Source organism: Pararge aegeria, chromosome 1, assembly GCF_905163445.1.
Source record: "Pararge aegeria chromosome 1, ilParAegt1.1, whole genome shotgun sequence".
NCBI classification, from domain to species: Eukaryota; Metazoa; Arthropoda; class Insecta; order Lepidoptera; family Nymphalidae; genus Pararge; species Pararge aegeria.
Window position 1 is genome coordinate 9315220 of NC_053180.1, and position 288358 is coordinate 9603577.

General features: G+C 34.4%; 17 protein-coding genes and 1 non-coding gene across 23 annotated transcripts in view; 14 read left to right on the forward strand and 4 right to left on the reverse strand.

Moving 5' to 3' along the window:
* Positions 1 to 12713: 12713 nt before the first annotated feature.
* Positions 12714 to 30031, forward strand: LOC120623430 (zinc finger protein 14-like). 2 transcript variants are annotated; one of them, XM_039889461.1, is made up of 15 exons: positions 12714 to 12964; positions 14153 to 14284; positions 17879 to 18310; positions 18388 to 18510; positions 18739 to 18863; positions 19596 to 19670; positions 21216 to 21369; positions 21601 to 21722; positions 23068 to 23131; positions 23933 to 23955; positions 24069 to 24159; positions 24723 to 24845; positions 25972 to 26082; positions 26700 to 26815; positions 28006 to 30031. In XM_039889461.1, the coding sequence occupies exons 1-15, from the start codon at positions 12857 to 12859 to the stop codon at positions 28220 to 28222; spliced, it is 2016 nt and encodes a 671-aa protein (XP_039745395.1). In that variant the 5' UTR covers positions 12714 to 12856; the 3' UTR covers positions 28223 to 30031. The 2 variants fall into 2 exon arrangements, with proteins under 2 accessions (XP_039745395.1, XP_039745402.1); XM_039889468.1 differs by lacking the exons at positions 17879 to 18310; positions 18388 to 18510; positions 18739 to 18863; ... (8 more) ...; positions 26700 to 26815; positions 28006 to 30031 and adding an exon at positions 16011 to 17711.
* A 1209-nt stretch (positions 30032 to 31240) lies between these two features.
* LOC120624895 (PSME3-interacting protein) lies at positions 31241 to 38387 on the reverse strand. Of its 3 annotated transcripts, none has more exons than XM_039891676.1 (7): positions 38134 to 38387; positions 37833 to 37931; positions 37245 to 37365; positions 36287 to 36401; positions 34400 to 34500; positions 33757 to 33889; positions 31241 to 32847 (listed from the first exon to the last, which is right to left on the reverse strand). In XM_039891676.1, exons 1-7 carry the CDS (start codon positions 38228 to 38230, stop codon positions 32755 to 32757), a joined length of 759 nt encoding a protein of 252 aa, XP_039747610.1. In that variant the 5' UTR covers positions 38231 to 38387; the 3' UTR covers positions 31241 to 32754. The 3 variants fall into 3 exon arrangements, with proteins under 3 accessions (XP_039747610.1, XP_039747600.1, XP_039747619.1); XM_039891666.1 differs by having other exon boundaries at positions 33751 to 33889; XM_039891685.1 differs by having other exon boundaries at positions 32757 to 32847; positions 33747 to 33889.
* A 940-nt stretch (positions 38388 to 39327) lies between these two features.
* On the reverse strand, positions 39328 to 40635 carry LOC120627064 (three-prime repair exonuclease 1-like). Its single transcript, XM_039894912.1, has one exon. It carries the CDS (start codon positions 40432 to 40434, stop codon positions 39607 to 39609), a length of 828 nt encoding a protein of 275 aa, XP_039750846.1. The 5' UTR covers positions 40435 to 40635; the 3' UTR covers positions 39328 to 39606.
* Positions 40636 to 41097: 462 nt separating this feature from the next.
* Positions 41098 to 43897, forward strand: LOC120626652 (guanine nucleotide exchange factor MSS4 homolog). Its single transcript, XM_039894257.1, has 2 exons — positions 41098 to 41616; positions 42301 to 43897. Exons 1-2 carry the CDS (start codon positions 41473 to 41475, stop codon positions 42535 to 42537), a joined length of 381 nt encoding a protein of 126 aa, XP_039750191.1. The 5' UTR covers positions 41098 to 41472; the 3' UTR covers positions 42538 to 43897.
* Positions 43898 to 45701: 1804 nt separating this feature from the next.
* Positions 45702 to 45774, forward strand: Trnav-aac. Its single transcript has one exon. It is a non-coding gene; the product is annotated as a tRNA-Val (tRNA).
* A 44307-nt stretch (positions 45775 to 90081) lies between these two features.
* LOC120628703 lies at positions 90082 to 95100 on the forward strand. The gene is made up of 4 exons (XM_039897311.1): positions 90082 to 90157; positions 91080 to 91100; positions 93035 to 93130; positions 93443 to 95100. The coding sequence occupies exons 1-4, from the start codon at positions 90082 to 90084 to the stop codon at positions 95098 to 95100; spliced, it is 1851 nt and encodes a 616-aa protein (XP_039753245.1).
* Positions 95101 to 98339: 3239 nt separating this feature from the next.
* LOC120623969 (facilitated trehalose transporter Tret1-like) lies at positions 98340 to 105037 on the forward strand. The gene is made up of 8 exons (XM_039890267.1): positions 98340 to 98468; positions 98922 to 99151; positions 99622 to 99942; positions 100012 to 100138; positions 100642 to 100731; positions 101915 to 102132; positions 103200 to 103382; positions 104051 to 105037. The coding sequence occupies exons 1-8, from the start codon at positions 98408 to 98410 to the stop codon at positions 104294 to 104296; spliced, it is 1476 nt and encodes a 491-aa protein (XP_039746201.1). The 5' UTR covers positions 98340 to 98407; the 3' UTR covers positions 104297 to 105037.
* Positions 105038 to 107356: 2319 nt separating this feature from the next.
* LOC120626723 (facilitated trehalose transporter Tret1-like) lies at positions 107357 to 111662 on the reverse strand. The gene is made up of 8 exons (XM_039894378.1): positions 111571 to 111662; positions 111127 to 111356; positions 110500 to 110820; positions 110021 to 110147; positions 109847 to 109930; positions 109556 to 109773; positions 107947 to 108129; positions 107357 to 107623 (listed from the first exon to the last, which is right to left on the reverse strand). Exons 1-8 carry the CDS (start codon positions 111629 to 111631, stop codon positions 107390 to 107392), a joined length of 1458 nt encoding a protein of 485 aa, XP_039750312.1. The 5' UTR covers positions 111632 to 111662; the 3' UTR covers positions 107357 to 107389.
* A 5564-nt stretch (positions 111663 to 117226) lies between these two features.
* Positions 117227 to 128006, forward strand: LOC120623677 (facilitated trehalose transporter Tret1-like). Its single transcript, XM_039889850.1, has 10 exons — positions 117227 to 117330; positions 119373 to 119605; positions 120043 to 120196; positions 120702 to 120871; positions 121728 to 121851; positions 122597 to 122689; positions 122836 to 122894; positions 124466 to 124624; positions 126049 to 126231; positions 127734 to 128006. The coding sequence occupies exons 1-10, from the start codon at positions 117294 to 117296 to the stop codon at positions 127962 to 127964; spliced, it is 1443 nt and encodes a 480-aa protein (XP_039745784.1). The 5' UTR covers positions 117227 to 117293; the 3' UTR covers positions 127965 to 128006.
* A 12011-nt stretch (positions 128007 to 140017) lies between these two features.
* LOC120625037 (agrin) lies at positions 140018 to 214254 on the forward strand. The gene is made up of 12 exons (XM_039891950.1): positions 140018 to 140100; positions 182187 to 182332; positions 200964 to 201104; positions 203154 to 203301; positions 204346 to 204507; positions 205681 to 205824; positions 207014 to 207178; positions 208059 to 208220; positions 209853 to 209978; positions 210949 to 211125; positions 212119 to 212277; positions 212786 to 214254. The coding sequence occupies exons 2-12, from the start codon at positions 182278 to 182280 to the stop codon at positions 212862 to 212864; spliced, it is 1518 nt and encodes a 505-aa protein (XP_039747884.1). The 5' UTR covers positions 140018 to 140100; positions 182187 to 182277; the 3' UTR covers positions 212865 to 214254.
* Positions 214255 to 218866: 4612 nt separating this feature from the next.
* On the forward strand, positions 218867 to 222881 carry LOC120625046 (facilitated trehalose transporter Tret1-like). The gene is made up of 8 exons (XM_039891959.1): positions 218867 to 218932; positions 219016 to 219149; positions 219787 to 220016; positions 220103 to 220426; positions 221167 to 221299; positions 221596 to 221819; positions 221895 to 222092; positions 222584 to 222881. The coding sequence occupies exons 2-8, from the start codon at positions 219089 to 219091 to the stop codon at positions 222833 to 222835; spliced, it is 1422 nt and encodes a 473-aa protein (XP_039747893.1). The 5' UTR covers positions 218867 to 218932; positions 219016 to 219088; the 3' UTR covers positions 222836 to 222881.
* LOC120625056 (trypsin delta-like) lies at positions 222878 to 229710 on the reverse strand. 2 transcript variants are annotated; one of them, XM_039891975.1, is made up of 8 exons: positions 229673 to 229710; positions 228394 to 228535; positions 227748 to 227825; positions 227242 to 227386; positions 226139 to 226252; positions 224891 to 225052; positions 223969 to 224094; positions 222878 to 223133 (listed from the first exon to the last, which is right to left on the reverse strand). In XM_039891975.1, the coding sequence occupies exons 2-8, from the start codon at positions 228486 to 228488 to the stop codon at positions 223032 to 223034; spliced, it is 822 nt and encodes a 273-aa protein (XP_039747909.1). In that variant the 5' UTR covers positions 228489 to 228535; positions 229673 to 229710; the 3' UTR covers positions 222878 to 223031. The 2 variants fall into 2 exon arrangements, with proteins under 2 accessions (XP_039747909.1, XP_039747901.1); XM_039891967.1 differs by lacking the exon at positions 229673 to 229710 and adding an exon at positions 229456 to 229640.
* Positions 229711 to 230358: 648 nt separating this feature from the next.
* LOC120628777 (hypodermin-A-like) lies at positions 230359 to 233019 on the forward strand. Its single transcript, XM_039897429.1, has 5 exons — positions 230359 to 230533; positions 230842 to 231049; positions 231457 to 231712; positions 231802 to 231984; positions 232852 to 233019. Exons 1-5 carry the CDS (start codon positions 230359 to 230361, stop codon positions 233017 to 233019), a joined length of 990 nt encoding a protein of 329 aa, XP_039753363.1.
* A 2003-nt stretch (positions 233020 to 235022) lies between these two features.
* On the forward strand, positions 235023 to 240223 carry LOC120627138 (facilitated trehalose transporter Tret1-like). 2 transcript variants are annotated; one of them, XM_039895009.1, is made up of 8 exons: positions 235023 to 235086; positions 235279 to 235641; positions 236024 to 236253; positions 236467 to 236790; positions 237123 to 237255; positions 237433 to 237656; positions 238719 to 238913; positions 239947 to 240223. In XM_039895009.1, the coding sequence occupies exons 2-8, from the start codon at positions 235584 to 235586 to the stop codon at positions 240190 to 240192; spliced, it is 1410 nt and encodes a 469-aa protein (XP_039750943.1). In that variant the 5' UTR covers positions 235023 to 235086; positions 235279 to 235583; the 3' UTR covers positions 240193 to 240223. The 2 variants fall into 2 exon arrangements, with proteins under 2 accessions (XP_039750943.1, XP_039750951.1); XM_039895017.1 differs by lacking the exon at positions 235023 to 235086 and having other exon boundaries at positions 235278 to 235641.
* A 663-nt stretch (positions 240224 to 240886) lies between these two features.
* Positions 240887 to 249736, forward strand: LOC120625147 (glycosylphosphatidylinositol anchor attachment 1 protein). The gene is made up of 11 exons (XM_039892113.1): positions 240887 to 241247; positions 241623 to 241742; positions 242653 to 242812; positions 243000 to 243284; positions 243762 to 243876; positions 243956 to 244046; positions 245134 to 245377; positions 245453 to 245806; positions 247163 to 247445; positions 248328 to 248508; positions 249161 to 249736. The coding sequence occupies exons 1-11, from the start codon at positions 240999 to 241001 to the stop codon at positions 249269 to 249271; spliced, it is 2193 nt and encodes a 730-aa protein (XP_039748047.1). The 5' UTR covers positions 240887 to 240998; the 3' UTR covers positions 249272 to 249736.
* Positions 249737 to 257436: 7700 nt separating this feature from the next.
* Positions 257437 to 266454, forward strand: LOC120623876 (facilitated trehalose transporter Tret1-like). Its single transcript, XM_039890156.1, has 9 exons — positions 257437 to 257577; positions 257988 to 258217; positions 258944 to 259264; positions 260396 to 260504; positions 260633 to 260707; positions 261835 to 262052; positions 263718 to 263900; positions 265567 to 265660; positions 266301 to 266454. The coding sequence occupies exons 1-9, from the start codon at positions 257541 to 257543 to the stop codon at positions 266438 to 266440; spliced, it is 1407 nt and encodes a 468-aa protein (XP_039746090.1). The 5' UTR covers positions 257437 to 257540; the 3' UTR covers positions 266441 to 266454.
* A 2445-nt stretch (positions 266455 to 268899) lies between these two features.
* On the forward strand, positions 268900 to 275479 carry LOC120624681 (facilitated trehalose transporter Tret1-like). The gene is made up of 7 exons (XM_039891358.1): positions 268900 to 268980; positions 269707 to 269936; positions 270138 to 270564; positions 272997 to 273071; positions 273367 to 273584; positions 273890 to 274072; positions 274994 to 275479. The coding sequence occupies exons 1-7, from the start codon at positions 268944 to 268946 to the stop codon at positions 275222 to 275224; spliced, it is 1401 nt and encodes a 466-aa protein (XP_039747292.1). The 5' UTR covers positions 268900 to 268943; the 3' UTR covers positions 275225 to 275479.
* A 2975-nt stretch (positions 275480 to 278454) lies between these two features.
* Positions 278455 to 288358, forward strand: part of LOC120623899 (long-chain fatty acid transport protein 1-like) — a 16153-nt gene continuing 6249 nt past the window's right edge. The window contains exons 1-4 of the mRNA XM_039890191.1: positions 278455 to 278484; positions 280231 to 280482; positions 287327 to 287477; positions 287608 to 287845. Of these exons, the coding sequence (XP_039746125.1) occupies positions 280268 to 280482; positions 287327 to 287477; positions 287608 to 287845 (604 nt within the window). The 5' untranslated portion in view covers positions 278455 to 278484; positions 280231 to 280267. The remainder of the gene's footprint in view (positions 278485 to 280230; positions 280483 to 287326; positions 287478 to 287607; positions 287846 to 288358) is intronic.

The window sequence follows — 288358 nt, forward strand, 5'->3', positions numbered from 1 at the left end:
TACATTTATGCTCACCATTCTGAGAATGAACGGGTTTAGTCTATAGTCCATTATGTGCATGCCGAGATCCGAGGTGAGAAGAAGTTCTAGATCAGCGATATGAGATCTAGTCTACGATCGATACCTATATATATAATCGATATTAAATATATATGATATACCTCTCCTATAAGAGAAAAGATGTATGCCTGGCACTAAGACTTTAATAGTAGACCAATAATAGAAAATTTTGATTGGAAAGTGCGTGCGTTGGGAAGAAACTCATTATTGCTTAAACGATAAAAAAGCTTGGGTATGAGTTGCTCTAACGCCTTAGCTAAAGGTATATTAAGTGACTGTGAGATGGTGATAACTAAAAACCACATTTATATAAACATATATGTAAGAAGGCTTCTTAATTGCCTGTTGGACTACATGAATAGACGCTAGGAACCCCCATTTCAGGTCGTACTCTAAAACAAGGCACCCGATGTTTCACCGAAAACGAGTAGGTAGTCAAATTAGCACAATGCGTGGCAAACAAATACATTAATATTTAAACTAGGTAAGTATAATAGAATAATAATAGCCTCTATTAGATTAACGGAGGTTAGGATTATGAACTGGACGGAGAGCTTAAGGTACTTACCGAGGGATGGAAGTTAAAGGCTAGTTCGGTCACCCCCTGTTACCCGATGTCTTAGTAGCGTTAGCGCAATGAACTGAAATATGACAGCGCTCTATTTGCAGCTTTTTTTTTGTATTTTCCTACACTCTCATCTGAGCTATTTGCCCAATGCCACTATAGCTTCGCTATGTCCGTAACTACGGTTCCTCTACGGATCTCCTCATTCCTGATTTGGGTGATTTCTGTGTCTAAGGCCGTGGGTTCGATTCCCACAAATGGAAAATGTGATGAACGTGTTGAAAAATTAGTTATTTATTTATAAATGAACCAACGAAAAAAATATTTTTGAAGAGAATGTCATGTAACATGTTGAATGCTTTTCAGTGTCTGGGTGTTTATGTGTATATTATTAGTATTTATATGTGTATTATATTCATAAAAATATTCATCAGCTATCTTGGAACCCATAACACAAGCTTCGCTTTAACTTGGGGCTAGATGGCGATGTGTTTATTGTCGTAGTACATTTATTATAATTTATTTATTTGATCACAGTAAACGCAGCGTTGTTAGGCCGCTGACGAGGTTGACAGATGATATTAAGCGAGTCACAGGCAACCGCTAGACCCAAGCGACAAGACAGTTATATTTGGGATTCCCTACAAAAGACCTGTCTCAAGCAGTCAACGTCCATTGGTCGATATGATGATGATGATGATCATTTTCACCTGGTAGAAAGATGATGCAGTCTAAGATGGTACCAACGTGTTACGGTTATGGCAATTATAAACCAATAGTTGCCCAAACCATTGGGCATCGTATTGGATTTTTTTTTCGTACCGGACTGGAGTAATTTTTAAACATTGATAAAGATAATACTATCTATACTTAAGTTTTACTGCTTTCCTCACAACGTTTGAAGTAACGCAAGCACTAAAGTGTCCAAGAAAGCTCAGCAAAAAAGGTGTTTTTATTATTTGACAGTCTTTCCAGGGATAGAAAGTATTCTTTGTCAGTTCCAGAATGTAAACTACATCTGTGCTGTGTATTGCAGCAATAAGGTCGCCTTTGCATGCCTACAATATTTGTTCTTTTGCTTATTCTATATTTTGATGTTTGTGTGCAATAAAGTATGTCTTCTTCTTCTTCTGTGCACGAAAATATCGTGCAGCGGTTGAAAATAAAACAAAAAAATATTCCTTTTTTATATCAGTTCAGATTACTCTGTAATCATAGAGAGGTTTATTCTGAAGTTAATCTGCCTGCTTAGGCTACCCTGGTCGAAATCCTTTCCGTGCCACTGTGTGTATTAAGAGTTGAATAAACTGCCATGCCAAATATTTTACATTTATGTGTCAACGAAATTGGTCTCGCTGACACTTCAATTTGTCATACGAACGCCAACAGACCCCTCGTTAGCTCCTTTGTGCCGAATTTTGTAAATTTATCACTGTGATAACTACGGAATATGATACCGGTAATTGTTAAGTACTTACCTCGTATTCTTGGATTTTATCAAACCTACTACCTACCTAGGTAATTAAATTTCTTTTGTGAAAGCTAAAGCTTTTCGTAGGTACCCTTAGAGCAAAATACAAATAAGACTGGCTACATCTGGCCTTGACCTTGAAAATGGCTTCTTCTTCTTTCATTATTTTTATCACATGTACTTAGTTTTAAAATAAAAAATTAAAAATATTGCTAAAAGGGTCCTCAAAATTGTTTATTATTTTTCACGTTTTGGGTCTTAATAAAAAAAAACAAGAAAACTAGAATAAAACGTTCTTTAGCTATACCTTAGCTTGCCTTGTATTAGGAACTGATATTTTTTTTTATTCTAGACAGCGAATTAATTACTGACCATTCAGTGCTAGTGAAAGATGTTTTCATGGGCCTCATAAGACGGCTCAGCGTTACTTAGCGGGCGATGGAGAGAGCTATGTTAGGAGTATCTACGTGATCAAATCAGAAATGAGGAGATCCGTAGGAGAACTGGAGTTATCGACATAGCTCAGCGAGTTGCGAAGCTGAAGTGGCAATGGGCAGGGCCAATAGCTCGGAGAACCGATGAACGTTGGGGTCTTAAGGTGCTGGGATGGTGACCCCGCACCGGTAAACGCAACGTCGGCCTACAACGGATAGATGACATCAGACGAGTCGCTGTGAGCCGCTGGAGTCAAGCGGCCCAGGACCGTGGATTGTGGAACTCCCTACAAAAGACCTATGTCCAGCAGTGGACGTCCATTAGTTGAAATGATGATGATGATGAAAGATGATTCGTACTTTATAATACTTGAGGCTGATGGCTCAGGTTGATGTTCCCAGGGCGGCTCTCTGTAAGATGCGTTTTCGGCATACCCTACGAAATATTGATCTATTTATTTAAGATCAAATGAGCCATGGTATATCAATAAGTTCAGAGATCTCTATTCGACATCATTGGCATCAGTGTTCGATCAATTTTAGGCGTAATGGTTCATATCGTTGCGCAGTGCTTGAACAGTTTAGAAGTTTTTAAACAAGAATGTCGGGCAAAGTAATAGACTGTTTACAATACATGACAGAGAAAAACAAGCGAACTAAAACTGAACATACGCTGTCTGCAAAGTGGAAATAGCGAGGGCTGAATCGTATCAATTATTATTGCTCAACTATTTTTTTTAGTGTAAATTTTGTTTATACTTGTTTATTCGACATATTACATCACTGTTGTATTGTTTATAAGCAGTTAAAAAATCCAGTAATAATTTTACCAGCTTACTTTTCATACCATTGGCTGGTTTTGTTTAGCTATATTTTGAGTTACAATCCCCCTACGCGAAGTTGGGGTGATACTTTATGCTAGGCTATGTCTGGATATTTTGAGTACTAAGTTATCATCGTGAACTTAATAATGAACCATCTGATAAATAATAATCCTTATACAAACTCTTGTCTAAGGACGTTTATCGTCAGAATTACCTCTCACTCCGAAGCACGGACGAAAAGAAAAGGTCGAATTCGGTTGTCTAAGGCTGGTCACCCATCCTTTTACTAAATTGGATGAACGTTGCTCATCAATAAGACCTGCTCTAAACTAACTAAGGCTTCTACGCACTAAAACGCTCTCTTGTAGGTGACAGGATTTTTGAGCGTAAGACCACCAAGCTGCTCCAATGCGGGTTGGTGGGCTTTAAAAATTCTGTCTCCAATGTGTGAGTGATGTCTCCGAGGCACGGAGGTAGAAACTGTTAATTTTTATTTACCTCGGGCTGCTACTGAATTTTATAAGGCTGACCAGAGAGTCAAACCTAGGAGCTCCTAATCTGTAGTTGAACAAGTAAACAACTAGACCTACAAAGTTGAACCATCTTATTAGTTAGCCATAACTATAGTTTTTTAGAATAAAATATCACCCCAACCATGATACGAGTATATTTGATTAGAGCCAGTGTGATAAGTAGAGTAAATTTCAGTTCGAATATTATGAATACATCATGTATTAAACTCGATCCAAAGTTAATTTATTTTATTTTATTTATACTCTTTATTTGTACACCACTCAGAAAAACGAGACAAAAAAAGAACAAACACATGAAGAATGAAGCAGGATACAAAAGGCGGCCTTATCGCTAAGTAGCGATCTCTGCCAGGCAACCTTAGGATTAGGAAAACTAAAAAGAAAACGAATAGGTGGGGTACACTATTTAATACATACATACGAATATCTACATACTAATACATAAACCAGACTACACAAATACAAAAATACTATAATAAACAAAATAAATAAATAATAAACTATTATACTAGTCTGACCAGACCACAATCCTAACGGGAGTACTCAGAAGGTACAATAACTTAGCTACATCCCCATACTAACTTAATAATAAGTAGGAAGAGGTAAGCAAACAGTGCTGTATCTACCCCAGGCTAGGCGGGGTACTGTTCACCTTCCTTCGTAATTGCATTTTTCATAAGTGCAATAAAAAGGTTCGATTTCTGCTATTATATATTACCTTTTTAAGTAGTTTCATCAAATTCAAATTTCAAAATTCATTTATTTCAAGTAGGCCTAATATAAGCACTTTTGAAACGTCAATTCTGTCTGTTTTTAGTGACTCTACCACCGGTTCGGAAGGCAGATCTACCGAGAAGAAGCCGGCAAGAAACTCAGCAGTTGCTCTTTTTCAACATCAAAAATTTACATTTTATATTTTAACATTCATTCTTCTATCTTGTGAGAGATGAAAGCGGAGCCGGATGCTTCCAAGCAACCTTGTCATTAAGAAACTCATCAATTGTATAATAACCTCGCTGTAATAAATGTGTTTTAACACATTCTTTAAACTTATGCATTGGTAGGTCCAAAATTACCTTAGGAATCATATTATAAAAGCGTATACTCAATCCCACAAATGACTTCTGTACCTTTCGCAGACGATATGCAGATGACACTAATTTATGACCATTTCTTGTAAGTCGACTGTTTATGTCCACTTTTTGTTTATAAAGACTAATATGTTGTCTTACATATACTATATTATATATTATTATAAATATATTGTGAAGCTACAGTAAGTATGCCTATTTCTTTAAACTTCTCACAGGGGGATTCGCGCGATTTATCGCATCGATCTTGTTAAATCCTACTAATATAATAAATGCAAAAGTTTGCAAGAATGGATAGATGGATGGATGGCTGGATGGATAAATAAATAAATAAATATACTGCGACTCTGCCTACGTCGCCATCTAGCCCCAAAGTAAGCGTAGCTTGTGCTATTGGTACTAAGATGACTGTTAAATATTTTTATGAATAATATACATAATTACATACATACTTATAATATACAGATAAATACCCAGACACTGAAGAACATTCATGTTCATCACACAAACATTTTCCATTTGTGGGAATCGAACCCACGGCCTCTCAGAAAGCAGGGTCGCTGTCCACTGCGCCACACGGCCGTCAAATGATGTCAAATGATGATGTGGATGTCTGTTCTCTGTTCCTCTTTCACGAATTACTGTACCAATTGGACTGAAATTGAGAATCAAGATAGATTATACACTGGATTAACATTAAACATATCGGCTTTTTATTCCGGAAAAATGTAGGTACTTTCTTAGGGCATTTATGAAAAAAAAATTCGGACGAAGCCGCGAAAATTCTATACCAGAAAACCACAATACCTTTTTGCCCCTACCCGGGAAAATAAATGAATGTCTGTTATTTCCGAAACCCGGGTATTGTTCTTCATAAGTACGGCAGCAATGGCCTTAATGAACGACTTTCGAAAAATATAATAAGGAACGTCCACTGTGCTACTACTACATCTACTGCGAACACCAACCCGCCTGCCAAGCTTGGTAATTATGGGCAAACACCAAACCCTCCTAAAAATGGACTGTTAGGTATTAGGCTATTGACGACTATTTAAATATTGGATAGAAGCAGGCGTCATTTAACAATTATTCATTGTAAAGTCAACATCTCTTGAGGATGCTCCGGTTTCGGAGCGATTCGTGCGTATAGGGTACATTGCCGAATATCGGTTTGGTGTGGATTATAAGGATTGAAGATATTAAAAATTACACCATACAGATTATCCTGCTGTTTGCGGGGTATAGAAAATTAACCTTAATTTTCATAACATGACTACTTAGTCTAAACAGGGCCCTTAATTCTTGCTTGGGCCTTCTTAGTTACGCAACTGGTGCCTTCGCCCTTGTAAAAATTATGTTAAATTATCACGCGAAGTATAAAAAATTCATTGTTCTAGGTTAACATTTATTCACATCCCTCTATTTGGGCGTACTACGAAAATAGCCAAGGTTTAAGTATGGCGTGCTGTGACGTGAAGTTGAAGAGCTTGTGGTAAAAAAAAAATTTTTTTCGTGTGGTGAAGGTTGAAAATAGGTTCGTTTTCATTAAAAAAAAACAATTAATTGAATTCTGGCATGCCATAAAGTCATTCTTATTAATTGATACCACAACAGTTTACGGTCATTTTATCGCGTGTATTATTATGGCATCACAGTAATGACATCGATCATATTTCATCGCTATTATTAATAAATAGCTGTAACCAGTGTAAAGTATGGGTCGTAACGAAATTTTATTGTTATACTAGCTGTTACCCGCGACTTCGTCTGCGTTTGATTTAGTTTTTTGATGTGGCATTCAATTTAGTTGTAGTTCTAAAAAAAATTTAAGTATTCAGTATCGCTAAGCCTTAAATGAGGAGTTCTGTCCTCTATCTCCAACCACATTCAGATCTACACAAAGTTTGGGCAAAACTAAACACATCATATATATTATAACCTCTATAGTACAAAAATAATTATTTAAATCGGTTATAATTTGTCGGAGTTATGGTGAAAAATCGTCAAACACTTTCATCCCCTCTCCCAAAGGAACCGGACTTAATGTCGGGATAAAAAGTATCCTATATTACTTCTAACACTTCCAAGAATATGTGTACAAAGTTTCATGAGGATCGGTTAAGTAGTTTTTGCGTGAAAGCGTAACAAACAAACTTACATTGACATTTATAATATTGGTAGGGATAGGGATAGGGAAGTAGGGATAGGAATAGGGATAGGGATAGGGAAGTAGGGATAGGAATAGGGATAGGGATATTAAAGCATTCGAGCCGCTGGGGCACCTTACTTATAGACGTTTCGAACTATTGAAATGACCGTTAGACCAGGAAAGTCCGAGATTGGTTACAGCAAACAAGCAAGCTAGCCGTGAGCGTGATGGCGCTTTTTTTGAACGTGCCTACTATGTTTAGCAGTGGACTTCCGCAGGCTGACATTAAGATGTTTATGAATTTTTCGCTAAAATAATTGCGTTGCTATAATTTATTTAAAAGCGATAAGTATTTTTCACGTCTAAAGGTCAATATTTTATTTATTTGTATACATTTTATTTATTTGTACAGATTGGTTAATAAAATTTTCATTAGCTCCTAAACAAGCATATCCAAAGACCGACCTAAAACTTGCGTGCCGCCGACACTCACTTGTTTTATAAAACATAACCGACACAAGAATTTCCGGCATTAACATAAAGCAACCCTAATAAAAAGAAATGAAATAATTTCCTTCCACATATCCATTGTGTATTCTAACATTTATGAATATTAAGTTGACCTCTATGATACAGCTGTGTACTTAGAAGTTAGTAGCCAGCAAGAAGATCTTTGATTTGAAGTAAAGTTGAATTTAAAGGAAAACGACAGATTGTGTTCAGTAATTGTATTATCTTAATCTACAAGGAAAAGTAGTAAAAGGTAAGATCTAATAAGTTGAATCAGTCATCTGAAGTTTTTGGTTAAGATAGATTTTTAATTTGAGGCATTTGGGAATATTGTTAGTCGATTGCGAATGATTCGATCTGTGGTTGGGGTATCTCCGCCCGTCCTTCCGTTCTGCAGCAGAGAGCGCAGAAGATGGATCCAGGGGATTTATGGTTCCGGGAGGTGGATCGGTTGGCGTGGACGGCAAATCACTTGCTGCTGGAGTGTGGAGGTGCGGTGGTGGGCTGATTTTTGGTCCCTTTTTGGAGATTCTTGGCCAATGAAGGAATGGAACTGGTGGCATCTCCTCCCAAATCCAATCCCAAAGTTAAAAGTAAACCAAAAGTATTAAACAAAATGTTAAACATAGTCCAATAACATGGCGAGTAGTCTTAGACTAATGAGATAAAAAAGTTCAGGTATCTCTGGTGAATGGGAATAATCCCATTAAATATTTTAATAGTCGAATTAACGTGGAGTTTAAAAGAAGTAAAAGAAAGTTGTATGATAAAGAGTTGGTGAGGAACCGCTAGTTTTCATATAATATGTCTTGTTACTAAATGCATAGATAAATCATACAACGTGTAATTGAAAACCGAAATAATACTTCAGAATCTTTAGAGGAACATTTTTAACGTCTCTGAGACTTATCTGTGAAACCGAAACACTAATAGTTTTTGGGTAAAATATTTTTTAGTGAAAGAAATCAGTTGCAACACATACAAACGTAAAATCAAGTGACTCCTATCTAATTTACTTCTTAGGTACACGTCGTAGTACCCTACGACCCTAGGTAGGTACTCTACCTATGGTACTATGCACGTTTCGGTTTATCTTGAACAGAATTAGTTTTTATGGAAAAATAAATATGCTTCTTTTGATTTAATATAGAAAAATAAAAATATGAACCATAGATTCGATTAAAAGGGACAAACTGAATATAATCTTCATTGGTGGCATAAAAACCTATCAAGGTGTTGCTAATGCCTTGACGTCTCTATTGTTATCGCACTAATAGAGGATAGTGCTTGTCGCCGTAATAGAATACTATAAGAGTCTTCACATGTTTAGTTAATAAAGGTCACGTTCTGTCTGTTAACCCGTCTGACAGAATAAAAGCTAAGGAATAATGCCAATAAATCTCGTTCCAATCCTCTTTCCCGTCAAATTGTACGCCAACTCAAAGACCAGCGCCTTTAAAAGCTTCCGCCCGCTGATAATTTACAGGAAATTGAGATACAATGTTACCCTGAACTCCGCGATAAGCTTTCGACTTTAAAGGTGGAACCCTTTTTAAAACTCTCCGAGAACTAAAATAAGCTTTCGAGGATTTATGCCTAATCCTTTAAGTGATTTTGTAGGGCTTAAGAAAGTTCAAACGAAAATGAATTTCTATTGCTCTTAAATTAATAGGTTCTAGGAAAAAGCTTTTCTAATTGCTTAATTCAATAAAAAGTATTTCCACGGTTTTATTTGTTTTCAATACTTAGACGGATGATTTCGCTGGATAACCTGTAAACTAGTGGGTAGTAACGCTTCTAAGTAATGGTGATAAAGATCGATAAACAAAAGGCATGATGACTTATTTTGAAAAACTGCTCTATAATGTTTGGAAGTATCTCACATCCTAAAGATATCTTATGTCTGCAGTAATTGAAGGTTTTTTTTGACATTAATTACAAATTACTTAATACACTGTAGTGAGTGAGATGATGATCATAACCATATTCGTTAACTTAAAACTAAAGCTAAAGATACGTAATAGGTAGCTCTGATTTCATTAGAGGTTTCAAGAAAGGGACCTTGCGCTCGCTTACGCTAATAACATTGAAATTCTACCCTTACAATACGTCTTAGATAGTCTTATGACAAAGAGGTAAGATAAACTGAAGCTAAGAAGCGATACGATATACTACAGGAGAAATTCATGTTTTAACGACTTTTAGGAAGAATAACGTTCTTGTTCTATTGTTACTTGTGTATAAAAGTAAACATTTTAGCAATTAAATTTCAGTAGCTTTAACGGTGAAGCTTTTCTTCAACCCTTTGACGAATATAGTAGTAATAGAGTTAGCAGAGTAGCACCTCACACAACCTCCCAAGTGAAGCTGAGGGGCAAATTGCAGTCTTCTTTCCCTCCCTGTACGGTTGACAACCCAAAGCTTAAAAGATAGTCCACATTATCGCTGGATGGCGATATATGTTACGCGTCCGGGCAGAGCAATGGATGCTGAGAGCAAAATATGAAATTAAAGTTTCATCATCAGAATCACATCAACGGTCAACCCATTACCGGCCCGCTACAGGGCACGGGTCTTCTGCAACGAGAAGGGTTTGGGCCGTAGTCCACCACGCTGACCAAGTGCAGATGAGTGGACTTCACACGCCTTTAAGAAAATTATTGAGATCTCTCAGGCATGCAGGTTTCCTCAGGATGTATTTCGTTCATCGTTCAAGCAAGTGATATTATAATTACTTAAAACGCACATAACTTAGAAAAGTTAGAGGTGAGTGCTAGGATTTGAACTCGGCCAAGTAAAGTCGCAGGCCTGACTTCTGGTTTATCCCCGCTTCAAGGTGCCTACGCTTAAATACTCTTTTTACACAATGTAAACTACATACTAGTACTAGGCATGCACTTTACTTATCTATTTTATCGTACGACTTTAAAAAGAAGAAGTCCAGGCCAAATTTTAACAAATTAAAGTTTATTATGATACTAAGTCAAGAGAATGGCGTCTTCCCAACGGCCATTATTTTATGCTACGTTCGAAAGCAGTCACTTACTTACTCAACTTGACTCTTAATATATTGTTCCTACCTTCCTGTCTATTTTTATTATTTGAATGTATAAAAATGTATTTTTTTCAAGTAGATTTGTTTTTATGTTTTACTGAGCAAGCAGACGTTATTTTTTTTGCAAAGTGGTAGTTCGCCTTCCTTCACACATCAAAATTTCTACGCAAACGAAGTCGCAGGCGACAACGTGTACCTTATAAACTTGAAAAGTAGCCGATTAAATTAAAGCTACATTTCCTACAGGAAACATGGCCTGTTTCACGTAGTTGTGATTAAATAACATAACTAAGAATATTATGTTACAAAATTACACTCTATTTTCACTGTGCAATACCAGAACATCGCATGTACACAGAACATTCCAGTGTCAGGGGAGCTTTGTGTGAAATAATGAGCAGATATAATACCTCTTCATGCCTTAGCAAGCAGGTGTTGGATTTATGTTAAGTAATTTATTATTACACCTTTGTACATTAATAGAGACTTATTATATCTTATAATTTAAGGTTATCTGGTTCTTAAAGTACCCGGTAACTAATATTAAATAGTGTAAACTACATTTACCTACCTAATAATTTAACGCTGCAAAAACCACCAACCACCTATCTCCGAAGACAGAACAGGTCGTGTGCCCAGCACTGGGCTGATGATAAGGAAAATTCCAAAATATGGCGCTAAATAAATTACGTCCAATAATGCGCGAAAAGAAATTTAGATAAGAAAAAAAGCACAAAACAAAAATGTGTTAATAGTGCGAAAATTGAATTATTATTACCTATTAGACCTATGAGTTGTTTTGACCTAATTATTATTCATTAAAAAGTGCAACGTACATATTGAAAATTGTAATTCTCCTCCTGTCTACACGCGGACCAAATTCCGTGAATACATGAGTGAATAGCTCTTTCGGGATGAGTGTTTTAAACAGGCAACATAAGCTGTAATTATCACACTCTCGTATTATATAGTTACAGTTATATCAGCCATTTATTCCTGTTATGAAGGCGTTGTTATGGTTGCAAAATGAAATAATGGGCCCCACTTTATACTTGTCTGAATTTATCATTGCTTCATTTTTTATCCCCGATCCAAAAAACGACGGGGTGTTATTAGTTTGTGTGTAGATATGTATAGGTCTGTGGCAACGTATTTCCCGAACAGATGAAACGATTTTGATTTGGTTTTTTTTCATTGGCAAATGGCAAATAAATAAGTCGGAAATGTTCAGCTATGTTTGGGTCTAAGACGGCCTCTGCCACAAAATGGCGTATTGCATATTTCATAGCTCCCTTAATTAATATAGGAATAATGTGCTCGACCGTAACAATATTAAGAATGTATAGATATTAGATTGTATGATAAGAATTGTTGGATATTGTGTTATTCTGTTGAAGTTAAATAAAAACAAATATCTCTTCGCTTTGTCTTTATAACAATTAATTCGTACATGTTTTCTTATTAGGTATGTCTGTATTAAAAAAATATATATATATCTCTTAGTTTGTATTTATAATATCAATTTATTTAAATAATACGGCACTTAAGAAAACATAATATACCAATCTCCCAGACACTGCGTGTACAACGTGCACTGACATTCTTTATTTGAATTCTATTACATTTTGTTGATTTAAAATTATAAATGAATATTATTTCACTAAAACATTAATTGAACAATCGTTTCATGTTAAAAACATTATATTTATATACATTTAAGATTTTTTTTAATTATTATCCGGTCGCCTATTGCAACTTAACAAAATTAAACTTACAGCATTAGCCCGAGATATTTTTTTCTGATCAGTAATCACTGATGAGACTATCATAACATTTCAATTTAATGCGTTTAATCGAATAAAACAGCATGGAACGCATATTATCTTTGATCGTGGTCGCAAATAATATTACGAATTGGTGTCGCGAATCGCTAAAAGTAAAAAAAATTATAGCATAAGCCTGTGAGATTCTCTTTTAATCGAACATCATTTTAATTAATCTGTGCTTGTGTCTGTGATCATAATGGAATTTGGCGTTTTAGTTCAAGTGTATTGAGCCAATTTAATCGAAATTTTACAATAACCAGTTTCTGTGTGTTAATTACTGAACTCCGTGCATAATGTAGGGCTATATTTACATAATGACGATGTAAATAAACGTAAACATGTCCGAATTGAAAATATGCCGGATATGTTTACGTACCGAAGCAAAGGTTTACAATTACGATCAATTTCAACTCAAATCCTATTACGAAGAAGTTTTAGCGCTAAAAGTAAGTAAACCTCATCAAATATATGTCAGTATAACTTAGCAAACATAATAACGGGACCTTCAAAACCAATAAGTCATCGGAACAACTGAAGTGTTTTAAGTAATTAAAATAGTGCGTACCATGAATAAATACATAGGCTGGGGTGGGAACAGAACAAAGCTATATGGGACTATATCATATAAAATACTACGGTTCCTCTATCTTTGCTCCCTGTTTTATGTCCCTACCTTTAGGAAGACCTCTCCACTAAAACGAAGTAGAATTACGGTGCAAAGATGTGTAGCTAAGCTTTAAAACAGTGTGACCTTTCCCATAACAAACAAACAAAGCCATTTTTTTTATAACATTTAGTATACAAATGTTTTAGATATTTATACAATTTACTTAGTATAGTGAGTACCTATCACAGTAACTAGTAATTTCATACAATTCATGAAAGTGACTTTGATGGTTTGTCCCATTCACTGTGTGGTTTTATAAAATTGGTAGGGATATATAGTATGTGCAGGCAGTGCTTTCATATAATAATTTTTGTTGTACCCATCTCTGGATAAGCCTAGATTAGATTAGCAAATGCTGCAGCCCCACACCTTGTCTCTATGTCCAATTGAATAACTATCTACTAGTAAAAGCACATTTTTAATAACACCCACCATCCTATTGATATACAAAGTAGTTATTGCAAAACTGAGCTCTGGCCTACATTATAATATCATCATTAAGGAATGGTGCCAATTTTATTGAACACTAGTCTCTAAATTAAACATAATTGACAACTCTAAAGGAAGTGGAAACTTTTTAATAACATGGAGAAAATGACAGCACTGCTTATTAATTTAATCACTTATTGACATGTCTATTAACCTTACAAGAGATTTGTGTATGATGGATTTGATACTAATAAATCGTTATCAAGCTGTACATATAAACTTATTTAAATTTGTTAAAATCAATTTCTTTTTGATTGTTCAAATTTTACAATAATGGTGCTGGCTTAATCTGGCAATGGTTTTATCAATGTATATTTAGCTGATCACTATAGCTATTATAGAGCCGGGGAGTCGCTGGAGGCAAGCGGCCCAGGATTGTGTATTGTGGAACTCCCTACAAAAGACCTATGTCAAGCAGTGGACGTCGATTGGTTGACATGATGATGAGGATGATAGCTATTATTGTTCTTCTTTATAGGTCAGTGAAACTGATGAACTACCACATTACTTTTGCTTTGAATGTGCCACCTTATTGCATAAATTTCACAAATTCAAAGAAAAATGCTATTCAGGACAAAAAGCACTCAAGGATATGTTGAGCAAGGGCCCTGTAAGTTCATTTTAGTTTTCCGTTATTTTTAAAAGTAACTGATCCTAGCAGGCCAGAATGAATTATTTTTGGTCTAAATAGGGTAACAATTATTGTTACTTAAAATTTAATTGACATTTTTATTTCTTAGATAATATTTTCTATATTATCATGCATGGCTGAGTTTTTTTATTCCTTAGATACAAATCAATTCAGAAATAAAATTATTTCTTATTAATTACCTAACCTACCTAAATCAGCAATATAAAAGTACCAATTTATTGTTTCATTTTTTATTGTTTTATTTACTATGAAACATGAATGTGAACTTTTACTTTGCTTTGCGATTATTTTTTTCTTCTTATTTTGTGTATTTTTTATTAACTAAATGTATTGTTTTGTGTATAAACAAATATTAAGTAATACTTATTTATTATTCAAGCATTGCATCATTCAATCATTGTCTGGGTATAAAAAATTGTCTAATTTATCGTTCTGTCAAAATCGAAAATATATTTATTTATTTTGAGGTGAACATTACATAAAAATGTGTAGTTTTCCATATTGATTACTATGAAGTGACACTGAACACATGATTGTGGGTGTTTAATATTTTGATACAAGTTATTGCATTCATTTGTAGTGGGTCTACTTCAACTAACTAGGTTCTAAAACATCATTATAAATGAGTCACTTTCTTAAATGATCTTTGTTGATTGTTGTGAACTTAATTTGTTTTTTAAACTTAAACTTGTACATACCATAATGATTTTTGTTGATTTAAATACTTATAATCTTAATAGCTTAAAACAAGCCAAACGGTACAATAAAAAAAATATCTTAAGAACAAGACTAATCAATTCTAAATATTTAAAATGTGGAATCCAACAAAGGACCCTAATGCATTTAGGACTAATCGCCCAACAATATTAAAACGAATGCCAGCTAGAAGCTTTTGTTGCATGTTTATTTTGGAAATCTGGAACCGTTTATTTTACCAGGATTAAATGCACCTACGGTTGACTCCAGGATGCTATCACTATAAGTATAAGATAGATAAGTTATACAGTTAAGCCATGCATAGGGAACAAATGCTCTTTTGTTAAATCTCTATTAAATTTGATTGTATGTCCATCTTAAAGATGCAAGCAATGTGTGTCAAATTTCATTAAGATGTGTTCTACTATTTAGCCAAACAAGGGTAATAAACAAACAAAAAGACACACTTTTGCAATTATAATATTAGTGCAGAAATAGTCATTTAGAGAAAGTATCTATTAATTAATTTCATTAAAAAACATGGAGTAAACCACAGATGAAATAAATATTTAATAAATAAATACTTTAATTTTTTTTATTGGTCATTGGTTTTAAAACTGTTGGGGCATTCAGATTCCATACACTTTTGATAGTGGTCCTCTGGCATGATAGGTTTATTTTAGCAACCGCTTATGTTTTTTCTTCAAAATGTCTTTCCTATCTTTTTTTTATTACTATCCTACAGATGTAATATTGATAGATTAAATTTGTTTATATTTCTTCAATTAAAGTGTAATTCAAAATGAAGCAATTAAATTATATCTTATTAAATATTTAAAAAAATTATAAGATTTAATAGATATCATATCAGCATATAAACTATTAAGCCAAGTAACTATACAGTTTTAACAAAAAAATGTTAATAGTTCATGAATCACATTGTAAATTTGTTTTAATTTTTGGTAATAAAAAAATTGGTTTGTTTTAGGCTGGGATTATAGAACTGTCGAAGTTATCTACTAAAACAACATCAAAAGAAACGGATGTTGAAAGTCCTTTCTTAGAGACAGGAATTAATGCAACAGAACTTCCAGTTCTAAATCATGAATTCAACAGCACTGATCCTGTAGAAATTGACTCATTTTTCATAAATAATCTTGATGTAGTACTTGGGGATGAAACTATGATTCAGAGTGCCCCATTGTCAAAAATTTGCAATGAAACATCTAACATTTTTCACTCATTCCAAGAACCAAACTTAGAAACTGACACAGATATTTCAAAAAATAATGAGGATCTGAATGATAAACAGGTAACTGGTACAAATCCAATAACTATCTGTGAATTACCCGATTTAAATCTAGAATCTGAGTTAGAAGATATTGATTCAAAATTAATAGAAAATTGCTTGGATGACAATGAATCATCTTCGATGCTTTATGGTGATTTACCCAGCATATCACAAGTGTTTGATGAAAGTAACATAGAATATATAGAAAGGAATTTAGATATATCATCCAACAATGATGATATCGATTCTAATCTTAATATTGATTTACCTAACACATCTCAAGAACCTGTAATAGAATATATCATAGAAGATTTAGATGTTACCAACAAAAATAACGTAGATAATAATGACGAAATCAAACAATCGCAACCGACAAACAGTAAACATGATTCCGTGAATGAATCTCAGAAATTATCAAAAAAATTTACCATTAATTTGAATTCCGAGGAACATACCAAAGAGATAACTGTCTATAAAACTTATGGTGAGGAATTAGCGACAAACCCATCAGTGTCATTATTTAATTATTCATCTGATTCATCATCAGAATCAAATTTAGTACAAACTGATGATTTAATCCAAATTGATGATCTTGTACAACCCGATGATGTGGTAAAACCTGATGACAAACTGATGCAAACTGATGACTTAGTACAATCTGTTAAATCATTTATAAATAAAAAAGACATGGATCGCAAAGTGAGAATGACTTCACGAAATCAATTAACGCCAAATATTCATAGTGTGTTATCATCTACTTCATCTCAAGAGTATTTCGAAGCGGAACCTGATCAGGATACTACAAATGAAGATACTACAGATTCTATAAATCAATTACAAATGGAAAGAGTTTTCACCGTAGGATCAACAAAGAGAAAACGTAATCGAAGTAAATATCCTTTTCGGAAACAAGTCAAACCCAGTCCTTGTCACATAAAGTGCGGTAATGAATGCTCTGTTAGACTAACTGATGTAGACAGGGTAATTATACATGAACGTTATTGGAAAATGGACAAAAAAGAGCAACAAAATTGGCTGCTTTCCTGCATAAGAGCGAAAAGTATCCGTCGCCGCCAAGGAGCTACGTTTATAAAGAATATAACTTACGAATATTACATAACACACAGGGGAAAAGAAACAAAAGTTTGTCAACAGTTTTTGATGAAGACTTTGGATATATCTCAAATGAGATTTAGATATGCATTATCTAAATATCCCTTGAAAGAAGATATCGAAAGCGACTAAAACTTGAGTAGTTGTGAATCTTAATGTTACCACAGTATTAATTTATATTCCATTCTAGTCTAGTCTAGTCTTATCGTAAATACTTAATTAAGGGATTCTTTAAAATGTATCTTATGTAAAACATTTTGTTTTTATTACTATGTACTATTGTATGTAATGCCTATTTAATAAATCATAATTATTATCAATCCATTCCATTCGTTTTATTTATTACTTTTGCAATTCAGAACTAACACAAATGTTAATTACCTCAGTTAGAAATAATTTAAAACACTTGTTTCCTTAAATGTTTCTCTTTCAATGTTGCTGACAAATTTTAGATTTCATATGAAGCAATATACAAGTTAGACACAACAAAGTTCCAATCACCGCTCGCAAAACTTAAACTGAAGTATAATGTACTAAAAATATTTTCAACGGAAGACGATCTTCCAATAAAAGAAGAAATAGCCCAACATGACCAAAGATTAACAAAGATAGAAAACATAGAAATCGCTTCCTTCGATGATGCTGACGTCGCTCGGGATGACGATGTATTTCCAGCTTCTGATGCTGATACAGATTCGGATCCTAAATCTCCGATTGATAAGGAAAAATCAGCTGAAGTAATTAAGGCCGTCAAAATAGAGATAGAAGTTGCTGAAGATGCTTTAGATGGAAAAGATAAAGACTTATATACTTTAAAAAGAAGTAGGCTGCTCAACAGCAAGTACTGGGGAAAAAAGAGATTATCAGAAGAGGAAGCTATAAAGGTGATCAACATATTTCTAAGTAATAATTATAAGTAAATATCACAAGTTTATATAAACAAAATTGAATAAATTTTAAGGAATTCAGACGAAGAGCCGAAAATGAAAAGTATGTAATAGCTGCTTACAAATGCACAGATTGTTTCAAAGGATTCTCCAAGGAAGAAATGTTAAAAAGACATCGTCAGCTAACACACAATAAGGTAAAGCACTTAATTACATCTTATTCATGTTGGTAGAATTGTAATAGCATATTAAGGCAAGAGGCTTATTCGCATCATCCGCAATTACCTCAATAGATGCTAATTGGTTGTCCTCATACTAAACATCACTAGGCAGTAGCTGTTGTTTAAAACTTAGAAGATAGTTTTGCCGGATTGGTGGTCATCGTATACATGATCCTAATGTAAAAATCCTTGATTCCTTGACAGTCTGATACGGTTGAGTGTCGTTTCTGCCGGATGCGATTTAAATGGAACTGCCATCTCAAGAAACATATGCGTCAACACTACATTAGGTACGAGTGCCTGAGGTGTGGATTAATTTGCCCTCTTGAGTAAGTTTCTTTTTAAATTATTGTTGCTTTGAATACTAAATTGATACTAAAATGGAGTAGAGATGTACAGACCAGTCGGTAAAGCAAGTATTCGGCAACTTTTGTGGTCAGTGACTATTCGACAAAAAAAAGGCTGGACTATCCGGCTCTTTACGTATGTGTTGTTGTTGTAGTAGTAGTAGAGCTTTTTGTGACAAAGCTCGTCAAGGGAAGTGTTCGATGTCCACTTGTATGCATCGAAACCGGTCCGATGGTCGCGGGTAGTGGCGTGCATAGAGGGTATGCACAGGGTATGCAGATGAAATAAAATGAAGATAATCTTCAGTACGAAATATAAATACTAAAGGGTAGGCTTTTTATAACTCTGACAATGCATAACCTTAAGTTTTTTTAAATTCGTAATGAAGATTTTCATCATTTTAGATCATCTGCAAGGTATGCAGATGATATAAAATGAAACTCTTACAATGCCTATCCTTAAGTTTTTTATAGCTTGTACTGGAGATTTTTTTCATTTAATATCATCTGCATATCCTGTGCATACCCTCTATGCACGCCACTGCTTTACATAACTTTTACGTATATAAAATGATTGCATTTACTATTAAATCGAGTTCATAAAGAATGTTAAGGTTCTTCATGAACTCGATTTACGCTCATTTAAGAATGTGAAGAATATTTTTATGTTTATTTTTAGATAATTTATTCCACGAATCTGATTTTTGTTTGCAGAAACACTGCATTGCTACACGACATTTACCACAGTGGATTCACGAAGAAATGTTTGCATTGCAATGAGGAATTTAGGTAAAACAAACGAAACATCTGCTTGCTAAAATCCGTAGCCACATCTCCTGTACCACGTCATCAATCCAACCGACTTTAACCTAATATGTGGGAAAAATAATATTATCTTTCCTACTTATTAAATTAAGCGTAAAAATGGTCATTCTTAATCAAATTCATTCATGTGCCTGTAGACTTAAGTGCTCGAACAGTGCATATTGCTTTTGGTGACTTATGGCACTGGAATGATTAGGAGTTTTCTTCCTGGATAATGCCTTTGGAGCAATCTTTTTTTCTTTTTTTTTTCATAAGTTCAAATTGGTGTCAATTGTCGTTATGATTTCTTTTTCTTGTAAAGCTACAACATTACCAAAATTTCACCTATCTGTCGCAATGTTCAGATGACTCCAAGAAAAATATGAAAAAGTAACATGAAAAAAGCAAGAGTTAGTCTAGTACTAGGAGCTACTGACAGCTGTCACTATTGCACATTACGGGGTAAAAGACTGAGGAATTCTGGCACAGCGTATACCATCTTCTTAAATATAGGATTTATAAAAATATGAAGCTCGGTTAGTCAGCGAGTGATACGATGAGAACATTGCTTGCTTAAATTAAATCACATTGGGATCCATACCATAAAGAACCATAGTAATCGGAAGCTCAACTAACTGTAGCGCTCAAGAGGGGCTCATAGCTCAGAGGGCTTAGGGATGTCGAGATTCCAAAATGTTGATATAGCGTTTTTAAGATTTGTATTAAAATGTACGGTAGGCAGTGCTTTTATGCTTGTATGGGGCACGTTACTAGTAGCACAATAGTGTTGAGTGTAGTAAATCACAACTGACCTGCTTATCATCATAAACAACACATATCTCGGTAGTTTAGAATGACAAGGATTTAGGCCATAATCGATCTCGTTAGCTACGTGTGGGGAAACTCAGGCATGCAGGTTTCTTCACGATGTTTCCCTTTACCGTTAAAGCAATTTATGTTTGAGCTTAAATAAAATTGTACATCACTCCAAAATGTTAAAGGTCGAACTCGGTCACCCCTAAAGTGAGTTTGCATCCCCAACTAGGCTACTACTGCTAATACAACGTGTAACGAAATTACGAAAAACTGTTGAAGGTTGCATAAGTATATGTAATAAGGATATTACCTTGTAAAAATATTAAATCGAAAGAAGCATATTTATTTTTCCGTACTTACTAATTCAAACATGATAACCCTAATGATGTTAAAATACCGACACGTGCATAGTACCTATGCTACGCGACGCGTACCTAATAAAGTGACCGGAGTCACTACATTTTACTTTTGCATTTGATGTTAGGGCTGTATCTGATTCCTTTCACTAAAAACTATGGCAATGGTTTACTCAAAACTATTAGCGTTTCGGTTTCCCAGATAAGTCTCAGAGCCAGTAAATAATTGACATCTAAATCCTCTGAAGTATTATTTCGATTTTCATTTAGGTACACGTTTTATAACGGTATACAGTTCCTCAGTCATTAGTAAGTGTATGTTAGCCACATAATATCCGCCCGTATTATGTTCCGTCAGACACTTCTCAACGTACTACACCCATCTACGCACGCACCGGAGTGAGCATCTTTGCACGCTTTGCGGGTCATCGTTCGTCAGTGAAATGGGCTTGCATATGCATAAGCGGGTCAAGCATTGTTTCAATGATAATGACGGCGTCGAGAATGGCGATGTGAGTATTCTTAGATTTTTTACAAAGGCTGCCCTCCTTACGACCTCCTTATCTAGGAATACAATGTAAAACATTTTGTCTGCGAGACCTGAAACCTGAGCTATTGCACTTTTCGTAAATAATAATAATAATAACGTTTAATTCAGATAAAAATTCATAGCTACATAAGAAAGGCGGCATAGTGACCGGAGTAAGACCCGTTGATTTTATCCAAATCATTTACTCATTCAGGAGAGCCCCGGCGACGATGAGGAAGTCAACACGTTCTGTTCGCGATGTGATATTCGCTTCGAGACCAGAAAGGCTTACGACGAACACCTATTCCATTCAGCGATGCATTCCGAAGGTTATGAGTGAGTTGCCTCATTTCTTTTTGGGTGTTTTTAGATGTCTTATGCCCGTTTTCACTAACAACAAAGTCAAAGTCAAAGTCAAATATTTCTTTATTCAAATAGGCACATAGATGGCACTTTTGATGCGTTATTATATACAAAATGTGTACATAGCAGTAAGTAGTGATGGCGATAACTACAATCGTAAACTTAAAACTAAAGCTACGAGGGTTCCAATCGCGCCCCGGTCTAAGAAGAAGCCCACAACAAACTTAGCCGGGTGTTCTTTTTGTTATCACCATCTCACATTGTCATTAGAAAATATTTAAGAAGCAACCTGGTTAGAGCAATTGTTTACACCCAAGCTTTTTTATCGTTTACGTAATCCTTTATACTATAATAGGACTTTTCTATAAGCTTTCGCTTAATACAAACTTTGAACTTCTTTAGTGACATCCCCAAGAAATCAACCGGTAATTTATTGTAAAATTGTATACAATTTCCTTTAAATGAACTGCTTATTTTGTGTAGTCTAGTGTACTGCACTGCAAGTTTATTTTTGCTTCAACGAACAAGGCAATGCATAAGTAACGCCTAATCGAAGGAGATTCCTAGGCAAATATCAACCGTTCAATAGTTGAGTTCACTTAGTTATCACCTAAGTCATACCTTGCTCTAGTGAAAACGGGCATGAGGTACTTAACATGGACTTAACCCTCCGGGGCTAGTATAAAAAGATGGATGGCATAAATTTAACCTTGTCTGTAAGAGTGCTAAAAAATGGACTGATTTCAAAGTGTTTTTTCTCTACAGTACGTATACATTTATGGGCAAATTCTTACACATTTTGTGTTACGTTTATAGGCTATAAGCGTGCGCTGAAAATGTTTTTTTTTTCTTAGTATATTATCAATTTAATAAAAAACAATCTACGGTACACTGGTATTTGCTATTTTGGCCTTTTATGCCCCACCGTAATTTGTTTTGGTACTTATCCTCTCAAATTAAAATTCAAGAATATGTTTTAGAGTTAATTTGTCTTGGGTATTTAATATTTTTATGATAATGTAAATGTGCTATAAATATATGCTAAATATATTATACAAAATGTGTACATAGCAGTAAGTAGTGATGGCGATGGATAACTACAATCGTAAACTTAAAACTAAAGCTACGAGGGTTCCAATCGCGCCCCGGTCTAAGAAGAAGCCCACAATATATATATAAGCTATTATTTTCTAATAACGATTTTATTTTGTTGAAGACCTATCATTTTAGAATTACTGTTAAGCACGAGATAAAATTATAGTGTTTATTCATTTGGCTGAATCTTTTAAGGCATATAAATAACGATTTGTTTTTTCAGTGATGAAAAGAAACTCGATGATCCGCCACAACGAAAAATTTTGGGGAAAGTTCTAAAAGCAAAGGTAAGACTGTTTATTTTCACTTTAAAAACACTTGGCTTCGCCCGCGTTAATTGTAACCCACCTACTTTACTTCTGATGTTATAAATACAAAAAAGGCCAGGCCACCAAACCATACTGCCATTTGTTATACAAAATAGTATACAAAATAGCTCGCATATAACTTAAACTTTTTTTATATATACAACGTGTAACAGAATTACGAAATAATATTGAAGGATGCATAAGTATATTTCACAAGGACCCTGTAAAATTTTAAATCAAAAGAAGTATATTTATTTTTTTATACAAACGAATTCAAAACATTCTAAGTGTTTATTTATGACAACCCTATTGAAGATAAAAGACTGATACGGGCATAGTACCTACGGGCATAGTTACGCGACGCACATACCTAATAAAGTGACACAATACTTTTTATTTTATTTTGCATGCGATGCATGGGTTGTATCTGATTTCTTTCAGTAAGAACTATGGAAGTGGTTTACTCAAAAACTATTAGGTTTTCGGTTACATAGATAAGTCTCAGAGATATATTATGTACCTCTAAAGCCTGTAAAGGATTATTTCGGTTTTCATTTACATGTTGTATAAAAAGTTGCCTTTGCCACCCATAAATTATCTCTATGCAAAAACACGTCATTCCCTCGCCTCATTTCTGCGTGAAATGACAAACTAAGAAACATACTTTACATTTGTTATTATTTGTATTATTCATTCGGTATGTAAGTATAACTATTGGTGGTGTGTTCCCTTTTTTTGCTTTTCTAACTCAAATGTTATGATAGCTTTATTTTGTTTCAGATAACGAGCAGGTTAAGAGATAAGTAAGAAATTTTATGATCTAATTTCTTCATTACAATATGCCTATTTAAAAACTTTCATACATTTTTTTTGTACTTTTTGTGAACTAATTCAATAAAGTTTGATTTATTTTCAGAAAGAGACCCAACGAAGACATTTTCAAACCGCAAAAAAGGAAGTTCAGAAGAATTCGGAGGGCCAGAACGAAACCTACCTCCTGCCATCAAGTATGTTAAAATTAACTTTTTCTTTTATACTCTGCCTTTCAAACCGGTAGTAGAATCACAACAAACAGACACACTTGACGTTCAAAATTACTAATGAAATACCCTAGGCATACTTAAAATAAATGCATTTTGTTTTGTTTTGTTTTGAGGTGATCGAAAGGCGATAAAAAGTGTTATGTTTAAATGTATTTGATAATGCACTTTAAGTTTGATATGGCAAACTATAGCTAAAATGTGTAATAAAATATCGGGAGTGCAGAATAATACGACGGCCGACTGGCGCAGTGGGCAGCGACCTGGCTTTCTGAGTCCATGGCCGTGGGTTCGATTCCCACAACTGGAAATATTTGTGTGATGAACATGCATCTTTTTCAGTGTCTGGTTGTTTATCTTTATATTATAAGTGTGTATGTATATTATTCATAAAAATATTCAATATGCCGTATTATATTTAATAATAGGTAAAAGTAGACAATAGTAGGTCTTTAACTTTAAAGTTTTTTGATACTCTAAAACGAGCACTACAGTCTTATCCTACTAAATTGGTAATGAATTATTTTTAGTGTGGCAAGCACTTTGAAACGCAAGCAGCGTGTATGAAACACCATCTTTCGGAACATCCTCGGACGTCGTTCTTCGCGCCCAACGAAAGACACATCTGCGAAATTTGTGGCGCTTCGTTGGCGGTAAGATGATGTGTATCAAATGAATTGAAATTATTTACGCATAACACACACTTATACACACGCGTCTATTACATAAAGAAATCTTTGTAAAGTCTTTGTATACTCATTGACAGTACCGATGCGTAAGCATGGCAGAGCCAGATTACCGCAGTCGAAGCGGGAAGAGGAGGGATCTTTGGCTAATTATGTAATCACTAGCTGCTACCCGCCTTCTTCGTCTTCGTTGGAACCAGTAGTTTTCCTGGGATCACTATTTTTATGTGCATTATTTTTCTGTTTAAATCTCACTTTGTAATTTCTTGTTTTCCAAGATTAAAGGTAGCCAACATATTTACTCTCCGTCCTTTTAATTATCTATGTCGATTTACGGCGTACAGAAGGGACAAACAAACAAAACCACTTTCTTATATATATAATATGAGATGGAATTACACATATGGTAGTATCAAACGAATCCTTCCGTGAGAAATTCAAAGAAATAGATATTCTTATTGTAGCTTAACAATATATTTTAATAATATAGTATAGTCTTACAAGAAATGGGCATAAAATAGTGACATCTGCTTCGTCTGCGAAAGGAACAGAGGTAATTTGTGAGATGGAGTATAATGGACCCCTTTATAATATGACCTCTAGGGTAATTTTGGTACAGTTTAAGCAATATGTTAAAAACACAATTATTACAACAAGGTCACTAAGAAATTGATAAATTTCTCAATGTGTTGATTGACAAGGTTGCTTGGAAAAAACGACGGTTGATTGTTGAGGATTGTTGATTTTGGAAAAGAGTTTCGCTGAGTTTCATGCCGGCTTTTTCTTGGTAGAATCGTCAAAAATTGAAATCAAACGGACTTGACTTTTTAAAAGTGCTTATAAATTAGGCCTATGTGAAGTGTTTTGTATTTAGTAAATTTTTAAGAAGAAGAAGAAGAAACACTTTATTGCACGTATAACATATAGGAAAAGAAACAGTAAGGAGTATACAGTACACAATGTAGACATGCAAAGGCGGCCTTATTGCTGCAAGCAATCTCTTACAGGCAACCTTTGTAGATAGGACTTACAGCAAGAGAACGGAGAAATTTTTGTTCTTCTTTTGTTTCTATATAAATAAATAATGTTCCAGCCAGGTAGTGTGACGGCTCATCAAAACATGCACACCCGAGAGCGTCTTCATCCATGTGAAACTTGCGGGAAACAGTTCCACTCCAGCGTGGGTCTCAAGCGACACGCCGTAGTAAGTTGCATAGCTAGAATTGAAATAATCAAGCTACTTTTCGCGTTCTGTATATCAAATTGGAAGAAACTTATCGGGCAACGCACGCCTAGTAAACCATGGCTAGTGGGCTGGCACCATACAAACAGGCAGGCCGCCGCTGTCCGGGCCCTAGTTGTTTGGATGAGACCAGTCATTTCTGAGTTTTTCTCACTTCTGGTGGCAATCGAAAATTAATTCAAGACATTTGCACTCTATGGATACGCGTCAGCAATTGAAATACGGGTGCGCGTGCAGAAGTCACTGGCTTGAAAAGTGTTTAGAGTTTGTATAGATGCCGCATTGGCTTCCTATAAGCAGGACTGAGCTTTTCATCTTTACCCAACTTTTTAGTTAGTGGGTACATTGTTTGGAGATTGATTGATTCCAATGTTTGGAGATCGACCTGGGAAATCCTTTTTGATGTTTTCGGGTCGATTAAGCGAGCAATCACAAAACTCTTGCTCGAACGTGTGCTTCTTGAGATTGGTCGAGTTTCCCTATTAAAATTTTTATTAGTGCTTTTTGTCATTGATCTACCTCCGACTCAAAATAGCAGAAGGTATTCGGCAAATATGACGAAGAAATCTCTGTTTCAGACTCACACCGGAGAGAAACCCTACGGCTGCACATTGTGTGACAAGCGCTTCACACAGAACAACAGTATGAAACTTCACTACAGGACCTTCCATCTTATGCAACCCTATCCAAAAAGGTGACTGCTAATTTTGGTTATTAATATTTATGGCAGGCCCGCGTTACGACGCCGCGTAGATTGGTATATAGGTTTCATATGCCATTAATAGCACGCGGCCGCCATTTCGCGGCGTCCTAGCCGCAGGTACGTGTCTCTGGTGCCCAACGTGGTGCTCTGTTAAGGAGAGATTCTCAACTTAATGTGGAACGAAACAGCTTTCCCTTTTTTTAAATCTATTTATTAAAGGTACTTTTATAGGTTAGCTTTAACCTTAATTTCTATTATTTAAAGAAAGTTTAGATTATATATGATGGATAATATAAAAGACATGATAAATATATTGATACGAATGTGTAACGTTCCGTTACAATCCCTGTCCGCTACCATCTTGCCAGTGGCGTGCACTTCATAGATGCACAAAAGCACTGCCTACCCTGAAATTGATATATAACTTGTATGGGAGGAGAATTTTTGCAGTTTTATGCAATTTTCCTGCTGTATGCATAAGAGGTAAGAAACGCAGTGCACGCCATTGCATCTTACCACTGAGATGATGATGAGATTGCAGTGGAGTGTTTGCTTTGTAGTCGAAAATTTCAAATACCCGAAGGGCTTCACTATTAAAAGTCGCATAACGTTGGAATAGCAATGTAGCAATATGACACGCTTAATTGGACGCACGCTTAGTAGTAGTAAAGCCCGCAAAACAGCACTTTCGCAATGCTGCGTTGCAACAATGCTGTTTTGCTGTTTAGGGCTTGGTTGCCGCTTTTATTACATTCACATAATTCATAATTCAAAATTCATTTATTTCAAATAGACCTAATATAAGCACTTTTGAAACGTCAAGCCTGTCTGTGTTTAGTGACTCTACCACCGGTTCGGAAGGCAGATTCTACCGAGAAGAAGCCGGCAAGAAACTCAGCAGTTGCTCTTTTCCAATATCAACAATTTACATTTTAAAATTCATTTTTCTATCTTGTGAGAGATGAAAGCGGAGCCGGATGCTTCCAAGCTACCTTTTCATTAGGTTTAACACTTACGACTCAGGTTTAAAGATGCAGGACGTGTTCATGGCACGCCCTGATTAGTTTTGCCCTATTTATATTTTTCTTTATAGTAAAAGCATCTCACATAACAAGACTGTATAACTATTCCAACGTTATGCCACGTTCGTTTCTAAAGCACTAACAATATTAATCTTACAGGAACAGAAGACGCAAAAAAGAAGAGTTAAACATAAGCATAGCGGCCGAAGAAAGCGTAGACTCGGACGACAATACACCGTTGTCTAAATCGACGAAAAGATCCGCCCCGGTAGTCGAATCCGCACCCGATGCAGTGAATAACGCTGTGGCAACGGTGCCGCAAAACAGTGATAATAACTTGGATTACTTGACGCTCGGTTACCAAAAATATCCATAAGTATCTACCTCGTAGCTTGATTAAGTAAGTTGAGATAAGTGAGACTTGATTATATAAACATCACAAGTTTTTGACAGTCATCATCATCATACAAACCCATTAACGGTCCACTATAGATGCACGGGCAGTGGCGTTCACTTCATATATGCACAAATGCACTGCCTACCCAAACAAACAATATACATTCCATACATTTTATATATTTTTGACAATTTAATTCCGTGCCTATAGTTCCAAACCCTATAGGCACGGATCTCCTCCCACGATGAGAAGGGTTCAGCTTTCTTGATAAAAAAAGTCCACAAATCCGCACAGGGCCAACGTGGTGGACTATTACCTAAACTATTCTCATTGTAGCAGGAGACCCATGCCCTATAGTGAACATTAATGGGTTGATATGATGAAGTACAAGCAGAGAGCTGTATCAAATAAATTACCTAAAACTAGTTCATTTAACTAATTAATAGATCGTTCGGAAACACAAGTTGGAAGTAATCAACGATTAAGGAATTTAAAAAAAGATTGGTGTATCAGAAACGTAGTACTACTTTCTTTGCAGTTTGAAAATCTTATCCGCCCCTTTACAAGTATCGCTTAAACATGTATTATTATAACACTGATGATTTGTTACAGAAATATAATCCTCATTTTATGGACGTCAAGCTCTGTCTTATAAACTGTTAATTTTAAAATAATACTGCTTATAGCGATGGTGGTGAGTCACACCCCTTAAATTTGGCAGATGACGCTAAAAATTATCATATTCTAATTCATACACTACGTAGATAATTTTTATGAGGTTGCGTTCAGTTTAACAATATGTTTGCTGTATGTGACATAAGGTGAAACTCACATTCAAATGCTTTTATTTCATTCGTCGTCATTAGGATTATGGATAGAATAGAATAAAATATATTTCTTTGCTGAAATGTACAAATTTAAACAGTGTACTGTCAAAAACGTGTAGTGTATAGCCATGTGAACGCAGCCGTATACTTACTAGTTTTGTTAAACCTATTGTCTATTTTCACTTAACTGTAGTTGGGAAATAAAAATGCTTTTTTAGATACTTGTTCGCCTACAATCGGAATTAGTAAGTGGATGCAGGAAGGATGCGACCCACACAACTTAAAAAAAAAGATATTGTATCTTTTTTTTTAAGTTTTTATAAGTAAGAGACGTCATTTAGCAAAAAAGATACAAGAATACACATAGAAAATATTTCGACGCAGGGTACAACTTTCTGGCGCAAGTGAGCGCTGTGGTCTTATAGGTAATCTGGATTCGACTCACGGCAAGAGAAATTTTCACCAGAACAGACCAGAGAACATCAAGATATTATAAATTCGCCAATTTCCACTGTCGAGGGTGGAAAACGGGACCTCCCATTATTCAGATCGCAGGGCTCACCACTGCACCAGGGTCTACTACGTCAAAACGTTTCCTAAAGCTGTCCAATTCACAATATGAATATTGCCAATTTTTTATCAACACATCAACTCCTCAATATTTTGACAATATTCAGCATATTGTCGTATGTACGGGCAGCCTACGCGTACTCTTAGATTTTTTAGTCAATCATCGGTGTCGATATTCATACATTTATCTACTTTAGGCTATGGTGATACGGTTCTTTTTCCAACAGGGCCAGTAAATTGCCCTGGCATTTTCCGTTGCCTTAACCAACTCTCACAAGAAAACTGTGTTTATATAAAAAACTACTAATTACTATTCTTCAAATAGTATAAAAGGTGGATAATTTTATTTATCAATCACTCTTGTATTAATAAATAAATGTTTTTAATAACACGTGTATTTTTTGGTTTATTGTTTGTCCGTACTTTAAGCTCTAACTAAGCAACTAATCGACTTTATTTTTGGCATAGAGATGGTCGAGAGGTTGGAGAGTAACATAGTATAAAATTAAAAAAATTCAAAATTCATTTATTTCAAGTAGGCCTAATATAAGCACTTTTGAAACGTCAAGTCTGTCTGTTTGTAGTGCCTCTACCACCGGTTCTGAAGGCAGATTCTACCTCAGCAGTTGCTATTTTCCAATATCAACAATTTAGATTTTACATTGTAAAATTCATTTTTCTATCTTGAAAGCGGAGTTGGATGCTTCCAAGCAACCTTGTCATTAAGAAATTTATCAATTGTATAGTAGCCTCGCTGTAATAAATGTGTTTTACCACATTCTTTGAACTTATGCATTCTGTATACTATTTATAACAAGAAAACAAACGGTTCCCACGGGATTTGTAAAACTGTAGTAAACGCGGGCCCAGACTAGTTGTATATAATACAATACTACACGATACCTAGCTCTCTTTTCTCATTTAGAGATATTGAGAGCTTAGAAAAGCCTATACATCCTTACCCTCCCTACGTCTCACTGCAGTGCAGATGCCTCGAGAGAGGGTTCGAAGGCACGCTCACTATTATCTTAGACTGCATCATCACCATACGAGATTGCAGCACATAATTAAGATCACATAGAACCGTGTACAATACAAATAATGAAGCATCATAAACCACTCCACTTTAGTAGCGTTTCTCGAACAGGCGGTTAGTCACTTCATTCCATTTAGCAGTTGACAGTAATTATTTTACCTCTAATGTTCTAAACGTTTACCACAAAATGGGGAAAATGGGAAAAGTTTGAACTAGCAACATTGCACAGGTGTGAAGAAAGAAGTGCGTGGGGCGTTATCACTGTTTTATGATGCACTGCATGCAATAATGACGATATGAGGGTTCTGTATGTTCTTAGTTCTGTGGATAGCTTATAGTGGAATAAAACAAAAAAAATTCAGCACACAATTTACTTTGTGTCGAGTCATTACATTGAGTATCGAATTGACATGATGTTCGGTCATGCTTGCAAAACAAACAACCTAACCTAACCTTTAAAATAAATACAATGTTTTATTTATGGTGAGTGTATCAAAAACTATCAAATTGTGAGTTAAGAAAATAATAAGGCACTAAAGGTAATATGTAATAAAAAACTATGGCTCCTTAATAAAATCGTGCTTTTATTAACGTATCAGGAAAACATTAGCTTAGTACATAATACTTATTAAATTATGAGAACAACACTAATCTATTGACACTTGTAGTTTGAAGTTGTCTTTTAACATACTGCTACATTTATATTGTACATTACTATTAAAAAGAAAACCAGAGCCTTGCTTAGATTACATAAAGCTTTCCCCAAACAGAAATGCAGTCGCGCGCGAGGACGTCGGTTTCACACTGATACAATTAAAATCATTTCAATAATATTGCTATAAGCGATAGGCTGACATTTAGTTATTACGCCACCTATTATCAGATTAACCGGAATATACAGAAAGCCAGGGGTCGATAATTCTTTTGGTTTTAAGTTATGTAAATATAAAAAGGTGAGTTATTAAAATCTTATTCTTGAGACAATAAGGATCGGGAGCTCTTCTCTTAATTTTGACGTCATCGGACTAAACTAGTCTAAAAAACCACGCCCGTTCGGACTTAACTCTAGTTTTAAAACGTCACACTCGTCCGAATCAACGAGCTGATTCAAGGTCCGAGCTCTCGACTGAGGCAACCCATTTCTTTACAATATCGTCGCGAGGGCGAAAGCTCTACAGCTTTCGCCCTCGCCCCCTTCCCCCTGTGACGCTGTCGCAACCCCATAAGGTTATCAGCTACGATCCTTCCGAAACAAGCCTGTTAATAACAATGCATCAAGGCTCTGTCTAAGAAATCTACGATTTATGTCTAAAACTACGCTTGTCATGCTCAAATTGAACATGATAGCAAACAGTGTCAGTCAACTGTAAATTATTGCGATAATAAATCTGGTGTTACATTAGTAAGTAGGTACAACAAGCTCTGAACTAAGTTACAGATCTAAAAGTAGTTTAACCCACTCACAGTATTTCCTTTTAAAAAGGATAGCAATATGTTTACAATGAACTGAAAAGACGGGTCTTACAGTGTTAACAACACTTTCCGTGTAAATATAGATCGCTATATGAAGGATTGATAATTAGTTGCGAAGTACTCTCTGTACTAAACTTAATTGACAGTTCATGTGGTTCAAAACTAATACCTAATACTCCTAGATTGACTACTCTGACTTGTCATTTTAGTTCAAAGATTATCTCTATACTAAACGGCATTGCGATGTTTCCTATGCAAAAGAATAGCACTACATTTAGAACTGTCAATTTAGTTACGAGATTAGTGTAAACCGAAGCGGCCTTTGTTGACAAAATTCGGTTGTTCTTATATCATATACAATATGCAGACATGGCTATACACAATTTAAAATGCATAAAATATAATAGATTATTAAAAATACACATACGTAGTTCAAAAGTGTGGTTATCATAATATACATACATTATCTTAAAAATACAACGTTAATTTAAAATTCCGTATTTTAGCGATGATTTGACGGCCGTATTTAATACACACACGAAATAAAACGTACTTTTAAGTTAAAACCTCGTTTTAAAATATAATATATTCAAAGTAGACAAAATCTAGCGTTTATCCTCATCTTTCCGTCGTCTCCCTTCCGGCGTTTGGTCGGGTCTCCTACCTAAAAGGTCCCTTTTGGCGAAGCAAGTATCACTCTGCAATGAAATAATCTTGTAGTAGTCAAAAGTTTGTTTGCAGATCAAGTGTTTTTCGGACATGTAAAGTCTGGCGGATGAAACAATGCATTCCTGTCGTGTGTCGGTTAATAACTAACAAAACTAATAATAAACGACTGAAATAATCTCATAACAGTGCAGCATAGAATTAAAAAATATATTGATGCTTATAACAGTGTAATACATAAAAAAACATAAAAAAATACATAAAAAATACATATATATTTATTCTGATACTGTTGATCTCTAAACTAAACTTTTGACAGTTCTAAAAGTAGTGCTGTGCTGTCCTTCTCACAATGTTTGCTGTGGAATATGGAGGGCACTATTTTAAGACATAAATTGAGTCAAGTTTAGAGATTTACATACAACAGAATTGTCATATTTTATTCATCATTAAATTTAGTGCAAAATTATAAAAAAAAGACATAATAATACAGTGGTTCCCTTGTAATCTGGCCCCTTTAAAATTAAATATAAATATTATTATTGAATATTTTTTTTAACAATCTTCTCTAATGTAGATAAACGATTATTGAACATGGTTTGACATATATAATATTATTATTGGATCTGTAATTTGACGGATTAAGAGGTAATCTTTTAAAAAAATCCCGACTGTAGGGGCTTAGTCAGTATTCCATTCAAGACAGTTTGACACTGCCCTGCGAAACGTTTGTTAGATTATCGGGGGTCCACTGTATAGGTTTTAATGAAAAGTATGGCGAAAAAATTAAGTTATATAAAATAGTTTTATCGGAAATTCAATCCCACTTCAAAGTTACTTCATCCTTCCGATAAAAACTAAATGTCAAGAACTCATTTATTAAATGGTTAAAATATAAACTAATTATGATAAAAATACCATGAAAACTAACATACACTCACAGAATCACTGTCACTAGAGTCTTCATCAAAACTCCTCGAGGAGTCAGTGTCGTAGTGTCCTAGACCTGGCAACACTCCCACACATTGCAAAGCTCCGACTTTCTCGCCAGGAATGGGAGTAATATTCTGGTCACTATAAAAAAACATATAAGGGTTCTATAATTATTTCAACTTATGAAAATCATTGTTGTACCGAAACGCGATTGCAATTTAAGTGGTTGTAGTCAACCACTTAAATTGCATCATATATGATGGAATCGAGCCTACGATCTCGATACTGATTATTCTCGTGGACGTTTTAGATAGGCTAAAAAATTACATAAGTCTAGGTGGAATATTAAGGTAAACTTGAATGACATCAGTATATGGTATTTAATATTTTTAATTTATAGTATTTAACACTGCCTACAGTAAAAAACACAAAGGATGCCACTTGAAGGAGTACAATTTGGGTTGGTCAGTCGACATGTTAAAACTTTATTTCAGGGTTTATTTTCAAAATGATTGAAATTAATAAATATGGTCTATAAACATTATATTTTTTTTTATTTAATGAATTAGATTTATGAACTACATTATTAAATTTAATAAAGTTTTAATGTATAAAATATCCAAAAAAGTAGTGTTCATTTTGTTAACGTACCTGTTAATGCTAACAATGCCATTTTTGTGAGGAGTTTGGCCCTTTTCCTTATCTTGGTTCTCACCCTCCATTTCACTAGCCTTCCTTTTCCTGACAACGACCTTGAAAATGTATACAATAATTATAAGCATGACAAGAAATGTATACAATATACATATATACATATATCTATATAAATTTGAAATTAAAAAACCCCGACTTTCAGTAGAGTGCATTATACTAGTCAATTCATTTGATACCTATATTTAGGGAGTTTAGAAAAATAGGTCATTACGCCGTTTATTGTGGCCGACGCCGTATTTAGTGGTGGCGGCTATCTTAGATTTGATATTTATCAAATCCAGTAACTATTAAATGTATGGAATTTTTGATATATTAAAATCATTGTTAAACTCCAATGCCCAAAATTAACTATCTAGACAGATTTATTTGATTTGGCCATATGAATAATTTATTAATGAACTTAGTAGTGCTATCCTTATGTACAGAAAGAAAGAGTAGGATAATGGCTAGCCCTACTCAATTTATTAACAATACTTCTTTCATTTTGTAACCTATATTGAGAAATTTTCAAAAAATATGTAATAAAAGAACTGATTCCCCCAAGGATTATAGTATTTATAAGAATGCTTTAAAATTCATTTAGAATTAAGCACAATATTTTAAAGTCATTGTTAAACTCCAATGCCCAAAATTAATAGTAGTATTAAAAGTAGTATAATGGTTTGAAGCTAATAATTTGGTTTTAAATGAAAATAAAACTAAGTGCATAATATTCACATTACCAAATGTTAAACATGTAAAAACCACTATACTACTTAATAATGAGGAATTGAATCCGGTGGATACAACAGTATTTCTAGGAATAACATTAGATGCTAAACTTCAATGGGGCCCTCATGTAAATAATTTATCGAACAGGCTTAGTTCTGCTGCCTATGCAGTAAAGAAGATACGCCACCTGTCTGTCAGACATAGAAACTGCTAGGCTAGTCTATTTTAGTTACTTTCACAGCATTATGTCATATGGAATTTTACTATGGGGTAATGCTGCTGATATTGGTACTATTTTCGTGCTGCAGAAGAAGGCTGTTCGTGCAATCTATAAAATGGGTCCGAGAGAGTCATTGAAAGATAAATTTAAAGATGTTAAAATAATGACACTCTATAGCCAATACATATTTGAAAATTTAATGTATGTTCACAAAAATATATCAAAATTTAAAAGAAAATGTGACTGCAATAATTTGAACGTTAGAAGCAAAAATAAAATTGCAGTGCAGTACACTAGACTAAGCCATACACAAAATAAGCAATTCATTTAAAGGAAATTGTATACAATTTTACAATAAATTACCGGTTGATATCTTGGGGATGTCACTAAAGAAGTTCAAAGTTTGTATTAAGCGAAAGCTTATAGAAAAGTCCTATTATAGTATAAAGGATTACGTAAACGATAAAAAAGCTTGGGTGTAAACAATTGCTCTAACCAGGTTGCTTCTTAAATATTTTCTAATGACAATGTGAGATGGTGATAACAAAAATAACACCCGGCTAAGTTTGTTGTGGGCTTCTTCTTACACCAGGGCGCGATTGGATCCCTCGTAGCTTTAGTTTTAAGTTTACGATTGTAGTTATCGCCATCACTACTCACTGCTATATACACATTTTGTATATAATAACGCATCAAAAGTGCCATCTATGTGCCTATTTGAATAAAGAAATATTTGACTTTGACTTTGACTTTGAAATAATCTAGACTGATTTTAATAAATTTAGCCAGCCATTTCCCTACTCTTCCCTGTACATAAGGATAGCACTACTAAATTTAATTTACATTACAGGATACAAATACTTGTTTTTAAATATATATCTTTTTAAACTTACTCCCTGCAGTTTATTCTTCTGTGATTGAGCTGTGGTTGTGGCTGTCCTTGCAGGTGCTAACTGTGCCCGTAGTCGAGTCAACTCTTCACTCTCTGCCAGGCTTGATACTCTTTCTCTGTTAATACACATTTGTATATTATTATTGTGAATCTATAAGAATATCTATTTTTCTATATTATCTACTTTAAAGATCACACCAATTGTAAGATGATATGCCAAGTCCAGATATGTGAGAAGGCCCATGCACAAAGTTAATACTAACCCAAGCGCTACATTGTCAGGGTTTATGTTCATATATTCTGTTGAGTATGAGAGATAAGGAACCGAAGTCTGCTGGAAATGTGTCCCTGTTAGATCAATGACAAAAAGAAAAAAAAGTTTATAAATATTGAAATTTTATGAAGGAAGTATGTTTGCAGCAAGTTTTACAACCTGCAGTGCAAGTATTGTTCTTAAATATTTATTCATTGTTAAAAACTTAACTTAAACTTATCAAGCAATATACAATGTAAACACAAGTATAACCAAGGTGACCAAGATTCAGGCTTGCCTCGAGTGTAATTTTGTTTAGTGTTAATAAAGTTTTTCATAAACATATGTACACTGGATAACACTGGATAGCTCAATGTGGGTAGACTCCCTAGACAGTGGACAGACAACATCAAATGAGTGAGAAAACCATAGTGACTGGAAATCCCTTCAAATGACCTCTGCCCGGAAGTGGATGTGTAGTATTTTAATAGTTTATTTTCATTAGTACTTTTTTCACTATGCAACCACTGAAACATAATTGCAATAGCAGACTTGGGTTCCAGTCTATTTACCCACTATATTATGGGATATTAAGTCACAATTGAGTTACTTTACTGTTAAAGGCAACTATGTCAATCATTGTGTTGTGTATGCGTATGAAGGGCCAGTGTCTTTCACTTGTGTTTAAATAATGTTAATTACTTACCTGAACTCTTGCATTTCTTTTTTCTCTTCAATACTGATCTGCTGGGCTACCTCAGCCTTGGTCCGCTCAACCAGATCCAGGAAACCAACCTCATCATCATCCAGACCTCTGATCATATTCTCTACAAATTATAAGATTATACAACAGTGAACACAAAAGCAAGTCAAGTAAAATCTTTATGTCAAGATTCTTGAGTACTTGAGACTGCAAAAGAATCTTGTTATTTTGTAACAAATACAAAACAATAAATACATTGATACCAGATAAGAGTTTGCAGTAACCACCCTAGTGCTTATTATGTATAGCAAAAACTTTCATAAAGATGAAAAATCCCCATCCCATACAAGTAATAGAAAACTTAAAGATAGGCAGTACTTTTGCATATTAAGGGCACACCTGGTTTGCACATAAATAGCACATATATATATTATAAATAAAGCTTTTATTGGCAAGCAATACGTAGTATATACAGTGAATTAAAATTAACCATTTGATTCACATTCTTTAGTTTATATTGTACTACTCTAGGTGTCCCGTTTTGAGGATTTATATGTTCTCTACAACAAAAAGTATAGAGATAAGCCTTACTGAGTTTATGTGCCTCCTCATATTCTGCATCTTTCTTCAATCTTTGTTCTTCAAGACGCTGGAACAGCGGTCGCGTATCGTAAGATTCTTCTGGAGCCTCTGTATTAAGAAAATATATTGTTGTAAAGTGGTTATTTAGCATTGGAAACACTGGCGTTAAAAATTCTAATCAGGTACGGTAACCAGCTGTGCTCTACATAGCCGCTTTTCTAAGAACGAACGAACGAAGAAATATGAACATCAAAATCCTCCTCTTCGGTCTTAACCAAAACAACATTTTGAGGTCATGCAATTGAATTACCTTTCGGCTGATCATCGGTTCGCACTTTATCCCATTCTTCCTGGCGCCGGCGTCTCGCCTCCAATATCTCAGATTCTGATATAAAACCTGAGCTCATTATATTGAGTTCTTTTATCAATCTATCTTAGCAATATTAAAATATTGTTTAGCAAACGGTAAAGGTTAACTTTATATCTCTAAGCAAGTTTTTCTCATTTTTCATTTACTAATTCCTTGGTGACAATGACATTACTTCTTCTCTTTGGTTTATTGGCTCTGAGCGCTGAGCGATTGAACTATTAATATGACAATTTTCTGACACTTGATAGACTCTTTATTTTCTTTTTAAACTGATTTCGTTGCACTGAGTTCCAGTTTTTTTGCGTCTTAAGATTCCAATTGTATTTTAATTCGGTTACATTGCATTTTGTAGTCCAGGCGGTATTAGGCGCTTGAGCTGTAAGCGATAAGGAATCTCAGAGTGCAATAAGTAATGTACCATACAAGTTTGATATGGCGATTTTCATCACACTCGCAAGTTAACAATCTCAAGATATCGGTGGTCAATTATTGTTATCACCTCTTCGAGAAATAACAATTCCATGTTGAATTTTAATATTTTCAATGCGTTGTTGAAGCGTGTATCGTTTCCTTTTTATCAAGCGTAGTTTCTATTTATCAAAGGAAAAAAAATTACAGCTGCAAAATTAACATCTACCGAAATAGCGGGCTATTCAAAACTGCACCTCTTAATGGAAATTCTTTTATAATAGAGGTTGCCTATGATAAAACATAATAAAGGGAATAAATTTTCATATCTAAAATATCTCATCATAAATATTTTTCATTTAATAAAATGCGTACTATTTCAAGCCGCATAAAGCTCTTTTTTGGTAATACACATAGAATCTGTATTACCCAGATAAACTAAAAATGGTCTCATCTTCATCCATTTAATCTTTGAGGCTGCGCTCAACCGCGTTATGGGTTGTCATGTGGGCCCCCTTACTCAAACATAGACTCTCCATCCTGTACGTATTTTAATCATGTTTAGTTTTTTCCTAGAGTATACATACTAATGACTAGATTATCTATGTTTAAGAGAGATTATTAATCCTTCAATAAAACAATAATCATTGGTTTCCAATCATTTTATCTTTATTACAAAATAATTTTGTAACTTAATATTAATAAAATTATTATGTATACCTATTATGTTACAAATTTAGTAAAATGGTTTTGAATAAACAATGTCAGAAGTCAATAACCTACAAAATGATGCATTAAAAAGCATTACTTAAAACAAAAGTAATGGTCTAAAAATGGACATTAATATAACATTATTGCCATCTTGTTCTTATAGATTACATCACATACAAATGGTTTAGTCCTAAATGGCAATAACCCATGATTATATATTTGTACATTTTTTTTCTTACAACATTAATCTACACATATCATCTTACATATATCATCTTAGTGCATCATAATGAATTACACTTGGCTAATAAGTTTGCATTTACAATCAGCATAGCTTAAAAAATCATACTTTGTGGCAATAACACATTCCAAAAGCATAAAACAGTCCACCTCAGCTCTATGACATTCCTTTGGTTTCTTATTTAACAATTTTTCATATACACTGCTTAATTTATAGCTTGCTTTCAGAGACTTTTCTTTTTTTGGACATTGCATTTCACATATTTTTTTAACAATCTTAATTTTCTTTGGTGTACTTGATATGTGCGAAAAGTATACAACCAACTCATCAATTTCTTGAATTTCCTCTATGCTAAGATCTTGCCACTCATCATTCCTAGCAAGTTTATCGCTTTCATCAAGGGAACTTGTGGAGTAATTATGAACTGTGGTATTCAAGCAAAAGTTTGGATTTTTAAATATACTCCTAAAAGAGTTTAAGGAATCTATGCAGAGTAAGTCATGCGGTAACTCTTCATTGGCAGTCTGATATTCTGCTTGTAATATTTTAAAATCAAATCTGTTTCCATTATGAGCCACAAGACATACTGGTTTTGGCTTATTCAGAAAAGCATTTATACACTTAATGTTATCTTTGAAGACTGGTTGATTTTTTAAATAGTGATTTGTCAATCCAGTTAATGATGAAGCTACCGGATGAATATTTGTTGTTGGATTACACAGCAGTGATAATTTATTTGTTGCTGGTAGATTCTCACCATCTGCCTGTTCAATATCACGCCGGGAAACCGATATCAGTGTTATTTCTGTGACCTTTGTACGACTTGCGGGTATTCCTGTGGTTTCCAAGTCAAAAAATACAAACGTTTGTATGTTAGTCATCGCGAGGCGACTGTCACTTTATTAGTTGAATAATACTGCACAATGTAAAACGCATTGAGTGGTGAGTTTATTTGTTGAACAGTAATAGAATATTAAAATTAAATTTAATGTTTTTTTATGTACTTATATCAATTAAAATCTCAAAAGTCAAAACAAACATGAAACAAGTCAAACGCTAAAAATATAAACAAATTACAAATGTCAGATGAGAGACAGAGATGAGTGATGAATGATGACCTACAGCATGGAGAAGTAACATACTATAAGTAAGATACCAAAAACTAAAGAACTAAAGTCATAAGTAATTTGTATTAACCTCAGGCAAATGAATACTGTAACCTAAATTATCTTTGATATAGGTATACTTTAATTAAAGTATAAATTCTAAGTAAAGCTATTAAATTACTGCTCCAACCCGTTGTGTTCACTACTCATTAAAAATTATGGTTCTACCAATTATTCATACATACCGTGGATTACGTTGCCTTTCCAGTGATATGCACCATAAACCAAGCTTAATAAAGCTTTCAGCTGTATAGGAAATTGTCACTTTATTTTTTTCGAGGAGTCTTAATTTTATTTATGGATTTGAAACAACATAGATAACACATATCTTGCAAAATTGAATGCTTCAGTGGGCGTCAAGTTATCATAACAATCCCTTTTGTGGAACTTTCAATTTGTGAATTAAAAAAATATCTCTTGCACTAAAATCGCAGTGAAATTTAATTTGGGTTCTATAAAATAATTTTTCTTGTAGTAAAATCTAGCCAAAATTTCACAATTCCACAATCATTTAGGTAGTTTTTTTTAAACGCGACTTTAAATGTCACTATTCAACTCAATTGTCAATTGCAAATTTACCTTTGCAATTTTACCATATACCAGCAAAATAAATGCAAATTTATAATTCATTGTTTTGTGGTCTGTGATAAATATAGCGGTAGCCGGAAATAATTTATTTTATGTTAAATTTTTGATTGCATCAAATATTGTTTTTGAAAGACTGCACACTGATTTGTCCTTTTCTATTTGGAGATGTCTGAATTTGAAAATACCGACAAAACTGGTGATTCGCAAAGCGAGTTAATTGAAGATGGTTGCAATAAGTTAGTAGTGAAATGCAAATATTGTGGCTCAAAAATATTGGACAAAAAATTGGGCAAATTCATCATGCAAGAGGTAATTTTAGAGATTGATGTGAGGTTAGAATATTTAAATTTGACGAGAGCTCTTTTATAGATGTCTTTAAAGAACTTTCTTTTTATACAGATTAGGTGTGAAGGTTTGAGTTGTAGTTTTGCATACTTACACATACTTTTTAACAAGGTATCATTTGAATGCAAAAAGATGGTAAATAACTAAGTCTTATGGCCTAAATTAGTAATAAATCTTATCCCAAATTCTTAAATTAAATAATAAAGTAATAAGAGCATTATCAGTATCATTATTATACAGTGGGAATAGGAGAGCACTGCAAAATTTAACTTCAATCTAAAGATTTTGGATTATATTGATTCATTTAAGGTGTAAATTGATGTTTCCCAACCATAAAATGATATGGCAGCTTATTTAACCTATACCTTATCTGTTTCTACACTGAATGTTAAATTCTGCCCAAAAAAGCTGTTCACTTCAAAAACTTCATCATTAAATGTCCAACTGTTTATTGGTCTTCACACAGATAGTCTGAGAGTCAAAAATATTATAGTCTGATACTATTGTATTATTTTATTATTTTCAATGCAGTCAATCAATGAATTATGGTTAAGAACCTCTTTTAATTGTTTTTATTTAAACTCAAATATGTTTCCTCTGCTCTTGTGATTTTCAATCATTTCAAACTCTCTTTATTTCATATTTCAGAAAGAGCTACCACTCATGCAGCAGGACACAAGAAAGGAAGGGGAAATACAGAATGAAAAAGTCGACCAGTTCTATCATGTGGAAAATATGTTCACTTTTGAAAATATAGGATTTACACACACTGTTGATTGTTATAAATATCTAAGTTGTGCAGATTGTGATGCTGGGCCTGTTGGATATTATGATATGAACACAAAACATAGCTATGTAGCTTTATCTAGAATAGAACATGCTTAAAATGAACATGCTGTTGCTGTACAGTTTTAGAGTTATCAATATGAATATTATTGACTGGTACATTTAAGCAATTCTCATACTAAGGTAGTGGCGGTTCCTTGTCTGATGTGGTAGGAAGTAGTAAAATAAACATAACATGTGCGGATAGGATGCAATCTAAAACTTTACTATCATTTCCTGCTGCCAACACCTATTCTTAATTTTAGGATTTTTAAGACACCTATGTTTACATCTGTTTCATGTTCACACAAAGAAGTGTAAAACTACATCAGCAACTTGTGTGAACAAACATGCCTGTGCGGGCAGACTCAAACCACAACTGCCATCACCTCTGTGTGGGGAAGCCTTTAAGCTTTTACTTTTAAAAGATTTTCATGTAAAACACTTACTTTTTGGCAGAAACTGGTATAAATGCTTGGTGGACATCAAGAAAAAGTTCTATGACAAATATAATTTCATACTTAGGAGTTTCACTTGCACTAAATGTAAAATATACTATAGTTTCTAACTTGGGGCAACACCACAGGAATTTACATTTAGCAATTAAGTGGATGCTTTTGCTAAACAATATTTAAATTAATGATTTTAAATGAATGATTGTAAGCAACATTGTGTTTATATCATTATAACAAAATATTTACTAGTGTTAAACAAATGGGACAATTAAAATCAGTCAAGTAATAGTTAATATATCATTAACATATATTCAGTACATGGTACATAATTATAATACATTGCAATGCAATGTAAATGTGTATGATATTTTATCTTAAGTTTGGTTTGTTTTTCCAAAAAAATAATAGTCATATCTAACAGTGTTTGCATCTGAATTTGTACAGAATGTACTACAAAGTGTGCATGGCAACCTTCTGCTAGTCTGTTTATTACTTAACAAAATTAATATATGTATATATTTTCATTTAAGATGAAAATGAAGTTTCCAATATTTAAAATCTCTGAAAAAAAAACGAACTTGATCACAGTGCAGATTAACAATAATCTTAAAATAAAAAAATATAAATAAATTGTTTCATCTATTAAAATTTACATGTAATTAATTCAAGTCTCAAAAATAAATATATTATGCACTGCCTGCTTGTTTGTACTATTGTTATGATAATTTTTTTTATAAATCAGATTGTCTAGAGTTAGTAAAATGCTTCAAATAAAATAATGCGTAAGTTATTTTAAAGCTCATTTAAGTCATTCCAACGTGATTTTATTCTGAAAAATTTTTGTTATTATTGTACCAAAAAATATAATACAGTTTTATTATTTAACAAATCATTAATAGTAATTTTATATCTGCCTATTAAATAGAGAAACTTTTTACTTTGTTATAGTTTAATGTTTGTATCATTGTCACTTAAACATTCGTTCATGTATTTCAATCCATTCTGAAAGAATGGTTTTTCTTTTTTTTAATAAATATATTTCTTAGTTAATTTTGAATTTATAAATAAAAAAAACGACCTTTCATGCTTGATTATGCCGTCAGAAAAATTAGACAGATTACTGACGTTGAAATAGCTAGGCTAGTTTATTTTGCGTACTTTCATAGTAGTCCAAGAGCCCGTGACTGCCAGACCTTCCTTTTATAATATAAGCTGAAAGTTTTTCTATGTATACCTTTAGTAAAGGTAAGAACGATCCCCACCCATTATACCTGGGTAGTGGTGGCTTTGGCAGGTAACAGGTAATAAAGGTGTATAAAATTCCATCTTAAATTTATTAATTTATAAAACTTATTTTTTATATATATCTGTTTGTAACAATATCACAACTTACGTCATTCATTACCAGACGCTTAATACGGTTCCAACCCTTCGCCAGACACCCCTAAACTATAATATTTTGTAATTTTACTTACGTTATTTTTTAAAAGCTGAATTTTATATATGTTTTTTGGGGAACTATAAAAAGATGTTTCTTTAGTAGCCAGACACATTCGAGGGTTCTATCATCCTGCCAGACGCATTGGAGTGCATAGAAAATGTGAGAGCGCGGTGCTTATGTACTAACTGGTGCGAGTGAGACAGGCCGTTCGGTTTCGTTTCGTTCGTTTCGGCCGATTTGAAAAAGCTATTAAAAAGACATCTATTAATAATTTCTCCAAAGATTGCGAAAAAAAGAAAAAAAATAATGTTGGTGGGAAAATTCAAGAAGTTAAAATTCAAAGAGATTTATTTGGACGTATGCTAGGAATTTCAATGGATTTCAAGATTGACATTTCGAAAATTTTATCGTACCCCATTACTTCAGTACCATTATCAATGTGCCATTTGGATGGAACCATTTGCAAGACCGACAAATCTGCTTTAATGAAATGTTTAGAGAAAGAAGTTGAGCATGACGAGCCACCTCGAATTGATGTATTCATAATCGACGGGTTTTTTTTATTACACACTATGAGAAATGTACCTAAAACGTTCGGCAACATTTCTAAAAGAATGTTGCAAATGGCAACTCAATTAAAAGCGTCAAGAATTGATGTGGTATTTGACAGGTATTTTACACCATCGATAAAAGACTATGAACATTCCCAACGATTTGAATGTGCACAGTTAGAGTATACCATAGCTGGGCCTGAACAAGTTCGTCCTAGTGACTTCGTGAAAGAATTAAAAAATTCAAATTTTAAAGAAGCTCTGGTCAACTTTTTCATTTTACATTGGGCTACTGATGAAGTTGCGCCATTTATTGGTAACAAAACAATACATATTAATTTCAAAAATTGCCATTCATTTACTGTTAATAATACCAACAAAGTCATGTCAAGTATTATTGAGGAATTGTTGGACCTGCCAATGCCATGCACAAGTTTAAAGAATTTGTTAAAACACACTTATTACAGCGAGGTTACTATACAATTCATGAATTTTTTAATGACAAGGTTGCTTGGAAGCTTCCGGCTCCGCTTTCAGCTCTCACAAGATAGAAAAATGAATGTTAAAATGCAAAATGTAAATTGTTGATGTTGGAAAAGAGCAACTGCTGAGTTTCTTGCCGGCTTCTTCTCGGTAGAATCTGCCTTCCGAACCGGTGGTAGAATCACTACAAACAGACAGACTTGACGTTTCAAAAGTGCTTATATTAGGCCTACTTGAAATAAATGAATTTTCAATTTTGAATTACCGTATTAATATTTGGAAAAGCTCAGTACAGTTTCCGTGGTGTAGCGGTTATCACATCTGCCTAACACGCAGAAGGCCCCCGGTTCGATCCCGGGCGGAAACATTTCTTTTTTTCGTTTTTTTTTTGTTTTCATAACTACTGTGTATTGATGATTATTTAAAAAAAATGAAAGCAGTTTTTTTTAAATAATAACATATTTGTAGTCTTAAAACACATTGTTTTTTTTTTGTTATTGACTGAGCGAAGCAGGGTAGACCTGTTCCTGTTGTACGTCCGTCTGTCAGAAACTTTTGTTCCCGTAAAAGCGTTTTATCTCCAGTTTGCAGGCTAAATAATTATTATGCACCAGTCATCTATTCATACTAGGCTCATAAAATTGTTTTCTTTGTAAACTCTTTGGCATGGCGTTACGCTTAAAGAGTATTTTTCTTTGCAACTCTAGGCCCTTATTCGGGGTAAACAACTTGTTTTAAGTACGTTCACATAGTAATTTTATCAGACAAACAGTTTCCCGCAGTTTCGACCACCAATAATATCCTACAACATCTGATAGGTTAATAACTCTTAAAACTTTCATGCGTTACTCTAAACAACCGACTTGTGCTATTATATTTCACTAGGCGCTATTTTCGACTTTTTTTTGTTATGTGGAATAAAATATATTCACGTTCAAGAATTGGTCTGTAACATTTATTATTCAATCCAATAGTTCCAGATATTCGCGCGTTTAAACAATGAAACAAAAGAACAAACTGTTTAACTTTGTGTTTAAATAGCTTTCTATTAAAACCAGATGTCCGTCGGCCCTAAGTGCTATATCTAGATATTATACCCCTTTGCCATTTCAGCTTTGCAACTTCTTGGGCAATGTTGGTAGCTCTGGTTCTCCAAAGGAGTCTTCGTCCTCACTGGCACAGTTGTGCACACAGTGGTCTTATCAGTGCTCAGGAGCCATTTGGGGTTTTTTAACAGTTCTAATTGACGGCATCGCCTATGAAAAGAGCAACACTTCATCGGGCGGGCATGCAAGGAACACTTCCTGCAACAGGCCGCCCTGTGTCCGTCAATATTCTTAAGGTATGAATATTAGTATTAGTATTATTATTAATATCTGTTAAGATAACTATCATTTCTTCTTTTTCATTTTTTTTTAATTCTTAACAATGCATAAAAATAAAATAAAAAAACACTTTTAAAAATTTATAAAAAAAAATACCCACCTTCCGCTTGCGGGGCTATTGAATGCCCAAGCAACCGGCGGCCAGGGCTCCAGAGTGAGGAACGTCCTCTAAATACGCGCCGTTTCAAGGACTACTGCCTTCTGTATCCGACCCTTGATCCAACAACCAAGCGAAAGCTTCTTAAGATGTTGGTCGAAGCTTTTCGCGAGAATACCATTGACTGAAACGACGATCGGAACAATAACGGTCGACTCAACATTCCACATGGCGGTAATCTCGTGAGCAAGGTCCAAGTATTTAGATACTTTTTCCTTTTCAGCTTTCACCAGATTATCGTCATGTGGAATAATAATGTCAACAATTATTGCACGGCGCACTGATCGATCGACTAGCACTAAATCAGGTCTATTAGCTGTAATATACCTACCTGTCAGTGATAATCGTTCGATGCCAGTAGAGCAATAAAGCTTAGCTTATTAATATTCGTATTAGCCTCATGTGCCTGTAATCACACCGGTAACCACGCCCTTCAGACCTGAACACTGCATGGCAACAATGCTGCTTAGCTGCAGAGATTACCGAAAATACAACTTACAACTAAAAATGTTAAAAACCCATGGTATTATTGGTAGGTACCTAAAAAAATCAAACTAATATATTCAAATGAACGCCATGAATTATTAACATATTGTAAATTATTGCCAGTGCAGAGCAAAGCCGAAGCAAACATTAGCCGTACTCAAGGAAGAATTAAGTAATATACAACATCTTACACGTAAAGAGCGAGATGATAATTTTCGGAAACTGTCTAGTTATAAAAAGTTTATTGTACCCAAAACACATAATGTGTACGGAAAAAGGAATTTTAAACACATATTACCCAAAATATTTGAAGATCTCCCACCCGCTTTGCAAGGTTTAAATAACATATATTTTTAAGGAAATTTTAAAGACATTTTTTAACTAACAGTGCAAAAAATACCACTGTTCGATTAAGATTGTCTAAATGATTTACATTAAGATTAAGTTACATTTACATTTAGATAAAGTATTTTAATATTCATAAAGATATATATTTGCGAACCCGCCATCCTCATCATAAACGCATAGTTTCTAAGGGGGTGGCTAATTATGTTGGAAAATGTTTGTTACAATTTATTTTGAACAATGAATTAAAAAAAAATATATAATAAGCATGGTTATAATCTCTACTAGCAAGCACTGTCACAAAAAGCTCTACTGAAACAATAATTTCAGAATTCTCTGTGTTCTGTTCTGGTGGGAGGCTTAAACCGTTTCTAAATTCTAGTTACCACGCGATGTAACGTCCTGATGCGATGTCGTGTAGAAACCGAGTATGGGTTTAACACAACTGCCATATCCCGAAAAGGCTAGCTAACGTCTTAGACTGCATTACCAATTTCCACCACTTACCATCTTATTTCTGATTTGACACGTTAAGATACTCCTAGCATAGCACTTTTACCCGCTGAATTACTGTGCTCTTCTATCAAAACCATTGTTAGCGATAATTTCAGAACCAAAATTCATTAACCGTTTTTGCGTTATCTAACTTCAATTGGTCATAGATTCATCGCCACAGATTATATAGCATTCTGCTGCACCGTGAGGTCAGACGGCGTGACCGATTTGTATGGAAATGTTATGGCATTACTTTATAGAGAGCGAACTTAATAGTAGTTCTGAACTTCAACGTTCAATGTTGATAGTAGGTATACCTATAAAGCAGGGCATTTTTCAGTTCTGGATGCGCAATCATTTAAAAGAGTTACAGCAAGGGGCCATAGTACCAAGTGTGAGATTTTATACCTACGTTTACTTAGGTATTCGATAGCGTGAAAGTTAACTACAATTTATAATGTATCTAAAAAGCGCCATCTAGTGACAGTTCGGTTTCTCAGTATTGTAACTATATGACGCTCGATACCATAAGTATAAATCGAAGTTCACTTTCATGCCATCGAACATATCGAATGAGAAAACGTGGGTAGAAAATCATACTTAGCACTCTGATCAGACAATTTTAATGTACCTAGTTGAAAACAAAATGGATACAACTGTAACCTCTAACTTGAAGACAAGAGACGTGTAAGGTTAATTTTATTTATTTGTGGTAATTGTTTTATATTGTAGCGACTGTATATTATGGCAGCGTTGAATATGTAGGTAGGTACTATAAAATACTTACCTTTTCTTGCAAGATACCCAGTTTTGATCTTTTCGAAACTGATTCGTACGAATCCGCTGGGAGTTATCGGTACCTATATCTATTAGCTACTACCTAGATGGCCTGGTAAATTTCCTACCATCTAAAATTAATTTGATTACACCTAGTTTTCTTGTTACAGCAGTTATACCTAAGTTGGTTTGCGTTATTGATGCTATTTAGGTAAACTGAACTAAACTTAGGCAGATAATAAATGTCAATATTACCAGTGTCTCTGTTATCAATCATTTTTGTCCAGCCATGTGGAGCTAAACAAACAACAAACAGTTTAAAGCAATAATTTTAGTAAAATTTTTTGAAAGAGCATTCAGGGCTAAACTTGAAAGGGTAGCGAAAAATGGTATAGGGAGAATTTTCGACTCCCGATTCCCGGAAAACTACTGACGTACCTACTCGTTTGAAGTGAAAAAAATGCTACCAAGGAATATTTTTTATTAGATACCTACCTATAATCAAAATATATATCATAAAATTCCGTTCTTTAATATCTATCGAAATAATATATATTTTTTTTAAATATAATTACCCAAATAGCACCAACATATCTAAATTTTTTACCAAAGACTACGCTAAATATTAAACGGAGTCGCGGTATAGTGACTAGTAAAAAAAGAATGTGCTATATGGCAGGTACTCAACGTTATACATAAATTAACATTATACATAAATCGCATTACATAATATTACTGAACTTAATTTAAAATTCGTTAATTTGTCTGCACAATTTAAGAATTATCTACTCTTTTACATGATGTATGAAAATCCGGTCAAGTGCGAGCGAGCGATAATGTAAATGGTTCAGTAAGTATTATTTATACCATATGGGAGAAAAAAAAAACAAAATATATTGTTAACAAATTGTTATACAACGTGTAAAAGAATATCGACATATTGAAGGGCGCATAAGTATATTTCATAAGGAATTATCCTGTAAAAATATTAAATAAAAAGAAGCATATTTATTTTTCCATACAAACTAATTCAAAACATTATCAGTGTTTAGTATTTGTGACAACCGTTAAAATAAAAGAACAACTACAGAAAGAACTAGGATGTTGTCCATGAGGTCTTAATGGGGATAAACAATAGTAAATCTTATATACCTAGGTCTTGACTTAAGTTGTTCTTCACAAATGTAATGGTTAGAAATTAAATTATAGTTACTGTAAAATACATTAAAATTTGGATTATTTGCAAAAATTTTGTAGTAGGTAAGCAAAAAAAAAATTCAAGCAATTTTTTTGTCAAAAATTAGGGGACCTCCAAAAAATTTATAGACACACCTCGAATTAATAACCCTAGCCCCCAAGTTAAAGTCGGTTAAAGTTAAAAAATATTTAATTACCTACCATTTCCCTTGTGCATTTCTAAATACTAAAAACATGCAAATGAAATTACGTACTGAATAATTTATAGCATCAAATGATCACTAACTGGCTATTAGAGTTGTAAAATTCGTTAGAATGTCCATTTCCACTTTCAGTTCATTCTGCTTTAATTTTATATTTGAGTAGTTAAGTATAGTACTACGGCCGTAGTAGTTAATTAAGCAGCGTAATGTTTATGAGTAACTTTGACAACGAAACTCCCGAAAAGACAAGCATCTTCAAATGCCGAAAATGCCATGATTTGGCACAGGCCTTATCTCGTAGGCTAAGATTAGTAGAGTGTACAACCTTTCCTATGACTTTCACGCTTTGACAAGGCTTTTCTTAGTAGGCACATCTTACCTCACCATCGTCGGCACAATAGACACCTTTTTAGGGTAATTTACGCTCCTCTGACTTTTTGTAAAATATTGCCTATAAATTAATTGATATGTAATTTACTTCAAAATAGTGTATGGTTTTTATAAAACTACATTATACACGTTTAAAGAGTTTATAAAACAAAAATATAGTAAAATAGGCACTTTGAACCCCGCCCTCTCCTATTAAAACGAGACATTATTTAAACATAAATAATGTGATTTGTGGTATTTTCGACCTCTATGGTTCGCAGTGTTTAGCGCTGTGTAAGTGTAATAAAAACAATAAAAAATAAACTACCTATAAAATATAAGGTAACAAGAAGCAAACCTCTTTCTAATATTCTATTGAATATTAGATATTATGAGTATCTGATATTCAATATGAGTATGAATATTAGATATTCATTTCAAATATGAGTATCTAATATTCGATTATCCTTAATTAAGCAACTTTCCCAAGCATTAACGTGATGCTTCTACTTACAATGAAAGTCCACCTTTCTTCCTTCATTACATTTGAGCTATTGAGGGCACTTATAATTTATAACCTAAAGGTCAGCGCATTTACTTACCTACTTGCGACATTGACAGGCAATAGGTAGATAGTCAACAATGAGATAAATAATCTTAGGTCAATCGTAATGTTAGTACATCAATCTCAAAGACCTGAATCGACTTGTCATCGCGATTTCAAAGTAAATGCGATATTAATATTGATTTAGTCTGTGTCTGTTATCAAGTGATGAATTATCTTCGACATTAGAAAAAATTGAAGTTAAAAGAAAGAAAGAAAAATATATTTTTAATACACTATGCGACTGAAGAATATTTTTGATATACGTAAATACTTATAATCTTAATATATATAAATCTCTTGTCACGATGTTTGTCCGCGATGGACTCCTAAACTACTTAAACGATTTTAAATTAAATTGGCACACCGTGAGCAGTCTGTTCCAACTTAAGAGATAGGATAGTTTAGATTTTTAATTATAGTCGCAATTTTATTATATTGCAAATAATTTTTCTATAATTAATTGACAGTCACATGTTATATATATATAATACTACTATACTAATTTAAGGCTTAGCGATACTGAATGCTTTAAAAATACAAAATCAAACGCAGACGAAGTCGCGGGCAACAGCTAGTATACATATAAACACCCAGACACTGAATAAAATTCATGTTCATCAACATTTTCCAGTCGTGGGAATCGAACCCACGGCCTCGGACTCAGAAAGCAGGGTCGCTGCCCACTGCGCCAATCGGCCGTCACATATATATAACAGAAGCGGCTTGTATTTAATGTGTGGCACAACCCAGTAAAAGGCTCAGTCAAGAAAAAAGAAAAAAGATCCAGTTCAGCATTGTGCTACATGCCCTGCCAGGCATAAAAGCATGCATCGCTGATATTTAGCTGAAACCCTAGTCCCTACGGAAATATCTATTAGAGCTGCTTTTAATAATTAATAAATTAAATGCTAATTAAAATTTAAAACACAAATAAATAAAATATTAAGAATATTTACTAGTGCATCTGCTTTAACTACGGCATGATCTAATTTAAATTTTAAAAGTATGTACTTTGGTACATTTTTACGAACGTTTTAGGTCAAGCGTTGTATTATAGAAGTGTAGAATTTCGTTTACTTCATTTTTATCGATATAAATAGTTAATAATGGTAAATTAATAAGGTTTATATTATTTAAAGGTTTTTCACTCACGCTGATCAGTCTGTACCTACAAATTACAATTTAACGAATACCTATTATATTATTAACTATTAAGATATTGTTGTGTGTAACCTAAATAAATGCTTCAAAGTTTATTTAAGTTGTTTAGTATTAACAGGTTGGAATAACACATATAGTTTTTTATTTTTTCATATTTTTTTTTCTAAGATTTTCCTTAAATATTTCATAAAGCAAATTCATCTTTTAATGATTAAATGTGTAGTATATATATACTGAAACTAACTAATCGGCTTAAAGGATAAAACATCACAATTTTATCAAAAATGGACATTGTCGTGTCAGGGTTACTTGATGTAATAATGACCTTAGGCCAAAGTAGATAGATACAATCACGTACAAAAACTGAAGAGTTTAAGCACGAGTTCTCATTTCGTTCGTAGTTTACTCCTTCGTTATTCGAAGTTAGTCTAATTCAGAGTTGATCTATTTCGCGGATGATTTAATTCGTACACCATTCTTGATGCAAAATCTCTAAATTAAATTGACCGGTCCATAAGTAGGGCTATAGTTTCTACAGCTGAAGAGTTTAAGCACGATTTGTCCAATTCTCATTTCGTTCGTAGTTTACGCCTTCTTTATTCGAAGTTAGGCTAATTCAGAGTTGATCTATTTCGCGGATGATTTAATTCGTACACCATTCTTGATGCAAAATCTCTAAATTAAATTGACCGGTCCATAAGTAGGGCTATAGTTTCTACAGGAAACCTTGTGCAAGCGTATACTTTAAGACCTATATATTTATTTATTTTTATTTATATTCTTTATTTGTACACCACTACATAGTTAGGAAAATAAACGATGAATAAAGAGAAACACAAAGACTGGAGTAGAAAACAAAAGGCGAAGTTCAGATTTTTTTTTGCTACGAGAATAAGTACCATTATTTATGTAAAAATGTTTATAATTGTTAATTTAATCCTCTATCAATAGTCGCGGATCAACCGCGAATTGCACAACCATGGAAGAGACGAATTAGACTAGTCACGCCAAGAATCACGATCACACGATCAAGAAATATAAGTATAATGAGAACATATCAACAACGTTTCAGAAGCCTTAGCAGAAGTCTTAGCTTCCGAAAAAAAAGTATTTTGTGTTGGAGCCCTATGTGTCAACTGATTACGCCAAGTTCAAACAGTCTAACATGCCCATATTGGTTGATGAACGTTAGCTATGCCTACCGAAGATTATCACCTTCCAAATCAAAACGACAGACTTGCAAATAAAAGAAAAGTTACAAGGTTGGCCTACTTGAGAAAAAATGATTTTTTTGTTTCATTTAAAAGCTCTTTATATTATAATGTTTGTTGCGTTTCCTCGCGACTGTACTGCATGTGTTAACAGCAAAATTTAATAACCACAACAATCCATTAGATTTGTCAAAGGAATACATTTCGAATCATCTGTTTGACAATTTTTTTAGTAAAATTCGAGGGTCACTGTAGTATGTCAATCAATTCAATATCAACAGCATAATATTATCATAATACCTACATAACGCAATACTCTTTACGTAATGATAATTATAAGCACACTAAGTACATAGACAGTATGCGTTTATAATTACTCCACTTACCTTAGTAAACTTTTTGGAAAAATCGTTTCACTATTTTTTTATTTATACTCTTTTATTTATTTATTTTTTTATTTATCTATTTGTACACCTCTCAGAAAAACGAAAAAAAAAAGAACAATCACATGAAGAATAAAGCAGGATACAAAACGCGGCCTTATCGCTAAGTAGCGATCTCTGCCAGGCAACCTTAGGATTAGGAAAACTAATAAGAAAAATGAATAGGTACACTATTGAGCGCATACATACTAAATTGATAAATATAACAAATAAATATACTAATACATATTTTAACATACCATAAATACTTAAATATGACTTAGAGTAGATAAATAAATAATAATATTCGTCTTTTTTGCGCGAGATAATGAGCCTTAATAGTATTTTTAAATGTGTGACTGTGACTTTGACTGTCTTATGTTCTTGTCTATAAAAGTTGTTAAGATTTTGCAAACACGTAAACTGGTTGCGAGTTTTTTATTGACCGAAGGCTTATTTTTTCGCTAGATTATTATGTTTGGAAGTAGTGTTGCCCAAATTCAGTCTTGGTCTTGCAGTCTTGGTCTTGTTCTTGCGTTTTTGCAAGACCAAGACCAAGAACAAGACCGCGTATTTTTAGCAAGACCAAGACCAAGACTGACCGTGCAAGACTTGAGCAAGAACAAGACATAGCCTGCAAGACTCTTGCGTCTTGCAGCTAGGACTTAGCGCTATTTCACGGAGTAGTTAGGTGTAACAGTTCGGTGTATAGGTAGGTAGGTACGCTTAGGAATTCTATGAGACGCAAAAAACTATATCAAAGAATATGAAAAACTGGACCTATGCGCATTACGACTAATACCATAAACATAGCGAATAAAAAAATATCTATTAAAATCAAACTGAGTGCATGCATAGTTATGTTTTAACCATCGGCACTTTGATAATGCGGCATCAAAGGTTTTGTACTTACTTCTCAAAGAAATTTGCCGCTTTTCGGAAGTACATGGTTATGATACACGCGCCGGCGGCTTCTTTTGAAATCTAAAACAATCGTTGCCGCCGCGCCGAAATCATAACATTTGACACTATTCATGCAAAATAATTTCGAATTTTAAGAGTACCTACAGGTGTTCCAAAGAATAAATAAGTTTCAGATTGGTGATTTTAGATTGGTGGAGGACGCATGAGACAGAGTATCCGATTTTATCGAAAATGGCCCGTGATTTTCTCTCAATACCTGCAACTTCAGTACCTGCTGAGAGGTTATTTTCTAAAGCATCATTAGTAATTAGAAAACATAGAAATAGGTTAAGTGATGAGTCAGCCAGATGGTTACTTTGTATTAATTCTTGGTCAAAAGAATTGATATAAAGTATCATAACCTAATGATAAAGCTGTTGATTTGTGTTGTATTTTATTTTTTATTCAAATAAATGATAAATCGTAAAACTCTTTTATTAAATTTCTTATAAGTTGAGGGTTCAATCTCTTTCTAGACAGATAAGTATTGTTCTTTAAAATACAGTCAAGTTATTGTAATTAATTTGTTTTTTTACATGTTTTAGCAAATGTAAGCTTATAAATCATAAATGTTTATTAAGAAACAGTTACTTCCATGGAAAACGACATATAGGTCAGTTGATTTTTCGAATTTCTTATCAAATCTTCAGTTATTTATTAATCTGCTTGATCTTTACTATGGCTATGTTAATTCAAGCTCACAATGTTCCAATTCTAATACGTTTTTCTAAGATTTAAAGTAAACTTTAATAAATAGTAATAGACTAATAGGTAATTGCAAGACTTGCAAGACTCTTGCTGCAAGACCAAGACCAAGACCAAGACTGGGAGCGCAAGACCAAGACCAAGACCAAGACCAGGTGTATTGGCGCAAGACCAAGACCAAGACTGGCTAAGTCTCGTCTTGTTCTTGCATTTGGGCAACACTATTTGGAAGCTTGTTGGGTTATTATTACCACCTAATTATTTATCAATTATTATTATTATTATTTCATTAAAGATAACTTAAAGGCCCAAAAGAATAATGAGGTCACAATGAAGGTCAACCATACCTACTTACTGCTGCTCTATACTTTGAAACGTTCCCTTAAATATCTTTTCTTTCCTTATCATATCACACGGCATACTCAAACCTACACTCATAATGAAAATTAATATTACTTTACAATAATAAATAATAAATAGTATATTTTGCTCACGAGATTACCGGCCTGTGGAGTCGACAGTTATTAAAAAAAAAAAAAAATTTACAGTTTAAAGAAGTATTCCAATTCTTTTAGATACACTTACTACACCTGTATCAGAAAATATAACATATCTCTTATTCCGATAGTGGTTTTAGTCATTAGTATTCTCGCAAAAAACTTCGACTAACATCTTGGGAAGCTTTTGCTTGGTTGTTGGATCAAGGCTACAGCTTCTGACAGTGCGTGTTGGAAGTGATAACCTATGGCTCTGAAACGTGGTCGCTAGCTATAGGTCCTATAAGAAGGCTCAAGTATACTCAGCGGGTGATGGAGAGTAGATGCTTGGAGTATCGCTACGTAATCAAATCAGGAATGAGGAGATCCGTAGAAAAACCAGAGTAACTGATATAGCTCAAAGAGTTCCGAAGCTAAAGTGGCAATGGGCGGGGCACATATCTCGGTTATACGATGGACGTTGAGGTCTCAAGGTGCTGGGATGGAACCTTGCACCGGTAAACGCAGCGTTAGTAGACCCCCGACAAGGTGTAACTCTCAACTAGGGAGAGCACTGATAACTATCTTACAAGTTTATACTAAGTTTAGTAATCAGGGCTTCTAGTTTATTTTATAATTAAGATTTGATTACCTGTATTATTATTATTATACTGACATCAACAAATCGTGGACGTCCATTGGTCGTCACGATGGGGATAACTTCTGTAAATCATATTACTTATTAGAAGTTGTTATTTCACACAGCGGTTCGTAGGCGTAACTGGGCTATCTCGTTTATAAGCGTACATGCTTTTGGACACGCAAATGTTATGTTCATCCGTTGTAAGTGCTACATTATTGTTACTTAGGATAAGTAGGTAGCTATAATATAATATTTTATCTTTTTATTTTATTTTTACACTTTATTCGTACACCACAGAAAGCAAAAAAAAACAATGGACACAAAAAGAGGGAACTTAAAAGTAGGATACAAAAGGCAGCCTTAGGTATTTTCTAAATCAAGCGTGTGAAATTTGGCAATAGCATTTAACTCAAGCACTGGACTCAAGGTCTTCCAACGGGAGGGTTTTCCCATAATTACCACATGGGGCAGACGGGTTAGTTATATCAGATGGTAATAGTAGTACAGAGGACGCTGCTGCCTGTTCTGCATAATATTCCCTTAATCGCCTGGTACAAGAAAAGAGTACCCGTGGAGAGAGGAGGGGTGGTGACAACTTCGAATCTGCCGTTATAATGTGCAAAACCTAAAGGTAGATTATGTTATTATCACATCCCTATCCCTACTAATATTATAAATGTCAATGTAAGTTGGTTTGTTACGCTCTCACGCAAAAACTACTTAACCGATCCTCATAAAACTTTGTACAAATATTCTTGGCAATGTTAAAAGTAATGTAGGATACTTTTTATCCCGACATTAAGCTCGGTTCCTTTGGGAGAGGGGATGACTGTTTGACGATTTTATACCATAACTCCGACAAATTATAACCGATTTAAATAATTATTTTTGTACTATACAATATGTGTTTAATTTTGCCCAAACTTTGTGTAGATCTGATGAATGTGGTTGGAGATAGAGGACAGAACTCCTCAGCGGACAGCAGGAAACCCCTAATTTAAAGCTTAGCAATATTGAATACTCTAATTTTTTTTTTAGATCTACAACTAAATTTAATGCCACATCAAAAAACAAAATCAAACGCGGACGTAGTCGCGGGCAACAGCTAGTAGGTAATATGTAGGTAGGAGGGTTCTTCTTCTAGTGTCATCTTCTATCAGAGGTTGGCAACCATTAGGGCTGCTTATCCCCTTACTTTTTTTCTTATTCAAAACTCAAATTCAATTGAAATTTCAATATTTCTTTATTCATGTAGGCCTATAACAGGCACTTATGAAGCGTTCATACGTATATGTTTACATAATTGTTCCGTATTCAGCCTCATCGCTCATCTTTGTGACCGTGGCACCTTTACAGGCTCCATAGTCACCCTCCAATCAAAATAAACACATCTTTTACACGTTTTTGGAGGCACCCACTACGTTTTCACACCGCAAAGACACAGTGAAATCAAGTCTTGGCGAATGTGTTGTTGCTGCATTAACCGAAAACATGCTCTTTGAGGCACGGGAATCGACTGAACCAATATCCTAACTTAACGAATAAAACCTTCCAATTGTGCCCGGCATGCTAATGGAATCCAGGACCTTCTGATTCGTTATAGAATATGCTAACCACTAGACCAGCGAAGAAAGTAATCTGCAAAAGTCTTGCGCTCTAGGATCGTTCTGTGACATACACAAAAATATTTGAATACAAAGGTCTAAGAAAGTGACAACTGACAATGTATGAATACATGAATTCTATTCGAGTTTTTAAGCGAAAGTGAAGGTAGTTATAACAATTATGCAATTATGGCGGATCATATGCGGATTCCAACAACTTGTTTGTTTGTGGCTAATTTAAAACGGCTATTGGTTGAACTAAGTTCATGGGAGTTTTTTTCATACAAATAAAATCGTTAATTGATAAAAAAATAGGACATCTAGGTTGTCAATTATGTGTTTCCATCATGAACCCATTACCAACCTACTACAAAGTCTCCTCTGAGAATAATTAAATAAATAAATATACTACGACAATACACACATTGCCATCTAGCCCCAAAGTAAGCGTGGCTTGTGTTATGAATAATATACATAAATACTTAGAATATACAAATAAACACCCAAACACTGAAAAACATTCATGCTCATCACACAAACATTTTCCAGTAGCGGGAATTTGAAGGGTTTATGCCGTAGTGTACCACGCTCGCCGTGCACGGATTTTTAGAATTTGCACGTCTTTAAGGACGTTATGGAGAACTCTCGGGCATGCAGGTTTTTCTTCACCGTTAAAACAAGTAATATTTAATTTTTAAAACACACATAACTTAGTAAAGTTAGAGGTGCATGCCGGAGTTTGAACTTTGCCCCCGAAAATAAAGTGAAGGCACCAACGAGGCCTAAGGCCGGGTTTCTCATCCGTTGCTTTGGTATACCATCCACACCAATTTGTTTTGGCGGCAATTTCTCTTAATAATAATCACTTTAAACGACTGAAGTCCACTGCTGGATATAAGGTGTTTTGTAGGGACTTCTAAAATCCACGGACCTGGCAACTTGTTGACTAACGCTGCGTATACCGGTGCGGGTCGCCATTCCAGCACATTCGGATCGATTCTCCGAGCTATCTGCCCCGCCTTTTGCCATAGTTTCACGACCCGATTAGCTATGTTGGTAACACTAGTTCCTCTACCGATGCTCTCATTTCTGATTTGATCACGTAGAGACAATTCCAGCATAGTTCCCTTCATCGCCCGCTGAGTGACTCTGAGCCTACCACGTTTCAGAACCGTAAGTTTCTGCTGTCTCTGCTATAAATTTGGATCTTGGGGTTATTTATGAGTAGAGCAAGCAATATGATCTTAAAGTTAATCCTGTGAAGTCTAAATCAATCATCATTGGCAGCCCTGGAATGATTTCGAAAGTTGATGGACGTGACTTATGTCCTATTCTTTATAACAGTGTAGGTATACCTTTTTGTGCTACCGTTAAAGACCTTGGCTTATATTTAGATCAGGATTTGTCTCGGTCCACACATATAAAAGAAATAAGTTGACGTATGTTTGCCACCATGGGCTCGCTGCGACGCCTAAGATCTATTCTCCCAATCCCGACTAAAGTTATGTTGACACATTCCCTCCTTCTATCTATTCTTGACTATGCGGACGCAAGCTATCTTAATTTGACTGAGGACCAGCTAAACAAACTTGAGCGTCTCCAAAATCTTGCTATTCGGTTCATATTTGGCCTACGCAAGTATGACCACGTATCTGAATTTCGACAAAAGCTCAAGTGGCTCCCTATTCGCCATCGCCGGGATATGCATGTCCTTTCACTTCTGTACTGTGTGTTATTTAATCCTAAAACACCTTCGTACTTGAAGGAAAAATGTGATTTTGTATGATTGCCTGCTGATTTAAGATCATGTCGTATGCTATTGAATTGTGGAATGCGCTCCCACTAAATATACGTGAGGCAAAATCGCTTGAAACATTTAAAAACGCGGTGAAAGCATATTATCTTTCACAATAATGACGACATTTATTATACTTTGATTATGTTTATTTTTATTATCTATATATTCATAAGTATTTATGTATGATTGAGTATATATTAGTTTATTATTTTATATTTATTTATTATATTTTTCTTATTTGTGCAATTTTGTTTATGTATTTGTATTTAGCTATTTGAATGTACGTTTATAATTATTTTACACCACCTGTCCGCTCTCTCTCATCTTGTCCTAACCCAAAGGTTGCCTGGCAGAGATCGCTACTAAGCGATAAGGCCGCCTTTTGTATTCTACTTCTGTCTTTGTATTTCTAATGTTTTTTTATTTTCCTAAAGTGGTGTACAAATAAATAGTTAAATAATAATAATAATAATAATAATAAGTCATCAATGTTAACACGCTCTTTTCTTTTTTCGTCTTAAGGCACTGAGGGATTTTAGACGAAAAGATATCATGAATTACCCGAGAGCTGCCCGTCCGAGTTGGACTTCCAACTCATAACATTGCCTAAGAATAACAAAGATTACAGGACATATTGCGTGTGTGCTAACAAATAACAATGTAACTAATTTAGCACCTCCGCCCATAGCTACCTACTTTCAGTTTTCGTTTGTGGTTTAAGTTTATTGTTTGAGTCAATTCCGGAAATTATGTTTATGTGGACGGAAAACTGTTATGTGTTGTATTCAATATTCGAACACACAAAACTACCTATGTTTTAAGCTAAACTCGCCAAATGCATGTCAGATGAGCATTCAGTAGCGTAAACATTTTTAAAACACGTCTTTAGCCTCGAAGTAGGCTTTTTGTTTTATTAATTTAAAAAAAATCCTATATCTATGGCGTTTAAATATTATTTTCCGGCCGTTTTTAAAACACTAATGCAACTAAATTTACAAACTTTAATTTCAATTTAAAGGTAAGCCCTCTCCATCCATCAGAGGATGAATGAATGAATGAATAAATATACTTTTATTGCACACCACAAAAAGTACATAAAAAAAAGAAAAAAGTATAACAAAACAACGAGGATTATGTCCAATTATAATTATAATGGCTCGAGTATAATTAACATCATCATTTATATCACATGACCCTAAGTCTACTGCTGCACTTAATAAAGGATATCCCCTTATAAAGGGACGAATCCCACATATACCCATAAATCATATACCCAAACAAAAACGAGCACGGCATGTCCCGCTTTTTGGCTTTATTTTGCGCCCGGGAAACCCTTTGTATACGACGTAGTGGCTAATAATATCAATATAACATCTCTAGCATACTCTACACTGTATTTCACATATTACGTCAGATTTCCAGTGAACCCACAGTTTTTGAAACAAAGCTTTAGCGGCCTTGACTCGGTTACAATGTGGTAAATTAATTTTTCAAAATTGATAATTAAACGGCTGTTCTTACAAACGATATGTTAGCTGTTTTGTTCACATGGTCGTTACGCGCTTTAAGAGCTTCGATGTTGGGGATCCGTTCGAATTTTTGTAGTTCAATGTTATTACTGGAATTTAAATAGTCAAAGACAAAATCAAAGTCAAATATTTCTTTATTCAAATAGGCACATAGATGGCATTTTTGATGCGTACATTACATGTAAAATATGACATAGGAGTGAGTTGATGGCGAAAATAAATTCGTCAACTTAAAGCTAAAGCTACGAGGGTTCCAAACGCGCCCTGGTCTAAGAAGAAGCCCACAACAAACTTAGCCGGTTGTTATATTTTTTTTGTTAACACCATCTCACATTGTCATTTAAAAACTATTAATAAAATTGCATGTTACAAGTTTACTACGCAGATGTACTTTTTGACAAGTTATCTGTTATAATTTAAGAGCTAATAACTACTGCACGAGTATTTACAAATAATATAAGCCATCCGAATGGGAAAATACACCCAAAAACGCTTGCACTATTTTCCCTCTGGATAGAAAGGCTACAAAAACTAAAGACCCGTTTAATTTCAAAGCGTATGCTTAATCTAACAAAAAATATCAGAGAAAAGCGTCAAAAAACTCCTTCGAATTAAAAATTCGATAAGGTCCATTTTAGTATTAAATATAGTTATAGTACTTACCCGAGAAATCAGGAGTCAAAATATTAACATGCCATGGCTATTTATGAAATGCTAAGTGCAATTCTTCTTATTACATTTCTGTAATTTAAAAAGAATGCGAACGAAATACTGATCTGTACATAATTAACACGTTTCTTTTTTTTTCTTATGTTGATTATATGTATATTTCCTTGTAAATAGTGTAAATGGACTTCAGTACTAATTACATGTAAAATAAATAAATAAATATCAAGTCATTAACGCCGATTTTGTATAACGGACAAGACACAAATTTTACAGAAGTTTTATCTAAATATTTTCTAAGATTATTCGATTGATTATTCCTTACATAATTTTGTAAGTTTAAGCTAATGGATAAAAATACCTATAATGTTGTAATAATAAAACTTAATTTGATAGAATTTCAATTCATCACATAAATTATCTGCAAAAATATAACGTCTTGGAGTTCGATATTATGTCCTTTCATAGACAGCGCCCTCCAGTGTATCTGTCAAGTCCTTTTTCTTTACGTTGTTGGAAGGCCCACGTTCTGGATGGTCTTATAATAACTTATAGTAGGTAGCTTTAGATTTAGAAGGTAACTTATAGTATCGTAGCTTTAGATTTAAGTTGGCGAACGAAGTTATCACCATCCCGTTACAATTATGTAAACAATTATGTATGAACGCTTCATAAGTGCCTGTGATAGGCCTACATGAATAAAGAAATTTTGAATTTGAATTTGAATATACCTACCGGTACCTACAAGACTTCAATCATGGCATGGTTTGGCAAAGTTTTTTATTCCATTGGATAAATACCTACAGCTATTTACCCAATGGCTTAGCCATCGCTTTTCCCCAGCATTATCTATATAGCGTACGGAACCAGCTTTTTTATTAATGAGGATCAAGATGAACCTCACAGATAATGTTATTAACAAATTGTCTTTTGTTGTCCGTATTGTAAATGGTCTGACAGGTTGCGAAATAGCGACGTCTCAATAGGCAACCCCACTCATTGTCTCATTTACGAAATAAGACGCAATGGTCTGTTTGATGTAATTAGAGAAATAGACGTTTGTGCGAAAACAAGAACCTAGCTAAATTTGCTTGATTCACATATTAATTAGCCTGATAAAGTTTCGGAAGCTAACCTAACCTAACCGGTCAATACGTATTTCAATTATTATTAAGCAATTTTTTATTGTAATACTTTTATTGTAGGAAGTGCAAAATCACAATCAAATTGATATAAGTACGTAGAATAAAGACCAAACTTTTAGGAATGCAATTTAACTAAAACAAAAAATATATATACACAGTGGCGTTCAACCAGGGTATGCATAAAGAAGGAAGATGCCACCAAATGGAAAAATCCTTTGCATTTATGAGTTATACAAAAATTTTAGGGTAGGCAGAGCTTTTGTGCATGTACGAAGTGCACGCCACTGTATATACATATAAAGAAAAGAAACTAAAGACTGCACGCCATTTCATTCGGCAAAATTCATAAATTTAAAATTCATTTATTTCAAGTAGGCCTAATATAAGCACTTTTGAAACGTCAAGCCTGTCTGTGTGTAGTGACTCTACCACCGGTTCGGAAGGCAGATTCTACCGAGAAGAAGCCGGCAAGAAACTCAGCAGTTGCTCTTTTCCAAAATCAACAATTCACATTTTACATTTTAAAATTCATTTTTCTATCTTGTGAGAGATGAAAGCGGAGCCGGATGCTTCCAAGCAACCTTGTCATTAAGAAATTCAATCAATCGTATTTCAACAATCAATTGTATAATAACCTCGATGTTATAAATGTGTTTTAACCATTCTTTAAACTTTTGCATTGGTAGGTCCAAAATTACCTTAAGAATTTAATACTCATGATTCAATACGGACTATTTTCTATAGTAAAAGAAATTACCTGCGTGATTGTACGTGGAAAACCATCGCCAATAAGGAAAGCAGCATTATGCAGAGTATGCAAGGAGCATGTCTTACAAAGACGTGACGTGCTCTTTGTTCATCAACCCGAGGCGTAGGATACTTTATCTTTATATTCAACTATATCTTTTTTTTCTTGCTGTTTTTAGTTAATCCTATTCTTTTCTTTCCTACCACTTATTGCCTCTGCTCAATGCTTTTTAAATTTTCTAATATTGTAAATTGACTGTACTTTTTCGGCAATGTTTAGTCTATGTTAAAAGATTGTTATTTATATCTTTAAAAGAGCAATTCTTGTATATACATAATTGGAATCTTGGAATCGGCTCCAACGATTTTGATTGTGTGATGAACATGAATGTTTTTCAGTGTCTGGGTGTTTATATGTATAGTATAAGTATGTATGCATCCTATTCATAAAAATATTCATCAGCCATCTTAGTACCCATAACACAAGCTACGCTTACTTTGTGGCTGGATGGGGATCTGTGTATTGTCGTAGTATATATATATTCGTAGTATATTCGTGTTTTCCGCTGATAACCGATTTGGCGCAGACGAAGTTGCACGGGTCAGCTAGTATCTATTAAGTTACTATCGTCCATGTAATGACTGTTTCTCACCGGCAAGCGGAATTCTGACTGGAATACAGCACTGCAGAGCAGTGCCACTTGGCGGCAGAATAAGCATGGCGGATGGACCTATTTCCCCGAACGAACTTTATCATAAAGCTTCTAAAATGTTCACCATGTTTTGGTAGCATATAAAAAACCATCGGGGATAGTAGAGCTTTTTGTGCGTTAGCTCGTCTGGGGTAGTGCTATTGCCATGCTCTGTTGCTTTCTTTAAAGGCGATGGTTTTCCACATACAATCACGCAGGTTATGCTTGAAAGTAAGTAGAAAAATATCGGTAATTTATTTTACTATAGAAAATAGTCTGAATCATCAGTATTAAAATTAGCTGAACGAAATGGCGTGCAGTCTTTTGTTTCTTCTCTTTATATGGACCATCTTCTGAGGATTTCATATATAATGCTAAAGTCTGTTGGTTTTTTTGTCCTTCCCTAACGCCCTGTCTAAGTAACCAATCAACTTAATTTTTAGTAATTTTGAGTGAGCGAGTTAAAAGAACGAAGTTTTCCCAAGAAAACGAGTAGTTTCTACAGGATTTGTAAAAAACCTCAATAAACGGGAAGAAGAACGGGGGGAATAGATAGGTTTGACTGATTGGCCTGCTATCTCGGTCTAAAGCTGTGGGTTCGATTCCTACAACTGAAAAATGTTTGTGTGATGGGCATCAATGTTTTCAGTGTGTACGCCTTTATATATTATAAGTATTTATCTATATTATTCATAAAAATACTCATCATACTTCGTAGTACCCATAACACAAGCTTCGCTTACTTTGGGGCTAGGTGGCGATGTATGTATATTGTCGTAGTATGTTTATTTATTATACCTTTAGGTGGAATATATATCGCGCTAAGTTATTTCTTCTTCTTAGTCTTTATGTTTGCTCTTTAAATCTGTTTTTTTATAATAAATTTTGATTTTTATTCCATGTATGTATTCCTGACTTTTTTTTTGTGATTTCACTGTTCTGCTGACTGAAATGAGGTTCAACAAAAATCGATATGACCTTTTCTTCTATAACCCTTTAACGGTACCTACCTACGTTTTAGAGAGTTATCATTAGATTAGGCAGGATGTGTTAAATATGAATGTCGATAGGTTCTTTAATGAACCTGTTCTATAAATCGAAGGGGACTCGGATTCATATTTAGCTCTCTAATTGGATATGTTGATAGCTCACAAACATTTCCCATTTTCCCCACTTTATGGTAAACGTTTAGAAACATTAAGCAGGCAAAATAGTTACTGTCAACTGCTAAAGTGGAGTGGTATGTGTATCTTAATTCTGAAGAGTTCTATATATTCCCTTCGATTTTTCTCTTCACAGTTATAGCAAGTGATATTTTAATTGCTTAAATTAAAAACGCACATAACTACGTGTATGCGTAGGAGATCAAACTCGGTGGGCTAATGGGCTAATGGGCTTATTACAACGGTCTCGATAAAATGTTAGCAGCCATTCTGTCACTGTTTTTTGATGATCAGGGTATTTCATTTTCATCATAGGATTTGAAATTAGCTTGTTTTTAAAAGTTATATATTATATGAATTACTTGATAAATTATTTTAGAAATAAATGTATACTTAAGTATGTTTTTGATATTTTCTTGGGGTTTTCCTACAATGATACTTTTTGATTACATGCAACGATTCCAATTCAGTTGAAACCGTATAGGTCAGCAGTTAAAAAAAATTGGAATAACATTTTTAATGTTGGTAGTTGAAATTTGAAATACCAACTTTAGAAACATAATATTCAAAACCAAATAAGAATTACTTCCTAAAAACAAAAGGCTGGGATACCTAAGTATACTTCTTTCCAAATTTTTATTAATTCAATATGTTTTTCAGTCTACTTTAAAATGTTAAGTCAAGTTCCTTGTCATGTTTTTTTTCCAACATCAGATAGTATTAATTACTAAATTCATTTCATTGAGCCCCCGAATTGTGTGAAAATGATGCCATTATTAAATAATCCCATACGCTGAACCACACGTTACCAAATGGGGGTCATGTCAAAATGGTGGTAATGTCTCCAAAGAGGTTATAAGCGTGAACTATGAAACGCCCGCGAACATTCTCCTCCAATACCCAGAGCCGACAGTGCATTCCATTTGAAAAAAAAAATAACGGTTCGTTCCATTCGTTCAAAATTTAATTTTTTATTCGGAGCATTGTAAAGGATTACCTATGTGAAATAAGTGATGTGTATTTTAATTTTTTTTACTTTTTAGCGGTGATTACAGTTCAGGAATAGAGCTTTCAAGGTAAGAGGTTTTTAGTTTTATAATACTAAAGTTTTGTGTAGATACGTATAAGGTTTTTGGCAAATGTTTTAATTTATTAAAAACTGTTTTTGTGACCATATCTGGTGAGTAAGCCTAGCTCATTTTTTGTGCAAAGAATTATAGGCATTATTTCTCGCAGGAATGATTTTTATAGCGATAATATTTTAATTTAGTTATTTATTTATTTATTTATTAGCTTTTCAAGGGAAACAAACAGTATAATTATACATAAAAGTAATGCCGTATTTTTGTATCACATAGACCAATGAAGTTTCCACAACTTGGTCATACATATAACACGATAACATTAACCACAATTGCTTAGGAGTACCTTACCTAGCAAGCAATTATTATACAAAAAAAAGAAAAAATAATAATAATGTAATTAAAACAAAAACTTTAAAGCTATAGTACTTATTTCTTATACGTATCTTTACATTAAAGTATGAATTACTGAGATTATGAGAATGAGATTTATTGAGATTTCGGCGAGGATAAGTTTTTTTTTGAGAGTTTCTTTTTATTTTCAAAATTAGAATTTTAATCACAAAAGATTAATAAAATTGAGTTTATTTTTGATAATGTGACGATTTTATTGTTTCTTATTTATTGATATAGATTTTACAATAGATCTTCAAATAATAAATTAGATTTATTATTTTAATGCATGAATGAGTTAGCTGGGAACTATAAATAGGTATCTGACTTATCTAGTGCTGATAGACTCATAGATCGACACCACTATTAAGAAATTGTACCATGAGAACGACATTATAATTTACAATGCACATAGTTTTTACCGGTTTATTGCATGTTTTTTATTAGGATTTTTTAATTTGTCCGTAATAATACATTATGTTTGGTTTCGTACAAAATATAACCCAACGTTAAGAAAAAATAACTAGCGGTCCCCACGTCTTCGATCGCGTACAATTTAAAATTAGTTTCATATTCACATCCCATGTTTACTGCTTCAGAGGTGGAATCTTTATAAAGCCTGAAATCTTACACTATTTTGGACAACCAATATACCATTTTTTATCAATTTAGTATGCTTGAGTTAGATAATTGTGCTAATATTGAATTTTTGTTAATTAGTAATTTTCTGGCATAATCTATTTATTTTTATATTATTTATATATTACAAAACCATTTGAGCAAAAAATATCAAATCAGGATAAAGAAATAATTAAATGGTAGACAAAGAACACTTACTAAAACTGCGAAACAAAAATTCCTTCATAAAATTTACACCCCGTTCTTATAAAACCCTTGCCCTTGCCTTTGTGTCTTTTATTATTTATAATAGAAAAGAATCTCAGAAACACCAATGAAAAAATTGCTCAACCTCTGGTACAAATACGGTAAACAATAGGTGGCCTGTTGGCAAAAAAGCTTTTTGGAAATCTCTAAGAAATAACAAATAAACAAAAATAGATTAAATGATTTTTCTATTAGTATATAACTTTAAATTAGATAAGGAATAATAGAATTATATAATATTAGTATAAATCGAAACTATATAATCTAAGTTATGAAGACATTGAAGTGAAAAACTATCGCTTATTGGCTTGAGACTGGCACATCCACACTAAATGCTTGTTGTTATTAAGAAGATCGATAGAGATTTGCTGATTTGATTTTTAAATATCCGTAAAGGTCAGAATAATTATATTAGTTTTCTAGCTTTTATGGAGGAATTAAATACTTAGATTATGTATAATTCTATATATATATCATAGTGATACCTAGGCACGGCTGGTAGCACTTAACGCGAGCTTAATTTCATCCGCAATCCGCATCCTACGAAAAACCGCTAAATAACATTTAATTTTATAGTTTTTCTGTAACTTTACCCGTAGTTACATCTTTATTACATTTATAGTATTTATTTAAATGTCAAATCACCATGTGCAAAGTTCTCTAAGTATACACCATCGGTAGGCATAGCCACAGTGATCTCGAAAGTCAAAATGCCATATCATTCGAATACTTGGTTGGTATGTTTGTGATAATCGTAAAAAAAAAAACAAACAACGAATGAAAATTATAATATTTAAGTATATGATATATTACCCAATTTCTGTGTGTCCACCAATTGGCCAGTGTGGTGGACTACGGTCTTAATCATGTCTCATTATGGGTGGAGACCCGTGCCCAGCAGTGGGCCGGTAATGGGTTGATATGATGATGACCCAATTCCTAATATTTCTCAAAATTAGGCAGAAAATCCTAAAAAGTCTTTTTAGTTTATCGGTAGAAGTTCCAATTTAATCCAATTAAAAATTATAAAATCTTATAGATCAATGATTTCCTTTTACATTCAATTTACCCTTTGGACCATAAATAGCTTCGCATATATTTCCGAAACACGAACGAAGTCACGGATGGTCGTTAAGTCACAATAATATACAGGATCAAATACACTTCCTAGTGAAAGGACTTTCGTGTCACAGATGATATTGTCACGACTGTAATGATTTACATATGTATTTATCTGCTCTCTTCTGCACGATTTTAAATAAAACATGTGTGACATAATGAGTATAATTTTCTACATATTTATTAATATCTGAAATTACAAAATTCTTTGGTTTCCTTCTTCTTAATTAGTTCAAATAATGAAATTAATGTTTTCCTTATACAAAAATGCTTACAATAGACTTATAACTACATCTAAATATTTGCGCATATGCAAAGTGACCATTATGACCCTAGTGTTATTGCTGATTTCCTTTGAAAGAAAATAATCATTTGGCTCAATAGGCGCCAGATTTTTGGTCACTCAGAAGCATAGCTCATTTTTGTGACATGATGTAAAAATTTCCGTGTCAAATGACCATGAGCCCACAGTTAATTGCGTGTTCGAGATTTAAGTCCTGACCAATTAAAATATTCAAAAACCAAAAACCATAGAAAAAAGTACCAGGAAGTAAAAAAAACCAAAAGAAAATGAGAAACTATAATGATTAACAAAATTCATCAGAATGAACGAAGTTTTACTTAAATATTTCGAAGCCCAAGTTAACTTTAAAAGCCCGAATTTCTTTAAGGACCTCTTCATATCAGGATTTAGCCCTGAGATGAAGAGTTCCTTAAAGAAATATTTATTTTAACAATATTTTAACTCCTACATAGTTAGGAACTTTACCAGGTTGAAAAGAAATAGGCAATACACGGTATAATAAACATAACGCTTAAAAGGCAGGGAACCTAAAATTAATGTGCATAACAAAGCTTGTATTACAATCGTCTTTTGATAAAAAACAACCGTTTAAAATGTTTATTCGTACTTTCTTTTACACAGAGTCAGCTAGGATAAATGACATAATAGTCTAGTAAAAGTTGCGTGTAATTAAAAAATACCTAACTATTAACGGAATCAGCGAAAGTGAATTCTGAATACCGTAAAATTTTTAAACGTTAGATGTTTTTATATTGTAATTAGTAGGTGTGTTTTCGTTAAGCTCACAAGCATGTTGTATTTCCACAGTTATTTTGAAACATTCTGTAGGTCAGCTTAGGATCTTAAATTGTTAGATTTTTTTGAAAGATGACTATAAAAATCTAGAATTCTACATTTCATGATTAAAAGCTTTATGATTTTGGTGTTTCAAGAAACAGTTGATTCTCTTTTATTCAAAAACACATCAGGAAGGTACAAATTTATATGACTGAAGTTTTTTATCCGGGATTATTTTATTTTATTGAACGACTCCAACTGGGTTATCCATACTGGTGATGTTATGCAAACAATCAAGCGGTCTAATTTCATTCTTATAGGTCAGTTCTAAGTTCGGATTTCAGTCCTAAACACTCTTTCCGTCCTTTAGCATGGGACCTTATCATATTAGAATGCGTAAGATCCAAATACGTATAATAAACTCAAATTACCGTTGGAACTTAATCTGATAATTGTTCAGTGGGAACATATGCCAACATCATCAAATACACATCCAGAAGTATATAAGACGAATTTAACGTATAGAAAGTTGTATTCGTTATTGATTGAGATATCGCAGTAAAACATAAAATAAACAAAAGTATAATTGATTTAGTTATCCTACTAATGCGAATACTGGCTACTTTTACTTTGGCATCGATTTGATCCAGTTCTGTTACCAAACTGACTAAATTTATTTTTAATTGTAAATAAAAAGATTTAGCTCATATAAAACTAACTGCCAACTTGTTTTTAAAGGGACAAACTTTTCCTTTCGAGGGGGATTCTTAGTTGTTTTTAAAACGTTTTAAAATCAACTAAGAAAGATGCGTTTGAAAGTCAATGAATAGTTTATAGTACCATGCGGATTTAATGTAGGGCACTTTAGGGAATAACAGCCTAAATACTATTCGTCATTGCCAAATACTTACATAATATTCCAATAAAGGTCAGATATTTCAATTTTAAGCTGCAACATTTATATTCAGTCATCACGTTCGTAATGAAGCATCAAATTTTGAACAATAAAAACGATTGCAATATTATTTTGTCTATCGATATATTAACTGCACCTTTCGCAACAAGGTTTTTAGTAAAGCACGTCTTCATCATTTTAAATGTGCTCAAATATAAATAATAAGATAGGTTCTGTATCCTCTCACTATGTCAAGGCATCACTGTAAAAAAACTTCAATTTGGTTATAACATGAACACACACTAATTCTGTGCAGTTAATTGTTGTAATAAGTCAAATCAATTGTTTGATGATTAAACCTATCTATTTGTGTTTTATTCACCTCCTACTTTAGTATCTTATGGCGAATCCAAGCTTGCGATCGTTCATGTTAAATTTCCATAAGAAATTATCAAAGAAAAAGATGTATATAACGTGTTTATACATATACCCTTAAGAAATATTTATATAATACTAGCTGTTGCCCGCGACTTCGTCTGCGTTTGATTTTGTTTTTTGATGTGGCATTAAATTTCGTTGTAGATCTAAAACAAAATTAAAGTATTCAGTATCGCTAAGCCTTAAATGAGGGGTTTGCCGCTGAGGAGTTCTGTCCTCTATCTCCAACCACAGCTTGGGCAAAATTAAACACATATTATAACCTCTATAGTACAAAAATAATTATTTTAAATCGGTTATAATTTGTCGGAGTTATGGTGTAAAATCGTCAAACACTCATCCCCTTTCCCAAAGGAACCGAGCTTAATGTCGGGATAAAAAGTATCCTATATTATTTCTAACACTTCCAAGAATATTTGTACAAAGTTTCATGAGGATGGATTAAGTAGTTTTTGCGTGAAAGCGTAACAAACCAACTTACATTGACATTTATAATATTAGTAGGGATAGGGAAAAGTAATTACAATGTAAACGATTTTTTAAAATCATGAAATGTTATTTTTTTTTTTATTAAATGGTCTGCCTCTCTACTACCTCAATTGATGGGTTACAGGGTTTTCATTACAATTGCTTTCGATTGTTGTTATATTATTATGAACAATGTATGAGTAATGTAATGTAAAATGCAAATAAATTGAAATTGAAATTTACCGACTGTGAAATTACGACTTCAGAGACGATTTTATTAAAAAGACGTGTGTAGTTTTTGTCTTTAGCAAGACCTTAACAAATTGGACCGTTTCTTTTGTAGATACGATGAAGATTTTTGTAAATTCAGGTAAGAACTCTTCAATGGACTACTTAAAACATCGTCGCGATTAGTGAAATAGTTACAAACAATGTGGGTTTGCACGCTGGCCCAGTGCGGATAGGTGGACTCCACACACCTTTTGAGAACTCTCAGGCATGCAGTTTTTCTTACGATGTTTTTCTTTACCGTTGTAGCTAGTGATATTTGAATTGCTTAGCACGCACATAACTTAGATGAACGCAGAAAAGTTAGCGGTGCATGCTGGGATTCGAATTCGGCCCTCCGAAAGTGAAGTCGAGGTCGAAGTCCACTGGGTTATCACCGTTTCTAGTTCTTATAACCTTGCGTAAAACATAATAATATAAATTACTGCTATTTTCTAAACCAAATACGCAATAAAGCTTTTAATGCTGATCGCTAATAGTACATAAGAAATAACGATAATGACTAGCCAAGAGAAATATTTTGTAACATTCAAGATTCAAGTTGATGTGCAAAGGTTATGGGCTAGCTAAGTTGAGTTACAAATATGAAAGGTCACCGAAGGATTCTTAGGAATTGGTCAATTGCGAAGGTTATATAAATAATCTTACACCTTTGGCTCCTTTAATCTTAAAGTTTTGTTTACTTAAATTATTTTGATTTAAAAACTAAAACTGAACTGATTGTGATGAAATTTTTACGAGACTAATCTGAAAGTATACTTTTAAATAATTATTAAAGAAAAACGGTTTTAAATGACGAAGTTCTGAGGTAACCTATAATATTATAAAAAATAAACCAAATTGGACACTTCCTCCGTTTTTTTTGAGTCTAATTATTAAAATACTGATCGAACATGTTTGAATAGTTTTTTATAAGGTTCAATGACCTGTACAGTAATACTACAGTCACAACGCTGGATGTGACGTCGTTCGTACTAGCTTCAAGATGTTTCTTATTATTTCTTAAATATAATTTAACGGGTACATACCACGATAATAGATAGATAGATAAAGTCTTTATTGCACAAATTAAAAGCGAAAAAAAGAAATAACAAAACAATAAAAATATATGTATAAGATGCGCAAAGGCGGTCTTATCGCTTTAAGCGATATTCTCCAGGCAACCCTTTATGGTAGAGAATTAAGTTAGGAAAAACGGGAATATTTTGAGATTTGCCAATATTTCGACCCATTTACATGGATAGTGGTCAGCACGGGATGTCCAGTAGGATGCCACAAGCTGAAGCAAAGCTTTCGTGTTCTTTTCGGTATAGCACGAACTGTTCGACATACTACACTGACAACGTTTTGTTCTTACTTGTTTTAATACTTACACTCCATTAAAAGGTTTATAAGTTCGTCTAATTGGGTCTTTCTGGCCCTTTCTCGTGAGTTAGGCTCGTTTCTGTTGAATAATTGAGGGTGTTTAACATACAGTAGAGAAAATAGTAAAAGAAAAATACTGGTAAAAATGAAGCATGTTGATCTAAAAATCTACATAGTTTATGATTGTAAGTGAGAAATAAGTATACCAATCAAAGCACTTTGATTGCTACTATTTACTTAAAATAGAAGCCCGAAGAGATAATTCGAGTTTGATGAGGCTTAATGATGACAACATAATGAAGATCAAGTCACCTTCACTTGTTAAAATTGTACGATATTTGCGAATATAAGTCTTGAAATATGTACAAAAAAAAATAACCTATGTACCTAATAATAGACTCTTTGGTCTGGAATCTAGTAAGCATTTTCGACAAAGGATCACGAGGTCTTAAGATCTTGTTTATAAAATAAAATTTATTATTATTCAATAATAAATTTTCGTATACGTACCTACTTACGGACGGTTCTAATAATAAAAAAATATGAGAATTAAAATTAAAGCATTTTTTCTAAACATTCGTGGCGATGGCCTACCTATATATTGCATGAGCTAAGATAAAGTTTTGTATAAAATCGCGAATCACGTATTAAGAATTAAACTAAGAAAAATAAATTAAAATAACACCCGTGTTTTAAATTACCACTATTACACAATCAGTATATTATGTGTGTATGTCTTTGTAACTACTTTTTTTCTTTGGTGTACAATAAAAGTGTATTAGTGCATACATTCATTCATTCATCAGTTTCATGGAATAAAAATAGATAGCAAAATATATAAAAATGTGTTTTGACTCTACATGTATCATGTAGCGTTTTACAATATAAGCATAATTCCGGTCTAGTTAATATTTCAACTTAGAAGTCCTACTTAACTGATATAGAATGTCTGTTCGATTAGGTACCAAACGATTTAATGAGACAGCCAATTTATTGGAACGTTGTTTTTGCCGAGAAGAATCAACGAGTAATTCAAGTTAATCAAGTAGGTAATTCCAAACCTGATGCTAAAGGTTAGGGAACAGTCGTCGTGCAGGTCTGTAGGCGAAAAGCCTAGACCTAGAACTTTCCCCGTGACCTGTAGAGTTTCACCGATGTTTATCAATAATCACATTGTTTATTGTTTTGTATACTTAGCAGTATTTTCTAACACAAATATTCTTTATTTCAAATAAGTCTACTTTACTTTTAATTTGTCTGTCTGTTTTGATTTAACCCCCAGCTCAAAAGGCAACTTTAACAAAAAAAAATCGATTAGCGAGGAACTCAAAAAACTATTAAGAGCTATTTCCACGTTACAACCCAAATTTTACGTCGTTTAAACCGCAGGACACTTCTAGTTATTACAAAAAGAGAGGCCGACTGTTTTCAAGAAACCTTATTTGTAAGACCATTCATCAGTGGCAAATTAACTGCAGCAAAATGAATTTGTGGCATAGATAGTCAAAATTACTATCGGAACACGTAAACGTAATATAAATACAAATATTCTTTATTCCAAGTAGACCTAACTTACGGGCGTTCATTGAAAATTCAAGACTTTTGTTTGTTGTGACTGTACCAGCGTTTCAGCATGCTATGCTAAATAAATATTCGACTTTGATAAAGTCAAAAGATTTTGACATGCTTATTTTCCATTAAGACATCGATTTTATAATAATCTCGACTTGATAACCGATTTAACCGATGCGGGACACCATTCCAGTACCTTACCTTGGCATCCAAATGATGATGACCAAAGTCCACCGGTACTCCGAGCTACGAGTATTTACCCCGCCCACTGTCACTTCAAATTTGTGACTCGTTGAGCTATGTTGGTAATTAAATTCTTCTACGGATCTCCACATTGTTATAAATTGATAAATGTTCTTATACACATATTGTATGCTTATGCAAAGGCTATTTTAAAAGTTATCATGTTTTAAAACCCCATACAGGTCTTTGCAGAGGATGTGACGATGCAACTGTTTTATGTCTATTTTTAGTAGGGCAGTTGCTTGTGTCTATTTCTTGTTTTTAAAGTCGAATTTTGTCTTGAATTACATAATGTTTGTAAGGCAAAAATTTCGTCTTTGGAAACCTAAGCGGCTTCTATATTATAGATTTATGATATAGAAGCTGTTTAAGTTTCCAAAGCTTAAAATAACGAGGTAACCCTTTAAAATAAGACGTCCTTTGCGAAATCGTAACAATGGCTTTCCTCGTTGGCTAATTGACGGAGTCTCACGAACTATTCTGTATAATGATGTTCCGATTTCGTGTTTGGAATTTCTTAAAACGTTTATACAAATTGTATTTGTATTTAACTTTTTGCGTAAGTTAAATACAGCGTGTACATAAATTGATACTATAAACTCGTGTTCATAAGGTAATATTCTTTTGTGAATTTAGCCTTAGTCTTTGATTATATTAAGCATGTTAAAATACAGATCAGGGGGTTGTCTCTGAACTGAACTAAATTATTTTGTAATCGACTAAAAACAAAGTAGTTAATTGGTTTATATTATTGGTAGGTGCCTAGATGGAATTTCTTTTCATAATAATAAACTTTGAACAATAGAGTAATAACGTTAGTTATAATTTACTCGTACAATGTAACACCATTGCCTGTGAAATGATATTGATACTTTTTTCTGTTAACTTACTCCAAAAAACAGCCGCTTATCGACCTGTATGTATGTAGGTAGGACCTATTAAAGGTTTTAGTATAACCATGTAATACATAGTTTCAGCTCTGCCGATTAAATTTGAAATGTTTTGGAATATGGAACTCACTACTAGCCGTAAATTATTCCATCGTAAAATTTTAAAGGCTTTATACGTCAAACCGTTGACATTACCATGGCTTACCACATAAAAATACAACATTATTGGCTGCACTTTGCCCCAGATGTGTTGACCGACATTACAATATACAAAACAATAGTTATGAGATGGTATCTGATGCGTAAAAACTGCTCACACGCTGCGCTCATTGTTTTAGGTTAATCGTGTGTGTTCTCAAGCCAATTTAATTTTTGATGTATCAATGAAAGTGTAGTTGTACATTTATAAGAAGTAAATTAAGATAGATTGAACTATGGGTGTTAGGTATAATAGATCAAGTTGATCAGAAACGTAGATGACAGGCGTTCACAGGGGTTTTAGGTAAGTACCCCGGTAGACTCTCGGCTGGGCAATATTACAAAATGCAAAAAATCTGTTTATCCCTACTATTTTTCTAATCCACCACAAATTAAAGGTATACGGTAAGTAAAGGTACAGTTATATTAAATCCATAGCCCTAAGTCGCATCGTACTAAAACTTTAAATAGCTTGGCGCGTCTTTATCGGTAGAGTGGTAACTAACCACGGCCGAAGCCCGTGAGAAAATCAATTAATTACAATTTTTTGAATTTCATTTGCTTTTAAATATACCACACCGCTGACTGTATCTATCAGGGAAGATGAAACTACAAAAAGTCATTTTTTTAACTGCCTCAAGTATTCTCGAGAGTCGGGTCGTAGACAAAAAAAAAACAGTTTAGTTTTCGGACTGCATATTTTAAACCAAAAAAGGCAAAACAAATGCACAAAATATATTTTAAGCATAAACCCTATTAAAAAATCCAAATCTAGACGTAATAATATTTGCTTAGTCGAGCAAACATCTCTGAAACCTTATTGAGTGTTTGTGTTTCTAATTGTCCTCAAACACTGCACTATGTGACAAGGTACCTACGTACCTACCTATTCTGTTAGTGCATACCTAAAACATACAGAGTAACTTCGACCCAGTTTATGAGCGCATTAACTACCTATTATTAATAAGTAAATAAATATTAAAACAGAGAATAATGAAATAAGAATTGTTGAATATAACAATAATTATTAGTTGAGAGTGATTCGACGTTGTGTATGTGTATAATAAAACAAAAAATTATTGCTAGCGACTTCGTACATATTTTTTCGGCTTTTTAAGAAACCCCAAAAAAAATCATTTACTTTCCCGGGATAAAACGTATCTTTGTCTATCTTCAAAATACAAGCTTCAAATATCTATGTCAAGATCGGCTGTTAAAAAAATATATTTTTGAAATCTCCCGATAAAGGTACCTTGATTATTTTTTGGGATGAAAAGTATCACCGCGATGCGATACCTCTGTGTCAAATTTGGTTATTGGTGATGAATTTGTATTTATTCCTTGTTTTAACCACCAATTTTATATTTTACTGCATATAACGTTTAACCGAATTACGAACACTTGATGGGTGCATAAGGAATCAACCTGTAAAAATATTAAATCAAAGAAGCATTTTTATTTTTCCATACATATTTATTAAGAACATTCTAAGTGTTTACTTATAGCATCCCAATTGAAGATAGAAGGCCGACACGCGCATAGTACCTACCTACGCTATGCGTAACGTACCTATTAAAGTGGCAGGAGTAACCTTATTTTAAATTTGCATGTAATGTCAGGGCTGTAATCTGATTTCTTTTAGTATAAACCATGACAATGGTTAACTCAAAAACTATAAGCGTTTCGGTTTCACAGATAAGTCTCAGAGACAGTAAATAATGAACCTCTAAAGCCTGTGAAGTACTATTTCGGTTTACGTTTACATGGTCTATAGTTAAATGGTTCCTATTTTCTTTGAATAGATTAACTTCCTCATTCATGTGAAAGCTGTATAAAAATAATTTGTCCTATTAAATAACTATGAGTACCAATTGTATAGATAAAATTGCCTACTTGAAATCAACATAATAAACTTATTTGAATCCAACAATACATCACTTCCATGCTTGTAATATTATCTTGCAAAACAAATTCGACTCAAAAGTTAATAACATTACACAAGTTACCTATCCGTCTGTCACAAATCCAGATCGTGATGTAACTCTGTAACACACAATTGAACCTCTATCGACATCTGTGAGATATGATTTGCAGTATCTATGAATGTTATTTAAGTCAATCGATCTTCCTTATCGAGTGATGCTGTAATCCTTTGTAGTTCTTGGGTTGAAACATGTCTCGATCTGTGTTTCCTTTGAGTGTTAACTTAAGCTTTTACTTCTTCTTTGGGAACTTCTTAAACTAGCAGAGGCTGACTGCTTGAGTAAGTATTAGCACTAATGCCTGTTCTTTGCAAGTCAAAACAATTCTACATCACTCGACACTCCGGTTCACTATTAGATGTTGTCAGTTGTGTTGCCAGGAACTTTTTCCGCAACAAACACCTCTTCTTCCGGTAACTTTCCAATCATAATGAGCTGTAAGATTTCGTACCTCTCTTGAAATACGAGTATTATGCGACTTACCTCAACTTAATGGTTTGCAAGAATTTCGTTTTTGGTTGAGAAGTCAGAATATCCATATTGAAGGCTTTTTGAGTATTTGAGCAGCTACACTTATTTAACTTTCATCATGAATTTTTTAACTTACCTTTTTTTAAATAATTGCTGGTCGGTTGGGAATGTTCTCGTAACTCGTGTTTAAAATAAATAATAGGTATGCTCATGTCAACTAAAATTCCCAATTAAAGTAGGATATAAATTTGCAAAACACGTGCCGCCATAAGATGTTGGTTTCCGCTACATTACCGTAAATAAATTAATTATAGGTTTTAATCAAAAGAGATTCTAAATTCATTTATTTCAAGTAGGCCTTCTTTCTAAGCACTTCTGAAACGTCAAGTTTGTATGTTTGTAGTGACTCTACCACCAGTTCGGAAAGCAGATTCTGCCGAGAAGAGCCTGCAAGAAACTCAGTAGTTGCTCTTTTCCAACGTAAACATTTACAATCACCGTTAGGTAATTAAATTATTTTATGAGCTTCTATTCTGACCTTCGTCTTACCCCGAACTTAGACCCCAACTTGCAATTGTGTATAGGTTATTTCATTTCTTTATAAATAAATGAACCGTAGACCGGTAATCTCTCCTTTTAACGTTAGTTAAAATAGCTTTTATATTCAAGCTTTAGTTCGTATCAATCACTAAAGTTATGCGACTTTCCCACGATGTTTTTTGCCTCTAGAATTCATTAGTGATTTATCTTAGGATATTCTACCAATCTATAGCAATATAGTGCGATTGCAACAGAATGAACGTTATCGTGTGTTTAGCAACGTTGACCCCAGTTGGTTCTTTTATTAATTGATCTTTGATTCTTTATTGTTAAATATGCAATGTTAAGGAAGTAGGTTATATATGAGAGCGATCTAGCTATCTCGAGCTCATCTAGTTAGTTATAAGTTACATAACTTTGTATTAATAGCTTTTAATTTGTATAGGACTTTTACGCAAGTCTAATATAAGAAAACTTGAATACAGATTGCGAACAAATTTTCCTAAGAGCAATAATTTTCTTTAAAAAAAAATTATGTTAATTCTTAAAAATAAGTCAGTCAATAGCCTACAACGGTCCTCTTCTGGAATAAAGGCCGCTCCCAACGGTAGGGTTTGCAAATATTTGGCAGATTGTTAGTAATCGCTGTAGATGGTAGTACAAGCATAGAGGTTCGCTGTCGTACAACACCCGCGGTAAAATAATGGGTCGTGACAACTGAATGACCATCACAACTCGGCCGCCGAATACTGTGCGAAAATTTTCATCTGAAAATGGTATTAGATAGTTGCGACATCGAATAAAAAAAAGTTAAATCTTTTTTGGCAGTCGTAAAAAAGAAACTTCGACCAAACAAAAAAAAATTAATAGTAAGAAAATGTAATATTTTTAGATGTCTATTACATTTTTTTTAAGATTTAATACTCCATGGCAACATCAAAACGTTTGCCATTACATACTATACTGTAAAATTTAAATTGCTTTAACTGATCGTAATTTTATCCTTCTTTAAAAAAAAATATAAATATGTGTTTTATAATTCTACGTTGATAATCAAAGGAAATATAATATTTTCTCTCGTTAATGACAATTTAAATGCATAAGAATGTTAAGTCAGTTATATAATGTAATACATCCTACTAGAAAACAAAACAAACAAATAGGAAGTGTAATGTAATGCAGAAGTGCATGTTAGGCAAATACCAGTATGGTCGAAGCTTTCACCAATACAACGTTAACAAGAGAGCCTTGCCTCACTAGGAACAGCTTCAGATTATCTTCCCTAAACGAATTAATTGTAACTTTCTTATTCGTTACACTAGTAACTGAATCACAGTCTCGTAAATAAATAAAATACATCTCTAAACTCCAAACAAGTTTTTATATATGGTTGTATATAAGTTCGTATGTTCAAATCTTACAAGATAAAAACTAAGCTTTAATTTCGCGTAAGGTTCCAGACGATACATTTTTTTATTGTTTTATTCCATTAAACCTTAATCCTTGAATGCAATCTCAGGAAGTTATAAGGGACATGCAGTCAAAGATAGTAGCGGGCTAACCTCTTAGGAAGTCCTATGGCAATCATAATAAAATCGTACCGGAACGCTTAATCAATAAGCGAAACGTCTTTGTTGGAAGGGTAACTGCGACCGAAGCCTCCCACCAGACTAAAGTTCATATTATATATAGTATATTTATTTAATTTATATATGTATTTGTATCTTTACATTTTGGTATTTATGTACATCTATCAACACTCTTGGCACTATCCCGTTCTCTAGCAGTAAGTCCTATCTACAAAGGTTGCCTGTAAGAGATTGCTTGCAGAAATAAGGCCGCCTTTGCATGTCTACATTGTGTACTGTATACTCCTTACTGTTTCTTTTCCTGTATGTTATACAGTGTGCAATAAAGTTTTTCTTCTTCTTCTTAAGTGCTATGACAGCTTGGTAATAAAGTGGCATAAATCTAAATACAAAATGGCGGACTTTTGCTTATTAAGTGGAATTGATCTCAAGTACCGGTCAACACCATGTGAAGAAGAAGATATGCTGATACCGATCTTGAGAGCCTGTTCATCACTCGATGTCGGTTAATATTACGTTTATTGGATCTTAGACCCTCCAAGATGCTAAAATGCGGGTTTGCGTGTAGAATGAACATTGCATTTTTTTAACTTGTTTTATAATATAAAAAATCTTTCCGTAACTTTTGGTGTTTAATTATGATGAAACTAAGATGAAAAAACAAGTACGATAAATTAAAAAAATATACAAACACAATAGAATGAGATTTTCTTTAGGTAGATGTGTTTTTATTTATTTTCTTAAGAATTTGTAAATACATATAAGTAAAGTTTACACTAAAAGTAACAAAACTTTTGTTTCGTTCGGGGAAGTACTACCATGCTTTATTTCTGCCGCTAAGCAGCATTGTTGTCTTCCGGTCTCTAGACCGATAGGTTATTACACCGGCAACCATGCCCTCTAGGGCATGGTTGCCGGTGTAATAACAGGCATACCTACGTCTCAGGTTTATAGACACAGGGCGGCGCGTTGCAGGACGTGTACCTTGCATGCCCTGCACTTTTTTTTTATTATTTTTATTAACCAGCGCTTGACGACAATCATGCCCGTTAGAAAGCAATGATGAGGTCTAGGTTGGAGCACGCTTGCCTAGAAAAAGCCTATTCACTCTAGCCTTGAAGGTACTCAAATTATACGTGGCAGGAAAAACAGTTGCCGGGAGGGCGTTCCAAAGGGCGTGAATAAAAAAGTTTCGTGCGTGTTGGTGGAATATAAACCACATAAGGATGCCATCATGCTCACGGTGTCTCGCTGTTCTGTGGTAGAACGGGGAAGAAGGAACAAGATTGTGAAGTTCCTGAGCACACTGACCGAAGTATATCCGGTAAAAAACCTATAAACAGGCAACATTGCGTCGATGCTGGAGACTATGTGGTTTCGCCTGTGTTAACGAATTGTCGCCTATAATTCTCCTGGCGTGACGATCAACCGAATCCAAAGCTTCAGGCTGGTACTTGGCAGAGCCACCCCACAGGTGACTACAGTACTCCATGCTTGTTCGCACTTGAGCCTGGTACAGTGCGAGTCGTTGACCTGGCGTGAAGTACCGCCTAACCTTATTAAGGATACCAAGTTTTTTAGAAGCCACTTTGGCTTCGATGCACTTGCCAAAATTGAGATTTGCATTTCGTATTTCATATATTTTTGTTTCATTCACTAGAATAATAAAAAGATGGGAATCAAAATACATATTATTAGTTTTCTGAATCCACCGATATCGACATTAATATCGACGCACAGCGGGTGGTAGGTACGTGCCGATTCTTTAAAGCAGCCGACGCCCGAATTTGGCTGGAATCAGCGACCGCTTTCGAATAAAAATTAAAAAAGGACTAAAAATCAAAATAAGTACAACGTATTAGTCTTCTTAATCCTCCGAATCACGACGCACTAATATACACTGCGTGTATAAGGTACATAAGTACGGGCCGAATCTTTGAAGCAACCAATGGCCGAATTTCAGCATGAATCGGCAGCCGCTTTTGAAGCGACGCAACTTTTGTGAGAACGGACAATGATTGATTTATTGACTCGTCTATATAGCTATGTGATTAATGTCATACCTACTAGTTTTTGTTTGTAAGAAGTTACTTAACAAAGGTAAAAGAAACTTTGTTTACGAAGAAGGTATGTGAATATTCCGCTGCATCATCCCACATGCCAATATTTCACCAAATGCTCATGTGACGTAAACCCTTTCACCTAAGGTTAAAAAGTGAATAGTGACATTATAAGGCGGGTACACATTACATAAATCTCGCACTCGCACTTCTTTACTGTTATAATGTACATGGCATACATTCAGTTATGTAATACGTGAATCTGCCTTAAATTGCCACAGGCGAGCGTTTTTAACGCTGTCCGCAGGTTAAACGGCCCATAGCCAGATCACATAAAAATTAATCGAAAGAGGTTGATTACATGCAAGAATGTAATGAGTTTTTATTAAGTATAAACAATGTAACTTGACCATAGAATTTATAATAAAGACTATTATAATATTATTAAGTATTTCGAGCTATAACTAATATCGACTTATAAAAAAGCTCAAAGATTTTCTTAAAAAAGAACAATGAGTGTCATCGCTTTGTCACTTACATTCAATAAATCAAAGTATGTAGTTACTAGCTGCGTCGTTCTCGCGTGTAAACGTTGTGTAATCAACTCATAACAAGACTGGTAAATTTATTTATATATAAAGAAATATAAAATCGAGAACCCCCTCAATCGCTCAATTGTTTACTTACTTTTATGAGATGTCAGTCAATAAAACAAAATATTTTACTTTTTAGAGCTGCATGTATTATTAGAAAAATAAATAACTATATATGTTTGCAATACATACTATATAGGGTTTTCATGTTCACATAAAGTGAATAGAGTTTCATCAATAGTAATACGAGTATGTGAATCTGCCTTATTTTGCCTATTTTTTTGTCGCCGTTAGCAGGACATTAAAAAACTTATAGCAAGCTAAATTAATAAATAAAATAATATAACTAACTTTCGCATCTATAACTTTAGTATGGATGTAACCGAAATAACCTAACATCAGAAAGTACCTATAAAATCAACTATAATTAAATGAGTATAATTACATTAATTACCAATAAGTTGTGTTCAACGCTTTAATTTAGCCGCGTGTCGAAAATGTCACGAGCTTAAATTACCTATATTGTATTATTTAGGTTAATTAACCAGGCGTGTTTAACTCGCTCGTCTGCAAAACCCAAGCTTTGCTATTTAAATTGCATCAGAGGTCACGCGCACACACAAAACTGTTATAAAATAAGAATTTCTAATAATGACTCTGTAATTTTACATCTCGCTTGTATTGATAATTAACTTTCATTATACAGCTTATCTATTAGTAATTAGTGTAAGGTATTTTAAGTGGTTCTTTTTTTTTCTTTTTTTAAATTCATAGTTTAAAGCTTCACTGGTATCTCACCTGATAGTGAGTGATGATGCAGCCTAAGATGATGAATAATCTTACAAACATCTTGGGGTGGCTTGAAGAGATCTCCTAGCTTTTCTTTTTTTACTTCATATGTTTGTACTCATAATTTCTAAAGATGTTAATAATAAAATGATTTCTTACTGTTCATTTGATAAATTAGAATTTTTGCATTCAACTTTAATTGCGTATTTTTTTGTTTCTATTTGTGTACGTCTACGACAATACACATATCGCCATTTAGCCCCAAAGTAAGCTTAGCTTGTGTTATGGGACTAAGATGGCTGATGAATAATTATATGAATAATATACATAAATACTTATAATATTGAAAAACATTCATGTTCATCACACAAACATTGTGTTGTGGGAATCGAACCCACGGCCTTGGCTCAGAAAGCAGGGTCGCTGCCCACTGCGCCAATCGGCCGTCGAATGTCGTCTATGGTAGTCTCTTACTGTTAAAAACTGAAGATTTAACGCTATTTTGAATCCAAAATGTACAGAAGTAGTGAAACAGGTCATCGTATAATCCCTGTTGTAACAAGACCATAATTAATGCAACAGTAATTTAGAATTCTATGTAAATATAACACTAAAAATTAACAGTTTTTAACTGCTCCACAGTACAGCAAGGTTTTATGAATTCTGTCATCATCTTCAGCAAGGATGTGGAAAGTTTTAATTAAGAATTTAAGTTAGAGATAAGTGCTGATATAATTTCGTTTTATACTTACTGCAGTTCAGTTATGCTGGGAGAAAACAAAATTAAAAAACCATTATCATCGACACTTATGTGTTGATACCACAAATGGTGTAAATTTTTCTTACAACGCATGTTGGCAACACAAAAACTGATTATTTTTAATTGGCTGAGACGTAACTTAGTAAAAATAATAAGTATAAGTGCGTAAACTATGAATTTGTGTTAAGAGTACAGGTCCAAGTCAAATGTGATTATATTCTAATATTATTCAAATATGTTTCATAACGTAAAATTATTCAAAGTGCGTTAAACAATAGGTTATAATATGAGGAATGTTACATAAGCAAATGATTTTACTAAGTAGGTACAGGAAAATAGTTAACTGCGTAATTGTGTGCTCTTCCGAACAGCTTTCCCATCGAAGAAAATAATCAATGAGTCACACTTATAATGAAAATAATGTAAGAGCATCATTGTATAAATAACTCGTATGTATTATTCACCAACGTATTCTAATTTTAGTTAAATCATTCTATTAACGTTCCACTGTCGAAAACAGGCCTCCACTCTCAAGGGAGAGAGGGTTTTAGAGAATACTACAACTCTTCTCCAACGCGGGTTGATGGGCTTTGACTGTAATTTCTCACATATTAGTGATAATAATAACTGAGATAGACGACGAGCGACGGCTTGGCGTGTTAGTGGTAGCCACCACTAAACTCCTAACTCAGTGCTGGTACTGATAACTTAACCTAACTTATTGGTTCGAACAGGGAGTTGAATCCAGGAGCTCGTGATCTGTGGTTGAACAATGCTAACCATTAGACAATCGGAGCGGTACTAGTAATAAAATACTTTCTAGTGAAAAATACTTTTTGAAGTAAATGTAAGCCAATAAGAAAGACAGTAAATACGAGCCAACAACAAAGATTTATTAATAATTCGTGAGTAATACATAATATCTACTTACGTAGAAAAAAAACCTATAAAATCTATATATATTAGTCCGAAAGCCCTAATAGATTTTAATATATGTGAATATTTTGTATATTATAAAATATTATATTATTATTTATATTATATTTTGTAATATAGATTACATAAGTGTTGAATAAGGGGTCGGATATAAAAAAAATAATAAACACATAAACTTGGAATTTAGACACCCACTGTTTTAGTCATTTCGTGCATAAGTATTCCTAATATTTTTTGTTTCTTAAAAACAAACAATCGTAAGGTGTTAATTGAAGATTCACATGGAAGAGGTCACGTTATCTGGGTTGTGTTAATTACAAACACTGCAAATTATATAAATCGTGATAAAAACACAAAGGTCGTTATTCTATCAAGTTTTATCGAAAGTAAAATATAAAGATAGTGTTAATAATGTATGTGTGGTTGTCCGTTGGGTATTGAATTTTTATCACTGCAAAATGTTGTGTTCAAATAAACAAAGGCATTTTTTATATATTGGGTCTACCACTGATTTTACAATATATTCCTGTGAGTATGTATTGACATTAAAAGCACCTTTAAATCTTTATTATATATTTATCTGATTTAAAGGTAAACATTACTTACAAATTTTGCTCAATTCAATCTAATAGTGAGTTAAAAAAATATAAAAAAGACCCAAGCAGAAACAAACAGAAAATTTTTATACGGGTATAGATAAGACGAAGAAACAAATATCTAATTCAAGTAAAGTCGCCCGCTCTAACTAGTGGATATCTAAAACTTTGGTTTAAAGCTTTAATTGAATTAGCATGAGGAAGACAAGAATACATTACTATGTCAAGGTACAATTAACATATAACTTTAGATAAGCCTATTGTCTGCGAGTGATAAATCAGCGGCTGGGAATCGAACCCGCGACCACAATGGACAATTGCGCTTTGCGTAATGTAACATCATTGGTGGATTATATGCAAAACAGATAACTATAGGTATATTTTTATAAGATTTAGGTACCGGCGATTTCTAAGCAATTTGACTAACTCCCTGGTTAAGCGGTCTGCGGACTACGGTATCCCTACTATTTTTTCTATTCCATTACAAGTTAGCCCTTGACTACACCTGGTGGCAAATGATACAGTCTAAGATGGTAGCGGGCTAATCTATTAGGTAGTAGGAATGGCAGTTATAATAAACCCGTATCCCTAATTAGTTTCTACGCGACATCGTAACGGTAAGTTAAATAGCTAGCAGCATGTGTTTGTCGGTAGGGGTTAACTAGCCACGGACGGACGGGACCAGAACAGCTAAATATTTTTTTAAGATAGCGGTCCCGGGCTAACTCTATCTTAAAAACCTTACAATGCCTCATTTTTTATAAGCCAACTGCTGCCTATACCCAGCTTGGGAGATCAAAAAATCAGGCATTGCAAAATGAAGCAATAAGGCACAGCAACATCTCTTTCTAGCACCAAGTTAAAAAGAGTCGTCTGAAGGACTACTACTTCTCTTTGAGTGATGGAATTTGAATTAGATTCTTTATATTTCTTCTTTTTTTTATTCTTATAAGTTATGTATTAAAATCTACTTATATATAATGTATATTATATATTTATATATTAAGTATACTTATGTAAATTATCTATGTATTTGTATCTTTACATCTTGGTATTTGATCTATCAACACTCTTGGCACTATCCCGTTCTCTTGCTGTAAGTCCTATCTACAAAGATTACCTGTAAGAGATTGCTTGCAGCAATAAGGCCGCCTTTGCATGTCTACATTGTGTACTGTATACTCCTTACTGTTTCTTTTCCTGTATGTTATACATGCAATAAAGTGTTTCTTCTTCTTCTTCTTCTTCAAGTTGTGCAGTTATCGTAAATTATATTGAAATGTTGTGTACCGGTCACCACCGCTATATATCATCTCACCTTATATTATTAATAAACTTACGCAAACATATGATCGAAATTTATGGTATTGGTGGACACCAAACCGCACTGGGCCAGCGTGGTGGACTATAGCCTAAACCCTGTGTGGGAGGCCTGGGCCCTGCAGTGGACCAGTATTGGATTTATATGATGAATGGTCGGAATAATGTTTTGCCACACTTCAACTAACGGCACCTTTCAAATGTCAGAGCATGAAAAAACAACGCATAACTATTTCAACGTTATACTTTCGCACTTTGAAGCGCTGAAATCGATTAGTGGTAAGTATCATAATGATATGACCATAAAAAGGTAGGGATACCGCTGTACCAGGTTTTAGGAGGTTTTACCAGGAGTTAGTCAAATTCAAATCGCCCGTCTTATAAAAATATACATATAGATATCTGTTTTGCATATAATCCACCATGATATGATCGGGGTATCATAATGTATGTAGTAAGTAAGTATCACTATGATATGATCCGCACTATCAAGCGAGATAGCTCATAGCAATCAAACGCTCAGTATTTATTATCAGTTACCTGTAACAGTCCACTGCTGGACTAATCGCTTCTCCTTTTGGGAGGGTTTGCCCATAATCGCCACACTGAACAGACGGGTTGGTGATCGCAGAAGATTGATGCTCGCTCGCGGTTCTATTCCCTTAGTCACCTCGAAGGAGACCCGCGGGAAGAGGAATGGAGGTGACAACTGTAATCTAATCTTTTTTTTTTCGTTTGATGAGGAAAAAATCCCTTCGAACTTCTGACTTTTGGCAGGGCATGTCTGACTTACACGGACTAAAACAACCCCCTCGTATCTGCCAGTTCTGCACGGAACCGCATTACTTGCCGACCTTCTTTAAGCGGTTTCTCTTTTATTCTTCTCTCTTATTTCTCGTTCTTCTCTCCTCACCATTATGTTTCTTAATATTCGTGCATATTTTTGCCAAGCCTCGTCGCTGGAGAGCATGCGCGCTATCAGGCTTTAGGATTATAGCTCGCTGGCTGTGGCTGTGCAGATCTCAAGTCTGTGCAAGCAGGACAATCAAAAATCGCATTTCTTGGGGTATCTTCTCCTCCACAAAAGTAGCATTCCTCTCTTGTATTCTGCTCTGCCGTCACCACACGGCACGCTAAATATTCATTAAGCGTAATTAAAAAAAATATTGTTTCAGATGGTCCGGTGGTGTATGCTGGCGCTGTGCGCGATGGTAGCGGCTTCGAGTGCGATCGAAACTTCTTCTCGCTTTAGTGAGTTTATGAGTTGCATTTCAATAATTTTTAAGCTGAGTATCCAAAAACAGGCGCACCTACTGTTACGCTCGTGTACGCACTACGTGCGGTTCTTTTCAAAGGGATGACCCTTAAAGAGTTAAAAAATTTATAGGTTCCAAAATCCAGTCTTGGTCTTCCTTTCCTTATATTTCATGACAAATTCATCATGTCTTACTATGTGAACAAACATTATCCCTTCTCTGTTTTCTATAGTTTCAACTATATTTCCCTTTTCACCAACTGTTGTTGGCAACGTTTTTAAAATATAAATAACTAGTATAGAATTTCAGATTCTAGACAAAGTGGAATTACCTAGATACATTTTATACTGATTTGATACTAAATTCAAATTTTAAATCAAATCTACGGGAAGCGGGAAAAACGTACCTATTTTTAAGGTACTATGGTATAGAGCAGTTGCGGATGCGCGAAGTAAAACAGTAAGTGCGCGAAAATATGGGATACGCAGCCTTTTATACCATTGGTGATTATTTGGAGTAAAATCCGATATTTTGATGATGGACTTGTTCTAGCACAGGCTTTACGCTTAGTTGGCGGGGAAAGGGGAATATTTTAGGTAATCATAAGAACCTACCCAACATTAGCTAATAATCTTTAAAAAAAATTATACTTTTATTGTGCCATGAAATTATAACTTTAGACTTAAACTAATAAACAACCCTTAAATAAATATGTATTTTATCAAATTTGGTTGATTATTTTTAAAAGAAATAAAATATATCTTTCAGTTTACCCATCTTCGTGAAGTACCTATGTAATATTTTCTTCTAACTCAGACCAGGCCGTACTTAATTGAGTGTAAATTATATATATATTATAACTAACAAATTTTGTTAACCATCTGTTATTATTTCATTGAATGTAAATATTTTTACAGAACCGAAAAAACCTAGGAGTGGTACGTACACTATACAAAACAGATATACCTTTTTTGGTTTCTTGGTGTGCAACGAATTTATTAATAATCTTCATTACATGAGAAGCCATTCACGCAAACTTTTAGGCACAACACAAACGCTTTTATTATAAAAGATCCATAAAAGATCCCTCTCATGTGTCGCGTACATTTAATATTCGTCGTAAACACAGAGTAAAGTTGATTTCACATTGCCGGATATCCTATAAGCCTATAAACCGCAAGCCGCAACGAGGCAGCGTCAGAGTAAATCGCATTGAGTGTGGCAAGGTCACCTTGATATCTTTAGTTTGCTCCTTGCATTTTGCACAGTAAAGTTGTTTTAAAATTATAATATATAATATGTAGGGCATTAGAAAAAAACGTATTGAATACAAATAAAGATAACTTTTTGATGTCCGATAATTTTTTCATATTAATACAGAATAGGCTGTATTTTTATTAAATTTTTCGTATTGAATTGATTATATTTATATAAAATCACTGAATAGCTTCGAATATAGATCGGTAATGGTTTAAACCCACAGATCACCAACATCGAAGCACGATCAACTTATGAACGGCCTAATAAAATATCGTATGTTTCATGAAAACATTAATGTTTAAATTTTCATAGATTCACATAATTTTTTGCATAGTGTAATTTAATTCATATCATTCAATTTGATGTAATTCCTAATTACATTATTATTATTATTATTATTAATTCCCAATCCAAAAATCGAACCAAACCTAATCGAACGGAAAGAATGCTATTTGCGATATCTGATTTAATATTATATTATAGACAACAATAGAAAGAAGTGCAAGAGATAAGCAAGCAGCAAAGAAAAGTTAGACGCAACATTTGAAATCGCATTCGCAAAAGAGAAGCCGAGATAGTTGACAATACTTCGGCACATAAGTTGCGGTTGACTCGTGCTGCTGATTTGATTCAAATTTGTAGAAGTGCGGCTTTTGCAGTTTCTGCTGCAGTGTGCAATCAACTTCTTACACTTAATAATACATCTACATTATTCATAACCCAATTTGCCATTACAAGTTAACTCCCATTTACATAGACGTTTTCTAATGTTTAAAAATGTGTTTTCTGTCAATGGTGTCTGTAAATAATGTTTATAAATGTATTTTTTTTCTATTTCATTAATAAAAAAGTTACAAATAACCGACGAACTGTCTTCTAGTCCAAACAAAGGATTTCTCATATAATTTCAAGACTTTAAACAACATTTTGTCTTCTCTATTGTTATAATATTTTCCGTTGTTATTTATCATTGGGTAACTAATTTTCTTTGATAAACATAAAACTTACATATACTTAGGTGCATGCCAACCTTCATCGACTTAATTTAGATAGATTAGATAGATAGATAACAATACAAGATGTAACAACCAAAAACTAAAACTTAACTTAACTTATTAATTAATTTCGACTTTGGGAAATGATAGCGGAGTTTATAATATAACACTAAAATCTACATAAAACGCTAGCGATTTTATTGTTTTTATGGTACTGTTACCTTTTCTTCTCTCTTATGGTATTGTTATCTTTTCCTTGGACTTTGATTCATTACTGTATTTAGAGAAACTAATTTAGTAATACTTTTTAACCGAATTTTCGGATGGTTTCCAAAGGTTTTGGTCTTATAGAAATTCAAACTAATTTAGTTATACTTTGTAAACGAATTTTCGGATCGTTTCTAAAGGTTTTGGTCTTATAAATATCCGTACTAATTCAGTTATACTTTGAAACCGAAATTTCGGAACTCTTCTAAAGGTTTTGGTCGCAATTCGCTCTCATTAACATCCACAACCATTTTATCGCCATTCTTTGCTCTTCTCTCTGCAAAGAGAATTAATCCCGGTGGCGGAAATCATCAATCAGATGATTTTCCTGATCATTAAGTGATTTCCAGCTGATCTTCAACCTGGGCAACGAGCTGAAGCAGATGAGATGGTGAACAATCTACTCCAATGGATTCAAGGGCTTTATCAGCAGAATAATAGGAAAGGTCCGTTTCTTTAATATAGGAACTGACTCGACAATAAATATTTCGATCCAATATTTTGACAAAGATTTGATACTTTAAGTAACTTTATTAATCTAAATCTGTTATTAAATAGGTAACTTAACCTACATTTAAATAAATAATCTATCAGGTATGAAAAAAAAGGCACACACTTCACAATTTTATAAAACACGCTTTCACGCAGGTTCAATGGTTTACATAAACGGATTCCTACACTATATCACAAAAATGCACAATCTTCTTGCTTTAATATTTTACTTATCATATTTTTAATCGAATACTCTTATGTTTCAGCTCGTCAATACTTTGGAGGAAAGCCAGAGAGGCCCAGACCATTTGAGCCCCCATCTTATCTTCCCCCACTTGGTTATCCTCCATCAGGTAACCGTCCCACACCTTCGTACAATGAGGGCCCGTCGCCTTCAAGTCCATCCTATACGCCTAGCTCTCCTTTCATACCAAGTCAACCTTCATACCAGCCACCTCAAACTGAAGAACAACCTTTCCAACCTAGCCAGCCACCCTACCAGCCAAGTAAACCAGCTTATCAACCAAGTCAATCAACCCAACCTTCTTATCAACCAAGCCAACCTTCAAAGCCCTCTTATCAACCCAGCCAACCTACCTATCAGCCCAGTCAGCCTTCCGAACCTTCCTATCAACCTAGCCAACCAACTCAACCTTCTTACGAACCAAGTCAACCTCCACAACCAAGCTACCAGCCAAGTCAACCTGACTATCAGCCTAGTAGACCATCACAGCCTAATTATGAACCTAGTCAACCTACATCTCCATCATACAAGCCTAGTCAGCCTGATACAGAATCAACAAACCAACCAGAAAATCCAGAAAGTGGAGGAAGTGGCAATACACCCCCACAAAACATAGTGCCAGCGCCAGTGCCAGATGACGATGAAGACCGTCATCCCCCACACATTCATGATATAACAGTTGATTGTGGTAAGCAAATGATGACCATAAATATTGAGTTCAACAAACCTTACAATGGTATTATCTATTCACAAGATCATTTTAAGGACGCTGATTGTGTGTACGTCAAAGAAAACTCAAACCAAATAAAGTATTCATTTACTGTAAGTCTTAATAAATGTGGAACAAGATTCTTCAGTGATTTTGAAAATGAAGGTCAGGCTTATTTGGAAAATGTTCTAGTACTGCAAAATGAACCTGGTATTCAAGAAGTTTGGGATCACATTCGCAGAGTAAGATGTCTCTGGGAAGGAAACTTAACTAAACAGCTGGTTTCATCTTTAAGCGTTGGAATGTTAAATCAAATTACTAGCAATTTCAGTGGAGATACAGCAATGGCTCGATTAGACATTCAAAGTGGTAAAGGACCTTTTGCACCGGAAGCTAATGGCTTAGTGAAGATTGGAGAAATCATGACGCTTGTAGTATCTGTAACTGGTGATGCAGGTTTTGACATTTTAGTAAGAGAGTGTGTAGCTAGAGATTCCGGAAACAATCATATTGTGCCGTTGACCGATTCCAATGGATGCGTGTTAAAACCAAAACTGTTTGGAGCATTCCAAAAGACAAGGGAAACAGGAAACACTGGTGCCTCCGTCATCGCATATGCGTTCTTTAACGCGTTCAAATTTCCGGACGAAATGGATTTGATCATTCAATGTGATGTTGAACTATGTAAGACTGATTGTGAGGTTTGCCCTAATCCTGGTAATACTGAACCAAGAAGGAAAAGACGGGATATCATCCATGTTGGAAATAAAACCATGGAGCCTGTGACAACTATAGAAAAGAGTCTAAGAGTAGTCTTTGCTGAAGACTTGCCTGTAGACACCGGAATATGTATTTCATCGAACGCAGCTCTGTGGGGAGGATTATTAGTACTTTTAGGGTCTATATTAAGTAGTTTAGCTGTGTCTTTCTGTTGGCATAGATCGCGAGGATCGGTAAAATTCTTATATTAATCATTGAAAATAGTATATTTTTAAAACAGATCCCAGAGTATCTTCACGTGTTGTGCCTTTTTGTCGAATAGTACCTACAAGAAGCCGTTTCCTTTAGTCGTTTTCTGGACTAATGCAGGGATTTCAACTGTTTAATAGATTTTTTTAAATGCATTTTAAATTTATAAAATTGTTTAATAGATTTTTAATTAATATAGAAAGCAATACTACAATATAACAAGTTATTTTGGAAATTGTTAGATTCTTTTGTGAAATAATTATTGTTCTGTATTATTTGTAGATATTAAATTATAATTAAATTTATTTAACACTGCAAATTACTGCATCTAGAAGAGTGAGGTTGAAAATGTTTCATTCTAATCTTAGTTTGATAGCGGTAGGCTTGTATTGCAGCATAGAGATTTAATTGTGGTAATAATATGGGTCTATGTTATGTTTCATTAAATATAAATATTAGATATTTGTTTATGCAACAATTTGACTTCCAATAACAAGATACATACTTACCCAACATGTAATAATTATTATATAAATTGAGATGTTAAAAAATAACATTATTATGTCTTTATGTAATTATAAATCGCGTTTATGTAAATTATTTATGTAACATTTGTAAATATAGTTTAAGTTTCATAAATAAATACCTAAAATACTTAGATATGTGTTTTAATTATATATATTTTTTAAATAATAGAATTAATTAATCTTTACTATAAACATACGTAGTTAGCCTTTAGATCGGATATGTCTAGATTTTGTCCCTTTTTCTAAAATAAAATCGAAAACTCAATTTAAAGATCATTCAGCTGTTTTATTAAGTACTTGCAGTACATAACATTTTGAACACTAATAAAAGAATAATTTGTATTTTGATCATCTCCATTCCGTACAGTATATCTATATAATTAATAAGGTAATTCTCTATGTAGTAAAATATTTTGATTAAAAATAACTATAATATGGTGAATTTGCCACGTTGTCAATTAATACGTGGCTCTACAGGTACCGATAGTAACAAAAACTTGTTTTCATGTCTATACTTTAGAACATGATTTGATATAACGCGGAGTAATGTCAAAGGAACTTGTTTATAAAGACTTTTAATAATTAAAAACTATTTGAAAAGTACCATACTTATGAATCTGATAGTAGTCATTTGCGTGGAAATAACTTGAGGTTTTATAGTTTTCAAATGAATTTTCATTGCAAAGTATCTAGATTTTCTCGCTAATATATCTTACATCAATGAAGCCACAGTCACCAAGGCTTGAAAATAACATTCTTTTTATACATGGACTCCCAAGAATTACCTAAGACCAATTTTTGTGACTGTATTTTATATGGAAATTGAAAACCTAATAGGATCACATTGTATGTCTGGCCGACTCTGCATCAGTTCCCTTTTAAAGGATAATCTTTGCACGAGCCCGACTAGGTTTTAGTAGTTTTTTTGTTTATTATTTAAAAAAACACAAATAACTAATAGGAATGTAAACTCACGCTACATAAAAGATTTTTTTAATTTCTGTGCTAACGCTACTTTTTATGACGATTATTAATTGTACAGCAAATATTACTATCAACAACTCTACTGGGTGTAGACAGATAATATTATGCATTATAAGCTTATGATAACGGTACTGACAGCAAACAAAACAGGCAAATATGTTTAGCCAATTAATTTTAACTTTTAATGCCATTGGCCTAAGGGTGATCGTTTTACTCTTAGACACTTGTCAGAGGGATGAATGGTGTGATTGTGATCTTCTATATATATGTAAAACAAAGAGTCTTTACGTCTATCCATAAGTTATTTGAAGAATGCACAATTGCCTTATTTTATTGATATTTCTTTCAACAACCAAACTGGGAACAGCTTCTTTGCTTACTAATCCTTACTAATATTTTAAATACGAAAGTGTGTTTGTTTGTTTGTCCTTCCTTCACGCCCTAATTAAGCAACCAATCAAATTGATTTATAGCATTGAGTTAGTTGAAAGTTCGGAAGGTAACATAGACCACTTTTGATCAGAAAAACAAACAGGGGATTTGTATGAACCGTAATAACAGCTTCGAGAATATATTTTTAAGATGTTATAACTCACAAAATAAATGTTGATTCAGTGGTGGCATGTTCAAGAAGGCTAGTAGGCCTCGGGTTTGCGTCCAAACCAGAGGCCGAGGCACGCCAATGCACGTCGTCGGTCTCGGTTATTATCACTGATATGTGATGTGATAATAATCATTATACTCTACAAGAGGAGGACTGTGCCCAGTAGAGGGATATTAATATGCTAATGATTACGATGATGATTACTATAACGTTATTAAGTCGTTGCTCGGAAGTCTATAGCACATAACATACCCTATATGTAGGTGTTTAGTCTTTTATAAGTATGAATAAATAAAAAACATGGCCACGTTCGAATCATATTCCTGATTTGGATCATTGATTTTCGGGTTATTCTTTTTACTCGTATAAAAAATATACCTACCACTAATTCCAGAATTTTTGGTCACCTGGAACTATTCTAATAAGAATTGTTTACTAAGTTGAACTTGGGAACACCTCTGTTCCCAAGTTCAACTTACTGTAAACAAGTTTGAAAGGCTGTTTCTTTTTATTGCATTAATGGCAAAGGCAATGGCAAGCGATTTAGCATTCCGATACGATGCAGCCGCGTTTAATCCGATTAGGGGTATGATTTTTAATATAACATACCCCTAACAGGTTAGCCTCATACCACCATAAACATCATCACTTACCCCATGTGATATTGTAGTCGGAGGCCTATTTGGAAACATATTTAAAAAAAAATGCAGCAATAAAATGGATAGACTGCTGGATAAACTGACGCACATAATATGTAGAATGAAAAGTCAGTGATGTTTGAAGGTGTATTAAATTTATAATTATTTTAATTTTCATTGAGCAATGAAAATGTAATGTTTTAAATCCAGTTAAAGAGATAGAGAATTACGGACTCTCTTTAATAAGAGGATAATTCCGGTTTATATGACTTGAAGATGATGCAAGATGAAGGTGGAAGTTTTTGTGTCATTAGAAGCAGTAATTTAAAATTTTATTAAATTTCTATATTAGTTTTAAAAATACAAGTAAAGTCGAATATGGAGCATAAGAATTGTTTGACTACACAAAACCGATCTTTACATAAATACTAATCCAGTACAATAAAGTATTTCAACCTAATTATATCAAATTAAATGATAACTATTAGTACACATAGAAACTCGGTATTTTGTAGTGGTAAAAAGCGAAGGCTGTGGACCTTGGTGAAAAATAAAAATGGACAGTGAAAAAGTGAAAACTTCGGCATTTTTCATCCAAGGGGTATCAACTTTAACAAGTTAGTTAATATTTATTTTATTCAGAAGCCGTATTGATGCATTTTTGGAAATGTAGTAATAAAGCTGTAATGACAACTCAATTTCTCGATTATAATAAATAATAGATCAATGACAAATTTAGGACACATTTTATCAAATATCTGGAAAGTTATTATCCTCGAGCTGGATATTTTAAACAATGATAACATCTTGTTTAGCTCATCGAAGAACATAACAGCCTGGCGGACTACTTTAAATGCCTGTACACACATTTTATCAAATATCTGGAAACTTGTAATTCTCGAGCTGGATATTTTAAACAATTATCGCATATTGTAAACCTTATCGAAGACCACAACTGCCTGGCGGACTACTTTAAATGCTTAGCAATTTGTTACTGAAACTGTCTCAGTTAAGGTCTGTGATGGTTACTTTTTTATTAATTACAGGAATATAAATCTTTTTATTTCTAGTTGCATATCTCACTAGCCTCACAGGCTTTGTTTATGCCTGGCCATCGTACACAATGGAAAATTTTAAATCAAATTCAACGGTCCTGAATGCTCCTATGTCGTTGACGGAAATATCTCTATTAGGCAGTTTGACAAATATAGGAGGGTTGTTAGCTACGCCATTTTGTGGATATGCAGTAGATAAGTTTGGAAGAAAATATTCGGCTATGCTTTTTGGATTACCTTACGTTGTAAGTATTTTAGCGACAATCCCTTGCTTGCATTGTACGTCATGAGCTGTATCTATAAGTATTAATTAAATCTCATTAAGACTAAATATTCGTTATAAGAAAATTATAAGGATTGGTTATGTAATATTAGTCACGATATTTTAAGTGACATTTTCAACACAATGAAAACTAAGTAAATTGAGTTATTCGAATATGATTTGAACAGTGTCAGATATCAACAGAATATTAACGTTAATATAGGTTTTAATACAATTTCTATTTCAGTAATATGATTAAAGAATTTCATATCTGCAAAACATTTAAGGCTATACGTAGAAAAGGTCAAAGGTAGCGTTAAAATTACACGCTTTCATCTTTCATTTCCAAACATTCGCTCATCCCAGCATGCTTCATTGCCTATAGTTATATGCCGTAGTGTTTATATTTTATTGATTTACGTGATTTAATTTTAGATTTAATTTCCGTTTTAGGTTGCCTGGGGTATTTTATCGGTAACCACATCTGTATACATAGTATTATTTTGTATCGGATTGGCTGGTGTTGGAGCAGCTGGGCAAGGAATATCTTCAATTTATATATCAGAGATATCTCAGGACTCTATCAGAGGTGCGCTGACATCAACTACTGTATCAGGATTCTTTACGGGACTGTTATTTTCATATGCCCTTGGAGGATACTTGACATATCAACAAGTTTTATACGTCCATCTGTCATTATCAGTTCTATACATAATACTCTTGATGCTATTAAAGGAGTCACCAGTGTATTTGCTAAAGATTGGAAAAGAAAAGGTAATATTATTAATGCGTACTTCATAATGTTGAACATTTATATAGTATGATACTATTTATTCTGTTTAGGAAGCGGCACAAGCAATCGCCTTTTATCGTCGAGTAGAAGTTACCTCTAAAGAGGTAGAAGTGGAAATAAAGAAGATCTATTTGCAATTGGACCCCCGAATTGATAAAATATTAAAAAGTGGAATTGGTAATATATCAACCAACTTTAATTGATATAAAATTACGTAATTTACTAATAGATGCACAAACAAGTGGATTTAAATAGTAATAACCTGTAAATCGGAGTAGTCTTACGTTAACCGTAAGCTTAAAGCCCATAATAGAACGCGTGTTCCTTGCCTAAGTCTTTAAAGTAAATTTTTGTTTTTGGAAGTTTGCGAATTTTATATTTCTTCTAAATTTTATTTCATAGCCTTATCACTACATTAACGTTTGATTTTATCTGCAGAGATTTGCATAAACACGTAGAATATGTTCGTAAAGCTAATGTATAACGAATCTTATCGCTAATGTACATATTATATTTTCTATTTAAATAGCATAACAAAGTATTTTGCACAGCGCGCCAAATAATATACATACCCGGTTGTTTGAGCATCTATATTTATTTGCATTCTGATATTAAGTCTGACATACATTTATTTGCAGATAACGGTCTAATGAATGATGAATTTCTTATTTTCATTTTAGATTTGCAAGAAACAAAAGAACTGATTGACGAAAAACAAGATAAGTACGCAGCTCAAGAAACAAAAGCTGAGACACCATGGCAGTTCTTGAGTAAGTTGAAAAAACTAAACGAACTACGAGACAAAAAAAACTTATCGTGATAATTTAATTTAAGCCAACCTAAGCCGGGTGATTTATTTAATAATTAGGTACTACTGTTGTCACCACACATGTTATGATGTTTGTTGAAGAGACATGTGCATAGATTTTTTTTTATTATTATTATTTATAGAGGGGACGCCTGCCAGTGCCAGACGGGTGATCAGTCCTCTGTAAGGACTATTCCACCCTATTCCCCATGTTGGGGCACAGGTTTACTGGTGTCCCGGCAGCATCCCCCCTTGCAACCTACCAGTCTCTTTTGTGAACCTCAGGATGTCCCCTATAGAGAGGTTTGCTAGGTCTTCTACACTAAAACTGTCCTTACCTTGTAGTTCCCATCTTACCATCGCGTACATGGGGCACTCAGCTATGAAATGAAAACTGGTTTCCATCTCGTCACACTCTGGGCAGGATGGATCTTCTGCAATTCTCATTACCGTTAGGTGTCTATTTAACAGGCAATGTCCTGTTGTTATGCCTGCTACCAGTGCTATATTGGTTCTGCTTGTGTATAGATACAGGTACAGTGACATTAAAACCTACGGCAATGCATTTAATTGATTAAGCAAAATCCTTACCCAACAACTTCAAATACGAAGTAGCGGCTGTACTGATTGTCTTTTACATCATGTTGTAGTATAATCAGAACTACATAAATGCTGTGCTATGTAGCAATGCTGTTTGCTGAATTATGTCCTCTAAACAGACTCGATTTACAGTTCCAAATACATCTTTTCATTTGTTATCTTTTGAAATGATTAATTTTTATTTTAGTTGGGATCAAGTCTGAAATATACTCAACCCATAATAAATTGTATCTTAAATAATACACACATTATTGTGAACACAAGATTTAAGAACCTCTTACGTTTTGTCGTCGGTTGGAGATACATGTGTCTCTGTGCGTGATTTAAGTCGTTCATACAACATATTTTTATATAAAAATAATAATATATTCGAGTTCCAAACGTTGATAGAAGTAAAAAAACCACAACAAAAATAGCCTAATTTTAGCTATCTCTTAATATAATATATATATATAATATATAATCTCTTAATACAATCAAACATGCTGGTATACGTTTCATTGATCATAAATCATAAATGTTTCATTAATCATAATTTATTGCAGGACGATCAGAATCATCGAAACGAGCTTTATTAGCCGTGTTAATAGTGAATGCGGTTGTAATTCTAATGGGTTCTATAGTATTACAAGTATATGCTGAATCTCTATTCAAAGAAGCACTGCCTACCATGAATCCTAATACTTGCTCAATCTGGCTAGCTGTGGTATACTTGATTGCGAGTGTAGTTTGCGCTACAATGTTGGATAAATTTGGAAGAAAGGTAATCATTTGTTATCCAAAGCCGTAAATTTGTTTTTAGTCATAAGTGCTTTTATTGAATAAACGTAGAATTTTAAGATTCAAATATATGTTAAAATATTCTAAGGCACGAAACGAATTTTTATAGAATAATACCAGGGCAAGACTCATAACGAGCCCTGAGGGACTCAACTTCTCAATCATGGTGTTACGCCTTCTAAAAGGGGCGCTCGATAGTTTCTGGGTGCCCCCAACAAAGTTTCGAAGGGAAGGAAGGCTTTTGTAAATGTTGGTTATTGGAGAAAAACTTTGAAAAATAAGCGTATTTCTTAAAGTTTTTCTCCAAGAAAAGTGGAGACAGGAAGGGTCCTGTCTCCACTTATTCTGCATACAGGCGCTTTAGGTTCGTTAGACGCTTTAGGTTAGGCATTTAATGAAAAACAAAATACCCTTAAACCAAACAGTAACTATAAGAGTGAACAAAAGATAAATTAAACACTCCCAAATTAATGCTTTTCTTAAGTTAAAAATCTTCGAATCCATTTATTCAACTATATAATTAAGAATTATTATATTCTTATGAGCTTATGAGCCTGTACACAATATACTAATATCTATTTTATAATAACTAATATCCACTTTATAGCTATTCTACCGCCGGAGTCGAAAGTAAGTTCTACAGTCTCGAGTCGGCAATAAAAACAACGTTTGCTCTTTTGCAACATAACAATTTTTTTTTAATCTACTGTGAGATGAAAGCGAGGCCGATTGCTTCCAATCTTTAAAGACCTCCCTGGCGCAGTTATCTTGTAAGAGGAGATCACAGGTCTGATCCCTGGCCAGGACAATTTGAAAATAATAATATCTGCATTTTCGGGGGTCTCGTCTAGTGGGAGGCTTACAAAGACGGATCGTAAAGCGATTTAGCGTTCCCGTACAATGTGCAATTAGACTACGTAGTATTATTTTCTTAAATAGTATCAAAAAGCTCTTAGGTTGGAGCCGTTTGAACGCATAGTGATGAGCATGAGCTAATTCTCGGTTAACTTGATCCTGCACGCTACAGTTAAAATATTTATTTTTTTCCAGAGCCTAATGACAATAACTTCTATTATATCTGGAATATTCACCATACTACTCGGCTCACAGCTCCACAAACGATGGGCTCCACATTGGTTCACAGCATTCGCTATTTATGCGTATAGCTTTGTATATAACCTTGGCGCTGCTGTAGTTCCATTTGTGCTCACGGCTGAGGTCTTCTTGCCAGAGGTAAGATTTAGTTTAGTTTAAGACTTCTCTCTTTCATCTGAAATTTAAGTTATAACTAAACCAACTTTAGTTAACCTGTGCGTACGACTAAAGCCTCATCATCAACCTTTTACCGGCCTGCTACAGGGTACAGATTTCCTTCAGAATGAGAAGGCTTAAGGCCGTAGTCCGGCACGCTGGCCAAGTGCGGATTGGTAAATTTCACACGCCCTTGAACCGGAAAAAAAACCGGCATGCCTGAGAGTTCTCTCAGGCATGCCGGTTTTTTCATGATACTTGCTTTTACCGACTCCGAGCCTAGCCCGTATACCGTTAAGTAGCAACGCCATTACGTGTTATCAACTCGGCGACGACATGTTGACCGTGTGCTGAGTTGTAGACTGGTTGACGGCAAATTGACAGCTCGTTGATGGTGAATTCAAAGTTGGAGTTGACGTTGGCGTTGGAACGGTGACGTCTATCGTTGATTTAATATGTTAGAGTCTAAGTATTTGTTTGCCAAGATTCCGCATCTCTGTTCCCGAGGTTCAGCAGGTTGATACGTTAATTATATACCTTGTCAGAGGATATAATTTTTATCTCCTGTGCTAGCAATGCCTGCCATGCTGATGAGATGCAGTTAAGGGCTAACTTAAATATTTTTTCAACTTAAGTTTTAATTGTTTCAGGTCAGAGGAATCTGCAATAGCCTTGCAATGGCTTGCATATGGATAACAAATTTCGTTACGCTCATAATCTTCAATCCCTTAGTGGAGGCCCTAGGGCTTGGGCCCACGTTCTATATTTTTGCTGCAGTCTGTTTCATAGGAGCTGCTTACAGTCACTTCTGCCTCCCAGAGACCAAAGGGCTGTCCGCTGATAAGATACAGCCGTTGTTTATGAAAAAAGCAAGACGAGCACTATCAAAAGCATAACAACACTACCATTCACGAGCTGATTGCCAGTTGAGGTTTTCTGCCTACGTCTCCTTATTCGATCGCGTGATAGGTAACTACTATTTGTATGGAATAGGAAGAGCACCATCTAGTGAAAATACTGCGAAACAGTTTTGTCACTAGAGGGCACACACGCAAACGAATAGACGTAGGTAGAAAATCTCCCACCCAGTTCTGTTTTTGTTTTGTAGATTAAGAACGAAAATTGGACAATAAGTAGAATTTCACTTTGTGTACGAGTAGATTGTGACACATAAAACGGGCTCTGAAGTGTAGTTGCGCGCTTATTTATATAATTAATTAAGACTATGGTATATCTAGGACAAATTTGATGTATAAACTATTGCCGTCGCGCTTTGCCTGTCTTCCACCGTAGAGTGCGATATGGACGAATGTAGCTCAGACCGATTTTACCTTTAAAATTTGACGTGTCGAATTCCTCTTTTTTCTCATCCAAAACAGCCGATCCAATTTTTTTGTCTGCAAGTCAGAGGCCCCGAATACGAACCTGCGACAAACTTACAAGAGGTAGAGGTCAGAAGCACTAGGCTATAGCTGCTAATTATCGGCTGTATTTTACTCACGATTCGCGCGCGTCTAGAGAGGGCATATGAATGTGCCTATACTGATAAATTTCCTAGATTAAATAAGTGATAGGAGTCATTTGACTTTGCATATGAAGGGACTGTATCTAATTTCTTTTAGTAAAAACTATGGCAGTGGTTTACCCAAATACTATTAGCGTTTTGGTTTCACAGATAAGATACAGAGACAGTAAATAATTTACCTCTAAAGCCTGTGGAGAAATACTTCAGATTTCATTTACACGTTGTATATAATTTATGAAGAAAAATAAATTCATATATAACTTTAAAATTTTTATAATGTTTTTACCTACACTTGAGAGGAAATATTAAAATAAGAAGTTTTTAAAATGCATATAAAAAAATTCGGAACCGACAGTATGTGAACCTGAGCGCGAATGCCACTTTCGGTTCCGAAAACTTTTATGTTCATTTCAAAAAGTTTTCATATACTTATAACTTAAATTGTAGGTACCTTAGATTTAGAGAGACATTTAGCGTAACCGCTACAAAAATAAAAAAAGCGTAAATAAAAAAAAATCATAAAACTAAATTCATATAACAGTGGTACGAGGGAAACATGGAGACAAAAGTGCTTACGCCGCGGGGAAGGCTGTCACTCGAACTTTTTCAAGAGATACTCCTTGACCAGTCTCTTAAACGACGGTCTAGAAGGAGCTCTTTTCATCGACTCTTTTGGTGTTTCGTATTAATAAAAAAAGAGTTCTATCTAGTGACACTACTGTTTTTATAACTGTATTTCAATATTTTAAGGCGCTCTTTCGATTCCATACAAATTGTAGTTAACTTTCCCGCGTAGGTAGATAAATTAGGTAGATAATCAAACAGCCTGTTTGTTCAGCGCAGAAATTTTGCCATCATGACACAACGTTGACATGATTTGTATTGTAATATATTTAGGTTACGTGTTTTGAAATTAAGTATAAGTTTTATTCTAATACATCTTTCAAATAATGAAAAGTTGAGTTTTATTTATATATCTATTAACTAAAGGCCGTTCCGAAAGAAAAGGTATGCATTATGGGCATACTTTTTCATTTTTTTCAGGGCAATTTTTTTACACTTAAAAATAATGGGGTACAGGATACAGCGCCAGCGCCAGATACACTGAATGCGGCATTACCCAATGTGTCGATTTATGTATCAAGCATTAATCCGGACACATCGAAGGATCAAGACACATGGGATGCTGTTATCCGTTCTTCATCAAATCATGCATATAAATGTTATTGCAAGACAAACTCATGGCAATTTTTTTTTATTATATGTAGCAGAAGATAATAAGTATTATATAAAAGTAAGCAAGAAAATTAATATAACAAGAATGACCAGTATTTTATTATGCGAACTTAAAATATAAACGTATATGAAGGTATATTGAACTTACAATAATTTATACCTACCAAAATGATGATCAAAACTGTACGTACCTACTAAAAATCAGTTGGATATATAATTACTAATGCCAATAATATTTTTAATGTTACAATAAAACTAATCTAATGACTCTAAAGACCAGGTAATAAATGTTAAGTTTTATAAAAAAATACTTTTTGTTTAAAGATTTACTTGTGCGTGCGGTGTGGTGGTAGCCTAGTGGGTCAGGCTTTGGGGACCTTTCTGGGGACCGAGTTCGACCTCCAACTTTTTGAAGTTATGTGCGTCTTTCTTTTTACTTTAACTTCTATTTAAATATTAGTTACTTTAAAGTCTGCGTGCCTCAGAGTTCTCAAGGGCGTCTGAAGTCTACCAATCCGCACTTGGCTAGAGTGTTGGAATACAGCCTAAACCTCTCATTCTGTGTGGATACCCGGTGGATAGCTCGGTAATAGGTTGAAATGATGATGATAACTCTTATTTACCCAATCATTGCGATACAGTGGAGAATTGGATTGAATAAGACTTGTTATAAAACGTTCAGACTACATACTTGTGAAACGTTGGAAACTGTCCTTGGAATAGATCCCTATTCTAAGCTAGACAAGATCCCTTATCTAATATCCACTTCAGTAAGAGGGAAAGGATGTCATGTCAAGACTTGTGTTTGCACCTAGAGCAAGAGTGAGGTGATGATACCATAAAGGAGAACAGTGTGCTCGAGCACACTCTGAAGATCTCACACCTCCTAAGAGAGATTTTATGCCCTTTTTAGCGCTTAGCGCAAGCTTTTGTCTAGAACCAGGATTTATATCGTCATTGTAAGTGGTTTTGGAGCGTCTGTCTGCTCTGTTTTACCCGTAAATATTTAATTTGTCTAGTTCTACTAAATAAACCAGTGTGTAAAGTACATAGTTTTTTTCATCTGCTTAATTTAACATCTTTCTAAACTTTAATTTTTGAAGTGTACGAAGGCATATAAATAAAAAAATGTTTTAATAATTACACGTTCAACGAGTGTTGTATAATTCAAATATTTTATTCAGGTACAAAAACACAACAACAATAAACAACAAGACAACAAGTCGAATTAAATAAAATATTTCTTTTTTAAGAACAACAACTGTATTTTATCAGCTGGTAGACCCTTGGTCTCTGGTAAGCAGAAATGGCTGTAGGCGGCTCCAATAAAACAGACTGTTGAGAAAATGTAGAATGCGGGGCCTAGGCCGAAGAGGATCACTAACGGGTTGTAAATGAAAATAATTACGAAGTTCATAATCCACATACATGCCATAGACAACATATTGCACAGTCCACGAACCTGGAAAAGAATCATCATCATAATCACATCAACTCCATTTGATTGATGTCCACTGCTGGACTTACGTAGGGTCTTTTGTAGGGAGTTCAAAATCCACGGTCCTGGACCGCTCGTTTACAGCGGCTCCCAGCAACCCACTTAATGTCGTCCGCCCACCTCTTTGGGGGCCGACCAACGTCCATTGGCACCCCGACCACCATCGGATCTCCGAGCTATGTGCTCCGCCCATTAACACTTCAGCTTCGCGCACAGGTTTTATGAAGAAATTGACAATGATTTATCAAAAAACAGAGCGACAGGTCTAAGCCTACCTTATACCTTACCTCAGGCAAATATACTTCGGCCATAAGAACAAATGGAACAACTGCGACTCCAAGGTTGTAAACAAAACTGTATCCATAGATAACGAAAGCTGTGAACCAATGTGGCGCCCACCGTTTCTGAAGCTGGGATCCAAGGAGAATGGTAAATACTCCAGATATAATAGAAGTTACGGTCATGAGAGTCTGAAAATGTATATAATTTAATACTTCTATAGGGCTTCATGGGAAATGTAGAGGAGTTAACTTACTGCTAGTGATGGAATGGATGGATTCATGAAAATACCAGGCAGATATTTTATCTTGATCTTAAAACGACTTAGGTACACAGTGAATATTATTAAGACAAGAGTTTTTACCAACCACCATTGTAACCATTGTCTTAATTAAAGGGAATAACGGTTTTTATTATAATTGATCTTTTTGAAAAAAATCCGTATAATCTATATCTATATGTATACTTATTATAATAAAAAAAAAATAGTTCCTTCATACCCAATCGGCTCCGAAAGTACCTACTGGACTTATAATTTATAATATAACTAGCTGTTGCCCGCGACTTCGTCTGCGTTTGATTTTGTTTTTAAAGTATTCAGAATCGCTAAGCCTTAAATGAGTATAGTAGTATATATAACATGTGACTGTCAATTATTTATAGACAAATAATTTGCAATAAAATAAAAGTGCGACTATAATTAAAGATCTAAGCTTTCCTATATCTTAAGTTGGACCAGACTGCTCACGGTGTGCCAATTTAATTTAAAATCGCTTAAGTAGTTTAGGAGTCCATCGCGGACAAACATCGTGACAGGAGATTTATATATATTAAGATAATTTATTTATTTCATATAGAAAAATGTATACAGCAGGAATCTCCTTATGGATACAGTGATACTCTATTGATTTGTGCACAAAGGCGTGCTTAAACACGCGCACTAAGGTAACTTGTGTTACGAAAAATGCTACTATAACTATTACCTTGGTATATATATTGGCTATAATTTATTTAAGAAAATAGGAGATCGTAAAGAGAGATTGAGATAATTATTGATGATAGATACGTCAACGCCAGAGCCATTTACACTAACTAGATAGAACTACATAATTTATGGATATCATAGTTAAGTTGCAATAGCAGCTTCTGTGTTCTAAAATTTTATTATATCGCCGCGCTGCCCGGTAGAAACAAAAGTAGGTTACTTTACTATTCCAGTATTCATTCTTATTCAAATAAATAGTTTTAACATGAAGGGCATTTATATGGCCAACATAAAAAACATTCCAATCGGAAATTTAATGAAGAAGTTTAAAAAATGTAAGACTACACCTAAACAAAACAATTATTTCTAGAGATACACTTCTTTGAAAAAGTTCTGTTTAAAAACTACATCCGATTATTTTTTACAAGCCAACTTAAAATATGCTTTAAAAACCAAACCAAACGCGGACAACGTCGTGGCAGTGAGGGCCAGTTCCAATATAAGATATGAATCAAACTATTCATTAATGATTTTTCATAATTTTTTCATAATCAAGATATTGATTAATGATTTTTCATAATTTTGCGTGGAGGAGGTATAATATTTTGTGCTAGAATTTTTGTGCATCTTACCTTTCTCCCAAATTTGTCCACCATGCAAGCGCAAACAAAACTCGCCAGAAAATAATCCACCGCAAGCAAAATAGAACAAGTGTTTGGATGCATCGTTGGTATAGCCTCTTTGAACAGAGATTCCGCATATATTTGCATTACCACGGATCCCATAAGAATCGTCAAGCTCATCACTATAAGCACGGATGTCAATGCTCGTTTGGATGATTTCGATTGTCCTGATATGAAAAAGTTAATAATATGTAATGTTTATATTTTAATATCAATTGCAAAGTGGATCAAGAAGCTTACTTAGGATTCGCCATGGAGCTTCACTTTTCTTTTCTTGGTCAATAAAATCCGTATATTGTCCCGTCTCTGTCGTAAGTAATACATCTGTCAAAAAAAAACAAAAAAATTGCAGCAAAAATTAATGGTTTACCTAATGATAAAAACTTTCAAAATTAATTGTAATCATATAGTTACCATCACCGTCCTGCAATATTTTATCTATCTTTGGATTTAATTGTAATGTGATCTTTTTAATTTCCATTTGTACTTCGACAGAGTTAGCTTCTACTCGACGGTAAAAGGCTAGAGACTCTGCTGCTTCCTTAAGAAAAGTTAAACCAAATTAGTTTTCTTTTTAATTAAACTACTTTGCGATAAAAACACCAGGCACCTAAGATATACCATATATCCTATTTATGGAATAATCGCATTACCTACTGGACAGTTATTACCATTCTTATTAAACTCTACGCACGAAAAATCATAGAATTAAAAGAATACATTAAGAATATTAAAACTTATAGAGCTTGTTTTTATTATATGTGTCTTCCTTAAATTATACTTGCCAATAATGACTTATTAAAAAGGATTTTCACATAATAGGATCAGTAAGAAAATAAAAATAACCCTACTTTTAAACAAGATAGCTTAAGTGCCCGTTATTCCTTACTTACTTTATTTCTTCCCCGTTTTAACAAGTACACTGGGGATTCTTTTATCAGCGTCAACAGTAAAATAAACATCATTGAGAGTATAAAATTGATGAATACCACATGTTCATATGACAAATATCCTCCAATAATATATGAAACTAGAAGTCCCAATAGAAATACTGATACAAATGACGAAGTTAGTGCCCCTCTAATAGAATCTTGTGATATTTCTGATATGTACATTGAAGATATTCCTTGTCCGCCTGCTCCAAAACCCGCTAACCATATAGACAAAAGAACCACACTAACTGATTTGGTAAAATATATGAGACCCCAGGAAACCTGAAAAATAAATAAAATTCAATATAATTAAATACATTTCAATTCTATCCTCAACTGCGTTTCTTAAACTCTCTACTAAGTATCAGAAATTCTCCTCAGGTCTTATTCTCAAAAAAAGTGATGCGGAGACCAAACTATGAAGGGTTGTAGGAATACAGAAAGAAGATTGAATACATTTTTGATAAAGATGTAGTTGTAATACATTATTTTATTGATGATAATTTTGGAAACTGTAAATAGCTTAGCAACACTAGAAGAAATTAGTGCATAAAAGTACTACAGAACACTGTTATCTTGAAAGCTTACCACAAATGGAACTCCAAACATCATAGCAGAGTATTTCCTCCCAATCTTGTCCACTACATATCCACAGAAAGGTGACACCATTAAACCCCCGATGTTAGTCAAACTTCCTAACAATGATGCTTCTGTGGCTGACATAGATGTACTTAGAACGGTGGAATTGGATTTAAACATTTCCATAGTAAACGATGGCCAGGCGTATACAAAACCAGTCAATAATGAGAGATAGGCAACTGCAAACAAATCAATATTTATAAAACTTGTTTTATAAGCTTATAAACTACAATTTGCATTGAATCACTTATAAATAACTGCTACGAGTAGATAATATGATAAACCCAAAGAAATAAGAAGTTATTTTATATTCCGTATTATATTATAAATACTGAAAGGGTATGTAAAAAAAGCAATTTAAAAATAAATTTATAAAAAACGCTTTAAACTAACTTATAAATGCCGCCAATCCTTGCACTATATAAGCCGAAAACTTAACCTTTTCAGTATCCATTATACCTTTTACACTGTTTCTCTGCTACTTCTGTCGTAAACTATTTCGTATCTGTTTTATTTAATAGCTTATTGACTCAATAAGCGTCACTGACAAACCACACAATTAATATTACACTCATGCAGTCAAATAGCGATTTTCATGTTAACATACTACAGGAACAGCTGTACAATCTATCTTGCGAGCCGTTAATTTTACTAGATTTTAAGTTAATTGGAATAACTGTTTAAAAAGGAAACCGAATAAGCTATTTATTTTTTACTTTAAAGTGTTTTCATAAAAGTATTCAAACACTATTTTGGAGTCGCTGTATCATATTCGTCAATTTACAGCAAGGTATTTAACGGCGAAAATTGTCGACACTTAACTACAACTGAGCATCTTTATGCAATAAAGGCTGCGGCAAAAAACTTGTTTAAAGATATGAGACGATTTAGGTATTTACAACCGACTTAAAAAAAGGACGCTCTCAATTAGACTGAAAGTTTTTATTTTGTAAATTTGTTATAAGCGGTAATAGCCCAGTGGGTAAGGAATCGGTTTTCTTTTCGTGGAGACCGTGTTCGAGCTCCGGCATGAATCGTTGACTTTTCGAAATTATATGCGTTTTCAATTTAGGCAATTTAAATATCACTTGCTTTAAATGGTGAAGGAAAACATCGTGAGGATACCTGCATTCCCGAGAGTTCTCCATAATGTTTTTAACGGCGTGTAAATTCTACCAATCCGCACTCGGCCAGTTAGGTAGACTACGGCCTGAAACCTTCTTATTCTGAGAAGAGACCCGTGCCCTGTAGTGATGATTCTTTTTTGTTTGGTATGATGTATTAGAGGGATCTTGAAAAAAAACGAGGGAACTCTTCAAATTTTATAGGAGGTATCTCTAGCGTTTTGAATATTTTCAAATATAACGTTTTCTTCTAAAGATGATGATAATGATGATAAAACTATATGAGCAGTTGACATTTGTCTATTATTATTTAGATATAATTGTAAACCTACCCACTAAAAAGCGTGAAGTGTTTTTTTATAGTTAGCCCTTGACTGCAATCTGACCTAAGCACCTGGAGGCAACTGATAAAGCTCTAAATGCAGTCTAAGATAGTAATGGGTGAACCTGTTAGAGGTATTGCAGTGATATTAAACCTATAGCCCTAATCGGTTTCTATACGACATCGTATCGGAACGATAATCGTAGGGTAGCAACTAGCCACGGCCGAAGTCTTCTATCAGACGTAAGGACAAACAAAAAAACTCACTTTTGTATTTATAATATTCTGCCTTAAACAAGAATAATCACAAATAGGGCAAGTAGCGCCTGTAAGTTATTATGAAGTCAATACATTCAGCCAACAATTGCTATAAATAGTAAATTGATATAATAACTTGTACATGACAATAGGTTTTAAGATTGATTGTCTTCTTTAGGGTTCTGTACATTCGAGTTCTGTCTATTTTTTTATTGTTTTTTTTTAACCGGACATTTAAGAAGTATACGCCACTAATACTATTTATTTGGAACCATATGATGATCAATTAATGCTTAAAGGTTTTATGCGTGGAAAAAAAAAGTAAAAATGGCGGGAAGTTGAGCAACATTTTGACATATTCATACCTATTTTTAATGAACCCTGGAAACTTGTAAAAGCTGTTCGACTGACACTATCTGATTTTACCTAAGAGTTAAAAACTAAAGGATTGTTTAATGATGTTCAGTTTACAATTGTTATTGTTGATCTTACAGTAACCACCTTGGAACTTGGCCGTGACCAGTTCATAATCTGCGAAACAATACTGAACACTTCTATGATAAAACATCGCAAAGATCTAATTATAAATGCGAAAATAATATTATGTTCTTTGGTTCGTCCTTCTTCTATGCAGCTACTTACTGATAAAAATAATTTATAAGAATATAGTTTATATGCCGAAAAATAACATTTTTCTGCTACAACGGCTGCACAGTCTTTGACTGGTATTGAGATATTTAATTTGGTATAACATTTAGAAACCTTATATCTCTAAAAATCAAATATTATTAACCAGCTGTTATCTGACTTCTATTTTTTTTTGGGTCCGAAAACCGAAATAATACTTCCCAGGCTTTAGAGCTACATTATGTATTGTCTCTGAGACTTATCTGGGTAAACCACTGCCATAGTTCTAGTGAAAGAAATAAGATACAGGCTTAGGGCTGTATCTTATTTCTTATTCTTATTTCATCACATGCAAAATTACAATAATGTGACTCCTGTAACTTTATTAAGTACGCTTCACGTAGCTTAGATACTATGCGCGTCTCGGTCTTTTATTTTCAAAAGGGTTGTCATAATTAAACACTTGAATGTTATTTATGGAAAAATAAATATGAAATATTCTTATGCACCCTTGAATGCTATGTTAATTCTGTTACACGTTGTATAATAGAAGAGCTTTTAGTAGCTGAGCTCGTCCAGGGAAGTGTTATCACCGTGCTTATTTCTGCCGCTAGGCAGCATTGTAATAATAGTAATTCATCATCATCATCATCATGTCAACCAATCGACGTCCACTGCTGGACGTAGGTCTTTTGTAAGGAGTTTCACAGTGCACGGTCCTGGGCCGCTTGCCTCCAGCGGCTCCCAGCGACTCGCCTGATGTCATCTGTCCACCTCGTTGGGGGCTGACCTACGCTGCGTTTACCGGTGCGGGTTCGCCATTCCAGCACCTTAAGACCCCAACGTCCATCGGTTCTCCGAGCTATGTGCCCTGCCCATTGCCACTTCAGCTTCGCGACTCGCTGAGCTATGTCGGAAACTCTAGTTCTTCTACGGATCTCCTCATTTCTGATTTGATCACGTAGAGATACTCCTAGAATAGCTCTCACCATCGCCCGCTGAGTGACTCTGAGCCTTCTTATGAGGCTCATAGTTAGCGGCCATGTCTCAGTTCCGTAAGTCATCACTGGCAACACGCACTGTTCGAAGACTTTAGTCTTCAGGCACTGAGGGATTTTGGACGAGAAGATGTCACGAAGTTTCCCGAACGCTGCCCATCAGAGTTGGATTCGGCGGTTAACCTCTTTCTCGAAATTGGACCTACCTAACTGGATCGTGTGTCCTAGGTATATGTACTCGTCTACAATTTCGAGTACAGAGCTCCCAACAATTACTGGGTGGAACGGAACATGAGCGTTAGACATAATTTTCGTCTTGCTCATGTTCATACGAAGGCCCACCTGTTGAGAAACTCTGCTGAGGTCATTGAGCACCGCAATGACCTATAAGAGTAATTACAAGCACCTAAAGCTAGCACCTACGCCTCAGATTGATGGACACTCCGCGGGACATTATGGGACGTTTACCTTGCATGCCCTGCGAAGTATCGCTCTCTTTATTACGCGATGGTTTTTCACATACCATTTAATGAGCCACCAGTTTGGTACGTCATTTACTACTATTAAAAAAACTTCCCTAGAAATTAGGGAATGATATAAAGACGGATAACTGATGTTAGATTCTAAACAAACTCTAAATTATTAAGGTACATTGTTTATAACTTACAAGATAGGTATCTTATTTCTAATATACAACTTGTCTTATAATTTCTATTGATAATTTGATAAAGCATGTTTACTTTAGCTCTGACTGCGTAAGTTGATATGATGAACGCCAATTCACGTGATTATTTTTGCACACCTTATCTTAAGGTGCCATGACATCAAATACTTTTTATTTACCTATAAGTATATGTAACGTAATATCCTATAAATATAAATAGGATTAAAAGTAATACCTATATGTAGGTATGGTTAAAAATCTCTGACATACAACATCAACTAGTTGTTTTAGTGCTTTTAATATACTTATTTTATTGCAACTTGGACCATTTGCTATAAATCCAGTAAATCATTGCGAAAAATAATATTATAAATATCAAATGAATATTTCAAGAACCATTCTAGTTAAAGAACCAGTTTATTTTGAAAAACACTAAACCGGATAAAACTTTCCGGAATTTTTCCTAGAAAAACTAATGATTGCCGCGATTATGACCCGAAAAAAACACTGAAAAGAACAGTAATTACAGGAATAAAGCAAGGAAGTAGAATCATCAATAATTTTTAATTAAATTTAATGATATACACAGCACATACTGTACACAGCAATCACATAGCACAGACAGATTTCGAATTTCGTAATTTCGTCGTTTTAAAGTCCGTTTTACAAAAATAAATTTTATTTTTGGTATTTCGTTCCAATCACGGAGCAGCTCTTGTACGTCTATACCAAAAAATAACAAAAAAAACAGTCATGGATATAAATATGTATATGAAATTAAAAAACACAAAAATCTCCACCTTTTTACAAAGGCTTTAAAAAGCCGGTTATCTACGATTATCTCCGGTATATCTACATTAAACGAACAAACATTATAAATAGGTAATCTGATTGTGTAATATGTATATATTTTTTCTAAGCACTTATCTTGGCCCATACTATGCTAAAAATTAAAATAATTACCTTATAATAGTTGTACATATATAAATGTACAAGAGATAACCTTAAAACCCTTAAAATTTCATCTGGAGGCGGTAGACTTATGGCCGTTTTCACTAAACCTAGGCATCGCCTAAACCGAATGCCTAATGATTTAAGCGATGTGTGTAGAGTAAAAAACAATTCACTAACGTGAACGGTGAACGGTTGCTGTATGCCTAGGAATCTCTTTAGATTAGACGTTACTCATTTAGGCATTGCCTTATTTCTCGTTGGTGCAAACGGCACTAATCACTTATTTGTAAATAGCTCTAATAAATTAACCAAATGAAATTATCATTTTACAAATTGATCTGATAGTTTGGATGATACATTGTGCCGACTTATTATCCTACTTTATAAAAATTGTCGTTTTGTTCTTTGCTGATTTAACCAAAGAACATTGTGGTTTCGAGGAGTTGGTGCGGTGACCCCGAACAGGAGAACCCAACGCTGGTATAACATGATGGAGCGATAACATATTAAACGCATTCAAGGGAGTAACTGAATACAAGCGGCAAAAAACTGGAATTTTGACCTCTCTACAAAAGACCACAGGCCTTAAGTTATGCTTTGAGATAATATAATATGTAATGCAAAAAACACATAATTGCATCTTAATTGGCCTCGTAGTTATCTTGAAAATGGCAACATTCTCGCACCAATACACAAGTACCGCACAAGTCAAATTAGCACAGTTTTCAGGAGGTACAATAAATGCACTTGATGACACATAATACAACTTGATATCCAAGCAAAAATTGCATGATAAACCTGTGCATAATTTTGAAAATTAATGGTTTTTTCAGCAATATTGATGGGTTTATTACATATTTGATTTTTGCGTAAGAGAGTGTTACTTATTGAGTCCCGGCAAACGTTAAGTTATTTCACTTGTGCGGTATTTATAGCCAAGCGACGATATCGCACTACCTCATACTCGAAACGAAGTTAAGTTCATCTTGATTGTAAAGTAAGATATTCGCATAATATGCTATCACAATTGTTTGATGTTTAAACAATTATAATTCATTATATAATTAGGCGTTCACAAAATGTTTTAGTTGAGTGATAAAGATGTTGGAGATTGGTCTATAAAATAGTTTCGAGATTTTAGGTTACAGTTTAAGTTTTTCTAATACACAATGGGGAAGTTGCACCAAGCTCACACAAGCATATCATGTAAGCTCAGCTTTTAGTCTGTCTATAAATAAATGTATATTAAATCAGTTGACATGTGTATATACCGCAATAACTTGAATATAGGCAGTATTGGCATAAATATTTTTGTTTGTTTTGTTTGCCTCAATATTGTGATAGTTTAGAAAAAAAATAAGAAAACCCTTTAGGAACAACTGAAAAATGAAAAAAAAAACGAGAACTTCGATAAGATTGCGTTCGCAGTGATCATTAGTTACAATCAAATTCATTTTATGTGGTACTTGTAGGTAATTTATTAGTCAATTATTTTATAGTGAAGGAAAACTTATCTATTTCAAATAGCAATGGTTTATTTTTAAGCAGTTGGTTTTGCGATTACAGCATTGTTGTCATGCTAGAGAGGTTTCCTAGTCCGTGGGATTCTGGGTTTCAGAATGTGAAAAGAAAAAAATATGTATTGATATAATTATAGGAAACCAAATATCAAAATAATTTATGTTTCTGAACCATCTAATATACAATCGGTCATCTTTGTTTTCTCTTTGAATCATCATACATATGATACAATATTTACCTATACCTATATGATTCAGAAGTAACATTTGTTATAATCCTAAAGTTATATTTGAGTAATTAAATTTAGTTATGTATGTCACTTAGGATATGATTCGCAGCGGAAATGTCAGCAGTCCTCAGCTTAAAGTAGATGTCATATAAACAAAGAAAACATTACGTATAAATTTCGGAACTGGCGGAATTTTAACTTGCATCTATTCATCAATCGCTGGATTTGTATTAATAAGTTAAGACATTTTCCTTTTTATCAGTCTTCAGGGACTAGTAGCGCCACTTGGTTAGAAAAATTAAGTTTGACGCGTCTCTCAGTGTGCGTGTGTATGTGTGTGTGTGTTAAGGGTGTTGGGAGTGTTCTTAGGTATGTTTGATTACAATCGGTCAAATATGACTGCTGCCATAAAATAGCGGACTTGGTGTATTGATTATTAAACACGATGACAAATTTAAGATGTCCAATACCACAGAATGGCGAATTACATCTAATTCAATGAAAAGTTAGGGGGTTTTAACTTTTATATAAGCAATTGAATTTTAAGTGTAGTTTAAGGTATAGCTTGCTAAGTTAACTGCGACAGCTATAGAAATACAGCTTCTGAGACCATATTTTTATTAGTATTTCTAAAAATGATCCACTAACAAGGCGCTAAAGAAGCTAAGCTACCATTCAATACCGATCTATTGAGCTTATACGAGTATATTAAAGACTAGCTTCTGCCCGCGAGTTCGTCTGCGTGGATTTTAGAATTGCGTCTAAAGCTTCGCTCGTTAACAATTTTTAATCTTCCCACGGGAACTATTTGAGGGATCTTTATCGAAAGTACATGTCCTTTTCATAGCATAGGTGACATGCATATACAATTTCAAAGCTGTCTGGCCGCGGCTAAGCTCGTAAACAATTTTCAATTTTGCCCTCGGAAACAACTTGAATCGGAATAAAAGGTAGTCTATGTTGCTTTCCATGTCAAAGGCTACATGCATGCCAAATTTTATCGCAATCAGTTCAGTTGTTTTTGCGTGATTGAGTAACAAACATCCACACTTTCACATTTACACTGCGAGTTCAGTACAGCTATGTGCTGAGGGCGGTGTTGAAGAAGCCACGACGCTGCAGCGCGTCACAGATGTTTGCGGAAGCGCGGGTAGATGAATTCTACGCGATCAGCCGCAAGCGTGCTGCGTCAATGATGAGCAGGCTCGTGAGCAGCACCAACACCCTCCTCAGTACACTGGCATACAGTCTGGACAGCTCTCTCTGGGGAAGCTGGGATGGCGTGCACACGCGCTATAGGGGTATTATCACTTAGACTATAATATTGTGTATAGAATAAGGTTGTTTTTTAGTTGTTAAGTACTAACATAGGTTTAACTACATTGTTTTATTAACACGATATGTAAAAATGTCCGAAATAAAGAAGATTATTATTATTATTATAATATTAGGAGGATATAAGTAGGATAACACTTGAGTAATTGGCTTTATATTTTAGGTGCAATAGGGAACGTGCTCACAGGTTTGCTGTACGTATGGCCGTCTTACACATTGCATCTGTATACGCGCGAAGATACAACCCTCCTGTCAGCACCAATGACTGAGGTCGAGAGTTCCTTAGTGGGCAGCCTACCTTCATTGGGGGCTATGTTTGGGACCGCGGTAGCAGGGTGGGTTATGAGTACTTTTGGAAGACAGAAAAGTGGAATTTTAATAGCCGTGCCACTTATGGTTGGTAATTTGTGTTACTAAAATTACTAAATAAAATAGATTCCTTCGATTCTTTCATTACTTTTAAATTGTCCTTTTTATACATTAGATTATATTTCTAATTTACTTATTTTATAATGTAAGAGTTGCTGTGTCAAAAAACAGACAAACCAATAAACTCACTTGCGGTTTTGAAGTATGTTTAAAATGTTGACAGTAGAAGTGGAGAAAAGTATCCTGATTTAGATCGTTCGATCGTAAGTACGTTTTGCAAGATTAGCGAAGCGCGATAGCAGAATTGTACTTTAAAGTTATCCATTAGGACCATGCATTGCTCCGGGAAAAAGTTGTCACTGTATGACGGTATCTGAGAGCTGGATAAACCAAGAACAGCAAACACAGTAACGATGCTCGAAGTAAGCCAGGAATTATATTAACTCAGCATTTTCATTTTCCAGATATCCTGGGTAGTTATAGATTTAACGAAATCATCTACAGTGGTGCTTATAGCCAGGTTTCTATCGGGAGCTTCAGGAGGTGCATTCTTAGTTCATTCACCTATTTATATATCAGAGGTTGCAGAGGAATCTATACGCGGAACGTTGGCTTCAGGTAAGCATGTTAAAATATCTTAATTAGTTTTATTAAAACTGTCTTTTGCAAAATAGAAAGGTCCCCTACATCGAACATAAGTCTTCTCAATCATACTCCATGGTTCTGGAGAATGAAAGTTTGAAAGCAAAAAGATCAATCCCTTTGAAATATGGTGTTGGAGAAGGATGCTAGGTATAGCATGGACCGTTAAGAGACCAAGCCTATCGATCCTGGAGAAGCTACCTACCAGTGCCTGACTTTCCAAATTGTGTTATTAAAATAATATGATACTTAGTTACTATACCACTTCGTCGTTGGTCTGACTAGGTAAAAGACCGAGGACAGCACAGAATGGAAGGCTATACAATAAAAAACTATGTTATAAACAAAGCATTAAAAGTACTTGAATCCGGACACGACCAGTATGTGGATTCAGTAATGCAAAAACGACAAAGATCTTTGGCTGCAATTTTCACGTGTCAACAAATCTTCAAACTTTTTAAACGATTTTTTTATTTTCCAGCCCCAATCGTCTGCTACTGTGTAGGGGCTCTTATGTCGTACCTGTTGGGTTGGTTTTTAGCCTATCGGTACATTTTATGGGCCAATATTGCGTTTTGCATCCTGTACATGGGTCTCATGCTGACAGTTAAAGAGAGTCCCGTATTTCTAATAAGAAATAAGAAAGAAGAGGTAATTAATTAATTACGTAAGGTTCATTTGAGTATAGTGTTTCATACAAAACAAACATTATTGACGTAGTGGGCAGCGAACCTAATTTCTGAATTCAATGCTGTGGGTATGATTCTCACAGCTGGAAAATTTTTGTGTGATGAACATGAATGTTTTTCTGTGTCTGGGTGTTTATCTGTATATTATAAGTGTACATATATAATGTATATTATGCATACAACTATTACATAACATAACACAAGCATATCGTGGTATATTTATTTAAATAATAAATAAGTATACATTGACAATACACAAATCGTCATCTAGCCACAAAGTAAGCGTAGCTTGTGTTACTAAGATAGCTGAAGAATATTTTTATTAGTTATTTATTTGTTTTTGTTGCTGCTCAGTTTCTTGCCGGCCCCTGCTCGATAGAAGCCTTTCGAAACGGTGGAAGAGTCAATACATACCTGACGTTTCAAATGTGCAGTTAAGCCTACTTAAAATATATAAATTAAGATTTAAATTTTGTTTTGAGTAGTTTTAGTATAGGTCTAGACAACTTCTGTCAACAATATCCGAAATTTTGCGCCTGCTGTCACTTTTCGCTGGTGGAGACCACCACCAGTACACGCACAATTTTCATTTCTTAATTTTTTTAATTCAAATAATAGATTGTTAAAAATTGCAAGTTGTTACCAATCACGGTAAACTACATAGTTATCAGGTAATAATTAACAAAAATTATTGAACATATTTGCTTGGAAATATATAAATTGACATTAATTGTACAACGCTATGCAATTTTGGATGTAAAATTTTAAATTTTTCGTTTTATTAATATGATAGTTTTTATATTTTGTTCACATTCTAGGAAGCACGCTTAGCTATATCATATTATAGAGGTGCACCAGTATCATCTACGATTGTTTTGGAAGAGTTTTCGAGATTAAAGCAGCAATTGACGCCTGCTGTTGAATTAATAGCAGTTGATACTGGTGAGATATTTGGTATAATTGTACCTAAGTTAATTTTGAACACAGAATGATAAACTTACGCAATGGGTGTGCTAAATATGAATTCCCCCTTGCACCCACTGGCGGTAGAAGCCAGTGGGTGCAGAGTACTGTAAATTATCATTAAAAAATCTCATACTGAATAATTTAATAGTTTTTACCTACTGTATATCTATGGATAGCGCATCTAACGGCATATGAGTAGCGGTGTACAGATGAATATGCACCCACAATAACTGCTTTGCACCCACTGGTGGTAGAAGCCAGTGGTAGAAGCCAGTGGTTGCAGGGTACTGTAAATTATCATTAAAAATCTCTTACTGAATAATTTGATAGTTTTTACCTACTGTATATCTATGGATAGCGCATCTAACTGCATAGGAGTAGCGGTGTACGGATGAATATGCACCCATATTCATCCGTACACCGCTAACTCGCATAACTCCTTTGCACGACTGGTAGTAGAAGCCAGTAGTAAGGTTAGCTTCCCAAAAAATACTGTTAATTATCAATAAACAATCTCGTAATGATTAATTTGAGTTTTTACCTACTATAATATAGATATCCCACCTAACTGCATGAGAGCGGCGGAGCATAGACCAACTGGTCTACGCTGTAAAACCCTCGCACTTAGACCTAGAGGAGGCCTATCATCGGGACTCTCTTCTCTCATATAATAATAACGATAATAATGACGGCGATGATGATGAAAAGGATTTTATTTCAGGTGCTAAAGAAGAAGAGGCAGAAAAGGAAAAGTTAAATAAAGATATGCAGGAAAGAGAACCTGAACAAAAGATGTCATCATTGAAAATACTGTGTTAGTACTGCTTTTCCTTTATTACTTAGGTTAGTCTATCGTAAAATAATAAAATAATTCCACTTTCATTCAGTGTCGTAAGTTGTTATTTGAACTTATTATTTTTCAAAATTCATTAGGTATACAAGTAAAGTTTTTTGTTTTAGTTACGTCTTGTTCTTCACGACGAGCTTTCTTTGTGGTTGGAATATGTTTGTCTACTCAGGTACGTATATCTGCTCTATCCTTTTTAGGTCTTATCTTCTTCATTATTTGTATACATTCTCTATCTACGCAAAATAACGATAACCCAGACAACTTTACCGAAGATTAGTTTAGTGGAAGTTTCGCCAATGTGGTCATTACTTTTTTGTCATTGTGTTTGTCAGAATTAAAAAAAGAATACGTATATAATATATATAATAAAGATACATATATTTTTTTTATTCCAATACAAGTTCGCCCTTGACTGCAATCTCACCTAATGATGATGCAGTCTGAGATGGTAGCGTGCGTGTTAGGTAGTATGGATATTATATTAAGCCCATACCTTTAATCGCTGAAATGTGGTAATAAGCCACGGCCGCAGCCCCCCAATAGACAAGACAATAGAAAATTCAGACATAACATATTCCCAAATTGCTTTTACCGAGAATCGATCCCGAGACCTCTTGAAACAACAACGCTCACCGGTGCGCCAGGGAGGTTGACATAATCTATACTAATATATAAATCTATAGAGTTTTTTACGGTTGTTCCGTTAAAACTATTAAACTATACATCCGATTGAATTGAAATTTTGCATCCATGTAGAGGATACACTGACTTAATGGATAGGCTACCTTTTTATAAGTGTTAAATCTCCGAAGTGTATAGCGGGGGCGTTAATGATTAGAAAAAATCATAAATAACTAAATTTTGAATTTTAAATCTTTTAGACATGAAATTTGGACAGATTTTTTTTGGGCTATGTTACGAGAAAACAAGGATGTATTGAATGAAGTTTAAATAACAAAATCGATTACTGTGGTGCTAATGAAATAATATTAAAATTTTAAACTAAAAATTCCCACAGACTTAAAATTTAATAAGAGTTTCATGTTTGTTAAATTAAGGTAACTTACTATCAGATTTCAAAAAATTTTAGCTCTAGAGGAGATTGTGGGGGCGTTAAAATTATTTATATAATTATAATTGTCCTAAAGGTTTTTTTATAGTAATAAATGTTGGACCAAGCTGTGGTAACCTAATGGTTAGTGAAAAACCATAATTTGTTACATAAACAGAGGAACATTTTGAATGCCATGCAAGGAACACATCCTATGAAATGACACCCTTCGGACAGGAACGCTGCTTAGCAGCTTAAATAGGCATGGGGGTAGTAGGGACTTCCCTGGACAAGCTTGGCCAAAAATGCTTTAATAGGTGTTAGTAAAACTTTAAGTGTGGAAGAGTCTATGTAAGATTTGCAGTCAATGATTGCAACTATCTATAATTTCCAAATAATACTGGTTGCCTCTGGAAGTAGGAGGGACATCTTTAGTGCTAAAACACATATCTATATATATATAAAAATGTTATGTTGGTTTGTGTACGCTTAAAAAACTCTGCAATGATCAGTTCTGCAATGATCGGGCTGAAATTTTAGCATGATATATATCATACGCATCAAGGATGTTATTTACCAATTTCTCAACCATTGAATCACAATGTGCCACAGCGAAGCGTGGCAGGGTACAACTAGTATTATAATATTTATGTTTTATGTTTTGTAATAAATGATAAAATTATTAACAGGTGATGATGGGTATGGTACCTGTGCAAGTATACGCCAAAGATATATTTAAACAAGCTGCGCCAGGTCTCTCTTCACACTTTTGCTCAGTCATGTTTGCTTTAGTGCTACTAGTCGGAAGTACGCTGAGTGCTGTGTTAACCGACAAGTTTGGAAGAAAAGTAAGTGATATCGTTTTGTCCTCATCCCAACAATATTTCTAGATTAGGCACAAGTTCAAGTTGTATCTACGCGTTTCGTATACCATTTATTAACCTTTAGTCGACGGCCGATTAGCGCAGTGGGTAGCGACCCTGCTTTCTGAGTCCAAGGCCGTGGGTTCGATTCCCACAACTGGATAATATTTGTGTGATGAACATGAATGTTTTTCAATGTCTGGGTGTTTATCTATATTATAAGTATTTATGTATATTATTCATCATTTATCTTATTACCCATAACACAAGCTACGCTTACTTTGGGGCTAGATGGCGATGTGTGTATTGTCGTAGTATATTTATTATTTAGTACTGTTACGCGAATAAAAATTGCTAAAGAAAAATTTACTTATTAAAATTAAGGACTTAATTCATCCCATATAATTGTCATCCGCTATTCTTACACAGTATATTACTTACTTATCTCCTCTTACTGTCCGTCAGCGATGTTAAATAGCTTTAAGTAACCTTCTTCTAGGATTGGTCTATCAATTGAAGAACAGAGTATTGATATCCTTTTGATCTTGAATCCTAATAGTTCCGGAGATAAGATATACTATTAAACAAAATTATTAATTGTAAGTAAAGATAACGAAATAGGTTTCATCATTAAGCCTAAAAGTTAAGATTCATCGTCATCGCCTGAACAGCATTTTTTTATACTTTTTAAACTACAACTAAAATAAGTACCTATAACCAAAATAACCAAAATAAAACAACATTAAACGGTCGTCTATATCAGCACAACGAGGCATACGGTACCCGAGTGTCAGCATTGCCCCTCTAAATGGCACGGGATACAATTTTTTTCGCTGAGGTAACTGGCAGCTCTAGAATCCCCAGTAGACTTGATAATCCTTTTACATGGGGACAACCGAAAAAACCCATGCTCTACGAGCCTCTACCTCAAAATTTATGACGATGTAGGTAGCGGGCAAACCTGTCGCTGTTGCTAACCCATCCCGTAATTGGTTCCTACGCGAGTTAGTACCGAAACGCTTGCTTAGCGGCACGTCTTTGTCGGTAGGGTGGTAACTACCCACGACCGAAGCCTCCCACCAAAAAAGACTAGAAAAATTTCAGAAGTAATGAATTCCAGAATTGTCCCTGCTGAATTAAACCCTAGACCTTTAGCTCAAAACCACAGCGATCACCGCTGCGTTAGGGAGGTCTTCAAAATTAATAATATAATAATGATATAATAATAATGAAAATCATTTATTCACACGATTATTAAATAGTGACAGAAATCATAGCTTTTGTTTGGTTGAATCACTGATACCTAAACTGAGTAAAAACTCGTACTATAGATATCAGTGCTCTTCACCAGTTGCAATTCACAAAAATGAAGCCGCTATCGGTGTTTCTAATCGTTTATTTTCTTTTAGATTCTCATAGTAGCTTCTGCAGTCGCCGTAACCCTCTGTCTTTCTGGATTGGGTATACTGCTCCATACTAGTATAGCGCCGCCATGGGTCACTGCTGTACTGATTCTTTTTTACTGCTGCGCCTTTATGTTTGGCGCAGGCAGTGTACCTTATGTCCTACTCGCCGAGTGCTTTACACCAGAGGTTTGTACCATAACTTAAGTAAAAATATTAAGGTACTATAAAGAAGGAGCTTAGTACTATCGCTTAACCATTAGTATTTTAATATTGTGTGTGATTTTGTTATTTTAGAGACATTCAGAGAGTTATAATTGTTTTTTTAGAGACATTCTTGTGACAGACAGTGATAACATTCTTATTTTGCCATGGTACGCTACCTCATATCATTTGTATCATCACTTTAATTAAGTACATTTACTACAAAGCCTTGAAGTATTCACAGAGATGGAAATTCACTCTTTTAATTCCTTTAATCTTTTTACCGTACCATAAAGTGACAAGAAAAATAGAATTTCAAGATTGTGGAGCTTTGGCAAAAACACGCAGATTACCTTAATTAAATATATAACCCACTTATGTAGAGATTCTATTTATTTGAAATAAATATTGGATTTAAAAAACTAAACAAACTTCCGTGTCTTATGAACGAGTAATATTCAGAGGTGCTCATTATTACATATAACGACCCGATTGCGAAATATGATGTCGTCATTTGAGAAATTCTATCCTCTTTTTTTTAGGATTATAACATTTAAGTAAGTTTGTAAAGAAAAATATAGTGCTGCAATACCAAATCGTTACAGAAGAGCTAAATCTACAACACAACAACACAAGACACAAGTACACCTTCTGATAAGCACTGATCTTTCCCATACTAACTAGGCTCTTTAACACAATAGCTATGTATTGTAAAGACCTAATAAACCGTTTTTTTTTAATACACCGCAACCCAGCACGTCGCATCGTTAGTTCGCTCGGCTGCTAAGGTTAGCGTGATGTCAAAATATAGACTTATAGCCTCATAAATTAAACTATGAAATATGCATGAAGGTTTTTCCCATCCAACTTCTAGAGAGAGATCTAAAGATAAGTGTGTTTAAGATAAAATAGACAAGTTGACAAGACATACCTAAGAATCTTTACACTATGAAGTAATTTGTATGTCTCTATTGACATTAGAATTGTAGTATGTGTGAGACCTTTATGTGACAGAGCTCGTCCGGGGTAATATTACCGCAATGCTAATTTCTTTCGCATAGCAACATATGATTTTTCCGGTAGTGTAATTAATTTTGGATCCTTGACACTACTGGTGCTAGTTTGCACCACTGGTAGTCACAGGTTGATGGACACAGGGCGACATTATGTAGGACGTGCTCATTTCATGCCTTGCGATTTGCGAAGTGTTGCTCGAACATTAGGTGGGCCACAACGCAATTAATTACAGCGCAATTAATTAACGCATTATTAGAATGATTTAAGACGGACAAGACGAAACATTAAAAATGTATATATATTTTAATAACGCTACATACTACGCCAGAGCACAGCGAATAAACAAGTTAAGAATTAACACAAAAAAAAAAATTACTCAGATTAACTATGAGTATACAAAGATAGATTAAATGTGCTTCTTTTATAAATCACAGATATAAAACCTAAAGTTTGATTTCTTTATTCCACAGGTTCAAAGCATCGCGTCTATGATTCTCTTGGAATGGGTTTGGCTCCTCAATTTCGTTGTCGTCGGTATCTTCCCCTTCATGATCAAATTTTTCGGTATCCACGGCTCTTTTTACATCTTCGCCTGCTTCGCCGTATTCGACATCTTTGTCGGTCTGTTCATAATTCCAGAAACTAAAGGTCTTACTAATGAACAGATACAGGAAACTTTATTGAGAGGTCGAAAAAAGTGAAAGATATTATGTTGTGATATTAAATTATATTATTATACCTACTTTATACACAAATATTCAATTGTCTATAATTTTATTTAACTAAAAGTTGACTGCAACTTTACCTGTGCGGCTAGCATGAGCTGGAGGCAATTATCTCTCCAGGGAACGGATAAAAATTGATCTTGTCTCACAGATTTATCAACTCTCAGAGTATTGGTGCACAAGTGAAAATTATATCAAAATATATGTGTAATAATAACCGGGGGTAAAGTTATCCTATTTCATGTTCCCGTGGTTTAGCAGGTGGACACGTTAATTATATCCCCTGTCAAAGAATATAATCAGGGGATTAAATTTTTTTCTCCAGCCTGTGCTAGTCCAGCTAGTGGTGAGGATGAAGGCAAAGCTAAGATGATAGCGGGTTAATCTATTACGGTGATATTAAACTCTAAGTCGGTTTCCACTCGGCATTGTACCGTAACGCTAAATCGCTTGTAGTAAATGTGCTTTGGTCGGGTGAAAAAAAAGCGACGGCCGAAGCCCCTCACCCGCAGACACTGTGTGCAGGATAAATTAAAAGGTAATATATGTTTAAAGATAGCGGTGATAGCCCAGTGGGTAAGACTTTGACTTCACTTTCGGAGGGCTGAATTCGACTCCCCGCACGAACTTCTAACTTTTATAATTTGAGTGAGTTTTTTAATTAAAATATCACTTGCTTTAACAGTTAAGGAAAACACCCTGTGTGGATTCCACTGATCCGTACTGGGACAGCGTGGTGGACTACGAGATCAACTCCTTCTGACTGAGGGAGGAGACCCTTGCCTTGTATTGGGCCGGTAATGGGTTGATATGATATCTTAAGAGCATATTATGCTCTCGAATAGTGCCTGCTTCTTATTAAAGTTAATCAGCCCACAGCAAAATAGAGCCCGGTATTCCTTTTTTTATCACCATCGCTTTATTTATTTCTACTACCATCGTCATAATTTGGTTTAGTTTAATATGTTTTTAAAACTAAACGAGACGAACCTAGACAGAGCAAAAATTCACACCTGGAAATTGTCATTCATTTAGGTTTATTGTTTATTGAATCACAATGCGATCCATATTCAACGCAGGGGGGAAATGCGGTACGCAGCCATTGATATGACGTCACTTCCGTTACTGCTATTATCGCCGCTATTTTCACCGCCAAGCAGCATTGCTGGGTTCCGGTCGAGGGGGCGTGGTTACCGGAGTAATTACAGGTACATGAGACTAACACCTACGACTCCGGTTGCACTTGTAACCTCGTAATTCGTGATGATTTTTTCTGGTTATGGGCGACGATTTTCCACTTACCATAAGGTAAGGTAAGGGCCTCTGCTTTACTTCAAAGATTTTGCTGCAAAGTTAAGCAATTATTGCTCATCAATACAACAACATCCTCTCGTAAACATTGTAGCAACAGATAACAGTTCGCCATATTAGCTAAAGCCGGGAACATAAACTATTCAGTCGAAGTTAACCCCACACTAAGTTGGTTATAAGCTAAATTCAATTAAACTTAACCGAACCAACCATGACTTCAGAAATAAAGGCAATTCACAATAGAAGCAGTTTTGACTTCATTGTATAAAAATAAGTATTGAAATTAAGTTGGACTTTTTAGGTAGCCATTAAGAACTTTAACCTCTCTCCTATGTACCTTAATAGCGATCCGCTCTGGCTTCGCACGGTTACACGGTTTACAGGTATGGCAGTTTGGAGTGATTCAGGGCTCCGAAACCGGAAAAAATTGCAAACCGGTTTCGGTCATTAACCCCGGTATTGGTATCATTTCGGTTAAGGTTTCGGTTTCGTTTTTTAAACCGTTTAAACTGATAAACCGGTTATTATCTCATTTCACTCAATCGATTCAAATAAAACGGTTTTACAAAATTTAATTTCAGTTATTTTTGTGATTGCTACACGCATGGATTGCATTATGAGTACGAGTAATCTGAAGCGGCAGGATGTTCAGACATCCTGCTTTTTAATGTAATAATATTATTTTTTCTTAAATTGCTTTCTTTTTCTTTGAAATTAGCCGAATTGTCGTCATATTATGGGTATCTAAGTAATATGTATTCCTAAAATTTAGCTTTTTCTATTCAAAAATCTTGATTTAACAGAATCGACACAAACTATGTTAAAAGATGTATAGTTTATATAATTTTTGGTCGTGGCAGCGAAGTATGAGTTAACTTAGGTTTATTAAACTTATGAAATCGTTCGCTCAATTAGAACGGTAACCTATAGAATTTCGGTTCGTTTTATCATTTAACCGGTAAAACGAAGTTATCAACCAAAATTTTCGTGTGAATTAAAACCGGTTCCGAGCCCTGGAGTGATTAGTAATAATGATTATATCAAAAGCGCGTGTTTTAATAGGCGTTCATATGTTTTAATTTATTGGCTTTTCTTTGCTATAATATGCATGTATACTACATACAAATGATTCCCTTGAATCATTATATCTATTAAATAAACTCCATTGACATCCGGAGCGTTGTTTAAGGATCCAAGCGTACGAAGTGGGGGAGCGACTATGATTTGCACTCTAAAAATATTAGGCAAATAAGAACCAATATATGTACTACTTTTTAGAAAATACAACAGCTTAATAATCTTTATTTACTTTAAGAATGTTTTATAAAGTCTAATGTTTCTTTATATACAGATAGGCCCATGGCACCACAGTGCCATTACATAAAACCATCAAAAATTTTATTTTTATTGGATGAGTGCCATACCATATTGAATGCTGGTAACAATGAGCGTTTTACTAATATTAGTAAGTATTATACGGTGAGTTGGCGACTTTAAGTTAGTAAACTCGCGATTTAATAATAGATGCAAATTGAAAATGAAAGCGTTTCAAAACCAATTAAAGATGACATTTAAGACGTAATCTTGATACTAAACCAAGAGACGGAATAGGTTTTAGAAAGCAACGGTCCGTTGCGTTCTATCTGAAGAGCTTTTACTTCACTACAAGGAAACTTTGTTAAAGATACACATTCTGACAAATAGCTTATGTGTAACGGAACAAACAAGTAGTTTAACAATATACTAGCTATACCGCTGCGGTTTGCTTACAGTATCATAATAGATTAACAAAAAACTCTAATCTACTTCCGTGTAAGTATTATTTATACATAGTAATGATTCGCCGGTAATGGTAGAGTGTTCAATGTAGTAATACAGAATGAAAAAAAATTAAATGCTTGCCAGTGACAATTTGTGCCATCTAAACCTTTTTCATGAAAAGAAAAATCAGAACTAATCAGAACTACAAAAATTTACACTGAATACTTGATTTGATTCTTGGACTTCAGATACACTTTCGGGGGGCCGAATTTAAGTCTCAATCTAATAATTTACGTGCGTTTTTGCGACTAAAATATCACTTGTTTCAACGGTGAAGGAAAGCATCGTGAGGAAATCTGCATGCCTGAGTGTTCTCCGTAACGTTCTCAAACGTGTGGAGTACACCAATCGTTACTGGGCCAGCGTGGTGGACTATGACACCCCTTCCCTTTTCATATGACGGCCGATTGGCCCAGTTGCAGCGACCCTGCTTTCTGAGTCCTTGGCCGTGGGTTCGATTCCAACATCTGGAAAATGTTTGTGTGATGAGCATGCATGTTTTTCAGTGTCTGGGTGTTTATCTGTATATTATAAGTATTTATGTGTATTATACATTAAAATATTCAACAGCTGTCTAGTATCCATAACACAAGCTACGCTTACTTTGGGGCTAGATAGCGATGCGATAGTATTTTTTTATTAATTTTATATTGTACTGCACCGAAACAAAATAAAAATTATTATTAAAATTAACTAACTGTATACCAAAATAGCCTAGTCCTGATTAAATTGTAGGAATTAGTAAAGTAGTACTTAATTTACAGGAACCAAAAAACTATGATGATTAAAGTAGGTAGATCTATAACATTTAATACTTGTATAGTGTATACTTTTGCCAGTACCTTCGCGTCTCGTGTAAACAAAGCTTCAGCCTGGAGGAATTACTTCCACCCTCCTTAAACCATTGTATTTTTGTTAGATTTTTTTCCTTTAGTATTGTGTTTGACTTCCTTGATGTCGTCTGTCCCCATAGTGGGGTGCCTACCAACGATGCGTTTTCTGTTGTGGGCTTTAGCTTCTTGGACCCAGAGTGAACATAAGGGTTCGCGATCAAGGATTTAGGAAGGGTCCAGTTAGCTTTGTACAAATCCAGTGGAAAACGTTCGTTTTCCAGTGATCTAAGGCATCCTATATCCGTTATATGAGTGCAAATGCGATACATATACGATCGCGTTAAAAGTAAACTACGATTTATATGGTATCAGAGGAGCGCCATCTTGTTATAATACTGGGAAACTGTACTACCACTAGATGGCGTTATTTTATGTAGGAAATCTCACACTTGGTACTCTGATAGCAAGCTATTTATACAGCGACCTCCGAACCGCAGCATTGAGCGCTGCGGTTTTATAAGTGGTGATCCTGGGTTAGATACCCGGTAGGGGCAAATTGGGAATTAAAAATTTCTTAATTGTCTCTTGTCTGGCCTTATCTTCCGAGCCTCGGCCCAGGCTGGTTACCAACCCGATGACAAAGACATGACGTCAGGGAGACAAAACCAGAGAATATTCAGTACCTTAGTAGTACCGTCATGATCATCATTATCATCATGATCCATTACCGGCCAACTACAGGGCACGAGTCTCCTCTCAGAACGAGAAGGGTTGAGGCCGTAGTCTAAGTCGTTGGCCAAGCGCGGATAATTAAACTTCAAACGCCGTTAAGAATATCATAGAGAACTCTCAAGTGCGTTCCCTCACGTTTTCAGCAAGTGATATTTAATATTGCTTAAATTATAAACGCAGATAATTCCGAAAATTCAGTGGTGCGTGGCAGGACTTTAAGAGAAGAAAGTCGAAGCTCTCACTGCTTCAAGTGCAGGTAGTTAGCTAGAATGCAGAACTGTTTGATAGTTTTAGCACTTTTATAGCCTGCGTTTGTAAAACTAGTATAACTAATGCTTTGTTATAATAATTGGTAGCTAGTTGGGCTAATAAGTACCTACCTAATGATAAGAAACGCATAAAATCATTGTTCTTATTGCCAAGTGTACCTATTCGATTATTACGTTCTTGTTGATTTATTGCGACGGCCCATTTAAAACTTATTTACGCTCAGTTTGACAGCACCGTGCTTATAGACTTAGAAAATAGAGAGTGAGTGTTAAGGCACTTTTCCACTAAAGTTGTGCAATCTGCTCCATTACGGTACACGGAATGTGTTATTTTAACATTGCTTCATGTTTATGGCACCATATTGCAATAGAATAGTACAGTAAACTATCGTTATTATTAAAATAAATGGGAAAGTTTGTATGGATGTCTGTTTCTCAATCACGGCTGAAATTATCTAAATGAAATTTAGCACATAGGCTAATTTTTTATCTCGGAAAAATGTACTGGTACCGTAAAATAAATTAGTTATTGATGTTCACTAAGCAAGAGGTTTTTATTTTTGTAGTTCATGCGTCAGAGAATAACATTGGCATACACTATATATACTATAATAACAAAGTACAGCATAACATAACTCTCAATTTGGATAAACCTATGTCTAAGTGACCGTGAAAAAGGTTTGTGACCTATCAAAGTTCAATAATGTATAAAGCTTATCAACGAATCTCCGCATCGCACATTACCACGCACAAGTGCAGTGGAAAGAGGGCCTAAGATGGGCAGCAGTTAATGCACTCGTTTTAAATAATGAAAGTGGCCGGCCATTATCGATTTTCCTGTGTACGGAATGTTAACTTTTATTGTTATGTAGGTGTTAAGTTTATAATTACATCGTGAACTTACCAATGCATAAGTTTAAACAATGTGGTAAAACTCATTTTTATTACGGAAAAGTTGCATGTAGATATCAAAATTATTGTTCTACTAACCGTCACGTGTAACTTTGTCTGCAATGAATGTTAGATTTTCTATGAAATTAAAAAAAAAAACGGGATTGCCTACGTCCTCAAATTCGGCTATTAATAAACCTCAAATTCGGTGTCGTGGTTTATAAGTTATCGGATCACAAACACACAGAAATACACGTAAAATTTCTGATTTCCCTAAGCTTGAGATGTTTTTTTGACCACTTCCCTGGTGCAGCAGTGAGCGCTTTTAAGTGCGAGGTCCCCGGTTCGATCTATTTGTGAATTTATAATTTCAGAATTTGGTCTGGTTTAGTCTAGTGGGAGGCTTCGGCCGTGGCTAGTTACCACTTTTAGGAGTTATTTACGATATGTTATATGTTTATTTTATGTCATAACTTGTAGATTATTGAAAAATAAGTGGCAAAGAACACCTACTGAGCTTTTTTACAGTAAATCTTCCTTTTTTTTTGAATTTATTTTTATCAAAAGATGCAAAAATGTTACATACATTTTTTGCTCGCCAAACTGGTATAATATAATAAAAACAATATCTAGTATATCTTACTACTAATTAATTAATAATATTTTAACGAAGACAAAGATATAAAAAAGTATAGTAAAAGAACAAAAAAGAAATATAAATAGGCTTAAACAAATTACTACTCAAGGCTTATAAAATAGTGAAGAAATTAAAAGGAGTCCGTTAGTAGTTGTTACTTCAACTTCTTCTTAAGAACAACTACACTTTTATTATTAACTATCCTAGACAACTAGACAATTTTATTAAATTTTTAGGCACAATATCGATTCAGCCTTTTACCATAGTAGTTCACATCACTACACGTTGCTATAGTATGACCCTGAAGGAAATATTAAACCTAGTTGTAAGTATATAAATTTAATATATATTATGTACGTATTCTATTCGTACGTCGATACTGTAGCTGCATCCCGCATTCAGGCGACACACATTCAGGCGATCTCTTTTCAAAGAAATATCAAAAAGTATTATCGAGTCTACTGGGGATACGTAAGCTGGCAGCCTTGGCCAAATAATTAGTTTGGGCAATCAAAGGGGCAATGCTGCCAGAATATTGGGTAATATGCCCCAATTCGTTTCTGTACTAGGTAAATAAGAATTTTTCGATTTATAAATTTATTTTTATTTTGCCACGTAGGTTATCTTCATCCATACAAAGATTTGCCCGCTGGGCAGGCGGGATGGTCATCGCAAGGCTAAACTGATCGCGCCGGGTCTCTGCTGCCCGACACCGGTCTGTAGCATTTATTCAGTCTAGCCAATTCGAAGTGGTTATACCGCCAATTGTCGGTCGCCATTTTAAATTGGTTGAAATGATGATGATGATGATGATGATGATGATGATGATGACGTAGATTATTTTTGTTAATAAATATGTTGCCTGTAGTATAATATTAGTATAGTATTACTCCTGAATAATCTAAGTATAATTTAAAAAAAAATCAGATGATCTCACAGAATTTATGTTATAGCGTTATTTTGATGTAATTTTAATTGATAGAATAAGATAGATACATCGATTTTTAAATGAAGAATTGCTGACTAATAAGACTCAACAGTAATTCAAATAGTGTAGATACAAATCTGTTTATTCAAAAACATGTTGGTATTTTCTGTATCTTACTTGTAATAAAATAAGAACCTACCCGAAGTGCAGTCTAAGATTGCAAACAGTCTAAGCTTTTGGTGCCAAAATGCCAAAAATCAGCAGGAAATATCTGCAATATCTTTTAGTATACACATTTAACAATACTAACCATTTCCGAAACATCAATCGCAAATATGTTAAGTCCGATATTTGGTTAGTACCTTATTATTTTCATTTAGGTTATTTTTTGTAAAAACCCTAAGTTTAGCCACAGATATAACGTGATCGTGGTTTTGCCGACTTTCGAGATGCAGTCAAGGAAAATGGACGTCCACATTCAAATTCAAATTCAAATTCAAAATTTCTTTATTCATGTAGGCCTATCACAGGCACTTATGAAGCGTACATAATTGTTTACATAATTGTATGGGGATGGTGATAACTTCGTTCGCCAACTTAAATCTAAAGCTACGAGGGTTCCAAACGCGCCCTGGTCTAAGAAGAGCCCACAACAAACATAGCCGGGTAATTTTTTTTTTTTTTTTTTTTTCATTAATTATTACAATTTATATTTCTGACATTGTCAACCCATGATGTGTTTAGTAAGGTAATATGGAATTGCATTAATAAGCCAAAGGCTTGTTACGATTGGTTAATGCTTTTTTCATGAATGTCATATCAGAAGCGGTGATGGCCTAGTGGTTTTGACTTCGGCTTCACTTTCAGGGGGACAAGTCGAATCCCAGACTTTTTACAAGTTAAGTGCATTTAATGCTATTTAAATATCACTTGCTTCAACGGTTAACGAACACATCGTGAAACCTGCGTGCTTAAGAGTTCTCCATAATGTAATCAAAGGCGTGTGGAGTCCACCAATCTGCATTACACCAGCGTCGTGTACGTTACGGAGGTATATCGTAGCCGTCTACAAAGAGCAATCATGCGAGCAAGCATGCACGTCTTGGTTGGCGGGGAGACCCTTACTGGACTCAGTAGTAAGGGACTAGCCTCTACATACTGACGCGACGCTGTCTAGACGATGTCGGCATTTACCATGAGATCAAAGGCGTCGAACTACAGAACCTCTCGTTTATACTGTGCTAATAGCTTTGTCTGGTAACTGAGAGGCCGGAGGGCTGGTTTTTTGTTTGAGAAACATCTAAGACATTCAGCGCGGAAGCTAGAGAGAATTCCCAGTACCATTCCGCACTGGCACACTTTATAACCGCTATTATCAGTCAATTGCATTACGATACTATTAATACTTGATTATTAACAATTAAAAGACAGTTATTTAATCTACCGCGCCATGTTATTTATTATTTCCTGTGAATAAATTACTTATTTTCTCAATGGGTAGGTACTATAATAATATATGGTAACAGTAATTCGTGTTATAATTTGAGAGAAAAAGAAGTTTTATTATTTTATCTAAATTTACTATTTTATCTTACACCTGCATATTTGGTGTTTGCAAGTAGACAATTTATTTTCTTTTGTTAACGTTGTAAACAACACTCTTTATGTCATCGTAACTTGAACGGTTAATAGGGTATTTTAATATGCGGGCACTAAACATGGGAGGTCGTTCATATAAAAATTTAAACACATTTTTTATTTGCAATAACTGACGGACCAAGTTGATGGTTGCCCTAAAGGTTAACGGAATACTATCGTCCATAAACAGATCCCTTCGCAGGGCATGCCACGAACTCATAGACGAAGTGCCGCTAGTGACCATCAACGTATGCACGTTCTTTGTGTGTCTGTCTGTTTTATTACTTGTCTTATCTGCTTTATCCGTCTATTCATCATCATCATCATTTCAACCAATGCATTTCCACTGCTGGACATATGTCTTTTGTAGGGAGTTCCACAATCTACGGTCTAGCGCCGCTTGCCTTTAGCTCCCAGCGACTCGTCTGATGTCATGTGTCCACCGCGTTGGGGGCCGACCTGCGCTGCGTAACGAGGTGGGGTCGCCATTCCAGTTCCGTAAGACCCTAACGTTCATCGGTTCTCCGAGCTATGTGCTGCCCATTGCTACTTCAGACTCGCTGAGCTATGTCGGTAACTCTAGTTCTCCTACGGATCTCCTCATTTCTGATTTGTTCACGTAGAGATACTCCTAGCATAGCTGTCTCTATCGCCCGCTATAAATTACATCATATAGATTCTCCTGCTTTTTGCGGAGTATAACAAATTAAACCTAATTTTCATAATATATGATGTTATTCCGCCTGCTTCGATCCAATAGCGTAAGAATTGTAAATTACATTCAAAATTCTAAGTAAGTAGGTAATCGAATCAGTACCTATATTTGTATCAATCTTGCTCACATTTGGTAAAATAAATTGCACACACTTAGTTTTCTAGTAGTTAGTAAGTAAGTTATTGCGAGTAATCCAGTGAACCTTTGTCGCATATGACATAGCACGGTTTACATCGTCAGAATGGTCTTTACTTCTATCCGTCTTAAAAATGAGTGATGTATCATGAGCAAGCCGTACAATGTCACAAGTGTTACTGATATGGTGTGATTGATCTTTAATATACACAAAAAATAGAAAGGGACCCAAAATTGAGCCCTGCGGGACACCCATTAAGACAGGCAAACCCAAAGACTTTATGTCTTTTATGCATATACTTTGGGTTATGAGGTAAGAGGCAATCAAATCAAGTGCAAAATTATTGATGCCATAATGGCTTAGTTGAAGTAACAAGGTTTTATTATGCAACAAATTCGTTGGTTAAGCAACGTTTACTGTGGCCAGTTAATTGATGGCACTAGTGATACATAATCCGGACATTGACCGTCCCTGCGAGCACGAAGAGGACGTTAATCCGTCGGTCCCGATATTTCGAATTCAAATTCGATGTTGTAGTTTAGTGAGCTTTCACTTGACTTTGAACCAAATTCCCTTTTTTTTAAATTTATGGTCAATTGTAATATCCCTTTTGTACAAACACTCTGGCAAAAAAATTATTATTTATTTAAATCCAATATTGAGTATTCATATTGATGATATAAATGTGAAAGTATGTCTGTTGTAGTAGATTGTAGACTATGTAGCTAACAAGCTATATTAGGTTTAGCTGCTGCACAAATATTGTCATTATTTTGCACATAAGTACATAGCTCGAATTTTTTATAGCTCTACGGTTAAACTTTGACTGCAATCTCACTAAGATGGCGACCGGCTAACTTGTAAGGCACTTATATAAATACCATGCCCTAATCGGTTTCTACGCGACATCGTACCGGAACGCTATGTCGCTTAGAGGCATATCTTTATCGGTACGGTGGTAAATAGCGGTGGCCAAAGCCTCCACACCCGAACCCATAATGGAACCCGGGACGTCCCACCTGAAACCACAGTGCTCACCGTTGCGTAAGGGAGTTCGTCAAAAGCTTTTTATCACGGAGAACCTTCTTGCGGGATTTAATTTAAATATAGAATAGAATAGGTTCAAGCCCGGGAAAACAAATATCAAACTGTTTAAAAAAATCGATAGACAGATAAAAACGGACTACTTCACGGACAACAGTAATTTTATTTTTTAATTAATGAAACATTTACTGAAAGGCAATATATATATAAAAAACTTATGTTTGTTGTCTTTAATATGGGAGTAGAGAAAATTCTTAAGTTGTTGAAATGATAATAAAAGCACTTAATCGAAAAAAATTAAACTGTACAATCATTAGCTACATTTATTTTACTATTTTTGACATATTATGAGTTTAATTTTAGTTGGTAAACGAAAACAATATGAATCTCAAAAACCCGAGAAACTTATTGAATTATATGGTGCTACATCGACCAAAAATATAAAAAATCGACTTTAATCTGCAACCTTTTGACATAGATATCGATGCTAAAGGTCGGTGGTTAAATTTTCGGTCGAGACATCAGCCAGCGCAGTAGGTCAGTATTTATTTTCTATAAAACAGCAATAACACCAACACTATAAAATTAGCAAACATTATGAATACGATCTGCAGTTTTTCAACTTAGGATATGGGTATGTACGAGTATATAACTATTAGTAAAACAAAAAGGTCTTTTTTATAATTGCTTTAGAAAAATAGTTACATTACTTATAAGTTACTTCCACCTAAGCTCGTAGTCCTTCTTAATTACCACAGAGGCGCAGACCTTTTCCCAGCAAAAAGGATTTACTTAAATGATAGGTAATTTATAAACTGACGTGGTCCAGTAAAAAGCTAATAAAAAACTGAAGAGGAGGCCGACGTACCAGGGCAGCATAACAACGTAGTGGCCAAACCCAACGTCATGCGAAAACGCTTAGAAAACGGAGAGCAGCGTCGTATCGGACTCCTCATTAACCCAGAAAGTGCTGCTGACTGCCAGTGAAAGACGATGGAAACTAGTATACGAGGTATAATAGCCGATGAAGAGGTGGGCTCGTATCCAGTTTGCTTCGCGGCAGCGGTTGTTACGGACGTGAGCCGTTCAAATTCGAAATTCGATCTGTTACGACGTCTTTTGTGTTGTGAAAAGAAAGTGGTTTTCGAAAAATTTGAGTAAGTTACCCTTCCTATTAATGTATTAAAAAAAAATTACTTTAAATAATGCGGCAAAAAAAATAATCTGGTCGCAAAAAGCGTTTAAGAATAAATTTCTATCCTAGTCTGTAAAGTTTTATGCATAAAATTATAATTATTAGGGATCTTAATCAACTTTAATATGTTCTACATCAACAAGTAACCTAATATATATATCGCTAAAATTTAGAATACAATTTGCATTCGTCACAAATAATCTTTAATTTAAAGGATAACCATGTAAGGCTTTTATTAAGATGTTAAGAATAAGCCATTATTAATAAAAAAATACTTGCTCTTTTATTAAGTAGCTTTTTAAATATTCAAGCTCGAATTCAAAGTTCGTGAAAAATACTCTTATCAAATTTTGAAATAAAAGTTTGATATTATAAGTAGTTTTTTATAATTCTTGTCTTAAACTCAATTGAGATGTTCATTATTAAATGTGCTAGTATAATGGGCTAGTAATAAATATTTAGAGATTATTTTTTATTAGCTTACACTGTAGCTTATAAGTTTATCACGTAGGTGTATTTGTTAAGAAAAATTTTGTTTCAACGTTATAATTGGTATTCGAATAGAATATATTAGAGTTACTTTATTTGCTCGCCTGTGGTATATGTTTTAGTCTTGCAATTATTTAAAACTCCTAAACATTCAACGAATTCAATATCGAGATACCCCTAAGAGAATGAAAGGCAACTAAAATTTCTATACGACAAGTGAACACAAATATATAAGATTAAAATTTTACAACATTTACCTCGATTTAAAAATAGTTAACGTAACGGTTATTATTAGTCCATAAACCGTATTAACCAGTTCTCGATCAGGCCTCGGATTCGCTACGTTTATTTTGAATTCACAGAATTGCAGTGTCCCTTCAGCATCGCAACAAACCATGAATATTTTATAATCTACCGATCTCCATCGAGAATTGATTACGGACAAAATAAAAAATAATAAAACAAAAAAATACCAAAACTACTTCAATATGTTAAACAAACCTACTCGACTTTTGGTGTCAGAATCTCAGTTCCGTCCCCCAGCTCCAACGATCTTTATGAGGTGATTACCAAAAAAATGAGATTAACTTGACCCTTTGAAGTGAAAAGAAAAATATAGGAAAGTTAAATGTATCGCCAATAATTGAATCAGTGGAAAAAAAGAAAGTCGGTTACAAACTTGCGTTTTCGAAGTCTGCTAAAAAGTTGGTCAGGTGTCAGTAGAACTGGCGCTCTAAGAGTATTCCGAACCATTACGGAATCAGAAGAACGGGCTCACTATTTACATGTTTCGCGGTAAAAAAAACTATTTTGCAGTAAGATAATAAAGGGTTTATTACTTTCGATACCCTCGTGCTATTTTAGAGCATTTTAGAGTAAAACTATAAAATGCAATTTGGTGCACTGGTTAAACCGAACATATGGTAACTACGATCAAAGACACTTTTGGATTTTTATTTTATTTATTTTTTACTACTAAAAAGTTAGTAGTCAGCTAACTTGTATAGCAGTTATATTAGACAATTAATCGGTTACGCGGCATAATAAACTTGAGGATGGGCATTGTAAGAGTTATAATAAGCCTACCCTTAAGTATCTACAACTCGTACTGGAGATTTTCTTCATTTTATATCATCTGCAGGACGGCCGACTGGCGCAGTGGGCAGCGACCCTGCTTTCTGAGTCGTAGGCCGTGGGTTCGATTCCCACAACTGGAAAATGTTTGTGTGAAGAACATAATTGTTTTTCAGTGTCTGGGTGTTTATCTGTACATTATAAGTATTTATGTGTATCATATTCATAAAAATATTCATCAGCTATCTTGGTACCCATAACACAAGCTACGCTTACTTAGGGGCTAGATTGCGATGTGTGTATTGTCGTAGTATATATATTTATTTATATATATCTGCAAGCCCCTGTGCATAACCTCTATGCACGCCAATGCTAACCACCCTACCGACAAAGACCTGAAGGAAAGTATTATGCCGCATAGTAACCGATTAAGGGTCTGTATCATCTGCATACCCTGTGCATAGCCTCTATGTACGCCACTGGTAGTTAGTAGCCACGGCCGAAGCCTGGCACCACCAGGCATAGTGTACTTCAAAGAGATTGTGCCCCAGAGTTTTTGGGCATTTTCCATACTAGAAAGCTTTTGGGCCGTCTTGTTATATTGCACCCTAACTTTATAAAGTTGGCACAAAACTATTATATAAAAACATTCTTATTACATTGTCACAATAAAACATATAACCATCTTGAAATATAACCTAAACAGATTACTATACAAGTCACGCCCGCATGGAATGGTGCCAAGAGTGCTGGCTGCATTTCCGTGTCGAACAGCCAAACTGCCAGGTTGATTTTTTGCGCAAAAAATTAGTTGACCCTTCTGTAAATAAAGGTGGTAATCAAACTAACAAAAATCGCATCAAAACTTGGGACAAGGGTCTCCAGGACAAATCTCTAAATTATTATAGTTCCTCGTAACTGCGTCGTGGGTCTAATGTTAAGCATCTTCAACTAAAGGGTCTTTGATTCAATTCTGGATCGGGTCAATAGTTTGCATTTTGATTTTTTCTACAAAATTTACAGTACAAATTAAAGTACCAGTACTGAGGAAATTTGCGATGGCCACCCCTGTGCATCGGGGAGCACGTTAAGCCGAAGCATGTCAGTCGTTATTTTAAGTAATATAATGCGAAAGTGTGTTTGTTTGTTTGTCCGTTTTTCACGCCCTAAGTTACCAACTACTCAACTTGTTTTTTGGTATAGGGTTATGGGTTATTATAAACAAACGGTTCCCAAAGGTTTTGTAAAAACCATTATAAACACGGACGAAAAACGCGATTAACAGGCACTAATATATGTTATAATCTTTAAAACTACTCATTGATGCAGTGCGATGGGTCCATGCTCTGAAACCCTATGAGTATACGCTTTTATAATATGATTCCTAAGGCAATTTTGGACCTACCAATGCATAAGTTTAAAGAATATGTTAAAACACATTTTTTTACAGCGAGGTTGCTTGGAAGCATCCAGCTCCGCTTTCATCTCTCACAAGATAGAAAAATAAATGTTAAAATGTAAATTGTTTATGTTGGAAAAGAGCAACTGCTCAGCTTCTTTTCCGTAAAATCTGCCTTCCGAACCGGTGGTAGAGTCACTACACACAGAGACACTTGACGTTTCAAAAGTGTTTATATTAGGCTTACTTGAAATAAATGAATTTTGAATTTAGAATTTTGAGGCCTGTTTACCTGAAATCAGGCAAATAGTGTAGTGGTAAAAATAAGAAAGGCATATCTACTAGCCCCGCTTACCCGCCTCAGCGATAATAAATCGAATTTAAATACTACGGCTGGGTATAAAGTGCGTGGGTTACGCGAAGTTTAATTGGAAAGGATGGTATATAAGCTCAGCGTTCCTTCCTAATTAAGCTCTACTGACTAACTCGATGAAGATCGCTTGAAGCGGTGATACCGGTGAGGCTTCGGCTTCCCTGGGAGCCAAGTTCGATTCTCGGCACGAGTTTTTAATTTAAAGCAATTAAATATGACATGCTTTAACGGTGAAGGACATCGTGAGAAAACCGGCATGCCTTAGAGTAATCCATAATGTTCTCAATGGCGTGTGAAGTTTGTCGCACTTTTAAGCGGAGACTCGTTCCCTGTAGTGGGCCGGTAATGTGTAGACGATGATAACTTCTTCGTTTCGGACTAAAACTTGGTAGGTGTTTAGTTTTTGTGTTCAGAAGTTCGTTAAGAAATAATCGTTGACAAACCCTTAGCTCTTAAGGCACGTTAAGCCTGACAGTCGGTCCCAGTCTCTATCATTAACACACTTATGCTTATCGGAGCAGCGTGGTGGGTTTAAGCGTAACACACACTGCTATGAAAGCCGAGGCCTGTGCCGAACAGTCTAAAACGGTTTTAATAGTAGCATTTCGAGACAGTATTGCTCTATTTATTGGCTATTCCAATTACCATCAGGTGTGCCATCTGCTTGGTCCGTCAATTATACCTATTTAAAAATGAGAATTGGACTTGAAGCTGATTTGTGGGTAATTTGATGTATAGAAGCTGTGGTGTCTAAGAACTGAATATACCGACATTCTTCTTAGAATCTATCAGAAAATAATTATGTATATTAAGTAAAGTAGATAAGTATGTTTGCGAATCTTGAAGATAATCAAGCAAATCTCACTCAGGAGATAACTTCAATCTCATAAATTACAGGTTTACCCTAATAGGCAGATGAGATCTGATAATAATAAGTGTTAGGATAAGAGATGGAAAACCTGTTAGGACTTATAACTTGATGCTAATTTAGGATGAAAACCCTATGCCTATGTAATTCATTATTTGGCATGCACTGTTAAAGGTGGTTTGAACTTTTACACTATTTTTATACAAGCACACTTTAATACAATAAATACGAAAGTGTGTTTATTGATTTCATCTTCTTTGACACAGCAACAGAACAACGGATGTACTTGATTTATGACCTTCCTACGAGCAATATTTATGTAGAAATCTTTCAACCCGACAAAACTTCTAATATTACGTCTATGAAAATAAGTCTCGGTTTATCATTCGTACCACAGCAAGTTCACATTAAGTTCAGAAGTTGAAATATAGTACTCAAGATCAAATCGCGGGCGGAATAAGTCGAATATAATTAAATTAATACCTTGGTTTTTATATCAGTACTTACAGATCATTTATCGCTTGTACTTGAGATAGTTTAATTCTCTTTTTAAAAAATTACATCAGTTTTCACTTCCTCTAATGAATGGCCAGTGGAAAACATCTTACAGATAAGACGCTGGAATGCATTAATTACTCGGTCAATTATTGCGATTGAGCAGAACGCATAAATTAATTTACGACTACGTACGCAGGTATAAATAACCTACAACGGTTACAATTTAATATTCCATTACAAAAGAGTCAACAGTAAAAGTTTTTATTTATTTAGGCAAAGAAAATGTTTTGAATGATTGTTTGAATATGGTTAGGAAATTCCTTACCATTCCAGAAATTGGTAGGTTTATGGAAATTCTTTAAATTCGCCGTAAGGCTTTTAAAGGGGAGGATTGTAAAATCCTCACTAATGTTTTAATGCGACAGGACAAGCCAACAAACACACTTCGTGTCTTCCGTTGCGCGTAACGAAGCCACCAATAAACTTTGTGGCATAGACTTAGTTGAAAAGACGGAAAGTAACATAGGCTAATTTTTTTCGTAGAAAACAAACAACAAACAAACGGAATTAGTAAAACACTTGATCAATAATTTATTGCGAGAGAACTGAAATTAATGAGGAAAAAACTTCAGAAGACAATAAGAGAGACTTATTTACCTACGTTCCTAATGCTAAGCTTCTAATTCATTAAATGAATAAACATGCCAAGAGACATATGTATTATCTTTGATAAGATCGATTGTTCTTGTCTTCACAAGAAATCGTTATCTTCCACTCATAATTATAAAAAAATACTTGTCTAAACTCATCTTGTCATTCCACTTCGCCGAATCTTTAATCTTCGGAACCAAATATTGTTACTTAATATTTAATACAGATGTTATCTCTTTAAACCTGTACTTAAACACTGTCAATTCATCTCACTTGGAATTTTGAGACTGGTTTCCAAATTTGGAATAATCAGAACATTTAGTTCGCGGTAGCGGTCATTGGCCGGACCATGTTTGTGTGCAAGTTTGCATGGTACAGCTGGACTCCATTTGTATAATAGGTATGGATTTCCTCTTATATGACGAGTACTATAAAGAACTGTAAAGCAATCAATTTTTTCTTAGCAGAATTTATTATTTCGATTACAATTATTATGTGGGTCTATCGGATGACGATAAATCTCACACTTCGAAAAAATACAGAATATTTCCGCTCGAATTGTGCCGATACATGAAAGGAATAAATTATATTAAGAGCCGGAACGGTATAAAAAATGTGCAAAAGAAGGACATTTATGGAGCGGTATCTTGCAGAATGTTTAGCTCATTTGTCAATGTTAAGCGATGCGTAGGAATGGAATTTGGTGAATCCTATGTTTTTGTTCACGCATCAAGAGCAACTAGCGCGTAGAGAATTGTAGTGTTAAAAAGATCACGATAAGTATCATTTATGTATTGTAATGTGCTCGTGGATGAGGATTTGTAAATTTCCTTTGGAATCATTTGTACCTGCCCGATTGAATATGACCAAGTCTAAAATTACTATAAGTTATATGGTACAAATGAAATGTTTTGTATGATTAAAGTTTAAAATTAGTAGAATCAAGATCAAGTATTTCTTTAAATTAAACTCTGGTGATAGAGATAAGCAATGAAAATCTTTCCCGTCAGCCAGATAAAATATGTGTACGTTAAGATACATAGTATAATATCTATACGGTAATTTATTTATTCTTCAAACACAACAGGTAACATATATCTTCGAAAATACGCTTTCTATGCACGTTTTACTACGACGACGGAGCATCCCCAGTAATTTTGATTAAACAACACATAATTGCAAAAAAAAAACCTTTTGTACCGTATTAAATCCAATATTTAAAGTAAACCGTTACAATTTTCTATGAAAGCGTAACAGGAAGTGTCATTGCATTTATCCATCCTTGTTTGATCGACGTACTAGTAAGATGGACGAAGTAATCAGATTTAGGACATCGGATAGTACTATTGTGTCCAATTTGAATTTTTAGTTTTGACACCCGCTGCGTTAACTGTTCGACTAAATTTTTCAATAGGATCTGATTGTACATATTATTTTATTGTTGCCAAATAATATAAATTTAATCGATAAATGGAGCACTAGTCCATCTATCTGTTTCATCGGTGATCATTGTTTTTTTGTGTATACCTAGCAGCTAATAACAGATGAAAGTAGGTTTGATGAGCTAAAAGGCAGAAATAAATTATTTGCTTTCAGCACGACACAAGAGTATGTCAGAAGTTCATCATCATCTGTCTCATTACTGGGCTTATCCCTAATTAAACTCTTACTCGTACCTACTCTCATACTCGCTGGAGAAAGACAGCAAATTATGACGCAACATACTGTTCCAATGCGGATGATAGCAATAGTAAGGTACATAGGAACGATTTGTTGTCGATTTGTTAGCAGCTGATAATATTTGACTGACTCAGATATCGGGCCCAAGAAATCTGTAGACAAGCTAACCACAAAACCAACGAAGCTACGTATCAATTTAATTTTGAGAGTTTTGAGCTATTCATATAGCTATTAATATACCTATTCCACCTTTATGAGTGGCGCTTGACCCCTAATATTATATTAAAAACCTAATTTTGGGTAGAAAAGCTATAAATCATGCAAAGTATTTAACAACCATGCATGATTATAATAGTTAATGTACCACTTTTTATAACATAAACCTGTTTAAAAGGAAATAATTGTAACGCCTAAACTGGAAATGCTGGATTTTAATTAAGACATCAAGATGTTTATATGCATCTTGAATATAATAAGATCAGATCCGTGAGAACTGATGCCGACAGTGCCGATTTTAGATTGTGTCTCATCTGCCGCAGTCATCTCTTAGGAATAATTAAATAAGCATTAATCGTTAACAAGTTTTATATAATAAAGTGAAGGTTCGTTCAATTTCAATTTCGTGCACAAAAAAATAAGAGCACACAGTGTGCTAGTATCTTTAAAAAGCAATGCTATTATACTACGAAAATTATGCTTAATTTGCTGTACTCCGCGAACTGCAGGAGAACCTGTTCGGTGTAATTTATTAATTTTCTTCAAATTTTATACTCTACACCAGATAGATTTTCGCTTTGACGCCGGATCATGTCCATGGAATTTCGCAAAGTAACGCCTGTTTCTATCCAGCTGATATCTAGATAGTGATGACGATATTGCGTCTGAGAGAACATATAACATAGTATATCAAAAGTAAGATTGTTTTATTTTAATTTATTTTGATTTTCACTAGAAACAGAATAAGAAACACTAAGAAACATTAGACTTATTCAGAGAGATCCATCACGAGGGAGTTCGTACAAGTTTTATTTTGACTATGTTACAGGGAGATCACGTTCCGTTCAGTTTTAAATCACGCTTTTTTAGAAGTTTTAATTTAAGCATTTCTATTTTATGGTTCTAATGGCAGTTACATACAGTCAATAGATAAATTTATATTTATGGTATAACTACAGAAAATAAGTACCGACTCGATTGAACATCATACTCTGTTAGATTTATCAAGTTAGACTAAAAAATAAAGTTTTGCTAATTCTTTAAAATAAATTCCAACGATACCCCTTAATGTACGTCTATTCCAGGTTATTTCATTTTTAGCTTTGGTGCATAAATGTTCGTAATTCTTGAACTTATTAAGTTCCTTCCACAACTCAACCGTCATAGGACTTTTACAGACGGCCTATTCATCAAAGTGCAATTTCATCCAAGTTCACTCACAGATCTTGTTCGATCAATAAACAATAGTTACAAGTCCCATTCACTGCTTTTTGCCCTTCTAAATTAAACTCTATGAGAGACTCGATAATCGATTTTCACTGACGATCGTTACATCAATTGATACCAATAAGTATTTAAATTAATTCTTAACAAGACTGTGTTGGCAATTACTAGGTCGTTGACCTGGTTCATACATCGTGAATAACGAGATTAGGGTCACCCATTCAATCTCATGGGTGTTTGTATACCAATCGAATGTCTTTAGATTATAACTACTGCCTTATTTCAGAAGTTGGTCAAGTGCATATTGAGATATTTTCCGTCAAAATATTTCTAAGAATGTAGCTAATATTGGTCAATATTTTAACTATCTGATTTATCTATTCTTGATATCAGATATAAATACATTAGACGAGATGAAATATATTCATTACATCAAGTAGACGAGATGAAAACTGTGAGCCTAAGCCAATTAGACGGCCGATTGGCGCAGTGGGCAGCGACCCTGCTTTCCGAGCCAAGGCCGTGGGTTCGATTACCGCAACTGGACAATGTTTGTGTGATGAACATGAATGTTTTTCAGTGTCTGGGTGTTTATCTATATATAATAAAAGTATTTATGTATATTATTCATATTATAATTATTCATCAGTCATCTTAGTACCCATAACACAAGCTATGCTTACTTTGGGGCTGGATGGCGCTGTGTGTATTGTCGTAATAAAGAAAAAAAAAAAAAAAAAAAAAAATTGAATTTATTCCGCTCGCCTTGTAGACCTTAAAGCCATAGGATACTTGGTGCCAAAGAATGAGAGCTGGGTCATTTTTCGCACAAAGGATCGGCCTGACTATTTAGCACTATAGTACTATGTAATATAAATTTCTAAACAGACATGACTTATATTGTAGTTACTTAAATAATAATACGACGAGATACTATTGAAAGTTAGAATTTGATTTAAGTTTTATCTTATATTTTTTATTAATGTATCTAATGTCAGCGGCGTCGCTCGAAATTGAATAATGAGCGGGCCACCCACACTCTTCGAGTTCCTATGTCCCTTTACTATTCAGTTGACAGTATCTTGGAGTAAGTCAGTTGCACTACCATCTCAATTTGACGGCCGATTGGCGCAGTGGGCAGTGACCCTGATTACTGAGTCTAAAGCTATGGGTACGATTCCCACAACTGAAAATGTTTGTGTGATCAACATGAATGTTTTGTTAATTCATTCATTCATGAACATTGTACACCTTGGTGTTCAGTGTCTGGGTATTTATCTGTTTATTAAAAGTATTTATGTATATTATTCATAAAAATATTCATCAGTTATCTTAATACCCGATGTGTGTATTGCCGTAATATAAATATAAAAATATACTACGACAATAAACACATCGCAATCTAGTCCCAAAGTAAGCGTAGCTTGTGTTGTTGTAACTAAGATAACTGATGAATTATTTTACGAATAATATACTTAAATACTTATAATATAAAGATATATTTATACAAAGGGGTCAATAGCCAAAACAATCAAACCGTAATATGCATAACGTTTCGCTTTATTGCGTTTTGTGAAACATGTTGTGTCATCGGAATATAATGTATTTACAATGGGTTTAGCATATACTTAAGAGCTTTTTCAAATGATGTTTGTTTACAATTTCCTCATGATAATCATCATCATTGAGCTGATTGGTGGAGTTCCTTTGAGAACTTTATGGAGAACTCTCAGGCATGCAGGTTTACTCAAGATTTTTTGCACCGTTGGAGCAAGTGATATTTTAATTGCTATAACACGCACATAACTTAGAAAAGATAGAGGTGCGAGCTGGAATTCGAACTCGGCCCCTTGAAAGTGAAGCCGCAGTCCTATCCACTGGGCTATCGCCGCTTTTAAATACAATACAATTTATATAATTTATTTATTTATTTTTACACGTTCACGTCTCTAGTTTGCATTACAATATAAACATTTTAATACGTTAATAAAAAATAGTACAACACACGAGCAGTTATAATTATATTGCTGTGGTTACTGAATCCAGCTATATCAAGTCTTCATAAATTGTGTGGACATTTAATTAAAATCCGTCAGAAATTGTATAGTAACTTTCGCTTAATTATTAAAGAAGTAATTTGTATGGCGAAAAAATTATATTAAAGCTTACTGAGTTAACAGTAGAGTGGATTAATTATAGTCGCACTTAAGTGTAAGATCAAATCTTAAGACCTTTAAAAGCAAGATTTATTTGAATTATTCAATATTTTCTTTTAAATTTCAAAAACACAATAGTTCAAGGTATTTTTAAACTCATTTTCTTGTATCGAGTCTTCAATTTGATTTCTTAGAAAATTGATTTACACCACTTATTCAATAGTACGTACCTATAATGGATAAATCGTTAATAACTTATGTCATATAATTAAATGGACAAACTGACAATGCCAATACTCTGGACAACCATGATTGATTTCCGTAGTCTTTGAAATATTGTCGCTGTCCATTTGATCGGTACTTCAGAACAGTATGCGATAGAAAACGATGGGCACCTTCAGGTTGGACTTGGAAATAACGATATTCAAATCCATTATTCAAATAAACCTTCTGCTTTGAACAAATAGGAAGTATCTAACATCACTTAAATCTCTATCACTTTAGGCAGAAGCTTGGTGCAGAAATGTATACATTGTGATTATTCTAAGACATTTTACAGTAATTATATATGTGATTAATATAAGTAGAGATTTGTAGATGCAAAATTTAGGTTAAAAATTAATGCATTAACTTACTTTATTATACAAAATACAAAAGGAACTTTAATTACAATAGAAAGTTTTAATTTTCAATTGCGAAGAAAAAAATCGAATAATTAAAAAATGAAAATTTTATAGGTTTCTCTAGGAAGCTATATTTAGCTTACTTTATTAGCCTAGCCGTATCTAACTGAACCGGTTGGTGTTACTGGCTGGGTCAGAATGATCAGGTCAATATAAAACTTTAGACCTATAAAATTTTATCTGAATCTTTAGTCATGATCACACAAAAATTTATTAATTTTGTCAAAATTATCATCAATATCATGATTTTCATCCATACCCGTATTGACGTAGATAATAAGGTTAAAATAATTTATAAGAGTTGACCGTGATTTTGTTCGCGTCTATTTTCAGCAAGCTCTCTTTCTGTTGACCAAGGTCCGTTTTACGTGGATATTATTATATTATTGAATGCTTTAGTATCTTTTTAAACTCTTATACTACACGAAACCTGTGGAAAAGTAAATCTATATTTAATACAACAGAATTTTAACTGTGGCAAGGTGTATTAATTTTTTACAGTTGTTTAAGCGAGTACAAATTTCTCCAATCGAAAAATACGAATTCGCTAACCACAAATACAAATGACAAATAACACTTTGGTCTTTATGTCTCGAATGGTTCATCCCATTATAATTTCTAAAATATATTGAACTTAGAGCTTACTTATATAAAAAAATAATAAATAAATATACTACGACAATACACACATCGCCACCTAGCCCCAAAATAAACGTAGCTTGTGTTATGGGTACTAAGATAGCTGATGAATATTTTTAATGAATATAATTTACATAAATACTTCTAATATACGGATAAACACCCAGACACTGAAAACAATTCATGTTTATCACACAATCATTTTCCAGCCGTGGAAATCGAATCAATGGCCTTGGACTCAGGAAGCAGAGTCGCTGTCCACTGCGCCGATCGGCTTTCGATTGCATCTCGATGCATTATTGTTAAACGTGGCATAACATCGGAAAAGATACACCTGTGTATGTCCTATGTTTTTTTACGATCTGAGATTTGAAAGGTTGTTGTCAGTTGTTGATGATCTTTACATATATACCTACATTTTTATTGCAGAAAAATATTATTTGCATGAGTCCAGTAATATTTATAGAGTTATCGTTACAATAAGTTTTGATACATCTGCGTTTACAACATGGCTAGACCAATAAAGCTACCCGCATCTAACAACATAAGTTTAAAAGATTTAGCTCAGCTATAGCAGGCCAATGCCATGCAATAAATTGAAATGAGCACGGAGGTATCTTGAGATATTACTGACGGTTTTGTGAGCTATGGAGTTTTATTAAAATCCCTTTGGTTATTGTAAAATTGTACATACAATAAAATAAGTAAAAAGTGACAGAAGGGCTGGTTTCTTTTTGGTCCAAAGTATCAGCCTGGCTGTTGAGCGTGGATATGCACCCAGCATTTTTGGCACCATTTCACGAAGGTATTACCTAATGTAATTAATTGTAGCCTCATCAATAAAGAAAAAATAATTATCAAATATGAAAAGCTGTTTTACTCCCATTCCCTGCATATGTAAATGGAAAATTAATTATTTTGACATGCGCCAAATCGTTTGGTCGTTGATAAATTACTTAAGGCATAAAAAATGGCCCACTGATTAACAAGTTCATACTTATTTTAATTACGGTAGGTACCGCTTTTGTAAAGGCCGTACTTTCTTCGAACCGGTATCCGGGGACCATCGTAACTGTCTCAGATTTAAATATTTGGGGAATTAATCACGTCGTTTCCGCAAAGTACTGTCAAGTTAAACAAGTTCCATTCGGAATGTGTGTTCTTCTTGGATAAGTAGTAAAAATAAGTAACAGGATTTTGAAAAAATACCTCTTATACGTGTTGTAGTCTATTCAACTTCACAAGTAAATTAGATAGACTGGAGTCTGGATGTTGAAAATATCTAACTTATAAGTTCAAATTTTCTTAAAAATAAGTCAGGGAGAAATTTCACTACCGACGGACACACCAAAAAAAACTTTTATTTGTAAATATCCTCGATTTAGTTTCGGTTTAGTAAGTGCTAAGGTTAACTGTGGTTCTTAAGCTTTGGTATAAATATTTGGAATGTTTTGTTGTCATTCTTTATGCATATTCTAATAATATTATTCATAAAAATATTCATCAGTCAACTGAGTATTCATAACACAAGCTACGCTTACTTTGGGGCTAGATGGCGATGTGTGTAATTTTTTTTTTTTTTTTTTTTATATCTAAACTATTTAGGAGTGAACATTGTACACAACATTGTACATTGCACAACGCGCGCACACAGCGCGCGTTGTGCGTTCATGATAGCGAGTATATCGCTATCATGAACGATGAAAGATGTATTATTATAAATACAAAAGTATGTTTAGTAGTCTGTCTTTCCTAACTGATCAACCTACTTTGTATCATAGGGAAACAACGGATCCCACGGGATTTCTATAAAACCGTAATAAACACGGACGGCATGACCTAGTAGTTTATAATAAAATAAATAAATAAATATACTACGACATAACTTGTGGTATTGGTATCTAGATGACTGATGAAAATTTTTATGAATAAAATACATAAATACTTGTAATATATATAGATAAACACCCAGACACTGAAAAACAGTCGTGTTCATCACACAGACTTTCCAAATGTGGGAATTGAACCCAAAGCCTTGGACTCAAAGCAGGGTAGCCCTTACTGCACCAATCGGCCGTCAAATTATAATTGTTACTTGATCGTAACAGTAATAAATATGCGGGGCATATTTAAGGCAACTGTTATAACTATTTAAAATATTACAAAAAAAATATTCCCAACAACATTTTGCTCTGATACACGACGTTATGATAGAAAAGGTATAATTAATAGCTGAAATTTATAGTAAATTCCTTTGGTCATTGGCCGTTCAATGCACAAACCGGCGGGTCAGTGATCCCTCAGTAATTGAATTCATGCAGAAACTTATCTGAGCGCTAAAACAGTAGGTTTACGGTACCTACTGTTTTAGCGCTCAGTTTACTTTAAGCTAGCATCTAACAAACCGTTTATTGTTAAGTTTGTGGTAACAAAAGCAAACTATGTGTGTAAGAGATTGCAGTAAATTAAAATTGCCTGTTTAGTAGAGTTATCTTAATATTATTACAGCCGGTTTTCAAAGCTACGCAAGTTCAGGAATAAATTTTTCTCTTTTGCACCATACAATCTATGAAGACGATTTTAGATTAAAATATATTATTGCTTGGTTAAGGATAAGGAAAAAGTCACCAATAAAAAAAGTGGTTCTATATTTGAAATGCGTATACCATTATTTTTATATATTATCTACGTTTTAATTTTCCTGTATATAGGGTCTTTTCGCCTTTTCGCGTCCGACGCCCAATTCGCGTCCAAACGACGGTACACTGTTTTACAACAGTGAAAAATAACAATACCGACACACCAATCTAAACAAGAGCGCTGCTATTGATGTTCGGACCTATGACAGGTACTCACACACAAACAAAAGATCTGTGCGTGCAACCCAAATTTAATGAAAAATAAACTAATCTTGCGTGTGCAACCAACAAGTGCTGACGCGCGAATCTGTTGTAAAAAAAATAGTGAGCAGCTGTACTTTTCACGGTAAGTATTTAAGGTGTTTATGTGAAATTTAGAATACTTTGTTATCCCTAGACCTTAATTGTGAACCACACTATAGGAATAACGATGTTTGTGCGTATATTTTTCTACTGACAGTTTTATATAAGGTGGACGCGAACTGGTACATAAAATTTATAAAAAAACCACTTTGCATCCGCTGTGGACGCAGATTACTCTAACTATTTCTCAGTAAGTTATCGTATTCCATGTTATCGTATTTAATGTTTAATTAAATACGATAACATGGGAAAAACAATATAAACTTCGTATCAATTTGAACAACATTAACATGCATAATATGATGGCCGATTTGCGTCCATATTATTAGAAATATAAAAAAAGATAATGAATGTCAAAATCAGACTTGGACGCACAGTTTTCCTACATTAGAAACCCTATAACATTTTACGTCCATTTTTTTATCACACGAATAAAATTATATCAATTTTACTCTATTATTTATAGAGTAAAATTGATATAATTTTATTTAAATATACTCTTTATAACCTACCTAACCTAAAAATATACAATTATTATACGAAAATTATTTTATGTATTTGCCAATATTTGAATTTTGTTCCATTTTTAGGGTGCCTTACCCAAAGGGTAAAAACAGGAACCCAGTACTAAGACTTCGCTGTTCGTCTGTCACCAGGCTGTAGCTCATTAATCGTGATAGTAAGACAGTTGAAATTTTCATGGATGATGTATTTCTATTGCCGCTATAACAATAAATATTTAAAAATAAAATAAAACACGGAACGCGCGAGTCCGATTCGCACTTGGCCAATTTTAAAGGCTTTGTACCGAAATGGTAAAATAGAATCGTATAAAGCCATCGACATGATATTCGAAATAATAGTGAATCTATTAATGGAGTTAGTTGGAGGAGAAAAAAAATATCCTGAAGTGCAATTTATGTTAACTTTTATGATATCAGCAATTAGGTATTAAATAAATGTGTTGATTAAAATCACAAGCTTCCCTTTTTATTTCCTATTTCCCTTCCTAATTATTTCTAAACAGGTGGACGCCAATTGGTCCACAGGCGGACGCAATCTGGATTTTGTGGACGCAAAATGGGGAAATCGCCTGTTTCAGCTATTTGTACCTGTGTAGAATAAAACATCAGATGCGTTGTCCAAAACTGTGCATTAAACTTGACAAGACTATATAGGGACTACATTACAACCATATTTGATTAAAAACTACCGCACGGACATTTTTTTTTTCACGTTCAAACCTAACAACTCCACTAAGTGGACGCAAACAGGCGAAATGACCCTAATGCTCTATTCTGATCATGCTCAACTGAACTTATTATCATGGGTATTTTTGCATCTTGGCTACCAAGATTGATATTCAGCCCAATGTAATTTAGTATGATGTATCAATGTTCCAGATACACGCAAAGGAATTCAAGGGTAAATCTCGTATCGATAGTGAAAGAGAATTCCAATAGCTAGTATAAAACATTGAACACTATGTTTTTAGTTTTTAAACAATTTGCTATCTCTTTGACTACACTGAAAGTAGTACCAAATGCAGTAACCTGTGGTACACCCGCTTCTGCCTTTGAAAACGAGATTTGAATCTTTATGCTACCTCAAACTGTGTCCTTAGTGGTCCCCAGTATTATTGGTAAAACAAACGGTTTATGTTTATGATAAGTATTATCAACGAGTAAGTGGTAGAATTCAGAAATCTTAATGGTTGAAAGCTTGCTGTATCTGACTTGGCCCAAGTATGTGGTGAAATATATATTATAATCATTAACAACTAGTAAACTTCACGACTAAAATCCAATACTTTGGTACGTCAATCGCTGTTTTTGGTGGTGACTTAATAAGTTATACCCATCTCTTATATGAAATCTATTGAAAGCTAATCAGTATTCACTAGGTACAGGTATAAAAATTCGTGTATCAATTAATTTTTTAATGTATTATTTACAAAAATACGCATCAACATAATATGTATGTTATCGTTCAAGTTTAGTCGTATACGTTTATGATATTTAAATAAGGATAAAAATGTCTTATTGCTATTTATTTACTTTTCATGATATTATATTTTTGGTCGCGAAATGATAATGTTATGTAGTATCAGTCTACTCTTTTAGAAATACACATAATATCTGTCAGTTTGTCCGATAAAACAAATTGTGGGAATACTAGAGTCCAAACAAATGGACGCTCAAAACTTTGCGCACGTATCAAGGACACGCATAAAACGTCCGACAATAATTTAAAATTCAGTATTGTATCGCGATTTTGACTTAATCAAGTTCCATTCTGTGTCGTTTCTCTGCGCATTATATCAGAGATTAGCATTGAATTTCAATTTTAAGTGGTCGTCGCCCACAATTGCGTCCAATAAAGTATCTTTTGTGTGACTAATGTTTGCAATTTGCAGGCTTAAGGGAATACAGCGTTTACATCTGGCACATTTTGTAGCCTAAGGTCCTAAAGTGTACACTTATAAATCTCAATTAAGTCAATTTCTTACCTGGCCTCCATACCTTTGTATGGATGCTTCATGCTAGGTAACTACATCGTAATTTTAATCAATAAAAGGTATTCGGTAGCCTATGCCCTAGCCTAGGTCGAAAATATCTTCGGATTCATTGAAACTTCACTCATTCAATTGTCTACTCATTGATGATAATATTCATCATTTATGAGTGCAAATTTGCGCCTTTCTGTCTGATTAACCTTGCGAAAATTTTGCATTTGCTTCAGGTATGCGTTTTATAGGAAATATCCTAATCTTTTTGTTACCACACATAGACGTTGGCGAACTGCTGGTAATTTATAAGATGCTATTGATTTCGTATTTTTATACCTTGTTCACACAACTAACAAATATATTGTGTGCCTAGCTTTATGTTGGTCTATGACGCAACATTTAAAAGAAATAATTTACTGTAAGGGCCATGCTAGACATTTATTTACGAATGTTAAGCTTTCTAACATTGGAATAGAAGTTGAAGAAAAAAAACTTTCTGTGGTTACTGCGGAGTGCCACGAGAAGATTCGCTAAGTGAGTCTTTAATGGATCTATATTTAAACCTTCAAATATTTATTACAAGTATTTTAACAACTTTAAGCTAAGGAAAGGATTTACTGTTTTTGTCAAGCATCCAGTTTTGGGAATAATGCCAAACATTATTCGCGAAGCTTCCGATGTTATCTACATTTCATGGAATAAGTGAATTTTAACGCAATGTAAAATAACGTAGCTAAAGTATTTTTTTTCTTAACTTTTACATTATAGGACAAGTGGGAAACGATGGAGTGGTAGGAAGGTATTTGTACACGCGAAATCTAAACCGAGAATATCTTCATCGGGTATATCTATCTCTCAAGACTCTTATCTATCTATGTGCTTTATTTTTAATATTATAGGATAGTATTACAAAGGCGTAAAATTACTTTTTTTTTAATTAGCGTAAAATTAAAATCAAAAATACATTTATGTTTGTATCAGGAGCACCGATTACTAAAAAATGTATAATTTACGCTCTATATTTTTTTTTTAAGGTTTACTTTTAAAATATAAGTTAATTTTTTTAAACAAGTAGAATAACATTGCAAAGGGCTTTATTTTCTTATGTAGCTTGTAAGGCGAAAATTCTGCGATAAATATCCTGGATATTACAGAGAAATTGGGTATTTCAAACGGTCGGTAGCTACCCGCCATGGTACGGATCTCTCGTTGCGCGAGTTTTACTTGCTCTTGCCTGATTTATTATTGTTACTTGTAGAATACAAGTAACAATAATATATAATTATATGATATATAATTATATGATTTCGTATTAAGAAATGTTAGTGAATTCTCTTTGTATTGTTGTTTGATCCAGTTCTCGTGCTTGCATTTATTGAAAATCGCACTTCTATCATCACAATTCAAACTATTCCCATTATTTTGCATCCAAGACGTATCGTGAACAGGGGTTTATCAGCCATATTGCCAATAAGTCTCTTAGAAGTCTTGACAACAAAAGGGTGTATTATATCGGCATGTATACCGCCCATTTTAAAAAGACCTCCAGTGGTGTTCTCTGCAGCTTCTGAACTAGTTTCTAGAGTTATATTATCAATGTGAAGTGGGGTGGTTTTAATACTGGTTCTTCGATATAAATGGTAGGATGCCAAGAGATATTGGAAATGCTGTGGTATTCGCAATGCATTGAATGGTGTGAATCGAATCATTGGAGGGAATTGAAAAATTGTTTTCATGGCATCTTTGACACTTGAAATGTGAACATTTGCATTCAGTATACCCTTAATATTTATTGTTATGGCGACTGTAAAGCTTTACAATATTATAATAAGAGATCTGGTTTTTTTATGTTCCTGTATATGCCTATCTTATGTGCCCACAATATTGGAATGGTTATTTCTCGTGAATGGAAATCTTGGTACTATATTATACTAGGAATAAAGAGAGTTTCGACTTTGACTCTGACTTTGAAAAGTTGTTAAAATTAGAAATAAAATAATCAAATCATACACCAGGTCAAGTTTTTGCCATGCTGATTATTATCCGCTAGCTGTTCAGAATTCCGATTTCTCTATTTTTATTGTTTGATTGATGTTCGGATCATGCCATTGGTTTTCTTCGCAGTTATTTTTAGACGAAGGGTTCTCGATTCGCTACAGTCACAAGAACCTTAACAAAAACCGTATGAACTCGAGGTATATTTTTTGAAAAGGGAACAAACTTAAATTTATCTTAATGAATTCAGGCAGAGATCACAATTTTTTTATTTCTTAAGCTTATAGTGTTGTGAAAATAAAGAGTATAAATAAATAATAAAACAATTCTACGAGCTACCTCCAGAAATTTTAATATATTATCAAATTTTATGAAACATTTATCTTCTTCTATATGTATCTTCCAAGGTAACAATGAATAATGGAACGTGTATAAGTTTACATACTGTTTTTTGTTAGTATGAAGAGATAGTGATATTTAATGCCGGCAGAGGAGATTTGATTAAATAAACTTAGCCGAATATTCTTATTATATGAATTCCAATTTTTTGATATAATCACCTCTCTTCAAAACTTAAAGCAAAATTCCTTTTTCTTGAGCCTGCCAAGAAACTACATTTAAAAAATTTTTTTTTATTCATATGATTAGAATTTCACGGGGTTCATAAATCGATCTTTATCTGATCCACAAGTTTAAAGTGAAAACTGAACTTATCAAATCGATGAGTCGTTTTAGAGTTTGAAAATACGAGAACATCGGAGTAAAATAGATCTTATTTGAATTGCATCAAAGATCAAATTTGCTTCTCTAGCTCGGGTTTTGTCAAACCGTTTGTATATAAAAAATCAGAAGTACAGTATTTGCAACTCTAAAACGAGCGACATTAAGTCCATTTAACTTAGACGATACAGAGTTAAATACTAGAAAAAGACTACTCGATTGCGAGCGAGCAAAGCTTGTACTAAAGCTACAGGACCCAGCTCATAAGCTAAAACACACACAAATGCAATCCGTAAAATCAGGGAAAAAAACCAACTAGGTGTAATGATAGCGATTGCAATCAGGGGAATGTGGAACTCCACAATGGGAGGAAACGGAAACAATGATGTAAGCAGACCGTGAATGGTTGCACTTGTTTTATTTTATTAGTTTTTATTTTCTTTTTTGACTTGTTCTGCTATTCATATTTCGCCTCACTATTATTGGAAAGCTTTTTTAGTGTACTGTATCAAAAGAACCATCATAGTTACCGAGTTAGCACAATCACAATCTTTCTGTTCGCCCGTCTAATAGTAAATCCCAGCTTTTATTCAGAAACAATGATTAGCGTTATAAACTTCGCGAATCTTGGGTGACATTTTATGAACGGTTATAAAAATTACCGTAAAATACGAAAAACTAAAGTATATGTTTGATGTACGTTAAATGTCCTGTCTCAAATAAGAAAGTTTCAGATGAGTAGTTTTGAGAAATTTAAAGGGGAGATAGACACTGTATTAAATATTCCGAAACAATGTAAAGTGTCAGCAATTGTAATTGATCATTAAGTGTTTTTCGTAATGAGAAGAAGAATATATCGGCCTTAGGGATGAAAGCTATCAAGGTCTCTGGGACTTATCTGTGCAACCGAAACGATGATAGTGTCTCAAATAAACCATTGCCATAGTTTGTATTGAAAGAAATCAGATACAGCCCTAACATCACATGCAAAAGTAAAATCAAGCGGCTGAGGTCTCTTTATTAGGTACGCGTCGCGTAGCGTAATATGCACGTGTCTTTCTTTTATCTTCAATAGGGTTGCCAAAAGTAAACACTGAGAATGTTTGAATTAGTTAGCATGGAAAAATAAAGATGCTTCATTTGATTTAATTTACAGGCTTTTTCCTTATTTAATATACTTACGCACCCTTCAACAGTATTTCGTAATTCCGTTTACATGTGAATGATCAATAATTAATAACTCATCAATTACACAAAATAATTTTCCAAACGTTTCTTGATAATAAAATATTTTGATGCTTGCTTATTTTTCTACTGGATTTGAAAAAATAAACGAATCTCTAGATTGGACTGAGTGATAAGTGAGAGTACAGTCCTCTGAAACACGAGCTGCAATAATATACTGAACTTAATAGCAAATTAGTGTAATTTATAATGAAACAAAAAGTTTTTAGTCTAGGCGCTACATCGAACTAATATCCAATTCCGAAGTGTTAATTGCGTTTTCGAAAGTGAAATAAGACTCGACGCAAACAAAGCCGTGCACTTTCGCTAGTCGCTTTACGCCTGTCAAACGATAATTGTGTCGCGATTGCACTTTCTTATATTATTATCGTAATAAAACTTTATAGAGATCTTTAGACCCCTGATATTGATGATCACGTTCAAGAACACCTACCTGCTGCCTTCTATCAATATTATTATCAACAGCCTATAACAGTCCACTGCTAGACTGAAAGCACTTGCCACGCTGGACAGACTGGTTGATGAACACAGTAGATAGCAGTAATACCACAGAGGACGTTGCTAACAAGTCTCCGTTATATTCCTTCACTACACCGCATAGAAATGAGTAAACACTATAAGCACGGCAAATTATTTATCATCCCTCATTAGCCTTCTGAAGTATTTATTACAATTTAATGTAACATCTATCTATCTCTATCTATCTATCTATATTGGACTATATCGAAAGAGAAAGTGTGTGGGTATGTTCCGTATAGGCTCCGAAACGGCTAGACCGATTTCAATGAAACTTTCAGGGAATCTCCGGATTGACCTGGCGAGTAATCCTGTAAAGTTTGGTGACGATCGGAGCACTCCTATTTCTGAACTGTCAAACTGTATAATACAGCTTTTATTTCAAAGTTTATTGTTTAAATAAAATAAAGCAAAATCTAGCCCGGCGAAGCGGGCTGGGTACGCTAGTAATTTATAAAAAAAAAAGTATTTTGGGGCATATTGGCTGGGTCAGAATCGAGCTGATGGTAGGAATATTAAGAATAGTTGGTTCTAGTAGTAAACCAATTAAAAACGCAATTATTGGAGAAAATTAAATTAGTAATCTCTTTATTATCTTTGATGACCTCCCTGGCGTTGAGCGCTGTGATATTTTGGAGGTCCTGTTTGATTCCTGGCAGGGCTACTTTGCGAATTTATAGTTTCTGAAGTTTCCTTGATCTGGTTTGGTGGGAAGCTTCGGCCGTGGCTAGTTACTAACCTACCGCCAAAGACGTGCCGCTAAGCGATTAAACATCCCAGTACGATGTCGCGTAGGATCCAATTAAGTAGAGGTATTAATTTAATGTAACTGCGATATCAAAAACAGGTTAGCCCGCTTCAATACTAGACTGCATCATCACTTAACACTAGGCAAGATCGCAGTCAAGGGCTAAATTGTAGTGGAATGTGTGTTTACAACGATGTTAGTATGTAGTGGACATAGTATAACTATTGTGTCAATAACAAAAGAGATTTTTACAAAGAGAAATGTGTTATTATTTAATAGCACATATTTGGTATTTAGCGATACAAGATGGGAGTGCCCTTACATGCCCGGTTGTGTATCGTTAGATATTGTTTACCTCGCGTCACGTACTTAAAAGTGAGAGTTACCTTTGGGAGTTTGTCGGAATCTGAGTACCTATTTATGTGGACAGCACTTTCATTTATGCATATTATACAGTGTAACGTCAAACATCGACACGCCCCGCCCTTTCCGATGTACAGTAACTTTAAAATAAATTCAAACAAATTGAAGTTTACTAGTATAATTCCGTATAAATCTGATGAAAATGATTGGAGGTAGAGGACAGAACTCCTCTGCGGACAGCAGCAACTTACGATACTGCATATATAAAGTGCTGCCATATTTATGAGGATTTAGCTGCTAGGGCTGAATAAAAAATGTTAAATACTTGCTTGGTTAACTTTCAGCATTAGAATTAACTCACAATGTAATTTCGATTCTCCTTTTACCGATTATTATTCTTTGCTAGTGATAGGAGCTGACATTGACGCACTCCGAATTGTCTTTAGAACTTTTAAAGTGCGATTTACATTGACATAACGTCAACGTTGCTTATCCAATTTTATCGACTAATAAGTAGTGCTGCTATTAAACCACATATAACTACAATTTATTTAAAGTACACTTCATACGCCTGGGATAAAAATTAAACTATTGATATCTGCTTTAAAAATTCAGCCATCAAATAAGTACTTAGTTATTTAATATTCGATTATTTTTCTGCTGCATAAAACAAACGCAATCGATTAAATTGATACCTCTTTTTTATTATTATTATTTACAAATAAATAGTAGACGTTGGACAGATTAACTAGGTCCCTGCTCTAAGGACAAAAAAATACCGTTTCTAGGTCAAGTTTACTATAAAGCATCTATCCTAAGTTTAACAAACGTGTATGGTCAACATAACATTCTGAGAATGCTCCCGTATCGGAGCTAAAAAGGCATAGAATCGTATTTTGAAGAATCTGTGTTGCTTATAAAATAAGTAACACCGTTTCATTCTCATACGGAACTCTTAATTATCTAGATTGAAAAAGAGCTACGTGGTGACACAGCTTTATACCATCGCTTGACATCGAGGTCGTGCTAAGCGCAAACCAGATTAATGTACAAAAAAGTTTTGAAGAAGTCTGGGATACCAACGGTACGCCAACGTACTTATGAAAACGCGAACATTTTAATATTTGCTGTCAAAACATGTCAATGCAAATGTAAAACTGTTCGCAGCTTCATTTTACAATTTCAACGTTCGTCTGAATGTAAATAAGTGGAATCTCAATAACAAATTAAAGCCTGTCATTCCATCCATTGAAAGTGCTTCTTATAGATAATTCTATATGATTGCTTTTTATAAATACCGTAATTATAGTATTTCGCTTTGGAGTCCGTTCATACAATAATAATTGTAACTATTGATGTAGACTTACGATTACATTTCACACTATCACACTAATATACTAAATTGTGAAAGTTTGTGAAGATATGTCAATCAAAAAACTGTAGAACTAACGCTAGTTCTACAGTTTTTTGATTGACATTTCAAAACACAATAATTTATGATTTTAGGTAAAATAAAAACCATAAATAAAAAGAATATCAATAGAAAAATCTTTTTATCTCGGGATTTTATTAAGCCCCACGTGACCAGTCTGTATACCTGCGTGAAATTTTCCTGGTTTATTTGAGATGACGAAGTACGCAATTTCTCAATTACGTACAGGCTTCTTTGTAAAATTGCGTACTTTATTATGAAATACATAATTTTTATCAATATTATTTTGTATTAAAAAAAAACACAACAATTTGTGTAATTTAAACGCAAATACTTACCAGGAAATGGCTACCAAGTTCGAATAAATTCTCAGAAAATTAACTTAATATATAGACCTATTTAAATGCATTCAATACAAATTGAATTAACGAAGCGGAAAAAAAAGCAACCAATAATAATTACATGTCTAGTCGTCAGTCTGCGATGCTCTCAATAGAAGCTGGCAAAAAAAACCTCTTGTATACTTAATAGTGACGGCAAAAACTTGACGTATATTGAAAGAAATTTAATAATATTATAGGTCAGAGTTTTTTTTACAGTCTATTAGGTTTACTATTGACATAGAGACCTGGGGAACGGTATGCCTGTTTATGTGCCGAACGGTATAGAACCGTTTAATGTGGTTTCGATGATGATCCATCCGGTTAACGTAACACGATATTATTGTTAGAAACTCATTATTGCAAACGAAATCTCTATGACGTTTAAATGTAAGTTACATTTGATGATTTGAAGATGATGTTCTTAGAGTGTCCGTCTTATTGCTTAGCCAGTAAATAATAATTATTTTTTGGAAGACCAGACAATCCTTGGTGAAAGTAGTGAGCAAGACGTTATGGAACATGATACACCTATACTTACTTTAACAATATACAGCTATTTAATGTATTAATTAATATGTACTGTATGATTGCATTCCTATAGTCGCGCTTTAAGGCGCTTCTTAAAAGAAAACTTACCTTACGTTCCTAGTTTATTAGTAGCTACTTATTATGTAGCTATTTAAGAAAGTTCTGCCCTCTCAAAAGAGTTGTCTCTTTTTAACTTTTTCCTTACTTGGTGCGTTTCATTGCCATTTCTGGGCGTTACTTGGGATCTTTTTTTTAAATTACAAGGCCTTTGAAAGTCTTTTTAACTTTTTTGACTTAGGCGGCACAATAATTATATAAGTACGTATATCTGCAAGCTAATCCGGAAACGAGGAACACTGTAAATAAAACCGTTGTCTTGACAAATTACTTTACAAATCGAGTTTCACCGTCGGTCATTACGCGTAATTACCGCGTAATCGGGAACAGTTACGATACGGAGGTTCGAGGAAGCTTTTAGGAATCCCAAGAAGTTAAGTAATTTAACTTTTACCGTACTGTTAAAACGATTTAGTTTATAGGGCTAAAAGGAGAGATAATCAAGCCATATCTTTGTGTTCTACTTGGAGATCAGGGACTAGACTTTACGGGCTCAAAGTTTGAAGGAACTTTCTTTTGTGTTTTCCAGTCACATATCAGCAGTATATACGTTAGGAAAAAGAACATTTAGCATGCATAAAGTCAGAGACAAGACTCGAACCAAACAACCTAGATATACCAATATTATTTTACGCATTATGATATAGGCATGTGTTAGTGCAAATAGTTGCAATTGATGCACTAAGCCACGCACAAAACTAAAGTGGGAATCAATCAGGATAGAGAACGATGGAAAGCCTTGGAGGAGGCCGTCATCGGAGAGCGTTCCTTATCCATAATGATAAAAAAGTAAAGGTAATAGTTTTTTATAATATAATAACTTGATTGTATAGTCTAAAGATTTTTTTTTTTTATAATTCCCAAAGACAAAACTCAACATCAGCGCATATTACGAAAACACTATGTATAGAGATGTAACAACGCTTTCGTTACTTCTGGAAAGCTTCGCGGCTACAGGATAATGCACTGACGTAATAAGAATATTGCTATCCTTTTTTTTAAAAGTCATACAAAGAAAAATGCAATTCATATACATAACATTCCAAATTCAAAGATATATCAAAATTCATTGCCGGTAATCTATAGACAAACACAGACAAAACACAGACATCAGTTGGTAAATCTTTGCTTATTCATCTATTCAATTGAAAACAAACAAGATTAATATTAAGATGACTTAATGTCTAAACCAAATCTTAATGTCTAAATTTTGCATGTTAATGTATTAACAGAATATGTTGGAACTTTATATCCTAAACACCAATAATTAACCCATATTTAGCAAAATAAATATTTCATTTCATTTCATTTCATTTCATTTCATTTCATTTCATTTCTGTGCCAGACAAAGTTACCCGGAAGAAAAATAAATATTTTACAATCGTATAAACCAATTATAGCAATATTGCCGAGGATGCCATGCCATGATCCCATCATATTCCCATTACTGACCACCCGCAGTACAAGATAAGAGAGAGACCACACAACGAAGTCACACAAACGAGGTATTGTCCAGTTCCTTATTATACGGATTGGTATCCGTTTTGTAAATAATTTCGCTCTTATCGTCGTTGTAGTCGCAATAAATGTCTTATTTGTGTAGAAAATTTCAGTCTTTAATAATAACAATCGCGAAATCCTTTCTAATATTATTAACACGGAAGTGTGTTTGTTCGGTTTGTCCTCTTTTCACGCCATAACTAAGCAACCAATCAACCATTTTTGACACAGATTTGGATAAAAGGACGCAAAGTAACATGGTTATTACATCACTTTTTATCCAATGAAAATAAATGGTTTCTATGGATTTTTTAAAAATGCCGAGCCGAGATGACATGGCTTTCGACATGGCGTAAGTCATTATTGATTTCAGATCGCATTGCCTCCCGGGCGGGTCATCCGTAGTTTCAGCAGTTCTGACAATTAGTAAAAGTGTAGATAAAGCATTACATATCAATTGTCTGAGTTTGATTGTATCTGTCAATTTGACTGTTATTTGACTTGACAAGTTAACCTGCTAGTCGTCTGCTAGCATTCTAGATTGCTGCATCACGTACCACCGGGTGACATTGCATTCAAGGGCAAACTTGTAGCGTCGAAGATCTATACTGCCCATTATATTTCAATCGCAATTGCTTATGGTAGTGCCTTAGTACGCTAAAGGTTCTCTTGTAATATGAAAATGTAATGAATGGGATATATTCAGGTTAGCCCTCTACCATCTGAGACTTCATCATTACTAACCAAAAGGTCTAATTCCAGTCGACTAGGGACAAGGGCTAACTTGTAGTGGAATAAAAAAAAGAACACAACGCAGTTCATCGCTGGGTCTGTACTGCCCCTTATACTTCACTCGCAATTGCTTATGGCATTGTCGTACTGCACTGAAGGTTCTCTTGTAATATGTAAATGTATTGAATACCGTAGAATAGACATATTTTTAACAATGCAAATCTAAGCAGCACTGCCCAGCGTTGAAGCTCTTTATAGGGGAATTGAATCGGGTAGTTATCGTAAATTCCTTTGTACTTCCATTGTAACTTCCCCGAGGTCCGTCTAACTGTAAGTTTGTTTATAGACAAGTCTGGAATAAAAGCGTACTTCATAAAATATGGAACTAACTGTCTGCAGATAGTACAATTCTATAGTAGCTACATTTCGTTTAGTAACTGGCTAAAAATTTTAGGTTTACTTGTTTATTCACTATTTTCGATACGTCCCATTGCTGGGCACTGACCTCCTTCCAGTTTAAGTTGGCGAGCTTTCACGATAAGGTTTATTATAATAACCGGGACTGAAGGCTTAAAATCTATGGTATGGCAAAAATTTAATACACCTAACGACTTTTAGCTCGACCTGGGAGCGGAACCGAGGACCGAATGATGCGTAGTTTAATTTTAACAATATAATATAGCACTTGCTCCTCATCACTACCTCGTTCGCATTCTTTTTTTTTTTTTAAACAATGAAAATTGTTTCTTTTCCCGCGCTAAACAGTATTCAGGTTTAAAGCTATTTATTTGGCCAATTCCTCAAGATCGGTTAGATGGTGAAGATACGAGTACGTAAGAAAACTTATTTTTTAAATTCTGCCTAAATCGTTCCCGGATACTATCCCGGGTACAAAGTACCCTATATTCTTCAAATTTAGTAAACATCAGTACGTACTGCCGAAAATAGACTATCAAACAAACATACACTTTTCCTTTTAATAATTATTAGATACGATTTTCACGGCCACACTTCAGACCTCTGAACCTTAACCTTATAATAACCTTATTATATTAGTATCTGTAATATTGCAATAGTTTATATTAAAACACGAATTCGTATTTAGAAATATACACATAGCTATGTTTAGTCTGTTTTCCTCTTAATAATTATTTGTTACGATTTTCACGGTATTTGAGTTAACTTGTAGTGTAATAAAAAAAAAACTTTATCGGTTACGGTCCAATGAAAATGTTCCTGTACGATGCTGCGTAGAAGCAGCATAGAATAGGGACATATATTTTTTATAATTTCTTTAACCCTAACTGCTTAACCCGTTGCCATCTTAGAGTGCATAATCACTTATCAGCAGATGAGAATGCAGTCGAGGCCTAACTTGTAAACCGTCATAATATGAATTTGTTTTATAGCCCTATATTGTTATCTTAATCATAATATATTGTCCCTAATGTAGTAAAGTAGAAGAGGTTATTTTATTTACTCTAGATATACCTTGTTTAACTAACTAGACTTTAATCTGAAATCTTAATCAATTAAACCTAAAGCGTGGTCTGTATATAATTAAATGATTTGAACCCACTGGCGCGTCCAACAACGGTTACAGTAATAGTTAGAGCCGGAACACCGTTGAGGACTAACGGTTGCCCATTTCATAAACCACACGGTTTTATAAATCTTACAGTCTCGTAATACAGTTTGTAACTAATAATAAACTACTATAATTATCGGCATAAAAAAACTCTTCGGCTTACCCCAAAAATAATAACGAAACGGATATTGCATGGAATTAAAACAAAAAGTTTATTCAAAATTCATTTATTTCAAGTAGGGCTAATATAAGCACTTTTGAAACGTCAAGTCTGTCTGTGTGTAGTGACTACCACCGGTTCTACCGAGAAGAAGCCGGCAAGAAACTCAGCAGTTGCTCTTTTCCAATATCAACAATTTACATTTTACATTTTAAAAATATATTTTTCTATCTTGTGAGAGATGAAAGCGGAGCCGGATGCTTCCAAGCAACCTTGTCATTAAATTCATCGCTATAATAAATGTGTTTTAACGCATTCTTTAAATCATCATTATTATCAACCCATAACCAACCAACTACAGGAACGGGTCTGGTCCAAGAATGAATTTGGCTTAAGTTGGAGTCCTCACGCTGGCCAAGTTCGGATTCATAAACCTCACACGCCTCACACGCCAACTCTAAGGGATGCAAGTTTCGTCACAATGTTTTCCTTTTCAATTTGAACAAGTGATTAAATTAAAACGCACATAACTCCTAAAAGTTACAGGCGTGTTCCAGGGATCGCAGTCGGTCTCTCAGAAATGGAAGCCGAAGGCGTAACCACTAAGCCATCACCGCTTCAAAGCAAAGATAGTAATTATATTTAAAGAAGTAGTTACTTACATATATTATTGTGTGAACTCTTAAAGTGGCAAACATTCAACTTAGTTAATTAAATAGCCAACTTGAACTTATCGTCACTACAAAGCGTGAATATTCAAGTTGTTTCTATTTCTTTTTCTTTATAAAATATAATATCAGTAACTGTAACTAAGCTAGACATCAAAATAAACACAATTTCAACGCCGAATGACTAATTAATGACTTTAAAGAGATATACGGAATTATATCATCAGTAAATAAGCGGTCATATAAAAAAAACTATGACTGTCGGTCAATTAGCCAAAGACTAACCTAATAATATCAACTCTAACAATCCATCTCATAACGGTTTGGTGAGCCATGAAGATGGACGTCAAAATATAAATAACGAAATTGAACTATAACTAAAACAAATAGGGTTCAAAATTCGGTAAGTGCATTGTGCGTTAATTTAAATCAGCACGTGTTTCACCGAATTTTTTACCAACTGTCAAAACCAATGCGTTTTTTGTCGATGCATTAAGATATGTGTGTCAAGATGGACATGACGGATTAACATTAGTAAATAATGTTATTTTTTTTGCTTATAAAATATGATCTGCTGATTTATGAATTAGTAAAATGGGCTCATCAAGAGAAAGATATTTTTGAACGGTGTTTTGAATTATTATGTTATCTCGGTCTGTACACTGTGTCAGTTTTTATTTAGATTAAATAAATGATGTAGTGCTCGTTTGGATTTGATGGGTGCTATAAACGATTTCTTTATGTTGCATTTTATTTGTGCCAGAAGTCAGATTTAAATATTGCGTTTTTATGGTATAGATACCAGGCGCCCATGGATTAAAAGAGAAAGTAATACAAATGTGGTTTATTATTATCGCCGGCTTCGGGTCACGCCCTCGTGTCAAGCTCAAGGTTGTATGGTTGTACGCGTCGACCTCGTGGCCTTTATGTTCTCCTGGTACCAATGCGTGGATCTGGGTCAGTTTTAAGGTCATTTCCGTCAGTCAGTTTTAAGAGGTTTTATGCGACTAAAAATAGTAGGCATGTCCTAAAATTAACAAATATTTATACCATCTCAATTTTGATAAATGAACATTTAATTATATCAAATTATTAACAATTCATACCTAGTCATGCTTTAACATGTTTTAAATACGAAAATACTCCCTGTAGGCTTTAGGATTAATAGAGGCTGTATGCAGCAAACGATGCTGGCTGTATATCGGAACCCATTGCGCACGAAAAAAACCGTAAATACACGTACACACATTGTTTGATAAACTGGAATATACTTGAAATAATAATAATTTATCTGGATTAAGTTTTATTACAGATATTTCTTATGCACGAGTAAAAATATACAACACAATAATAACTACAATTCGACTGGGGTCCCTGTTGAGACCACAATTTCTTGACGTTTAATTGTATGGTTTATCCTAACATTTAACAGGCTTTCGTAGAAAATAAATCTGCCTATAGTGTCGAAATAAATAATATCCATTTCTTGTGTCCCTTTCTCTCTTAATACTAAATTGCAAAGCCAGAAGAGAAAGGCAAACAATTTAAATAAAGCTTTATACAAATTTCCCATTTAGCGGAAACAGTCGATAAACCTCAAATGCATACGAAATGCGAAAGTTCGATTCAGCATCATCGAGGTCACTGGGCTGAAACAAGAACAATGAACAAATTTTGAATACTGCCCGATGAATTATTAATTATATTCTGAATATTCGGTGCATTCATTCGATTTTCACAACCCAAAAAACAAAAGAGTGAATTATTATTTAAACTTTTGCACCAGTGTTGTTTCATACATTGATTGTTTTGTTTGTTTATTCATGCAATTTAAAGGTTTTTTTTAAGCATCAATTTTTTATTTAAATTTTAAAAATAAACATTCTGCGTACCTACGTTATAAAAAGAAACATTACAAATAGGTTTAATGATGTTACTGTTAGTGCCAATAACGTTTTATTGGGTTAAGTAAATCACTCTGATTACATTCGTAAGTTAAAGTTCGTGTCGTTTCTTTGTGAAATTCGAAAGATAAAATTAAGGTCTAAATCTGAACAGGCATAATAATAATTATTATGCCTGTTCAGATTTAGTTATCTCAAATAATTAATATTGACAGAAAAGAATTAGATTTTTTTCTGTTTTTTTTTTGTTATAGCTAAAAACTACCCGTTGTTTTTCCTAAAGAAAGCTACATTTTCAGAGTAGCCCATGGGCTATATTTTTTTCAGCTATTATTATTATAAGTGCTTTGCCTTAAAAAATGGTATTTGAAAAGCAAGCAGAAAGAACTACACTGAGCTATTTATTTATCCGTCGCGTTGTGGTATGAATGGTCTCCAGTAGATCTAAAACCCGTGTATCTCATATAAATAGACAACAACGCATTTTTTGTCGAAAGTGTTCGTATCCGTGCTCAAGATAAATCTCTTTTCAAAAAATTTTTATCTTTCGCCTTATTCTACGTTTGTAGGAAAACGTCACTAACAATAGAAAAAAGGTATTTAATACTTTGAAAGTTTTATTATAACTCATTATCTAGTTAAATAAAGTTTATTTAAATATCACAAAAAAAAATGGCCTTAGTAAACGTAATTAAATTTGCAATACAAAAAGAACCATTATCGGACAACAAAGATTTACTCAACATTCCAATTTTTGTACAATTAAATCAATTAAATCGCTGGAATGAAATAGACTTTGACAATTGAAAGTGTACACTGGCAAACCTTACAGCTAACTTTAGGGTATAAATTTTTTGTGACGGTGTACGCGCGCATCGCAAAAATTGACTCTCATCATTTTTCCCTAACGCGCCAAAAGAAGTATAACGTCAAAAAGCAAATGCGTGTGTCCCCTTTCCTATATTTATTCTAGCTATGTTCGGATCACCACTTGTGCTGATCGTTTATATTCGTATATCCTGGATGAATTAAGACATACAGAATCCTCATTCAGTCATTATTGTATGCAGTGGATGTGTCCAAAAACAGTGAAAGCGCCGCCCCAAACGTATAACTTTACATCGCGGAATGCTCACAAACTTTTTCCTATTTTCCCATTGCATGGTGAACGTTCAGAACATTAGAGGGAAAACAATATCGATTTCTTGCGTCAACTGCTAAATTGATACCAATGCTTTACAGTTAGCAAGATGTTGCCTAGACCCAGCTTGCACTGTGATGGAAATATGATAGGTACCTTTAATACTTTTTAACCCGGCAAACGTTTACAAACGGGTTATTTTGAGTAACCGAAAAAAAACCGGCGTTTTCGTGTATAACTATAATAATTACGGTATGGATTGCAATAAAATAATTGAGTAGTTACAATTCCAATAATACTTTGATAACGGCTTCATGTTCATTACTCCGTGGTCCACCGCGAAACCAAGTCTTGTATTAGGTATTTGATTACAATCATCGTTAATAAGTTGTGGTAATATTGTAAACTGTGCAGATAGGACTTACAACCAAATCAATATCGTCATTATCATTCTCAGCCTATATGTCATAACCTCTTTTGTAATAACTTGTAAATAGTTGAGCATTTACTATGTCACTCATTCCAAAAGAAAAAGAGTAATAATTTATCTACTGTTGGTTGTCCATTCTAAATAAATAAATATACCCACCCAGCCCACTACTGGGCACAGACCTCATAAGATGAAGTGATTTACCTAGACCTAAATTTCTATCGGAGTTCAAGTTGGCATACGGCGTGCGAGTATTCACAAGTCCCTCGCTCGAAAGTACGCTTTTAATTATTGGTCATTTGCACGGCGCAGTCTAGGACGCCGTTAAACCAAGTGTGACACCGTGCGTCTGAGACTGCGTCCTTGTTTGCGTCCATCAAGCAAATTAGAAGCCTTTTGTTCGAAAGTGCGCTTTTAATTATTAGTCGTTTGCATGGCGCAGTCTTGGATGCCGTTAAGGCAAGGGCAACACCGTGCGTCCAACCTGAGTCCTTATCTGCGTCCTTCAAGCAAATTAGAAGTCTTTTGTTTCAAAAGTGCGCTTTTGATGATTTGTCGTTCGTTGGCTTGGAAGACAGTAAAGTGAGGGCGACACCGAAGCGTCCAACCCGCGTCCTTGTTTACGTCCTGCAAGCAGCCAATCACAAGTCTCTTGTGACGCTGGAGGAAATTTTGAACACCGCTAAGGACAGGCTGGACGCAAGCTGGACGCTGCGATTAAGCCTTACCTGTAGAGTTTAAACCCACTCCTGCTCCAATATAGGTTGGCATGCTTACAGTTGCGGTTTTAATTGCTCTCCGAGGCCCAAGGGCAGCGCCAATTCCCTGACTCGGGGGCTGCTACAAAAATTTTACTTCCCGGACTCGAATCCAGGATCTCGTTCTCCTTAGTCTAACATAATAACCACTAGAACACGAGGCTGTTATTGGCTTTTATCTATTTTGTAGTGTGTGGAAATAATAGTAGTTGAGAAAAGCACTTGGCTTTTCTGTGGTGCACGGAGTAACTGTCCTGAATCTAGGGATGTGTGCCAAAACTAACAAAGTAAACCCATAGGTTTAAGTGGTAAGACATTCGTGGAATAATCACAATCTTCGCACGGCCTCGCGACCTCTGTTACCCTGGTCCACCGACATACATTTTGAAACGTCATTATATTGCACTTAAGGCTCTTTACAAACAAACACGGAAACTTTTTATAGCTATATTTGAAACACAAAACCGTTTCCTGTGATTGTTATTAAGAGCACTTTCTTTTAAAGCAGTGATATTATATTTAAATTATAATGCTCTGTTTTGAGTATGATATGAAAAGATTGCTATTCCAGTGTTGAATTACGAAATCTTCAGTGGAATATGTCTAATGCAAATTATTTATTTAGTCTATTATCATAAATTCGAAAGTGTATTTAATTGTTTGTTTGTCATTCCGTTACGCTCTAAATAAATAACCAATAAACTCGATTTTTGACATAGAGTTAGTTGAAAGTACGGAGAGTAATATAGGCTACTTTTTGTCCCAGGAAAACAAACGGTTCCCGCGGGATTCGTAAAAAAACTGTTATAAGCGCAGGCAACAGCTAGTCAAAACTACTTGTGCATTTACGGAGTTTCAAGGTGTATTTTAGACGCGAGTATTATTTTAAAAAGGTTTATCTCGAATCTTTGATAACTTTTGTAAGCTTTTGTCTTTGTTGACAAAGTTTTGTGTAGACGTCCTTACATAATTACATACATGTAGAACGTTTTACGACGCACTTTACGCTTATATGTTTATGATTCTCTAATGGCGGGTATTTTCAGAACATTTTTGAATACGCAATAACTCTTTGACGAGACGATAAAAGAGAAACGGTAAAGATATTTTAAATAATAATCCCCAAAGCATTGATGACATTGTTGATCTTTGCCCTTAAACGAATCTGATGAACAAATCATTTAAGTGTCTTAATATTTGAATTAAAATTTTACTGTTGGAACATTTACTGAAATAGTAGCTAGGCACATAACAATCTGAGACTTAATTATACTCAAGTATTCCTGAACACTTCGAGTCCAATATAACTGCGTTTCCAGTGTAATGTTAGGACTACCTTGATACTATTGTGAATAACAGGCGTAAAAAGGCGTATGCCTGGACCTATGTAATCTAAATTAAACGTGTTTTTACAACTATTATACTACAATAATTTAGGTCAATAGTATGATTGATTAAGCAATAATGATATACAAGTGTAAGACAACAACTATCTCGGTCACATTAACAAAAGTTGCAACAACACAGCTGAGTAAACATATATCTGAGGAAATGTAGCCCATATACCTTTTATTAATTAAAAGGTATAATGAATATTAGTTAGTTTTATTAAGTTTTGTCCTATTCGTTTCTAAGTTTCCAACTAAAGATATTGATTTTCAGAGATAACTTAAACGAGAAAAAATATGTACTTATATAATTTAAATAATGTCCGCGCAACGACCTCAACGGTGATGTATCAGTGGATTATTTCATTTGTACGATTATGACTTGAATTGAAGAGAGAGAATAATGCAAATAATATAAATACCATTGATTTAATATGTCACTACGGTAATAATTAAAAATACCTTTCGATCTAAAACCTAAATTCATGAAATAATTTTATTTCATACAAATATAGAAGCAGGAACCTACTCAATGTTACCAACGTAGACTTACTATAAGGTTATTACTATTCAAAAGGTAGAGGCTTTTTGAACAGCTTTTCATGAATATTCAGCCGTGAATCGAGTGCCCTTACGTCTTTCAGGACTAGGGATTTTGTCTGCCTCGGCTTTTAGTCATATTGAGTGACGGAAAAAAATGGACATACGGGTTTTGTGCGTCTAGAAATGTGTACCTATCTATATATTCGTATGCACTCGTAATGTGATATTACGTATAGAAATGATTTTAATTTGCTTTCGTTTTATTCCTATCTGGTGGGTCAGGTGCGGGGAAAGTTCCCTTGAAATTTTTGGACATGGTTCTTAATATTTTTTAGATGTACTTGTTTATAAAAACCTCGAGGCAGATTTAAAATAGTCAAAGTATACGGAACATTGTGTTAAATCGGTAATTTGAGTAGTTGAATGGTCGTTACTTATAAGGTAGAGAAATAAAGATACGTTTTACGTTTTCATTAAATTTATAGCTAGACCGCATTCTTGTGAAAAGTGATACCAACAAAATTATCTGAGATGGGGTTCACTTGCCTAGAAGATGTAATAATCAGATCACTATTTAATAACCTATCGCTCCCTTGTGACGCAAACGAGTAGAAGTCTAGAATCGTTATTACAAAACAAAGGAAAAAGAGGTTCCATCATCATTCCCAACTTTTTCCCGGGAAGTTGTTGTCAATATCAACCATTTCGGCAATTTCAATAAACCGTTTACGCCTTGGCCATGCCTGCTCACCTGTTCACCTGAATAAGATTAGAATAAGGGATCACTCCATATGTGAATGTAGCTTGGAAGAAGGCACTGTCTCCCATATCCTCTTCTCTTGCCCTAAACTCCTTCATCCCCTCTATGATGTTCTCCCAGCCCAAGTTCCTCGTCCTCTAAATGTTGAGTGTCTGTTAATGACTGTGTTTAGCCCATTCTGTAGATTGCTATGTAAATATGTTAAGTGTAATAATATTAAGTTGTAAATATATATGTAAGAACCTTCCTATCTCCAACCGACTAACATTCTAATTATCTGTTTTTCTGTGCTGTTTTGGGTTGGAAATTAACTCATAAAGGAGAAGCAAAAAATCTGCTACTTATTTAAATGCGTCAAGATTAAAATTTGGTCCTCCTCATATTTCACCGATCATTCTCAAAAGCGTGTCTCCTCCATACCACGTGATATTGGCGAAGTAAATCGTACCCAATTGGTACAAACGCAAGCCATTAAAAAAAAAAAAAATTCAATAAATGTATTATACCTACTTATAGATTATATAATAGGTATTTTAATAGTGCACTTACTTATAACGCCTCAGACAAATGCAATGTCAAATTAATGTCACTGTGGTGAATTATAACAGAATTAATTTGTGTAATGTAGAAGCAGAACGAGTTGACAGATTAGTTAAGTAGAATATTATTATAACACCTACTTAAAACACTATCGTTACTATTTAGTTTATTTTCATCGAACTATTACAGGAATAAATTATGTTTTAGCACGGACTTGCGTTTGTTATACAATAGGTAAATTACATTTGTATTTAAACTTAACAGAATGTATAGGTTAACTACTACAAAAATATTTACAAAAAATGTACGCCATCCTGCCTTTGCAGGATGTCCAAGTTGCTAATGCTTTTTAAATAAACCAGGATCAGGTTTTGTGAAATTGTGAAATTAAATAATAAAAGTTATTTAGTATCTTTTTTTTAATTTGTCGCTGTTCTTTTCCATGTGGCTCCATCTTTTTCATGGTGGAATTTTGTCATTGCCCTATGTTGCATTTGTCTGTTTTTATAAATTTAACAACATACGAAGATAAAATCGTATCAAAGAATAAACAAAGTAAATGTTGGGTTTTACCGCGCGATTCAGCGGCTTAGAAAAAGTAGCATAAGTATAAATATTTATAATTCTGCACTTTATGGCGTTGCCTCTTCAGTCAGTATTATGTGCTCATATTTCACACTTGTGAGGCGTTTCCGCCTTTATCTCAACCTAATATTTGTACTTACAAAGCGAAACGCAAGAAAACCTTTCCAAAAAAGTCCATTCATTTGTTGATTTTTGATAGTTTTCGATAGACATGGTGAACAGATTATCGAAATTTGTATGCCTACTAAAAACTTTGTAAGTTTAGAACATTGTATTGTTGTCTTCCTAAAACTAATGGTTTATAAACAAAAAAATAATAGATAAAAAACTTGGTTATTTAACACTTCTTTCCCACTTTTAAAACACCGTACTAACCGTTTCTCAGAGAAAAGAGATAGAATACCTAAAGTAAAACGATCCGAGTTACATTGGGATCAAACTTAAAGAAGAACATTACTACACGACTAAAATAAATAACATACGTTTTGCATTCGTGATGTTAGGTTAGATTACACACATAAATAATATGTGGTTTTTTTTTTTATAACCACAGATTAGGGCTGCTACAGTTATAAAATCGGACAAACATTAGGTAATACAACTCAAAAAGTGGTCACCAATACATTAAAAATACAGCATTCGAACCACTTCAGCACCATTATCATTTTTAGCATATAGTTAATGTCCTCAGAACCATTTTATTTACAACTTTAGCCAAACCTAATAAACTAAACTAATGGGTGTTAAAAAATACCATTTAAACAGTTAGTGTGCAAGCCGGTAGTTTCAAGGGTCCAAAATACTTTGTGATCCTTACAGGAATAACATCACCGCAAGGCCAACGACGATTAAAATTATTTACTTTGTTTACAAATAAGTTTCTCAACACTAAATGGCAAGAATGCGAAAGAACTGAATGGCAACCCTAGCAAATCAACCATCCATTTCAAGTTTACGCGCTTTCATCGGAACAATTTTGCGAATGTTCGTGTTATTCCAGTTCACAGAAGCACAAGAACATAAAACTTTTTTTTTAGATCTTTTACTAGGGTCTTTACATACATTATGATGATTTACTGTTGTTGCAAGGCTGAATACTAAGTATACGGTCACATATTAACTTTTAATTTTAAATATTTACCCACCTTATATATTCAATGAAAACATAACAAGTAACATGGTGTAATTTTTATACTAACTGCTTACTCAGGCGATTTTATACATCGTATATGTACATATATTTTTGTTGAAAAAGAAAATTCTGTACAATAAAGTAATTTTGGCTATTAAAAACTTAAAAGCTTTTATGAAGAACGATCTGAGATTTTGTGCCAAGAACAATAAAGTCGCTTGTGGGGTTGCACTTTAATATTTATTTTAAATCGCGTACTTTTAACACTCTCGACCGAGTGACACATACGAAGTAGGGTAAGTACACCTATTGCAAGCCGCAGACGTATACATTTACATTTTATTTGGTATTCATTCTTCTCGCAAACCCGCGTTCCATCTCAGTGACGTTACTGCAGATCAGGTCACGACAGTAACAATTAGAATGTGGGAAGTACTTTCTTCAGCCACTTTATATGTAGCAGCTGTTACGGAAGAAAAACTGTAGCGAACTGTTGTTTAAGTCAAGAGGGAAAGTGAATATTTTAAGCATAAATCCCCAGTGATTAAACAAATGATAATTTACATTCAATACGGGTAATGCTAGAACGTGAAAATGTATTATTAGTACCTTTCACTAGTATTATAATTACAGCACAATTTATTATACTTGCTTCTTCGATAAACTAGTTATGCGGTCCCATACAAATTCTATTTAAGAAAAGCTTCATACTATATTTGTTAATAATTATTGTCAGCTTAATTAAAAATGTAATGAGTAACTATAAATTTGTATTAACTTTCGACACCTTTTTATTTCTTTTCCGGACGTTGAGCTCACATAGACACTGGCTTGCATGTCATGAATAAACGAACTTAAAAACGCTTGTAGGACGCTATTGCCATTTACAAATATATGGATTCCCTTTAAGAGTTTTAAATACCCTTTAAACTCTACAGAGATATATATACTCGTATATATATACATCCTTGTTACAAGTTCGGAAGGGGAGAGATTTCTTTTTTGTTTGTTTGTACCAAACAGACTCCAAGAGAACGACTCCGAAGGATTACACCAAAATAAAAATAGAAAATATTTATTAGAAAAACTCAGTTTAATAAATCTTTGTAATCCTGACCCCGAACAACTAAAAAGAACAGTTCTTCATTGTATACTTTGCGATTCCAACTAATGGCCATCATGCTTCTGAACGCCCACATTTTAAATGCTTCATAAGTAATCATCATCATCGTCATCTTGAGGTCTTATTTGATAGTCCAAGCTTCGCACACGTACAGCAGTATGGGCTAGATGTATAACAACGCACGGAACGGAACTACACTAAAATTGAATTACAAACATATTTTCTTAAATAAACTACGGAATGCTTCAAAAACAAAAATAAACGCAGACAAAGTACCGGCCAAAAGCTAGTTTTTTATAAGCATGTATGCCAGTAGGTTTAGTAGCGTTGTGTATTTTGTAGAACAAGCGAAATCTCAAGCTCATTAAATTTCATCAAGATTTTTATGAGGCTATACAAAGGTTTATTGGAAAGATTTTCTAATAAACTAATGGCAAATATATGTAAAAATAGGTATATTGTTAACTTTATAGATATTATCGTAAGACTATCAAGTGCTAGTCGATAATTATAGTGAATAAATAAATAAAAAATATACTACGACATTACACACATCGCCACATAGCCCCAAAGTAAGCGTAGCTTGTGTTATGGGTACTAAGATGACTGATGAATATTTCTATAAATATAATACACATAATTACTTATAATATACAGATAAACACCCAGACACTGAAAAACATTCATGTTCATCACACAAACATTTTCCAGTTGTGGGAATCGAACCCACGGCCACGGCTCAGAAAGCAGGTTCGCTGCCCACTGCGCCAGTCGGCCGTCAAAGTTCTAGGGAAAGTTCTAGGGATTGCAAGATGTTGGTATCTTCTTTATTTGCGTTACTTTATAAGATGTCACACATTTACAATTTTCTTTCATCTTTTGCCTATTATCTTTATCCACATCCTCGTCCTAATGTTTGGCACAGGCCACCTCGCTCTAAGGAGTGCGGGTTTAGAGTATAGACCTGCTAGGACCGGAGGCTTAATGTGCTCTTGGAATTGATGATACTTCGAACATCCGGGGTTGATAACCGCGGTTGGTAACTGGCTGGCACTAACTCCGGACTGGTACTGACAATTAAAAAGAGAAAACTCTGTTACAATTTTACAAGTTTAAAACCTGCGACTATCTGGCAATCGGGTCCTTAGCGCTTTTCAACTAAGTTACCGCTCTCCAACCGCCGATACCGAAATTAATAATATGCCTTTAATATCAGCCTGTGTAACAATATTTGGCCCGACCAGGGAATTGACCTATGATCTTGTGATCCTAACAACCTGGCAGTTCTTATATATTTACTGACAACTGTATTCATTTTAAGTCACGTGTTTTTTTTAAATAATTTTATTAGTGTTTTAAATTTAAAAAAAGCTAAAAACTTCGAAAACGGCTGTATTTGAACCTGCGACTCACTGGCAATCGCGGCCTTACCTCTTTACCACCAAGCTATAATTCTTATTCCGCCGATGCTGAACTAGATCTCTATGCCCTTTTTTATCATTCCTATTGCGACTGTAGCAATATCTCGTAGGAAACGTCGCAATTTGGATATGCAGTAATTATTAACATTCATTTCTCTTTTTTACAGATCAATACACCATGGACGACTGACTTCAACAGCTTGTGTTAATTAAAAATATTTAGTGTTTTAATAAGACTGATAGTGTAAAAATAGCGGTATGAAAATGGAGTTCAAGACACACTTTTTAGCAACAGTAACATTAGTAATCTTTGGTAAGTTTAATACGAAATTAATGCTTGACACGATAACTAAGTCCTTTGTTTTTATTAGATACATAGATTTCAGATTTCATATTGACTGTCTAAACTCTATACCTAATCCTAGATTTGGAATACTTGCATGTCGATGTATAAGCTGTATATTATGAGTATCTTTATATTATGCCAAAATGTTATGAGAATATACCTACGTCTAACTCATAAAGTCACACAAGTTACAAGTTCTTAATTCCCAAATGGCCACTTCCGGGATCGAACCCAAGACCTCCACTGTAAATCCACAGCGCTCACCACTCCACTAGGGAGGTTGCCAAAATAAATATAAAATATAAATTAATAAATATACTACGACAATACACACATCGCCATCTAGCCCCAAAGTAAGCCTAGCGTGTGTTATGGGTTCATCACATAAACAATTTCCAGTTGTGGGAATCGAACCCACGGCCTTGGACTGAGAGAGCAGGGTCGCTGCCAACTGCGCCAGTCGGCCGTCAACCTATGTTCCAACACGTAGTACATCGCTCAATGTGGCCAATGCGCCGGCGCCTAATTTATCTTCCAGATCCACTGATCTATAGCTCATGATCGATGGATCATGATCGATGCTCGCTTCCATAACCGTTAATGTGACACTTAGATTAATGTTTCTTCATCGTAATGTTTGGATAAGACGTTTTGCACATTATTAATCAATTTACTGCCTCGTTTGTCCAGTGGTTAGCGTGTTCAAGAAGTCCTGGATTCAAGATCGTGTAGTAACAAAAGTATTTTTTTAAATCCTGATGGACTGGTATCTCGATTTTTATTTACGTTGTTTTTGGGTTCAGATATATATTTAGAAGTCTAATTTTTGTTTAATTTTACTAAAGCAGGTCCTCATCATCACCATTACAATCGATTGATGCCCATTGCCCGACAGACTCTTTGGTTGGGACTTCCGAACTCCACTATCTCATGCCACATGTATCCAACGATTCCTTGAACTTGTTTGGTGTAGTCTATCCACCTAGTGGGTCTATCAATATTATATATATATATAACAGTGTTATGTTATGTATATATATATATAACAGTGGCGTCCATACAGGGTATGCGGTAACGGGGCAGATGATTTAAAATTAAAAAAAAAAATAACTTCAGTAAGATTTATTACATACTTAAAGGTAGGCAATGTACAACTTGTAAAAAGCCTATCGTTAAGTTCTTGTAACTCGTATCGAAGATTTTGTTCATTTTATATCATCTGCATTGGTACCCTGGGCATACCCCCTATGCACGCCTTTGTATTCCAGCTACTTCGGATCCTAATGTCCACCAGTCGCTCGTTCTGTTGCCACTATTGCTATTCCCTCCTACTGTAACTATAGATTTGCCCCTCGTTCAGCTTAGCCGGTAACATTGGTCGTTCTACCGATATCCTCGTTTCTGATTTGATCAAGTACGAATACTTTAAGCTTTGTCCTCCATTGCCCGCAGTAGTTTGCCGAGATTCGGAGCCATGAGTCAAAAAAAAAAATGTGTCCTTACGTGCGAACTTACGCACAAGTTTCACGTTTCTTTATATAAGTGGAAGCAGTGGCGTGTGATAATGACCTGTAATTCTTTAACAGAAAAGCTCTTTAAGTTATCTTCCAACAAGGATTCGAACCCAGGAATGGTGGGTAAACATGTTAACCACAAGACCAACAAGGCAATTCTAATTCACACAGGAATTTTATATTGTGCTGACGTGTAGCGTAGGCTTAGTGTATCACACTATTATATTGTACTAGCGTACCCAGCCCGCTTCGCCGGGCTAGATTTTGCTTTATTTTATTTAAACAATAAACTTACATCATCAAATTTTTTATTTAAGTCTCATAATATATTAAATCATTTATTTCTCTCCGTATTCATCCTCTTCTATTCTCTTCTCGAGCGGGTGAAGACCGTTATCTACACCCATGTACACCCAACAATAGAATATCATCATAGTAAATAAAAGCTGTATTTGACTGTTTGACAGTTCAAAAATAGGAGTGCTCCGATCGTCACCAAACTTAAAGGATTACTCGCCAGGTCAATCCGGAGATTCCCTGAAAGTTTCATTGAAATCGGTCCAGCCGTTTCGGAGCCTTTATGGAACATACCCACAGACTTTCTCTTTTATATATATAGATTGATTTTTACATCGTCAGCAGCGATTGTCTATATCTATCTATAGACAGCTATTATAGTAAGCACTTTCAGCCATACTTAACAGATACTTACTGGCTATCACATTATAAATAGAATTTTGTATTTTTCTATACATAGACACATTAGACACCGGAGCCGTCGGCAGTCATGTTTTAACGTGCAGTTTATTATCAACTTGAGTGACGTATCGCATTGTAGCGCACGTACATTTTACACTCAGCCTCTTTTTTGCGAATAAATTGTAGCGGTAATTTATACAGGGTGTTTATCTTTTATTTGCTCACCTTTTTCGACTTGCCTATTTATATTAACTTACAGAGTGGTGATAAATAAAGAATAAATGTTAGCTGGTAAAAAAAGGGACCACACCTATCATTTAGTCCAAAATAATAATATATGAACTTATTATAGATGAACAAAGCAGGCATAAACAAGGATCTTAAAATCAAGAAGAAAGTCGGCTACAGTAAAGTAATAAAACTCTAAGCAAAAGTAACACTTAATTTTTTTTTTAAGATGTAGAAATCAAAAAATGCGGTTTTTGCAAGTGTAGGTCAAAATGTTTTTGCGCCAGGAATAAAACAAATATAAATGAATTTACAAAATAAACATTCTGTATAACGAACATTACCCGCGTCACGTCGTTTAAGCGCCAACCCACTATTTTTTTTATTCCAACATACGCCCGAGGCTAAAACTAACAGCCATTGATTCGTTAAAAAAAATTAACACATCGAGGCTATAACCTCTTTTTATAAACCTAAAGTTGCCTTTCCAAAACAGACGGACGAGGGATGTTTGGATATATATACGCATGGCAGCGTAGTACGTCCCCCTGCTGGGCACTGGCCTCCTCTTTAATAGGAGAAGGATTTTAGAGCATAGACCCACCACGCTGCTCTAGTGCGGTTGGCGGGCTTTCACAACTATTATCACAAGTTAGTGATAATAACCGGAACCAACGGCTCGAGGCTTGACAACGTCAATTGCCTAACTTCGGGCTGGTACGGAGAATTATTGAACGGAAAAACTCAATACGACCTTATGCCACTGTTGTATAATCAGGGGAAGGAAAATACGAGTGTGTATCACATAAGTGTTTTAATACCTACCTAATTATCAACAGTTGCATACAAGACTTTATCTAATCCCATAATATAGAACTTCACAGAAATCTTCCAGTTACAGTTTCATTATAAGTATGGATTGAGTAAAGATAGAGTAATAGGTAATTATACATTTAGTATAGTGCAATTATTAAAATTCACTGGAATATTTTATATGGAAGGTCCCGATCCCGATGTACTCGGCGGTATATTTATATTTACCATTTCGTTTTTTTTAATTTTCTATGGAATGCAAAAAATATAATCATAAAAATATATTTAAAATATCTGGCGGTGTGCTGTCAAAACTTGAACTATTAAACTAAAAAAAAAAGTATCAAAGCAAAAAGGCGGGGATTTGAATAACCTACTTTGTTAAACGGGCGTGGCGTTCAAGCTGGCAAGCGCGTGAATGACAATGTTCTTTTTTTGAAAATTTATACACAACACGCATCTAGCAATAAGAAATTGGCTGTCTGTGAGAAACTCTAAAACAAACGAGTGTTATACTGAAATTCAGTACAAATTATACAATCCGTTTGGATGATATAATGGTTATAATATATACATTGGTTGTTTTAATGGTGGCAATAAGCTAACTGTTTTAATTATTTTATAGAGGATTTAAAGCACGAGAGTTTAAAACATATATGTGATTAGTTGATCTAGGCCACAGGCGACCTCTCCAAAATCACAACAACTGATGGACGTGCGATGCTGTGCATGAATAATTTTTAAGTATTTCCACACCACACCACCACCACAGTATCGTACTGGTAGAAATCCTAATCGAAAATTGTTAGCGAATAAGAAACCTGTCAAACAAAAAAGAATATGGCAAGAAACCTTCAAAAATGTATCCAAAAGAGGTCAGAATTCCGCATTAAAGTAGATAATCAGAACATCTGTTTTTCGGATGAAACGTTAAAAATATCTTTTTCTTCCGTGCGTTGATAAAATCACCAGTGAACTAGTTTCGGTACGTGAGTGCTTTTAAAATTAACTACTTAAAAACAGATCAGTCTGTAAATCATGACTTTTGTCGAAATATAAGTTACGACTATAAACATATCCGTACAGTCTTTCACTTTTTATGACATATTTTTTATTTTTTGTGATGAAGCTCAAAATAATAGTATAAGCATAGTTACCAGTTAGCCAGCTAAAGTCATAGAGAGGAAGTTAAAGTAAAGGACAAAGAAATATTACGAGGCAGATATTTACAGTAAAAGGTAATCTACCTAACTTTACTATACTTAGTATAGTTTATTAAGGTTGGTATAGTTAGGTCGTTTTGTCACCTTCTACTGTAAATATCTGCCTCGTAATATTTCTTCGTCCTGTACCTTAACATCCTTTCTATGACTTTAGCTGGCTGGCCAAGATTCCTGTTTTGGTTTAACTCATGTAGAGATAAGATTAAATTGTGGAGATAACATTAGTATGCAGTTCATTTCGTATGATAGGTAGGTACACTCTACATGTTAATATTATGTTCAGTACACTGACCATAATTTAAAATTAATTACTTAAATACTTAGCGGATTTTTTTTTTCATTATAAATTTTTTTTTACCAAATTAACTTTAGCATGGTTTTACTCAAAGTTTCTAAGTAATATTAATTTGGTTTGTTTTTTTAAAAAACCAATGTAGAAAACCAAGACACTGCATATAGTAATAACTAACTGACCCGCGCAACTTCGTCTGCATCAAATATAATTAAAATATTTTTAAGCATTTCTATAACCGTCGTAACTTCTAAACGATAGGTCCAATTTGAATAATTTTAAGAGGAATTTGCAGGTACATAATCAATTTTAACTATAAAACTATTTATTTGGATAAAGATCTGATAGGAACGTCAAAATCTTAAGATTGTACCCGTGTTTTTATTGACAAATTATAACAAAAAGCGGTTATTGTGCCTTAACAGTTAGACATTTAGCCTCCCAGACTTTAAGTAATAATTATTACTGTCCATCAATCCATACATACATACAACCATCCATTCATCCATACCTCCATACTCACAAACTTTTGCATTTATAAAATAAGTAAGATGGTACGCATGCATTCGATCGTTGTCCTATATACCTTGCGACTCTCTGTTATCTGTGAAGATTTATGTCCTTTATCTTCGACAATATTTATCAGATCTTCATTAAAATTACACAAAACATGCTTGACTGACTTTCAAATAAAAAAATAATTATTTAAATCGGTTCAAATTTAACGGAGCTATGAAGTAAAATGTCATCTCATTTGCCGGGAGAATCTTATTGTTTATCGGGATAAAAAGTAGCCTATATATTGACCCGGAATATCAGCTACCACTATACCAAATTTTATTTAAATCCGTTCAGTAGATTTCACGTGATGCCCGGACAGAAAGACAGACAGACAAAAATTTAATAAAAATCTGTTTTGGACTTCAGTATCGATTATAAAGCATCCCCTGGTCAAAATTTTCAAAAAATATTAAATGTACAGAAATCAGTCAATCGGAAATCAGTACAGTTACAGTTTTATTATAAGTATAGGTGTTAGATCGAGGTAAAATAAGGCCTTTTATATAAATGTCTGTGTTCTATGCTTTGTCTCGCCGTCATGACAAGTTCTTTGTTACGCACATCTGTTGACTGTTGTTTGTGATATCTGATAAATCAATAGATGCATTTACTCGATACGTACAGAACGTTTCTTTAATATATTTTTACATTAGTTCATATAATAGAAAAAAGATGGTTTAATTTGCATAAATAAGCTTGTATTTTCAGTTTATACACAGTGTAGAAAAGTGCTTATGACAACATAAGCCCGGTTCTAACTAGAGTGTCTTACCTAATGCTATCAAGTTCAGATACATCACCATTATTAGACTCCCGTGATCGTGTGTGATCTCCAGAGAGTTTAATGGTCAAATCAATATTTTAATGCTTTATTGTCATCCCAACCACACATGTCTATAAAATTTCAAAATTCAAAGAACGGGTAATAAAAAAGTTATATAATCAAGTTTTACATTAACCTGAAAATTCCAAGGATTTCGACTGGATAACTTAATCAATCTACAAATTAAAAAAAACATGTTTGTATTTTCAAGTATTTTTTTATGTGTTTTTAACCATTCAAACTAAATTCATTAACTTAACAACACGTGCAAACAGAAACACAATATACTTCTATTCGTATTGACTTTAAAAAAAATATTTAGAATAATGTTTACTTGATGGTCACTGGAAAATGTGATCTATCTACATATTTTAATAATAATTCCTGTTGTAAAACTGTCTAGTCGTCCGCAGACAAGATTCGAGATTCTTCTTAAATAGACCGACTTTTATCTCTCTAGATGGAAATTCTAGCTGGAAATTCTTAAAAGAAGCTTTAAACCTCGAAAAAATTAGTTAAAAGAATTAAAAAAGGATAGTAAAAATGTCAGAAAAACTTAGTAGGGACTTAGTCGAGGTATAAAGACATTTAGGTATAAAGAGATTACAGACCCTACACTTTTACTTGAACAAAGCTGGCATAAAGTATGTCTGAATATAAATAAGGAGTTCTCCAAAAATGTTTACAAAGGAACGCAAAACTTGAAAGAAAGTACAAATTTACCGTTTGCTCTACATTTTTGTTCTTAAACGTGAAACCGTGTAAATACCAAGCGATTGATTCAAGTAAGCGATTACCAATCTCGAAGAAACATGCGTCAATAAATTGCTATTCTCTCAGAATCTCATAATAAATCAAAGCATTCTATACAACTGATTTCAATATAAAAGTTTTTTTTTAATTTAATTGTGAACGTAATTTTCACATTATATTAATAATCGAGAATAACATAGATGTTCGTTATTCCGGATTATTAATATTTTATTAAAAATAATTGCATACATTTGTAACAATATGATGAAATCGTATTTAAAATATTATTATTTCTTGACAACATTGACGCTTTTACAAGATTACAAAGTTTCACCACAACTCAGATCACTCTCGCTATGAAGAAAAACTAGTTACTGTAAATAACTGTAGCCTCTTTTTCTTCACTTTTAACTTTATGGATGACCATAGGAATGCTGTATCGGTGATTTCCATTTAAAAATGCAGATATGTTATGTCACATACCTATATTAGGTAAGAAATTACCTGGTCTTTGGAATTTCCTATCAAACATACCTTATTCAAGAAGATTTTTTACGCGCTTGTGTATCTACAACTTTTACTATATACCTACTAGAGATCATTTAATAAGTTTTTATCTTATAAATCAAGTTCATCAGACTCTTATGTCATAAAAAAATTATTATTCTCAACAATGAGTACAGACTCAACCATATAGAATATGATATTATGGATTTCTAATAGGTACCTCGCACTTCTTTTATCAAATCAGTTCAATAATGCCATAATCATTTATTCGTATCTAAACCACACGTAGTAACATTTCAGCTCCATTGGAAAGTCTCGCCTGGTCGAGAAATCTAAAAGAAATACAAATTACATGTCGATCATAGATTTTAAAGTAATTTGAAAGTACAGCAGCCGCTGCATTCAGTATATATTTGTTGCTAACCGGTCGAGATCTGCCATCTTCATACAAAATTAGCGCCGATGGTTGGATAGCGAACAGTCACTGTCAAATTAATATGCGTTTCGTTTTGGCGCAGTGGTGAGCGCTGTGGTCTTGTAAGGGATAATTCCCGGGTTCGATCCCCGGAAGAACTATTTGGCAATTTATAATTTCTGAATTTCTGGTCTGGTCTGGTAAGAGTCTTCGACTGTGGTGAGTTACCACCCTATCGACAGGGTACCATTAAGCTATGGAGCGTTGCCGTCCCGTGTAAAAAGCAATTAGGGGGTTTTTATGTGGTTATAATATAACTGTGCCTAATAAACTTACTACTACTATCTTAGTCTGCATCATCACTCACCAGTTGAGATTGTATTGTAATAAAAAACAAACATAACCGATGGTTGTTATAAACGATATAGAATCGGGTAGCAGGTCTTCCGTGTGTGATTTAGTATGTCCACTCCCTGAAGGGCCCAACCCAATTCACAAGGTTACGATAATTCGTCATCCATTGTATTTATCTGTTTACTGTTATTTTCTTTGTAATTTTTTTCATTCAAAGGTAAAACTTAGCACGTTGTTTATTAGCTTCGTATATGTGTTAGTTTGTTTAGTGTAGTTGCTTTAACAAGATTGCTTGTAAGATAATATAAATGATGTCTCGTTGGCTTAGTGGCGACGTATCATGGGAGTTTCAGATCGAGGACTCAACGACTGTTGGTGGAGTGATATTTGTTTGTCGAGAAATTTTCTCTAGCCCTACTAGCTCCTCAAGCCCTACCTGAGGAGAGTCTTTATAGTCAACTGCAAGGGAAGAAGGGGTATTCTTCGGGACTTTCTAATGTAAAAGGTAGAACAGTTTTAACACTATTTCAGCGCACATTATTGCTATGCTTAAGCTGTTAAAGATATCTAAGAACCAGCGAAGTTGTTCCTGTCAAATCTGTTTTCCCTTCGCTGCGTACGATGATACGCCATTACCGCAGAGGTATTGTCTTACCCGGTAGTATGGCTCGCGTCGTCGACTTAGTTTCGACAGCACACCAACATACCCTAAGCTAAGATGGCAGGCCTTAGCCTTGAATTAAGAGCTGACACATGACTCTAGGTTACCAATTGAACTTGAATTGCGCTACACTGACACCAAACCGGGAAGTATAAAACGGGTTCCCCGAGCATCTAACAAAGCCAAAAAGAAGGACATACTGTGATGGGTTTTGGTTCGGGATTATCCCATTTAGAGAGGGGGCTTCCCACATAACTCCCGCACTAAACTGGTGGCGTCAGCTTCCATGGAAGTAATCTTTCCTGAGAGTATCAGCCCAGGTGAGAAAACAAAGCCGCAAGGTCCACACTCGAACACAGAGTTCGGCTTGCCGAGAAGATTCCACAACAACGAAGTTATTGCTAGTTGTAATCTACGAATATAGAATATTCACACATATTCCTACCGTTTCAGAGGAAACATGGAATGGATATTAATCTTTTCTGACGTGCATGAGTAGTTCGTATTTACCATACTCATGTACACGGATACTTATTATTGGTTTTCCCTCTTGACTCCCAACCACAGACCTTTCTCTTCGAGTTAATAAACATTTGTTTATTTGCTTGAGTACATTTTGACAAAACGGGTTTAAACTTTGAAGAACCGTTTATATTATACGGCGAATATTTTATTATTTTCTCCTCAACACAGACCACCTAGTGTGGTGTAATGCTTGCAGAGTTATTTTTGTAAGTGAATTTCTTTGTTTCACTTTAATTATTGTACAGGGTTCGTTAGGAGCTTTTGGGGAAAATTTTAAAATGTAAACCTGTTCGGCACTCCATTATGTGTTCCTGCAATAGAAATCCATCTGAATGAGCAATGTTAGCGCATCCCTAATAAATGGGCGCGTTTGAGACGTGGGCGCTGACAGGATTGCTGGTTCGATGCTCATTGAAAGCAATACCTGTTCCGACGTAACATAGCGAGTTGATATGCGTTAATGATCGCGATCCGATTACAATAAGAGGATGTTTATGAATACAGGTACAGTGAACAAATAAAAACAATTGAAAGAATTGAAATAAAGTGGGTACCAGCTGATGGGGCTGGAGATAAGCGTTTTAAGCAGTAACTCCGATCTCTAAATTAGACCGATATAGTAAAAAATAAAACAAAGTCACTTCTATAAAGGGCAGGGACAAGCCCTCGTGTTTGAGATATTTCGATTCTGGGGTTTGAGTCCAAACATAATTATCTAATACTACCGCCCTGGCTTCGCACAGGTGCAATGAATGAATGAATGAATGAATGAATGAATACACTTTTATTGTACACCACAGAGAAAATTTACAGAGATACAAATACAACAGCACAATAAGGTAGAACGTACAATTTGGCGGCCTTATCGCTAAACAGCGATCTCTTCCAGGCAACCAAAAGCATACAAGAAAATGTTATAAGAAATAAGTAGGTGGTACAACAAACAAAATTAAATATTAATTATGTGTGTAATTATGTGTGGAATTTAGCGGGAGTTTGAGTGTAGCGCCCGCGAGCCTCTCCGATCCCCACTTTTTAAATCTCTGATATCCTCTAAGATATTAATTTTATAACCAATAATTTTTATTTATTTTGAAAGAGATTTAATTGTTAGAGTGGGTTACTCATTAGGAGATAGATATACAAACAACATCGCGGATTTTTATAACAGCCTTTTTAAGATATAGAATTCCGTAGACCGTTAAAGCGAATTACATTTTAAGTCATTAAATTGACGTCTTTTCGGAGTAATATTACATTACTCCGAAAAGACGTTCGTGCCGGGGATCAGTTATTTAGAATTCGAGATCAAATTAACGAGAGCCTGGTGGTCATCACAAAGGTATAATAAATTTAGTGGCAGGGCTATTTGTTTCTACCAACTAAGACGGTTTGTCGGTTCGAGCTCCAAAACTAATGCAATATCGGCAAACTCAATTCCAGTGAATGACATGTGCAAAATTTGCATAAATTATGTTACTTATCAAATTTCGCGGTCAAAAGGCGATGTCGTGTTGACTATTTGCATTTCAACGAGGAGCTTTATGTTATGCACATAATAATACAGCGAGTTGGCGAAATTTGAATTTGCAGTGCTTCATCAGTAGTTGAGCTAAATGAGGCTAAATGCAGTGGCGTTCCTAGTAGTTCGGCGCGTCATCCTATCATATTCGGCTGGTTGTAACCACAGAGTCTACCTGCCAGAGTAACGTAGTGCTTGCTATAACGTAGACAAAGAGTATTGACATTATTCAACAAATATGTTCAAACATTGACGTGTTTTTATCCTCATTGCTATCAAGTGTTAATTATTTTGTTAATTGCATTTCGGAATAGTCGAGAAAAAATTAAATAAGATATTTATTGTAACTCAAGCCTGGCTTCTCGGCTTGCATGGTAGTACCGCCGGCTGGCCAAATGCCATCGAATAAGTTTCATCGAATTAGACTTGTTGTAGTGTATATGTAGTTTTATTTTTGGAGTGCAGAAATACCCCAGTAAATGAAAATAGCGTGTTTATAGCACTTGCACCAGTGATATTCGTAACAAACGAAGAAAAAATTCTAGGTTATAAAATAAGTACCCATTTTCTAGATCTAACAGTGCTGATCTGTAGGGCGTGGTTGCCGGTGTAATTACAGGCCCGTAGGACTTAACACCTACGCCTCAGTAGATGGACACATTGCGGCAATTTGTAGGACGTTTTCCTTGTATGCCCTGTGATGTGTTTGCTCTGCTCATAGGCGATGGATTTCCAGTTACCATACAGTAGGCCTTCTACTCGGTCTAACAATTATGAGTATACAAACAATCAGTAGTATTAGGGATAAATGTATGAGAGGATTTTCGACTACACATGGAGTGTGAAAATCCCTAAAAGTGTTTATCTTCTAGCAATAGGCGTTTTAAGGGCCGTAAGCAGAAAATTTTATTTTTTAGGTATAAAATATGTATTTTTTTCACATTTAGTTGATTCTAAATTCATTTGTATTAGAACAAACACTACTTTTTATTCTATGCAAACTTTCTTTTGCAATTGGTTCACTCCAAATCATTCGATTTGTTCCAGCATAAAAAGCTAATGTATTCTCGAGTCATTTGCTATTCACGTATAAGTTCGTCGTTAGTGAACATAAAACTGAGTTTAGACTGGATGTATCATCCATCCATCCATTATAAATGCGAAAGTGTTTTTTTTTGCCCTTGCTTTATGCAAAAATGAAACGGATTAGTATTAGAGCGGACGATGGAGTAGTATTAGAGTTTTTTGTGTCAGAACTCTTCTCGGAAAGTCCTACCACAGTGCTTATTTCTGCCGCTAAGCCGCAATGCCGTATTCCGAACATGGGTGCCAGTGCAATATAGGCACATACGACTTAAAACCTACGCCTCAGGTTGATGGACACGTCAGCACATTGCAGGACGTCAGTGGCGTTCATAAAGGGTATGCAGGTGATATACAATGAAGAATATCTCCAGTGCGAGTTATAAAAAACTTAATGATAGGCTTATATAACTTGTACTAGAGATTTTCTTCATTTTATATATGCACGCCACTTCAAGACGTGTTCCTTGCATGTCCACATGAAAGCAAAAATAAATTCACGTAATTGAAGACGCGTTTTGGAGCTAGATTGTGGTTAAATAATATTGAATGTCACCTTTATTGAAATGTCAACGTAAAAGTTCATGCGGGTAAATCACAAATTCCCTTATATCGGTGCTATCTGTACACAGCATAAGTCTCATACGATTTGCATGCTACGCCAGTGCTTACTTTCACGCGCGAGAGTGAAATAGAAATCGCCAGGTCAAGATTGTTTACAAGTGCACTTGTGCCCGATAAATCCGCAATTATGGTGATTATAAACAACAATATCCTACAACTAGTTCTCGCGTGCAATACCGTCTACGTGGTTTCACTTTTCTTTAATAAGCTTAACAAATGGTGCATTGGATTTGTTGGATGGTCGTGCAAGAAAACTCGACAACCAAGATTTAGTTAGTTAGACCATAGTAAACTCAAAAGTTATAAGCATTTTCGCAAGATATATTTATTTATTTCTTTATTGAAGAATATAGGAATACATACCCAGGAAAATCTTAGATATAGTATGTGCAGAAGGCGACCTTATAACTTAATCTAATCTCTTCCAGGCATCCTAAATGAACTGACTAAGACAAATTATTACGGCTAGGCATGAACAGTTCAAACTTTTTAGAGCTTTATTGGCATCTACAAGCTATTAAAGTTTGCACTAGTCAATATATAATACAGCTTTATTGTTAATTCTCAACGATATCGAGATGATGAGTATCAACAGATAGAGTCATGCTGAACGACTTAGAGATAAAGTGAAAGAAAGAAATAAAGAAAGAAAGAAAATACATTTATTCATGTTAAGTGTTACAAAAATTACATCTTATAATAATATAGTAACAACATATTAACAATGTCTGTGTGTAACACCAGACAGAAAGGGTGTACAGCTCAGCATTTGCCATACATTGTAGGTACATGCATGTCGCTAATTTTCAGCTGAGACCCGAGTGACGATACGGTAAATTAAATAGATAAATAAAAATAATAAAATAAATAAATAAAGTGAAGCACAGGATATTCCCATTAAAGTAATAAAAGCAGCAAAATTAAGATTATATTAAAAAAAAAAATCAGAAACATTGTGAACTATGTAGACTAGAGTTCAACAGTTGAAGTGAATATCCGAACTTACCAATTTCTTTTTAAACAACAAATATATTAATTAATTGTCATCGTATAAAGTAATTAGTATATTATACACGAACTGCCTAATTGGTCTAGTGGTTAGCATATTTAACTATGGTTGACGAGGTCCTGGGTTCGAATTTACCCCAAGTTGGGGCAAATTATATAAGGTGTTGTGTTATTTCTATTAGACAATTTTCGGTACTTGCCCGGAGTCGGCCTCGGTTATTATCAGTTAACTGTGGTAATAGTCGGTAAAGTCCACCAACACGCGTTGTAGCACCGTGGTGGGTGTAGGCTCTAAAAATCCATTAAAAAAGCACAGACAGACAACTCCTATGAGAGACCTGTGCGCCACTGGGACGTTATTAGAACGAAACATTTACACTCAAATTCGGCCAATGCTTTAACTCGCAGGAATTATTTTTGTAGCTAAGCATGTCCAAAATACTGCACTGGCATTATAAAATGCTAACTTTATGCTTATTATATTTCCTTTAGCAAAACACCAGAAAAATATATGTTGTCCAAAAATTACATGAATAAAGATGTTAAAGAGATTTTTATCTTTCCATCGTACTGCCAAACAGTAGTTTAAAAGCGTTTTTAAAATGCATCGAATCATTCGTTCGAAAAGCAATTTTCGGTTTTACACCTTTTTTACGATCACATAATAACTGCTCCCCGAAGACGTGTGTAGTTTTAGCAGCAATAATAATAAATCGATTGTAAAACTGGTTACTTATATAAAACTAGCGGACCCGGCAGACGTAGTCCTGCGAGGAAAAGTAGCACCACATTGTGATGACATCTTAATCAAACTGGTAACTTACCGACAGCAGCGTTAACTACCGGGTCTAATAGGTATTTTTCAATCCTAAGTAATATTATAAACAACTAATAAAAAAACTTATCCACTATTTTTGGCATAGAGAAAAGTTGAATAAGGAAGAGTAACAAAGTATAGAGTATTCAAGGAAGGAAGAGTAATCAAGTAATAGAGAAAAGTTGAATAAGGAAGAGCTTTTTTTTTTGTCACGAGGTTTTTTTTGATAAAACCTTAATTTACTCTGACGCAGAACATGAGCTGCATGATTATTTATTTATTTGGCCAGTGCCAAATAAATAAATAAATGCTGGATAATACATTTTTTGAGCAATCAAATTAATAAAGACGGGACACGCTACTCACCTTACCAAAAATGTAACTCGCTTCAGAGAAGGGCGACGACAAACAAAAGGTTAGCATTTCGAAATATTTTTTAACTAAGTACGGTAGGTATGTACTAGAAAAAAAATATTTAATTGCTTAACCTACAGCAATGAAGATTGAATGAGCTCAGTTAGTGTCAGCCATAAATTAATCATTATGCCAGCACCACCTCGACACTGCATTTGCACCGAGAGTCATCTAATAGGGAAATGTCCCCATTCCATTCTTACCTCAAGGGTACTAGGTACGTTACTTTTATTGATCCTCTGCACTCTTTATAGTAGGGTTTAGCACTCGTTAGTGGTTGAACTCACAACAAAGACCAGTAAAGTTCATTAATTCAACTAAATGTTTACTAGCACGATAGTTTAAATTCTAAAAATCCTTTAAATGAGTTTATTAATATCATAAATCTGTTGTACAGGACATTATCAATTATTTTTAAAAACCAGCCTTTTTTTTATAGATGGGTAAATATTAATTGTTTATAAATAAGGCGATGAAGTTTTAATTAGTCAGGAGTAAACTTAAAATATATGAGTACCGTGTGATGAAAGCAGATCAAAAAACAGTTGTCACCATCTTCTTCCCGCAGATATCATGCGGCTACTTAGGGAATATAATGGAAAACGAGCAGGGGCGTCCTCTGTGCTACTACTACTATATACTATGACCAGTGGCGTGCATGGGGTTTTCGACCAGGGTATGCACGAGTTATATAAAATAATTTGGGTATGCAGTGCTTTTGTGCATGTATGAAGTGCACGCCACTGACTATGACCACCATCCGTCTGCCCAGCATGGAGATTACAGGCAAACCGTTGGTAGACACCTTTAGTCCAGCAGTGGACTGTTATAGGCTTTTGATGAACTTTGGCAATTACTGTGACAAAGCTGCAACATAGATTATAAGGAGTTTAATAAATTATGTTTCTTAATTCTCCTTTAACTTCCAAAACAAAATGAATAGCCGTATCTTAACAATCGGCCCGATTAAACACTGGCTATACCCACATGCGCGTGCTTTGAAGCCATAAATTGTACACATAAAAATAAAAAGCATACGAGAATAAATCTTCAGAATTGAATCTATTAATTAATCTCTAAGTGTAAATTCTAAACGCTCTAAATATTAATAAAAGCACGCGTTCTTGTTACCTTTCACTTCAATAAACAGTTTATCCCAATGGCGTTTCTTGCGTATTTTAAAATGATGTCAGAACATCGTACACTTGTTATAAAAATAAAAACACCGAAATTGACCACCAAGAAAATAACAGTTCTGAGAAGTGGGTATTTGAGTAAGCGCATTGAATAAGTTTAATACAAAAATCACTTACTTATTCTAAATTTATCACAGCACAATGCAAAGACCTCGGAGCAAAAAACGTACAAAGCCGTAGCACGCGACGCTAGTGAAAAAGATAAAAGGTGGGATAAGCGAGCTATTTTGAATTTATTTTAAACTATACAAATATTTGAATCTCCTTATCGGCGGGTATAAAACATTCCAGCGTACAGACGGCGAGAAAACATATTGATTAACAGTAGAAAAGTAATAATGGCTACTATATAGATACTTTGGTTGTAAAATCATACGTTTTAAATACCGGTGGTAGTCATTACAAACAAACAGACTTGACGTTTCAAGTGTGCTTATAAAGTAAGCCAACTTCAATTGATTGATTTTGAATATACCTAATGATATACATAAGTATTTTGGAGGGAGTTCAAAACCGGACGGTCCTGTGCCGCTTGTGTCCAGATTATTACCTGCGAATGTTTTCGCAATGTTGCCGAATAAATGAATACATAATATTATTATATAATTGAAAGCAGAGAAAAACTTTAAAGTAAGTGAATAAAATCATCTTTGAATTACTAGCAATAGGTTTTTTGCATAGATATTTTTAGAAACATCGCATTTTCTCTAATTTAAAATAATTTAAACTTTATGCACTGTTATTTGTAGCGTAATATACTTTTAAACAGAACCTGTGGAACTGCGGACCTAATGCAGTTTCGTAGTTCGCACAGAACGCCGCCAGCCATTTTCTAAATTAAGCGGAGCCATGAAACAAGCTTGTAATAAAAGTTTGTAGTTTGAAGTGCAAGTTACGTTATAAAATAAATTTTATAATATTGTTCTTTTCGAAGCTGTTCTAAACTTACGGAGATTTCTTTTTCCTAAGATAGCCAGATGTCCCTAAACGAAGGCCAACAAAAAGACAGCGCGTGTGCGGTTGGCCAGTTAGTATCGGTTTCTTTTGTTCTCGCATCCAAATAACGTATTCAATCTCTATGCATTTTATACTTATGCAGTGTTTCCTCACCGTTAGTGTTATTGTAATGTCTTAAATTACCTATGTCTAAAGCGAAAAAACTCGATAGATTTATAACCATTCCGTTAATCCACTCTATAGCTTATTAAAGCTTTAGGTTTATCCAACCAGAAAGCCAATTCCGCTTCTACCAAAGGTCTTACCCAAAATTGATTCAACCATAAATCGAGCTCATGTGACCATAAAATAAAGCAAGACTTCATTATTATTATATCAATGCAAGAGTATAGTAATATTATATTAGAATCTTAAAAACAGTTTTATTCGCTTAGTTTATAGCTCTCTCAAGAAAAGAATGCGAGGCATGCTAAGAACTCTTATTTAGATCTTGCAGTCCCCTCCGTCTATGAGGATTTCGCATAACGTGGCTTAATTATTTGAAATACGTAGAGAGTTTCTATAAATTAAGAAAATCAGGGAATTTTAATGCGATTTATGTAAGTATATATTAGTTACTAGTTATGCTAATTTTATGTTTAAATTGTTGTTCACTTTCTTTGACAAATACTTGATAGACAAGCCTGATACGAATATATTATTTTAAACGACTTCCGAAAAATGTGGAATATCGCAATTCCTTGTATTTTTTTATATATGCACACCGATTTCTCCGCCATCATGCCGAATTGCGTAATATTATGTTTATTCGGTAAGAGAAACGCTTGAATAAGTGCTATTTAAAATTCTGAGTTGTTTTTAATAATGATTTTATATAAATAATATATATAGTTGTCCAAACTAGGCGTTGGTATAAAAAATAAAAGCCCTAGGATAAAAATTCCCAAATATCCTATTTGTTGTTGGTATTCCTAGGTCTATGTTGACTGTCAGTTGCGATGGTTATTTCAGGTGCTGCGTCATAAAATAACATTTGACTGGTTGTCAAGAATTATAGCAAATTACTCTTAATATCACTGAACTCTAAGAAAAACGAAAAACTAAGAGGTCGGTGCCTAATATACACTTTAAACAGGCTAAAAAATCGGAGGAGGTTCTAAATTGTACGGTGTACTGTTTTGCGAATATATTTCTTATACAATTACGATTTCGAAAACTTTTAATTTTTAAAAGTTTCTAATACCGCGGTTGTCTTATTGTCACTAAATCATTATCTCAATCATTCAAATCGAGCGATCCCTTCATTGTACAGGCATTACACACAGTTATTAAACAGCCAAAAATCATTAAACTTATCGATGAATTTATTGATTGACAACATTTAATCCCACATCTTCAGTTGACATATTGAATTTGTAGTTCTTTATTATTTTCCTCCTTTTCCTATAGATAAGCATAGCACTACTAAATTCAATCTGCTATCTGAAGATTAAATTGTTTACTAACTTCGATCGTCTCTAAAGTCAGTCTATTAATTTTGTTTAAATGTCATGGAAATCTTTAATGAACCGCCTGCTTCATATCGATATATTTTTTTTTTGTATTTCAGCGGCATCATATTGCAATGGCGCCAGGGACGCATCCTGCCCACGTATTTGTGGGCCAGCGCTTCAGGGCGAGCCAGTTTGCGCCACCGATGGCTACATCTACCCCTCCCTCTGTGAGATGCGGAAGAAGACTTGTGGAAAAGGTGAAGTCATTCAAATACTACCCTCGAATATAGAGTAAAATCATACTATATCAACAAAAGTAAATCAAATCCATTTCTTAGATCATATTTTATTCATTATTACCAATGTCTTACCGACGCATGTTTGGTAGACTTCATATTTGAGAACATTATGTTATTTTTTAATTCCGCAGCTTAAAGTATCTCATTATACAGATGAAAAACTTGCACTATGCAAAACATCGCATTTTAAATTACAGGTTTTCTGGAATAAAAAATTCGTAGGTTCTTTAGGTTGCAAGGAGTATGCCATATTCTGGCAATACATTTCTAGTAGTGTGTTAACATTAAACGTAAAATAATTTGTATTCCTATTATTAATATGACCAGAAATGTTTACTAGTGAGTACATGGCTTTAGTATTATCAACTACTTAATGTACTCGTATTTTCATGATAATGCTTAAGCGAAGGCCCATCGTCCATCCCGCATCCGGTATCTAGACGTTATCTCTTGATATAGGCTACTTTTCAGTTACAAAGCGTAATCCGCCCACGCTTACGCGGTTGCTAACAGAATTTATGTTAAGATCTCGCTACCTTAACTTATCTTTAGTAGCGCACAATGTATAATTTATCTTCTGGATGTATAGATATTCTAGGCTTCGCTTGCTTTACGGTCTGTTTTCCTTCTTCCCTGCTTCCTTTACATATTATTAAAGAAAATCGCTCCGGCTGTTTGTACGCTGAGATCTTTTAAACTACGCAGTGGATTTAAATGCAGTTTTCAGCAATAGATAGAAGGATTTAAGAGAAAAGTTTACGTGCAGTAAAAAAATATTACAGCAGAGAAAAAATCAATGAAATTCAAAGATCTGCAATATTATGAAAATTAGGCTAATTTGATATACTCCGCGATGATGTTGACTTTACAATGAATAATTGTTTGCTGTCTTAACAATTATTCATTGTAAAGTCAACATCTCCTGAGGATGCTCCGGTTTCGTAGCGAAACGTGCGTAGAGCGTACATGGCCTAAGATCTGTTTGGTGTGGAGTATAAGGATTGAAGAAATGATTAATAACACCATACAGATTCTCCTGCTTTTTGCGGAGTATAGCAAATTAAGCTTAATTTTCATAATAAATCATGGATTTCCGCAAAGTTACGCCTGCTTCTATCCAATATCCAAAGATTTGCAATGTGAATTTGATTAGTGATGTCTTACATTAAAACGCTATCTAATGCACAACTTCTCAAATGAAAATATGTCCCAAACAAGCTATTACTCTATGACCTACCGCGTCGCATAGCCCACCCGTTGATCGACACCATTAATTCTTTGGAAGATGTTAAATAGCCTATAAAGTTCCTCAAGCATCTACATGGTACAAAGGTTTTTCAAATCCGACACGCCGATAATTCCGAAGATTAACGCATTCAAACAGTTGTTATTAGTATAGACATGTTCCAAGGGTTCCAAATTTAAAACAATCTTGTGTATTGCAAGAGATAAGTCACTCTAACCTTTCATCAAAATCGGTTCAGTTGTTTTAGGTTGAAGAGGTAATATTAGTCTTGAGCTTCAAATGTATCCCATAGGAACCGTCATTTTCAAGGTGGAAGAAATGTCACTTTCTAGTACAGACCTCTTCTTTCATACTAGGAATAAATTTATCCTGAACCTGTTTAGCTACCTAGAACTGTATACCTACTACCATTTTACTATTTTACTCCATACCCATTATCTAAGTGGTTACGCACTCTTAAATGTTTATATTTATGTTCTTTTAAGTATTAATGGGTTGTTGATGAGCATATAATTTTTATTGTTTATTGGTGCATTTTTGGTTATGTATTCGTATGTGAATGTAGTAATTACACCTATTTGTTCTCAATTATGTTGTCCTAATCCTAAGACTGCCTGGCAGAGTTCGCTATTAAGCGATAAGGCATTTTGTAATCTACCTCAATCTGTTAATTACTATTCTTATTTTATTTCCCTAACTTCGTAGTAGTGTACAAATAGAGTTCAAATTCTTGTAAACGATATACCAATTTTAACTTGCAGGTGTGAGATTGGCCCAAGACCAAGGTTCGTGCTCTAGGGCGCAGGGCTCTAAATGTGAACACCGCTGTACTGGTGAACGAGATCCTGTTTGTGGTACCAATGGCAGAACGTACTTAAATCGATGCATGCTGCAGGTTGAAATATGCAGGTTAGTTTTAGACAATTCATGATCTTTATCAATCTAACCGATTGCCGTCTAGTGGACAAAGGTCCTCTGTAGGGAAATCCACGTTCCTGGGCTGCATGTTTCCAGCGGCTCTCAGCTACTCGTTTTATGTCGTCTGTCCACATCGTTGGGGGTCGGGCAATGCTGCGTTTTGCTGGTGCGGAATTGCCCAATGCCAATAAATCTTCGCGACTATTATTCCAGCCCGTTGGGACCCCGACCTATATGGGTTCTTCGAGTAAAGTGCCCCGACCATTGCCAATACATCTTCGTGACTCGCTGAGCTATGTCAGTAGCACTAGTTCTACTAGGAAGGCAATTAAATAGGCCTTTTAAAAATCCATCCAACTAAAGACAAGACCAAATCTGTCGTCTAGTGGTATAGATTGATGATTTCTAGGAGTAGGTACAATATCGGTACAATATAATTTAGTTATATTATTTTTGACAACCTTCTTGGCGCAGTGGTGAGTGCTGAGTTTAAAGGGAAGGTCCCCGGATTAGATCGTAGGATGGGTCGAGGCTATTTTCCACTTTACCGACAAATATGTGCCGCCAAGCGATTTGGTATGCCCACGTAGATACCGATTTTGGGTGCCATTTCCCAAACAGGTAAAATCGCTATCCTTTTAGACATCTCAGCTGCCATGTAAGCTGACATGTAGTGAAAAATATATGTACTTATAAATTGGATTTAAAATTAAAATGTATTATTTTTTTCATTTTCATTCGATTCGAAGTATTGAGACATTTATTTTTTTATTAAGGACACTAACAATATACATATTACCATATACAGTGATAAACTTGTACAATATTCTACACATTCCCTTATATGTACATCGATAAAAAGTGACCATGATATTCACAGAAATTAATCATAATGACATGTAAACACAGCAAAAATAATCATAAAGATAGGAAAGAATAGGTGTTATGTGTTAGCTAAGCGATAAGCTTTTTTTTAAATACCGGGTAGGAGTTATGAAATGACATGAACTGTATCTTTCTATTTCTATATTTCAGAGTTGGCATCGGCCTCTCCCACTTGGGTGCATGCAATAACATAAGCGCACATCGAGAGAACTGCCCCGTAGATTGTTCACAGGCTCCGTTGGACGGGCCGATTTGTGGTTCTGATGGGAACGTATACAAAAGCACGTGTCAAATGAAGCTGCTTACATGCGGGTCAGTATATGCGAATATTTATTTCATGAAAGCTTTATATAACTATCAAGTATCAATATCGAAGTTCTATTGATTGATTGAATTCTTTATTGCAAGCACAAAACCAAAATACAATAAAAAAAAGAAACAATAGAAAAACTTAAATCCTAGTTTAGCTGTGCAAAGGCGGGCTAAAGATCGCTAAAGCGATCTTTTCCAGACAACCTTTGGTGAAATTAATTCTTATGAGGAATGGGTTGGTAGGGCAATAAAAATCAGAGCCCCTAAATCAAAATATCACATAATATACTACAACGTTAAATCTTTCGTACAAACGTTCTAGTGTCCCGACTTCCATCCCAGCAGGGCTAACACAGGCAGGAAACAAAAATTATATCTCCCGATTATATGCCCTGACAGGGCATAGAATTAAAGTGCCAACTGCTGAAGCACAGGAACTCCTATTACATAGGAGAAGTTCACCCCCGTTTATTATAATACACATATTATTTGGATATTATTTTCATTTGTGCGCTGTGCTCTGATAAACCTGTGGGAAAAGATCGTTTTTTATCCTTTAATTGTGTGCCCATACTAGCCATCCTGGGTGCTGCCCTAATGGAGAGAGAGTTTTTATATCTTCATGTTACCTATTGTGAGGAAAGTTAGCATGAATAATTTATGTAGGTAATTTTAAGATATCCAGAAATAAAGAATATATAATACAAATAAATAGCTGTGGATTACAATTGTATATTTTTAATAGCAGTAGAAGTCAAATCAAAACGATATGATCCTGTCATAATAGTAGTATATTAATTAAATTATTAATGTCCCACTTTTAGGTATACCTAGACCATTTGTCCCATAGGACGAAGAATAGTAAAACTTTGCCTTGAAATTTGTAATGTGGCCTTTTCTATTTCTTTCGGCACTGCTGCTTTTTACTGGACCTATTCTAATAATAGAGACAAATATTTTCTTTTTTTTTGGAGCACGCGTTTGTGTCCGTAACTAACTGTTAGATTTCAATAACTTAATTTCACTTGGCTATTTAATATCAGGCTGGAACACTGACGAGTCGAGAATTTGGGACTCGGTGGGTCAGTATTGAAGTATAGGATTTATTAAAAGTTGTAAGAGGAAGATGTCCTGAGTACCTGTTATTCCTCTATAAATATGTTTTAATTTCAGACAAGGAGTTGTAAGGACTAATAAGAAGCACTGCCAAACAACGCGTCACTGCCGAGAGTCTTGCTGGAGAGCATCCCGACCCACATGCGGGTCTGATGGGAAACTGTATGCCAACGCTTGCAGGATGAAGGCTACTAATTGCGGGTTTGTTGCATTACAAAAGCTTAAGATATATTTAAAGAATTAATAACTAATTAATTGTTGAACAATGCTAAAACATTTCTAAGGAGGGTTGACAAAATTAAAAATTCAATGATGTCTCTACAAGTACTTTAAAAACGTCAAGTCGGTCTATATGTAGTGCCTCTATCACTGGTTCGGAAGACGGACTCAACCGAAAACAAGCCGACAGGAAACTCAGCAATTGTTCTTAAAATAAATAAATAAGCCATTTAATCCCAAGTAACATCGCGTTACAAAAAAATAAATAATAATAATGTATGATGAAGTTATGTAGGTACCCATCTTGCCCCACTGTACTCTATTGGTGGCGAACCTCGTCCAAGTGGGCCCTGCGACAGCAGTTGCTCTTATCAAATATTAACAATTATTGCAATTTAACATTCAATTTCCTATCTTATAAGGAATGGTAATCGAAAGCAACCTTTTCATTAAGAACAAGCGGTCGGGTAAAAGAACTATGCCTATCACAGAAGAACACTTCACGTGGGATAATGTACTTACTGAAGTAATCATTTAATATCGTGGACTACAAACTAAAGGATTTTATTAATTTATTACTTAATACTAACGTTTTCGAGATTACTTATTTGAAACTTGGCCGTTTAACAGTGAGGTACGTTGAGCCGAGTTGGTTAATTCCCGGCTTCCATTGGAAGGTTATCTTTGGAAGGAAAAATCTTAATTCATTTTATTATTTTTCACATACGTACGCAAGTTAAGTAAGTAACTCACCATATTCCAGCAGCCTATTCAAGTCCCACTGATGAGTACAGGCCTCGCCTCTCACAGGAGAGACCGTTTTAGAGCGTAGATCTACCACTCTGCTCCTATGCGGGTTAATGGGCTATAGGTACAATTAATTTACCAACATTCCATTAAAATTACTTTTAAAGCAGGTGAAGCAGGAAAATAAGAAAATGAAGTAAATTAATAAAATCAAGCTTAATTTGCTGCTTCTCTGTTAATCTATGTGGTGTGGAGTATACGGATTGAAGAAATTATAAATTATACACACAGATTATCCTGCTGTTCGCGGAATATAGCAAATTAAGTTTAATTTTCATAATTTATTATCGATTTCCGCAAAGTAACGCCGGCTTCTATCCAATATCCAATAAAATCCATTTCAATAGTTTTTTTTCGATTTCAGTAAACACGTCTTTGAAGTACCCATGGCGTTTTGCGTATCACAAGAAAGGACATCTGGAGGTGATTCCTGCCCTACTGACTGTTCTGGGCAAAGGGAGAAGTTGGTTTGTGGTTCAGACGAAAACATTTACAGAAATGATTGCGAAATGAAAATGCTTAACTGCGGGTAAGTTTGCATCGATAGCCATAACAGTTTACTGTTGGACTAGAGGCGTCTCCCAATGGGAATGCCCACAATTACACAGCTGGGTGAGAATAGACAGTTGCACAATAGGATGCTACTGTCTATTCTCCGTTATATTCCCTTAGTCGCTTTGTACGACACCCGCGGGAAGAGAAGGGATGGTGACAAATTTATTCTGAGCTGCAGTCACCACACGCCAAGTTTGCAAAAGTAAGGATAATAAAGCTCTTAATAAAGGGGATCTTAATAATATGCTGTATCATCATCATCATCATCATCATCATCATCAACCCATTGCTAGAACACTACAGGGCACAAGTTTCTTTTCAGCATAAGAATGGTTAAGGCCGTCTACCAATCTGGCGAAGTGCGGATTAGTAGACTTCACACGCCATTGAGAACATTATGGCGAACTCACAGGCATGCAGGTTTACTCGCGATGTTTAACTTGACCGTTTAAAGCAAGTGATATTTAAACTAAATAAAATAATAAATAAATATACTACGACAATACATACATCGCCATCTAGCCCCAAAGTAAGCGTAGCCTATATTATGGGTACTGAGATAGCTGATGAATATTTTTTTATGAATATAATACACATAAATACTTTTAATATATATCTAGATTAACACCCAGACACTCAAAAGCATTCATGTTCATCACACAAACATTTTCCAGTTGTGGGAATCGAATCGCCACTCGGCCGTCTAAATTGTTTAAATTAAAATCGTACATAACTCCGAAAAGTCAATGTTGCGCGCTAGGGCTCGAACACGGTCTCCGTGAAAACCGATGCCTCACCCACTAGGCTCTCACCGCTCCGCTATGTGTTATATAATGTTTTGTAATACCTTTCAGAGCAAGCAACAGGAAGATAGTGAAGAAAGTTGATATGGAGAAGTGCAAGGGTAAGATGAGCAAGTGTTTGAAAGTGAAGTGCCCCTCCGAGACTGATCCTGTTTGCGGCACTGATGCTAACGTGTACCCCAACCCATGCCTGTTGAAGGTCGCTACTTGCCTGTAAGTAAACCTATAAGTATACCTCTCTGACGCAACGTGGAGCGCTGTGAATTTAATTAGAAACCGATTAGGGGTTATAACTACTGTACTTCCTAACTGGTTAGGCCACTACCATCTTAGATTGTTCATTGTATCATCACTTACCACCAGCAGTCTAGTACTAACCTGTAGTGGAATTTAAAAAGAAAGCAAAGAACGTACTGGCCACGTCTGCAAAGCGGCTAGTCGCTGTAACAAATGTATAGAAATATACCAAGAATAATGCTTTGTATATTTGTTTGGCAGCGGCGACTCATACATTAATTCACATCGCGCGACGAAATAAGTCCCGTAAACATAATAAGACGATGGTATAGCTGCGACAAATTTGATAAATATGTATTTGAAAAAACTATTTAGTCGTGCTGTGCCTGTCTTTCCCCGTAGCTGCTCTGACCGATTTTACAAATAAAAATTTGTCGAGATCGACGATTTGATTTTCCCCTGTTTTCTCATCCTAAGTTGATTCAACTATTTGTAGCATAAAGATTTTAAGAAGTAGTACGTCTGGGTTTCTATTTCTTTCTTTCATGTTTTTTCTTTTTCATATTTGTCTTGAGTCATTTGGGAAATTGCAGCCAAAATACTTGTTCATGGTTATAATGAATGCCACATTTATAATTGTGCTGCGTGGTATGGACAGGAGACAATTATCTCCCCGGGGGAAGGATATAAATTTATCTTCTCTCACAGCTTTATCAACTCTCAAAGCACAGCGGAAATAATATCCAAATAATATATGAGTAATAATAAAAGGGAGTGAAGTTCTCTTATTCCATTTTCCCGTGCTTCAGCACGTGGATACATTAATTTATGTCCCCTGCCTGTACTGGCCCTGCTGGTGTAATCACGTGCCGACAAAGACGTGCAAACTAAACAATTCGATATTGCGATAATTTCGAAATCGAAATGGAATCGAAATCGAATCGAAACGGTCCGGTACCATGCCGCGTAGAAACTGATTAAGCGTATGGCAGATAATTTAACCCATACCTCTATCAGATTTGCCCGCTATAATCTTAGACTGCATCATAATAAATAATAAATAAATAAATAAATAATTACTACGACAATACACACATCGCCATCTAGCCCCAAAGTAAGCGTAGCTTGTGTTATGGGTACTGATATAGATGATGAATATTTTTTATGAATATAATACACATAAATACTTATAATATACAGATAAACACCCAGACACTGAAAATAATTAATGTTCATCACACAAACATTTTCCAGTTGTGGGAATCGAACCCACGATCTTGGATTCAGAAAGCAGCGTCGCTGCCCACTGCGCCACTCGGCCGTCTATCATCACTTACCTACCACGGACCACCAGTTACCAGCCATCAAGTTCTAACTGAAATTATTATTCTTCGCATCCTGAAACTCACACGAGTTTGTCAATCACTTGTAATGGGATAAAAAAATTTAGGTACCTAAAACTAAAATTAAACTCAACATTCTCAATCAAGCATGTTTTCTTTTAAATGATTTACTGTGTTTAATTATATTTCCTTTAAATCAATTACCTACTCTAGAAATGAATTAATTTTAATGAATAATTAATTACGTTAATTATTGTGTTTTCAGTAAAGGAGTCCAGCTGGCCCACTTCGGTAATTGCACATTACTACCACGTATGGAAACAGATTGTTTGGACAACTGTGACAACGCTGTCGAACAACCTGTTTGTGGATCGGATGGCAACGTTTATAAGTAAGGCATTTTTAAATCTTTAAAATAACCCGGTCAGTATTTCTTCATCAATCAGTCACAATTTCGGGGCCAACCCTTTATTTCTAGCCCACCTTCACAATAACGACCAAACTCTGATTGAACTGTTACCAGCTTAAAAAAGACGATGAAGTCAGCCAGATGAAAGCAAAAACGTGACGAAATCAGATGCCTTGTCGATCTCCATTTTGAAGCGCGACCTGAGGCGATACGCACCTAACACATCCACTAAACACATCTTTGAGCTCTTCATTAAACCGACAAAATATGCTTTGGCCCACGGCTACAAGTTTTAACTTGTCACGACGTACCTCAGAGTTGTGCAACAGAGTGTCCAGTTGCGATGCCGTTCATTCTTTACTAGTCTAGTTTTACTTAAAACATTTCGAACTTATTCAATACCATTTGGTATATCTTATGCACAGCGGTAATAGTGGGCAAGGTTTCGGCTTCCCTTTCGTGGGGGACCGAGTTCTATCTCGGTACAACGTATGAACTGAAACTGGCTTTAAAGGAAATCGTGAGGTAACCAGCGTCTGAAGTCTACCCACTTGGCCAGCGCTTGGTGGACTACGGCCTAAAACCTTCTAATTCTCAGAGGAGACCCGTACCCTGTAGTTGGCAGGTGATGGGTTGACGATGAGGATAACTTACGTTCAGCAAACCTTCCCTTTTCTATAAGCTGGATGCGGCCTTAAAAAAAAAAAAAATATTTTATTTATTTATTTTCAACTTAAGACTAGAATTACAGGACTTATCCTAATGTCCTAGCGTAGATTCTGATATCAACATACATTATAAACTATATTTTACCTTTATGTATCCTCTCTTCGATAAAAGTTTTTTTTGTTTATCGCTGACCTTAAATTTCCGACATGGCTTACCCGAGTGACTAATAGTTTAGAACGAGACCGACGATTGCTGTATTTATGATATTTGTACTTTCTTACAGATCTGAATGTGAACTACGTAAGTTAACTTGCGGACAGCACGTGGTGTCTGTGGCAGCTGCTCACTGCAGAACAACCGCGCTCTGCCACGAAGATTGTCCAGATACACCAGCGTTTGTGTGCGGTTCAGATAACCGGTTTTATAAGAACGAGTGTATCATGAAGAAGGAGAACTGCGGGTACGTTGTAAATAAAGGTTACACGGTTCTTCGTTCTTTTCCACTAAACTTTTAGGTGGTAAAGGTTTCAATAACTAATGTTCTGATGATAGGAATTTTACGGCTGTTATGAGCGTCCACGGATGCTGGTTAAATTTACAAATAGCTGAGGTATCAGTGTATGCTGTAGATACTTATACGTAGCACGAAGTTGGTGAAGGAAAACATCGTGAGGAAACCGGCATGCCTGAGAGTCCTCCATAATGTTCTCGAAGGTGTGTGGAGTCAACCAATCCGAAATGGGCCAGTGCGGTTGACTAGGGCCTTAACTCCTTCTTATTGTAGGGTTTCTCTCTAGTGGGCCGGTTATGGCTTGATGTAATGATGAGGATGATTATAAATTCAAAAGCGTGGAGAGATAGAAAATCATGCTTTAGCTCTACAAAGGATAAAAAATATATTAATTCGAACGTTTGCTTGTGCCGCGGGTCCAAGCCCGCCGGTAGTCTCCACGCAGTCGAAGTAGGGAGAGGATATATGAAACTTAGTCTTTCCACTTTGCTCAAATGTAGATTGGTGGTCTTTGACTATCATTGCATGCTTGTTCTCAAAAGCGAGACCGAAGGCTTAACGTGGGTGATGGATAGGAACAATTAACTAGCAAATTCCTCATTTCCCTCGGTGGTACTAAGATCTATCTCAAATTGCATGGCAAACACCATTGTTAACCAAACCTGACCTAACAATTTTTGGCCAATCCCGGATTTCGAAGTTTCCTCTTACAAGTGAAGTGGCTTCTACGATCAGTCCAGAAATTAGATTTACCAGTTAAAGGTCTTTAAAATCGAAATAGCCTTATATACTCATCTACTCCGAGTTTTTTTCTTTTTTGGTCAAAATATAGTTTAATACGCAACCGAATACAGTACACAATCGTAAGAAACGAAACAGTTTATGTACGGATAGTGAAGTTTATGTAAGGATTGCGATTTTACCACTTAATACCATTTGCAGAAAGCACGTGTTCGTAGTACCACTGAAGCGGTGCCTGGCACGCTTCCAGTACTCCGGCTGTGCGCGAGTCTGCCCACCTGAATACGACCCAGTGTGCGGCACAGATGATAAGACTTACTCAAACAAATGCTTCTTGGAGATGGAAAACTGCCGTTCAAGGTACATTCAAACTTCATGTATGCTGCGAATACAATACGTGCAAATGTTAGTTTTGGTTATGTTTTTTCAGGAAAATACCTCCGGGTTTTTATTTTTTTATTAGGCATTTATTAATTTATTAGCTTTTTAAGAGAAACAAACAGTACTATTACACAAGAGTAATGCCGTATTTTTTATCACATAAACCAATGAAGTTAACACAACTTAGATCGCCTTAATCTGACTTCTATGTTCATATTTTCGCATGAAAAGTGCCTATCTGAATAAATAAATATTTGACTTTGCTTTGACTTTGGCTTTAAAATTATACAGATAATATAAAATATTTGGTCTATTTATAAAATATTTGGGTATCAAATATTCTTGGTAAAAATGTTTATTGTCTTCGGCTCTGTCGCAAACGTCGTTTCATCGGCTCTGCTCTGATTTCTTGTAGCTTTTCGTCTTGAACCGTTTATCGCATTATTCTGAGCTAGATAAATCACTATGTGTTATGTTCTTTTTTCAGGAGTCTTGTCCAACTGAAACATCTGGGCACGTGCACAGAACCTATCGCCGAGGAACCGAAAAATTATCTTTACCGATAGACTAAGAATATATACGTCTAGTTTTAAATAATTAAAGTCATATCAACGTATTTCGCTTTCACATATCGATGCATTTTGGACATAGAGTCCTATAAATTAGTGCCAACATTAAGTAAAATATAGGCTAACTTAATTGTAGAGACCAATACTAAAACGTCTTCCATTTTCGATTTATGTCATGTCAGTGACTTGTTTTTATTGTAAGTACAAATTCAAGATGGCATCGAGAATATGACGTCACATAATGGTGTCTCAATCGGATAATAAGAAAAGTGATATTAATAGATATGTGTGGAATTGAGTAGGTTGTTTGAAATAGTAAAATTGTCAATACTTTATTTATTTTCTACTTTTTAATGTATTAAGGGACTTCTAAATTTTAGAATAGGATCCATAAGAAGTCTTCGTTCGGGAACTTATGTCAAATGCGGCAACATAGCTGTGTTCCATAAGAACGTGCTAGCATATAGATCCCTCAGGACCTATGAGTGTTGCGAGATGTCTAGCTATAATCGGTGACAAACAGGAAAATCTTCGTGGCGTTTCATGACATACGGTATATGCTCTCTACGCAAGTTACGCTTGAATAAAAGAGCATTCTCAGATGTAGAGTTTGCAATGGTTACTTTATCGACTTCTGCAGATTAGATATAACAAATTAAGTTCAATGTTCGTTATATCAATACTAATATGTGAGACTGAAGCCTAGCTGTGAGAATGAGTGTCCTTCCTTTATCACGTTACTACACTTAAACTGTTCATACCGAGGTGTCTCGCACATTTTTATTGGAAAGGCAGTCTTCAAAAGAATACAAAAACGCACCACAAATATTGTTTTCTCGAGCTACTTTCTTAGCTGTTTTGAATAGTAAAAGTGGTAGAAATTAGCTTATTATAAATTATTTGACGATAAAAAATTCTTATTTCTGCATGAAATATAAATAAAATTTGGCGAAGTCGACGAAGCGAAACTCCGATTCCGATAAATATATAAATGGTGACGAAAAACACAATGATGTATCGAAAATGATGATTAAAATTAGTAATTAATTATTATAGTCCGCCCTTGCATTTATATTCACACTTTTATTTAACTTTAAATAAAATTGTTACTCTATAATTAGCGTTTAGATAGGTACCAACCTAAGTTTTGACTGCTTTATTTATTTCTATTTATTGTCTGAATAGTTAGGAACGTGTAAATAAAAGCTAGTGGTTTATTGCGCAATCTTTCATCTCACATTTCATTTTATATTATAGATCAGTGACAAATGAAAAAAATGTTTATAATGTAACTTGAACTAAGATGTGTGAAATTTACTTATAACCTTTCTTATACTTATTGTATATTTGCTATAATTTTAATTGATTATTATTCTTTATGAAAGCCACACCATCCACAGAATATATTTTTATTATGGATTAAGTAGCAATAATCATAACAATTATTATTGTAAACTTTACTTCAACATTAAGTAGAAGTCGGTGTAATACCGATCACGAAAATAAGAATTAACTAAAAAAACAGTTATTTTATAATCCAGTGGGTACAATTGTTATTAATCGTGTAACTAGTCCAATCTGAATTCGGATTCAACAATGCCGAGGGCGTTATTCTAACCCTCGCAAATCACCATGTTGCAACTTCAGATTAGACTACTTATTTTGTGTATCTGTTGGGTGGTATGATTGTGTTATACTATAATAGCAAATTATCAAGTAAGATATTCCAGTGGCGTTTCTCATAATATTATTAATAATAACAAAACTTGATGCGTAAATACATAATACTCCTTGTATACCTACGTGTTTTAACAAACTCTAAATAAATAAAATGAATATTAAAAACTTTTGTGTTTTATTTAAACAAATTCCTCTAAATAGATAGAATTCTGTAAGTAATTCCAATGTCAGTCCAGTCAAAAACAGATCTTTGTATTTTACAGATCTAAAATTAGACTTGTTTAAAAATAGACGTCCTAGGTAACAAAAATAGATCCAGAAGGAACAAAATACAGAGGTAACAAAAATAAAACAGGCAAATGCGAGTCAGACCAAAAACCGAAGGCTCCATACGCTATTGGTTGGTTAACTATACGTGTGATTCCAAAACACTATATTTGGCACCGACTTTGAGCTTGAGTAAATCAGAACGTGCTTAACAACGTCCAATTAAAAATAAGGATAAAAAGAAATAGCCATTAGGTCCGGTGTATAAATACTTTTCATTCATATTAATTCTACAAAAAACAACATGGCCTCTCGAGCAGTGGATAATGTTCAAATTGCGTTTTTTTCAATACATAACCTATCCACCAGTTCTATTGGGAATCCACAGGGCTGGAAGTATTCCGACATTTCATCAACCAACTGTCTAAATTTCTTCATGAAGTTCGAGAAGGTTGTCATGTTCAGGGCGTCGTTCCATTTTAGTATAGTGACTAAAAAATAATATATATATCACATACACTCCAATAAAAAAGACAATGTATCACATCCGAGGTTAGCATAGCTGAAATCGGAAATAAATAGTGTTGATAGAAGTTGGAGTTTAATTGCAATCATCTCCCATTACCGGCCAACTACAGGGCATGGGTCTCTTCTCAGAATAAAAAGAGTTAAGTCTGGCCAAATGCCGATTGGTAGGCTTCAGACATCTTTGAGAATCTTATGTAAAATTGTTCAGCATGCAGGTTTCTTCACTCCGATTAAATTAATAACGGTGCATGGTCAGTACATATTTAAAAGTTTAATTTATGTCCATAAGAAAAGAAGATGAACAAAATTATAAAAGAAAATGGATAACATAAATATTAGAAACAAAAATGAACTCCTTGTTCAGTTTACTAGGCTGCATAATATTGCTACTTCATTCAACGGAAATTGTAAAATCTTAGAGATGTCACTCAATAAGTTCAAAGTTTGTTTAAAACGTAAGCTTACAGAAAAGTCCGATTATATAGGATTACTTAAACGATAAAAAAGCTTGGGTATGAATTGCTATGGTGATAACATAAAGTCTTTTGTGGGCTCTTCTTAGACCAGGGGCGCACTTGGAATACTCGTAGCTTTAGGTTTAAGTTGGCGAACGTAATTATCACCGTCCCCTTACATTTATGTTATCATATACGTATGAACGCTTCATAAGTGCCTGTGACATGACCACATGAATAAAGAATATTTGAATTTGAATCTGTATTTGGTATGTGATAATGGAGTCGAAGTAATATGTTAAACCCTAATCGGTTTCTACGCGACGTTGTACTTCAATGCTAAACCGCTTTTTGCGGCACGTTTATTGTCGGCAGGATGGCCAGACCAGAAAAAATTCAGAAATCATGAATATTCCCTGCCGGAAATCGAACCCATGGAGGATATAAGCAAACAATATGTTCAGCATTATATTAGTAGATATCGATTTGAATCTTTGTTCAAGTCAACTTAGATTAACTACAGAAACGTTTAAATACAAACCGACAGTAGCAAAGAATGAGAATAACCATATCCAAGCCATTCCGTTGATACTTAGCTACTTTACCAAAAATCTTATTGTAATGTTACTGTATACGAGGCTAGGCTTGTAAAAGTTATATTCGAGAAATCCATCGCAAACAAACGAGTGATATAAGCGCTATGTGATAAGTTGATAACAGATTTCGTCACATTCAATAACCAAATTGTTATAATTATTACAGAATTTTGAAAACGTCTACTTCAGAATAAAATTTGTCATTGTAACAAACCATAAACCTTACCATAAACTGATGCACTAGTAGCACAGATTCATTTGTGTGTAGGTATGTCACGCAGAAATTATGAAAATAGGCTTTTCTCCAAATCTCGGATTCGGATTGACAAGATTCTTTAACATATAATATTTTTAAAGATATGACATTTTACAAGACTGTTTTTTTTTTTGTATACAAGGTTGTATCTCTTAGTAAAACTGTTGGCCCAATATACTCTAACTGTGCACTTGAAACACCCTTAAACAAACAGTACACAAAAATTAAAGACTGCCTTTAGCATCTGTGCAAAATAAATTCGGCCTAGACAGTTTCAATTTTGCAGAACTTACGGACTTCGCCCGAACTTATTATACTCAAATTGTAAACACAGTAAAACTATTATCTAAATCATAATTAATTACCAGCGATGGTAGAGGTGTTCTACAATATGTCATATTGCTTATTTATCATCGTCATCATCATTAGTATCTTCTTTTAAAATGCTTCTTCTAACAATGATTCTTCTTACATTTCATAATTTCCAGATGAACAGTTGGCCTGGGTCCCCGAACACTTACACCAACTTGAAGGAACATCGAGAAGTATTAGTATATCGGTCGAGCGCATCGCCACAGCTCCAGTATTTGTGTAATTGCGTAGATCGGCCGCGCCGTTGCCTGCGCGTCGAAACTCTCAATGAGTATACAAAGAAGTTGAGTTTAAAATTTTGTGCTTATATTAAATGGGGTAATTTTTTTTTGCAAACTCAGGGCCTTAAAGTGGAGAAAATAAGGAGTAGTTCTATAAAATGTAATTAAAATATGCTTCATTTTGAGCAATAAACAGTCTTAACTGACGATCATAAGAAGTCGCACCATTCGGTTTCTTTTATACAATTTTGGTACGGTACTCTAAAAAGAATAAACACCGAAGATACTTAATTATGTTGCTTTAAATCTTTTTGTAAGAAATTGCAAAGTCACAAGATAAATAAGTATGTAACAAGTAACTACATTTCATCACTCTATATAGTGTTAAGAAATAAGATTTTCAATCAGTAAAGAGTTAATATTCTAGATAGAGCAAGCTTGGATACTCGTCAACAAGATCACGTAACTGTCGATTGTACAAATAAATAAGAATACGTTTAATGGAGACTAAAAGTCAAAGAAATGGACACACTTATTGGCAATGGACTTTTACGTTATTCGGTATGTTTAATGTTTATTATAAGCAAGCTGACTCGCACGAATGTTATGGAAATAATGTAAAAATATAACAGTTTGTTTTCCTACTTGTTCCTACTAATCCCCGCAACACTAGCCTTTCACAGGCGAGTAGAAGATTTACCAGGGTGACTTTATTTCGTAAAACAACGGACAGAATGGAAAATGCGCGAATTATTTAATGGCTCCATTAAAATAAGGCAACAATTACTACAGCTTAAAGCATGTTTCCTAGTCTCAAGATCGCACAACCGTCGTTAATTAAAATATGCTTCATTTTGAGCAATAAACAGTCTTAACTGACGATCATAAGAAGTCGCACCATTCGGTTTCTTTTATACAATTTTGGTACGGTACTCTAAAAAGAATAAACACCGAAGATACTTAATTATGTTGCTTTGAATCTTTTTGTAAGAAATTGCAAAGTCACAAGATAAATAAGTATGTAACAAGTAACTACATTTCATCACTCTATATAGTGTTAAGAAATAAGATTTTCAATCAGTAAAGAGTTAATATTCTAGATAGAGCAAGCTTGGATACTCGTCAACAAGATCACGTAACTGTCGATTGTACAAATAAATAAGAATACGTTTAATGGAGACTAAAAGTCAAAGAAATGGACACACTTATTGGCAATGGACTTTTACGTTATTCGGTATGTTTAATGTTTATTATAAGCAAGCTGACTCGCACGAATGTTATGGAAATAATGTAAAAATATAACAGTATGTTTTCCTATTTGTTCCTACTAATCCCCGCAACACTAGCCTTTCACAGGCGAGTAGAAGATTTACCAGGGTGACTTTATTTCGTAAAACTACGGACAGAATGGAAAATGCGCGAATTATTTAATGGCTCCATTAAAATAAGGCAACAATTACTACAGCTTAAAGCATGTTTCCTAGTCTCAAGATCGCACAACCGTCGTTAATTAAAATATGCTTCATTTTGAGCAATAAACAGTCTTAACTGACGATCATAAGAAGTCGCACCATTCGGTTTCTTTTATACAATTTTGGTACGGTACTCTAAAAAGAATAAACACCGAAGATACTTAATTATGTTGCTTTGAATCTTTTTGTAAGAAATTGCAAAGTCACAAGATAAATAAGTATGTAACAAGTAACTACGTTTCATCACTCTATATAGTGTTAAGAAATAAGATTTTCAATCAGTAAAGAGTTAATATTCTAGATAGAGCAAGCTTGGATACTCGTCAACAAGATCACGTAACTGTCGATTGTACAAATAAATAAGAATACGTTTAATGGAGACTAAAAGTCAAAGAAATGGACACACTTATTGGCAATGGACTTTTACGTTATTCGGTATGTTTAATGTTTATTATAAGCAAGCTGACTCGCACGAATGTTATGGAAATAATGTAAAAATATAACAGTATGTTTTCCTATTTGTTCCTACTAATCCCCGCAACACTAGCCTTTCACAGGCGAGTAGAAGATTTACCAGGGTGACTTTATTTCGTAAAACTACGGACAGAATGGAAAATGCGCGTATTATTTAATGGCTCCATTAAAATAAGGCCACAATTACTACAGCTTAAAGCATGTTTCCTCAAGATCGCACAACCGTCGTTATTCGTATGATTTTCTACTTTATGCTATAGTAATACAGTTCTATTTTAGAATTAGTCAGTATATACTCGGGCAATTTTGCGTCCTGTCTGAACTGACCCTGAAGGGGTAAGACGAGGGTTGAGAATAGTTGAGAAGGTAATATGAGGTAAAATATTGTGTGGATAAAACAGCTTGTTAAAAATATTTAAGCTCTCTATACCCTGTCTCAATACTTTTGAGATAGGGGATTTTAAAAAGTCAGATATAACTTTAAATAATATAAACTAGGCAAACTGCCTATTTCGCACTATACAGACGAAGTGTTATTATGCGAAAAAAATTCTATTGTAGTTCACACTCATATTCAATATTGGTTCCTTTGTTTCAGCAACTATTTCAATTTTAGTTCAAGGTATAGACAATGGTTGGATATCTCCGATAGCGAAACACCTCCAATCTGAAGCTTCTCCAACTGGATACCCAATCTCCGATGAGTCTCTTAATTGGATTGTAAGTTCTATGAGTTTAGCCGCAATATTTGGTGTACCGGTGTACGCCTACATTGCTGATGCGTTTGGAAGACGAGTTGGGGTTATACTTCTAGCACTTCCACAAGCGGTGGGTCAATCTTTCACATTGCTTATTCTTAATATACGTAATTTATATTAAATAGAACCCACTTTTATTTATTTTTTAATTTTCAGATATCATGGATTATAAGACTGTCATATTCTTCCACGACAACTCTTATCATTGCCAGAGTTGTTTCGGGTCTAGCTTCTGGAGGTTGTTTCAACATTGTGCCCATGTATATTAAGGAAATAAGTCAAGACAATATTAGGGGAACTTTGGGAACGCTTCCAACTGTATTACAAACCTTAGGTGTATTTATAGTATACATCATCGGAGCTTATTTGGATTATTTTACAATGAACTGTATCATATTGATTTTACCAATTGTGACAATTCTATTAATGCTCAAAGCTCCTGAATCTCCTGCCTATCTAGTGAAACAAGGCAAAATGGATGTAAGTGGAAATATAATGCCTTTTCATTTAGTGAATAGGAAGGACATTTTTTAAGATCACCAGAAGTATCCTGTATCGTATCCGGTTTGTTCTGCATTTCAAACCAAGAATAAATCTAATTTTTTTTCAAATCACATCAAAATCATTACAAAAATGCATTAACCCGGATTTTGTCATGATTCTGTTCGTTGTTCTCTTTGTCTATCGATCAATTATAAATTACAAATATAATAACTTCAAATTTAAAATTTATGTTATGTCGATTAAACACAAAACTTTCATTTATTTTAGTTAAACACTGTACTGGTAAGAATATATTTTTTTTATTAAAAATTACAAATTTTGGGGGCTATCAAAGTGACTGCTAGAAATTTGATTGTATCCCTGAGTTTAGGTTAAAAAAGGGCTTTGCGAGTATCTTGAAATCGAGTAATATTTGTATATCAGTCATATCCTGAACGTAAACAACGAGTAGAGCTTACAGAGCTATAAGCGTGGCATTAAGTTGGAATAGTTAGGCGCGATTCCGCTCACAGCACTTTTCTATTGTCAGAACCTTAAAACACACTGTTTAACTTTTCGTTGTCCAAGTCACCATGGTTCTTACTAGTAGAGGCCAGAAATCGTTATAACAAGGAAAAAAATTGTCTGTGTCGATCTGAGTGGATCTTAGGATTAACACGCATTCAATTAATGAATAGCATTTTCAACAATTAAAAGTACTTAACCATTTTTTTAAGGAAGCCCTAAATGCAGTTGCACTCTTAAGAGGCCTTAACAAAAATGAAAAACACGTCCAAAATATTGTAGAAAAGATGAAAGAAGAAGAAGATTATTTTAGAACTTTGCCAAATATTTCATTAATTAATATATGTAAGTAATTGTTAAGGATTTCATCGAACTTTCTCAGTTGCCAAATGTGGCTGATGGTGCCGCGTTTTATCGGCCGAGGTCGGATCATATCGGTATATCGCAGGTTTGTCTGCTCTCTATCCCAAGGGAGAGGACTTACGAGAGAAAAGAAAGGTTAAAAGATTACATATCTGATTACAGCTCTTAACAGCTATAAACAAAGCTCTCCATTGCGCCCTATTGGTGAAGGGATAAATAAAGAATAGTGCAAATGCAAAAAAATTATGGAAGAATTAAAACTCATGTTTTTTTTACAGTGCGACGAAGATCCTGGCGCAGAGCGTTTGTACTCTCAATGTTTACTTTTACGTTCTTCGAGTTGAACGGTGCGCTCGTTATTGTGACATACGCTTCAACAATACTAAATTCTACAGGAGTAGAATTTAATATACGTCCGGAGTTACAGGCCATCAGTTTTCCCATTGTAATGACAATAGGTTATCTTGTGGTAGCTACATGCGTTGATCGAGTTGGTAGAAAGGTAATGTTAATAAAGTATTACGTAAAGATTAGTAAATAAACATCTTCAAGAATAACACAATATTATATTTTTCAGCCACTTCTAATTTTGGCGTATTTGGTCACCTCTTGTACTATGTTCTGTTTGGCAATAATAATGATATTACAAATGAACGGCGGTGGTTCGATTCCGGCTTGGCTTCCCGTGTTGATTATGATGCTTTGTGTATTCATGTTTAGTGGTGGAGTTATGCCATTATCCTATATTATCTTGACGGAGATGTTCAGTTTTCAGGTATCAATTGCCACACTTTTTTTATTTCGTTTGTATTAAAGTATTTTAGCTTTTATTTTCTTTTTATGTGTTCGAACAAGATTTTTTCGTTAATTTTTTAGAACCAAATGAAAACATAAGCTATTTTTAAATTTTACACCGGTTATAATAGTTATGAAGCATTAGGAAAAATGAGACGAATTTTCCTCTCTCTTCTGAGAATTTTGTAATAATGTAATGTAATAGGACGATGAAGTTTGTATAGACGACGACATAACGAGGGTATGAAAGAAAAACCTGGCTAAGTTTTATGATCTACTCCTTCCGATAAATCCTTCCAGCTTAAGTTTTAACTGACCAAATGTAGTTATCACCATCAATCACCTCACAATAATGAACCAAAAGACGTATGAACTCTTCATAGGCTTCATTCACCTAAATAATAAATTTGAATAAGATTTCTTTCAGATAGTGTACTAATAAACTAGAACTTATCTAATGTCTCCTTTCAGATCCGCGCTAAGCTCATGGGTTTAGTAGTAACCTACGCTTGGTTCTTAACTTTCTTGCTATACAACATTCATGCATTATTGACAAATAGTCTTGGAAAATATTCTGCGTTCTTGTTTTACGGCTTAATAAATCTTGCTGGGGCCATATTCGCGTTTGTGTTTCTGCCAGAAACGAAAGGGAAGACTGTTGAAGAAATTATGAAAATTATAGCGAAAAATAAACAGATCAAAACAGATGATAACGAAACTTGAAATAACATTTAACAGGAATTTATTAAAAAGAAACTACAGCAGTAGAAGAAAATTAAACGAGTTTTATTTACGCTTACTTTAATGAGTTCTTGAAATTAAATTCTAAGGTTCTTATTTAAGATTATGTGTTTTGCTTATATTCGTAATAGTAAAAGTAAGAGGCATAACTTTATAACTGAAAATAATTTATTATTTTTTAAACCATGTCGATTGGAATAACATTTTCCCTGCTATCAAAACTTTCATTGAGCTCCGTTTCATTTAGCACTCTGTCTATCCAGGGTCGATTTAAAGAGACCTGAAATCAAGTAACACTAAAAATTTGGACAAAAGGTGCCAGAAATAGGTCATCCCACAAGGTTTGATAAACTAAGAAATTTGTCAAAACAATTTAGCAATTGTGCCTTGTAAAGTTATCTTTCAACATGATACAATTATATATTCTACCACAGCTTTATTAACTCTCCGAGTATTGGCACACGTGTGGAATTAATATTCAAATAATAACGTGTAATATTAAACGTGGGGAAACTTCTCCTATTCCCTATTGCCGTGCTTTGACTGGTGGACACTGGACACGTGAACTTTTTCTCATGTCAGGGAATATAATCGGAGCACAGAATAAAGAACATACATAACCCTCATTCAGTTATTATTGCATGTATTGCATTGTGTTCCAAACAGTGCCCCACACACGCGCACGTTTCACCACACACCCGCCTAATGTTGCTAGCTCTCAATTTTTCCCATTTTCCCCATTTAATGGTAAACATTGCAGGTACAATAATTATTGTCAACTGCTAAATGAAGTGAAGTAACTAACCGCCTGTTCGAGAAACACTACCAAAATGGAGTGGTTTTTGATGCTTCAATACTATTTTGTGTACGCGGTTTCTGTATGTTCTCTGTGTGAATCGGGTGATTTCATTTCTTTCTCTTGCCTATTCTAGCCATGCTGAAAATGTTCTCTTGTTAGAGCAAAACGTGCGTAAAAAGAGCGCATTTCTAGAAATTTATAGACTTACACAAACTATGAATTACACCGTGCAGATTGACCTGGTTTTCGCGAATCAAGGCAAATAAATTAGCTTATTATTTTTTTATTGTAAATTAAAAAAAGAATAGTTACACACCTTCGCATAAACTCCTGGTTTAGATTTGTAAGCACATTCTTCTGTACCAGAAAACAATGCTATACCGTACAGCGTTCCGGCCCGATTCATACCGTCGAAGTAGACTGCTGGATCTCCTGTATCTCCCTAAACAATGCCATCATTTAAAAATGTAATAAGATTGTGTTGCCAAATCTGTTGGACACAAATCTCTCAACTAATTGGCAGCACCAAATATAGTGCTATCCTTTTTCATAGGAAATATTGTGAATAGGACAGCACTTCTTATATAACAGTCATGTATTTTCGTTTAGGAGATTTTCGTGCAACAGAATTTGCAGTTATAGCGATAGTTGTATGTAAACTTAAATATAACAAAGGGAGAATTTAGTTCGCACAATTTACCCAATACTGATTACTATTAGGGCAGTGTGCAGCGATACAGCTTTCTGAGTCCAAGGCTGTGGGTTCGATTCCCACAACTGTTTTTTTTGTGTCTGGGTGTTTCTCTCTCTGTACATTATAAGCTTATTTTGGCGCTAGATGGCGATGTGTGTAATTTAAAAAAAAATGATAAAAAAAAAATCATATTATATTCAACTAACTGTTGCCCACGTTCTGCATCCGCGTTTATTACGGTTTTTTTTTTACAAAAACCGTAGAAACCGTTTGTTTTCCTGGCATAAAAAGTTACTCCCCGACCTTTCAACTTACTCTATGCCTAAAATCAAAACGTTCGGTTACTCACTTACAGCATAAAGTAAGAACAAACAAACACTCTTTCGCTTTAATTAACGGTAAAATTATGAATCATAATTTAAATTATATTTTTGCAAAATAGGATGAATGTCACCTGAAATGTTCTTAAAACGTTTATTCCAAAATGATCATATTTTTTATATCGTTTTTTGGTAAACATTAGTAAACCCTTTTTAATACTTACCGCACACAAAGCAACACCTTTGACGGTGCTTCGCAAACACATATGATCGTGCTGTATATGATAGTCATTCCCATACTCCACTCTACATTGGGATTTGGGAACGGCTCTCACGATCATCCGACGCAGTTCTTGATTAACACCATCTCGAATTTGACCAGTTGCCTGAAAGTTTAATATAATTACTAGTATGGTAACTATAGTTGTTAGATAATTGTTGATCATTTTCTGACATAGATTGTCGGTATCAGTCCAGTTAGTGTGAAATTGCTAAAGTTTTAGGGGCACATAAATTACTTCTAACATACCATGGAATAATCAAATATGGAATCAATACCCGTCAAAACACGTCAATATCGCTAAAGGAAACCTTTATTTTCAATAATATAGATAGGTTTGTCATGCGATTTTTAAAATAGAGCGGTTACTTGTCCTAAAACCAATACCAATCACTATTCAACTTAGCGATGAAAATTGGTTATGCCTACCCTCGGAGAGCACGTTAAGCCATCTGTTCCGGTTATTATAACTAACATAGTCATGTGATTTGCATCGTAAAAGTCCTAAAGTTACCTCCCAATTGACAGTTTATTGGCGCAGTGGGCAGTGACCCTGCTTTTTGAGTCCGAGGGTTCGAATCCAACAACTGGAAAATGTTTTGTGTGATGCACATGAATGTCTTTCAGTGTCGGGGTATTTAAACGATATTGTAAGTATTTATGTGCATTCTTTATAACAATATCCATCAGTTATTTTAGTACCCATAATACAAGCTACGCTTACTTTGGGGCTAGATGGCGATGTGAGTATTGTCACAATATATTTATTTATTTATTGATCTACCAAAGACATCACATGGCATACACCCAGCAGTGGGACTATTATATCCCACAGCTGACTGTGGGTGATGATGGTGATGAAACAACATACGAAAAAGATTAAATTTGAGATAAGATATAGTACAAACTGAGGCACATCTTGTCACTCTACGTCTATGTAATATCCACTTCATGACGTAGATATGCCTAGCGATAGAGGGATTTTGTTACAATGGTACCATACTACCCTCATATTTTTGTATACTTTTAACGGATGCAATTGCAATGTCAGCAAACCTTATCATGTAATTTAACTAGCTTAAGTTTTCAAGTGAATTCTGTTCTTATGAAAACAATAAATTTCTTAAACCGCAAGTATGCATAGTAAAAATATGGATACGTAATAATTTTCAAAATGCTAGTTAAATCTTACCACTGAGCCATAGCCGGTGACTATCACCTCTCCAAACAGTGGTGGGAAGTCTGCGTTGTTTAATGCTAGCGACACTGCTTGAACGCGGCTGGATGGTAATATTTGGATATTCACCTAGATAATGTATTAAGTTATCGAGTTTACATTGTTAGTTAAAATAACTTTTTGTTAGATACAAAGTTAGGAAATCTTTCAATAGTGTAGTAAAAAAAACTAGTTCATACTAGTTATGAACTACACTACATATTATGCTGGTAAATGAGGATGCAGTCAGTACGCGGCTGGATGGTAATATTTGGATATTCACCTAGATAATGTATTAAGTTATCGAGTTTACATTGTTAGTTAAAATAACTTTTTATTAGATACAAAGTTAGGAAATCTTTCAATAGTGTAGTAAAAAAAACTAGTTCATACTAGTTATGAACTATTTTTTTTACTGCACTACATATTATGCTGGTAAATGAGGATGCAGTCTAAGTTATATTAAACCCACCCATAATCGGTTTCTACACGACATCTTACCGGAACGCTAAATCGCTTAGCGGTACTTCTTTCTTGGTAGAGAGGTAACTAGCCACGGCCGTAGTACTCCACCAGACAGTAAAAGTTCAGAAATCATTATTTCCCAAATTGCATCTAAATGGGGTCGGGACCTCCCACATATATCCACAGCGCTCATCGCTGCACCAGGGAGGTCGTCGTAAAGGTATTTTGAATAAACTATTCAACTGCGGATTACTTGGAAGTTAATATTTGTCATACAGTCAGTTTTAGTAACTGTATTTGGAATTTGCCGTTGTCTATCCCCTTTTCTCTCCACTATTATATTGGATGAAGCAGGTGACATATTGGGGAATTCCATGATATAACATGAACATACCATGATATACAAACTCCACGCAAAAACGAGTACAGAATATTAAGCTTAATATTCATAGTATAAGCCCGCTGAACCACATCAGAGCAGCTACGAGGACCAATGCTCGAACTCTCGCTTTTGATGGAAGAGGCTTGTGTCCACCCAAAAGTTGATGATGATGACTAGTATAAGTAGTAGTAGTAGTAGTATACTAGTATAACGGTCAGTGTAAGAAGTTTACCTTAATTAAAGCAAGATTATGCTCAGGATAATACTGATCCGTTCTGTAGCCGGGATGACGCTGGATATCAATTACTGACAGGATCCGCCCACCGAAGTCTCGGAATACAGAACCCATTCGAACTGTCACTTCCTCTTTCGATACGCTGCAAAAGGCACTCTTTTAAAACTTAAATTCATGTGATTAAAAATAACTCAGTGTCCACTATAAGATGATTGTAATCTCCTAACCTAATCTATCACTATCCCTAATCGATTTCAACGCTACGTTATGACGTGCCGCCATGTTTAGCGTTCTAATATTCTAGAAGGCTAAATATGGCGGCACGTCTTCGTTGGCATGGTGATAACTAGCCTCGACCGAAGCAAGCGAAACCTCCCACTAGAACAGATAACAGATGATTCTGAAATTATAAAGTCGCAATACGGACTTCATTATTTCTGCCTGCCGGAGATCGAACCGAGAAACTGAGTGCAATAAAAATAATATAATGATTGTTAACTTACTAGTCAAAACACTGTGCTGCCGTCAATATCCATTGTTGACCAACAATAGCACCCCCGCACCAATGCTTTCCATGCAACCTAAACAGACATTAGCAAATTTAATACCTAGTGTCTTCAGTGGCGTGCACTTCATACATGCGCAAAAGCACTGCATACCCAAATTAGTTTAAATTACTCGTATTAGAGGGGAATTTTTCTATTTTGTGCCATGTACCTGCCTTAGGGGAATTTTTCTATTTTTGCATACCCTGGTCGAAAACCCTGTGCACGCCACTGATTGTCTTTATGTAAGTATACAATTCTACCTAAACCAAAACCAGTGACCACCCCTTTTTATGTGAAAAAGGGGTGGTCACTTGAAAGTCCCACTCAAATCCTGTCCGGCCAGCTTAATGTCACGTCGTTATCGGTAGGGCGTCTAACAAAGCCAACAAGAGGTGCCATGCCATGCCACGGTGGTTTTTAGTTTGGGTATACCCCCTTTAGAGGGGAAAGCCCAACATAACCTCCGTCCTGCTCTAGGGTCGGAGGTAGCAATAAAGCTTTTCAATCACGCCAAAAAAAAATGTTGGTTGGCAATGGCCGAAGCCTCCCCGACGAATGACGAAATGAACATTGGTAATGGCATACAGCTATAGATGTGTACCTTATGGAAACTGTATATGGGTAGTCTTCCAAACAGACAAGCCCTGATTCCGTTGTCAAGCGTTTTCTTCTTACGTGTGTGAGGTCCTCCTCCATTTTAGGTGGGAACTCGCATTCTAATTCTGCTTTCCGAGTTGTAGACGCTAAAATTTGGGGTATAATAACAATAATGTTTAGGTATAATAATTATAATGATATTCTTTATCTTGGCAACTAAAACCCAATTTCCAGTTACACACACTGCTTAGCTTAACATAATCTATCTATACTTAGGTATGATAAGACTGTAACTGGATAATTTCTGTACATTTAATATATTTAAATAAAAATTGACCGGAGGATGCTCTATAATCGATACTGAGTCCAAAACAGACATTCCGGGTCAACATATAGGATACTTTTTATCCCGATAAACTATAAGTTTCCCCCGGGAAATAAATATAGTTCCGTTTAATTTGAGCTGATTTTAATAATTATTTTTTTCATTAAAAGTGTAAACTATTAACCATGTATTGTCTAATTTTAATAAATATCTGATAGATATTGTCGGAGATAAAGGACCTAACTCTTCACAGATAACAAGTCGCAACCATATGGGACAACAATCGAATGCATGCGTACCATCCTACTAATATTGTAAATGCGAAAGTTTATGAGGATGAATGTTTGGGTGGATGGATGATTATTCAGTTATAATCATTGCATTCACTCATTTGTAGTAAAAATATAACCCTTTTGGAAGTCAGGAAATAAACCATAGCACTCAGTACTAAACGAACCACATTCATAATTTCAACACGAGTAACAAATAAGTCTGAGACAACATACGACGATTTTTTAAAGTTAACTCATACGCGGACGAAGTCGCGAGGGTCCGCTATTTAATTTTAATATACTAATCAGACTAAAAACTAATTTAGGAATTACTTAAAATACTCGACATTTAGAAACAGAATGCTTTTAATTTTGATTTATTTTTTGAACATCGCCGACACATTCATGTGTGCAAGGGAAAAGTTACAACGCAATACATAGATCTTACTAAAACTCTAAGTACACTTACCGCTGTAAACATTAGGCCCAAAATAGCTAATAATTGAAATAAAAATAATATAATTCCAGATACCCATTACTAAATTATCTGTACATTTTAAGAATCCAAATTAGCCGTCAATAATTTTAAAACTGATCAACTCGGTATATGCTCACTGTTAATTCTATGACTAGCTCATAATCAATTTGAAAACAGCACGTTTAACCTAAAAGTTTAACAAACATACCTGTATTGTTCTAAATTCAAAGGCTAATCGAAAATGGAAAACCATCACATTTCCAATACAAACAAAAAACAATATTACATAATAACCGTTTAAACGAATTTAAGAAGAAAAATGTGATCTAAAATAAGACATGTAAAAAATGTAATGGGTGTTTAAAAAGTGACATTTTTATTTATTTCATAAAATATTATTTATAAGTTATCTGCTTAAAATAGTTTACATTAACTGAAAACTAGACACAAAAATAGTAAATTTCCTTGCATATTCTTTGGATAGCCTACCAAATTCAAGATATAGGTAAAAATTGCCAGCTAGTAATTTTCCACAAAATCCAAAACATCATCCTTCAATCTTGTTTTTTTTTTATTTCAGCCATCTATTGTAATCTTTTACGACCATCCACCACCTTATCTTTTCATTCTTTCACAAAAAAAATTTAATGGCTTCAGCTTATAATCTGAATCATTTTATTTGTCTTAGTTTACACCGTATTTAACACCTGTCGATAACATTTCCCGATTCATAACACTGCGTTAATTTGACCAAGATCTATGAAATGCTCTTAATTTCCATAACATTATTGTTATTGTGATATTTTGTTCAGTTCAAATTATTTTTTATTATTTTTTTACGAAACACACAAAATTATGAATACGATAAATTTAAATAATATTGTTATTATTTTTATGTATTTCCATCTAGCAAATACCAAAAATTATGAAAATTATGATGAAATACCAGAAGCATATTATGAAAGAAGCGGATCAGTAGATTCAGAAAGCAATGAAGTGTATAACGTTAGTATAAAAGAAAGACCAATTAGAGAGAGGAATACAGAACTAAAAAGCAATTTTTTTAATGGTAATATATAATGTAATCTTATTATTATATAACTAAAATTAAACTTACAATTTTACTTGTAAAAATGAATAAAATGTTACTATACTTTACGTGTGAATGTAAAAATAATGGGAGAGATTTTAACCCCAGACGAAGTTGCAAGAAAGCTAGTCGTCTATGATATATAGCTACTTGAAGGTAGGAACACGAGTAAATTATATCAGATGAAATAGTAAAAAGACTTGTGGGTAGTTAGACTACTTAACAAGAATATTATAAAGACTCTAAACATACCTATACTTCATTTCATGTAGACTTTTTAATTTCAGGTATCAAAACGATTGATAAATCTCCCAGTCTTTACGCTAACTCTAAACAATCCAGCACTTCTAGGCTCAAGGACAATCGAAAGTGCACGCAGACACATGTTTCTGATTATCCTTATTCGGTCTCTATCTTGAAAAAAGGTGCTCATTATGTTTCCGGTGCTTTAATACATAAAGAATGGATTATCACTGTTGCTGAGGAATTTTATAAGTGAATAGTTTTGAATTATATTTTTATTATTGTAAATTAATAGTAAGCGGTGATAGCTTAGTTGTTAGGAGTTTGAATTCCGGCTCGCAAGTCTAACTTTACTAGGTGACGTGCGTTTTAAGCAATTAAGTATCCCTGGCCTGTATACCTGATTTTAATTGATCCATTTTCCCGCACTTGCTCAGCCTGGCAAGGCCTTCTAATTCTGTTGGGAGACCCGTGTCCTGTTATGTCAACAAACAAACGTCATCCGATTTGGTCCCAGTTTTATTTAAATCCCGAGAATATAAAAAGTTCCTCCTTTAATTTATTCTGGGATTCGAAATTATAAAATGGTTAAGTTTTATTTGAAGTTATGATGTACTTAGAAGTTTTAATTATTTTTATAAATACGCGTATTGTTGCAGCATAAGAGAAACTATCAAGTTATTTCGGGCTCGACTAGGATCGGTGAACTGCAAGAAAGGTGGTGCTCTAGTCCCTTTGAAAAAAATTGAAATTCATCCATCATATGTCTATAACCAGCCTGGTTTTGACTTAGCTATGCTTAGAATTGGACAAGTTTTACAATGTTCAAACTATATAAGACCGATAACTTTATCAATAGTCAAAGGGCCGATTGCTAATGCAAAATTTTTGTCGACGTATTGGCCGAGATTAATGGTAAGTAAAAAACTAAGACTTTTACGAACCAGTGAACTATTCGGTCCGGTTATGCCTCTTAAGGTCATGTAAGTCTCTTAATATTTTAGGTCAATGGAAAAGTCTTGCCCCAAACTGCAAAAGAGCGCATGAAACCGCATAGCATGCGAGTATCAACCCAGAAGTTGATACCTTGGGACAAGTGCTACGATATTATACAAACGTATAATTTAACGTTAGACTCGTCAAGCCTATGTTTGGAGCCCATAATGTCTCATCACAGCCCGTGCATGGTAAGTACAATATATTCTATTAATTATCTTTGTTATTAATATACAACGTGTAAATGAAAACCGAAATAATAATTCAGAGGCTTTAGAGGTACTTAATTTACTGTCTCTGAGACTTATCTATGAAACCGAAACGCTAACGCTAATAGTTTTTGTGCAAACCACTGCCATAGTTTTAAATGAAAGAAATCAGATACAACCCTAACATCACATGCAAAATTAAAATCATGTGACTCCTGTCACTTTATTAGGTAAGCGGCGCGTAGCGTAGGTACTATGCTCTTGTCGGTCTTTTAACTTCAATAGGGTTGTCATAAGTAATGGTTTTGAATCACTTTGTATGGAAAGTAAATAGGGATGCTTCTTTTGTTTTAATATTTTTACAGGGTGATTCCCTATGAAATATACTTATGCACCCTACAAAAGTATTTTGTTATTCCGTTACACGTTGTTAATAAAGCTGGGTCTCGCGGTATTACCCGCGATGAAAAAGTCCAAACAAGAATTTTTCAGTCCAATTACGTGAATTGACATATTCCCTTGTCAAACGTTATAAGCTGTGGCCAATCGACATGAAATTCAGTTTTTCACAAATAGCGTGGCAACCAGGGAATATTGCAGAATTAAAGTAGCGTATGTGTTAATCCAGGGCATAGTCTATCTGTATTACACATTTCAGACAAATCCGTTGAATAGTTTTTATGTAAAAGAGTAACAAACATCCATGCTTCACTAAATCCATACATCATAACATACTTTTACGTTTATAATAGAAGTAGGATTATTAATAAACTTTTTTTTTCTTACTCGTTAAATTCCAGTTACTGGTGAGCCGAGCTTAATTAACATTTTCTATGATGATTTTTGTAGCCTGATGTTGGAGCTCCTGTAATCGCTGATGATGGTCTTTGGGGCATCACTTCCGGTTGGATATCAGATGACTGTGCGACATATCCCAGTCCGACTATTTTTACTAGAATTTCCTTAGAACCTACGACATCTTGGTTAGATACATTACTAGATGAGGATACAAAATAAACTATGTTGCTGATATTTGCTTCTTAGTGAAAAAGGAGATGTAAAAAATTTACTTCAACGAAAAGGGCTCGTCTTCCCTTTGTTTTTTATACAATATATTTTTATACCTGTTTTATATTGTAAATAAAATGAAATATTTTTATCAAGCTTTTAATATATGGCTATAATTTTTCTTCGGTAAGTAAATGACCTAAATCCCCTACATTATTATAAATGCGAAAGTGTGTTTGTTTGTTTGCTTATCCTTCACTCAGCCAATAAACTTGATTTTAATCATAGAGTTAGTTGAATGTACGGAGAGTAACATAGGCTAACGGTAAACGGTTCCCACGGGATTTGTAAAAAAAAAATATACGCGGATGAATTATGATAATATCATAATATTATTATCACCATTATGAAAACAAGAGTAGTCACGTGGATTATTGGAAGCAAATACCCAAAGCATACCGTAAGCACTTTATCATTTAGAATACTATGTACGTAGTGTACCTATACATTTCTTAGGGGACTTAGGAAAGGATAGCCGGAAACAAAAAAATAATTTTAAAAATGGAAGATGAAAGAGAATTAGGAAAACACGACGCATGCATAAATGCATTTGGTGACGAAGTAGTGACATGAAAAATTGGGTCCCTAACTACCAATATTACATACGATTCTAAAGTCTACGGGAGTAAAATCACATACTAACAATACTTTTAAGTACTAAAAATAAGAACATGTAAAAAATATATTCATTACATCAGTCATCAAAAATATAGAAAGAACGAATGACCTTTCAAATATTATCTTATCATTAAAGTAAGAAAATATTTAGCAAGCAAAGCTAATGCAGACTAAATAAAAATTGTAACAAACATTACACACAGCGGGTAAAGGTTTAAAGACTCCTAATATTGATGGTCTTATTATTAGTTTCTAGCTGGACACTGCGACCAAATCAAAACTAACTGTAAACAATATCAATTTCTTATAAATGAGAGAGTTGGCCGGTAATGGGTTGATGTGATGATTATGATGATGATACATCCTCTCACAGAATTAAGAACACACAGAATCCTCATTCAGCCATTATTGTATGCCCTGCATTGTGTCACAAACTTTTTCTCATTTTTCTATTTAATGGTAAACGTTAAGAACATTAGAGGTAAAATAGTTACTTTCAACTGCTAAATGGTATGAAGGTATCGCGGATAAACTGGCCATCTGATATAATGTCATTACCGGGCTCATAAACATCTGCAGCACCTAGAGCTACTTATCTGAGCTGTTTAGCCTCAATCAACCCCAAATAATAGGGAACGCTGTGGATAGAAGATATAAACAAATAATTATACTACGACACTACACACCTCGCCATCTAGCCCCAAAGTAAGCGTAGTTAGTGTTATGGGTACTATGATCACTGATTAATAATTTTATGAATAATATACATAAATATGTACTTATAATATATAGATAAACACTGAAAAACATTCATGTTCATCACACAAACATTGTCCAGTTGTGGGAATCGAACCCATGGCCTTGGACTCAGAAAGCAGGGTCGCTGCCCAATGTGCCAACCGGTCGTCAAATATTTCAACCATATTTTATAATCTGATTCTATGGAAAAAAAATACCTATCGAATTTCTGTAAAAATCAAGGTTTCGCGCGGGGTGGTAACTTTAGGAGCCGGTTCGATAATTTCCCAAGTTTTGTAGTTAGCTGATATACCTTGTTAAATATAATAACAAGCTTCAAGGTTACTTTGAATATATGAAACTTTTCCAATGTATAAGGTTCTCTTATATTAAAACGTCAGTTTTAAATAAATATCTTAAAACAATAAATTATCTTGGATTAAAATATTATGTGCTGTTTTCACAAGACACACAATAATTCATGTAAATAGTCTATTCTTAAAACAAAGGTACTCGAAGTTTTATAAGAGTGAAACTAATTACTTTACTTTACTTTTCTTAATCATATTCAAATGCATCACAACAACAGAAAAACAGTATAAATCAATTGATCCCAATAATAATATTCTCATGTGATGAACGTAATTTGGCATTATACTGGTTAGATTTTGTCTTTAGTGGTTAATTTTATTATAAATTAAATAAAACATACTATATATTCACAAAAACTTAGAGCAACTATTTAGCTATTTTGTAATTAAGTATACTAGTTACATTTAAAAAAGTGCGCTGAAAAGACTCACTGAATATTGAAGGAGAGAAAACTTTACAAAATATTTTACCTAATTGCAGATGATTTTAGGGACAAATGTTTTCAAGAATAGTGATAGTTTTCAGTGGGCCTCAACTGAACACAAATAGTAAAATACCCATTATAATCACTCTGTATACAAAACAATATGAAAGCCGATAAAATTATAAATACCTGGTTGTGCGATGTCAGACGCAAGTTGAAAATAAAACGTAAAGTGTGACATCGGGAGCCAATTCCCGTAAAGTAATAAACATTTATGTATTGTTGTTTATAAAAAAGTTTTGAATCCTAGGAAGTGAAATAGTTTGAATAAAAAAGAAAACTGGTCTTTAATTAAGTTACAATGCAGAAAGAATACAAAAAGGGGCACACATACTTGCAGTGGACATTTGCAATATTATGTAAGTAATATAATATTTTTTTAATTATACACTGGCGATAGAAGAGCTACGCTTGGAGCATCTCTGCGTGATCGATTCAGTAATGAGGGGATTCGTAGAAGAACCAGAGTTACCGACATAGCTCAACAAGTCAAGAAGAATGGGTAGAGGACATAACTCGGGGCTCGAATGCATGGAGTCACAAGATTCTAGAGTGACTAAAAAGCCGCGTTTTGTGCCTACCCTGACTAGGTAGACCGACAATGGCATGTAATTCGCACGGTTACGATCGTTGTAGTAATGCTTGAAAATTACCAGCACCAACATATAACATATAACATAGAGATGAATATTTTTTAAACCATTTTAAGCTTTTTAACGTTACCTTTTATTCATATTTCAGCTAATTTAACACTCCTCACGTACGGTCTCGAGTGTGGTTGGATCTCCCCTACGACCAAGATCCTCCAATCTGAAGCTTCTCCTACTGGTTACCCTTTATCAGACAATATGGTGTCTTGGATAGCTAGTGCAATGAGCATGTCAGCAATATTTGGAGTATCACTATATTCATATATTGCTGATGCATTTGGGAGAAGAATTGGTATCATCCTCATAGCGGTCCCAGAAGCGGTGAATATAATTTGATTTAAAAAAACAGTTTAGTTAAATGCACAGGTTCAGTCTCATTGCCAAAGAATGTTAATTTATATTATAATAGTCGTTCTGACTATTATATATATCATACATATATATATATATATAAAAGCGAAAAAAACCTGGGCTTGATTCTAAACTGACGTAGTTCTTATAGAAAATAAATATTCGGCTTATTTCTGTTTTCAGATTTCATGGATAATTAAACTATCATATTCTTCTACCACAACGCTCATAATGGCAAGATTTTTTGCTGGTTTAGCAGCTGGAGGCTGTTTTAATATTGTACCAATGTACGTTAAGGAAATTAGTCAAGATGACATGAGAGGGGTACTGGGTACCATGCCCATGCTTTTACAAACAGTGGGTTTACTAATAATGTACATAATTGGAGCATATTTGAGCTATTTTACTGTAATTTCGATTGTGCTGGGTTTCTCAATTTTTACAACCGTACTACTGCTCAAGGCTCCTGAATCTCCAGCTTTCTTGGTTAGAAGAGAAAAAATTAAGGTAGGTAACGATTGAAAATATTTAGTGAGCTTGAATAATTTGCTTAAAAAAGAACTTGGGAGATTTGTGCTAAACAATCAATTTTAAAGACAGCCTTCACCGTGCCCGCAATTGATCCCTATTATTTTACTGGTTAACTGATTAATACTGTGTAGATATATTTTTTTAATTTCACCGATACCTTATTTGATTTTTTACATTTTAACGTATTTTAATAATCAAATTAAATTAATTATTGATTAGGAAGTACCGAGATTAAAAAAAATCAAAGACAATCGATTTGTTCCTAGTGAGGGATTTAAGAAAGAAAATACCATGATGTTAACTTACAGGAAGCAATTGAAACAGTTGCATTCTTGAGAGGTCTAGAAAAAGAGGACAAAATTGTAAGAAGTATAGTAGAAGGTATGCAGAAAGAAGAAGAGCATTTTAAGACTCTACCTAACCTCAGCATCCTTGGCATAAGTAAGTTAAATATTATAATCTTTTCGGAAATTGTAAGTCAACACCTCCGGACAATACTTTTATATCAAAGCTAAGCGTATAGAGTGTATTTTTGTATGAAAGTGAAATGCAATGTACAAAATGTATATTAATTACACCATACATAGAAAATCTACATAATAATTTTTATTTTTTCAGTAAAAGAAAAGTCATGGCGTCGTGGTATTACACTTATTATGTTCAGCTTTATGTTCCACGGCTTGAATGGCTCCTATGCCATTATGACCTACGCATCAACTATCTTGAATTCAACGGGAGTGAAGTTTGACATAAGCCCAGAAATCCAGACCCTTAGTTTCCCAATTGTTATTATCATTAGTACTTTATCACTTGCAGCGTGCGTTGAAAGATTCGGAAGAAAGGTAATCTTATATATATATTTCTTGTGTGCGTGTGTATTTCACCGAACTCCTCCTAGACGGATGGACCGATTTGAATGAATTTTTTGCTATACGCTTGGGTGGCACCCTGGATGGTTTAGATTCACAAATTAGCCCGACAGATGGCGCTGGGGTCCGCTAGTCTTACATATATATTTCTTGTGTGCGTGTGTATGTCACCGAACTCCTCCTAGACGGCTGGACCGATTTGAATGAATTTTTTGGTATACGCTTGGATGGCACCCTGGATGGTTTAGATTCACAAATTAGCCCGACAGATGGCGCTGGGGTCCGCTAGTAACTTATTAAATAAGAGAAACTGTCGCAATTGGTTTAACTTCTCCACACAACAAAGCTAACTGCATTTTTGGCAAATAATATATTACGATTGCTGAAATAATACATTTTTACGGTTTTCTTACCTCTTATTGAATAAAAAAAAATACCAATCGAACTGTAACACACACATAAAGTATACCTTTGTTGTATGTCCGTCCATCCGTTTCTTCTCCGTTCTTCTCTCCTCCGTTCATGTCTCAGAAACGGCTTGAGGTACTATAACAATTTTCACAGAATTTCTTATAGATAGAGTTATTTACAAAATGAAATTCTCTGAAAATGTAATGTGTATGTTAAATTTGATAGATAAACCTATAGAAGTTTATCCATCAATTTTAAAGGATTGTCTATTACAGCCAAATTATTTAATGTAATTAATTATGAGTACGTTTGAGCTATTTAGACTCGCAGTTGCTCAGTTTGTTTTAATTATTACCGGTTTAATGTTATAAAATATAGCATGCAATTTTATCTACATCATCATTAGCAATATACCCACTACAAGCAGGTTCCTTTTTCATATTAAGAGCCCCTAGTTTATACGCTGGCCAAGTTTGGTTTTTTCACGATGTTTTCCGTCACGTAAAAGGGATTAATAGTTACGTGTCGAGGATCAAACGCCGTTCCCCCAAAGTGAGGCTGAAGCCTTAACCGCTAGGCTCTCATAGAATTATTACCTACATAATCAGCATTTTCTATTTTCAGCCACTTCTCATGGGTGCATATCTAGTATCTGCGTGCTCCATGTCAGCCATAGCAATAATGATGATTATGCAAGAGCGGGGCTTTATCGTGCCCGGTTGGCTTCCCGTTATAACTATGATGTTACCTGTAGCTATGTATGGAGGTGGGATATCACCTCTTCCTTACATCATTATGACGGAAATGTTTAACTTTCAGGTAAATCAATGTTACCATAACATATAGGAATAGGTGTCTAAGTAGTTTTCTATTACTAATATGGAATAGGTGTCAGTAGTTTAGTAATACTAATCTATAAAAGTGAAGCATTTAGTTTATAGTTTATCTATCATCATCATAGGGTTTGCCCATAATCACCACGCTGGGTAGATGGGTTGGTGATCGTAGTAGATGGTAGTAGTCGCACAGAGGACGCTGTTGCCCGTCCTCGGCATATTACCTTAGTCGCCTCGTACGTCAACCGCGGGAGGAGAAGAGCTAGTGACAACGGTATTCTGATCTGCCGTCACCACACTGCATAATAGGTTTAAATAAATATAAATATAATACTACAACGCACACATCGCCATGTAGCCCTAAAATAATATACATTATACATAAATACTTAGAATATACATATAAACACCCAGACACTGAAAAACATTCATGCTCAAAACAACAAAAAAATTCCAGTTGTGGGAATCGAACCCACGGCCTTGGACTCAGAAACAGGGTCGCTGCAAACTGCGCCAATCGGCCGTCAAAAATATAAATTTGAAAGTGCGTTTGTGTGTTAGTTTGTCAAGCCTTCTTTCAAGCAGCAATAGAGCATCGGATGTAGGTATAGCCAATAGCTGTTGAAAAATATAAAACTCCCAAGGGTAAAGGAACATTCGTATTATTACAACCAGTGTTATTCTTCCTTCACTTCCTAGCGAAGGAACCACAAGATTCACAGCGGTTAACACCGCGGGGAGCAGGTAGTTAATTATAAAACCGAAAGTGTACAGCTACCAATAGGTAAATAGATACCCGTTGGCTTAGATACTGAACTAATCTTGGTAGCATTTGACACGTGATAGCTCGCATGGATCGTGGATTTTCATCCTGGAAAAGCAAGATATTTCATTAAATACCTAGAAAAATAGCGCACTCGGGTAATACCGCTGGCAGAGCTAGATTGTTATAGTTAGGTAATTGATATTGTTAATTTTATTTTTATACTGCTAAATTGTTCTGGTACATATTTCAGATTCGTGCCAGAGTCGTAGGAATAGTAGTCACATTTGGTTGGTGCATGACGTTCATTTTGGTCACTATTTACACGCCAATGTGCAATACTTTTGGACAGTTTTCTCCATTTGTTTTTTATAGTACTATAAACTTCATGGGATTTCTTTTCACTATGATATTCATACCGGAAACAAAAGGCAAAAATGAAGAAGAAATTTTGCAAATGTTGACGAGAGGGAATTTAAAATTACTAAGTTCGATTTAATTTTAAAAATAAGTATTTCTGTCATACTCTAGTATCTACCTATTTATATAATAAATGATTTATAAAGAATATTTAAGACAGTTTTATTTTTACCTGACTACTAGACGGCAAAGTTTTTAACAGTTTCGGTAGGTAGGTATAAGTAATACCTATGTTCCCCCTCTTGAATACCCTATTGGGTCTCAAAAGAACTAAGCTTGTTACGATAGTAAAATATTAAATGAATGCTCAAGGTTTCCTCAAGCGACCAATTGTTCGTGGCTATGTGACATCACAATCACATAATCACACGCAAAGAAAAAAAATTATTGAGAGAAATGTTCCAAGTTGGTTATTAAATAAAATAGACCAACGTGTCTCCTACAACTGGTACACATAAAAGTTGAAAACTAGTAAGTAACCTATAAAAAAATTATAAACCCTGATCCAAGAACAAAGATCTTATATTTTACAAATAGTTACAATATTAGAAGTCACTTGTATTAGAATTCACTTATATTAGAAGTCATCCTAAGACGAAAGCTTATCTCATCCTATTATTGTTGTTTTTCTTTAAGTTGGCAAGTTCCGATATATTTTAATTTCTGAACTTAACGTTAAAATCATATTTTCGAATGGCATCGCTGACATATTGTGTCATAGTGACACATGTCAGCGGTACTTGATGCCCACTTTATTTAAAAAGCAGGAGCGGTGTTATTTTTTAAATACAAATAAATTATATCTCCATGTAATAAAATCTAAATCGTAGAGAATTTTGCACTCTACGTATAAAAATCTTCTTTGAATTCTACATCCCTTAAAAAATGGGTCTTTTATCGGATCCGGAGTATGGGTCAGTGAAATGGGTTAAGATGCTTAAAAGAATCAACTTTCCACTGTGTTGCCTCTGCTATGTTGGTTCAATAATCTGGTTTTTAACGCTCGCTCATCGTGACTTCAACAACGAGACATACTTTTCCGAAAACGCCTTATTACCTGGATTGGTTACTAATGAATTTAACGGAGAACAATCTGCTAATAAATTCTTCACCGAATTCCTTCAGGAACTCGAGGTGAGTTTGTGAAATTGATGATGCCGTATTTAATTGGAAGAATAATACATTCTACAAATGGTCACCCTGTGTGTATCAATAGGTATGAGAGGTAGATGTTAAGCTTTATTTGTGCCTGTAATAACAATGGCGACCACAGTCTTCAGACCAAACAGCAATGCTGATTGGTGATAGAAAAAAGTGTGCATGTGTGTGTGTGTGGGTGTGTTCTGTCAAGTTCTGTTGAACTTTGCAAGATCTGTTACCAGTTTTATGAAACTAATCAAAATGTAACAAATATGCCAGGTTTTAACTTGACTAAACATTTATCACAGGATGTACTTAGAATTAAAACTATTAGAAAGGTCAATATTTTTATCTACTTTTAATTTTTAGGATAAATATGAAGAAACTGATGAGATGCCAGTGCCATGGCTTGTTGGCAAGATGTCGCAGTTAGGTTTGGAAGTGCACACACATAACTTCAGCCTAAACTATCCATTTGGACAGGGACAGGTACAGTAAATCCGTACTTATGTTATAAACGTAAAAGTGTGTTGGTGTGTGTTATCTTACTCTATAATTTTATAAATTCACACAGGATTTTACAGTACCCCTGCACACTGTTATCTCTTAACTGATAAAAGCACCTTAGATATACTAATTTTTGTGTTTTAGGGTGTCTTCTTAACAAATAATTTGCAACCTATTTGTGTGAATACTTTGTTGATAATTTAAATCTCATTTGCACTCGCTCATCACTTAGATCCGATTATTAACTATTTTCTATAATATACTAATATTAAAAATGCAAAAGTGTTTCACCCTACCTATCTTAATGTAATTCAGCACATATATGGCTTTTATCCTGAAGATGTTATTTTATCCTTTTGTATTAAGCAAAAGCTTATAGAAAAGTCCTATTATAGTATAAAGGATTACGTAAAAGATAAAAAAGCTTGGGTGTAAACAATTGCTCTAACCAGGTTGCTTCTTAAATATTTTCTAATGACAATGTGATAACAAAAAGAACACCCGGCTAAGTTTGTTGTGGGCTTCTTCTTAGACCAGGGCGCGATTGGAACCCTCGTAGCTTTAGTTTTAAGTTTACGATTGTAGTTATCGCCATCACTACTCACTGCTATGTACACATTTTTTATATAATAACGCATCAAAAGTGCCATCTATGTGCCTATTTGAATATGTGCCTATTGATATTTGACTTTGACTTTGACTTTGATGAACTTAGGATGTTTCTTATCCTGGGAATAAAAAGCACTTAGTGCTTGAATTTAAGAACTGCAACAAAAAAGTAAACATTGCAGCAACCTCAGTTTTATTAAAAAAATTGCAGAATCTTTAAGACATTTTGTTTTATGTGTTTGATTGCTATCATGTTTTTAATTTAATTACACCTTTCTTCCAGACTTACAATGGCATAAATGTATATGGCATTCTCCGAGCTCCACGCACATCTTCTTTGGAAGCATTGGTTGTTTCAGTTCCGTATCGTTCACTCTCTAATCATCAGAAAGGAACAGGAGCTGGTATTGCATTAATGCTAGCACTTGCCCAGTTTGCTAGACGTTAGTAGAACTCACTTGTTGTAAAATATAGTTTCTTTTATGCTATTCGTAGCTTTTTATTCTCTAGTTAACTAATATGAAGCCAAAGGCTGTTTTAAATAAATTCTATTGATGTATATTACAATAATAATAATCTTTATTTCAGGTAAAGCCCATAATAATATAATAACCAAGATTTAATTTACAGTGCAAAACTACTGGGCAAAAGACATAATATTTCTTATTACGGAACATGAACAACTTGGAATGCAAGCTTGGCTGGAAGCTTATCATGGATTACAGAGGGAATCTTCCAGCTTCTATACAACTCTTGGTAGTTTCTGGCAACCTGGCCTGGATTTAGGGAAGCTTAAGAAAGGTTTTGAATGGATAACAACAGATCATAGTAAATCCCTGGATCCTGGTGTTTTGAAGGGACGCTCAGGATCAATACAGGCAGCCATTAATTTGGAGTTCCATACACCTAAAATTAGTGAGTAAATCTTATTTTCTTTACTATGTTGTAACTAGCTGTTGTGTTACCTACGTCTTTGTGTGTCATTTTATTATTCATCATGACTCAATATATGACCAATCATTTTCCATCTTCTGATTATTATAGTTTTAATAATATATCTGTTTTCACCAACTCTTATTTATACTTATGCAAGTTAAAATATGTACCATATTTCATCAAGATTGGTGCAGTTGCCAAATATAGGAAACAAACAAACATTTATAATATTAGTATGAATGTGACCTGATTTTTAATATTTTATGGACTAAGAGCTTTCTGGGTTGAATTGGGTACACCCACCACACAGGAAGTGGAAAACTTAAATCTCCAATAGTATTATTCTACTATAAGTTAACTATAGGTATTGGAAAGTCTTAACATAAAGTAAATAAATAAAACAAACTAACTTATAACAATAAATAAATAAACTAAACCTTTTTTTTTAATTTCCAGAGTATGTAGAAGTAAAAGTGGAAGGATTAAATGGACAACTTCCAAATCTGGATTTAGTGAATTTAGTTCACAAATTGTGTGTTAAATCTGGCATACATCATTCATATAAAAATAGGTAAATTAAAGAAGTAAACTCATACAGTAGACCTAAGAACTATTTGATATGATAAACCACAATTGATTTTTATACACAGCTACTCCTGGATTCGTTCTCGCAATGTTATCGAAGAATGGGTTAACAATATTTGGACCATGTTGGGCATGGCCTCTGCACAAATTGCTGGGGTAAGAACTCTTGCATTTTTATTTTGCAGTCATAATCGTCATTTCAACCGATAGAGTCCACTTCTGGGCATAAGTCTTGTGTAAGGTGTTCAACACTCCGTAAAATCTTTGCCGTATGTGCCCAGCGACTCGTCGTGACACTCTTTATTACTATTATGTACACCTAGTGGAGGGGGGTCTATCAACACTGCTTTCCAGAAGGCTTAAGAAGCAATAAAATTGGATAAAATGACGGCAAAAGCGATTTAAATAGTTTAATGAAAACTAACAGAGGTTTTCAGACGATGGAGCATTCAGCCATACTGTACTAATGATAGTACTTTACAAAGAAGACAATCTATCAGAGTGCCCGGTGCGGGATTTCCTACCTAGGTATACTTTTTCGTTCGCGTGTCATTTAACTACACTTTATAAGGCATCGAAAAAGGTCTACCTAGTTACAATACTGGGAAACCCTACCGCCACTAGATGGCGCTCTTTAGATATAATTCAAATCGTAGTTACCTTTTACGCAATCGAATTAATAAACGTAGGTAGAAAATCTCACACTAACCACTCAGTTATTAGTTTTTTTTTTAATTTTATAGCATCATAAACAAGTTTTGCATCATGGTAATTCAAATATCACGGTTAGCATGGGCGGGAGATAATTATCTCCCCGCGGAATAAATGTATCTTCTTCCACCTTACCGTACCTTTATCAATTCTCAGAGCATTGGCGGGGGTTAACTTAGTACTTACTTTAACCTCCTATGCCCTTTTCCCATGCTTTAGCAGATGGACACGTTAATTATATCCCTCGTCAGGGGATATAATTTTTGTCTTCTGCCTGTGCTAGCCCTGCTGCAGTATATAAGATATCACTAAACAATCGGTCAGAATGAGATTTGTGCCTCTAGTTTTACTCTTCAAGAAGTTTACACACTAAAATTTGAAGTATTATTAATCTACTTCTTATAAAATGACATATTAATTCCAACGTAGGTATGACGATAGCTTATACGACAATTTTAAAGTACTTCTACTATCGAAATAATATGTGTGTTATAAAATTTAACATGATAAAGTTACAATTGTTATTCATTAGGTACCAAACGGCAACCACGGTCTTTTTCACCGTTTCGGAATTGAAGCCGTAACCCTCGAGGGTCGTGAACTAAACGACCCTGCTGGTGAACCTCCCAGGGTCCAGTCTCTTAGTACCGGGAATTTTTACAGACTCGGCTCAGCTTTAGAAAGTATATTGCGTTCTCTGAACAATCTTTTGGAAAGATTTCATCAAAGTTATTTCTTCTATATGCTAGCGGCTACGAATCGGTATATTTCTATTGGTGAGTTTTATTTATCATGAAATTTGTTTTAAGTTTTTTATAACTACTGAGCTAACTGTCTGACTAACTTTTTAGGTCAATACATGCCCTCACTCTGTCTTTTATGCGGTGCAATGTTAATACGGGCTCTTAGTCTGTGGGTAACACTACAAAATGATGATGAACAAACTGAAAGCCAACCAGACAAAAACGATAACAAAGGTTTGAAAGTAAAAGAATTGAGTGAAGTATTAGAAGCCGACACAGATAAAAAAGAGGTTGATAATGTAGACGGAGAAAAGGAAAAATTGATGAAAGAAAAAGATCTAATAAAAAACAAGACAGTTGTGCAAGTCAACCTTAATGTAGTTAACGTTGGTGGAAACTACCTATTGGTACATGTTTTGGGTTTTGTCGTTATGAATTCGCCACAAATTTTCAATTACATCGGTGAGTTATTGTTATTTATACTTTAGATTAAAAGTTTAATTGGTTTAAAATTAAAGTATAAGTACTTTAATTTTCTGCATTTAAAGTTCTGTCTACTTTATATTCCTATTATTAAATTAGACAGATCTCTAAACCGTTCTTTAAACCGTTTTAGATTTTTCTTTAAATCAGAAATCGTTAATATCGATATATTTTTAATTTACGCTCGTACGTAGTGCTCTGGATGAAGATTTAGACTATAATTCTGAAACTACAGATCTTTCTGGATAAACAAAGATAACTCCGTTAAACTTGAACCATGCTCGACAATTCTTTTCTGCTTAAAAAGGTTGCCTAAGATTATTGACTTAAGAAGACCAGCTTATTTAAGATATTACCGAAGATATGTATCTATATAATATTAAACTATCTTTAATATTATTTACAACAGGCACAAAACAAACCATAGCTATAGACTTAACAATACGACGTTAGCTATGAATGACATAAAAACACGATTTTTCTTGGACCTAACCTAACCTTCTAAAACCAAGTCAACTAATATTCGTTTCCACTACTATATATCTTGACATCATTTGTTACAAGGAATTAAAAACTATGAAATAACAATGTTAAGTAAAAACTATAATGGATCACTGAGATGGTCATTTGTGATTTTCAATAGCTTCGGGTAATCACGGCTGATTGAAGCTCCAATCGGAAATCTATTTTTTGCGCAAACGTCAGTTAATTGTAAACGTATTAATAACTTGAATCTTAAATTCTTTAGAAATAGTAACAAATTTGAAAGTTTATTTGTTAGTAGTTTTTTGTTATAGTAATAATAGACGGATCATCCGTCAAAACTATCGCCTATAAAAAGCAACAATTCACACACGGCGTGCGAATATCACGTCCTGCAAGGTGTCTCTCTGGGTCCAACAACCACGCCCCTCAGACCGGACGCAGTATTGCAACAATGCGGATTTACGGAAGAAATTAGCATTGCCGTAGTACTTTCCCGGACGAGCTCTGTGACAAAAAGCTCTACTAAACGTGTATTTTTTAATCTTTGGAACTTGACTCAGTATTCTGTTTCTACTAGAATATATATGTTACGGTACAATTAAATTTTCTTTAAGAAAAAAGACAGACGCGAAGTCACTTCCTTTCCTTTCCTTTGTTGGGTTGCCTGGCAGAGATCGCTTTTTAGCGATAAGGCCGCCCATTGTACCTGTGTTTTATTTAGCGTTGTTTTTGTTTATAATTTCATTTCTGTGTATTTTCATTTCATTTTCATTTTCATTTTCATTCCTAACTAATTTAATTATTTTTATATGATCTTTAACGAAATAACGTCTGTTATTATATTTTCAGGTGCAACCTATTTCGATCAACCATCCGAAGTATCTGTCTTCTATGGCCTAATATCATTATCAGTTTTCCTGATCTTCCTCACGCCATTTTTATTACGTTTCCCATCGACGCCTCTAACATTTGAAGAAATGTCTATAATTAATATTTTACTTCTAATAGAATTGGCAACTGCGTGTTTAGCTATTGGAATGCACAATTACCCTTTAGGATTGTGTATCGCTGTCGTATATACGCCTCTGGCTTTGTTGGTTGAGGTTGTGGGCGATGATAACGAAAAACTGAGGTAAACTATATTTTTCTTAGTAATAGCTTTTTTTTACGTTACTACTATTACATAAGTCAAATCTTAAAATAATATGCGTCTTAAAAAAGTTGCATGGAATTGGTCATTATATAATAAACAAAATATAGTATTCCCTTATTTAAAAATACCTAATGTAGGCGAGATGAGGTATTTTTTTTAAAGATATTTATTTATATTATGTCTAGGTATATTTATTAATTTATAATCTTTATAAGCACACCACAACGAGGTATGGTGGAAGAAGAATACAAAAGGCGACTTTATCGCTTAGTAGCAGTCTCTGCTATACAACCTTAGGGTTAAAAGAACAAAAATAGACTGCAGTCAGTGCATAAAAAAAATAAAAATGCTTTCGATTACGAATAACTACATGCTAATGATCCAATCCATAATGGACTACACAAATAAAATGAAACATTATATACTATGGTATCATAAATAATACACTTGACCTGGAAGATCATAACGTTGGCGATAAGGCCGCCTTTTTTCTTCCTGTATATGTTGTACAATAAACTTTATCTTCACAATACTATTTTTCTACTTATTTGTTTGAACGCGCTAATCTCTGGAGCTACCAGTCAGATTTAAAAAAACTTTTCCACAATCAATAGCCAAATTCTTGGCGAAGCTTATGGCTTTTATATTTACACATATTAACCCTAGGAGCAAACAAAGTCATATAACTCGTAGGTTATAATTTATATTATATCGTTTATTGTTTAAGCACAACACAATAATCCAGAATACTACATACTTAACAATTATGGTTGTCATGGATTTTTAATTTTCTTTGTGCGCCATGTACTTCCGAAAACCTTCTAATAATATAATAATATAATTTACTTTTTTCCTTTATAGTACCATAGCCCTGTTCTTGAAAAGGCTTCTTTGCATCCTCCTTCAGCCATTGTTTGCGGTTTCCATCGCGTTGATGCTATATTCCTGGGTTCTTTTCCCGGAAGAGGGGATTGTTGGAATGCTCAGCAGAGGTCGGGATGCAGCCGTGCAGGCAGTTATGTTCTCTATCGTTGATTCTATGGTAAATAATAATCGAAATTCACATAATACTATTCCCACGTCTCTGACAATACTGAGAACTTCCTAAGCTTGCAGAAAAAATAGTGATCTACATTTTTTGTATATCATATCCATATTTTTGGGTGATATTTATTATTTCGATACATCAATATCTATATACATATACTAATATTATAAAGAGGAAAGATTCATTGTTTGTATGTTTGTTTGTACCCAATAAGCTTTAAACTCCGATTAAAACCTTTTTTTACCAAACCTATACAAATATAAATAACCTATATAAATTATAACCAAGTTACATTAGGTTCCATTTTTTTACAATAAAATTGGAGATCCTTGAAACAATGGCAATTATGTAACCCACAGTATCAAAATTTTGCTATTAAAATTTATTTTTGAGTTGCACTGAGAAAACTCTTGATCAACAACGTGTAAATGAAAACCGAAATAATACTTTACAGGCTTTAGAGGTACATTATGTACCGACTCTGAAACTTATCTGTAAAACCGAAACCTAATAGTTTTTGAGTGAACCACTGCCAAAGTTTTTACTGAAAGAAATATCACTCACACGGCTACTAAAATTGACCTCACAAAAAGTTGGTAATTAATAAGTATGATGTGATTGAGTCATAAGTTTTTATTTGTTTCAGATCTATGGCAACTGGCTGTTTAACGTCGGGACTACAATAATATTACCAACATGGATTCTTTTTTGGCAAATATTATGTAATAGGGTCACACGAATTAGTATAACGAACTAATTTAACACTTACACCTACTTATTATTATGCTCGTTTTTCTATAGAAGGACAAGGCAATGCCTTGGTAGGTAACGCCTAATCAGAGAAGATTCCTAAGCATTCATTTACCTTTCATTTTCACTAGGCAACTCATAACCTAACTTGTTTGTGGTTCTTGCCACAAGGTGTGGTATTTTATGTTTGTTTCATCATACTGTATATTTTTTCTATTTCGTATTTAAGGTTATTAAAAAAACCGATTTTACATTTTTTTCATCTGCTAATTGTCAGGTTATGAGTCCTCCTAACTTTGCCAATCCTTTAGACGGCGCTTAACGTCGTTAGACATTACAATAAGAGTTCGTAGAAAACACATAATTCTCTAGGCATCCGATTGAGGCGATACCTAGTGAAAACGGGCATTAGTCATCTAAATAATGTTTTAAGTGTGATTGGTTTACATTCCAAAGACTATTAAAGTATAATTTAAAAAAAAAGATTTTTATTAAACCATGACTAACATAACATGCAATCCTTACGATAACATGCGATCCTTATATATGTGAAAGTTGGTTTGTTTTGTTTGTCGTTCCTTAATGCCCTAACTACGCAACAAATGCACTTGATTTTAAACAGATTTAATTGAAAGGTTAGGGAGTTACATAGGCTTAGTTGCCATACGTCTCGTATATACGGGACTGTTACCGTATTTAACCATTAATACAAAAATTAGATTTCGAAAGAATCCATAATCCTACTGTCATGATTCGCGCTGACAGTGGTGCCGTGACAGTTGGTTGCGCAAATTACCTAGCGACTAGCGAGCATGTATCGTACAAGTACACACAGCGAATAACAAGACTAATAATTATTATCATGGATTTAATACTATTATAACTAAAGATCGTTGATGATACAGGCAAAGAACATAGTACAACCGTATGCTAAAGCGAGATAGAACCACTATCGAAAACCCTATGGACTTTGCGTTAGCAGTGATCAAAATAATCCCGCTCATTTTTCAAAATCTCCGGTTTGAAAGTTTTAGATATTTGGTGTTATTTTGACGTGCTTAATTAAGATTTCGTGTGCATTGCTCCGATATAACTCATCATGAATAGAAAATCCTCAAAATTGCGGATTTCACATCTATGTCTACTTAATTAAAATGTTTCGCTTTAAAAGTGCAATTTTTTTTATCAAACCACAGATTGCTGTAACAAATGCTTAGATCATAACTGATAACTAATGTGTGTTTTTGTATACCATTATAATTGTACTTGTTTCTTTGGGCCCAATAAAGTATATTATTATTATTATAACTACCACTAAAGTTTGGCATTTAGATTAGTACGAAAATGGATAACCTACATTTAATTCAATGTAGTTACCGTAAAACGAGGTGAATAGAACTCGCGGGGAGAATATAGAAAAAAAATTGGTATATAGCAAAAAACCCGCATTCTTAGCTAATTCGGAGTATTATGTTTTTTAGTCTGATAGAATTTTATAACTGGCAACATCGCCAAAAAACGTTAAAAGGAAACGTCAAAGAACGTGAGTTTGATCTGCCCTAAGTAATTGCATTATGGTGTTAGTTTAAATTTAGTGATCAATTACTGTATTATTATAAATACATTTTGCTGCATAAATTGAGGTAAGAATATGCATTCTCATTTTGTTATTATTTCGTATTATTTTCCCGAAATTTTCTGAGGTTCTGAGGAAATTTTCTGATTAGACACACAAAAGGGGTGAATAGACACGCCTTAGAGATTAAAAGACATGCAAATGTAGTCAATAGACACAGCAAAGGGGCGCAGTTACCAAAAAGGGGAGATTAATCGTGACGATGCCACAAAATAGTGGTGGCAACAGTAGGTACCTACCGTTTGAAGGTGGTCGTTAAATATTGTACTTTTATTAATTTATGTTGTTTTGGATTTTTGTGTATCTAAATACATTTATGACGCAATTATATCCGTAGTTACTAAATAATATGGCTATCTTTTAAGGCGGTATCTCCACTCCTTATAAGAGGTAGCCCCGAAATTTTACCCCAAGTTCGTGACTTTTACTTGTAAAGATCATCAATAAAACAATAATCTATTCAGGGATTGTCCTCTGATAGGAGATAAATAGAAATCACGTTTTTTTTTAACATTAACAACAATAAACATATCCGAATAGAAATAAATATATTTCAGTATTTTGACCTAAGACTCAATAAATACAGGCTTAGAAAGCTGGGTATCAATTCTGCAACATTACGAAAACCGTTACAAAAGACAGAAGATCTACGAGTAGATATTCACCCGTTTTAAGGTAATTAATTTTCCTCGTTCGGAACCGTACCGAAAAAAGCACAGAAGACGCGTTTCTAAGAAATTGTCTTTCGAAACTAGTACCAATTAGTCAATAAACGCACGCCCTTTAAAAGAAGGAACTTGAGTCGCAAAGAGCTCTTAATAGGTTCTTCTATTTGTCGTACGACACGGGACCAAGCGTGATTGGCCGGTAGTTACGTAGTGCCGCGGCTGCGCAGGACCAATCAGCAGTCTCTGGAATCGTTGGATGATTTTATGCAATAAGGAAAGCAAAATCCCATGTGTTGGAAGCCGTTCGAAATTGCTTTTTTAGGCTTAAGTTATTATATAAAATAAGACCGTATATTGGTGTGGACCTTAGAAATAAACTGTGCGAGTCATTGGTCCTATCGAAGCTCAATTATGCTGATACTGTCTTTGGAGCACGATTACTGGGTAGAACTAAGAAGCTTATACAGCGTGTTCAAAATGCATGCGCCCGTTTCTGTTATGACATTCCACCAAGAAGTCATATCAGTCCTTATATCAATAACGCAAACCTCTTAAAAATGGAAGAGCGAAGAAAACTTCACTTCGCTACTTTGCTATTTGGGGTGATAAATAACGGTGTCCCGGAATACCTACGCAAAAAGTTGAGGTGGATAGAATATCGCTGCACTGGCCGGTTAAGAAGCTCCTCAATCGTTTTGACGATGCCACGACATAAAACTGCCGCCTTTCGCGGCAGTTTCAAGTTCTCTGCTACTAAGTGTTGGAATGACTTGCCACCACCTATACGTGATATACAAACTGTTCGGCTATTTAAAGAAAAACTCAAAGCACATTTGCTACAGCAACAAAAAATTTATAGTTCTTAAATCGACATTAATGAGGCTTTTCTTTGAATCAGTTTTTTTTCCGTTTTTTCCGGATGTGTTTGTGTGTGAAAAACACTATAGTAGCAGGGCTGTAATTTGTTTCTGGCGTATGTACAGACGAAGTATCTAGCGTTTCCATGGACACTGCCTGTGGTAGGCTTCTTGGTTTAGATCTGTAAATTTTATATTCCGCACCATGTTTTATTTTTAATTTTATTTTTATTTTGTATAGACTGTGGCATGGATGATGTAGTCGCAAACACGTCTGTGAGCACACAGGGTCCCCCTGAAAACCAGCGCTGCAGCTCGCTGCGGCTTCGTGCTGAGGTGGAACCCTATTTGTCCACATGCTTTTATTAGGATATATTTTTGTATTATAATTGTAAGCGATTTTGTGGGCAAATAAATAAATTTCATTCATTCATTCATTCATTCATTCATTTCATTCATTCATTCATTCATTCAAAATAAATTAGATTAAAATAGCGTCATAAAAAACGCCGATTTACTCCAAACTAAATGCACTCTATTAACAACATTCTATTATTATGAATGTGAAAGTGTGTCTGTTTGTTTGTTACCTATGTTCGGCTCAACCACTGCACCGATCTTGATGAAGGAAGGCCTTTATAGCTTGTACCCTGGAGATTATACACTTTTCATCAAACGTTGCCGCGTTTAAATTTACAAAACTGACTACAAACACTTTAAAAGTATAAAATAATTTTAGTTGGTACACGTTTGTACACGAATTCCGGCCAGTGTACCGCATCGGTTTCATTGTTTCTATTTAGGCCCGCCCGACTTCAACATACGTGTACAAGCTAAAATTATTTTATATTTTGATTCGAATTCATATTGAGCATTTTATAAATATAATCCAAAGAAGTTTGACCTATTTCACCTATATGCAACGGTACAGATAAACATTTGTAATTAATCATTGTAAAATATATCTATAACATTTCTTAAAATAATCTACCTTTTATTTACATAAACATTTATTAGATTATTTAGAATACTTGTAGAAGAATAAAATTAAAAACCAAATTATTTAAAGCGCCATGTAGTGGCGGTAGTTTTGTAAAGGTTGTAGAGAAGGTTAACAAAGAATCATTGTTGACTATTGAGTAGAGTTAAAAATGTTAAATTGGATAATGAGTTTCCTGTGTAGTCGTACAGCTTACATTCACACACACACACACACACACAAACTACACACACTCAAACTTATAACACCCCGTCGTTTTAGCTTCGGGAGATAAAAACCAATCCAATCGCAGCCAACGTGTTAACTACGTATGGCATAACACCATCCATAAGGATAATACGTAATTGTAATTATTTAGATTTTAGTATAGTTCTCGGTGTACTTACACGTGAAAAGTTATTCCACTATCCTTGTGGTGATGATCCGTATGATTTCGACACCATTTCACAACACATGAAGGCATTTTGAATTATTAAAATCTAGTTTTACGCAATTCGTTTAGCCGCCACTACGCACGAATGTCGCGAGTCAACTAGATTCGTTTGCGGTACAGTTTATAAGCCCCTCCCACCACGGCATAGTTTCCGTTACGCTATTTTTGAGTACGAGAAATGCTTCTATGCTTTTTTCGTTCGCTGTGTACGATAATAACGATTTTACAGACAGCGCTATCTATTGGCTTATTTCTTAGGAACATGTTAGGAAAACCAATGCTGCTGCTTCATAACGTAACCCTTTCATTGGCTGGAAGGCTGAAGGGTAAGGCCGTTAAATTGACCTCATAAAACACAAATCTTTTTATAATAAATTATATTTGGATAATGCATTGGCATCTTTTTAGCTCTAATTTCGCGGATCAGATTAATCCATGTTTAAAACAATAATTCTAATGGCGACATGTTGAAATACTATGATTGACCATAAACATGCGCGAACAATTGCAAAATGATCCATAAGCACAAATATTTTCTGAACTATTACTAAATGTTGGGAATGGTAAAATAGAACTGCTTGAATCGTAACTGACTCAGTGATCAATAGTTCATATAGTGATAAATAGTTGTCTCCAAAATTTTAAGAGTCCTGAGTGTAGTAAATAATACTTACATTTGAATGCTAAAGAAGATAGGCAAAATAAACAGAGGAAAGACAGATGTGAATGTTAGATTATATTTAAAAACATAAGTATGTATGCCTATACGTTGCTCAATAAATCAAACACGTTGCTCTCGCAGTCGCTCGCACGGGTTTTATTTCGGTATCTATGCTACTTTTCGAACGTTTTTCATTAAGTACCTATTAATTATTTTATTAAGTATAATAAATATACTACGACATTACACACATCGCCATCTGGCCCCAAAGCAAGCGTATCTTGTGTTATGGGTACTACGATGTCTGATGAATATTTTTATGAATAATATACATAAATACTTATAACTATATACTTACATATAAACACCCAGACACTGAAAAACTTTCATGTTTTCACACAGACATTTTCAGTTGTGGGAATCAAACCCACGGCCTTGGACCCAAAAGCAGGGTCGCCGCTTACTGCGCCAATCGGCCGTCATATGTATAAAGTATAAACCCTTAATTGTTAATACAAAAATGTGCTTTGATTTCAACTTTAAATATTTTATAAGAGAGTTTAATTTTAATTATCTTTATAAAGGTCGGTATAATCAGTTCCTAATTCGACAGGTTTTTATCCTCTTCAGTTTTCTATTGTCGATCTACACGCTTTATATGAATCACTTTCCTTCTTTATATTTATATCCCCTGCTACTGACTATTCCACTAACTTAGTCTAATTAAGTCTTTCGCATTTCTCCTATCTCAACCCGACTGCCTACAAAGATCTAATTTTTCCTTTTTTTTTTTTGTGGTAGCTGATTTTCCATGAATGGACACAGGAGAACCGGAAGCACAGGAAGTTGGAAGCCAGATCACGTTCAAGCAAGTGAGCAAGAATTTCACTGGGGTGCTCAAAGTATACAATTATTGTAAATATATATCTAAGTATAGGTGCAATCACGAGTTGGTTTTTGATTTTGATAGCGACTAAAATACGAGGAATTTACAAATCCAATTGGAAAAAATAGCTTTATGACTTTATAGTACTCTTATGTATACCTACCTATAATAATGAGTAATAAACATAATAGTTATTGCAAAAAACACTGTAGGTACTTATACCTTGGTAAGTAAATTATTTTTTATTCAACTTAGAAACGTTGGTTGCCTGTGCAGGATGTAACGTCATAACCCCTAACGAGAAGAATTTGGTCGTGTCACTGTAACACATACGTTACCAGGCGGATTAAAAGGATGGAGATGGGTATATTTCAAAACCATTATTTTTGAGGCGGAAACTGCGAAAATATTGTTATCTAAAGTTATTATGTTGATATGTTATGAAATTTCTGCGTCAATATGATATAAGTTTTGTATTGTTTGAAAAGACTTAACTGAGAGATATCATTTAACAATTTTATTTAATACGTTTTGTAGTCCACTTTTAAAGCTAAGCGATAACTATTTTTGGGAATTAATAACACGATAGTACCAAGTACCTATGTATAGTACCATAAGATATGTAGGCATATTCTGATTGCTAAGTACAATTTAATTTATCTTCCCACTGTCTCGGTGATTTTCAAAAAACGATTTCCAAAGTACCCTTATTTTGGTTACTTCTAACTATAATATAAAAATTGTATTTATCACATTACGATTATCGCGAAAAAAATTATACCAATTTTATTTCTCACTAGATGTGCCCTACGGGTTCGCCCGCGAAAATTACGGGACGCAGCGTACTGCTACAAAGTCTAAACCTACCTCAATAAATCAGATACCAAACGTAAGGTTTTTTCAATCGTACCGGAAGTGCCAAATATATAATATATGATATTAAGTACAGATAATATATAACATATTTGAATAGGTAAATAGAAGGTGGAATGGACCAGAGCGCGCGGAAGATCGCTCATGCGATGAACTGATCAAGTCAAATCCGCAGTGGGCCCCTTGCATAAAGTGTATCGGGCAGTCTGCCAGTAGGGAAAAGTAGAGAAATCTCGTCAAACAATTAACATCTGCTCAAAACAGCTGACAAATGGTGACTGGAGACCGACATGTGTACACATGATATTGTATCATCATCAAATCAACCGATTGACGTCCACTGCTAGAAATAGGTCTTATGTAGGGCTGTACAAACTCCACGATTCTAGGCAGGTTGTATCCAGCGGCTCTCCGCGACTTGTTTGATGTCGCCTGTCCACGTAGTTGGGAGTCGGTCGATTTGCCCAGTAGATAGACAAATAAGTCCATACAAATATAATATAAGTATAAACATGAAAAAACGATATGAGTCTTTGTTGATTTTAACTTTAGTTGTTTTACAATCTGACCAAATAAATAGAAGAAGAAAAAGAAGAAACACTTTATTGCACGTATAACATACAGGAAAAGAAACAGTAAGGAGTATACAGTAAACAATGTAGATATGCAAAGGCGGCCTTATTGCTGCAAGCAATCTCTTACAGCCTTTGTAGATAGGACTAAAAAGATAGTAATGGTAACTATCTCCATTTAAGGAGAAATAAAATCTACACTCTTTGATGTAAGACGTGTCCGACTCATAGAGTGAAACATCTTTTTGTGCCTTTCAGGTTTGCACGGAACCTCATAGAGCTTCTTCGTCCTTAGATGTTTTCTATTCTTCTTAATTATTGTTCTCCTTCTCTCCTTACCGTAATAAGAAGGCTAAGGCATTTTATTTTTAAAATTGTGTATAACCGAAATAGCATCACTCATACCTATAGAAGTTGTTAAACCGAGTTTAGAGAAGCTATAAATATTAATAGCTTATCTGACACTATGTTCTTACTTTTTCTTCATTTCAATCGTTTAATCTTTTCTAATTACATTATCACCTTGTTAGACGTAATAAGTACATTTGGTGCCTCATCTAATATTCAATAGTAGTTAAGATTAATATTTTAGCATTTTAGGTCGGTTTTAGTTTTAGGGACAAAGAGTTCGTTAGTTGTATCAATTAACTATTTCTTAGGTACCTACATGACAAAAAGTATTCTATCAATATGGCAATTCTTAACCAGATTCTCGCAACTGGTGTTAGTAAGTATTGCTATAAATCTTTATATATCTTGTGTGCGTGTGGATGTCACTGATCGATTTGAATTAATTTTTTGGTATGCGTTTGGGTGGCACCCTGGATGGTTTAGATTCACAAATCAGGCGCTGACATAATATATATAATAATTGTTGTTTGAATCTCACTAGAGTGTAAATCAGCCAATATCGGAACTGTGACGGCCAATCGCCAAATCTTCAGGATTTTTTTGAACGATTCATAAGTTGTTTGAACAAAATTACGCCACAAATATCATATGTTTTAAAAATAAATCATGTAAAGGTTATGATTCTATAGTATTTAATTATCCTTTAAGTTTATGCTTAAAGGTAAAATAGTAGCCCAAATAGTTCTTGTTTATGCTGGCTATCAAAACATGTTTTTCAATTTCCAGTTAGCTATGTGTGCACTACAATGGGCATTATGTATACTTGGCCATCATCTACACTCAAACTCTTCAGTTCTTCGAATACGACACTCGATAGAGTTATGACAGAAACTGAAACAGCACTATTAGGAAGTATATCATCTATAAGTGGTATAATCATAACGCCGTTCTCTGGATACCTAATTGATACTCTTGGAAGAAAATGGTGTTGTATAGTCTTTTACATGGCACAATTGGTAAGTTAAAAAAGACGCTAACACACCGAAAACTAACTACTTAGTTAAGAGGGAGTATAGAGCAAACTCGCTACTTTTAGATTTGATTTTTACAGTAGCCCATCAAGTTTGATTTACCCAAAAAATTAAAATTAAATATTTCCATGGGCCCAGATTGAGCGAAAATATAAAAATATAAAATTTTATAGATAGAAAGAAATACGAATACTCTAATTTTTAAGTATTATCAATTTGTTTTCAATCTTTCGCATAGTTTAGAGACTATTAATTTACATAGTTCCTATGAATATTATCCAGTGCCCATATTAGCCATTTACAAAAAAATGTATTTACTACATTCCTATAACGTCTCACCACACTCGAGGTTTAGAACACGTTTTTTTTTCAAAAGTCAGTCGCAATCACTCAGTTGAGACGAGAAGATGTGCGTCAAGAAAATAATTTATTGTGAGCTGATTTTGCTCTGAGCTATGCCTCATTGGTGCGTTGCGTTGCGTATCGTTGTGACGTTGCAGCGTCGAGGCTGCGTCGACAAATGGCATGCCACATTAAAGCGTTGCGTCGTTGCAACTACAAAACGTAGATTCGTTGTGGTAACGCAACGCAACGCACTAATAAGTTTTTCCTCGAGTAGCTCCAATAGGCAGATTTTCTTCTGCCTTCGAAATAGAATTTAATATTTTTTACTTCCCATTACGATTTAAATCTGTATGGTATTTTTTATAGGCTGGTTGGCTCATTATCGTCATGTGGTACAGAGTAGAAGCAGTTCTGATTTCCATCTTCCTGTCTGGCTTGAGTGCATGCATTTTTCTCACCATACCGATCTATGTCAGCGAGTACTGTCAGGAATCCATTCGTGGATCCATGACTTCAGGTTCTATGATTTTCTTCGGAATTGGGATGTTACTATCATATTTACTGGGAGGACTTTTGGAATATAGACTGATGAACTACACTGGTCTAACATTGACTGCTCTTGGAGTAGTTATCTTCAGTTTTATGAAGGAGTCTCCGTTGTTCTTGATGCAGAAGGGACGCGAGACAGTAAGTGTTTTGTCATATCATGTTCTAGCTTATGTAATCGACCAAAATGCTATATATGTTTATACAAAAGTATAATAATATAGTAGTTACTGGGCCATGACGAAAAAAACATACAAAGTTTTCAAAAACTTTCACTTTTCCGTATGCATTGACATGTATTAGTAAGTTATCTACTTGGCCATTATAACATAGCGTTACGGCCCTTAGTTAACGCGGACGAAACCGCCTGATATAGTTATTATGTATCTTTACTAACATTGTAAATGTGAAAGTTTTGATGAATGATTTTTTGACTTAAAATAAAACTTTGACCCTTTTTGACGACCCCCCTGGCGCAGCGGTGAGCACTGTGAATTTAAGACTTAAGTAGGAGGTCCCGGGTTCGATTCCCGGCAGGGGCAATTTGGGAATTTATAATTTCTGAATTTTCTCTGGTCTGGTCATGTGGGAGGCTTTGGCCGTGGCTAGTTACCACCCTACCGACAAAGACGTGCTTTTAAGCGATTTAGTATTCCGTTGCGATATCGCGTAGAAACCTATTAGGGGTATGACTCCTATACTCCCTAACATCTTAGACTGCATCATTACTTACCACCAGGTGAGATTGCAGTCAAGTCATTGCTAACTTGTAGTGGAATAAAACTAAAAAAAGTTATATTTTATGGTACTGTCCGAGTTATCTATTTGTATTACAGTAAATGAGTTACCCTTCTTAATATAATTATGAGATACGCGGGCAATACGAACATAAGTGGGAAACGTACAAAATGACGTGCAGACAAACTTAGTGGATCTATTTCAAATCGGCTAAAAAATGAAAAACGATAGCTGTTAGTCATGCGAGTGCCGAACTATGTGTGATCTCGCAGACATAAAAATTATATCAAGTGTATGTGGAATTAAATTTTACGAATTTGTAAGGAGCTTGATTAGGTGTTAATGCAAAAGTCTACTAATATTATAAATGCGATAGTGTCTGTTACATTCTTTGTTTATTGCATCCTGGTGGGGGGCAAAGCATACTTTTTATCTGATTGGATACTGTCGATTCTTGTTGAATTTACAAAAAAAAGTGAAACATGTCGCGTGAAAAACCTAGTTCTAAATACAGCAACATTGGCTTACTTACAGGAAGCAGCGAGATCTATAGCGTTTTACAGAGGTATAAAAATTGGCTCCAAAGAAGTGCTCCAAGAAATGGAAAAAATTAAGCGAACATTGAATCTCGATTTTGAAAACGGTACGTTCATTGCAATATTGTAACGTAACAAAAACATTGATGGGAGTTTTTTGCACTTACAGCTTCTCGTACGTGTTGTTTGTGAATTAAACTTCTTTTGTAGCGATTAAAGTTCAAAGTTTTTGCAGATTGTACTCCTCGCGAGGAAAAGAAGTTATATCCAGAGGGTCCTAAGAAGAAATTGTCACCGTGGAAATATTTAAGTATAATAATATAATTTTAATTATCATTGCCTAAATTATTAAATGAATAGGACCTATATTAAAACCTATGCTGATAAATTCCTAAAATAGAATTTTAGAAATCGGATAGCAGTTTTGAACTTATCAGTTAAAAAATACCTATTTATGAATGAATGAATGAATGAATACACTTTAATTGTACACCAAAGAAAAAAAAAAGTAGTTACAAAGATATAAATACATATCAAGAGAGTACAATTTGGTGGCCTTATCGCTACATAGCGATTTCTTCCAGGCTGGCGTAAAAGGAAAAAACATAGAAAAGAGGTAGGTGGTGCAATAAATAAGATTTAAAAATTATACAAATATATAAATATAAATAAAATATATATATATATAAAAATATAACTATAATATATATATATATATAAATATATTACATATAAATACAAATAAAATATATAACATATAACATCCTCAATTAGTATGAAATACATAAATAATTCAAATTACACACTCAAAATGATTCGCTTCAGCGATGTTCGGCTGAAAGAGACAAATAATGATCCTTCACTAGTTTCTTGAAGGTCCCAATCGATTGTGCCTCACGGATATCTAACGGCAAAGCGTTCCATATAAATTTATATTAAATTAAAAAACAATAGTTTTATGGGTGCCTGAATTCAAAATGGTGCTATGACGACGTTTTGTCTGATAGCGCGATAAATGTATTTTTCCCCCTTAAACTTTTTTAATGTAATATTTGACGGCGCAAACAGATGCCCCACCTGATGGTACCTAAGTGGAAAACCATCGCCTGTAAACAGAGCAAAACTTCACAGGGCATGCAAGGAGCGCGTCCTGCATCATGCCACCCTATTTCTAGCAATTTGAGTATTATTATTATTACGTTAACATCTACGCCTCAAATTGTCTCATGTGTCTCATGTGCCTGTAATTATACCGACAACCACGCCCTTCAGACCGGCACAGCATTGCAACAAAGCTGTTTAGCGGCAGAAATAAGCATGGCGATAGTACTTCCCCGGACGAGCTGTCACAAAAAACTCTACTTCTACCTTACTAAAACCGTTTCCTCAACATTTGATTTAGTTCCCTCTTACACATATTGTTATGTTGTTATACAGGCAAATCCTGCTCAACTCGCAAAGCACTTTTAGTCTCAATTATGCTTTACACTTCGAGCATCTTCCAAGGACTAGTTGTTGTACAAGTGTATGCTGAGCCGTTGTTTGAAAAAGCTGTGCCGAGCATGTCAGCTATGCTGTCGAGCATTCTATTCGCGGTAGTTTCTGTAATAGCTGGATTCTTAGGAGCATATCTCATTGATGCCATAGGAAGACGAGTGAGTATCATACATCTGATAACGTTTTGTGTCCCAACTGGTTTATTTATTTAAAAAATTTAGGGTTTTATTGACCTCTAAATTTTTATGTGGATTTATCGGGGTAGTAATTATGACTGGATAGATTTTAATGCGGTTTATTCGACTTTATTTGTACTTATGTATTTTTCCAATAAAGCCAGATCTTTGTTTTAAAGATACTGGCCCCATGAGTTTTTTCTCCCCTTAAGATTTTGGTTAAATGTTTAATTGAATACTACTAAAACTTATTTCTGTTATATTTTTTAATTTTCTTATTTACATTTAAAATCACATATGAATTATATTACACATTATTATTAATACTAACAACTATTGATTGTGGATTTAAGTTTATAGTTTATTGAGAGTTTTCTTATTAATATTAAATACCTTTAGAAATGCGAAGCAGAATATAATGATAGTGAGATTCAACAGTTCTTTGTAGTCATCTCGAGGTTGATGGACTGGTATTTGCTTTTTGGAAAAAGATACCCTGTCTGCGGCCACTTCTGCAAGAATACTTGCCTCAGCATCAACTGTTATTTTTTTGAAGTTGGTTCGGTCCTTAGTGTACCAATTGTTCTTAAATCTTTTAAATACTTGTACATCACTGATGGGTTAAACAATTGTTCCACTATAGCTGACAATATAATTACCATTATTTGGGCACGACAATCAAGCCAAAGCATATGTTAATCCATTGTTCGCTCGAAAAGAACGCATACTCCACTTATTAAACCGGTATTTACAGCAGTTGTGTCCAAACATTTACCTTACTTATCGCTCAAATTTCATGAGTTTATAGCTTCGTAGACAGCTGACGCACATGCTTCGCTCGTTCTACGTTCCAATTTTGAATGTCATGTCCTGATAACAGAATCGATCTACAGTTTCGTGTCCGCTAATATCTGCTAAAAGTTTATTGCCCCAATAATAAAACCTAATTCGTCATTAAAATCTAATGACGAATTAGGTTTTAACTTGCTGAGAGTCTGTATCAGTAATCTAAGTTGAAATTGTTCACAAACGCAGTCGGAGGCATCTGCTCACTCCGAGATTTTGTTGCTTTACACATATCACCAACCAAATTATGAGAAGTGCGCATGTTACGAGTACGTAACGTGTACGTCTGTGAACACCGTCAACTAAGATTATTCGAAAACAAATTAAGATATTCAAATTAAAATCTCGTTTCGATCTTTTCTGACCTCCAAATCTAACTAAAAAAAACTTTTTTTTTATATTCAGAGGTATATAATCTAGTGAGAAAGTGCCCCGAGGATAATTCAAAAGTCGCCCTTTATAATTATGAAAATGAATTTAGGACTTTTATAATTGTTAAATAGCAATCAAGCCCGAAGTGGTTAGCGAGTGAATATATAACAGAACAATATTTTGAGGTGTAGAGATGTTACTTTAGATGTATACACTTCACTTTAAGATTACATGTTGTACATGTTTCGTGCTCGTTTCTGAATGAATTTACTTTCTGAACTTGTAGGTTTTTTAATAAAAATACTCGTACGATTTTTTTTAATCTATGAAGCGCTTTATTTTAAAATGTTTATACGACCTTAAGTATTTGTTTATGTTCCAACTGCACTTAACATTTCTGTATATCTGCTGCATCGTTTATTTTTTCAGCCTCTAATGATCTACGGATCACTGGCAACAGGAATCTGCTGCGTTATCCTCGGCTCGCAAATCCATATAAATTGGGGTCCAAACTGGTTGACTGCAGTATTCATGCATGTGTATTGTGTTACTTATGTGCTCGGTGCGGGGACAGTTCCGTACGTCATTGTCGCTGAAATATTTTTACCTGAGGTGAGCATATTTTACGATTCTACATAACTATTCTTTCATCAGAATTTTAAAGAATACTTGAAGTATATTATTAACTAGCTGTTGCCCGCGACTTCGTCTGCGTTTGATTTTGTTTTTAAAGTATTCTGTATCGCTAAGCCTTCAATGAGTATAGTAGTATATATATATATATATATAACATGTGACTCAACTAATTATAGACAAATAATTTTCAATAAAAAAAAATTGCGACTATAATTAAAGGTAAGCTATCCTATCTCTTAAGTTGGGCCAGACTGCTCACGGTGTACCAATTTAATTTGAAATCGGTTAAGTAGTTTAGGAGTCCATCGCGGACAAACATCGTGACAGGAGATTTATATATATTAAGATTTTAAATACTTAATACTGAATGGTATTGATACTCATTGATTTTATTTTTAAATTTTGAGTTTGAAATTGTTAGTTTTTTGTTATTCGTAACTAGCGGACCCTCGTGACTTCGTCCGCGTATGAGTCAATCGAGAAGCTAGAATAGATGTGATGCTAATCACAATCATCGTGGCTAGCTACTATTATTTTACATGGTATACTGAGTTAGTAAGTTGTCATTATTTTAGTTGATACATATATATTACATACATCCATACGTCCACCCTCACAAACTTTCGCATTTATAATATTAAGTATCATAATATGTAAGTATGGAGGGTACGCATGTATTCGATCGCTGTCCCATATGCCTTGCTACTTGCTGTTATTTGTGAAGAGTTATGTCCTTTATCTCCGACAATATTCATCAGATCTTCATTAAAATTAGACACTACATGTATTATAGTATATACTTTAAAATAAAAAAATAATTATTCAAATCGGTTCAAATTCAACAGAGCTTTGAAGTAAAATTGATAACATTTTTAATCCCGTTTCCCGGAGGAAACTTATTGTTTATCGGCATAAAAGGTATCCTATATGGTGACCCGGAATATCAACTATCACTATACCAAATTTTATTTAAATCAGTTCTGTAGTTACAGACGTAAATGAATAAAAATCTGTTTTGGACTCAGTATCGATTATAAAGCATCCCCCGGTCAAAATTTTCAAAATATATTAAATGTACAGAAATATTCCAGTTACAGTTTAATTATAAGTATAGATTATACTAGATCCTATACAAACCCCATTAATATAGTATCATCATCATCTTTATCAACCAATTACCGGAAAACAACGGAACAATGGATCTGCTCTTAGAATGAGGTTTTAGGCCGTAGTCCATAACGCTGGCAAAATGCGGATTGATAAAATTCACAAGCCCTTTTGAGAACATTTTGTAGAATTCTCAAATATGCAAGTATCCTCGCAATATTTTCGCTAAGGCAAGTGATTGCTCAGCACACACATAATTCCGAGAAGTTAGAGGTGTGTGCCGGTAATTGAATTCAGTCCCGCCAAAAGAAAGTCTGAAGTCCTACGCTGGTCAAAAAGACTATCGTATCGACCTTTCCATAAACGCGTAGCGTATTGACGCTATCACCGCTCTTAATAATATTTATTCCTTGATATGTCTTCCTCGGTTTACGTAAGAATAAAAAGAAAATAGTCCAAAAGTTTATGGAAAGGTCGATACGACAGTCGTACGACGTATAATGAAACTTTTCCTATCTTTGTAAATTTTTTGCAGATCAAAAGTTTTGCATCGATGATTTCAATAGAGTGGGCGTTTTGCTGCAACTTTTTGATTTTGTTCATCTTCAATCCTCTAGTCGCTGCTGTTGGTACGTATATTTTGAAATACGTACTAGTACATTACGAATTTTTCCCTACAACCTTTTTCCATATAATGAATTCTATAATCACGTGTCAACGCAATAGCATTAAAACTTCCCCGACTGAACCAATCTGGGGTCTGAATATGCGTAAATAAATTAAATTATATATCGTATCGTGTGCATGGATAAATTAAATTATATATCTAAATTCAAATAAACACGTGACAAAATGCTCTGTAGCGAACGTGCTTTCGCCGCGGGGAAAGATGTCATTCATTTTTTTTAAGAGATACGTTTTGACCCTTTTTCAAACAACTGAGGGCTTTTTTGATTGAATCTTGAATGATTGAATGAATATACTTTTATTGCACACCACGAAAAGAAGAAAAATATTACAAAACAACGTAGGTATACAAATTTTCGGATCTTGTTGAGTAATACAATTAGTGTAATAATTTTTATTAGTGTTTTTACGTACACTTGGAGGAATTATCAATTTTATATGCATTTTAAATTTATAAAATTAATACAATTCTAATATTTTGTCATAACATAAGCATCAACTCGGTCGAGCGGCTGCCACGTGGGCCTGATATCTGGTGATATTCAGGGATCTGATACATTAATGTTTTTTTTCAATTTCCAGGTCTTGGTCCCGTATTTTATCTTTTCGCGATTATATGCTTCCTCAGTGTCGTCTTCTGCTACTACTTCCTGCCAGAAACAAAAGGTCTGCCAGTTGACGAGCTGCAGCAACGATTTCTTAAGAGAGCAAACTTACTTTAAGAAATTAAATTAAATATACGTGAACGCTTTACTATTTATTTATTTGCTCCGACCATTATTCTAATCAACTAATACTATCTACTGCGATCACCAAGCAAGCTTGCTTATTATGGGCAAAACCTCCCATTGGATTGGCCTTTAGTCCATTTTCTTATTTTCGGAAGGACAGTTGCCGATAACCTTCAGCGAGGCTAGCATGGGCACGAGACAATTATCTCCCCGGGGAAATGATACAAATTTATCTTCTCCCACAGGTGTATCAACTCTCAGAGCACTTTGGAAACAAGTGGAAATAATATCCAAATAATATATTTGTAATAAAAAAACGGGTTAAATTTATCGAATTCCATGTTCCTGTGCTCGCCCTGCAGCAGCTAGCACAGGCAGGAGATAAAAATTATATCCCCAGACTATATCCCCTAACAGCTAACAAATGAGGGATATCCCAAATCAAATCGAAATCCTCAACACAAACTGTTCAATCACGTCAAGATATAGTTAATATCGCAACGGACTTGTATAGAAAGCTCTACTTACCACAACCCCACGCACGCACCCCTACTACTAGACGAACTATGCTTCATGATACTTTACCGCAAAATGAAATAAATGTGATTAATGAGCAGGAGATTGTTGCGAGGGCAGATAAACTGATACACAGATAGATAATATTCCAAATTTTGCAATAAAATTAGCAAAAAAGCACTCCTTTTTAGTTAATTGTTTTTATTTAGAAATATGAAAGGGTAGCAAAGTTGCTGTATCAAGTTATATGATTATACATTACTTATCTGAATAATATTAAAAACTTTTTTTTTAAATACCGTGGTGTTTTTTGTGGTTGGCAACTTTTTATTGCGGATTCTGTTGCATTTTCTATCTGTACATTATTTTCAATAAGAAATTATTCAAGAAGAAAATACTAAAGAAATAATATGATACGCAGGAAAATCTTTTGCTTTCTCTTTCTACGTTACCAACTCTTTTCAACTTTTCGATACCCTCGTTTCCGTGGGTGATGAACATTCTACCTGGCACGTAGGTATCTAAATATATTTCAGAACTGCAGAGCAACTGGTCTCAAAATGCATTGAACACCACTTTCGTACTTTGTTTGGATAACAATAAACTATATTCAATTTCAGGACTAACTGAAAACCTAGAAATACAATTTCAAATTATATTTATATTTATCGGTACGATACTAACATTTAATAAATGGTAGTCGTTTAAAACTAGACAAATGTCAGACCAGGACAATATGGCCGCCAACACGATTGTTGTTCCGTTTCACTCTTCATTCTCAGTTGCTTTCCGTTCTACGCAAAATCTTGTGGTAGATATTTATACAGCGATTATTTAATTCCAAACGTAAAGGTTTTAACTGCACTCCTATGACACCCCTAAACTCAAAACATAGTTAAATCTATACCCAATCCTTATTGGCTATATACCTTTTGGTATTGACTGTCATTATTTTAACATCGTTAAATTATTTATCTCGCAATCTCTCTCGGACCCATCGATAGAATAGCCCTCTTTTGCAGAGCGAAATAAATGCCAATGGCAGCAGCAATACCCCATAGTAAAAAAACATATGGCATAATGCTATGATTCGATCAATTATTAACATGAGGGCCATTAGAAATAGTTCCCAGTTCCTCAATAATAAGAAGTACGGTGGCTTTCACATGTTAAAAAAATATTATTGTGAATTTAATGCACTCGAAGAGCAGTTTTCTTTATAGGGATCTGTAAAAAGCTAATTCAAGTCTTAATCCCAAATATTATAGATGTAGGTTACCTATCATCAGCAAAATAAACTATCGCATGATTGCGCTTGGCTAGTACCGGTACTGGTTCCAATAAGTCCAACGACACAATCATCATAAACATTCGCAATAAGTCTAAATGTAGTTTTTGATATTTCTATACAGTATTCTAAGAATTGTTTGTTAATATTAGAATTGACCATAATAATTATATTAAAAATTATATTTTTATAAACATTATAATTTAATCAATTAATCCATACAGAAAGGATTGATACATGCAAAATAAAATTATTCTCCATTCAACATCATTGACCCTTTTCATGTCCGCTCTGGTTAAACAACCCGTGCATGCTGCTTAAGTCGATGTAGGCCCCAATAATTAAGGTAATAAAATGAAATTTTAGTATGCTTACTTTGATAAAATCGTCGTCATAACTTGCGTAAACAGAAAAAAATAAGTTTAGCTATTAGAATAGTCATTATATATTTACTAAAAATAAAAATAGAAATCATAAAATAACTAACAAAGAAGTTAATCCATCATAATTGTCAATTATCAACGCTTAACTTATGTTTGCTCAGTTTGTACATATCAAGAGATCACTGTCATTTGATAAATAAGAAGCACCATAGTTAGTATCAAATGTGTCACGACAAGTTGGAGACTTAATTAACATATTTGAATAAGTAAAATTAGAATAATCAGTAAGCAAAATAAATTTTCAAATATGTCTTTAATTCGACAAACGTATTGTACTCTAATAGGTAAGAATAAAAAATAAATGGTAATAGATAATTATATATGTTTCTGCGTAGATATTTAAATACACAGTTTATATTAAATAATATTGTTCTTCTCATGAATTTTTCATAATTTGTTAAAACAGGATATATTGATTCCATTCATATTATTTCCCGTTGTGATTCAGTGATTGGTTTTGAAATTAAAAACGATTCTATGTTATATAGTTTTTAGTACCAGAATTAAAAAAGGACAGGACGTGCATAAGTATACTTCTCCTACTTCCTCCTACTATTTGACACCTTGTGTATTTTCCCTTTGTACGAAGAAATCCTAACTGACTTATTCAGTACCGTCTGGTTTCTACTTTACCTTACTAATATAAGGATTTCGAATGTTTCACTCATTTCACTCTCTCTAACAAAAATAAAATCCGGGTGAAGAAATTAGATGTAGGATTGACAATCATTTACCTTTTTTTAGACATTTTTTTTAGCGTCTTTAGCTTCGTTGGCTAATGTTGGTACTTCTCAGTAGGATCCGCCTTCCGAACCCATGGTAGATTACTACAAACAGAGAACTAGTCGTTTCAACATAGCTTGCTTTATGCCTATTGATTTATCTGCAAAAGGGTTTTTGAATTCTCTTAATAAACTCAGACGAATATTCTACTTACCATCAACATTTAGTAACAATATTAACTATTATTACTGCTAAAATTATTTACAAAGATTTAACCCTTGTTCCAGTATGTTACTCGTGTATGAATATAGGAATCATGTTCGCGTGGCCGTCATCCACCCTCAAGATTTTCGAGTCAAAAAATACAACTCTAAACAGACCTATGACTGAAATGGAAATAGCACTCTTTGGGAGTTTATCTTCTATATCGGCTTTAATTACTACACCCATAGCGGGCTTCCTCTTGGATATACTGGGGAGAAAATATAGTTGTATACTATTTAGTGTTCCGCCAGTGGTAAGCGATTCTATATATTACCTTCTTATTATTATTCTAACTTATGAACTGTCAGTATTCCGTTGTATTGATACATTTTCGCTACCAACCATTGGGAGTTCTATCTCATCTATTTGGTCGTAAATCGGTCCTTTAATCACATTTCGAATTCTGTTGATATTACAGATAATGACAATAATATCTGGTTTGAATGTTTTTCAGGTTGCCTGGTCCTTGATCTCAACATTCCCATCTGTAACTGTAGTCCTATTATCTGTATTTATATCAGGATTAGGAGGCTGTATGTTCGTAGTTGTACCCCTATACATCAGCGAATTTTGTCATGAATCTATCAGAGGCACCATGACCTCTGGATGCATAATTTTTTATGGCGTTGGTTTAATGGTGTCTTACATCTTAGGAGGGCGTCTAGATTATCATACAATGAACTACGTGTGTCTGTTTATATCTGTTGTGGGCGTATTAGCGCTTATGATTGTAAAAGAGTCGCCGACTTATTTGATGAAGAAAGGATTACATAAAGAAGCCGCAAACACAATTGCTTTCTATAGATCCTCAAAACCTGGTTCAAAGGAAGTTTTACAAGAAATGGATGTGATAAAAAGAACACTCAACCCACAAATGGATGGTAAGTAGTTCAGGTTTAACAGAAGCTATATTTATATGTACGCAAGTAGTTTTCTTGTTCTTACAATTATTCTTGTTTTATACTGATCCCCGAGTTAAACCATAGGCATGAATACAGTTGTGGTGATAGTGACAGTGATTTCACAATGACATCTCAAACTTCAAGTCTGCACCAACGGCATAAAAAACTTAGGGCACGTTATTCCGATGTTTTCAAAATAGAAACGAACTCTGCTTTGTAACAAATCTGAATGATAACATGAGATAATTATTGTGAAATCTATACATACCTTGAAGAATATGATTAAAGAATACTATCTCATTATCTTCTAGCGGTTAGCATGTTCAACTACGCATCGGACCAAGGCAGGACCACATGCGCCTACCTTTCGAATTTGCACACTTTTAAATGCTTACAGAAACAACTGTGACATTTTTAGTAGTTCTTTGACCTCATTCAAAAAACATGTCAAACATTTACTTACATAGATTAAATTAATTTATTTTCCGTTTTGATCTTATATCATCACTTTTCTTTGTATAGCACATTGCAGGTATTCAGTTTTAAATTTTGCTTTTTTATTTAATTAGCTTTTAGATTATTTTAATTAAGAATGCTGTGGTAATTTCTAGAAGGTTTCGATCTCCTGTCGTTCTCTTTTATTTGTCTTATTCTCATAATAACATCATTGATTGTTACCACTTTAATGATCTAATAAAATAAAATAAAAAAAAAGAGGTCCTGGGTTCGAATCTCGGGTTCGGCCAATACTGTAAGGTATTGTGAATTGTTCTGTTGAAGAATTTTCAGTACCAGCCCGGAGTTAAGAAATTAGCAGTATCAAACCCCGTGACTGGGAGAGCGCCTTAAAGCCGTCGGTCTCAGTTATTATCACTGACTTTGTGATAATATTTGTAAAAGCCCACCAATCCGCGTTGGATCTAGCTCTTGGACAATCTGTCCTGTGAATCCTGCCTGTGCCCAGCACTGGGCTGATGCGTATGCGATGATGATGCGTTGATAGTAACTTATGTTCCGACCCCCTCATTTATTAAGTACCTAATTTAAAATAATTATCAGGTTTTTATGTTGCGGTTTTCCGTTTACGATAAAAAGTTTGTTTTTGTAAGTCTTCAGTAATATGCCCTACTAACTTTACTTTGTTGTTATATGTACATTACTAGATATTTATTCCTGCAACTATTAAATTCGTAAGAATAGATGAATGCAGGAATTATTACATTTTCACTGTCTGCGCGTCAGTAATGTATTTGCGTAAATCACTACGCGTTTAACATTTACAAGGTTAAGTTTTCATATATCAAGATTAAGTTGTTTATAGCATAGATTAGGCAATAACACGTTTGTTTTCCACACACATTTTTCCTTATGTGAAATTAAAATGACGCGATTTTTTATTATATAGTGATTTGCAAATCAGGGAGTGACTTTTACTTTGAAGATATTTATGATTTGCAAATAGCTTAATATAGTATATTAAGTTATTTGCAAATCATAGCATAATAACTCTGACGGTAGTAGGTATCTATAATTAATATTCACTAGTTTTGACTGCGGTTTCGCTAATGGGTACTACGTGAGAATGTGTACTGGCAGCTCTACTTGCGTGCTCATGTTATAAAGTAGGTAGCTGCGTAAAGAAAAGAAGTTAACTCCAAATTATGAAATTATATTTTTAAATCATAACGCAACGAACTAATAATAACGAAATAAAAAATAGATACGAGACAAATTTCAGGCCGTCGATTGTTGATTTATTTTATTTTATTTACATTACATATTTTCAGTTTAAAGTAAAGTTTTTAGTTTTAAGTAATTGTCTTGTAAAGGTCTTGAGATGTTTTCCGTTTGACGTCCCACACGAGTCAGAGTCATTGTGTTATCTCTATCCTGTCCGCAGCGCCATAACCATTAATATGGGAAAGAGAGAACAATGTACCCGGCTTGAGCGTGGAACTTATTATACACTTTATTTGTACACCACAAATAGAAAAAAAAACAATGGACACAACAAGAAGAAACTTAAAAAGTAGTATACAGAGGGCGGCCTTATCGCTTAGTAGCGATCTCTTCCAGGCAACCTTAGGATTAGGAAAACCAAGGGAAACCAATTGTGTGATGTGATTATTCATTAAAGTGAATATAAAACTATTATGGATTTAAATTATTAAATACCACAATGACAGCAGGCCATCACACTGACACGTATTTATTGAAATTCAATCATTTTATTTATTGAATTCAATCATTAGGTTGTTTTGGAATATAATCCATCGATATATTGAAAGTAAACGTAAGCAATTAAATATATAAGCAAATTGTCACATAATATTACACAAACGTGTCGGCTAGATAACCTCCTTTAGATTAAAGTTAAGATCACGCATTACTGCTGATGATGATGATTTCAGATGTGACACCTGAAGAGGAAAAACTGAAGATCGAAGATCAACCCCCAAAAAAACTTTCATTACTTGAGTTCTTACGTAAGTAGTTAGATATAATATGGCTCCGTAGTGAGATAGATATATGCCCCATAAGTGAACAGTTAGACGGCTTATATTTATTGTAAATATTAATTTTAGTTTGTAATTATTATTTCCCTAGACAAATATATTTTTCGTTGGTTTATTAATGAAGAATAATTCACGAAATAAAATAACTCTGAGCCCTTTATAATCTGATAAGAAGGTTTTAGTTCTGGTAAAGAACGGTGCGATAAATAAACAAATGTTCTAGAGCTGTGTTTGATCTGCAATTTTCACTAGCTTTTTTTTACAGAAAAATCCCGTTCCACTCGTCGTGCATTGGTTTTAATCCTTGTGCTGTACTCCATTGCCATCTTCCAAGGGCTTGCAGTAGTGCAGGTCTATGCAGAACCATTGTTCGAAGAAGCTCTACCAAGCATGTCTGCTAACTTGAGTAGCATATTATTCGCACTCCTAAACACCATCGCTGGTTTGACTTCAGCTTACATGATGGACCATGCAGGAAGACGGGTGAGAACTCTTTACTTTGTATGGTCACCTAGTACTTTCTTCTTGTGTTCTTGTTTGCCTTAATTTATTTGAGTTTTGCCCATTTTTGACGTAATCTTATCATCATAATTTTCATTTGTTAAAAGAATGGTAAGTGGCCTAATATCATTGTATGATACTTTTATTTGTTTCGAATAATAATAAAACAATTATTATTCCAAATTTGTTACTTCTTGTTCATGGATCCGTACTAGTATATATGTTCTTAATGTCTTATGTTTCCATAGAGCTCATTGGTATATAAATGTATATTCCTTATTTTTCAGCCCGTGATGATTTACTCGTCACTAGCATCTTGCTTTTGCTGCGTAGCTTTAGGGACACAGATTCAGTTACACTGGGGTCCACATTGGCTAACTGCCATATTTGTCTACGCTTTCTGTGTAACGTGTACGTGTGGGGCTGGAACCGTACCCTACGTGATGATTGCTGAACTCTTTTTACCTGAGGTAAATATAAATATAATCTCTTCAGATCTATTGCGTGCTAAGCTTAAGCTCACACTTTGAATTTGAGTTAACGATATTCAATTCCGGGCGATCTTTGCTATAGTGAAAACGTTAAAAAAAATAAGAGCACCATAGACATAAGCTTGTCATTATTCAACACCATAAGAAGTTTCATATTTATAAGCCTGTATTGTTCCTGTAACATTTAGACATGACGTGCTCAAAGTTTTCCTTGGGGAATCGGACCCGGAGCCTTCCACTTAAAACTTGAATGGCTAACTGCCAATGGCGTTATTGCAGTTTTCGTACCACTGTGCCAGAGGTCCTCATCACTGCTGAATGATTGAGACATGTTTAGATTTATTTCGTTTCATTTTCAATTAAACTATCATTTATTTATTTTTCATTGTATAAGGAGGTATAGCGACCGTACCTTCAATATTATTTCAATTCAAAACCCGTATTAATATTATACTTTTAGCGATTATACTTTTAAATATAATTTAAACATTATATTTATACATATATAGCAAACATAAGTACATACCTGCTAGTTACGAATTAATATTTCGGTGGGAACTTAAGGTGTGTATTTTAGATATTAGCTAATATGTGCATAAGGCTGGTAACAAAGTGTTTTACAATGCGATCCATGTAGCAACGCCTCTCGTAGAAAAATAGCAATAGAGGTGTTACGCGCTTTAACGACGAGCCTAAACATCAATTATATCAATTCATATTTAATTACTTAAAACGCCCTTAACTTAGAAATGTTAAGGTGTGTGCGAGGATTCGAACTCTGCCCCCCGAAAGGTAAGTCGAGCTCCTACCCACTGGGCTATCACCGCCTCCTTACACCAGTAAAATAACCTAAATCGCGAAATACTCCGCCATCAAGTGTAACAAATTAATATATTTCAGGTAAAGGGCGTGATGTCAATGCTGGGTGTACAGTGGGGATGGATATGCAACTTCATTATCCTCTTCATCTTCAACCCTCTGGTCGCAGCGATGGGTTTGGGGCCGGTCTTCTACATCTTTGCGATTGTCAGCGTTATTTCTACAGTATTTAGTTATTTCTACCTGCCAGAAACGAATGGACTAACTGTGGACGTCATTCAAACATTGTTAGTTAAGAAGACGCAATGTTGAAGAAATATCTGACTGGGTCTTTGTATAGAATAGACCTACTAGTTAGCAACGCAAAGGGTAGCTAGGTTATATATATTAACCAATAAGTGACTTTTACGTTTTTAATTTTTGCACCCTCGATTTCATTTTTTATCACCCTTTTGTATGAAATCTCTATGGATGATAAAAAAATGCTGCACCTTTATTGGTTTCTAATAAATGTTTTAGTATTCCATACAATTGTCAGTGTCTTGTTAATCTACATTGTAAAGTAAACTTTGAAGCATATGGCTACAAAGTTCATTAGCATTGCACGACAATCACAATTATGTCGTGAACAAATCTGCTAAGGGTTACTAGCGAAGTTATACCTTATTTTACAAGGGGTAAGGTATAAGTTGAATTGACGTTTTCTGACTTGCTCAAGCGCCGATAACCGGCACAGAGCGATAAGCTGAGATGAGTGATGTACTGATGTTAATTCGATAACGCAATTATGTTTTACTAACTGTTCCATGCTGTTGTGTGTAACAGATGAGTTATTGTAAAACTTTTATCTTTGTTTGTTATTGTTAATGCCAAATGTTGTTCTGCTAAATATTAAAAATAAATTGACTTTCGAGTAAAACGAATTATTAAAATTATCGTCATTGTGTGGTTGAATGAAGCACTTGTCTTAAATGGCTGTATACTATTAAACCATACAGGGGTTTCGTCTGAATCTATTAGATAAAAAATATACCTATGTCATACAAATAATAACCGTTTATTTTCATTGCTACCATTGTTTTTAGAAAATGACTGAGAAAGAATGAGATGTATTTAATAAAAAATATATTATTCGGAGACATTGTACATTAGGTGTTTTAGTAAATAAGATTAGATAATTTTGGAATCTGAAATTTAACATTATATTTTTGTTCGGCTATGTGATTTGGCATGTTATTAAAGCATGTATGAATCTGCGATAATTTTCCAGCAAGCAGCTTGCTTTATCATAATAAAAACCAGTGTTATCGGATTACGTTTGTCATAAATTAGTTAATAATTGTAATTTGACCTTACCCTTCACACATATACATATACATTTATTTTCTTTATTGGATTAAACCGGTAATAATCAATATCAACATATTAAAATTAACAAGAGAAAAAAGAAATAGATAAGATTGGCACCTTCTAGAAATGATCACGGATTGCTTTAGAACGACTTCTACTTCTTATACTTGCATCACTATAATAACAACCGTAAAAAATAGTACGAAAATAATGATAATTAAGTAAAACGGAGAATATTTAATTTATTCGGACTGAATAAATTCCTGAACCTAAAAAGTTTTCAGCACTGATAAAATTTTCTTTTAGTTTCATAATATTTAGTTACTTATAATTAAATATTAAATGCTAATAATCTACGCGTCAAAGCGAAAAAAGATGTCACTCTGTAGGAGATTACTAATTACTTATTATTTATAGGTTTGGCCAATTTTAGTTTATAATATAGTAAATAAGATAATTGTTATTGTTGTAGCTATGGATTTTTATCTCAATTAAACGTTATTATTATTATTATTGTTAATATTTTACAGCTGGTGATGGACTGAATTACAAAACGAATATATGCCCGAATGGATAATATTCCCTTTTTGACTACGGTACCCTAAAGTTTGTAACTCAAAAGTGGTTTTCTTTTATTATTAATTTGCACACATTTGTTTACGCATCCTAATCTATTTTTGGTATATTTGGACTTAGGTATATTTTGTCTGATAACGTAACATTATTATCTTATATCAATAGATAAATACTTTCAGTAGTTAACAAAAAATGTGATAAAATAGCTATAATGGTTAAAAAACACTAACTTGTAAAACATCGATGAGAAAATCTTACCCAACTTTGTCAAGAAGTTTTAATAATCAGGCGCTGTCCAACCCCATACTTCAGAGAGCACGTTAAGCCGTGTGCCCCAGTTATTATCAGTATCATGTGATAAAAACCATTAAAACCGAATCTGCATTTGAAAAGCGGGGTGGGAACATGAGACAAAGATCTATGTGCCTATCTCGTATGAAAAACGAGGTCGAGAACCTATTATAGTGAGACATTAATATGATGATTTTTTTTCTCCTTCAATGAGATATCCTAACTCATATCTTAAAGTATATTCATCTGTGCAATAATATTCGGTTTATAACACGACTGCAGTTATGTGTGTGTTATGTTGTATATGAAAACTCCAAAAATTATGCCACTTAAAACTCAGATCAGTATAAAGATTCTATACTGATCTGATCTTTGAGTTGCTTTTACTTGACCGTTTGACCGCATTCAATTTATTATAAATATGGCCTATATTAGTTTTAAATGGTGTAGTAGCATACTATTAATAAAATTATTACTTACCTAAACTTCTATTATGGCTACACTATTTTATATTCTCTTAGCCCCAGGGAAAACAGAGAACCTTCCTTTTTAATTAGTTAAAAAAAGTTTTATTAATAACGTTTGTCCTCTCTAATTCATTATTGAAAGCTATGACACGTAACGTATAGGTAGGTAGGTACTAACTGACAATTAACTCTAAAGCGGTGGATCCATTACAATTACTGATGCAAATCCTTGAGCAATGTGAACATTAATAGAGCAAGTTGACCTTTTCAACCTGAAACACTAACTTAACTATCAAACGTTGTAACGCAGGTAATTATGTATTAAAACATCGCACACTATAAATGTAAATAGAATGGCTTGTCATTTTTTGAATGTAGTCTGATACTTACAACACGACAAAACACTGATTTCAAGTTGGTTAAGTAACTTATATTTTATATTATTATAACTATTTTGTTTTAAGTTAAGAACTAGAATGTAAATATAAGGGAACTTGAGTTTCACATTTTGAAAAAAAACTCAATTGAATAAGTCCTATCTAGTTTATCTAGTTTTTTATTCTATGGATTTTATTTTCTTCATTTTATCGATATAAAGCAACTGTACATCACTACCGTATGAATGAACTCTGGATGGGGGATTTGAAAAAAGAAACACTTAAATAAGTCCCATAATATCTACTTGTTTCATTTTATCGATATAAAGCTACTGTTCATCACTACTGTATGAATGAACTCTGGATGGGAGACGGTCAGCCGGCACCAATAGCGGTTGTCGATTAGTTTGTCCACAGCGCTTGTTGTGTAAACACCGGTCTGTGTTAAAACAAAAACGATTAAGGATTCATGATATAGGTATAAATAGATATTTTGTGTACATAATATTATGTAAGTATTTTTTTATAACTAAAGAATGGCTTTTGTAAGTAAAAAATCATTGTGAATTGTGGTGGAACTTTTTTGTAGGCAAGTATTACTTTTTACAGATGTACTAAATTTTGTTTATCAAGTTTTATAACTTACTTGAAATCAATGAAACTTAAAATCTTCTTTACTTCCTTCTTCCTCCTTGATTCTTTATGAATTAGGTCTAATAATTGCAGTCCTTACCTACGATCTGGTACCTACGCTTGAGACCGGAAGTAAATAAACATACGTGGTCAGAGGTTATAACTTTACAATGAAGGCCACATTAAGGCTTTAAACCGACATCCGCAGTGGCGTATAAATCGGCGTATTTCGTGTAACCAATCAAAAGACTTACATAAACCAGCGCGATTTGCGATTGGTCGGAAAGTACACCAATGCAAACGCATATTGGATGCCTTGGTTTGGAACTTTTGACGTAACTTTAGAGTCAGCAGTTTTTAATAAAGAATGGCCCAATGTGAGAGAAATATAATTTCGTTTGTTTTATCTTTTAAGTTTCCGTCCGGTTTTTCTATAGTTGTAATGTGATTGTTTAAAATTGATTGTGGATCGTGAATTGTTAATTTATTCAGTAATTGAACATGGATCGTTAAATAGACTTTGTAGCCAATTCTTTTTGTATACAAAACTTATTTTGCAGGTCAAAAATAATGCTTTTATTGTCCCCAAAGAACTTTATTTCTCTCTAACTCCAACGTAATATACTTACTCTAGAGAGTCCCTAGTTCAAAAAGATTACCCTACATCTCTACATCTGTAGATTTAGATATTTAGATTTGGATTGAGTAACATTAATACTTCAGACGAAGCTCTCCTCCCTTAATAATATATAATTGTTTATTTTTGCCAGATTTATTAAATTTCTTCGAAAGGCTTTTAAAAAGTTAATATTGCTAGCAATTAAAGCAAATATATCCATCAACGGCAAAGATAGCAGATTATACAAATTATTTTTATGAACTGAACGAATTATTTACTGAGAATGTATGAAAGTAAATAACGAAATCTTGAAACTGACGTAATTTAATACAAAAACCGGTAATGTGGAATACCAGTAAGGACTCGAGTTTCTGTTAACAAAGCTCAAAGGTTGCGTATACCCAGTTATTTAGGTAGGTATAAATAACTTACAGACAGACCATAACGCGCAGTTTTATATTTCAGTAGAAAATTATCAATAGGTACTAAGGAAGTAGAAGAGACGTATCAAACGTCTCTTTGAGCTAATTATCTATTGTAGCTCCTACGGAGAATTTAAATGTTATGCCTACCTTCAAAATGCATCTAACACGTACGGTATATTAGATATAGATATAGATATAGATAATATACTAGGTTTACTCTGATCTATTATGAATTGAACTCATGACACTGTTTGAACCAAGATTAAATTTTATAATGTCCTGTAATTTTTTTCAACAATTATATGTCCCTTTATAATAGATATTATGCAAATGAACACGATCTGTTGAGCAGAACCCTCTCTTATGAAGATGGACTTTATAACTTATCGCACTGCTTGAATGTAGTTTGTATTTTTAATCGATAAGAAATTTCAAAATACCCATAAATCTTTTAAAATTTAGAAATTTTCTGTAACTGGATCTTCGAATATAAAAATTTGTGGAAGTCTAGGGATGATTTAACGTTGACAATATATAAATATTTAAAAAAAAGGTATATTTATTATTGTACATTTTACAGATTTTTCAAAAAATGCCAACTAAATAAAATTTCCAGTATGACGGAAAAGCCAGAAGTTCACTTTGAAGAGGCGGAGCAGCAAAAAGGTGTTATTTTGACATCAACTGCCGCCGCATGCCTACTCTCGATATGGATTCTACGAGATGTTCCACTTTTAATGACCTTGATCGTCATACTGTGTATATTTTTGATGACTGGAGATAGATATCAATGGGTGTACATTTGGAAAAAAACTTTCTGGAGGGACATGACGTAAGTACGGTTTTGATGCAGCAAGTCATATTATTAAGGGATTCCTATATATGGGGTTTTTATATGGAATTTCACACTCCACGGACGCCTATTTCTAGCAGCTTCCTGTGATGCTGTCTGCCCACCAAAAGGAGAACATGTTCCCGGTGTCAACTCGCCACTCCAGCATCTTAGGACCCCAACGTCGATCGATCCTAGAGGATACCTATGTATCCCACCGATTGTAGCTTTAGATTTGCAACTGATTTATTTTCCGGGATATCGTAAATTTCTGGTGTGGCTCGTATTTAACCTTTGGGTAAAAGTCCGTATTATAAAAAATTAAAGATTTTGTATATCCAACATGTTTAAAAAGTGAAGAAACATTTCTGCTATTGCTTAAATACTTTTGTTAATTGGCAAGCAAAGTACTGCCTTGTTTTGTGTATTGATCGTCTCGATCGATCCTTTTTAACGCGTAGTTCAAAGGTTGCAATAATTTGCACCAGCGAAGGTTCATATTGCATTAGACCGCTTTAATAAAGCATGTTTTTTGTGTTCAAAAACAATATCTGCACAGGATACATTTTATTTTCTTCATAATAACTAGACTTGCTATAGAGACTAGATTTACGTAGTTATGCATCTTCATTAACCTCAACCTCTTTCCCTCAGAGGAATGAAAATTTAGAGCTTAGATCCTTCATGAAACTAATTTCTTAACGTCTAGTTTGCTTAAAAGCATCTGGCTCAGCTTCCATCTCTCTCAAGATAGGAAAATAAATGTGAAATTGCAATTTTTTAATGTTTGCTGAGTTTCTTGCATCTTCTTGGTAGAATGTGTCTTCCAGACCGGTGGCAGAGCACTAGAAACAGACAGACGTTTCAAAAGTGCTCTTAGAGTTAATCTACTTGAAACAGATGAAATTTTTTTTTTGAATTCACGGGCGGGACGGTCTATAAAGATTGTTATAATCACACGATAACACCTAGATAGACGACTTAACGGGTTCACGGAAAAAAAAACCAATAATAAACTAATACTTGTTTCTTTTATCCTTTTTCGCTACCTATTCCATCTCTCACAATTTAACGTTTAAGTAACCACTCAATCTATCGACTTGAAATCTAGAAAAAGTAGTACAAGATATCTAATGCTTGTTCTAGAAGTGCAAATTACATATTCGGAAAAATTAAGGGATGTATTGACATTTAAAGTCATGCATACTGCAATATGAATATCAAACTGACTAATTTTATACTTGAATCGTTTTCATATTAAATTTCAAAGGCATTGTTTTTGAGTTAACCATCATGCAAATTTACCTTGAGAGATTTTAATTTATATTAATTATTAATTTAATTATTGATTATTATTTTAAGTTATATTAATTTTATAGAGTAGGCTATCCCTTTTCCGTTTTTTTTGCATATGTCAGCAAACCCTCAAGTAAATCAAATATACAGTTTTTGAACACAGTCGGCTTTTACATAACATAAGTGCAATCATTCAATTACCGTAATTCTAAACCCCTGTTATGTTTCATTGTACTCTAGTAGAATGATCCATCCGGTATTTAATTATGTAAAGTTTTCTTTTTTCAAATGAGTATCTTCTGTTTTATACTTAATGTAACTTATATGAATGTTTTTTTAGTTGGATGTTTTACAAATTTGTATTAAATTTTGTCAAATTGAGGTTTGTTTTTCATCTATAAAATTCAAATTATATAATTCGAATTTTAAATCTTAAATAACACAAATAAGAAACTAGTGCTCAGTTAATAATTTCTCGAGTTTTTTGTGGGAAATAGCCACTTATGTACTCTTATATTAACAGCTGTTCCCACAGTTTCGCCCGCATTAACTATGGTGACCCCTCTTCCTGATGCGGCTGAGCACTTACTGGTGGAAGTTCTCCTATCTCATACTAAAATCCTTCTTGGTGTATTCTATTGCCCTCCATCTATTTCCAATTACTTTCACTCTTTTGAAACCCTGTTAGAAAAAGTAATCCCCTCGTACAGCCATTCAATTATTATGGGAGACTTTAATACATGCTTACTTAAAGATGATTATCGTTCCAGGAATCTTCTGGCTACGATAGAATCCTGTAGTCTTTCGCTACTCCCCCTTGCTGCTACACATTATTCTCCCGGCTGTACTCCCTCTCTTCTTGACTTAATTATAGTTTCTTCTCCAGATTTCGTCAATAAGCATGGTCAATGTCCTGCTGATGCATTTTCCTATCACGATTTGATTTATCTCTCCTATAATATACGTCCTCCTAAATCGAAAGCGAGAATTCTTCTGCGGCGTAACTTTGGAGGGATTGATAAGAGTCTTCTATGTGATGATGCCAGACATTTAGATTGGGCGGCTATCATGAATGTGGATTCCGTTGATCGCAAGGTCGAAATATTCAACACGCTGATTACACAGCTCTATGATAAGCATGCTCCGGTAAGACCAATTAAATTTAAGCACTTGCCAGCTCCGTGGTTATCAGAGGAGATTAAAATTCTAATGCATAAGAAGAACACGGCAAAATTTTATTATAAAATTAATGATTCCGATGCTAACCGTATAAAGTATCATAGGGCACGAAATCGCTGTAATACATTGTGTAGAGATGCCCAACGTCGCCACATCCATAAGTCAGTCGAGAACGGTGATACCGCTAAGACTTGGAAATTTCTTGAGTCACTTGGAGTTGGTAAATCATCCCCTAAGACTTCTATCAACATTGATATTGAACTCCTTAATAAACATTTCTCTACTTCTGATACAATTGATAGTGTCAATAAGGAGCGTACTCTTAGTATTCTTTCTTCGTCATCAACTCCAGACTTTTTATCTTTTACCTTCAAGACTTTCACTGAATGTGATGTTAAGAAGAGCATATTGTCCATCGCCTCGAATGCAGTCGGTACTGATAGCGTCAGCCGTAATATGATCGTTCCCATTCTTGATGTTGTTTCCCCTTTTCTTACCCATATTCTCAACTATTCCATCTTGACTAGCAAATTTCCTGAAGCTTGGAAGAATGCACAAGTCACCCCTCTGCCTAAAAAGGCCAATCCTGTTTCTTTCTCTGATTTCCGTCCCATTTCTATTTTACCGTTCCTTTCTAAAGTTCTTGAGAAGCTAGTTTACGAACAATTCCATCTTTTCCTTAATAAAAACTTACTTCTCAGTCCCTTGCAATCCGGCTTTCGTGCTGGTCATAGTACAGTTACAGCGCTAGTAAAAGCAACTGATGATATTCGGTGGGCGATGGATAATAAGGAACTCACAGTACTGATACTGCTAGACTTCAGTAATGCCTTTAACTCAGTTGATTATGATATCTTGTTGAGTATCCTGCGCTCCATTAACATATCTCCATCGGTGATAGATTGGTTTCGGAGTTACCTGTTTGGTCGTCGGCAACGCATTCGGATTGAGGAGACCTCTTCATCCTGGTGTGATGTTGCGGCCGGGGTACCTCAGGGCGGCGTGTTATCTCCCTTACTCTTTGCTATTTTTATTAATTCAATTTCCAAACGTATCTCTTCTCTCTATCACATGTATGCAGATGATATCCAAATCTATCGTCATTCAACCCTTGATAACCTTGGTTCTACTGTTGCTGCTATTAACACCGATCTTAATGAAATTTTTGAGTGGAGCAGGCAGTATGGACTTAAGGTTAATCCAGCAAAATCTCAGGCTATTATTATTGGAAGCCCTGGTATGCGGTCAAGGGTTGATTGGGGAAATCTACCTAGTGTTGATTTTAATGGTGTCATAATTCCGTTTTGTGCCTCTGTAAAGGACCTTGGCTTGCATCTTGATAAAGAGTTATCGTGGTCTGTGCAAGTCAGGGATTTGAGTAGAAGAACTTTTGGCACTTTTAGGTCGCTGTGCCGTCTGCGATCCATTCTTCCAATCCCGACTAAAGTTATGTTAGCACATTCTCTTTTTCTCTCTATTCTCGACTATGCGGACGCAAGCTATCTTAATTTGTCCGAGGACTATCTTAACAAACTTGAGCGTCTTCAAAATCTAGCTATTCGGTTCATATTTGGATTACGCAAATATGACCATGTATCTGAATTTCGTCAGAAGCTTAAGTGGCTCCCTATCCGCCGTCGCCGGGATCTTCATGTACTTTCACTTCTGTACTGTGTGTTATTTAATCCTAAGACTCCTTCTTATCTTAAGGAGAAGTTTAAATTTCTTGGAGTGCAGTCGGAACTTAGATCGAGTCGTGCGCTGACTTTGAGCATGCCGTTCCACAAAACGAAGTTTTATAAGCATTCGTTCACTGTCAAAGCTACTGAATTGTGGAATGCACTCCCATTGATCATAAGACAGTCGAAGTCATTGGGCATATTTAAAAATGCTGTTAAGGCTCATTATCTCGCTCAGTAAAGACGACTATTATTATTTATTATTATTTATTTATCTACTCAAACTCATAATATTTAAGTATTTATGGTATATTAGGATATGTATTAGTATATTTATTTTTTTTATATTTATCAATAGTATTTTTAATTTTTTTTTTTTATTTGTGTAGTCTGGTTTATGTATTAGTATGTAGATATTTGTATGTATGTACTAAATAGTGTACCCCACCTATTTGTTTTCTTTTTAGTTTTCCTAATCCTAAGGTTGCCTGGCAGAGATCGCTACTTAGCGATAAGGCCGCCTTTTGTATCCTGCTTCATTCTTCATGTGTTTGTTCTTTTTTTGTCTTGTTTCTTTGCTTGAGTGGTGTACAAATAAAGAGTATAAATAAATAAATAAATAAATATGGTCCGCTTCAAAATGTTATAGATAGAATGCCGCTCGGGTATTAGAAAGAAAGAAAGAAAAATTTATTTTTTACATTGCGCCACACATTATTACATTATTAGACATTCTATTAGACATAGAGGTAACTAACCATTCCGTTCGTTTTTTAAATTTTAATTAGTAAATATATCAAATTAGCATGTATAAAGTCAAGGTTTATATACATATTAAGATTATCTTAGTATTAAAATGTAAATTTTTGTAAGGATTAATATTTGATGCCTAATCTTCTTTATTTTATTTCTACATAAAAGCCAGTATACCTTTTGTAGCGTATAATGGTAACACAAACTTATTATTAATAAAGACCAACAATTTAGCAGTACATACCTAGTTCTTACGTATGGCGAAATATTAAGTCAGCACTCGCGGATCTTTCAGCACAGTAGCGCGTTTTCATCTGGATTTATTTCAGTATTATTAAACTACTGAAATAAAATAATATAGCCTTACATCGGGATTAATATCAACTCCGTCGTTTTTGTTTTTATGGAATACAAACAAACAATCAAAAAATTCTACCCTCTTTATTATAATACTTTAAGCTACGTCACGAGAATTTTAAGCACTTTGTATGTTGCCCCCAAAACGTGTATTTTCCCAGCGATAGTTGTATAAGTACTCATCGGAAATATTCATTCTTCCTAGGAAATTTTGTATGAAGATGACAGATCGCTTACAACTGTCAGAAAAGCTACTGGCATGGCATGTGTGGGCTGGCATGAGAAGAAACTCATGGCGATCTCTGTAGGGGGCTTGTCTCCATAATAATTGAAACTATTTAGATAATGTTTCATTCCTTAATCCTTTGTGTTTGGTACTACAATGGATTTGGTCTGGTTTCCCCTTCTCAATCAGCAAGCGGTTGTAAAAGGCCAAGGTCCAATCGGACACCTCGCTCAATAGAGTAATCATCGACGTCCGGTGACGCGATGGAAAAATTGACAATTTCTTTACAACACCTTTATGAAGTGTGGGATCGGTTCAAAGTCCAGAAAACAACTTCTAGGTATATATTCTTGATAAATTGTGCAAAGATTAAATAGGATGTATAAATGGAGAAATCTAAAACTATCCATAGCAAATAAAGGTTAATGATACACAATATTTATCTTTGAGCTAGATAAAAATTGAATGGCTGTATCGGATACAATAAAAAGAAGATTTAAATGGCAATGTGAGATGGTGATAACAAAAAGAGCACTCGGTAAATTTTGTGGGCTTCTACTTAGACAGGGCGCGCCTGGAACCCTCTAAGTTCACCATTTTCATCATTTTACTACCATGCACAAATGTTTTATGTAATGTAGGTAGGTACACATAAAAAGTGCCATCTATGGGAACAAATTAAATAGATAAATATTTGACTTGACTCGTTCAGGAAAAAAAATGATTTTTAAAGATTATATATTATAATTTTACTGTTTGTATTAATATAAGGAATCTTTAAGGTCTAGAAGAAGGGAGTTCGTGCTGCAAATCATAAAGTAACAGATTTTCCGGTTACAGCACGTTTCTTCGTTTGCGGAAGGGAAGAGCCATTAACAAACGAAGCAAGCAGCCAGCCTCTCGAAGCAATCGAAGCATCACTGCTAAAACGTTGCAGACGTGCGTTAACAAACGCAAGACCTGTGGATTTTTCACTGATATTTTATAGAGCTCTGGTACATTAGCCACGTGACTTTGTGCCGCTTTCAGGCCGTTGGCATGTTTTAAAAAAACAACTTCAAATTCCTAATGCTTTATTAGTTGCCCAATCATCAGCAAGATGTCGTTTCTCTGTAGCCATTTTAAAGTTAACGTTTGAAATGCCTTCAGAAATTATAATCATTCAGTAATATTTGACGGGCGTCCAGTTTTATTAAAAACTTCCTAACGAGGTTGCTCGCCTGATCTAGACCCTGCTTATCTAGGATAGAATTATTGTTATGTTACTCTCCTTAAAAACTATATTTCTTGTACATTTACTTTTTACCGGTGATTATTTGGATTTGAAAACGCTGTGTTTTTTTTTTCTCATTAGAGGCCTCCGCGTGCTATTAATCACAATGTTTACTATATGGATGTGGGATAGGACGGGGACTACAGTTGTCAGCAGATGGGAAAAGGTGTGGAAAAAAGAACCCAATAAAAGAGCATTTGTCATGGGAGATAGAGCAATTACATTCCGTGAGGTAATGCATATTTTATTTCTTTGTACTTTTTGTATTTAGATAAAACACTTAAGTATTTTCATTAGTACCTTAATGGTTTAAATAGCTATATACATATATAAGTAATATTTTACTAACTCTATCTTTTCAGGGTAATGAATTCAGTAATCGTATAGCTCGATATTTTAAACGACAAGGCTTTAAAACTGGCGAAGTTATTGCTTTATTCATGGAGACTCAGCCAGAGTATGTCTTCATTTGGCTTGGACTGGCCAAGTTACGAGTAACCACTGCACTTGTGAGTAGTAACCTTCGGGGTGCCCAACTGATACATTGTTTGAGGATAGCAGGTTGCAAAGCAGTAGTGTTTGGAGACGAGATGACGGACGGTAAGAATTTTGCGAGTTATTTCGACAAAAATTAAATTATAATAGATAATTATAATAATGACAATAGATTCCGTTGCAGAATTGATTTACTATATCGGTTCGGTAAAAAAGTCACACTCGACTGAAAAAGTGTGTACTATATGGAACCATAATATAGCCGAAGATCAAGTAGTAGTAGATTTTTTCAAGTAGGCAGTAATAGCGCTTTTAGTCTGCTCACTGTAGCTCTGTCACTGTTTATTGATGTTTTTTTCACTAACTAGTCTGAAGGGCGTGTTTTTTTTTTTAATATGTGTTCCATCCTATTTTCCAACGACATGACGGTCGGAGACTGTTCTAGGTCGGTACTTACAATTTCGCTCAGTTATTGTATTTAATCTGTTTTACATTGAGGTGCAGATTTGTCATTCGGTGTACATTCTTATCTATCACGAGATCTATACGAGTATACTACTTTTACATTACATCAAATTACTTACATGTTAGTCTTACGAAGGGCGTGGTTGCCAGTCA

Excerpts from the sequence above, each read along its gene's own strand:
- LOC120623430 (XM_039889461.1), top strand. The coding sequence starts at position 12,857 with ATGTCCGAATTGAAAATATGCCGGATATGTTTACGTACCGAAGCAAAG. Across the intron at positions 18,311-18,387 it reads CAGAAGAGGAAGCTATAAAG|GAATTCAGACGAAGAGCCGA; the intron begins GTGATCAACATA and ends ATAAATTTTAAG. Across the intron at positions 24,846-25,971 it reads TTTGTGGCGCTTCGTTGGCG|CCAGGTAGTGTGACGGCTCA; the intron begins GTAAGATGATGT and ends ATAATGTTCCAG.
- LOC120624895 (XM_039891666.1), bottom strand. The coding sequence starts at position 38,230 with ATGAGCTCAGGTTTTATATCAGAATCTGAGATATTGGAGGCGAGACGC. Across the intron at positions 37,366-37,832 it reads TGAGGAGGCACATAAACTCA|AGAATATGATCAGAGGTCTG; the intron begins GTAAGGCTTATC and ends TATAATTTGTAG. Across the intron at positions 36,402-37,244 it reads AAAGAAATGCAAGAGTTCAG|AGAAAGAGTATCAAGCCTGG; the intron begins GTAAGTAATTAA and ends GTGTATTAACAG.
- LOC120627064 (XM_039894912.1), bottom strand. The coding sequence starts at position 40,434 with ATGACTAACATACAAACGTTTGTATTTTTTGACTTGGAAACCACAGGA.
- LOC120626652 (XM_039894257.1), top strand. The coding sequence starts at position 41,473 with ATGTCTGAATTTGAAAATACCGACAAAACTGGTGATTCGCAAAGCGAG. Across the intron at positions 41,617-42,300 it reads GCAAATTCATCATGCAAGAG|AAAGAGCTACCACTCATGCA; the intron begins GTAATTTTAGAG and ends TTCATATTTCAG.
- LOC120628703 (XM_039897311.1), top strand. The coding sequence starts at position 90,082 with ATGGTCCGGTGGTGTATGCTGGCGCTGTGCGCGATGGTAGCGGCTTCG. Across the intron at positions 91,101-93,034 it reads ACCGAAAAAACCTAGGAGTG|CTGATCTTCAACCTGGGCAA; the intron begins GTACGTACACTA and ends AGTGATTTCCAG. Across the intron at positions 93,131-93,442 it reads TCAGCAGAATAATAGGAAAG|CTCGTCAATACTTTGGAGGA; the intron begins GTCCGTTTCTTT and ends CTTATGTTTCAG.
- LOC120623969 (XM_039890267.1), top strand. The coding sequence starts at position 98,408 with ATGGACAGTGAAAAAGTGAAAACTTCGGCATTTTTCATCCAAGGGGTA. Across the intron at positions 100,139-100,641 it reads AATATTAAAAAGTGGAATTG|ATTTGCAAGAAACAAAAGAA; the intron begins GTAATATATCAA and ends TTTTCATTTTAG. Across the intron at positions 103,383-104,050 it reads CTGAGGTCTTCTTGCCAGAG|GTCAGAGGAATCTGCAATAG; the intron begins GTAAGATTTAGT and ends TAATTGTTTCAG.
- LOC120626723 (XM_039894378.1), bottom strand. The coding sequence starts at position 111,631 with ATGGATACTGAAAAGGTTAAGTTTTCGGCTTATATAGTGCAAGGATTG. Across the intron at positions 110,148-110,499 it reads TAAAACGGGGAAGAAATAAA|GAAGCAGCAGAGTCTCTAGC; the intron begins GTAAGTAAGGAA and ends ACTTTTCTTAAG. Across the intron at positions 109,931-110,020 it reads AATATTGCAGGACGGTGATG|ATGTATTACTTACGACAGAG; the intron begins GTAACTATATGA and ends TTTTTTTGACAG.
- LOC120623677 (XM_039889850.1), top strand. The coding sequence starts at position 117,294 with ATGGGGAAGTTGCACCAAGCTCACACAAGCATATCAT. Across the intron at positions 121,852-122,596 it reads ATTAATAGCAGTTGATACTG|GTGCTAAAGAAGAAGAGGCA; the intron begins GTGAGATATTTG and ends ATTTTATTTCAG. Across the intron at positions 122,690-122,835 it reads GTCATCATTGAAAATACTGT|TTACGTCTTGTTCTTCACGA; the intron begins GTTAGTACTGCT and ends TTTTTGTTTTAG.
- LOC120625037 (XM_039891950.1), top strand. The coding sequence starts at position 182,278 with ATGAAAATGGAGTTCAAGACACACTTTTTAGCAACAGTAACATTAGTA. Across the intron at positions 203,302-204,345 it reads CTGCAGGTTGAAATATGCAG|AGTTGGCATCGGCCTCTCCC; the intron begins GTTAGTTTTAGA and ends TCTATATTTCAG. Across the intron at positions 209,979-210,948 it reads TCGGATGGCAACGTTTATAA|ATCTGAATGTGAACTACGTA; the intron begins GTAAGGCATTTT and ends ACTTTCTTACAG.
- LOC120625046 (XM_039891959.1), top strand. The coding sequence starts at position 219,089 with ATGGAGACTAAAAGTCAAAGAAATGGACACACTTATTGGCAATGGACT. Across the intron at positions 219,150-219,786 it reads ATGGACTTTTACGTTATTCG|CAACTATTTCAATTTTAGTT; the intron begins GTATGTTTAATG and ends CCTTTGTTTCAG. Across the intron at positions 222,093-222,583 it reads CGGAGATGTTCAGTTTTCAG|ATCCGCGCTAAGCTCATGGG; the intron begins GTATCAATTGCC and ends GTCTCCTTTCAG.
- LOC120625056 (XM_039891967.1), bottom strand. The coding sequence starts at position 229,522 with ATGGGTATCTGGAATTATATTATTTTTATTTCAATTATTAGCTATTTT. Across the intron at positions 228,536-229,455 it reads TGGGCCTAATGTTTACAGCG|CGTCTACAACTCGGAAAGCA; the intron begins GTAAGTGTACTT and ends CCCAAATTTTAG. Across the intron at positions 227,387-227,747 it reads GCAGCACAGTGTTTTGACTA|CGTATCGAAAGAGGAAGTGA; the intron begins GTAAGTTAACAA and ends TGCCTTTTGCAG.
- LOC120628777 (XM_039897429.1), top strand. The coding sequence starts at position 230,359 with ATGTATTTCCATCTAGCAAATACCAAAAATTATGAAAATTATGATGAA. Across the intron at positions 230,534-230,841 it reads AAAAAGCAATTTTTTTAATG|GTATCAAAACGATTGATAAA; the intron begins GTAATATATAAT and ends TTTTAATTTCAG. Across the intron at positions 231,985-232,851 it reads CTCATCACAGCCCGTGCATG|CCTGATGTTGGAGCTCCTGT; the intron begins GTAAGTACAATA and ends TGATTTTTGTAG.
- LOC120627138 (XM_039895009.1), top strand. The coding sequence starts at position 235,584 with ATGCAGAAAGAATACAAAAAGGGGCACACATACTTGCAGTGGACATTT. Across the intron at positions 236,791-237,122 it reads TTAGAAGAGAAAAAATTAAG|GAAGCAATTGAAACAGTTGC; the intron begins GTAGGTAACGAT and ends GTTAACTTACAG. Across the intron at positions 237,657-238,718 it reads TTGAAAGATTCGGAAGAAAG|CCACTTCTCATGGGTGCATA; the intron begins GTAATCTTATAT and ends TTCTATTTTCAG.
- LOC120625147 (XM_039892113.1), top strand. The coding sequence starts at position 240,999 with ATGGGTCTTTTATCGGATCCGGAGTATGGGTCAGTGAAATGGGTTAAG. Across the intron at positions 242,813-242,999 it reads ACTTGCCCAGTTTGCTAGAC|TGCAAAACTACTGGGCAAAA; the intron begins GTTAGTAGAACT and ends TTTAATTTACAG. Across the intron at positions 248,509-249,160 it reads TCTCTATCGTTGATTCTATG|ATCTATGGCAACTGGCTGTT; the intron begins GTAAATAATAAT and ends TATTTGTTTCAG.
- LOC120623876 (XM_039890156.1), top strand. The coding sequence starts at position 257,541 with ATGGCAATTCTTAACCAGATTCTCGCAACTGGTGTTA. Across the intron at positions 257,578-257,987 it reads GATTCTCGCAACTGGTGTTA|TTAGCTATGTGTGCACTACA; the intron begins GTAAGTATTGCT and ends TTCAATTTCCAG. Across the intron at positions 265,661-266,300 it reads TCCTCTAGTCGCTGCTGTTG|GTCTTGGTCCCGTATTTTAT; the intron begins GTACGTATATTT and ends TTCAATTTCCAG.
- LOC120624681 (XM_039891358.1), top strand. The coding sequence starts at position 268,944 with ATGTCTTTAATTCGACAAACGTATTGTACTCTAATAG. Across the intron at positions 273,072-273,366 it reads TTCATTACTTGAGTTCTTAC|AAAAATCCCGTTCCACTCGT; the intron begins GTAAGTAGTTAG and ends TTTTTTTTACAG. Across the intron at positions 273,585-273,889 it reads TGGACCATGCAGGAAGACGG|CCCGTGATGATTTACTCGTC; the intron begins GTGAGAACTCTT and ends CTTATTTTTCAG.